The 243,793-nt window shown below is 40.8% G+C and overlaps 1 protein-coding gene across 3 annotated transcripts; it reads left to right on the top strand.

The window, feature by feature from the left end:
* Positions 1-322: 322 nt before the first annotated feature.
* Positions 323-144,044, top strand: RELCH (RAB11 binding and LisH domain, coiled-coil and HEAT repeat containing). Of its 3 annotated transcripts, none has more exons than XM_063451819.1 (29): positions 323-849; positions 28,199-28,288; positions 34,497-34,568; positions 34,681-34,736; positions 39,400-39,513; positions 41,800-41,991; positions 49,227-49,318; positions 57,950-58,252; positions 59,215-59,290; positions 67,982-68,077; positions 81,001-81,113; positions 81,962-82,052; positions 89,410-89,481; positions 90,116-90,256; positions 91,668-91,832; positions 92,155-92,302; positions 93,597-93,753; positions 94,308-94,431; positions 95,476-95,524; positions 99,531-99,610; positions 102,303-102,409; positions 103,829-103,928; positions 110,831-110,913; positions 111,591-111,654; positions 113,487-113,625; positions 114,022-114,138; positions 118,762-118,850; positions 126,974-127,044; positions 141,742-144,044. In XM_063451819.1, the coding sequence occupies exons 1-29, from the start codon at positions 336-338 to the stop codon at positions 141,860-141,862; spliced, it is 3,636 nt and encodes a 1,211-aa protein (XP_063307889.1). In that variant the 5' UTR covers positions 323-335; the 3' UTR covers positions 141,863-144,044. The 3 variants fall into 3 exon arrangements, with proteins under 3 accessions (XP_063307889.1, XP_063307888.1, XP_063307891.1); XM_063451818.1 differs by lacking the exon at positions 110,831-110,913 and adding an exon at positions 110,252-110,334; XM_063451821.1 differs by lacking the exons at positions 34,497-34,568; positions 110,831-110,913 and adding an exon at positions 110,252-110,334.
* Positions 144,045-243,793: the final 99,749 nt, after the last annotated feature.

Here is a 243,793-nt window from a genome sequence, read left to right as displayed (position 1 = left end):
GGTTATATTAATACTATATAGAATGTTATAATACAGCGAGCAGGTTATATTAATACTATATAGAATGTTATAATACAGCGAGCAGGTTATATTAATACTATATAGAATGTTATAATACAGCGAGCAGGTTATATTAATACTATATAGAATGTTATAATACAGCGAGCAGGTTATATTAATACTATATAGAATGTTATAATACAGCGAGCAGGTTATATTAATACTATATAGAATGTTATAATACAGCGAGCAGGTTATATTAATACTATATAGAATGTTATAATACAGCGAGCAGTGTCTCCTCCCTCTCCCTCCAGTCTCCTCCTCATTACAAGATGGCGGCCCCTGCAGCAGGTCCAGGCCCGGGCGGCTCCTCTCCCTCTAACACCGGGGGCTCCGCGGGTATTGTGGGTCCCAGCACCAGTAGCAGCAGCGTTAACCCCTTCCTGAGCGACTCTGAGGAGGAGGAAGAAGCCGAGGAGGAGGATGAAGATGAGGAGGACGATGATGATATCGAGGAGCCGGAGGATGTGTCCCCGCTGGATCCCCGCCCGGGCTCCATGCATACTGCCCGCTGTCTCCCGGACGAGGCCCAGCCGCCCCCCGGTCCCCGCTTGTCCCTGCTCCCGGGGGAGCCCGGCCGGGTGCCGCTGGACGCGGTGGCCGCTCAGTTGCTGCGGGACCAGCTGCTGCTCACGGCCCTGGAGATGCACACCGAGCTGATGGAGAGCGGCCGGGAGCTGCCCCGACTCCGGGACTACTTCTCCAATCCGGGCAACTTCGAGAGACCGGCGGCAGGAGCGGCACCCGGGGTCAGCATCCCCAACCCCGGCCCCGGGGGACAGCTCAGTGAGTGACAGGGTGACAGGGGGCGGGCTGGGCGGACACCCCGGGCACAGAGCATGCTAATCTGTATGGGGGGGTGGGACGGGCTGTGTGTATATAGCTGTCAATGTCAGGGCAAGGAGGGTGATCAGGGGCAGGCTGTTTTTTTTTTATATATACATATATATTTCTATCATATTATATCATATCATATCTGATCGGCACTTTGCACAAATCCCATCCATTCATTTCAATACAATCCATAGATCATCTATGTGTAATCAATACAATCCATAGATCATCTATGTGTAATCAATACAATCCATAGATCATCTATGGGTAATCAATACAATCCATAGATCATCTATGTGGAATCAATACAATCCATAGATCATCTCCTATGTGGAATCAATACAATCCATAGATCATCTCCTATGTGGAATCAATACAATCCATAGATCATCTCCTATGTGGAATCAATACAATCCATAGATCATCTCCTATGTGGAATCAATACAATCCATAGATCATCTCCTATGTGGAATCAATACAATCGATAGATCATCTCCTATGTGTAATTAGTACAATCTATAGATCATCTCCTATGTGGAATCAAGACAATCCATAGATCATCTCCTATGTGGAATCAATACTCTGCCTGCATGTAGTGTGACAGCTCAGGCTGTGTATAGCTGGATCAGCTGCTGTGATGTATATGACAGGGAGGGATGTGCTGTTCACTAGATAATGTATGCAGTGTATAGCATTATTTACTATGCAGGAAAATGTAGCTTGGTGTGTTTGGAAATAGTATATCCTCCTGTCTTTTGCAAAGATAGGCAGTTATTATATCACTGGGTCCATCCGCTATGGTCTCCTCTCCAACCCCCCACCCGTTCTATTTTAAAGGCCTTCTTAAGACACCAAAATAGCAGCAAAGTAGCTGCTATTGATAGATCTATATTCACTGTTAAACAAGCAGCCATTAGCTAAAGGCGCATGATTTCTAATAAAGAAATGGGTACCACCAATTCTCTTATAGGAAGTATATAGTAAAGCATTGTAGTTAAAGTCATTGTGGGTCATCTCAACAGCATAAAATCAGTATAGCTCTTAGCAGCTTCCAGTTAACTTGGTAAAATTAATAGGAACGACTTGTATGAACAGTACACCATCATTAATTCCAGTTTACAGTGAGAAGGCAAACCTTACAAACTATTTAAAACCCTAAAATAAATAGTTCAGTTACCATAACATAATGCAGGTGCCTCTTTCTCCACCTTGTGTCCTTTAAATCAGAAGCCTTGGATAGAGCAATCATGATAGAAGCACAATGCCTGCTGATGCTTTAAACCTGTCAGGGCCTCCCATTGAGAAAAATGCAGTAGAAAGATGCATATTGAATTGCACATTGCAGGTTAAAATAAGTGTTCACTATTGCTGAGTTTCAAGAATTTACAAAATAAGTGATGATTAACATTTTGCAGCCTAAACATCCTATATTTAAAAAGTGTGCCACAATAAAGCTGATAGTCTTAATCTTGTAAATGACAGCCTATTCCTATTTTATGAGTTGGGTAGCATAGTTACGGATCCTATAGTTGAAGTGTTGTAAACTGTGCCATTTTTTGAAAACGGTAAGTTTATTTTACATTTTGAAGTTTCCAAGACACTGGGCCTCTGCACAAGAAAACTATTGAATCATTTGATGTCCAGTGTCAACATGTATAGTATGTTGGCTGCAGCCCACTATGTGTCCAGTGCTTCTCTATGACAGACATAGGATTAAGTGGCGCAAAGGACTGGCTGCACGCAGTGATTGTCATGCATTCACCGTTTGTCAGCAGTACCTATTAGGAATAATATAGAAAAATGACTACAGAGTGAGATGAATCTGACCCTGGAGTCAAAGAGAGGACTAGATGGGCAACAAATTCGGGCATAACCCAGAGCAATAATTAGTAGAGAAAAAGATCTTTTTCTCTACTAAGTACTTATTAGGAAACATCTGATTGGACACGTGTTATCTCAAATCGATTATTTACAGAAGAGGCCCAGGCTGCAGTGAGGAGTTTAAACAAAAGTATGTATTTAATAGTGTTTTGTTTTTTTTTGTTTTTTTGTTAAAGTGGGATGTCATCCCCTCCCGTATCCCCCTAGCTTTGCCTCTGTTCCTCCGCCTGACTTTCCTAGACTCTGGGCATAGCTACAGTGTCCGTCCCAAGAGTCTTTAAAAGTGACGGCTGAAAAGAAATTGTCTCTGTCTATTCAGGGTCTTGTGTGATCCTCCATAGACCTCACTGCTGTACTTTGTGCAAGAGTACAGTAATGTCGTAGTCTCCTGTCACTCAAGATGACCTGCTGGACTAGATTCGCACTGACGAAGGACAGGTTCATGTAGATAAATCTCACCTTTACTTGCCCTTCCCCTAGCAACAATGTCTCTGTTTGGGGTCTTTGCAAATTTGGCAGATGTTGACAGAGCTGCTTTAAAGGAGCACTATAGGGTTAGGAACACAAACATGTGTTCCTGACCCTATAAGGTTAAAACCACCATCTAGCCCCCCTGGTCCCTCATGCCTCCCTAAATTTTGTAAAATCTTACCTGTATTCAAGTCTGGAGCTGCTAACTTGGTCCCTGTTTCCTTTAGACCTGCCTGCTGACATCATCAGAAGTGGTAGCCTGATCCAATCCCAATGCTTCCCCATAGGATTGACTGAGACTGACAAAGAGGCAGATCAGGGGCAGAATCAGCACAATTCAAACACAGCCCTGGCCAATCAGCATCTCCTCATAGAGATGAATTGAATCAATGAATCTCTATGAGGAAAGTTCAGTGTCTGCATGCAGAGGGAGGAGACACTGAATGTTTGGATGCATTTTAGACAGCCATGACCCAGGAAGCATCTCTAACAGCTATCTGAGGAGTGGCCAGTGAAGTTATCACTAGGCTGTAATGTAAACACTGCATTTTCTCTGAAAAGACAGTGTTTACAACAAAAAGCCAGAAGGTAATTATTCTACTCACCAGAACGAATACAATCAGCTGTAGTTGTTCTGGTGCCTATAGTGTCCCTTTAAGAACAATCATGTTCTCAATTTTATACCAACTTAATATTTAACAAAAAGTTAGATTTAGGTAGTGCTAAAATCATTTTAAAATTCTTCAAATACTTTAAAATGCTCACTTGGTGATATCCATTGGTCTCATTTAAAAAGGTTTGATTAATCTAAGGATCTTTCCTCCCCATCAAGTCCTTTGTTGATAATGAAGACTTAACCTTTCCACATAATCAAAGACAGTCTTGCCCAATCTGGCTAGCATAAACTCAGCACTCTTAGCCAACCAGTGCAGTCCAAGGTTGGATTAAATTGACATAAATAATGTGTTGGTGTTCTGCGTTATCAATGTTTCCAAGACCGGGACAGTATCTGGGTGTCACACAGTTTACAAACTGACAGTAAATTGAGGGGAGGCCAGGCAAGATGTATTGCATATGTCTTGGCAATAACTGTTTAGCGAAAAATCGTACTTCTCTGTACTTCTCTGTGCCTATTTGCTTCATACTTGTACTTTTAAAAATATAGGTTTAGGACTTTGCTTACAGTCTTAAATATGAAACAAAGTAGAATATACCTAGACATATAAAGATAAAAGAAAGAAAGAAAGAATACGCTCATAGGGGATTAACGTAAAAACACAGATGCCCCTTATGTTTGTGTCACACTCACAAGATATATGTGGTTTTCAGGCACATCAATTAGATGACATTTCTTGAATCCCTCAGGGTCAGAATAGTAGTTTGGACATGTAAAAAATATAAATTGACATAGTATAGCGTTGTTATGAAATAAAATAACAGCTTTAATGGTTGCACTTACAGTGTAACAATTATAAAAAGGCCCATCAGCACAAATCTGTTTTTTTCCATCAAAATGGAGCCAAACGTCCTTGGTGAGATTTCAGGCAGGCATAACACATGCACAATGGTAAAATAATAAAAAAATAGCAAATAGCAATCACTGTCTCTATGCGTTTCGTCCGGATCACCAGACTTCCTCAGGAGTAGTGGAGTGCTTCAAACCTTCTGGGGCTTCCAATTCCCTTTTAAATCTTCCCGCCGGCATTTTAATCCAATTTCTCAATTGCAAACAGCTGATTCTTAGTCCGTTCATACACTCCATATATGGAGTTCCGGCTCACGTTCGTGGAACGCACGTGCGTTCCACCGACCCGGAAATACCCGCGTCGCCTTGGGCTGAGCGGATGTGTGTCACTGGAACGCACATGCGTTCCACTTCGTCCGGTCTTCGGTATCATTGGAAAGACCCCATACGGAAGAGCAGAATAACATAAAATAGAATAGAAATGAGATCGTATTAAATATCTAATATACAACAAGATAACAAATTTTAAAATAAAATACAGATAGAGTTAGGAATATTAATAAAACTTATAAGTCTAACAGAACCTTCCTTTCTGGTAAGATAAAGTGGTCTGGGTGCTTATAGTGTCCCTTTAAGCTAAAGTTTTTTTCAAAGGGACACTATAGTCAACTAAACAATTTTAGCTTAATGAAGCAGTTTTGCTGTTTAGATCATGCCCCATGTAGTTTCACTGCTGAAATCTTTGCCATTTGGGAGTTAAAGCACTTTGTTTATGTAGCCCTAGTCACACCTACCCTCAAGTAACATGCACAGCTTTTCTAAAACCATCCTAATTCACTACTGTGAAAGTGTCATGCTCTGTAATGTGTGATCACCACGGGATCCATACCGTAGGCTTTGTAAAGCTTCTTCCAGTCACATGACATGTCCTGCTTTCTGAAGAACTGACTCCTGACACACCCTGTAATTGCCATGTATTTATTCTCAACCCCTGTTTTAAAAGCCTAATAAAAGCAGGCTTGGTACTACCACTTAATAGGGACTGGCAAGTCCCAGGATCCAGGTAAAAAATATTGATCCGCGCTTTGTTTTTTGGAGTATGTACCAAGCTCTTTCTAAGAGCATTTATTTCTCGTACATGCAGTAAGACTGGCTCCTAAAATGTTTTGTCCGGCTCATAAATTATACCTTGATTTAAGCGGTCATTATGTTGCAGTGTAATTTTAAATATAATTTACTATTGCTGCTTTTAGCATTCTGCCATAGCTAATAACTAAGAGGGGTGGCAAGACTGTAGATTCACTGATTGGCTGAAAGCGTTAGCTGACTTTTTTCAGCCAATCAGCGGCACCGTTGCCCGATTTCTGCAAGAGCGTTCCAGTTTAAATATTTTCAGAAAACGGTGATTCGGAGCTGGGACCTCCTGGCATTTTGATGAAGTTGTTATAGTGACCAGTGTGTTCCTTTTTAAAGCAGGTTCTGTCCATTCACCTATATGCATATATACAGAGTCAATAAAACATTGGGAGCTATTTGCACATTTCCAAAGTTACATAGGTCACATATGTAGACTGGAAGAAAGGAGATTTAGTCTAAGGCAAAGACGTGTGTGTTTTTTGTTTTGTTTTTACAGTTAAAGGGACCACTATCGTCACCAGAACAACTACAGCTTAATGTAGTTGTTCTGGTGAGTATTATCATTATATGCAAGCATTTTTATTCAAACTCTGTGTTTACATTGCCCCTAGGGACACCTCCAAGTGGCCACTCCTCAGATGGCCACTGGAGATGCTTCCTGGCTCAGTGCTGCACAGTATTCAATGCATCTCTATGAGGAGGTATTGATTGGCCAAAACTGTGGGAAAGCATTGGATTGGCTAAAGATCAGCAATTTTGATGATGTCACTAAAAGGGCAGAGCCGGCACTGGAAATAAGGTAAATTTAATAACTTTTAAGGGGGTGGGGGTAGGGGAAGCCACCTAAAAGGTGGGTTTTGCACTATAGGGTCAGGAATACATGGTTGTGTTCCTGACCCTATAGTGTTCCTTTAAGAACAATAAAGATGTGGACTTCTTTACCTGAAGTGGTTTTGTCAGCCTGTAGAGATTTGGTTGCTACATCTAAGTGCTGCTTCTAAGTGTGTGATTGGAGATATTCTGGAGAGAAACTGGAGGTAATCTGAGATATACAGGAGAACAAAAAGAAAATAAAAAATTAATGTTTGATTTAAATTATTCACCTCATTAAAATGGCAGACCTTATTCAGTGTAATAGTTGTTATGCATTTGTTTCACGTTCCACTTTTTGGAGATCTGTATTGCGGCTGGAGATTGTATTTTTGAAGTCTGAGATTTGTACGTTATCTGGTAAACAAACTCAGGCTGGAACTGCTCCAAAGCCACTGCCGCAGAGACATAATCGGAATGGCAGATGGATTACTGTAGGATCTGGTAGACTTAGAGTTGTGGATAAAAGGCATATTGCACAGTCTGTTGCTCTGCATAATTCGTTTTCTGCACTTTCAGAGTGTAATGGTGTTATGGAGACCGGCTCAGGCACCAGGTTTAGTGGTGTTATGGAGACAAGCTCAGGCACCAGGTGTTGTGGAGACCAACTTGGGCACTGAGGGTAGTGGTGTTGTGTTGTGGAGACCAACTCAGGCACTGAGGGTAGTGGTGTTGTGGAGACCAGCTCAGGCACTGAGGGTAGTGCTGTTGTGGAGATGGGTTTGGAGACTATGGTGAGGCCTAATAGAAAGCAGTTGTTGTTGGGGGATTCTATCATAAGAGTGGAGCTGGACAATGGTGGTCTTGTGAGATGTCTTCCTGGAGCTACTGCTCACCGAGACAGGAGACATATTTGTAATATTGTTAAGCGAACAAAGCAGGAAGGGGAATTGGATATACTTGTCCATCTAGGGACAAATGACTTGGCTTGCAATGAGGTTTCAGAGGTAAAGGAAGTTTTTAGTGTTTTTGCCAATGATAAACAAGAGGTTGCTTCCACACTGGGAAAAAAAAAAGGGGGGGACAAACAAAATCCCAAGGTTCAAAGATAGGACTATGTGGGTATAGACGAGCATGTTATATAGAAGAAAAAAGCTAAGCTTTCTTGACTATATGCTATCAAACGCAACACATTGGAAACAATATATATGTGTACAATATCTTTATGTCCTATCCTCATTCGACTATACTTGTAATCATATATCCTTTCCATTTTTGCCTGTGGTTCCTAAGTGGATGTTATGTGAATATTATTTCACTTATACAATTTATTTCATACAATTTACTTTAGAACTATTCACGTACTCCCAAGTATTTATATAGGCTACAAGATTCTGTCCTTTTTAAATCACTTGCACGTTTTTCTTTTTTGGTTTGTGTAAACGAGTCCATAGACCACAAATATCATTGAATAAAGATCGTTTTTTACTCATATCATACTACAATTCCTGTGCCTCACGAGTTTATATTACCATTGTGGGTATATCTCTGGGGAGATTTGGAGAGGAACGGCTTTATGCCTTCCATCTTCTCTAATGCTCCGAGGTAATTTTTTGCTTCCACACTGTCATTCTCTGAAGTTCTGCCTGTGCACTCAGAGCGACAGGCGGATGCGTATTAGGGACTTTAACTTGTGGCTTGGTGAATGGTGTCGAGAGCAAGGATTTGGCTTTATTTCTCATGGTAGCTCTGTTTGGAATGGAAATAAACTGTACAAAAAATGGTTTGCATCTTTTTCAAAAGGGAACAAATGTTCTCAGTGAGCAGTTCAGAGGTTTTGCTAGGATGTATTTAAACTAGGAGGGGGTGACAAAAGGTTGATAAAACATCAATCCAATTGCCCCCCAAAACAAGGACAGAATGTGCCTGTAGCAAGTGTGTTTAAAAAATAAGCTTAGAATCATGTCTACAAATGCTCGCAGTTTAGGGAATAAGATCCATGAACTTGTGACAATAATGGCAACTGATTATGTAGATTTAGTCGCCGTTACTTAGACATTGTATAATGAGAAAAATGACTGGGACATAGCAATACCAGGCTACTCTTTATATAGAAAAGACCGGAAGGGCAAGAAAGTAAGAGGGGTGGCCCTGTATGTGAAGGACAGCATAAAATCTAGCCTAATAAAAGTTAGTAAGGTGAATATAGAGTCCGATTGGGTTACGTTAGAATTTGGTAATCACACAGTAACTCGTGTAGGTGTGATATATAGGCCCCCAGGACAAATAGAAGAGTTAGATCATCTACTTGTTGAGGAAACAAAGGGGGGAAGTAATCATCATGGGTGACTTTAATCTTCCTGATGTGAATTGGAAAACCAATATAGCTGCTTGTGCCAGGAGCACACATATTCTATACTCCCTACTGGGATTGTCTCTAAAACAAGTCGTTGAGGAGCCAACTCGTAAAGATGAGAAATTCGATTTAGTGTTAACAAATGGAGATTTGGTATCAGGTATTACTGTAGGTGAAAGTTTAGGATGATAATCATCCCAGTGATCATCAGTCAGTGTGGTTTAATATAAAAACAGTGACTGAGTGACACCACACAAAAAAAAAAAAATAATTTTTTTAGACTTTAGAAAAACAGACTTTTCATTGCATTAAAGGACCACTATAGGCACCCAGACCACTTCAGCTTAATGAAGTGGTCTGGGTGCCAGGTCCACCTAGGATTAACCCTTTCTGCTGTAAACATAGCAGGTCCAGAGAAACTGCTATGTTTACTTTAGGGTTAATCCAGCCTCTAGTGGCTGTCTCATTGACAGCCGCTAGAGGTGCTTCCGCGCTTCTCACTGTGATTTTCTGTGAATGCTTTCCTATAAGACTGGTTGAATGCGCGCAAGGCTCTTGCTGCGCATTCAGCCGATGACGGGAAAAGGAGCAGGAGAGTCTCCAGCACCGAGGGAGCCCGGTGCTGGAGAAAGGTAAGTGTTTAACCCCTTCCTCTCCATCCAGCCCGACGGGGGTGGGGGCACCCTCAGGGCACGACAGTGCCAGGAAAACGAGTATGTTTTCCTGGCACTATAGTGGTCCTTTAATGCATCTCTATGGGGAACATTTTAGTGACTATAGTGGCTATCTGAGTGACTGTCACTAGAAGTGTTACTATGCAGCAATGTAAACATTGAAAATGCCTGCAGGGCAGGCTATACTCACCAGAACCACTACATTAAGCTGTAGTGGTTCTGGTGACTATAGTGTCCCTCTAGGAATTGTATTTTTTTCAGTGAAAATAAAGCTTTGTTAGTTCATAAAAAAAAAAAAAATGGCTTTTTTACTTTTTGAGTTGGCTCCAAGATTCCAATCAAATTTGTCAAGCCCTGTGCTAATGCAAGCAAAGTACAGACCATACGGTGGAAACAGTAGATTACAGAATAGTTGGTAGAGTGGTCATCTTTTTACTCCTCCCCCCCCCCCCCCCCCCCCCCCCAATAGGAGTCACTTTGGTTGCATTTAAATTGGAATATTGCACCATTCCACTTATGAACTTTGTCTATTTCAGGAGAAGCGTCCATATTTTACTCTTGTAACAAACTATTGTGTTTAAATGGGCACTTTAGGCACCAGAAACACTAAAGCTTAAAGTAACACTATAGTCACCTAAATTACTTTAGCTAAATAAAGCAGTTTTAGTGTATAGATCATTCCCCTGCAATTTCACTGTTCAATTCACTGTCATTTAGGAGTTAAATCACTTTGTTTCTGTTTATGCAGCCCTAGCCACGCCTCCCCTGGCTATGATTGACAGAGCCTGCATGAAAAAAAAACTGGTTTCACTTTCAAACATGTAATTTACCTTAAATAATTGTATCTCAATCTCTAAATTGAACTTTATCCACATACAGGAGGCTCTTGCAGGGTCTAGCAAGCTATTAACATAGCAGGGGATAAGAAAATCTTAATTAAACAGAACTTGCAATAAAGAAAGCCTAAATAGGGCTCTCTTTACAGGAAGTGTTTATGGAAGGCTGTGCAAGTCACATGCAGGGAGGTGTGACTAGGGTTCATAAACAAAGGGATTTAACTCCTAAATGGCAGAGGATTGAGCAGTGAGGCTGCAGGGGCATGTTCTATACACCAAAACTGCTTCATTAAGCTAAAGTTGTTCAGGTGATTCTAGGGCAAAGAACCCGTTCTTACAGAATGAGCAGTGTCTACTTGATTCAATGCATCTCTATGAGGAGGAGCTGATTGGCCAAAACGGTGTTTAGCGCCCCCTTTTTCCCGCCTCCTTGACGATTTTAGCAAATCCAATGCTTTCCCCGTGTTCCTGACCCTCTAGTGTTCCTTTAAATGTTTAAAATCTTCTATTATTTTCCATCTTGAAATGTCAATGTGATACAGTTCTTAGAACAATGTTGTGTAGCTATCCTTTTAGAGAATACATGGACTAAGCATTCTGAATTTCAATGAGAATTCCTCTCAGGTGGTTTACTAGTCTGGATTTGCTTATGGTTCTTTTAAATGTGAAGCAATCCCCCTGTTATTCACTGGGCTAATTATCAGTGGATACACTTGTTGTCTAGGATCAGAATTTTGAGCTGTTGTCAGTCTGTTTCCTTACAGCACTGTTAAAATATGTAATGCTTGTCTTATGCAAATGTGTTAGGCTTTGCTTTCTTTTCATCTGTTTGTATGTGATTTTGTCTGAGAATTGCCACAGTTTTCTTAAAATCCACTCACTTTTTAGTGGAAGATAGGCAACCCAATGATAAGTAAAGTATTAAAATAAGCAAAAATTATAAATCGTATCCTAGGTAGACATGACTCGTAAACGCTTACCAATTCTCCATACATTTGTGAGTGAATAATACTGCCACACAATGGGAGCCACATTGAGTAATTTAGTGGGTATTTCATGTCTCTGAAATTGTACATATGTTTGTTCTCAAGTCCTCACAACAAGCAGTCAATCCTGAGCTTACCTATAATGAGAATTAATGTATTAAACCATGCTTTTCAATCCTCTAAACTCCCATTAAAGTAACTGACATATCAACTGTAGTATCGTATGCCTAAACTGCACGCACTATGCACTCATTAAAAAATAAAATACAACTGCAGCATACATAGCAGTTAAACAACAAAACCTAACAAGGAATCCCCTTAATAATGTAGATACTTTGAGTAGTTATGTACATACATTGAAACACAGCTTAATGCATTTGACAGGTTTTCGACTCATATTCATGTTCTCCAAATTGAAATCTCTCTAGTATTGCAAAAAAAAAATGTTTTTTGCAGTGTAAACCTGTCCTCTTAGCCACACCTCAGTTTCACAAACACATTTCCTTATTCCGAGTACTGAGTATGTGCTCAGCCTGTCAGTATGAGCTGTTATGACTGCGTCCCATGGCTAATCAGTGTCAATTTATTATATACCCTCTTTTTCCCTTAGCATGCCTTTGAAATTCTATACAAAGAATAAGAACAGTGTTTGCAGTGGGGAGAAGTCAGTCCTGTTTGTAAGTTATAGTGTTGCTTGGTTACATTGCGTACCTTCCAATCAGGTTATATTTTGTGAAAAGGGGAGTTGTAGCGATTGGGCAGGGTTATACTGCAGCAAGTGGCAAAATATTCAAAGAACAATTAGCATTACAGTTTCACTTTTCCTTTTTTAAATTATATATATATATATATATATATATATATTATTATTAATACGGTAAATATAATCCTTTATTCACTAGATACTACACGTGTCCATTTTTCTAAAGCAAAAATATAGCAATTCCATGATCAGATTATTGGATATTGTATGTGAAATAACAGAATAGCCTTGTATCAATCTCCAGTAGCCTTTTTTTTTTTTTTTTTTTTTTACAAATGACCGGGAAGAGTAAAAAGAAATACACACCCTCATGGGGCAAAGGCAACAGAAGAGAAACTATGTTTGCATCTAAAGGGTTAAAACCTGAGGGCCTCCCCCCCCCCCCCAACCATGACACACCAGACACCACCCACACTGGGCTCTTGCTGCCCATAAAACGGCAGCCTCTAACATAGACTCTACTGACCTATCAAGCAGCCACACGACAGCGCCCCCACACCACACCGACGAGGTAAACACACATATTCACACGGCGCACCTCTACATAGAACACCCTAATCGGGAACCCCGTTCAAGTCAAGACTTAACCCCTTGCACGCAGCACACTCGACATCGCACGACCACCGCCATTCGCACCAACATGCACCACTCGGCCGGACCCACAAGCAGCCACAAAAGATGCGACATACCAGAGCCACACCACATTAACAAACGACAACAAGGCACTCATCTCTACCCACACCAATGTCTGACCCCAAATCCCCAAGACACAACACAGAGCAGAGACTAACTGAGACTAACGACCCACGAGGGGCATATTTACCTTCTAGTGACGAATGTTAAAACACCAGTATGACCAGTCTCTTTTAAAAAATAAGTGCTATGTTAACATCTCATATTATACATATGTAAGTGACTAACATTTCGAACAGCAGATGCAATAACTGCATGCATAAATGTACAATCTTGCACTTGTAAAAATAAAGAATTAAAAAAAAAAAAAAAAAAAAACCTGAGGGACCTGGCACCCAGACCACTTCATTGAGCTGAAGTGGTCTTGGTGACTAAAGTGTCCCTTTAACTCCAGGGTGTCAGTCAGTTTTCTCCTTGGATAAACAAGCTATTACTCCACTTATGATATACTTGAATATTCTGTTATAACAAAAAAAACAGATGTGTAAAAATGTGTATCGAAACTGATAAAAATAAACTCTTTAGACAGAAAATGTATTGTTCTTAGAGTACAGAACCATTTCCTATGCTGTAGATGAAATCTTCTGTCATCAAGTCTAAACAGGTGACCTAATGTCCTTTGTACAGTGGGCTATTAATTTAGTCCTTTGGACAAGTAGATCATTATTTATTTATTTTTTTTGTTACATTTCCACACCCCTGTCCAAATATAACATATATCTCTCAAAAGTGTTTGTTATAATGAATTTAGAGATTTAAAAAAATCAAATAATGGGTATATTATTCAGTAATGTTCCATTTTAAATAGAATTTAGTTTGTGCATTTTGTAGATAATGTTTACCATATTACTACTGTGCATAAACTAATTGCAGTGAGGGTAGCATAAATAGGGGCTGTTTAATATCACTTGATATTAGCATACCAGTCTGTCTTTATAATTGGATATACTGGAAATATTACTCTGCTGCCTTATGTTAAAAGCATTTGTGAAAAATGCTTAATTTAGTATACTTGGGTAACCGTAAGCAGAGAGGTGAAGCATGGACCACTGACCCAGATTGTTTTTTGTTTTTTTAGAGGTCTATATTTAATAAATATTAGACTTGTATTGCATTGGTGGTTGATTTTACATGCCTGAAATATTTTTTTTATTATTTTTTTTTTCCCCAATATTTCATTTTAGATTTGGAATAATTAATAATAAAACAAAACATTATTTTATAAGAATAATAATACTTGTGTATCATGAAGGAACACATAAGTGAAATTAGAAATTTGTTTGAGTGTTTTACACTCTCATTGGATCATTGGATAAGAAGTGCTAAAATTGGATTAATGTATCAATAAACACCTACTCAATCACTCAATGCCTGATTATCAGTCTGCAAAATTACATACAAGATGAGGGGTATAGGCAAATAATGAGAGAGTCTAGCTGTGTTGCGGACCCAGAATGATTCGAAAGATTGTTTATCTGCTCGATAATTCAGAGAAGTGGTTCTTTCCACCATTCCCACCTTTATTTTCTCACCTTTTGTCCACCTTTTCGTACATACAGTCGGCTGGAGATTCTCTTCCATAGGGCTGAGATCAGACTTGGTAACTTTCAATAAATGTTTAGTGAAGGACTAACACTTTTCATACAATCCAATAGCTTCTCATGTTGAAAGGCTTGTGGAGTGACTTAAAGGGTTACTCCAAACTCCATGGCGACTTTAGTAACTTGAAGTGATCATGGTGCCCTGAGTTTGCATGTGCTGTTCCATCATTGAGACTGGCTTGCAAATATTCTGTTCAACTTTCATTGTCATTGGCTGACCTTTACACAACTGATTAAAACTCCTTTAGGATAAATAACTGGACATGCATGCAAATCCAGGCATCTGTCATTTAGAGGTTAAAGGGATACTATAGGCATCAAATCAACTTTAGCATAGCTTAGTTTTAGTGTGATGCCACTGCAGTTTCACTGCTCAATTCTGTGCCATTTAGCAGTTAAATCACTTTTGTTTCTGTCTATGCAGCCCTTGCCACATCTTCCCTGACAGTGACTGAGACAGCCTTCATGTAAAAAGGCTTACATAGAACTATAGAATGTTACGGCAGATAAGAGCCATTTGGCCCATCTAGACTCCCCAATTTTCTCAATACTTTCATTAGTTGCTTAATTTTCGATCACACCTTACTTTAGAAGTTTTCATCTGCTGTTTTGTAACCTGGACTTTAACCCCTTAAGGACACATGACGTGTGTGACACGTCATGATTCCCTTTTATTCCAGAAGTTTGGTCCTTAAGGGGTTAATCAATCAAAAGGAGGCTCCTGCAGGCTTTAGATGGCTATTGGCAGGGCATGAGTTAAGAAATTGTAGATCAAAAAGACTCCTAAATGGCAGAGAATTGAGCATTGAGACTCCAGTGCTTTTATCTACACACCAAAGTTGCTCCATTAAAGGGACACTATAGGCACACATACTACTTTCTCATTGAAGTCAACTGGGTGCAGTGTCCCTGTCCTCGTCTTGTCCTGCAATGTAAAACATTGCAGTTTTGGAGAAACTGCAACGCTCACATTGCAGTACGGAAACTGCCGAAGCACTTCCTGGTGTTGCAGGGTGTTTTACTCTGTGAAACGATGCTGGACGTCCTCACGCTCTGCATGAGGACATCCAGTGTCTGAAAACCCCTATTAAGTCAATGCTTTTCTATGGTGAAGGCCTAATGTGTTTGATATGTATGTGCATTAGGTCCCTCAATGACTGAAATTTTGTAAGTGAATAAAGTGTTATTTAAATGGGGTGGGAGGGAATGCCTCAGTCTTAAAGAAAAGCTACAGGCACCCGGACCACTTCAGCTTATTGAAGTGGTTTGGGTGCACTTTCCCTATTGAACATAGTGCTGCAATGTAAAACATTGCAGTTCTAGAGAAACCAAGGGTAACAATTGGGAAACAACAAGGGAAACCATTGCAGCACTAAGTCTACCTCCAGTAGCTGTCTACCAGACAGCCACTGGGGGAGCTTCCTGGATCGAAACGAGCCTTTGGTCCAGTATCCGACGCTGGATGTCCTCACGTTACGCATGGGGACATCCAGCGTCAGATTTTTCTCAGCAGGAGATTCAGTGCTTGCCTATGGGGAGGTCTAATGCGCCTGTGGCATTTGCCCCACATGCGCATTAGTGCGTTCTCGTCACGGGGACGTCGGAGGGGGTGGAGCATCGACCCAGCGACCAGACACATCGGTGCTGGAATCAGGTAAGTAAATCGTGTTTTTTAACCCTTTATTTACTGCAGGGTGGGGAGCAGGGTTTTGTATTCCTGGCACTATTGTATCCCTTTATCCCTGCAATATAAACATACATTTTTCTCTGAATCTGCAATGCTTTTATATTGCAGGGTAGAGGAACAGTGTACCCAGATCACTTCAATGAGGTGAAGTGGTCTGAGTGCACATAGTGTCCCTTTAAAACTTACTTGTCACCTTTAGCTTAACAGAACATCTCTCTGGTTACTGCATAGTTCCCTTAATTCGAACAAAAGTGAGTTGTGTAAACTAAAAACTGAGTCATTAGATGTTCTTCCTTCTTGTATGATGCTAGTTGTGTGCACACAAGCATTTATTCACACATTTATTTCACACGTATTATTACTACTTTAGCGCTTTGTATGGCCCTGCCTCCCATGTGCTTGTTTTCAAAACACTTCTTTGTCTACAATTAAGTTAGCCTTTCAAATAGCATAAACAGTTTCGATTCTTATAGATGCAAAATAGTTTTCTTACCATTAACTGTTGTGAAATTTCAGTTCTTGAAAATCAGGCTCTCTCTCCCTGCCTTACCCTGAAGGCTTCTGATTTAATTTGCTACATTTTGCATTGTCACATGCATGCTCATTTGTGGGAGCCTCCATTAGGTGTTTAGAAATTGCCAAAGCTAACTTTTAGATGAATATATTATTTTAAAGTAAAGTGTATTCCTTAATAGGTTTAGATTACTGCCACCTTTTGTTACTACTACTACTACTACTACTACTACTACTACTAATAATAATAAAATAATAATTACCTACAGGAAAAATTACTTCTTACAGATAAGCATGGAGAACACATGGCACATGTATATCAATTGCCATAACCCTGTAATCAAATGCTTCTCACCGTTTTTTTTTTTTTTTTTTTTAAATCCTTATTTTCCACCCATAGCCTCCCAGTACCATAAGTAATCCGTAGTGGTTGTGGTGCATGATGTGTGCCAATAAAATATCATACAGTATTCAGAAAGAACACTGTACCTGTTTGAAGGTTCAGTATATTTAGTAAAGAAGGGAAGCTAGAACATAATTCTTTAAGCGTTATTGTTGGTGCACAAGTTACAACAGACACCATCAAGAAATGACTATTTTCCTCTTCCCGATCAGGATCCAAACATGTTTAAATTGGATATGCCAAAATTTGAAAAAAATCTATTTATTAGATCCAGGTCGGAAACAAAGCATCTCCTTGTGTTACAATATTTTTGCAGGTGACTTGTGATGAAACGAATTACATGTTGAGGTGGAAGAGTGAGCTGGGTGGGATATACACAGTAGAGGAGAGGAATGAGTTTTTGTTATCGTTAAAAGGTATCGCTCAAACCATTTGGAATCCCATTACAAATTAATTTATAGATGGTGCCTAACACCTTCCAAACGTTTTAACATGCACCCTAGCGAAAATAATAAATGTTGGAGAGACTGCGGTCAAATTGGTACATTACTCCACATCTTTTATTTGTGTCCCAAAATTAAAACTTATTGGCTGAAAATTATCAAATTAATGAATCACGTATTATGTAGAATTCGATGTAATATTATCCCCGTGTCTTTGTCTCTTTAAGAAAATTCCATCTAACCTGCCTAGATACAAACAAATTATATCTTCTCATATCAGCTAATTCCATCATCTCTCATCATTGGAAGTCAACCACTGTACCAACTGTGGGTGAAGTCTTATCTCTCGTTTTTGAAAATTTTTCGTAATCCATCTACTTTCACATCTATATTTCAGCATAATTGGTCAATGTGGGAAGATGATGTGAAATCTAAATTTGGACTTTAACCATGTTCACACCTGACTGAATACATATTCTACTTCCTGGTTTTTTTTTGTTTTTGTTTTTTTACTACCATGTTATTAATTACTTGACACTTCATTTTATTTCTGTACATAGTTTATTTCATATACAAATATTTACAATATTTGTGTATTTTATTCAATTGCTTGTTTAGTTTTGACAATGGTTTACAAGTCATATATTTCAATGTTGTGTGATATATTATATTATTTTAAAACCTTAATAAAAAATATTTGACAAAAACAAAAAAAGTGTGTGTGTGTGTGTGTATTTTTCAGTGTATAAGATGACGCCTATTTTTTTGGAGCCTAAAGTTAAGAAATCAGTATTTCCTCCCCATGCCCTCCCCTGTGCTACAGTACTCTGTTAAGTTAGACTACTGCTCTCACAATACAGCAGGTGATGTGAGGGCATGCCGGGACATAACAGCAGTATTCTCTCTGATCTCCATTTCCTCCCCCATAAATGTAAATCAGATAGCAAGACCTACCTGAGGTGGATCATTCCTTAATATGGCTGCTCATTTTATTGTGTGGCATGTATCTGGTGGTTGGTGGTAAGTGCTAGTGTCTGCTGCAGCTCCCTCCATATAGGGACCTCTTCCTCCTTTTAGCAGCATTCAGAAGTGGATTGGCAGTAGGGAGGTCAGGTATGTGTGTGGGCTGTGGCACACTGAAATGCGGCAGGTGCCATCTTGGCTTAGGCCCCGTGCACAAGTGTTTTTGTTATAGCGTTTTAAAACCCCTGCAGTGACATTTCATGTATAAGACAACCCCCAATTTTAGACTAAACAAATTTAATAAAGTCTTATACATAGGAAAATATGGTATATTATGTTTTCGGTTACTTGGTATGTCCTTTTGAACAAATGCAATCATCCAGTCCATGTTTAAAATAAATAAATACATGAAGAGAGAGAGAGAAAAAGATTGCAGTTAAAAGGATTTTTTTCCAGGTTGCTTTGGTGCATAATGTTAAACGCTCATGAATTCCACAGCAATGCTTTTTTAGAGAATAACTTTGTAAACGTTTTAATTGTTATATAAAGTGGTGTGGTTACAAAAGTCATTCTGAGTATCTTGGCCTTTGATATATATATCATATTGTGTTTCCTTGTTTAAAATCTATTTCTGGCAATGGCAGCTATGACTAACTCCTCTCAATGAATAGGCAAAGAAAGGAGTGTCCAGGGAGCAAAGTCCTTCATGCCTTTACTCAACATGATTAGTAGCAGTTGAAAAACAAATGCTTGTTTTCAGATGTTGTACAAGTTAGGTGAATTTTGCATTTATAGATTATGACTTTTCTATTTATATTTCTGGGGGCTTTTTTCTTTCTTTTTTTTTTTTTTTTTGATTGACAAACTCTTATAGTGACAACCCATTAGTAAAAGGATTTTATGTTTTCTGTTGCAAGTTCACCAAAGCTCCTATAAGCCGTGGAAGACACAGAACATAGTGTCTTACACGGGGCTTATTGCTCTCCCCCCACCCTGTTCACAATAAGGGGGAATATTTACAGGTTTTTACGGATGTGCTTTTACATGAATTCGAGAGAATTGAACATAAAATAATGTGAGTAGTAATTTGAATAAGCATGAAGGGAGGGCATTTAAATGATCAAGGTGGGACTATTTTTAAGGAGGCAGTAAAAGGGGGGCAGCAGTTTTCCTAAATTGAGATGAATAAATTCAAGAAGCTTTGAGTCTTCTACCTGATGATGGCACGTATTGTAAAGTACACAAAGATCCCTCAATGAATGTAAAATGACGTTATTGGACCTACTGAAGATAGGGTTTTATCATCCTGTTGGTTTATATCTTTATTCTAGTGTGTGTGTATCTCAGCTCACCTAAAAATATGGGGCTCCCTCACAAAAAAACCTTCAGGTACTAGAAGGTAAAAAAAACAGAATGTAACCTAAAAATGTGTAAAACTATTAACCACTTACAATAAAATATTTCTAAATTAAACAAAAAAAAAATACTTAATATAAGGTGAGGTGATTAAATGTAAACACGGGCATAAATATGAGATTATATATAAAAAAAAGTTTTTTGTTTAATTTAAATAATTTTTATTGTAAGTGAAATGAATTATTGGAGTGACACTTATGAATAGAGCTGAAACATAATAAAATTGGATAAAGTCCCAATTAGAATAACTGTGCAAAGAATAAAGTGTATTAAAGGAGGGGAGAGTTTATAATGACAAACAAGGGAGAATATTAAAGAGGGATCACTCAAATCCTCTGACACTTGTGGAGGCTTAAAGTATAGCTCTTCCTATAGTGTCTTAATTATCTCCATAAGGGGTGACTGTATGAATCTGTTCTTCCAGTTGCCCAAATGGGCTTAAACTTACTAAGTAAACAGAATACATCAGAATAGAAAAGCAAAAAAGGAAAATGGCAGAATCAGACCGGAGACCCAACTAGAACAACACAGCTTGCTATCTATAATCACCCTGTAAAACCACCCCGCTCAAAATAATTACGTACACTAAATTCCCATCCCCAAAGTAAGCCCAAATGAACCAAAATTATAAAAGAAAATAAGTGTTAAAAATGCCCGACGTGCATTTCAGCACTTTGGTATTGCGCCTTCGTCTGGGGCTAGTGGAATCGTCTTCCTGGTTTCCGTTTTTAAAGGTTCGCACCAGAACCTTAGACATGCCCCCTGTAGGTAGAATACTGAATCTCTATGAACGGGGCGTATCAGAGGTGATTACCTCTTTCAACAGCAAACATTAATTGTATAGATTTATAAATTACATCATATATCTATATTATTCTCAATGTAACCAATTGGAAATCTCAGTTATAAAATGTCCTAAAGATCTTGCATAGGGAGATTTATTCTCCAAAATACCTGCATTAAGCTATATGGGGATATTTAAAAGGACGTGGAATGTGCTGATATAGGATCTTTAACCCAGCATTGAACATTATTGACAATATGATAACTTTTAATGCTGTAATAGAGCCATACTGATATCTCTATTCAAGATAGTTTATTCAATAATGGTTATTTAATTTGTTTAGATCCAACTACCCAGCATAGAGCTTATTACCAGTATGATGATTTTAATTCATACTGTAGTATATCATAGTTATACTGATGTCTCAGTTCTAGGGAAGTTGCTTAAATCCAAATGCTGCTGCTATTGAAATCTAAGGTCTAGACATAAAAACCCTCAAACAGAGAAAGGGAAGGGGGGACGACTTGTTTAATAACAAAATAAAGGTTATTAGAAAAGTGGAACTTGACAAAATAAAATAAAAAAAAATAATATTTTACTATATATATTCATATTATAAAGATGATGGTATAATAGACTAATTGGATACAAATTATATATTTGATAGAATACATAGGTTACAAGTTACAAGTATCAATGGTTAATGCAGGAAAGGAGTGTATATATAAAACCTTTATTTAAACCCAAGAATTTTATTATAAGTGGTTAATATTTAAACACATTTTTGGCTCTACATTTTGTTCTTTGTTTTTTTTTTTTTTTACCTTCTAGTACCTGTAGGTTGTTTTTTTTTTCAGGGAGCTCCATATTTTTAGATGAGCTGCCTTTTTTATTTTTAGATTTTGTTTATTTACAAAGCGCTGATCGACTACTTATTTTATTTTATTTTTTTTGTGTGTGTGTTTCTCCATTTTATAGCCTACCCAAATCTGTCCGTGATTTCGAGAGCAATATCACATGGGACACTTTTGTGATTATATGAGATGCAAAAGTTGCTATCATCAGAAAAGTGGACTTTGGACCACTGAGCAACAGACTAGGTCTGTTTTTCTTTAGCCCAGGTAAGATGCTTCTGACGTTGTTTGTTGTTCAGGAGCGGCTTGACAAGAGGAATACGACATCTGAAGCCCATGTCTGTGTGTGGTGGCTCTTAATGCACTGACTCCAACCTCAGTCCACTCCTTGTGAAAGTCCCCAACACTTTTGAATGGCCTATTCCTGACAATCCTCTCCAGTCTGCAGTCATCCCTGCTGCTTGTGCACCTTTTTCTTCCACACTTTCCCCTTCCACATAACGTTCTATTGATGTGCTTTGATACAGCACTTTGGGAACATCCAACTTCCAGATTTACTAGAATAATGTAGTCAATGGTGGTTACTGTTATTAAAGGGTTATTCCAAAAGGGGGGCTATCTAAAATGCCCTATTGACAACTATTGGGCACCACCCCAACATTTTTAGTAAACCTGCATAAGATTATTATTTTTTTGACCGGGATTGCAGTGCCAGGCAAAGATTCAGGCGCGGTCAGCCAGGGCCTTGTGTGGTCTAGTCACAGACTTCTCAAAGAAGCCTGTGATTGGACTGTTTTGCTGGTTCAGAGTGGGGGTGATGGGGAATTAAAAAAAAAAACAAAAAAAAAAACAGAAAATATAAGGGGATCGGAAGACGAGGAGAAAAACCTCTTCCCCTTGCAAGGGAAAAGTTAAATACTTCCATTGCCAGCGTGCAGTGCGTGCTGATAACAGACGTATTTTATGGCATTCTGCAGTCCGGAACAGAGTTTGTGGCTGCAAAGCTGCATGTGCCGGCTGTGTAACTAGCCCCCTGAACAATTATGTAATTTTCTTTGTATGTTTAATGTTTAGGGCAGAAACACTGCACATACAGACTCACACCACCATGACTACTTCAAATCACTGAAGTGGTCCTGGTGGTTGGAGGAGTAACCCTTAAATTATTCAGAGCCTGATTTTACTCTATTTGTTGACCTAAAACTGTTCTTGTATATTAACCTGATTCATATCGTGTGGTATTTTTAAAATGGTTGAGGATTAATAAATTGCAGTTGAAATAGTAATTAGAAATGTTGTAGTAAAGGGGTCATGTTTGGACTTTTTTTTTTTTTTAAATTCTTTATTTTTGATGTGCAAATACATAGTACAAGCAGGTGAGAGGTGCCCCAATAGCAGGCTTTTTCACGTGGAACATGTGGGGTACATGAATATCAAGCACATTTTTTAATATTGTTATCAGGCGTAAACAATTGGATTTAAACATAGATTGAAGGTATATGAACGTTAGATCGTTGCAAAAGCCATGCTAGAAGCCACCTAATTAGTGCAGTGATGTGTCATTAGTTTTACAAAAAGCCTCTCATTTTAGTATTACTACATATTGGCCTAATCACAATACTGTATCATACATAGTCAGTGGCGTTGGATATTACTGCACATTCCAAACCATATATGCAAAAGGTGACACTGGTAGGCATCAACACAAACATAAATTTTATATTCAGTTTATCAGACGGTGTGCAATTCGTTAGTTAATAGTCGAGGGTCATTAGAATAGACACTTAGGCAATGCGTGTAGACAGAGAGGTACATGTTTAGTCTAGCATATATTTAGAAAATTAGAGTATATAACGAACATTAACAACTTTTGATGTTTAGGCATATACATAACATAGCGTGACTTCTCTTCACTTAAACATAAAATTAAGATGCTGTGACAGGAGCTATTTAAACTTTGAGTAAAGAACCACTGGTGCTTGCTGTGTGCAAGAGTAACTTTACGTGAACATGTCAATGTATGGCAGGGGGTCATTATTCTTCATGGGGTTGCGAAAGGGATGGCTCTATGCCGGGGCAAAGAAAAAAAAAAAGAAAAATTCAGCTTTAACCCCTTCAGACCTGTGCTAGCACCCGGAGTTGCTGGGCTTGGCTCTTGTGGGGTTGTGCAGCAAATGATTCAGCCAATGCCTACTGTTGGGAAGTCCCGGTCAGTGACAACATGAGTCCATGCTTTGGGGCTTACTGGTATGATGTCGCCATGCCGGTAGCCAGCTCTGGTGGCGCCTTGAAGGGAGTGCTGTCGTTCCGACATTTGTGTTGTAGCGTTGCCCGCAGGGATCCGGATCATGCTGCGCTGTGTATTCTTGGTCCGGTCTGGAGGGTCCCCTGCGTGTGCCGTTTGTGGCATGGTCACGGGTTTTTGTGATGGCGAGCAGTGGCGTGTTCTTACGGGGCCCAGCGCCCCTTCCCGCCTTGGAGACTGCAGGTACCTGCGTTGCCGGATGGCCGCTTTGGAGGCTCTGGGTAAACGCCTGTACTGCCTGCGTCGCGCTGCTGGTCTGATCCAAGCGGCCACCATTAACTCTGCTTGGCGGTAGGTAGCACCTTGATTGTGCAGTGCCTCCCAGAATAAGTTGCATAGGCAGTCAAATGTCCTTTTAGGTGGTGCGGGCGGTTTATTAGGTGCCCGTCTGTCGTGGTATCTGCGCTGGGCAGCCATCTTGGAAGTGCCTTGGAGGCCTGTTGCCCCTGCGTACCGTGGTGTGAACTCTTCTGTTCTTTGTTGAGGTCGGTGCTTCCAGTGGGGACCGGGATAACCCCCACCGGTCCATAGGGGGGAGGGGGAGTAATCTGCATTAGCGTCGCTTGAAAGCTCCGGCGCCGAGGGGAGCGGCCGCCTCCCCCCGGCTCTAGCCCCAGTAGGCCTCATGCCGAAGTCCGCTTTCCCGGCTCCGACAGGTCCCGGGGTCGCAACCGTCGTTTCAGCGGTGCACCCCCGACGTGGGTGGTGCACCTTCAAAGGGCTTTGGGCCATGTAGCCTCCGCTTTTCACCGATTGTGGCTCCGGCCACCCGGAGCTCGTGGCAGGCACGTCTGCACGGCTCAGTGTCCAGGCTCCGCCCCCCATGTTTGGACTTTTACGTTTAAAGTTCTAATTAGATCCAAGGATTGCCTAAAAAAAAAATTGATCCTCTGAGCTTACTGTCACAGATTTCATACCCTTACTATGTCCTTAGTGTTTTCTCTTCAAATCTTTAAAGGAACAATCCTAAAAACATAACTATTACGGTGCATTGTAGTGGTTATGGTGTTTGGAGTGTTCCTTTAAAATTGAATGTTCTAATAATTCAAAATGTGATCAAACAATTGTTAAAAACAAGACAATCATCCTGTAAAATATGCGAAAAGTAAAATGCCACAAAAAGCTTACTTGCCTCCCAATTGTACCTATTTAGGAGGGACTGTCTGGTTTTTGGGGCCATAATCCTCTGTCCTGCTTTTGTATCCTAGTGTCCCATTTTTCTAAAAGCTGCATATTGTTGTTGTGTCTGAGTGTATAACTGAGCTGCACAGCAATCATACTCGCAGTTATGTGTCTTTAAAGATATGCTAGTGTCACCAGAACCATTGTAGCTTAATGTAGTAGTTATGGTGTCTGTAGCCTGTTCCTGGATCCTGAGCACTGCAAACCGCGCCCTTTCAGAGAAAAGGCAGCGTTTACATTGGTGCCTTGTAACACCTTCACTTAGACGGCCACTAGAGGGACTTCCTGGGTCAGAGCTGCACTGTACTGCACTTGCTTGCCGTTATTTTAAAGGGATTCTATATTGCCAGGAAAACAAAGCAATTTTCCTAACACTATAGGTCCCTACAGTGCCCCCTTCCATCGCGCCCCCCTCACGCAGGGCTGAAGGGGTAAAGCCCCTTTAGTCACTTACATGAATTCAGCGCCGATGTCCCTCAGTCGGCGGGGGAGACCTAATGTGCATTAATGAATGCTTTCCTATGGGGAAAATCTGATGCTCGAGGTCCTTATGCGGAGAATATCCATTCAGATACTGGACCAGAGGTCTGTTTCAAACCAGGAAGCCCTTGAGTGGCTGGTAGACGGCCACTAGAGGTGGAGTTAACCCTGAGAGGTAATTATTGCAGTTTCTTTGAAACTGCAATAATTACCACTGCAGGGTTAAGAGACATGGGACATTCGCACCCAGACCACTTCACGCTTAAAGGACCACTCTAGGCACCCAGACCACTTCAGCTTAATGAAGTGGTCTGGGTGCCAGGTCCTTCTAGGGTTAACCCATTTTTTCAGAAACATAGCAGTTTCAGAGAAACTGCTATGTTTATGAATGGGTTAAGCCTTCCCCCTATGTCCTCTAGTGGCTGTCTCATTGACAGCCGCTAGAGGCGCTTGCGTGCTTCTCACTGTGATTTTCACAGTGAGAGCACGCCAGCGTCCATAGGAAAGCATTGTGAATGCTTTCCTATGTGACCGGCTGAATGCGCGCGCAGCTCTTGCCGCGCGTGCGCATTCAGCCGACGGGGAGGAGAAGAGGTGGATCGGAGGAGGAGATCTCTCCGCCCAGCGCTGGAAAAAGGTAAGTTTTTACCCCTTTCCCCTTTCCAGAGCCGGGCGGGAGGGGGTCCCTGAGGGTGGGGGCACCCTCAGGGCACTCTAGTGCCAGGAAAACGAGTATGCTTTCCTGGCACTAGAGTGGTCCTTTAAGTGGTCTTGGTGTCTACAGTGTCCCTTTAGTTGAAACCCATTAGAGTATTTTTCATATGTGGAAACATGGTCATTCTGCTAAGTAGGTTGCCTTTGCTAAATTTTGTGTTGCGTTTAGTTATTTTGTGTGATAGAATATAACACACAGTCTTGTCAATTGCACATTTACTTTCTGCCTGCCAGTAAATTGATACAATTGATTCATTCCCAATTGAAGATTTAACACCAAACTTGCCCCTGATTGTGAATAAAATCTCAGAAACTAGTACTATTGACCATCTTTATCCTTGCTACCATATGCATCTCAAGTTCTCTAAATATAGACCTAGTGGTTGGTGATTCCACAGCATGCTGCTAAATCTTCTGGGACTCTGATTGCATCTACTCATTCTTACATTACAATTTGTTTGTGTGGTCATTTATTTTGTATCTTCTCTTTATCTAATTTAAAAAAACAAACAAATAAACAAAAAAACACTCTATATAAGCACATTGTTCGCTTGTTGTTGTTTTTTTTCTTTACCTTTAATCATTGCTTTATTCATTCCATTTAGTGTTTTGTCTACATTAAACAAAAATTTGGAAATAATAAATATTGCCCAGAATGTTTTGGTCTATTTCCACTTTTTAGTGGGTACTACTTTTTTTTATTTTATGATACTTCTTAGAAACGTGAAGTAAGGTCTTTGTCCATTTTTTGGGACATATCTTGCGCCTCGTGTACCTTTTTTATGCTGTATAAGGGTTCACTTGAGTTTGTTCTGTACACATCATTCATTGGGAATGCCTTGGGAGCTCTATCATACATTTTCCCAGTTTACACATGGTTACATTTCGCTTCTTGATTCCACTTGTTGGCTAGGAGATGCCTTCGTTGTGAATAGATAAAAAGCAAGTTGATGGTTGTTCCATCAATGCTGTTTGAGTTCCTAGTGCATTTCTTTCGCTATTGAGCTACTAAAATTCTAAGAGTAATTCATTCTATAGTACACACCTTTCAAGTGAAACGCTCAATGGGATACTATAGTCTGTGGCCATTACCGTGCAGTGTACTAGAAACCTTTAGTAGAAACGGCATAGTGCAATCCACCCCAAGTTGCTGTCATTATGACAACCACTAGTGGCACTGCCGCAGTACTGGCAATGTAAACCTCAGTCACATGTTGCGGACGCCCATATTAACGCACTGGATACAATTTTTTCCTATGGGGGAAGTGTGAAAGTATGTACATCATTCGCTATGTATGTGCATCAGGTCCACAGTGCTCCGAGGAACATTGAATTTGGAGCATCACAGTGGAGGGGTAAGCAGAGGCGAGGGAGTCTTGGTGCTGGAAAAAGTTAAATAACTAATTGTTATCGCAAAAGAGGGGGAGTTGTGTTGTACTCAGAACAGGGGCACTAGAGTGTTAGGAATACAGTATATAGCAGGGTATGCTACCGTTGGCCCTCCAGATTTTGGGGACTGCATCTTCCCTGATGTTTGCTGGCATTCTGGCTGTAAGAGCATTATGTGATATGTAAAGAGTCCCAAAAGGGTGTATTTCTAATGCTAGGTACTATGTCTGCAGGCTCTGAAGGTTTCTTCATTCTTTGTGTGAGGTACTTATCTCACACAGGAGGCTGCTGGCAGGGTTAGTTGTATGCATATGAAGCTGTTTTGGTGCTCAGACAAGCCATTTTTGATAATGTGTGCTGTTTATTTGAAAGTTTCACATGTCCACACTTAATTAAACAAGACCAAGATCCTAGTAGAAATTGTAATGGCATCCAATACAGTATATTGTAGCAAGGCACTGGATATTGATTACACTACTGGCTTTTCCATTTCAGATCGTGCTGGCAGCATAAGCACCCTTGATTCTCTGGACTTTGCAAGGTACTCTGACGATGGCAACCGCGACACAGATGAACGGGTGACAGGTGAGTAGGTTATGTCTTGAACTCTTTTCTAATCTACTGCAGTGATGTCAGCTAACTGCCAGACCGATAGTTTGCAATCTTAGATCACTGTTGGAGAAACTGGGCTGCAGATATCTGCAAGAGTGGGTACTAGGTAGCAAAGCAGTTCAGCACTGTTTTGTTTTTTTTACAGATACTTATAGGGACACTCTGGGCAACAATACAACTTAAATAAATCAAATATGTTTTGCATGCTCAAATACAATCTTTCAAATGTATTAAAGATGTATTGGTGCCTGGAGTGTCCCTTTATAAGTCTTAATTTTATAATAATATTTCCACCATTAAACAATTATACTGTATTCATCATTATTATTTTAATATGTCAATATAAGATATATAAAAAATAATATATATATATATTCTTGTAAATATTACCAAACAAAACAATAAGCATTTTTTTTGTATACATATAATTCCCCTCTATAAATTAAGTGGTATAATGGAAATGCTGTTGCCTTTCAATGTTGTTGTTCATTGTGCTCTAGCAATTGCTACTGGGCCGTGCTCAGCTAGCACCACTAGTCTTAGTTTATGGATCAAATAGTATATAATGGGTCCACTGCTTTTCCAAATAAGCTAACAACAAAATTTGATCGATGCCAAATGGTGCTTGTGGCAACTAATTCGGAAAGAAATCCACATCTATCCCTACAAGTCTTCAGTTGAGCCCTCAGAATTAGCATCCAGTTGGTCCACATGAAGTAGTAATGTGTAAGGTATGTTTATGTAGACACAAAGTCACCACTAGAGATGGCATGATATCTAGTGCTACACAGGGGAAGTGAAAACCTTTTGTAATGTTTTAAGGACATGTGCCTATCCCTAAGAATAGATGGAACACAAGAAAATTAAATGGTCTGTTATAAAAAAAAAGTGCTGCTTCATTAACAATAGAAGTAAAACATGTTTATGCACCTGTTGAGCAGAATCTTCTATTTATGATATCCGGTGTTGGTGCTGGAGTATACATAATGTACAACTGATGAACGGAATGTTTTTTTTATATACATTTGTTAGGTCAGTTTTAAGAGAGAATTTTAGCTCAATATCCACATATTTGTGCCTGATAGTGCAATATAAAAGAATAGAATCTCTAATAGTCAGTGGCAGCCATGATGTTCTGGTGTAATATTCCTAATCCTTGTTTGAATGTTGCTATTCTGTTTTGTACAGGAACAGCAGAGCTTTCTTTCACTAGCCTTCAGTTTTACTATTCGTATCTTAATGTAGGAGTTTTAAGGGACACTTTAGGCACTGTTATTAGTTACAGTGCCCAGAGCACCCATAGCGCACTCCCTAAAAGCACTATTTTAAAGAAGTTTAACACAAAGTGATAGCCCCACCACCATCATACACCGTTTAGGTATGGTTAAGGCAGAGATGTATTCATTTCCTTGTAGCCATTCTTATTCGTACCAACAATTGCACTGTCATAGGCTGAATTCGGTCAGCTGACAATCTAACCCAATCACAGCCACTCACTGCTTCTCTGGCTAATACTTGCTCATTAGTCTAAGCAACAATTTGTTGCAGAATGGAATGACGGTGTCCGTGGGGTCCAGATACGATAACCACTTCAACGATATGAATTAGTTACGTTACCTACCGTTTTTCCTTAATGTGCATACTGAAAGCTCTTTAGAAAACATGTTATAGAAAGCCATTAAAAACATTTAAGTCTGCTTTTTTTCTATAGAAGTCAATCACTGATAATTAAAACAAGCACCTTAGTTAAATTTTCAAACATTTTTTTTCCCTTTCTTTCTTTTAACCAGACTTTATTTGAGACTGCTTTTATGACAGCACAGTTTTTTTAATTTTAATTTTATATACATAGTCCTGTCACTACAAGAACAGTGCAGGTTTTTTTGATTGTTTCCATTTTTTTTAAATGGATGTTAAGCACCTAAACCACTTAATCTCAATAGAGGGGTTTTGGTGCATATGTTCCTTTGACAAGGTAGAACATGTCTGTTCATGGGAAATATCAATGTTTACATTTGTCCAAGAACATGACGAAGGTGCTAATGCTCATCTGCATTTCACACAGCATGATAACATTGAACACATCCAATGTTTTTGTAAAAAAAAAAATGTATTGGTTCAATGTCTCCCTATGGGTGCGCCCTGTATCATAGAGAGGTATTGGATTGGGAAAAAAGTCATCACAGCTGATGACTTCATAGAAGACTGGGTGACCTGCGCTGGATTACAGGTAACTAATTGTTTTGGTGGTGTTTTTTTATTCTTTTATTTTCTCATTTTGTGTGCTAACAAAAAAGGGAGCAGAAACTAATTTAAAAGAGGAACCTTCCAAAATCAAAAATAATTAATTTATTTTTATCATTAGAATGTTCCTTTAAATGTGCGAAAAGGCAAGATGAGTGCCTCTGCAATATTATTTTATGTGATGATCTGTTATAAGTATTTCACTGATGAAGAGGAATGATAACTGAAACAGTCTCCTTAACGCATTGTTTAGGCTATCTGAAATTTCTTTTTAGATTACCTCAATTGGAGATGTTTTAAATGTGTAATTCAGTAAATTGATTTTACATGTGGAGTCCTTAGATGGGCATTTAGACATTTAGCCTTTAGCACTGGCATATAGCTTTCGCGGTTAGATTGAGCATTTCTCTGTTCCTGTGCTTCACAAAGTTACTTCACTCTAAAACATTTTCTGCATGTCCTTTGACTTTACTGTGAACTTTGTTAAAACAAATAAATGGAACCCCCACCTTGATAGATGCTGTAAAAAAATAAGTGAATGTTATATCAATGTATACTGCCAAACGAAACATGCAGCAGAGTGTTTGTCGGTTTTTCCTCTTTCCCTGTAAATATGAACTGGTCTGTCTGATCATTGCCGTTGCGCATTTGTTCTTCTTGCCGTCTGACATGGGTTTTCATCTTTGGTTTTGCTTGAAAGTCATTTTGCAACATTTGTCTATTTTGTTTTGCTTTTTTAGATTATTTCTATGTTTACTTTTGTTCTTGATTCATTTTTTTGTTACATTTGTAATCTGTATCCATGTTGATTGGCTTTGTAAGCAGGATATTCTTGCTTACCCTTTGCTTACTTGGTTGATACCAAGGTGAAGAATAAGGTATGCGTTTAATCTGATAAAAGCAAATGTCAAGGTGTTTTACAAAGTACAGGAGGCTCAAGTTTTCATTAGAAATGTCAAATCTGGTGATTTGTCATGGGGATTTCTTAAGGGGTCGTGGTAGGTCCTTTTTTTTTTTTTTTTTTTGGTCTTTTTCGGACTGGTTTGAGGATTTATGCAATAGCCATCAAGCAATGGTTCTCAAACTGAATATTTATGTAGGGAAGGTGGCAGCTAAGTTTTTAATAGACATTGACTTTCTAAGGTAGCTTGTCATGTGTTGGTTGGGGAGTACAAAATAATTTCCTGGATGACTGTTTATGGCAAGTAACATGTATAATATTTAGGTTAGTCTGGTATGCCTAGTGCAACACACAGGGATGAGGGAGTCTGACTTGTAATGAAATGCTCAAGACTGGATATAGGCAGAAATTTCACCAAAAATCTGTCTAAAAATGTAAAGTAATAGAATTAACACCGTGAGTTCAGTGTGGTGGATCCAGGAGCTGGTTCACTAAAAAAGGCTTTGGTTAAAATTTCAGTTAGTGAAATTTTAACCAAAGCCTTTTTTAGTGAACCAGCTCCTGGATCCACCACACTGAACTCACGGTGTTAATTCTATTAATGTATAATATTTAGATTGTAGTGTAGTTTTTTTATGCTGGTTGTTTTTTTTTTTTGTTTGTTTTTATTTTTATTACGTTGGCATAGTTAAGCCTAGAAACGTTTTTTTTTTTTTTTTTTTTTTTGATGAATAGGTAGGAATATTGAATTATATAGAAATATTGTCAGTATTGGTGAGATTCAAATTATCTCTGACATAGAACCTTCAATTAGACTATTTATACCGTTTTCAACGGTGTACAAGGCGTGTTGACTGTTTCCAGGCAACATCAGAAACATGACCAAGTATGTATATTCGATAGTCTTCCTTAAAGAGTTTGCTAATGAACAAGTTATGCACGCATCTTTGGCTTTTTAAAACTAGGAATGTCCAACTCCAAGCAGGTAAAATAGCAGAGGACAAGTGGCTATTTTATTGGACATAAGACCAGAACAACATTCTTCTAGTCTAGTCTAGTAGCACAGATTTTATTGAAAATTATTTTTTAGAGGAACCTTTAAATTACTTTAGTGCAAATTTAATTGGCATAAAAAGACATTTATAGTCACAACAAACTTACCCTAAACATTAGTCAGATTATGCAAAACCTTTGTTTGGGGTTTGAGCTGAGAGATCAAACATGGAATTCCAAGGTTATATTCTGGACAAGGGGTAGGCAACCTTTTTGTATTGCAATGCCAAATAAAAAAAGTAAAAGTCCCTTAGTGTTATAGCCATTTAAAAAAAATAAAAATAATTGTGTGTGTAGTGTTTGGGCTGTATGTTTTCTGTGTGTTTGTATTGCTGTGTGTTTGTATTGCTGTGTGTTTGTATTGCTGTGTGTTTGCATTGCTGTGTGTTTGCATTGCTGTGTGTTTGCATTGATGTGTGTTTGCATTGCTGTGTGTTTGCATTGCTGTGTGTTTGCATTGCTGTGTGTTTGCATTGCTGTGTGTTTGTGGGTATACATTGTTTGAGGCATTGTATATGTGGAGGAATTTGCTTGTAGTGTTTTTGTGTGTGATTGTGTTGTCTGTGGTGTTTGAGTGCCAGTGCAGATGTTGCGAGAGCTGTTTGTTGTATTGTGTGTGGGCTGCCTGTTGTGCTATGTATGTGTGTTTCCTGTATCTCGTATTTATCTGTATGGCACTTCTTGTGGTATTTTGCATGTGTATGTGGACCTTTTGTGTTTTTTTTTTTGTTTTTTTTGGGGGGGGGGGGTTGTGTCATGTTGTATGAAGTTTGTGTGTTTGTCTTTTTTTTTTTTATTTATGATTGTGATCTGTCTGTGGTTTTGCATGCACCTGTGTGTTTGTGAGTTGCTTGCAGTATATGCATGTTGTCTGGACTGTCTGTAATGTGTGTGTGTGTGGGTGGCTTGACTGTATGTATATTTTATGTCTATGTATGTGGGTTGCATATAGCATTTCTGTGTAGTGCAGTACTATTTGTGGTATTCTGTAAGGTATTGGTGGTGCTGTTTGTGATCTGCCTGTGTTCCACATCCTAAGTGTGTGCGTGTGGGTTGCTTGTAGTTTTTGGGTGTGTAATAGGTTTTGTGTGTGGGTGGAAGCTATACATTGTGTTGTGTAAGTATATGTGTGGGGGAGGTTTGAGGGAATGTGGTGGTGGGGGGATCTTTGGCGAAATAAAATTACTATAATTTTATTTATTTGCCCTCTCCACTTTTGCTCACCTTTTGGTTAGGAAACCTTCTGGCTCTCATTCCTATCTGGCGCTTACCAGTGAGTCATGCCATTGCCTTGGTAATCCACAGCAATGTTCTAAATCCCTTAGAAGTGCTGGATTGCAGGGGGAGGGAGGGGCAGGGGTGCAGAATATGCGCCTCCTTGCGCTCTGGTTTGTAGGACACACTGGGCTGGCTTAGGAGATCTGTCTTCTGTATTCAGCAGTATCTTATCAGTGTGTGATTTATGTTGAGTAATGGAGTTTATACAACATAGATCCAGCTATGCTTTATCCAGCTATGCTTTATCAAAGCAAACACTTTACATCCACACACACACACACACACACACACACACTAGATGTTTATAAAGAACTACCATTTAGCATAATATTGTTGGCCAGTGCGCTGTGTTTGTTTGCTTTAAAATCTAGAACGCATAGTGAGACACTGTTCCAGTGCATTCTTAGAAACACAAGAATACATTTTTGATTTCTTGTCACTTTGCATAAACTCCTTGTCAGACAGCTTGAATTGATCTTGGTTTAATTAGTCTTATTTGTGCCGCTAATTAAAATGTCCATCCGTTTGCTTTGAAGCCAACTCTGCTGCATGCTTTCATGAGTCCCATTCAGATTGCATGCTTTCTGTTTCAATACAAACTGTGTATATATTTTTTTCCACACCCATCCTTGCTTTTTATTTTTATTTTTGTTTCCCTTTTCTTGGTTGGATGCCTGTGTGTGTTTAATCCAAATCCCTGTCCAGTCCTGGAGTTTGAACTACGGAAAGCCAACGAGACCATTCAGGCTCTCAGGGTCAACCTCACTCTGGCTGCAGGTGGTGTACATACAACTTTTTTGTTTTGTTTTATTTCTTAGTTCTATATGTTAACAGTCAGTATGGTTGTACTTTTCAGAATATATCATTTGACTTTATTTCTGTATTGCAGAAAATGAAATTCCTTTGCAGGAAAGAAAGAATTATACATCCAGTCCAGAAATACAGGTATGTGTTCATGACATTGATGTGTTCTGGAGACTGAATCTTTAAAGTATTGTATCTGCAAAGTCAACCCAGCAGCATCTCTACCAGTTTGTCTAATAGCTCATTAAGGCAACACTTTGCACTCATGTTCATTATGTAATACTACTACTGGAGGTGTAACTCCAACGTTCTGCATCTCTGTATGTTTGGTGTTTCATAGATAAACAGTGAATGTACAATGACAACTACAAAAAGAGTGCTGATGGCACTTGGGTTACCATTTAAATCCTCTACAGATCTTCTCATGCATTAAATGCTATTTTATTGGAAATGGCAAAACACGGCAGCCAATAATTATTCTTTTTCTGGCTTTTAATAAAGAGATGAATAAACCCTTAGTGGGCCTTGGCAGATGCATTAAATCCTAAATACTTCTCTTACTGATGTAGTCCTTGAACATTATTATTAAAAGCACATTCTATGCACCATAGTCACTACATGCCATTGTAGTGTAAATGCTGCTAGTAGGTCCCCGGTTTCTTTGTCAGACCATTTTTGCACATGTAAACTGAGTGTTCACCTGGAGGCACCTGTGGCTCAGCCTGGCTCATGAATGCTTTATTACTGATATGAAAATTCCTTAGTGACATGCTCAGAGTATCAGTGATATTCAAATATGGATGAAAGTGAAGCATCCACTTCAGTTATTCAGCGAGCAAGGGCTGGGCCTCAGTTGCCCCAGGGATACTCTGTTCTAGGCAAACTACTTGAAAATAATTTGAGACAGAATTAGGAGACTACAGCTGAGGTTATGATGCCTAGACTTCCCTACTATTATACTATTTTTGTAATTTTTTATTTATATTTTAAGGGAACCTCTAAGCACCTAAAAAAAAAAGCGTAATGTGTTTTTAGAGTGCAGATCATGCTCTTGCAGTGTCACTGCTTAATCTCTTCCAATTAGACATTAAATCACTTTATTTATGGAATCCTACCCACACCTCACTTGGCTGAGACTCATGTAGCCTCTCCACACACTTCCTCAAAAAGAGTCTACATAATTTAGCTTTTCTTATTGCATAGGGTGTTTAGTCTTTTTTTTTTACCTCCTGCTCTGTTAATAGCCTGCTAGAACCTGCATCAACATCGTGTGTGATTAAAGTTCAATCAACAGACCATGAGAAAAAAGTAAAATAAACACACTGTGTAGTAAGATCGAAAAATGATTGAAAGCCAAACCATCTTTTTTCCAAATATGCTGTGAGTTACAGCCAGGTGGAGTATGTTTAGGGCTGGATAAACCAAATACACTGTAGAATATTGGTGGTGGATTACGGTTCTGCACCACCAATATGCTACAGTGTATTTTTATGTTTCTGCACCATAACCACTACATCGTTGTAGTGGTTATAGTGCCAGAGGTTCTCAGGGATGTGTTTTTTTCCAGTCTGAGGTGGTCTGCTATTGTGGACATATGAATGTTTTCATACTAGGTTTAATTCGTATTCATTGGCAGAGAGTCATCTGCTGACATTTTTTGCTAATTGATATTGTTTAAAATTGGTGTTGGTATGATGCAGAATTATGAATATCTGCTTTATCAGACCATTCTGCAAGATAAGTGTCAAAACATTCTTGAAATGGCACGTGGACTATTTGCACCTTAACCACTACTACGTCCTTTAGATGTCATGGTGCCTAGAGTATTACTATTAAATATTAAATACATTATAGATTAATCATGTTATGTCAAAGGCAAGGACTGTTAATACTGGAATAGAAAATATTTGATCCATTCTGTTTGCTTAACTTGTTGGTAATCTCTTCTAGTTTCTAAATGATACAACACTGACCAGCCACGGCATTAAAGGGATACTATAGTCACCAAAACAGCTTTAGTTTAATGAAGCGGTTTTGGTGTTTAGCTCATGCCACTGCAGTATCACTGCTCAATTCTCTGCTATTTAGGAGGTAAATCACTCTGTTTATGCAACCCTAGTCACACCTCCCTGCATGGAGAGTGCACAGCCTGTCTAAACACTTCCTGTAAAGTGAGATCTGATGTTTATACTTCCTTTATTGCACAGTCTGTTTAATTTAGAATTTCATATCTCCTACTCTGTTAATAGCTTGCTAGACCTGTGTGTAGCATTAAATTTACAGACCTGTGTGTAGCATTACATTTACAGAACTGATTTAACTTCTAAATGGCTGAGCATTGAGCCTGCAAGGGCATTATCTATATACAAAAACTGCTTCATTAAACTAAAGTTGTTTTAGTGAATCTAGTGTCCCTTTAAAGCCCACCTGCCTAATAGCATTAAGGTCCTTCTCGCGCTGCTAACACAGCTCTAATGCATTGAGGCATGGACTCCAAAAGACCTCTTAATGTGTCTTGTGTTATCTGACAAGAAGACATTAGCAGCTAGATTCTTTAAGTCCTGAAAGTTGCCAGATAGGGCCTCCATGGATCCTATTTGTTGTTCCAGAACATCCCACAGATGCTCAGTCCGATTAAAATCTGGGTAATCTGAGGCCAATGCAACACCTAGAACTCTTTGTCATGTTCCTTAAACCACTCCTGAACAATTTGGCATGGTGCATTATCCTGCTGAAGGAGGCCACTGTCATGAGTTAGTGCACTTTGGCCATGAAGGGTTGTATGTATTCAGTAGCAATTTCTAGCTAGGTGGTACGTGTCAAAGTAAAATCCACATGAATGTCAGGTTTTAAGTTTTCCTAGCAGAACATTTCACAGAGCATAACACTGCCTCCGCCGGCCTGCCTTTTTTTCATACTGCATCCTGCTGTAATCTATTCCCCAGGTAAACCATGCACACACACCTGGCCATCCACCTGATCTAAAAGAAAACGTGATTTTGTAAAAAAAATTTTTTTTTTTAGAGCATGCATCATTCTTCCATTGCTCCATGTTCCAGTTGAAAACACAAGCACTGACCGGTGGTCTTGTGTGTGTATAACAGTAGGGTTTGAAATTGAGGACGGCTTTGGGTGATTCTGAAAAGTAGCACGCTGTAAGCCATATTGTGAGCAGAGCACAAAATGAATCTATGATCTTTAATGGTGATTTGACCACTTTACAAGTAAACACCGATGTTCCCTGTAGTTTGCAGTAGTAAACGTTGTACTTTTATCCGCATATTTGTGAGTTAATTTTTTTCTCATGCTTTTGCCACTTGGATCCGAAATTGATTAGCTACCGAATTAAAGTCTCTAAAGTAAACAATGCCATTGTCAAATAGTTTGTTTATGTAAAATGTGGTCTCCATTCATAGTTTGCATCTTTTTAAGCTACGGAAGTCCTTCATATCCCTTTTTGGAGTATTATTTCCTTTTGATGGCACTGTGTAGTGGACAATACACCCTCCTCCTTTCAGATAAGACTAAAAAAGCAGTGTCCAGGAAACAATATTTGCTGGGAGCTGATATTGAAAGTGTCTGTTGAAAGATAAACATGTTGTGTATCTTTTGTGCCTTTCTCCTAGAAATCAATAGAAATTATAGACAGTCTAAATATCATAGCTAATTTAAACATGCAGTTTACAAGACATTAAATTAAAGGAACTGTATGGGCACTACAACAGCTTCAGCAAAATAATGTTGTTATGGTGCCTAGAGAACACTGGTGAACAGTTTAACCCTGAAGGTCGCTGGATCTTCTAGTCCCCAACGGTATAACATTTCTTCAGTGCTGTTTTAGAAAGACCAGAGTGCTTCCAGGCAGGGGCACCCATTGATTTGCTTAACGCTGTCTTGTTTCTTATTTAAAAAATTTAGAAAAAAAATTAAAGAGAACGGTTTAGCCCCTTCAAGTAAGAAAGCACCAGGGCACTTCTCGGCACTATAACAACTTTGTTTTGTATGTTGCCCATACAGTTTCTTTAAAGGAACACTTCAGTGTTAGGAATACAAAGATGTATTCCTAACACAAACATGCTCCTCAGCCCTTGGGTCTCCCTCCCCGTTTTTTAAAGGGTTAATTTTTTTTCTCTCCTCTTATCCGTTTTCAGCACCAAGGTCCCTTAATGCTGGCTCGTGGTCAGCTTCATCCGAACCCATCCAATTCGCTTGCTTGCCCGGCACATTAGGCCCTCCCCCTAAAGGCAAGCATTGCCTCAGTTCTTTCCTATGGGGTTTTCTCTAATGCTGGATGTCCTCATGCAAAGTGTGAGGACAACCAACGCCGTTTTTCAGTCAGACTCTGTGAAACTCCAGGAAGTGCAATACTGCCACTAGAGGCAGTCTTAGTATTGCAATTTAAACCTTGTAGTTTCTCAAGAACTTTTTTTTACATTGCAGGACTAAGGAGGACTGGGACACTGCATCCAGACCACTTCAATCAGATTGTCTGGGTGCCTCTAGTTTCCAATTAAGTTGCTGGACTTTTTGAATAGTTTCCAATTCTTGGCTCTGGATGCATTATAATTTGTATTATAATTACCCCAGTGGAAAATAAAATCTCAAGTTTTTGTTTTGATATATGCTGTTTAGTGAGTTTCCAGTGCCCCCCTTGTTATGCCTTAAACCCCATAACGAAGTATTACTTCTGTCCTTTGTGCTAGCATCTTAGGAGTACTGCATAGCATTAATAAAGCAAAACAAAAAATAAAACACATTTGTGATGATAAGCTGAGTGCTTAATTATTGCCGTGTTTTCTTTTAGGAGCCTATTAAACCTGTTGAAAAGAGAGCTCTCAATTTTCTTGTGAATGAGTATTTATTGAAAAATAACAACAAGCTGACTGCAATCACCTTTTCGGATGAAAACGATGATCAGGTATTTTATATTTTTAATTTCTTCCTCTCACCCAACCCCATTTTCTGTTAAATGAATCAGATTTTGTGAATGACAATTCTGCTTTGCAAGTCATTTGTCTGTGTCATAATGTAACTTTATTTATCGATGGATGTGTCTTCTATAAATACTTTTAGTCTATTTATATTTTATATAAATCTTAATGCATGATGACCGAAAAGAAATACTGAACAAATTTAAAATGGTAGTGGTCCTTTTTGTTATAGTGCCATCTAGTGGCCAGTTCTTATAGCATTACGAAGAGTAAAATATACACATGACACTCCTAATAAATAAGTATATGACATACTCCTCTAAATTAAAAAGACTCCTAAATGTAGTCCTGTGACACAACACCAGGCAACGCAGGCTTGTCTATAAAGAGATTTATTTCATTGCTGAGAGGGTGACACTCCAGCTAACAATAGGCCTCTCCTAAGCCTAATTTACAAACTTTTATTATGTAAAAATACACATAAAAGCATACTTGATAGGAAATCAAATTGACATACATGGTTATACTGAATGTAACATTTCATGCAAACGTTGCTGATCTGGAAAAATCTGTAAGTCTGCAATAATTACAACAATTGCCTTTGTTTACCATTTGGATTTTTTACAAAAATTATGAGTTTTATGAATTACTCCGTGTCTTTCCCTTTGTCCTAGTGTGTGTTAGTTGTGTGTCGTTTGTGGTGACTGCTAACTGTACTTGGAGTGTTCTGGCTGTATGCATATCTTCCAACAATGGGAGGGATGAAATTAGAATAGGTGGGCAGACTGCACATTACTGGCAATGCCCATAATGGCTGTGCCAGCACAGAAATCGTTTCAGTCCTTTGTGGCATGCCTTGTGATCAAATCCTTCCTCTATATAGTTAGAATTATAAACTACTAGCATTCATAATAGGATTTTGAACACGTCTAATTGTAATCTAATTTGCAGATACATTAAATTTAGAATCTATAGCAAATAATCTTAATAACTTATTATGAATGTGTATACATTTTTTTTTTTTTTGTATGGCTATGTTTGTTGTTCCTTAAAATATTTAATGTCACTTGTTAAACTCAAGGGCTACACCATTCCAGAGCTTACTTTAAAAGCATTCACCTCTTCAAGAAAGCAGTATTAAATGGTTATCCCTCCCTCTTTCTCCTCACCTGCACCGACTCGTTTCTTTAACTGTCCTCCGAATGAATCCTCTAAAAGTTATGTTCTCATTTTAATGTAAAATGAGCGACTGACAATTTTTATGTATAAAATCTGTTTTACCCTTTTCTTTGCAGACTTATATTCCACTTCCCTTAGAATATAAGCTTGTTTGTTAGTTCACCTACTGTACTGCGGAACATACTGATGCTTTGTAAATAATGAAAACCTTGTATTAGGACTAAATGTCAAGGTATTTGCCTTACTTCCTATGAAAAGATTATAGACTACTTTGACTTCCCAGGTGTTATTTAGGTGTTTTCATGTAATATTATTTATACAGGGCTTTGGATTTCACAACTTTAACCATAAGTGTAAACAGTATTGCATGACTTCTAATGCAAGTAAGATTAGGCAACAAACTTCTGGTCAGAAGCATAATAATAGGGGGTGTTTTGCCCCAGTGACAGCCAGCAGGTGGATGCACACAGCACTTTTGCCCCATGCTATGATGAGTGGTACCAAGACAGAAAGTATTCAATCTTCTATACCCAGTATATCAACTCTGCATGTTCAGGCTGCACTGTGAGTAGAAGGCAGAGGAAATTAGTGTGTTGACTTGACCTGTTGAGTAGAGAGTGGTCACCAAACTGTCCAGTATCAAACTACGGTACTGTTCTTAACTCTAACCAGCACTAACTAACCCTACCAGTTAACTGTTTAGTAGATTGACTCACTGGTTGAATGATGTGAGAGCATCAATGCTGAGGGTTCTAGTAATGCACAGTACATACCTCAATCTTGGCGATCAATTATTTTAGGTCCTCGCATTGGCAGTCAGTAATAGGTTTGCAATCACTGGGCTAGCTGTCCGAGTGCTTGCATGCCTATAGGGCTTCCATACAGCTATTTCTGACTTGTCTTTATTGTGTGACATAAATAACCCAGTTTCCATGATCACAGTGAGACTGGCTTTTAAAATGCACTTTTAGCCAAGGACTTGTTTTGTAAATTAACTGCTTTGCTTAGATGCTCTGTAAAATTCTTTCTTAAAAAAAAAAATGGGGTGTGTGGGAGAAGAGAAAAAAAACTGATTTCCATTCTTCCCTTCCCAGGACTTCGAGCTATGGGATGATGTAGGACTGAACATTCCAAAACCCCCAGACTTGTTACAAATATATCGTGACTATGGCAATCACCAAGCAGTAGCCAAGCTATCTGAAGATGTTGCTGTTGGTGTGAGCGAAGATGACTTGGAGCCCATGGAAATGGGTATTGAAAAGCCTGCAAATTTACAAGAAATAGAGGTAAGGAGGTCTAGAAAAAGGGTACATGGTGCTGATGGAGTAGAATGGTTTATCAACTAAAAAAATTTAACCAGGGAGAAAGTGTCGGGTTACTCTGAAGTAAAACCCTATATCAGATAACCAAAATGGAGACCAAGCATTGTGAAATAATTGAATTGTATGATCTGTTTCTACCTGGAGAAGGGTCTTGCATTGTTTTACTTGTATTGTTTTATTTAGTTATATACAGTGTGTGTTAGAACGCGTGTGTGTGTGTGTGTGTGTGTATATATATATATATATATATATATATACACACATACATACAGTTGCAAGAAAAAGTATGTGAACCCTTTGGAATGATATGGATTTCTGCACAAATTGGTCATAAAATGTGATCTGATCATCATCTAAGTCACAACAATAGACAATCACAGTCTGCTTAAACTAATAACACACAAAGAATGAAATGTTGCCATGTTTTTATTGAACACACCATGTAAACATTCACAGTGCAGGTGGAAAAAGTATGTGAACCCCTAGACTAATGACATCTCCAAGAGCTAATTGGAGTGAGATGTCAGCCAACTGGAATCCAGTCAATGAGATGAGATTGGAGGTGTTGGTTACAGCTGCCCTGCCCTATAAAAAACACACACCAGTTCTGGGTTTGCTTTTCACAAGAAGCATTGCCTGATGTGAATGATGCCTTGCACAAAAGAGCTCTCAGAAGACCTACGATTAAGAATTGTTGACTTGCATAAAGCTGGAAAGGGTTATAAAAGTATCTCCAAAAGCCTTGCTGTTCATCAGTCCACGGTAGTACAAATTGTCTATAAATGGAGAAAGTTCAGCACTGCTGCTACTCTCCCTAGGAGTGGCTGTCCTGTAAAGATGACTGCAAGAGCACAGCGCAGACTGCTCAATGAGGTGAAGAAGAATCGTAGAGTGTCAGCTAAAGACTTACAAAAGTCACTGGCAAATGCTAACATCCCTGTTAGCAAATCTACAATACGTAAAACACTAAACAAGGATGGATTTCCTGGGAGGATACCACAGAGGAAGCCACTGCTGTCCAAACAAAACATTGCTGCACGTTTACAGTTTGCACAAGAGCACCTGGATGTTCCACAGCAGTACTGGCAAAATATTCTGTGGACAGATGAAACCGAAGTTGAGTTGTTTGGAAGAAACACACAACACTATGTGTGGCGAAAAAGAGGCACAGCACACCAACATCAAAACCTCATCCCAACTGTGAAATATGGTGGTGGGGGCATCATGGTTTGGGGCTGCTTTGCTGCGTCAGGGTCTGGACGGATTGCTATCATCGAAGGAAAAATGAATTCCCAAGTTTATCAAGACATTTTGCAGGAGAACTTAAGGCCATTTGTCTACCAGCTGAAGCTCAACAGAAAATAGGTGTTGCAACAGGAGAATGACCCAAAGCATAGAAGTAAATCAACAACAGATTGGCTTAAACAGAAGAAAATACACCTTCTGAAGTGGCCCAGTCAGAGTCCTGACCTCAACACGTTTGAGATGCTGTGGCATGACCACAAGAAAGCGATTCACACCAGACATCCCAAGAATATTGCTGAACTGAAACCGTTCTGTAAAGAGGAATGGTCAAGAATTACTCCTGACCGTTGTGCACGTCTGAACTGCAACTACAGGAAACGTTTGGTTGAAGTTATTGCTGCCAAATGAGGTTCAACCAGTTATTAAATCCAAGGGTTCACATACTTTTTCCACCTGCACTGTGAATGTTTACATGGTGTGTTCAATAAAAGCATGGCAACATTTCATTCTTTGTGTGTTATTAGTTTAAGCAGACTGTGATTGTCTATTGTTGTGCCTTAGATGATGATCAGATCACATTTTATGACCAATTTGTGCAGAAATCCATATCATTCCAAAGGGTTCACATACTTTTTCTTGCAACTGTATAAGCACACATTGATTTTTAACGTTCTAACTTAATGTGTATAGTTCTCCTGTAATCGGTTGCTACTACCATATTGAGCTGTGCCATAGGTTTTACGCTAATATAGGCAAAATCCTAGATTGCATGTTTATCAGTCTGGAGGTGGACCTTGTACTACCCGTAGAACATTTACATGGACACTATAGTAACCAAAACAATGTTGGCTTAATGAAACCATTTTGCTGTATAGATCATGCCCCTGTAGCCTCACTTTTCTTACAATTCTCTGCCATTTAGGAGTTAAATCACATGCCCCTATCTGCATGTAACTTGCACAGCACTCCTAAACACTTCATGTAAAGTCATCTAAAGTAGATACATCCCTTGTTGCAAATTCAGTTTAATTTAGAATTTCTTATCTCCTGCTCTGTTAATAGCTTACAAGACTTTGCAGAAGCCTTCTCTATGTATTAAAAGTTCAATTTACACTGCAAGAGATACAAACTTTTAAAATAAGTTACAGCTGATTGAAAATGGAACAATTTTTTTTGTCATGCAGGCTGTGTCAGCCACAGCCAGGGGCCACAGCCAGGGGAGGTGTAGCTAGGGTTGCAAAAACCAAAAACAAAATGATTTACCTCTTAGATGGGGTAGACTTGAGCAGATAAACTGCAGGGGCCTGATCTATACACAAAAACTACTTAATTAAGGTAAAGCTGTTTTGGTGACTATAGTGTCCTATTAACCCCTTAAGACCGCAGGACGTTCTATGCCGTCCTTATTTTGGTGGCTCTAAACGCCGCAGGACGGCATAGAACGTCCTGCGATCTTTTGTACTTACCTGGTCGCCGGCGATCCCACGCTGGCGATCGCGGTATGGGGGACTTCCCTAGGAGCCCAGGGAGTCCCCCTCTGTCCTCTTCGGCCCCCCATGGCCATGTGATCGCGAAGTCCTTGCGAGGACCCCGCGATCACATGGACGGCATAGCCGTCCATGTCAATGCCAGCAGGGGGAGTGCCTGTAATGACAGGTACTCCCCCTGCTGTCTGAAAAATAAAAATAAAATGTTAAAACCGTGTAAAAATAAGATTATATTTACTTAGATCATTTATATATTTATTATATATTTGATCTAAGTATATATATATATATATATATATATATACACATAAATATACATACACTGTCTACGTGTATTTTAATATTAATATATGCATAATTATATATATATATTATCAAAATACACGTACAATGATATTGATTAAATATATATATAATTTTCATTATATATATATATTTATATATAATAAAAAATAAACATATAAATACGTTAAAAAATAAAATTAAAAAAATTATAATAAATAGATAAATATATAAACATGCGTAATTTCGTTCTAACTGTATTTTAAAATTAATATATATTGATATCAAAATACATGTAGAACGAAATAATATATATCTCTATATACATAAGTATACGTATATATCACTATATATATATATATATATATATATACCTATATATAAATAAAAAAAATAAAAAAAAATGATATACATATATATATATATATATATATATATATATATATATATTCACATATATATATATATATATAACTATAACAATTCTACGTACCGTATATACTCGAGTATAAGCCGACCCGAATATAAGCCGAGGCCCCTAATTTTATCCCAAAAAACTGGGAAAACTTATTGACTCGAGTATAAGACTAGGGTGGGAAATGCAGCAGCTACTGGTAAATTTCTAAATAAAATTAGATCCTAAAAAAAATATATTAATTGAATATTTATTTACAGTGTGTGTATAATGAATGCAGTGTGTGCGTATGTGTGTGTGTATGAGTGCAGCGTGTGTGTATGAGTGCAGCGTGTGTGTATGAGTGCAGTGTGTGTGTGTATGAATGCAGTGTGTGTGTGCATGAATGCAGTGTGTGAATGCAGTGTGTGCAGGGCCGGTGCAAGGATATTTGCCGCCGTAGGCAAAACATTTTTTGCCGCCCCCTCCCCCCCCATATGTCCTGACTTCCCCTCCTCCTCCCTCAGTGGTCCTTACCTCCCCACCCCCGTGTTCCTTCACCCCCCCCCCAGTGGTCCTGACTCACCCCTCCCCTAGTGGTCCTTACCCTCCCCTCCCCTAGTGGTCCTTACTTCCCCCTCCCCTCCCATAGTGGTCCTTATCCCACCCCCTCCCTCTCATAGTGGTCCTTATCCCCCCCTCCCTCCCATAGTGGTCCTTATCCCCCCCTCCCTCCCATAGTGGTCCTTATCCCCCCCCTCCCTCCCATAGTGGTCCTTATCCCCCCCCTCCCTCCCATAGTGGTCCTTATACCCCCCCTCCCTCCCATAGTGGTCCTTATCCCACCCCCTCCCTCCCATAGTGGTCCTTATCCCCCCCTCCCTCCCATAGTGGTCCTTATCCCCCCCTCCCTCCCATAGTGGTCCTTATCCCCCCCTCCCTCCCATAGTGGTCCTTATCCCCCCCTCCCTCCCATAGTGGTCCTTACCCCCCCCTCCCTCCCATAGCGGTCCTTATACCCCCCCTCCCTCCCATAGTGGTCCTTATCCCCCCCCCCTCCCTCCCATAGTGGTCCTTATACCCCCCTCCCTCCCATAGTGGTCCTTATACCCCCCTCCCTCCCATAGTGGTCCTTAACCCACCCCCACCCTCCCATAGTGGTCCTTAACCCACCCCCACCCTCCCATAGTGGTCCTTATACCCCCCCCCCAATCCCATAGTGGTCCTTATACCCCCTTTTTTTTGTTATTATTATTATTTTTTTTATTCTTATTATTTTTTTATTATTTCTTCTTATTTTATTTTTTTTCGGCCCCCCTCCCTGCTTGATATATGGCAGGGAGGGGGGCTCTCCTTCCCTGGTGGTCCAGTGGCAGTTCAGTGGGGGGGAGAGGGGGGCTGGCAGAGCTGTACTTACCTGTTCTGCAGCTCCTGTCAGCTCTCTCCTCCTCTGCGCCGTCCGTTCTGCTCTTCTGTCAGCTCCCAGTGTAAATCTCGCGAGAGCCGCGGCTCTCGCGAGACTTACACTGGGAGCTGACCGAGGTGCTGAACGGACCGGCAGAGGAGGAGAGAGCTGACAGGAGCTGCAGAACAGGTAAGTACAGCTCTGCCAGCCCCCCTCTCCCCCCAGTCTGTATTATGGCAATGCAAATTGCCATAATACAGACCTTGACTCGAGTATAAGCCGAGTTGGGGTTTTTCAGCCCAAAAAATGGGCTGAAAAACTCGGCTTATACTCGAGTATATACGGTATATATTTATGTAATCATTTTACATAATTAGGTCATTTTATTAATTACAATTTGCAGGACCTGCCTGACAACCCAGGCTGAAAGTTCAGGGAATTTAATTTTCTAGCACTATATTTAACCCTGTAACTTTCCAAGACACCATAAAACCTGTACATGGGGGGTACTGTTTTACTCGTAAGACTTCGCTGAACACAAATATTAGTGTTTCAAAACAGTAAAATATATTACAACGACGATATCGTCAGTGACAGTGACATTTTTTGCATTTTTCACACACAAACGGCACTTACACTGACGATATAATTGTTGTGATACGTTTTACTGTTTTGAAACACTAATATTTGTGTTCAGCGAAGTCTCCCGAGTACAACAGTACCCCTCATGTACAGGTTTTATGATGTTTTCAAAAGTTACAGAGTCAAATATAAGGTTTGCATTTCAGTTTTTTCACATTAAAATTCGCCAGGTTGCCTTTGAGACCGTATGGTAGCCCAGGAATGAAAATTATCCCCATGAGGGCATACCATTTGCAATAGTAGACAACCCAGGGTATTGCAAATATTGTATGTTCAGTTTTTTTTAGTAGCCACTTAGTCACAAACACTGGCCAAAATTTGCGTTCAAATGAATTTTTTGCATTTTCAAATATTAACACTAACTTTGGCCAGTGTTTGTGACCAAGTGGCTACTATAAAAGACTGGACATACTCGATTTGCAATACCTTGGGTTGTCTACTTTTGCAAATGGTATGCCATCATGGGGGTAATTCTTATTCCTGGGCTACCATATGGTCTCAAAGGCAACGTAACCAATCTGGCGAATTTCAATGTGAAAAATCTGAAATATGTAACACGCTATATTTGACCCTGTAACTTCCCAATACACCATAAAACCTGTACGTAGGGGGTACTGTTTTACACGTGAGACATCGCTGAATACAAATATGTGTATTGTATTGCAGTAAAAGCAAACAGTATTTTGACATTCACAGTTAAAATGTTACGTAGAACTAAAACAATTAAAAAAATTCTTATTTTCTCCCATTTTTTTATATTTTTTTCATATTAAATTATGTTCCATACCTAAATATTTGATAAATGAAAGCCCTGTTTCCCCTGAATAAAATGATATATAATAAGGGGGGGTGCATTTAATATGAAAGAGGTGAATTACGGTTGGACAGACATATAGCGCAAATGCCAGGTTTTGTTTACGTTTTTTTTTGGATCACAACTTGTACATTTGGCTGCGGTCTTAAGGGGTTAATGTCTGCTATAGATCTCTGTTCAATTCTATTAAAAAAGAAAAATAGTACACTTGTCAACTGTCATAACCATGTGCCTTTTTTTTCTATATTAAAGCCTGACATGTCCCATATTTAGTAGAATTATGTGTGTATAGATTTTTCCCTTACATTTAGTTCACAGATCAAGTGAAAAAGAATAACCAATAGAGCGAAAAACTATTTTTTTTCATATATTTATATAATTAGTTTATAATAAAAAAAAATCTACAGCTTCTTTTTTTTTTTTTTTTAACCTCTATAGCTCACTTTTTACTTGATTGCCCCTTTTGTTGTCCCTGCCCCTTTTTACTTTCTTTCTTTCTTACTTTCTTTTTAAAACATACGTGTTTGACCAGGGCATATTTTATTTGGTTCATTTGGAATTTAGAAATTCTACTGATGTCTGAATTGCAGTGCAGTACAGACCAAAATAAAGCTAGTAGAAGTCTAGTATACACTCAAGTTATTGAATGTAACTTGCTTAACATATATTGTGCACTTTTCCCATCACAATCACAACTATGGTTCATGGATAAGGTTTTTTACTTGGCCTTAGTAAAGGTATGGGGTTTGGGAACCAGTGGATTTTTTTAAAATTATTTTTTTTGTGCTTTTTATTTATTTACTATGTGTATGTATTTATTTTTTTAAAACTATTTTAATGCCCTTACAAAGCAGGCAATGGATTTTTTTATTTTTTTTATTTAACCAGTATGTTAACAAGCACTTGTCATATTAATTTTGTTATTTTCAGCAATCAGCCATAGTGCAGGAACTAGAGAACACGATTGGGAAATGTAAACATGAAAAAGCTACTTTGTTGGATCAAATTCAGAAGCTCGAGAGGTATGTAATGATGACATTAGGATCAATTTCCTCAAGGGACACATTTACTGATGCTGTACTGGCACTATATATCTAGGTTCACAATAACTGGCATGACAGAGCTGTATGTTTATATAAGCATTAAATAAATGTTTACCTGCCTAGTGCCCATACCAAAAAAAAGTTAGAAGGGAAATTGAGAATGGGCTGGTGCTTGTCTTCTTTAGGCATATATTAACAGCTGCTAGAAATAAACATGGTAGAATGTATTTGGAAATAGTCTGTAGTGGTGAACTAGTGTCATTCTTTTAAAGATTCCACAACTGCTTGATTAAAAGAAACACATATAGAAATGATGTTGTACCTTTAATTAGAATACCTACAGGTGTGTGATGCTTTTAAAAGGAATCTCCATGGAGAAAGGGGGTCATTTCCTGCTAAAGATTTGCAATTTATCCAGGGACCAGGAAGTTAGCGTTTACGTCAAGTCATGGCACTCACATAGTGCTGGACATATTTTATAGTTCAACAATACACAGGAGATGTATTCACGAAAATCCAATTCTGAATAAGCTGTGCAGGTTTTTTTTTTTTTTTAGAGAAATCTTCAAACTATTTATTTTATCTTACTAAATGACTTCATTAGTTTTTCTTTGTTTTGCTTGTGATGACCATGCATCATCTTAATGCCTTCAGCATGCAAACAATCACAACATCACCTCTATATTAAATTATGAGGGGTATTTGAGCATCTGTAAAACTAATGGGGACTTGTGAAGGCCTTCACTTTTTGAGGTATTCATTGGTCATTCTCTGTGGTATCATTGAGCTGTGCGGTATGCTCACTGATGCAGAGAGTTGTGCAAATAGCTGTAGTTCTAAGTAAACAAATGTATGTTGGGACAGGGGCTCTCCTTACACCATTACATGTGCATGGATCAAATCTGATTAGGGTTTGAAGGTTAGTGCCCATTTTGAGAGAGGGTTATAAATGATTTGTCTTTTATTTAAAATAAATGATTACTCACGTAGCAGATTAAATCTTATTGTGCTGTTTCCATCATTGCATCGTTTTTAATAACACAAGACAGAGCTAAGTCCCCTCCTATCTGATATTCAGAAACCTGGAATAAAATTTAGTGGATAAAGAACCACGAATATTCGAAACATTCATCAGCTTTTTTTTTGCCTAAAAAAGGAACAAAAAGGTAATCAAGGTCAAAAAGGATGTTACATGATCAAGGTCAAAAAGGATGTTACATGGTGGACTCCTGAAGGGAGAGTTAAATTGTTACATAGCTGTGCAGGAAGAAGAGCCAAGAGAGAGTGAGACCTTGTGTCCCTTTGTTAAGTTACTATATAGATGTGTCCATACTGACGTCAGAGTATAACTCTAGCCATTTAAGGACAATATCCCCAATCCACATTCCAGAGTTCTCATACAAGAAAACCTTGTGACTTATTGATACCATCTGTTACTTATGTCAATCCAGACATCCATAAATAATCAATAGAAACATAGAATATGCAATATTCTACAAAGTGTAAATAGTAAAAAATAGTAACAAATCTTAAAATAGTTTAAATGAACGTCCAGACTTTGAGGTACAACTGATAAAGCGGCAATATAATCTATAAGCAATTATCTAGAATTTGAGGAATCAGACTTTGGTCCCGTATCCACATAAAAAGATCAGAGAAGAAAAAACTCCAACAGTGTAGTATGTTACAGCAAAATGATGGGTGATATGCAGATTTTTATGGTCTTATATTTAGTAGAGCCAGTGAAAGCTCTGGTTTGATTAACATTCAGTGATGTTGATCCCCCTCAGATGGAATATTGATGAATATGTTCAGCTGATATCGCAGCAGTAGAGTTCTCTGTATAAAACCAATACAGAATCTATGAAGTCTTATACTTACTTGTTTACTTGTATAGCTTGTATAATCGCCACCTAGGATTCTTTAGTGAGGTCCTCTTTGAAACTGTAGACAGGAAGCCAGGTTGATGAAGTAAAATGATAATAAAAAAAGGTATATGGTACAATTTGGCATAAATGTAGCCAATATACCTTTAATAAGACAATAAAATATTTAAAATAAACCACAATGCGTTTTGCCAACACATAAAGTGATAACAGCCGTTGCGTGCCTGTTCCCCAGTTAGTTTAATAAAGAACTGAACTCTTTGTACTGGTGGATGTGACTTATGTTTGAAAAGCACTGTTTTATGCATCTTTTCTTATTACTTCCTTAATACAGATGTCAAATCCATATCAGTTATTTACTTTTGTGAATGTATTCTAGATGTATCCAGAGATTCTGTCACATTGTCTCATGCTAGTAAGTTGGAAAGACTGAAACGAAAATTCCTACAACCTTAATTGATTGGTCAGACAAGATAAGACATTCCACCTTTTTTTTTTTTTTTCTTTTATAGAATATTCTTCATCTGGTTTAAACCTTTCATCCCACTGATGTCTACGGATAGACCCTGTTTTTATTCACCTCTTTAACTGTTGTTGTGCCTTTTTGCAAGGCAAGCAGATTCAGAGATAGTGTGGGTAAAAATAGATTTCTCTATTGATTCTCTTGCATCTTCAGTGATGATTGATTTTATCCAAGAGAGATAATACAAAATAAATACTGCTTCATGAAGGAGTAACAACATGGCAAATGTTTGTGAACCGGTAAATGGCACAGATGTTTGACAAAATAACGTGAATATACATTTTAAAGAAATGTTTTTATAGTGTTAATAAAATAGATGCCAGTGTTTTAAACCAAAGAAAGAGTAACGTGCAGATGGGTGGGGTGGAGGCTGCTCTCTGTTTAGTAGACATGCACCTACTCACGATAAATCAAGTAAGGGTAGGAGGCTTATTTATTAATACTGAGTAATTTTTACTTGATATTGGTAAAGTTGGCTGAAAGACCAAATTCGGTCTTTCAGCTTTTTAGTAAATAGCTCATACCCTGATACCATGGAAATTAGGGAGCTATCTGCTAAGCGGCTGCAAGATGCAGCTGTGGCATGGACTGGATCAAGATTTCATTCATTCATGTTCAAATTTTGAACTGAACAAAATGCACAAATTTTGTCCCAACACAAATGGACACATTTTCAACATTCTGTTAGGATGAAATTCTGTGAATTCGTTGACGCCTTATCTATATGACAGGATGTTCAAATGGCAGATGAAGCAACGCGAGAACAAGAATAGGGTGGGTATTGTGGGAAAATGACTGACCACAGGAAATGAAGCAGACTTAAGTTCCTCTTTTGATCAAGCATAGGAAAATTACATAAGACAAACTAGTTCCTACTTTGTCTTATGTTTTAAAGAAAACTAGATCAGATGGGAAGAAAAGAACAGATTCTGAGAGAGGAAGAGAAGAGGAAGCAATAGGAGAAAGGTATGTTCGACATGACCGTGCCGCTTTAAGTGTGAGCATAATCCCTGTAAAGCAGAGGTGCCCAAAAGGCAGATCCCACAATGTTTTTAAACTACAGTTCCATGATGCTTTGTCATTCTAAATCAGGCTTCCCCAAACTCCGGCCCTCTAGATGTTGCTGAACTACAACTCCCATGATTCTTCATTCATAGAATCATGGGAGTTGTAGTTCAGCAATATCTGGAGAGCCGGAGTTTGGGTAAGCCTGTTCTAAATCATTCTAACGGCACGCAAAGCATCATGGTTGTAGCTCTACAACCTCTGAGGATCTACCTTTTGGTCACCCCTGCTATAAAGTGTGTCGGTATGTATGTCTGAGTCCATTCTTTGTTTCTACTAGTGATATTAAAATCTACCCTATCAATGAATACTTAAACTGCAATATATACTTGATCACATACATGGGTTGCAAAGTGCAATATATTGGTAAAACATTGCGGTGCTTGAAAAAAACAAGAGAGGGAATATCTAAAGAACATTGAAACTATGATGGTGGCTAGACATTTTATTGAGCTTCATAATGGCAATACATTTTTTTCATCTACACGCAGCTGTGTGGATTGTGGTAGTTATATCAGAGTAGGGCCGCATACCTTATGCATGGAGACTCGAGTAAGTGCTACCTGCACGAAATGTGTAGACTTGTGTATTAATTGTCAGTTACACAATGAAAGTGTTTGGCATACTGCTGTGTGTGGACATTTTGAATTGTTTTAATTTTTCATGATTAAAGAATGGAGATTTTAACCACTGTACATTAAGGAGCATTTGCCTACAGTGGCTTTATCTTCAGTAGTACAAGTATTATTAAAAAATAAATAAACAGTTTGTAGGGTATTCATTATTGCTTCTCCTGGAGATTAAGGACCTCTGTTATTTCCTGTTTCTCCTCACGCAGTGTTTAATTTCCTGCTTCTAAACAAGTTAAAACTGTGGGGTGTCAGTGTCTTCAAAAGAGCCTATGAGGATTTGATTCTTGCAGCCTCAAGGCTTCCTGCTCAGACAATCATAAACCATATTACAGGATCTGTGATTTAACGAGGTAGCATTTTGTCCAAAATGAAAGTACTATCAGTCATTTTGAATTTCTAAGCATGACAGTGCAATAGACATTTACTAAAGCTGCCTTCTTTGTCAATATATACCTTCAGGGGAGGGCTGGCAGCCTTAGGCCTGGGGGGCAAAACCAGTCAAGTGGCCCATTGCGCCACCAAATCAGTTCACCATCCATGCCCACCTTTTTCTGGTTTTATAACGGATATTGATGTAATGCTAATCAGTAGCTCTTTGCCATACCCGCTCCTTCACGGCTCTGACTTTCAATGTTGTCAGAGCACAGGCTGAGAATCTCTGAGCCTGTGCTCTGACTCAGTAACTGAGCGCCGGAACCACGAGGGAGAGGATATGATCTGACTGCACCTACTGCTGGTGCGCACCAGTGGACCACCAGCGAATCGTTTAAATTAAATATGCTGGTGTACCCAACTTGTGAGCTGTGTTGGCCGCCGGGCGCCTCTGTGGTCATGGCACCCTGCGTGACCGCACAGCTTGCCCACCCCAACAGCTGGCCCTGCTGACACACACTGATGTTACTACTTAGACATCCCTCAATATTAATACAGAGATGAGAGTAAACACAAATAAACTGTGGAAACTAGAGCTGATCCCCCCCAAATTTATAAAGGTTTGCTTAGAGGATTTATTCAAGATTAAATCATGCCTCCTCCTCTCTCCCCCATGCGCTGCTCTGTAGGCTGGGAGGAAATGAAGAGTAATCACAGTCTCCCAGCACAACGCCACCTGTGGCTGCATGGGGAACAGCTGTTTAATGTAATGCTTGCAGGACGGCCAGCTGCCGCAGAACCTCTTTGTTTCCGTCTCTGCAAAGGGCTCCAGGCACTGCTTGTTGTGAGTGTGAGCCACTGTAAATTAGGGGCAGAGGGCACTTGCACTGCGGTCAAGACGGGTCTGGGCAGGAGAAGAGTGCAGTGCAATCAGTGCACTCCCCTCCTGTGGGTCACCAGTAGACTGGTGCACCTGCCCAGGATCAGAGCCGGTGCAAGGATTTTTGCCGCCCTAGACAAAATATAAATTTGCCGCCCCCCCCCCCCATGTGACATCACAATGCCCCACCCGTATGATCTGCCATATGAACTAACGCCAGTGCTGCACACAGTGTGTGTTTACATTAAAAAGCCTGCAGGGACCAGCTATAGACACCAGAACCACTTCATTAAGCTATAGTGTCCCTTTAATGTGAGGTAAATTATAGATTAGTGTCACTAATAATATACTAGATTGCCTACTTACAATTAGATGAGGATGATGATGGGCTGCAGTTTGGCTCCACTGGTCTGGTGTAGAACAGGACCTCTGGAGGCTGTTTGCAACTGTGGTCACAAAATTCAACGTTCTGGGAGAATTGGAAGCAGCTCCATTTTTTGGGGGCCTCTTACACATCTCAAGGTCTGGGCTCCAGTGCCTGACGGTGAGTATGCCCATAAGGCCCACTCATAAGTCCACTTGTATGTTCCACCCACCCATGAGCTCGCTCACAGGGAGTGGAGTGTGTAGGGGATGTATGTGTTATCTAATATGTGTGCTTATGGTATGTAGTGTATAGGGATACCAGTTTGTGCAGGTGATGCAGTGTGTTTGTGTGTAGTGGAAGCAGTGTGTATTTGTGTATAAGGGATGTATTATGTGTTTCTGGTTGTGTGTGAGGGATGCATTGTGTGAATCTGTGTTTGTATGCATAAGGGATGCAAGGTGTGTGTCTGTATGTGTGTGCATTGAGTGTAAGAGATGCATTGTGTTTCTGTGTGTATGTAAGAAAAACAGTGTGTGTGTTTGCATGTGTGTGTAAGGGTTTGCATTGTATGTTTCTGTGTATGTGTGCAAATGATGCATTGTCTTTGTGTGTAAGGGTTGCATTGTGTGTGTGTGTAATGGATGCATTGTGTGTTTCTCTGTGTGTAAGGGAAGCATGTTCTGTTTCTGTGTATGTATAGGGATGCATTGTGTGTTTCTGTGTATGTATAGGGATGCATTGTGTTTCTGTGTATGTATAGGGATGCATTGTGTGTGTGTGTGTGTGTGTGTGTGTGTGTGCGCGTAGTGTTAAAGAGCTCCCTGTCTTGCCCCCTGTCCTATAGAGCTGTCCCTTCTGTCCCTTAGAGCTCTCCTCTGCCCCTTAGTGGTCTCTCCTCTCCCCCACCCTCCCCTAGCGGTCTCTTCTCACACTCACCCACCCTCCCTGTGCTCTTCTCATCCCCCCTCCACCCTCCCTGTGTTCTTCTCACTCCTCCCTCTGTGTGTTCTCACCCCCCGTGTTCTTCTTACCCCCCTCCTCCCTGTGTTCTTCTTACTCCCCCCCTTGTTCTTCTTACCCCTTCTTCTTATTACTCCCCCTTCTTCTTACCCTCCTCCTTCTTCTTACCCCCCCTTCTTCTTCTTACCCCCTTCTTCTTCTTACCCCCCTTCTTCTTCTTACCCCTTCTTCTTTTTACTCCCCCCTCTTCTTCTTACTCCCCCCTCTTCTTCTTACTCCCCCCCTTGTTCTTCTTACCCCTTCTTCTTATTACTCCCCCTTCTTCTTACCCTCCTTCTTCTTCTTACCCCTTCCTTCTTCTTCTTCTTACCCATTCCTTCTTCTTCTTACCCCTTCCTTCTTCTTCTTACCCCCCCTTCTTCTTCTTACCCCCCTTCTTCTTCTTACCCCCTTCTTCTTCTTACTCCCCCCCCTTCTTCTTCTTACTCCCCCTTCTTCTTCTTACCTCCCTCTTCTTCTTACTCCCCTTCTTCTTCTTACCCCCCTCTTCTTCTTACCCCCTTCTTCTAATTACTCCCCACTCTTGTTCTTACTCCCCCCTTCTTCTTCTTACCCCCCTCTTTTTCTTATCTCCCCTTCTTCTTACTCCCCCCTCTTATTATCCCCCTCCCCTCTTCTTACTCCCTCTCTTCCCTCTTCTTACTCCCCCCGCCCCTCTTACCCCCCCTCTTCTTACTCCCCCTCCCCTCTTCTTACTCCCCCCTCCCCTCTTCTTACCCCCCCCTCCCCTCTTCTTACCCCCCCCCTCTTCTTACCCCCCTTCTTCTTACTCTCCCCCTCCCCTTTTCTTACTCTCCCCCCCTCCCCTCTTTATACTCTCCCCCCTCCCCTCTTTTTACTCTCCCCTCCTCCCCTCTTTTTACTCTCCCCCCCCTCTTTTTACTCTTCCCCCCTCCCCTCTTCTTACTCTCCCCCTTCCCTCTTTTTACTCTCCCCCCTCCCCTCTTTATACTCTCCCCCCTCCCCTCTTTATACTCTCCCCCTCCCCTCTTTTTATTCTCCCCCCTCCCCTCTTCTTACTCTCCCCCCTCCCCTCTTCTTACTCTCCCCCTCCCCTTTTCTTACTCTCCCCCCTCCCCTCTTCTTACTCTCCCCCCCTCCCCTCTTCTTACTCTTCCCCCCCCCCCCTTCTTCTTACCCCCTCCCCTGTAGGTGGCCGAGCTGCACTCCGGTCCGCGGTCCCGGCCGGAGTGACAGGAAGGTGCTCAGTGTGCACCTTCCTGTCAGTCCGGCCGGGTACAGGAAACAGAAACTCCTGTTCCGCGCGGAACAGGGGTTTCTGTTTCCTGTACCCGGCCGGACTGACAGGAAGTGCACACTCAGTGCACTTAACTATCACTCCGGCCGGGACCGCGGACCGGAGACCAGCTCGGCCACCTACAAGGGAGGGGAGGGAGGGGAGAATCTGTTCTGCAGCCGCCTGAGCGCTCTTTACAGAGCGCTCGGCGGCTGCAGCATTTAAAGGGCCGGCCCGCCGCGGCCGGTCCTAAAAGAATGTCGGGCGGCCTGGGGGGCAATTGCTTCCCTGCCCCCCGGCCCAGCCCGCCCCTGTATACCTTCTCATTTGTTTTCCCCCTCAAGGATCCTTGCAGTCAGTCTTTTAAACCTTGAAGCTTGTTGTGATTTTTAACCCTGACTTCTCAGAGTTCTACGATTCTTTGTATCTTGTCCCATTATCTGAGCGGTTACTGTGTGAAGAGAGAGGATGTAGAGCTCTGAGAAGACTCCAGTATTGCCATTTATTGTCAATTTTATTACTAGGCAACCTTTGTTTATTTCTTTAAAGTTTTGAGTGCTGTGATCCAGAATATACATTACTGTAGGTAAGAATGTCTTTTTTTTATCTGCACCTGCTCAATTTTCAGGGAAATTGAAAGTCTTAAAGCAAGCATGGTTTCTGAGGCTATTCCTGCACACAAGCCAGTGCCGAATAGGCTGCAAAGCCAGACATCAGAGGAGAGTGACCACTACATAGACATCCGAACCTCAGAAAGGGATAGCAAACCTGAGATGGCAGGAGGTGACCAACCTTACTACAAAGAAACCGAGGTTGATTCTCACCTCTCACTGGAGATTCCTCCCAGCCCTGACTTGGTGAAGATCAACAAGAAGACACTCCTGTTTGCTGCACCCAGTAAAGATGGAGTCAAATTTGATAAGCCGAACAGGTGACTTATTGAATTATGGGATCGTACCTTTATATATACACAGTACTTGGCATAGCATGCAGTTTTTTCAGTTTTTGCACAAATGCATACTTCCCAGCAGGCAATAAGTGAGTTAACGTGTGACATGGTGAACTGCAGGCCTTCCCAAAGCAGGAGGTGACAAGATGTAACACAACATATAGTAAACTAGTGGCAATAACTGTGGCACCCCAATACTCATTAAACAAATATTTTTTGGGGGGGAAATGCCTTATTCATGGTACAATGTAAATACAGCAGATCACAATGTCAGTTTAAAACGTGTTCACAATAAATGAAGTAAGGGTTTGTGTTTAGGGAGTGCTACAAAAAAAACATTAAAATTAATACACTTTTGTATGCATTGGAGCAAGGCAACATATATTTTTATTGCAAAATGTATGTTGGCTTGTTTTGTATGGTCTGGGTTTGACTTTTTAAAAGGCAATCTGGACATTAATAAAATCATATTCATTTACATATAGAAAAACAAACTGTAAAATTATAAATGCAAGTATAGTTACTTTTTTTTTTTTAAATGTATTCTTTATCTTCAGACAGAAGAGAGTACATTGTAATTCATAACCGTTTGTAACAGACAATTTGTACATATTTGTACATCTCTATTTGACAATTTCCAATTTTATAAGTATCAGGTCAGAAGGCCCAAGAAAGGTTGAGAGAGTATTACTTTTAGTATGCTCTTGTATTTTTAATATCAGTATTGCATAATTTTATGCATCTACTACTACTTGTGTTTGCTGATGCTCAAGTTTTAATATGGTGATTAACGGACTAATAGAGCTATTGTTTATCTATACTACATGCAGGTTGATCTTATTTTTATGTATGTATCTGGGAGACCTTACTTACCCAGAATCCTATAATTTGCCAAATTAAAAATAAAAAAAAATATCTAAAATTAAATTGTTTTCATTTTAAAGGAACCTGTCACCTGCTTTTCTTCAAGCACTACTTTCTTTTTGCCGGATGTCAGCAGACAGTCGCTTGGGGTCAGAGGTAATTTGGAATTTCAATTCACATGTCATTTTATATGTATTTGAAAAAGTATGCATCCCTGGGAGGTTGAAGTCAAAATTGGCACAGACAAGCATTCAGACTTTATCCTGAATTTTTGTAGGTACCCTTAACAATATATGCTGTTTTAAACAAAGCTTTTGTTTTTTGTCATTGCATGGGTTGAGGAAATGAAAAATATATCATTATCACTTCTCTGTCTATACAAAAAAACAAGGTATCTACAGTAGAAAAAAGGAACAAAATACGTACTCAGAGTAGTATTGTACAAACACCATAAAGTGAAAACACTGTATGTTGCACTCACAAACACAAATTGATTGTAGACATGTCAAATGGTGTGGAAATCTTCAGCACAGATGGACAGACATATGGGAACAAAAATGAAGAAATAATAGTGCAAAACGTATGATTCCAGAAGAGCTACGCTTTAATATAAATAACACTTACAGGATCACTGCGGATAACAGGCATATCAAATCAAATAGATGTTCTCTCCACTGGATTGTGGTCTTGGTCTCTTTCCTGTAAATCACCACTCTTCATTTGGTTTTAAGCACATAAAACTTTTATTTACTCACATAAAAACACTAACCCCTTAAGGACGGAGGACGGTTCAGGACCGTCATCGGCATTTTTGCGTTGCCGACCGGTGACGGTCCTGAACCGTCCTAACCGTCCAATGTACTTACCCGATCGCCGTCGTTCCCCCGGCGGTGCTCCCGGTGTGGGGAGACTGCCTGCAGCCCAGACAGTCTCCCCATGGCGGTTTAGGACCCCTGTGGCCATGTGATCGCCCAACAGGGCGACCACATGGTCACAATAGGTGTCCTAGTCTCTGCCTGCAGGGGGACTGTCTGTGCTGACAGGCAGTCTCCCTGCAACTGTAAAATCAAAAAAAATTTAAAGTGAAAGTTAATAAAAAAAAATAAAATAATTATATATGTGTATCATATATATAATGTCATGCTAAGTGTATTTTTATATTAATATGTACATATATTAATATAAAAATACACTTATAATTAATTCACACACGTATATATATATAATATATATAATAACTATATATATTGTATATATATATTATTATAAAATACGAATAATAAATAATTTAAATTAAACTAAAAAAATTACAAATAATAATAAAAATTAAAAAAAATTATATATCTATACGAAATTTTATTCTAACTGTATTTTGATAGTAATATATATATATTTATATCAAAATACACTTAGAATTAAATTGTATATATATCTATGTATATATAAATAAAAAGAATGCGAACTATTCATATGTCCATATACAAAATTACATAAATAATTATATAAATATACATGTAGACTTCAAATATATAAATATGCATATATATTTAAATTCTACGTGCGTATTTATGTAATATTTTTACGTAATTAAGTTATTTTATTGATTGCAATTTAAGGGACCTGCCTGCCAACCCAGGCCGAAAGTCCAGAGAATTTAATTTGCTATCACTGTATTTTACCCTGTAACGTTCTACGACACCCTAAAACCTGTACATGGGGGGGGGGTACTGTTTTACTCGGGAGACTTCGCTGAACACAAATATTAGTGATTCAAAACAGTAAAACATATCACAGCGATGATATTGTCAGTGAAAGTGACTTTTTTTTGCATTTTTCACACACAAACAGCACTTTTACTGATGATATAATTGTTGTGATACATTTTCCAGTTTTGAAACACTAATATTTGTGTTCAGCAAAGTCTCCTGAGTAGAACAGGACCCCCCATGTACAGGTTTTATAGCGTTTTTGAAAGTTACAGGGTCAAATATATGGGTCAAATATTTTTACATTGAAAATGGCCAGGTTGGTTACGTTGCCTTTGAGAGCGTATGGTAGCCCAGGAATGAGAATTACCCCCATGATGGCATACCATTTGCAAAAGAAGACAACCCAAGGTATTGCAAATGGGGTATGTCCAGTCTTTTTTAGTAACCACTTAGTCACAAACACTGGCCAAAATTAGCGTTCAATTTAGTTTTTTACTTTTTTCACACACAAACAAATATGAACGCTAACTTTGGCCAGTGTTTGTGACTAAGTGGCTACTAAAAAAGTCTGGAAATACCCCATATTGAATACCCTGGGTTGTCTACTTTTAAAAAAATATGTACATGTGGGGTGTTATTTAGCAATTTATGACAGATAATAGTGTTACAATGTCACTATTGATACATTTTAAAAATGTATGTTTTGAAACCGCAATATCCTACTTGTACTTATAGCCCTATAGCATGCAAAAAAAAAGCATGTAAACACTGGGTATTTTTGAACTCAGGACAACATTTTGAATCTATTTAGCAGTTTTTTTCATTCGCTTTTGTAGATGAGTAAAAGATTTTTCACGTAAAATTCAAAAAACGTGTATTTTTTTCAATTTTTCATCATATTTTTTAATTATTTTTTAAATTAAATTACATGAGATTATATAAATAATGGTATGTAAAGAAAGCCCCTTTTGTCCTGAAAAAACAATATATAATTTGTATGGGAACAGTAAATGAGAGGGCGGAAAATTACAGCTAAACACAAACACCACAAAAGTGTAAAAAAGATGCCTGGTCGCAAATGTACAACATCGCAAAAAAAGTCCGGTCCTTAAGGGGTTAAATTAAAAGTTAAAGAAAAAAAGAAAGTTCCCTTTAAGTGTCAAAACCCTACGCGTTTCATCTGGTATGAGTCCAGACTTCCTCAGGTGTAAATAGTTAATCAAGCTCCTGTCATGGGAGCCATCCACTCTTCTTGTGGCACTAAACCAGGCTTTTAAACCCTATCATCCACTCCCGCAGTCGTCTTGAGCCAATCCGCTGGGAGCCGTCGCAGCTGTCCTCAATTTCCTTATAACCTGCATTCCAAGCCTCTGTCTCGTATGCGCAACGTCCATTGCGTCTTACGTCATCCATTCCATCACTCCCGGCTTGTGTTCCATTAAGCGATGCGTTCCATTGACGGAGATGTATTCCAGCATCTCTCCTGCATCCTGCAGTCCATTTTCGTTGAAAGTGCCAATTTCAGAGGATTTTAGCAGTTCTTTTTAATAGTCCAACTGTGCTTGAATATAACATAACATTTTCATTAGAATAAGTCACCCAAATACATTTAATGTAGAAAATAATCCAGGCACTCCAACGAATTCCAAAATGTAGGCAATTTTATTTAGAACCAGGAGCTACACAGCAACGTTTCGAACCCTTAGGACCTTTTGTCAAGCTACTGAAGCACATACAAAATACACAATATATAGGTGCATATAACCACTTAACATGTGATATAATTAATTCCATCATCAATTAATAATGATAAACCTGTGAACAAAACATAATTATTAGTCATAAAGTTCAATTACTTAATAATGAACAAGTTGTATCTAATAACTTCTAAATGAGTATGATAATTTAACTTCTATTGGAAGCACCAGAGAACGCCAAGTACATTTCCGGGTCCAGTCACATGAGTTAAATCATGTGACCATCTACAGCCAACGAGACACAGCTATTTATGCCGATCACATGCTCTTTTAAATCCGAATCACGGTCGAGCATGAATGCGCATACGTAAAGAAGTGTACACGTACCGCACATGCGCAATACCGCACATTACATAGAAATTATCGAAGAACGTCAAACACAGTACTACGTGCAATGCGCATGCGCCATATCGCGCGCACGTAATACGGCGCATATATATATCACAGAAAATCAGTTAAAGTGAGATGTAAATACACACTCAATGTCTCATACAGAGACACAACTTATAGATTCATATTAAATATATAATATTGACAGCAGACTATGTATTAAGTCAGTTTTAGTCATAGATAACTATATATTATTAATTGTCATATAATAGACACTACTATACTGATCTAATATATTTCAAAATGGCTAATTTAACTTCTGCTTTTAAATGACACCCCCAATAGTGAATAATATGTGGAATATGAAGTTCATAAAATATTATAGATCATACACTCGTTATTAATACATGATAGCACATTAATGTCAATTAATAGATTAATATATGATAACACATTAATGTCAATCAATTATATCATAGTTTCCATAATAATTGTCCTAACATAATTATATAAAAGTAAGAAAGTAAATACAACAATGAAGTAAAAAAATGAAACAAATGATAAATAATAAATATATACATAATATAGTAATATAATTATCCTAACATAATTATATAAAGGTGATATAGTAAATACGACAATACAGTGAAAAAATGAAACCAATAATAAAAAATATATACTAAAGATATATACAAAAATTATATTTAATAATGTTAGATTTAATGTAACACTATTAGTGATAGAAGGTCCCCTAGTGTGTGTCACACACCAAAGAACCATAATCATGTATCGTGTAAATATAAGAAGGTCACTATCTATGTGACTAAATGTGTACATAAAATATATAGTGATTCATATTTAATAATTTGATAAAGTGAGAACAATAATGGAATAACTGACACATAATCGTTTAATGAACAATATTTTTCATACAATAGATTTAGATGTCACTTGAACCATGCGTTTTCAAAAAGAAAATTAAAACAATGTATTCAACTTCATTGTTTAATCATAATATTTTTTTTTTACTTTGCCCAGTCCCTTTGTGTGTCTCTTACTTTGCCCAGTCCCTTTGTGTGTCTCTTACTTTGCCCAGTCCCTTTGTGTGTCTCTTACTTTGCCCAGTCCCTTTGTGTGTCTCTTACTTTGCCCAGTCCCTTTGTGTGTCTCTTACTTTGCCCAGTCCCTTTGTGTGTCTCTTACTTTGCCCAGTCCCTTTGTGTGTCTCTTACTTTGCCCAGTCCCTTTGTGTGTCTCTTACTTTGCCCAGTCCCTTTGTGTGTCTCTTACTTTGCCCAGTCCCTTTGTGTGTCTCTTACTTTGCCCAGTCCCTTTGTGTGTCTCTTACTTTGCCCAGTCCCTTTGTGTGTCTCTTATTTTGCCCAGTCCCTTTGTGTGTCTCTTACTTTGCCCAGTCCCTTTGTGTGTCTCTTACTTTGCCCAGTCCCTTTGTGTGTCTCTTACTTTGCCCAGTCCCTTTGTGTGTCTCTTAATTTGCCCAGTCCCTTTGTGTGTCTCTTAATTTGCCCAGTCCCTTTGTGTGTCTCTTAATTTGCCCAGTCCCTTTGTGTGTCTCTTAATTTGCCCAGTCCCTTTGTGTGTCTCTTAATTTGCCCAGTCCCTTTGTGTGTCTCTTAATTTGCCCAGTCCCTTTGTGTGTCTCTTAATTTGCCCAGTCCCTTTGTGTGTCTCTTAATTTGCCCAGTCCCTTTGTGTGTCTCTTACTTCGCCCAGTCCCTTTGTGTGTCTCTTACTTCGCCCAGTCGCTTTGTGTGTCTCTTACTTCGCCCAGTCCCTTTGTGTGTCTCTTACTTCGCCCAGTCCCTTTGTGTGTCTCTTACTTCGCCCAGTCCCTTTGTGTGTCTCTTACTTCGCCCAGTCCCTTTGTGTGTCTCTTACTTCGCCCAGTCCCTTTGTGTGTCTCTTACTTCGCCCAGTTTCTTTGTGTGTCTCTTACTTCGCCCAGTCCCTTTGTGTGTCTCTTACTTCGCCCAGTCCCTTTGTGTGTCTCTTACTTCGCCCAGTCCCTTTGTGTGTCTCTTACTTCGCCCAGTCCCTTTGTGTGTCTCTTACTTCGCCCAGTCCCTTTGTGTGTCTCTTACTTTGCCCAGTCCCTTTGTGTGTCTCTTACTTTGCCCAGTCCCTTTGTGTGTCTCTTACTTTGCCCAGTCCCTTTGTGTGTCTCTTACTTTGCCCAGTCCCTTTGTGTGTCTCTTACTTCGCCCAGTCCCTTTGTGTGTCTCTTACTTCGCCCAGTCCCTTTTGTGTGTCTCTTACTTCGCCCAGTCCCTTTTGTGTGTCCTTTTCTGTGGCTCTCTCCATTCAGCCTGTTTTGTCTGTGTGTCCACCAGTGACCTTTGTGTGTTTTTTTCCTCCCAAACCATATAGACATAGATGTATAGCAACACACACAACCATACAGGCACACAGATAATTATGCAGGCACACAGTCACAGAGATATGCAGCCACATAATCAAACAAACACAGACATACAATCTACCCATACAGGTACACTGTCATACAAACAGACAGTCATACAGGCACACACAGAGACATGGCAAACAGGGCGATAAAACGTGCCTCGAGAAAAATAAAATTTAAATACAGAAATTGGTAATATATATCAGGAGATATATTTACATCAGTATATATTCAGTCTATATATGCAGGAATGGAATGGTTTCTATAACCTTTAAAAGAAGCAGAAATGGACAAAAGCAATCCTCACTTTGGTTAAACACAAACAAACAGTTAATATTGTTTATTAAAGAATTATAATGACTTACTTTTGAACCATGTATCACTAATTGATATGCATGTTTATAATATATTTTTTTAAGTAGAATATAGTAGATTCTTCCAGTACCAACACTCTAACGCGTTTCTCACGGGTGGGATTCCATAGACTGGGATTGTACGGTGCAGGGGCATAACAGCAGAGCTCTTAGTAGCTTAACCAATTGTGAGTTAGCACTCTATATACCTACCTCAAATAGTCCAAATTACTTCTACATATTGCACTATTTTTTTGTCCATTTCTGCCTCTTTTGAAGGTTATAGAAACCATCCCATACCTGCTTATATGGACTTAATAAATAGTAATGTAAATATATATCCTATTATATATTACCAATTTCTGTATTTTATTAACTTTTTCTTGGGGCATGGTTCATCACCCTGTTTACCATTATCTTTATTGTTGGTGAGTTTTTGGGAATTCTCACAGATTTACTGCTACCCACTCATCTCTTCTCTTTGTAGCGAGCGCTCATTTCTATTCTATTTACACAGAGATATACAGACACTGTCATACAGAGACATAAAGACATAGGCATACGGACAAAATCATACAGAGATACAGAGACGCAGTAAAACAAACGACATATAAAACAGGACAGCGACGACAAACCACAAGAAAAGCATACAAATACAAGACGACGGACGCAGTCACACCCACGAGACACACGAAAGCCTGAATTTCAACGGGCAAGAAGAAACACCCAACCGATGCTCCAGATTACAATGTAATCAATTCTATACTTTTCCTTTTATACACACCACTAATTCACGGAATCACACATTAAGTTCCTGTTTATGCAAATCAAGGGATTAGAATTCTCTCTTCACTGTTGTTACCATGAAAAAATACTGTGAACAATTCTGACTTGCAATATTAATGTTTTGAATCCCTCACCGACCCCACTTCTTTTATGTACCCCTAACCCCCTCCCCCCCCCCCCTCCCAAAAAAAGGAAATAAAGAATAAAAAATTTTTAAAAACTGAGGTTATTTATGTAATGGGGGCATCTATTGCAATGTACTGGAACTGAATGGGTTATCATTTTTTTGTGTATATTATTCTGGTGATCCAAACCTCTTATTTTTGCTTTCCTTCCTGTCCTCCCCACATATTGTGCACCACAGCCACATGTGATAAGGTACACAACATGTGTGGAGGAACAGGAGACATAACTTTAATCTTAATCATTTCTGAAGTTTGAGTGCAGTTAAATTCTTTAAAAACGTTATACGAATATTCACAACTCTTACAATTTCCGCATGTATAGACACCTGTCTCCCTTCTCTCATTAATCACTTTTGTACGGAAGGTACTCGGGGCTAAAATATTCTTAAAATTATTCCCACTTCTCTGTCTGGCATGTTCAGACAAGCTCAGTCTCACTGCATCACACATTACATCCAATACAGGTTCAGGAATTGGAGAGTTGAAGATGAGGAAGCAAGCTTTAACTCTGTTATGGTAAACCAGTTTTTTCATTGCACTGGCGTGCCCTGCTTATGCACTATGGAAACCTTTAGAGATAAAAACCTTTAAATATAAATATATAGCCATGTTTTTGTTTTGTTTGTCATTTTAAAGTTATTGTTATAGAAAAAGGGAAAAAAAACTACTTTTTCTTTTTTTCTTCTTATGACTCATTCTGAATGTTCAGTAATATATAATCAAACTGTTAAGTTTCTTTGAATAATTAGGTTATGAAATTGGAAGGTGTTCATGAAATTTGCTATAACACCAGCAATATGCAGTTTTAGTGTATGGCAAAGAAAAAAAAAGTTACATTTATTTGGGATAGTGTTGGTAAAAAAACAAAACTCCTTTTTAAGCAATGGAGAGTGAAAGCAGGACTCTGCCCGATCCTATGTTTTGTGTATAGTTGTGTTGCATCAATGTAGATAAAGCGTTGCCGGATTCTGTTAGAAGTCCTTTGAAAATGCTCTACAAGGTTATTTCCTAAAGTAAAAATTTAAATTTAAGTTCAAAATACCTGAATTATATACATTCCCCAAGTTCAGCTACTCTGGCTTTAAATTTGAAATTCACTTTAAATTCTTACTTGGTAAATAACCTTGATCGTGCGTGCCAATAAATTACCCCAGTTGCATCACTTTCAATATGTGTCTTCATATTTATATGCACTTTCCAAAGTTGTTTTTGGAACGCTATAATGCACTTTTTTAGATGATGGAGCGTACTCTATCCCTACTGGTTTTATATTCTAGCCTCTCAGAAGCTATCTTTGAATCACAGGTATCTCGGATTGCAGACAGTGACAATGGAGTTCTGCTGATGCTTGGCCGCTGCTTGCCTCATATTGTCCCAAATGTGCTCTTAGCAAAACGAGAGGTATGGCACCCCATATGTGATGTGTTTGTGATTTGTCTTAACCCATTGTAAACCTTATTAAGAATAACCAGTGACAGTGGTTGACCGTGTTGTTTCTGTGCATGCCTCTACTTTTAGAGATTGGTTGTGCATCTGTGTCAGGTGAGTTAAAGATCACTGCATGGTATCCCCACATGTCCCAACCCTGCAAGTATTAAGTGTATTTGCCAGATGTGCCAAGTTTGCATATTGAGAAAACTGTCTGTATTGTTATTTGTTACTTGATGTCAATGCATAATGTTAACACACAGTGACGAAAGAAAGCTAGACGCAGGAAAACCTTGTTTTTTCTTTTTACTTACTACATAATCAAACATTCATAAGCATATTTTTGTGAATTTGCACCCAGTTTCAGATGAACATACTGATGTAGGCTGAACAAACGGCCCTTTTTTCCACAGTGTAGTCTTATTGTATGGCTTATTTAAAGCAAATATCTGTGATGTGAACTTAGATTCATTTACTTACTACAACAATGTTGGACCCAATTCGGGGCTTGTACCTGTCCTTATATATACATTTTTGTATTCTACATTCTTTGGGTTATATCACCATTGTTTCAATATTCATGTATTGTGTCTGTCAAGATGTTTATTACCACATCGCATGTGTTAGCTTTTAGGGTATTAAAGCATTCTAATCCCTTTCGTCATACCATCGTATAATTGAGTTAATTTTTAATCAGGAGGCAATAGTTTATTATAGCACTAACTTAACAATCTGGGATTTTTTTTTTTAACTATGCAGTGTTGCAAGCTTTCTATTCTAATTTATTGTGATTCCTGTTTCACAGTTTGAGAGATTATTTGATGATCTTTACTCAATCTGTTGTAGCATATCTTTTCTTATATGTCCATCCTGTCTATGATTCTATTATTATGCTATGCATTGACATTACTTCTATGAAGGCTTTTCTGGTTATGAGCTTTGCGTTAAAGAAACTTGCACTGATCCTCTGATAAATAATACATTCATAACATATTGGGTTTCATTCTAATAGCTTGGCATTATCCATCAGGCATAGTAACCATTGTTGGCCACTCATCCAAAAGTAAAATACGCCATCAATTCATTCCATTTCATTTTACCTGTATTTCTGTTCATTCTGGAATATCTTGTACAGTTTCGGCAGAATGGTTTTCAAAATTGAAATCTAGTCTATTTAGAATGTCATAATTTTACAGGATGATTTGACTAACACAATGGAGAAAGTGGCTGCATGTCATAGTTTAGATCTGTAGCTTGAGCTTGCTGTCATAGCCGTATTTTTGGTGTGGCAGTTAGTGGTTGGATCAGTGCTAGATTTCTGAGTCTTTGTTGCTTGGCTGGATGAGTCTCAGCTTATTCCCTCTCCTTGTAATGTGAGCATTTCCACTCAAACCTTGCAGTTCATGAATCTCCATAACAGTACTGTGTTTTATCCTGCAGACCCCCTGCACTTTTTTCTTAGCACTATCTCTAATCCTATTTAGTTAAACCATTAGCTTGTTTTAGTTCATTGTGTAGACTGTCATGTGTGGAGACAGTCATGAAACTGGTTTTGTCTTTAGCTAGAATGCAGCAACCTTCAGAGTTCAATCGTGAAATGCTCTGTAAAACTAGAATTATTTTAAAAATATATATATTTTTGTAGTTCAGAAGATAGTACAAGCAGGCGAGAGGTGCCCCAAAAGCAGTCCTCAAGCAATTTCCACGCTTAACACGCGGGGCATAAGATTAACAGGCCCATTTTTATGTTCTGGTCAAGCTTAAGCAATCGATTGTAAAAGTAAACGTAGAACTAGAATTATTTTAATCTGTCTATATAAGCTTTGTTCCAGTCTGCACCTTGTTTGGTTAAAGCTAAATGCAACACGTAACATTATTCTGTACAAAGGACTGTATTTCTGTATTTCAGAGGAGACATTCTCAACACACTGGAGAGAACCAAAGTGCAGTTATACATACAAACTACATTTTTTTTCTTCTTCTCCAATAACTATGGCTGTATGGTGGTAAATGTCATTCACATCTCGGTGCATGGAATTTCAACATAGCTGCTGTAATCATTGCAAAATAGTTTCCATGTATTTGTTTTTGAAAATTTCTTAGATCCTGTTACATTGCCACCCATCGTAATATCTGTGAAATAGTCATCCTTACGCCAAAAGTTCATACGCTAAAAAGATATGCACCATACAGTATGGAGCTTACATGTGGTAGTTATGTAATTATTACAATAAAGTACCCAGATATGACACAACTGGATTGCATGTTCACATTAAAAAAATTTCTATGGTATGCTAAACACCCACAATGCTAATTAAGTGATTGTGTTCTAGTCCGTCAATGTAGTGTGTGGAAAAAGGAAGGAATGGAACAGAAGAGATAATGAAACAAGCAAATGAATATGCGTATAGGGGTGGGGACAGATTAGTCTGTTGTGACTAAATTGATTATCCGTTATCACACTGGTAATTCTTAAAAATGTGACTGTTGATAAGCAGGTGTCAGGGGTTTCTGTGGTGTGGAGTACCACCTCCTTTTAAAAGGTAAAGGTGCTTGCCAAACTCTTCCAGGAGATGTTTGATGGGACTTGGCCTGTACAAGTGTGCCATATCCCCTCTGTGGAGTTTAAAAACTGGAATAGATATCCATAGATATGTGCAAAAAGAAATTCAGACATAGTATTAAATTACCGCATGGGGAGGTTTTGCTAACCCCCTGGATTTGGTCTACCCATCTCTCAAGGGGAAAGTCAGGCTATGTAGGGCAAGGAAACCACTTAGCAAATCATTTCTTGAAATCACCTAGTTTCAGGCCAACTAGCTGAGACGAGAGTCTCATGATGGATAGTCATCCCATATCCTTGTTAGTGTACCTCGACAAATGGGGAAATAATACTAGCATACAAACTGCAAATCGAAATTTGAAATAATTTTTGGATCAAGAGAGTGAACTTATCCCTATACAAGAGCACATTAGTTTAGGAAAGCGTTTTTCTCTGAGTTAAGGCCACCAATTACCTTTCAGATCGGAGGGCAGCATTAAGTTTGAGAACATTTATTTGTTTTTATTTCAACCAAGTGGCATTTTAGTAAGTAAAAAAAAAAAAGAAATTTGCTGCTGGGTTCCTGTCTAGGATCTCGTCCATGTGAGTGATTTTTACGAAGTCTATATACTTATTTACATTTAAATACAATCTTCACTATATCTTCACTAACCTGTAATGACACCATCTGCATTACCTAGAGCCAGGGATACATAGGCTGTATTCCATGTGAGTTGCTCATTGGAAGTGAAAGCACCAGTTAGTAGAATTTCACAGATTTGCACTATTTATTTATTTTTAAATGCAATTTTTTTGTTTGTATTTTTGGTATTTTTTGTTCCATGTTCCTTATGTGAGTGTCTCCTATTTCCAGTCACATTATTTCGTTTAGGTTATTTATTAATTAGATTTTGTACGCTCCACTATTTCTTGGTGTGATGATCAAATTGTAGCCCAACCAGTCCAGACCACCAGTAAACTGTCAGGTTAACATAACACAAAGTACCATGCCTCTCCTCTTTGGGACTGCACCCAAAGATGTTCTTACTGTAGAACCATTTTGCCACCTCATGGTTCTACTGTTTCCTTCATGCTTCTACTGTTTGTGTTTACGGAGGAGGGTGTATGCTGGACATGGGGTCAAAATTGTGGCCAAAATTCCACAGTGTTGTTTTTTTTTTTTTTTGTTTTTTTTTTAAATTCTCAGAAATTCTCACTTTAGAGTTTAACCCTGTATTTGTGTGGTTTACTGGCTTTTTAGACCTTTATTTAAGACCACCAGGTGGCAGCACATCCCAAGGATAAATACTTGATGACCTTATTGCATTTTGGTGAGAAAGACATTGCCACAAACTCTAGTGTTAAAATGTTTGAATCTGCCGAGTAGTTAACTCTTTGAGGGCCAGAATGGATAAACAATCCTGTTTTCTTTCATACACTGAAACGTTCATAATGGTGTATATGTTGAAGATTGTGTGTGTAAACATGTACACTCAGTGTTATGCCATAGACATTCCATAAGAAGGTGCCTATTCCAATAAGCATGGGGTCCTCATACTTTTAAAACAGGGGGCCAGTTCACTATCCCTCAGACACTGTTGGGGGCCGGACTATAATTTGAAAAACATTTGAACAAATTCCTATTAGTGATGTCCCGAACTGTTCGCCGGCGAACATAGCTTGTTCGTGGCGAACGCGGCGGGCGAACATATGCGATGGTCGGTCCGCCCCCTATTCGTCATGGAGGAAGGAGGGTCTGCTGCTGATTGGCTGGAATGTGTCTGCTGACTGTGAGGTACAGGGTCAAAGTTTACTCAATGAAGACGAATAGGGGCGGACCGACCATCGCATATGTTCGTTCGCCGCGAACAAGCTATGTTCGCCGGCGAACGGTTCCTGGCGAACAGTTCGGGACATCACTAATTCCTATACATACTGAAACAGACACATAGACATACAGACACATACTAACACATACAGACACAAACACGCATAAGGACATACTGACATACATAGACAGACAGACATATACATACACACATACATACACATAGACAGACATACACATACTGAAATACATAAACATATATACATACATACAAATACATACATACTGAAATACAGACACGCACATACTGAAATACATACACACACATACTGAAATACACACACCGACAGACACATACATACACATACTGAAATACATAAACATATATACGTACATACATACATACTGAAATACATACACACATACAAATACATACTGAAATACATACATATACATACTGAAATACATAAACACACACACATACTGGAATACATAAACATACATACTGGAATACATACATACACACACACAGATATACTGAAATACATGCTGAAATACATACACACATACTGAAATACATACACACACACACATACTGAAATCCATACACGCACGCACTGACATAATACATACACGCACGCACTGACATAATACATACATACACGCACGCACTGACATAATACATACATACACGCACGCACTGACATAATACATACACGCACGCACTGACATAATACATACATACACGCACGCACTGACATAATACATACATACACGCACGCACTGACATAATACATACATACACGCACGCACTGACATAATACATACATACACGCACGCACTGACATAATACATACACGCACGCACTGACATAATACATACACGCACGCACTGACATAATACATGCACGCACGCACTGACATAATACATACACGCACGCACTGACATAATACATACACGCACGCACTGACATAATACATACACGCACGCACTGACATAATACATACACGCACGCACTGACATAATACATGCACGCACGCACTGACATAATACATGCACGCACGCACTGACATAATACATGCACGCACTGACATAATACATACACGCACGCACTGACATAATACATACACGCACGCACTGACATAATACATACACGCACGCACTGACATAATACATACACGCACGCACTGACATAATACATACACGCACGCACTGACATAATACATACACGCACGCACTGACATAATACATACACGCACGCACTGACATAATACATACACGCACGCACTGACATAATACATACACGCACGCACTGACATACACACATATACGCACGCACTGACATAATACATACACGCACACACTGACATACACACACACATATACGCACACACTGACCTATACGCACACACTGACCTATACGCGCACACTGACCTATACGCGCACACTGACCTATACGCGCACACTGACCTATACGCGCACACATACTGAAGTACATAGACCCATACTGACTGACATACAAACACTGTCATATACACACACAGCTAATTTTTCTTACTTTTTTTTTTTTGCAGAAGGGTGGCTGTGGCTGATGGGAGTTGGCGTGGTTCTTCCTTCCCGCGCGGAGGGAGCTGGGAGGAAGGGACTGGCCGTCACTTCCTGCCAGCACTACTTTGTTGCTGCAATTTTTTAAAGTGGCCCGGTCGCGCTATTGCCGCAGCGCTGACCGGGCCCCTAAATATATAGGGCCCATCGGGTGGCCCTAAATGCTTGGGCTGGGTTCAGGACCCTGGCAGGCCTGCGGGCAATAGTTTGAGGACCCCTGCAATAAGCTGTTGTGAGGGAAATGAGATGAGGTACTGGGAGCTTCTTGAAGCGCTGCCCTTTGCTATGTTTTGCTAAATAAATGCAATAAGAGGAGACCCAGTAGTCCAAACTTTGTTCCATGATGTATATCTTAAATTCAATTTCAACTCTATCTACATTCCTTTTTCCATAAAGTTAAGTAACAATTTAAGGTTGGCAAGGCATCATGGGAGTTGCAGTTCTGTCGCAAAGGATCCCTCACCCCTCCTCCCCCCTCTGAGGTTTGGGATTCAGTCGGATGTTACATCCACTATTTCTGTTTTGTTTTTCTTTCTTTTGAGATATGATGATTGCTCCTGTATTTCATTCTTAAATGATTGCCAACAAAGCCTTCACTGTAACCATCTTTGTACATGTTTGGTTGTGTGTCTGGCAGTGGCACAAAGGCACATGACAAGAGGATCAGTGCAATCATGTATATTCTTTCTTCTGGTTTTTCTTTTCTAGAGCGGTTTAGTAGGCACATCAGTGTTATTTTCTTAAAGGATGTGTTTTTAATTTAGACGTATAATTCAGCTACTACGCTTTAAAATTATTATAGCTTTGTATAATATGCCGCAGCTATGTTTTGTTTTTATTTATTTAACTGCCTACTGTTAAAGCAGCATCAAGAAAAAAATACAAAACAAAAACAAATATTTGGAGTTTACAGTCCTTACATGTATTAGAAATCATTAACCAAATTTGTATTTTACTTTAGTGGAAAATGGTAAAGCCATGCTTATTTCTCTTTATTAATATTTTTAGAATGTAAAATCTTTATAAAGTATCTATTTTACCTTATACACCTTCTTTTCTATGGATCTGGACGTTTCAGACAGAAAGTTAATCCACTTCCATTGCTTTTTTTTTTTTTTTTTTTTTTTTTTTTTTTTTTTTTACTTTTTCTCAAAAACTACAATGTTTTACATTGCAGGACTAAGTGGAACAGGGGACACTGCATCCAGACCACTTTAATTGGATGAAGGGGTCTGGGTGCCTAAAGTGTCCCTTTAAGTGTAATGGACATATTACAAATAAATATTAAACATTATACTATCTCTGGGAAACAAGAGAATATGTATAGTGTAATACAGTTGATAGAATTTATATATTAAATATGTGTAAGGAATGCCACTCACAAGTGGAGAGCAGATAAACATTCAGCACATCAATATCCTCATCAAGGATCAGAGTAGCTGCAAGACAGATGGCAGCAGATCTGATGAAGCCTATTGGCGAAACGCATTGTCAGGTAAACATGCACGCACACGTCCTCACGTGTCAGACCAAGCTTCGCCTCCAGGTAGTGCTTGGGTATGAGTGTTGAACAGCCCAGGGAATCGCATTAAGCTGGTGGCGAACCGATAGGACTGGGGACACTACACAAGAAGTGAACTAATGGAGGTGCTTGTGTTTATTTTAAAAGCTGTGAAATAAATAATTTTGTTTTAATCTGCTGCTGTTGCCATCTGTCTTGCTGCTCTACACTTGTGTTCCTTACACACATTTATTATATAAATTGTATCAACTGTATCACACTATATAATTTCTTATTTATATATTTTATTATTTTTATAGCGCCCTTTTTACTTTTTTTTTTTTTTACCATGTTTTGTGATTATGCTCTCTGTGGCTTATAGTTCATGAACATTTCCTGAAAGAGTCATGCCTACTTCTGACCGCTTATTTTTTTATGTTTATGCAACTGTGTTTCACTTCCTTCTATAGAGCCTTATACACAGTTTTGTGAATGATAATCTAACAATAGGTTGATGGGGCCCAGTCCGTGGCTGCTTCATTTAGCCTCGGACCAAGTGGAAGAGCCAACAGACACTATCTTCTTAACTCTAGGGTTAAAGGGACAGTTATTAGAATCATAACTCCCCATTCACAAAACTGGCTTGGGAAAAAGTAAGTTTCTTTCCTAGACAGTTTTGTGAGTGGGGAGTCACTGATTGGCTGAGAGGGTTAGTTGACTTCTCTCAGCCAATCAGTGGCGGCCCCCCTTGCTTACTGTAAGTGAAAGGAGGCACTTTGGGGTTAAACCATTTAAAACATTTTTTTTTTTTTAAAGTCTTTATTTTGATCGTGCATAGAAGATCATGCAGTATAGCACAGCCACAACAGCTTGTACTGTAGAACAATATAACATACATTTGATAGCTTTTGTGTGGCCTGTCAAGTCTTGCACTTTTTATGTTTTAGTCGCGTCCTAGTGAGTGGAAACTTATAGCTAGAGGTATGTGCCTGGTTAGTGGTGAGGGCTTGTCGTCCTTGTTAGGTATTTTCGCCAGGTATAGCCTTTATGTGATCTGTGGGTTGCTGTGGTGGTAGGTCCCTGACCGGCTCGTTGTGTGTGGAACTATCCGGGCCATACCTTGTTATGAGCGGTGTTCGGGAGGCAGGTTCCCTATACGGCAAGGTCCGGCCATGCTATGTCTCGCCGTGTGTGTTACGCCTGGCTGTGTCAGGTGTTGTCGTGTGCTCGTTGCTGTGATCCTGTCAGGCGGGGGGGGGGGGGGGGAGGAGGGGGGGAGTCATGGCCTATAGGCCATTCAGTCGGTGGAGGTATGAATGTAATGTCGCGTCCAGTCGGCAACTATACATAGGTGAACTAACGGTGAGAAACAAGTAAAGTAAAAAGAAAACATATGGGTTAACAAAGTGTCCTTATTGGGACGTGACTGCTTCAGGTTGCTGTAGCTTCAGCTTGGTCCCAGTTCGCTCTGCGTGGGACAAAGGGTTGCACCCGGTCAGGATTCCACTGGTGAGTCGAAGCAGACCCGACTTGGTTCGCCGTGGGTTGGAGAGAATCTTTAGCCAGGCCCAGGGTGTGTAGCAAGGCTGCTGCATCTTCGAGGGAGCTCACTGTGTACCTGGTCTCATTCTGCTGGAGCCATATAGCTCGTGTCTTCAGCCATTTGTAGGGTATTTTTTGCTGTTGCAACAGCATGGTAAACGGCCTGAGCGACCGACTCTAGGCGAGTGTGCTTCCAGTCAGGTCAGCATAAAACGAGAGTCATCTTCTCAAACTTATAAGGGGAGCACTCCCTGGTCGCTGCCACGACCGCCATCTTATCTTTAAGGTGCTGGAATCTTATAAAGAGGTCTCAGGAAGCCACGGCAGGTGCCTTCGCTGGTTAAGGGGCTCGGAAGAAGCCGTCCAACTGCGCTGTCTTGGCGTGTCGCGGCGGTAGCAGAGCCGTTAATAGACGCCTCAGCATGTGTGGGAGCTCTGCAGCCAGGATATCTTCCGGGATGCCTCGAATTTTTTAATTCTTGGCCTGCCTTGCGTCCTCTATTGCTGTGAACTGGCGCTCATGCCTGTCATTTTGGCTTTTGAGGCCTTGTACTTCTCGCTGTAATGCAGCTATCTGGGATGTGTGGCCTGTGGTCGATGTCTCCAGGGTTCCGATTCTCCCTGCTAAGCCGTGGATGTTGGCCCGGAGGGACGCAACGTCCGTTTGGAGAGTCCGTTGGAGGTCGGCTAGCAGGGACTTTAGAACCGCCATTGTCACCAGTGAGGTGTCCGCTTCCCGGGCACTCGGCATTGGCGTTGCCATCTGAGGTAAGACTGGTGTTTCCTCCCCGGAGGAGAAATCATCTGACAGTTCATAAAAGGTCTCAGGGTAGGCGGCCATTTTGGGCCCGGGTGCCCCTGCGTGTTTCGGGAACAGTTCCGCGATGTCGAGGCCCTGTCTCGGTTTATCCGGTCTGGGCTTCTTCATTTTACGCCCCATCTTGACGGCCAGGTGCCTGGCGATCTTGTGGGCTGTAAGGTTGCCGGTTTGGAGGTGGCAAACGGGTGAATTTGCTTCGTTTTTGGCTGGTACAGCAGGAGCCCATGTGCCATGCGACTTTCCAGCTCGGCAGTTAACTCCGCACCCCTTCCCCCCCCCCCCATCCCATTTAAAACACTTTAACCCCTAAAGATAAGAGTGTCTGAGGTCTCCTGGCACCATCACAACTTATTTTAGATGAAGTTGTTTTGGTGACTGGAGTGTTCCTTTAAATGGTTCGTAAGTAAAATGAGGCCCAGTACTTGCTAGCACCATAACAATGTTATTGAGTGTCTAGAGTTTTGCTTTTCATTCTCTGTATTACATACAGATCATTTTATTTTAGGTCACCAAAAATAGTATCTTTCAGTTCATTTCATGTAATATATTTTTCAGATGTCTCGCACAGGTAAAACCTTTGCAGACATCTACCACGTTATGTGGTTTTAACCTGTTTAAAAAATAAGTAAATAAATAAGCATGTACTTTTTAGAAACATACAGAACAATTCCTTTACTAACTTAATGCCTATTAGACTATAATCAGATTACACTTACGTACATTAGTCTGGGCATCTTCCTATAATTTACATTGGGGAATAGATATATATATTGCCTGTTGTCCTTACTGAGATATACCTAGTATATTTGACTGTTTTGAAATTGTACAGGAGAAACTGTGGCTACGCAATGCGGTTTGTGCTCCTCTCGTACATGCGGTGCATCCCATTTAATGATAGAGGCTTGCCTCTACTTTTGCCGATGCCAGACTAGTTTTTAGTTTTGTTTACACTGGAGGCAGAGCCAAGCTTAGCATTTTGGCTTTTAGTAATTTGTCATTTTCCTATAGACTGTATACATGATAGAAACGTAACCACAAGCATGCATATGTTTATTGGAGTGTACAAAAGTCATAATATTGCTTACCTGAAATAAAAACATGCAGATGAAATCATATATTTGGCCATGTCGTGCATAGTCTACCACTCTACCACAGTACTACAATTTTTGTGGTCTTTAATCTAATTTTAAAATCTAAAATGTAGTGTAGCGCTTCAAGTTTAACTTTTGACCTTAAATTTAAAGTGCTTAAATGAAATATCACTGCAAAATAAATATTGAAGCGCACAACAAAGCAAAAAATAGATGTTAGTTATTTGTGTATAGGTGCAGCTTTTAAAATCACTCGCCTATAAAATGCCAATGCCAAAACACCATTAATATAGTGTAAATCAGTACAAATCTCTGTCAAATATTATTTAGTTGTAAGTGCCAATAGATTTTAAATATCACCTTCATAGTGCTGATGCATATACCAGATTTAAAAAAAAAAGGCGTTGTCGAGGGTTATCCAATACTTAGCAACAATTTTAACATTTAATTTTTTTTTTTATCACATTTGATTTGTTGGTCTGATATCCCTTTGACTTACTAATATTGCATCAGTGACATTCTTGCCTCCAGTTGCAACTTCAGACATACCGTAATTAAAGCCACATGTAAGCCATAGTGGTTAAACATGTGTTGTTAGATGCATGTTGGGGTTGAACAGCTCAAGTGAATCTATCCGCTTTGAGATTGTCCCCTATAGGTTGTGTTCTGTGTAATAATGTTTATTTCTGAGTCAGGCTTCAGAACTCTGCCTTGAGTTTTTTATGATTTAATATGCCTAATTATTCACTCACTGCCCTGAACACGCCTATTCAGTTATGTTTTTTCTTTATTTTCTGAGACATAACCACTTTCATCAGTGGAGTGGGGGAAATGGAATAGAAACAAAAAATTCAAACTAGGTCAGTATATGTGCATCTGAAAAACTCACATAGACTGTGCTTTACGTTAATGAGTGTCTAGCAGTCTGCAGTCACATCTGTCATTTACACTACTAGATCATTCATTTGTTCAGGAACATTTATAAAGTTTAAAATAGACCTTACATAATTAACAAGCCGATACAAAATTATTGTGCCATGTTTATTAGTCCACTATATATGGTCTTCAGTGCACAACCTACGAGTCCACGTTCCATGCCTGATAACATCTTGTGCTCTTTTGTGGAAATTCTTAATTTGCAGAGCAGCAGCATCAGGCTTATTCACTAAAGTGAGAATTAAAGGTAAACTATAGGCTAGGAATACAAAATCCTATGCTTTCCTATGGGGTTTTGAGTGACGCTGGATCCCCTCATGCAGAGTGTGAGGACGTCCAGCGTCAGTTAGGCGACCAAAAGTTGCTCAATAAATGCTATAATTACTATTGCAGGGTTAAACTGACAGGGGCCGTCACCCAGACCACTTCAATTAGCTGAACTGGTCTGGGTGCCTATAGTGTCCCTTTAAAGGTGAATCATTTCAAATGTAAGGTCAAAGTTATCTTGTCAGCTAAGCTTTCCATTCAGCTAGACTGGAATTAACGTAAAATGCATTTTGAATTCTCACTTTAGTGAATAATGGCATATGACTGTCCCCAATTGACTCGATTGAGGACCTCAAAGATTGCATTTGGAAGTCTTTTATCTTTCTTTAAACTAAACCCTAAGAAGGGATTACACACTATACATCTTTAAATATCCAGCATTGGCACAATAGTTGGGTTTCACTCATGCTCCTATTATTCCCAGCATTACTATGCTTTTGGTTTTATTCCTCCATACTGGCCCTGGACATGTATGATATACAAAATTACTGACATCAAAAACAATTAAAGGTTCCAGATGTTGATTTGATTTATAAAATTATATCTGGCTGAGTATAAATGGTAAATCTGGTATATGTACAGGTTGCAATATTTGTCTTGTCCTTGGCAGATGGAAGCCCATAGTCTCAACCCTTGAGGTCATAGCATCCTAATAACTTACTATGTCATTCTATCCTCCTTCTCTTTTTCTTCATGATGTGTAGGAATTGATACCCCTCATACTGTGCACAGCCTGCCTCCATCCTGAGCCTAAAGAGAGGGACCAGTTGCTGCATATACTGTTTAATTTAATTAAGCGTCCTGATGATGAGCAGAGGTATGTCTTCATTTTTTGTTATAATAATAAAATGTAGATCAGTTACCAAAAGACCAGTATCTGTTCTTGACCACATTAAAACATCTTAATAGAGCAAACTGGCACTTTTATAAAGTGGCAGTGTTGCACCCTCCTAGCTGTCAGGGGTGTTGAGTTTTTCTTTTAATTTTTAATTACTGCATCTGAAATTAATAAGTGTACAATTACGACACTTGCATGAACATCTATATTTTGACTGTTTTCATTGTAACTTTCTGAAACGTTCATTTTGAGTTTGGGTGCAGCTGATGGCTCGTGGCCTCCTTGTAAATGGAGAAAATTTAATTAAAGCAGATATAATTAGAGAATAAAAAAAAAAAAATATATATATATATATATATATATATATATATAAACACATATATAATACCTTGCACTCAAGCTGTCCTTCAGTTCTTGCAGTGAACCGGGTGCATTACCAGGGCTCCAAATATCCAAATACAAAATAGAATGGCTGCACTCACGGAATTTCTTCAGTTTAAAATATAACTTTTAATGAAATCGCATAAAAATCGACGTTTCAGTCCAGGCTGGACTGAAACGTCGATTTTTATGCGATTTCATTAAAAGTTATATTTTAAACTGAAGAAATTCCGTGAGTGCAGCCATTCTATTTTGTATTTATATATATATATATATATATATTTATATTTTTAGGACCGCTCTATGGTTACCTGGTGGTTCTTACCTACATGTTCATGAAAGTTACTAAATACACTAAACACTGTTTTTTTTTTTTTTGTCACACTATGTTGAGTTTGTCTAAATTGATTTATTATTTTGTTGCTAAAGCTTCTTTTTCATTTTAGGCAGATGATTTTGACTGGATGTGTGGCATTTGCCCGACATGTGGGGCCGACACGCGTGGAAGCAGAACTTTTACCACAGTGTTGGGAGCAAGTAAGTAAAGGATCTCTTAAACCATTTTAAATATTGAGTCGCATTAAATTATTTAAAAAAAAAAAAGGGGGGGGGGTGGGGTGGAGGTTGGCAATTTCATAATTTATTAAATGTATACCATTGAATGTGTAAGTGAGACTCACAAATACTTTGTCGTAAATATAAATGTTGCCAGTGCAGTGTGATATAGCAATGCTGTCCAGCTTTAAGTCTCCTTATTTTTCTTATGTGCAATTGGTGACGCACATGGTTCTTCACTAGTGTCAAAATATGTAATTAAAGCAATGTTTTTATTGTAATCTATGCAAATTGTGAATATTTCCTCAGTAAGACACATATTCAGTATAATGCTTTGTGAGAATAATGAAAATCTTGGGCAGATTTTGTAATTCTGTGACACCTGCCATCTCACAAGACCTTCTAGGGTCAAATCTTGTATTTGGTATCTATGTATTATAATATATCAGTGACCTAATTCCTGGCAAGTTAGGCTATTTCAGGGGAGAAAAAGCGAATAACTGTTTAGTCTATATTAACAAATTGAAACATTTAAATTTGACAGGTTAGAATAATATTGATAAAAAAACAGAACGGTACAGGTTAACATAATATTGAGTAAAAGAAAAAACAAAACCATAAATCCCTATGAATAAAAATAAGATGGTGCTAACTGGATGCTGCACCTGCTAGGAGCAATTTTTCATTATAATTATATTATTCTTTCTAAGAATAGTAAAGTTGAAAAAGAAAAGGCCTGTTTAAAAAAATCCCCTTAACACGTGTCAGTGGTAATAGAAATACAAGGCAATGTGCTCAAGGTAGGGGATGCCCCTTATTTCTTTGCCAGAAGTTTAATGGTCCATGGCTTCTAAATAACAGAGCGAAACAATATTAAAACAGAAAGTTGCCCAATTGATAAGACCACATATTGGTTTTCATACTGAAATAAAGTAGTTCATATATAACTTGGATCTTCTCCCATCCTATTAGTGAGACATAATTTGTAATTTTCTTGTAACACGATTGCTGCATGTTTGAATGTTCGTATTGATTTTTAAATATCCTGGTTGAAAATTAGCTATTTTATTTTTTAGACTATTTTTGAATGTATTTTCCTTTTATATAATTTCATATTTAGTGTTTTACTTTGTTTTGTGGTTAATTACCTCTACCAGAGCTATGTTTTTTACAGCCACGGGTTCACTTTTTGCACAATATTTTTGTCTTGACTTATCAGCAAAGACATATAATGTTAAAGTGTGAATTAGTTATTTATTCCATCAGTATTTTTCTCAGCAGCCTTTAACCCCTTAAGGACACATGACATGTGTGACATGTCATGATTCCCTTTTATTCCAGAAGTTTGGTCCTTAAGGGGTTAAAGGAGCACTCCTACTACCCATAGCAAACTTATTTAAGTTGTTACAGGGACAGTAGTGTCTGGGTGCCTTCTTATCTTTAGTGGTGCTCCTCCCTCACAACATCTGTTCCTCTATACTGTGGGTATGATGAAGAACTAGTTGGATGGCTGCTGATAGACTGAGAGTGTCAGCTGACACTTTCATTCTATCAGTGGGGCCCATTTAGAAAAGTGGCATGTACTATTTTCATATATTAAACAGGACTTATTTTGCTTCTGACCAATTTTTCTTCAAATGCTTAGTTTTTCTATACTTTGGCCAAAATAAGAATACATAATTTTTCCAAATGCTTGCTATTTTAGAAATCAGAACTTAAAAACAATTCAGGGTAAGGTTAGACACAGTTAATTTTCCAGATACCATTAAAAAAAAATATTATATGTAATAAACATTCTCATACTTGCATATGGATACATGCATTTGGTATCTCCAGTAAATACGTATTTGCCTTGTCTGCTTGTAAGTGGTATCATCACTCTTTGTGAGAGAATCTTCATGGTTATTCCTTCCCATTCATCCACTGTATATGCAAGCTTTGGAAGAGTCGTAAGGAGAAGGGAAGTGAATTCAAAACTGGGAAGTAAACAATCATGTTTTGTTTTTTTCTGACATACCACTGAACTGAGGTGAAATAGTTCCTGATTATGAAACCGAATACCTATTTGCAAGTTACACTGAAATGTGCAATCAAATGGTAGTTTAAAGCTTAAATTGACACTATAGGCACCCAGACCACTTCAGCACGTTGAAGTGGGCTGGGTGCACTATCCCATTTCCATTAACACTGCAAAGGTAATTATTGTGGGGCGGGGCCGGGCCGCCGAGCGGTCGCAACTCACGCCGGCTCCGGCAGAGAAAAAAACCTAAAACAGCATGGAACACATAAAATACCCACGATACCTGCCGAAAACAGTAACCAGAGGGGAGATCAGGCGTAGAGGAACCGGGGAGTGCAAAGATCGAGCACATATTGAACACTCGGCGCACACAGCGACCACTGAGGCCTGAACCACACTACATGAGCGGAACCCACGGCACGCAAGGCGCGGGGGATCTGGCCCAGCCCCGCTACCCCCCCCCCCCCCACCCGGCCGGTGGGGTGATCCTGGCCCAAAAGTCGGAACTTCAGAGGCTGGAGGAGGAGGCACACCCGGTAAGCGACGCTCCGATACCCGGAGCTAAAAAGGCCGATGGATACACAGTACCCACATAGCGCCACGAGGCGACCCACACACACGCAACTGAAACCCGCGCTGGGATACCTGGACCCCAGGGGCGGTGGAATTTACGACTGGACTCCCCCGGGCGGCGGAAGGGTCGATGGAGAGCCGGACCTGAACCCCGGATTTGGTGGTGGTCCGGGAGACAACAGCCCCCAACTCTGTGAGGCTGTGAAGCGTGGGCCCGCCGGCGGACCGGTGGCCGGAGGCACGTGCCGGCAACATGTAAGTGGCCGGAGGAGGGTGAGGCAAGACAGGGCTGGAGCCCTAGGAAGGCCCTGCTGAAGCTGGTGAGGTGCAGGAGGCGAGTACCCGGCGGGCTCTAAGGTGGGGAGACCGCCGGACAACCCCAGTCTCCGAGTGCCCACAGCGGGGTGGAGCCCCCTAAAGACACAGAAACCTGCCTACGGGGGAAAAGGGAGAGGACTGTCATACCCGGGGGAACCGGAGAGACTCAGAGGGGTACAACGGACCCACCAAGTGCAGCATCATTTAGAGGTAGCCATGGGAAGATCACACCAGAGGGAAGTCCGAAGAAAAGCCACGAAGAAGGCTACCAATTCCACATCAGACGGCTTCATTACGCCGGGCGCCATTACGCCCCCTCCAGCGAAGTGACTTAAATGTTAAAATTTCGACCTTAATAAACCCTTTTTGGTTATAAATATGTAAGGCAGATTGATGAGCATTAGACCAGACAGCAAAGGCTTAACGCTATGTTTTTTTATTCATTACCGAATGCTTTACCAGCTGAAATAGTGCAGGGTAGCACAGTTCAATAGGCATCTGTCCTAGCAGCAAAGACAAGGTGCTATGTTATTAGCTGATACCAAAAGCTTTACATGTTTTAATAATTCCTGCTTAACTGCCTAATTACTGCACTGTATGAGATTGTGCCTAAGCAATCACAAGGCACCTCCACAAACCAGCTAGCGTAAAGCACCTCCACAAACCAGCTAACTCAAAGCAACCACACGGACTAGCTAACTCGTAACACCTGCATAAACCAGCAAACACAAGGTAACTATCCAAACAGCTAACACAAAGCGACTGCACAAACCAACTGACACAAAACACTTATACAACCCAACAAACTCAATGCAACTGCACAGAACAACTGCACATACCGACTAACACAAAGCAACCGCATAAACCAGCCAACACAAGATAAATACACAAACATAATCTCGAACCACGCCAGATAGCATAAACACAAAGACAAGCCACTAACATAGCAAGAGTCACAAAACGCACATGACTGAATATGAATCTACTTGCTGTAAAACCAATGACTCAATTAATATGCCTCTGCGTAGGCAACTGCTCGCGTACCCACACATGTATTGCTAATTACGCCTCTGCGCAGGCACCTCCATGCTTGAATACAAATAAGTTTGCATTGAGATTTATGGTGTACAACCAATAAACACATTTAAAACAAAGGTAATTATTGCAGTTTTTAAGAGGACATCTGGGCTGTCAGGCGACTTTTGGTCGACTAAAGCTGGACGTCCTCACTCTATGCATGGGGACATCAAACGTCACCCAATAACCCATAGGAAAGCAATATATAATTATTTCCTATAGGGAAATCCTAATAGAAGGGAGGGGGAAGCTATAGTGCCAGGAAAAAAAGTTTGTTTTCCTGGCACTATAGTTTACCTTTAACCCCTTAAGGACACATGACATATCATGATTCCCTTTTATTCCAGAAGTTTGGCCCTTAAGGGGTTAAAGAGAGAGTCTGTGTCCAAATATGCATATGTAATTTTTTTTAATGGATATAATCGATGCAAAAGAAATGCCTTCATTAAAATTTGTACATATGTTTCCTAATCAATAAAATCTTTTCAGAATTGGTGTTTGCAGTCAATGAAGATCTATCCCCTTTTTGCCCAGCAGTTATTTTTGTTAGTGCTCAGCAATGTCCAATCAAATGATCTCATTGAGGGCAATTCTCCATTTTAAAACATCTCTTAGAGATAGGTGATTTTACTGATATTGAGAATTTAAGTATTCATTTTTAAATACCCATGACAGTGGTGATTAGCTATTTAAAAGTATTGTGGATTAACGTTCGTACCATAGTCCACTACTAGATTAGGATGGTTGAAGTTGTATTTCACATAACTTGTATAGCAAGTTGTTGCCTTATCTGCATAAGATGTATGGTTTTTAATGGAATACTCCCGCCACCTAAAAAACTCAACGCAATTAAGTTCTTATGGGATGCAGGTGTGTCTTGGCACTACCTTACCTACAATGGTTAAAATATTTTTGCGAAGTAGGTCCCCGGTAGCCATTACCTTTGCTTCCTCTTTTTCCTTCCACCCAGCCACTGCAGTGCAAGGAAAGGTTTCAGACTGTTGATAAGACTTCATGTGACCGCTTTCTCTCTCAACCCATCCTGGCAGCCCATTGACGAGAATAATAGTACCTAACGCTTTAGAGATCACCTTGATGCTATTGTTATTTCTGAGTTATAGATAGAGCCCTACTGTTCTCTATCTATACTGCCTCCCTTGGCAAACTCATTAGATCCTTTGGTTTCCAATATCATTTCTATGCAGTTGATGCGCAAATCTACCTGTCCTCTCCTGATCTCTCCCCGTCCCTCTTGACTAGTGTCTCTGACTGCCTCTCTGCTATTTCTAACTGGATGGCTGCCCACTTCCTTAAATTCAAAACTGAAATTCTGGTCTTTCCTCCCTCAAGTGTTGCTACTGCTGTGTCTGTCTCCCTCCAAGTCAACGGTGCTACCATCAGCTCCACCACGCAGGCTCGCTGCCTAGGTGTTTTCTTTGACTCCGACCTCTCCTTCACGCCTCATGTTCAGTCTATCACCAAATCCTGTCGTTTCCATCTCAAAAACATTGCGCGCGTCCGACCCTACTTAACGCCAGATGCGACTAAGGTGCTGGTCCATACCACTGTCCTTTCTCGCCTTGACTACTGTAATCCGCTTCTCAGTGGTCTTACGTGCTCCCAATTTGCACCATTACAGTCCATAATGAATGCGGCGGCGAGGCTCATTTTTCTGTCCGCCCGCACTTCCCACACCTCACCCTTCTGCTAGTCCCTACATTGGCTTCCTGTAAGATATAGGGCTCAATTTAAAATTCTGGTTCTTGCTTTCAAATCTCTACATAATGCTGCTCCCACCTATATATCCTCCCTAATACACAAGTATGTCCTGTCTTGGCCCTTAAGCTCTGCTGAAGACTTATGTCTATCTTCTGTCCGTACTCCCATCTCTGATGCTTGCCTTCAAGACTTCTCCAGGGCTGCACCGTTCCTGTGAAACTCACTTCCCTCCTCCATGAGACGCTCACCCAGTCTCCATTCCTTCAAAAAAATCATTAAAAACCCACTTCATAAAATCGTATCAATTAAACTGTAAATAGCTCCTGACTGATTCCTCTCTTGCAACTGTCACTAGTCTTATACTATCCTTACCTTTTATGTCACTTAACCCACTCCCTCTAGCACGTAAGCTCATTGAGCAGGGCCCTCAACCCCTCTGTTCCTGTGTGTCCAACTTGTCTGGTTACAGCTACATGTCTGTTCGCCCACCCATTGTAAAGCACAACAGAATTTGATGACGCTATATAAATAATAACATAATAATAATGAGCAGCTAGCTTCGGTTGTGCTAATGTAAGAATTTTCTCAGGCTCTAAGGTTTTTACATTTTATGCATCTCACATAGAACCTACTGCTCCAATCCATTTATTTTCCTCAATGATGGTACGCAGTCTTGCTCCTAACAGTCTGAAGCATCTCTAGACCTTCATGAGTAACAAGACAGCATTGAGTTTGACTGTTAGAATGCAATTTTCTGAGGTTCTCCTGAATCTCTTTATCAGGGCATGATTCAGCTGACAGACATACTTTGGGGAGAGTGGAGTACTGTTGTACTCAATATCTTACCGAACGGTCATCTCAATGATTGGAACATCTAACTCAATATCAACTTAAAGGGAAACTCCAGTGCCAGGAAAACGATCCGTTTTCCTGGCACTGGAGGGTCCCTCTCCCTCCCACCCCACAATCCCTGGTTACTGAAGGGGTGAAAACCCCTTCAGTGACTTACCTGAGGCTGTATCCGCCTCCGCGACGCTCCTCCTCTTCATTGCGTCGGCTGGTGGGCGAGACTGATCTCGCCCACCGGCCGAGGGGACCTAATGCGCATGCGCGGCAATGCTAGAACCCAGGAAGTTCCCTCTAGTGGCTGTCTAACAGACAGCCACTAGAGGTGGAGTTAACCCTGCAATGTAATTATTGCAGTTTATAAAAAACTGCAATAATTACACTTGCAGGGTTAAGAGTAGTGGGAGTTGGCACCCAGACCACTCCAATGGGCAGAAGTGGTCTGGGTGCCTAGAGTGTCCCTTTAAAGAGAAACTTTCACATTTAATTTTAACCCTAACCCCAATATACATTAATAATGTGTTTTAATCTAGGGGAAAATCTTATCAAAAGTACCGTAACCTATTGGTTTTGTGATTTTTTTTTTTTTTATTATGTTAGTACCTTGTTCTACTTCTCTTCTATCACTTTTTTATTTATTGTCATTTGGTAGAACACAGATATGTTATTTATTGCATGTTGTGTTGTGATGCAACGGTCTCTAAGAAAGGAGTTGATTTAATTGCTAGTTTTTTGTTTGTTTTTTTAATCGCCATTTAATTCTCAAATTCGTATCCTGCCTCCTAGATAAGTCATAAATATCCAGAAAGAAGATTGCTCGTGGCAGAGTCCTGTGGAGATCTAGCACCTTACCTACCTGTAAGTTCTTACTGGTATTTGATTACTGCTGTGATTCACGCAGAAGCAGATTCACTGTTTATGTTCTCTCTAAATCCATAGATAGATGCAGATTTTCCCATGTATTTCCATAAACCTAGAACAATTCTAATAATACAGCCCATTTAAATATTATAAATATAAAGTAGTGTTAAGTTTTGAGAAAGCTTGACTTTGTCTAAAGAAAACGTACTTAAACACTGAAGGAGCAGGTTTTTTATTTTTTATTTTAATCCTAACAAAGCTATTATTTCTGCTCATCCTAACATGCAAAATAATGCTATAATAGTCACATGCATGTTAAGCTATTTACGGCTATGTATGAAAATATTTAAATGTCCTTGGCTGTAGGAAACTCCGTAGAAATCTATGCGGCGGCTAATTTTTCTGACTTGGTTTTGCCAGTGTTGTTTTGATGGCTGCTATAGGATGCAGAGTCAGAAACAGAGTAATTAGGAAGTACGTCATGTTGATATTTCTAACAAGTTATTAGAAGTTAGCCTGGCCAATGAAATTGTATTACCAATATTATAAAATACATATGATGAACAAATAGTTTGTAAGAATTGTTGCGTATGAGATTATAAACAAATGCCACCTAATCTTGTTTATGCAGAAGGAGATTAGAAGCTCACTTGTTCTGTCAATGCTGCAACAAATGCTAATGGAGGATAAGGCGGATTTGGTACGAGAAGCTGTCATTAAAAGCCTAGGCATAATCATGGGGTACATTGATGATCCTGACAAATACCAGCAGGTATGTGTCAACCTATAATATTAAAGTGAATTTACAACTCATGATCAGGATGTATCAGAGTAGGCGTTATAGTTGAAGGAGCAATGTATATTAGAGTAAATATATGTGTTTGTAACCTATTGAAATGAGCAAAGTCTGAAGACATGAAGTACCCATAAAATCTGGAAATTCGTAATTATTTCAAGAACTATTTTGTTTTTGTCATATCTCAAAAGAGCTTTGGTCCTTAAAGGATTGAATGTGTATAGTTGTTTGCACACAGGCATATTAAAGGGACACTCTATTAGACAAAAACAATATAAATCACTGTTTAGTTGATATGCCTGAAATGAAAACGGGCATGCATTTAATTATGCATTTTTTTTTCATTTGGGGCATACCTAAAAAAAAAACAAAAAAAAAAAACCTGCATTTCTATTGTCTGAAACCTTTGCAGGTCCTCGCCTTCTAACCCCAGACTGTCTGTGGCCGTCCAATCACATACTTCCCAGAAGTCTTTGCAAGACAAATGCTCTGAGCAATTACTGCCTCTTGAGTTTAGCTCCACTGAGATAAACAAACCAGGAAGTAACAAGACATGTCGTCTGCTAGGAAGCCAGGGGGTATAACCAGGTTAATTTATAAAAGTTAAATTGTGTAGAATTCTGCACTTTTTGTAAAATGATAGAAATAGTACACACACTCTTAACAACTAAAAGCTTTTAGGTTAGCTAAACAGTGCCTTAGGGGCATGGAGTGTCCCTTTAAAGGGACACTCCGGGCACCCAGACCACTTCTGCTCATTGGAGTGGTCTGGGTGCCAACTCCCACTACTCCTAACCCTGCAAGTGTAATTATTGCAGTTTTTTATAACTCCACCTCTAGTGGCTGTCTACTAGAAAGCCACTAGAAGTCACTTCCTGATTTATAGCAAGGATTTTCCTTGCTAGACCGTCGCTGGACGTCCTCACGCTGTGTGAGGACCTCCAGCGTCGCTCATTTCCCCATAGGAAAGCATTGAAAATCTTTTTCAATGCTTTCCTATGGGGAGCGCTAATGCGCATGCGCGGCATTGCCGCGCATGCGCATTAGGTCTCCTCGGCCGGTGGGCGGGATCAGTCTCACCCACCGGCCGACGGAATCACAGGGAGGAGGAGGCAGCGACGAGGGACATCGCCGCTGCCTCAAGTAAGTGACGGAAGGGGTTTTCACCCCTTCAGTAACTGGGGATTGGGGGGTGGGAGGGAGAGTGCCAGGAAAACGGATTGAAATGCATAGTATGTCATATTTAAAATATTCAAAATGTGTGTTATCAGCAAGCTAAAGTGCTTTAGGGATCTGGAGTGTCCCTTTAAGGAAGAACTTCACATGTCTTATTTAAAGCATTTTAAATGTGTGTTAAATATTTATTTTGCTTTTCCTTGTCCTTCAGGGTTTTGAACTCCTCCTTACTGCTCTTGGCGACCCTTCAGAAAGAGTTGTGAGTGCCACCCATCAGGTGTTCTTGCCAGCCTATGCTGCATGGACAATGGAACTGGGCAATCTCCAGTGTCACCTCATTCCTACACTCCTTAGTAAAATAGAAAAACTCCTCAGGGTAGGTGATGCATCATTTCACTCATGGCCATATTGGTTTTTAGTGTGCACTTAAATACATTTACACATAGATTGATGGGACAATGTCAAAGACAAACAATGCTCCAACAAATATAAAGTCAGTTTCCCTGTTATGTTTACATTCGCAATCCTTCGTAAACTATTTGTACTAAGTTATCAAAATTATTATTTTTTTTCTAAATTATTTTCTTTCCTTCTCACACTTCTAATTAATTATGGAGATCAATTCTATTTATTAAAGGCAGATGGCTGAAATTGCACACACGTTTGTAATTAAGATTTGCTGTACTATTGCCTTATAGGAAGGAGAACACGGGCTGGATGAACACAAGCTACACATGTATCTGTCTGGCTTGCAGTCCCTTATCCCTTCACTATTTGCAACTGTGTTGCAGAATGCCCCGTTTACAAGTAAAGCCAAGCTCCAGGGTGAAATTCATCAGATAGAAGGTAAGTACAAGAAATCCTTTGTGTCTCCTAAGCCACATGGGTAACCTCTGTGATTACTTTGGCAGGAAATATTGTTTAAATTCTCCACATTTCATCTTTCCCAACCAAGTCTCTCACAGTGCGCTGCACATTTTTTTTGTAACCTGTAGCTGTGATTCTTGGATTGCCCTTTGCAAACCTTTTCATATGTGCCAGTGGTCGTCTGTTGGTCTCTCTTTTTGGTTTACAAAGAAATAGTGGTTTATTCGAAAAATAAATTGCATTATTTGATCCATATTTTCCAACTTCCACTTTGGTTCGGTCTACTGCCTCTTAAAATAGATCTGCTAGCTATGTGATTTTCCTGCCTGTGACTCAATTATCTTCTCATGTGAGTCTGTGTAACATCCTCTGCTGCGTACTTGCCCGTTCATGTGGTTTTCCTGGCCATCATCTAAATGTGGTAGTTTTTGCCATGAAATTTCAAAACGTTCAAGAACAAAGTGAAAATTGCCATCAAATATATCAGGAAACAAGAGGTGAAGAAAGATTGCAGATAGTATTGTTATGGGATATGTACTATACAGTGCTATGATATCCCCACAATAAGAGAAAAGTGCTATGCAAAGTGCAAGCTTTAATATTATTTAGTTTTCATTCATAATATAATGTGCTGGGAATTTTTACAGCATACTGTCGAACCCCAGAAAAGTATAATTAGGCAGATTATACATCAATGGGGTCAATTACATCACCAGTTTACAACAAAGGTAACTGGTGTTAAATATGTATAGAACAAAATTAATTGCTACTTGAAACATGTTTTCATCTTCTTCCATAATGGTTGCCACTGTGAATACAAACCGTATATGTGTGCTTTTCTAAAAGCTCTATCTATGTAAAATGTAATATTACATAGTTACATGGTTACATAGCTGAAAAGAGACTTGCGTCCATCAAGTTCAGCCTTCCTCACATATGATTTTTGCTGTTGATCCAAAAGGCAAAAAAAAACAGTTTGAAGCACTTCCAATTTTGCAACAAGCTAGGAAAAAAATTCCTTCTTGACCCCAGAATGTCAGTCAGATTTATCCTTGGATCAAGCAGTTATTACCCTTCATTGAAAGATTATATCCTTGAATATTCTGTTTTTGCAAGTATGCATCTAGTAGCTGTTTGAACATCTGTATGGACTCTGATAAATATTAATGCATTTTATATGTATGCTGAATAAAATGCAAATCTTCACAAGCAAGGTTTTACAGACATCTTGAGAAAATTGCCAAAAATGACTCTGTGCTGCTATTCTTTACAGTAACAAGGTTTCCTCGACCCATGTCACCTCTTCAGGATGTTGCAACCATTATAGGAAGCCGGGAGCAACTGGCTGCTCTCTTACAGCTATATGATCACCAACTGGAACATGAAGGGACAACCGGCTGGGAAAGCTTGTTATGGGTTGTTAATCAGCTGTGAGTGTCTTTTGTTTAATTGCTTTGCTCCGATTTGATTAAATATAGGTCAGAGTTATTATGTATGTATTTATAATCATTTATTTTCTTGTTGTATGAGATAAGTACTCACTAGAACTAGTTTTGCTCCTTTTCATGAAAACGGAAACAGTCTGACAATAATATTATTCACGAAGTTCCATTTGTTGCAAATCGCTGTTCATCAGCCAAACGCCAATTTGAACCTAACCTCAGCTTCCCAGTCAATTGCCAGTTTTTCATTGTGAACTTGCAATTGGACAAACTGTACATTGCGTGGGGATTTGCACTTACAGCTTAATAATTACTGTAACAGCTGAACATTTGCATTGATGTGGATATGCCAAGCAAACTTTTTATTATTTTATAGTTTGTTAATCTGTCTAGTCTAGCATTCCCATTAAGACGTTTGTAAGGTTTTTGGCCTACTTTTTGTTCGTCTTTCTCTCCTTGAAAACTTTCCCAGTTTATTCAAATGCACACCGTTAATAAATACTAACCTAGTAACATTGCCACCATTTTCTGGAACTCCATAGATTGCCACAGCTAATAGAAATAGTTGGTCGCATCAACGTTACATCCACGGCCTGTGTCCATGAGTTTTCACGATTCTTCTGGAGGTTGTGTAGAACATTTGGAAAAATCTTCACAAATACCAAGGTAAGCAGAGGCATAATGCCAATTACTGACATACCATTAATTTATGTTGTAGTTATAAATTATAGTTATAGGTAAAGAGCTCCAGATCAGGACATGTTCGGTTCAAATTATAACATTGCTATATGGTTTTAGGGCTAGGCTCAGGTTGTCAGATTGTAGGAAAACTGCAGCAGTTTTCTCAGATTTATTGTTTTATAAACCACTTCATAGCAGCCCTTCCTGCCAGTTTGGCTTTGAATACAGTGTTTCAGCTATTTCAAGGCCTGGTCTGCCAAGCAGAAGTAGTGCTCAGGCAATTGCCAGACAAGCACAAGCATACAAATGCATCTGGGACTGTAGCCCCCCCATCTTTACCACTCAGAAAGTGAGCTTAACACTGAATTCTGTCCCATAATAGCTACCATGATACCTGAAATGCTCACTAAGGAATCCAGGCTGCTCCAGTTCACAAACAACCACAGGGTCAGGTTGGAAGTCACCATAAACTGCCTTGGACTACTCCCCTCTCCAGTTAATTTCCAAGCTCATAGAATTGTAGAGTGGCAGGTATCTTGATTCATACTAGGGAAATGCAGGAGTATGTTGTCCCATGAGGCAGTGGGTAATATTGTGGAACTTTAGGTAAGGAAAAGTTCTATTGTTTTTATGGTCTTCAATGCAGTTTCTTCTCTAATGCCTCTATGATCACCCGTAATAAGCTTTGATTTTATATTCATTTTTGTGGTCTCAAAACAATTTCATGTTCTTACTGATGTTCTGTTTACTTTTTCTCCTTTACTGTCTTTGCTAAAAATCTCTTTGGAGCCAGTCACATAACAAAGCTTATTTATTACTTAAATGTTTTTAATATATATATATATATATATATATATATATATATATATATATAATTTATATTTAATCGGTATATCGTTTTTGTTGCATCTGTCTTTACATTACTGATACCTCACAAAAATGTAGATTGTCAAAAGAAAAAAAAAAAAGGAATACTGGTATATGTTATGCAAGTGCAACTGTTGAAAAAGCTGTCCTATTCCTCTTTAGGTTAAGCCACAGTTCCAGGAAATCTTGAGATTGTCTGAGGAAAATATTGGTAAGTGCTATATCTAAACTTTTACAGTGAAATAAGTGTTTGTTTTTCTTCCTTTTTTTTTCTTCTTCTGGAACTAATATGAAAAACTTTCAACTAGAACAGATCTAGGGACAATGTCTTCCTGTTGGGTATCATTTGCATGCCACATTTTACAATCTTACTAAAGATGTAGACATCTGAAACCAGTGACGATTATCAGGGCCGCCATCAGGGGGTGACATCAGGGGGCCCCATGTGGAGCGGCGAAACCGCCGCAGGTGCATCTGCATCTGGGCCCATCGGGTGGCCCAAGCATTTAGGGCCACCCAATGAACCCTATATCTTCAGGGGCCTGGTCAGCGCTGCAAAAGCGCGACCGGGCCCCTTTAAAAAAGTTAAAAATCCGTCTGCATCGCAAATGCTGCTGGGAGGAAGTGACGGCCAGTTACTTCCTCCCAGCTTAATCCGCGCGGGAAGGGGAGAGACAGCAGAGGAGAGCAGAGCAGAGGAATCCGGTCTCATCATCCCCAGCCACCCTCCTGCAACTTAAAGGTAAGGAATAGGAGGGTGGCTGAAAAATGAGGTGTATGTATATCAGAATGTATGTATGTATGTGTGTATGTCTGTTTGTCAGTATGTATGTGTGTATATATCTATGTATGTATGTCTGTGTATGTCTGTCTGTCAGTATGTATGTCTGTGTGTGTATGTATGTATCTATCTATCTGTATGTGTGTGTATATCAGTATGTATGTGTATGTATGCCATTATGTATGTCTGTATGTCAATTTGTATGTATGTCTGTTACTCAGTATGTATATGTGTGTGTCAGTATGCGAGTATGTATGTACGTCAGTGTGTATGTGTGTGTATCTGTATCTCCTTATGCATGTGTGTCTGTTTCAATATGTGTGTGTCAGTATGCCTATATGTGTATATGTCTGTTTCAGTATTTGTGTATATTTTTGTGTGTGTGTGTCTGAGTCCTTTTGTGTCTGTGTGTGTGTATATTCCTGTGGGTGGGATTTGGAGGCGGGCACCCGGGGGCCCAGACTTTGAGCTGTTAGGGGCCCCAAAATTTCTGATGGCGGCCCTGACGATTATATCTGAATGCAACTATAGCAGTGGAATAAAGCATGTGAAGAGTCTTTTGGTTATCTTATAAAACTTACATCTACCAGCATTTGTTTGAATAATGTGCATTACCAGTAGGACTTTTAAAAAGCCCAAAAGCGGTTTAGAAATAACCAGTTGTTGTAAAAAAAGTTTTAAAAATAAATATTTGCAGTTTATTTCATTGTTATGCATTCAAAATAAAATGTGAAAAATCTAGTTGGTAATATTCAGTTCAGTTCAGTTTTACAATTATAGAAAGAGGATATTTAGAGGTGAAGAAGACCCTGCTCAAATGAGCGTACAAAACTGAAGATTTGAAGTCGGCAGATTTAGATTGGTGGATGTCTTGCTCAAGGACACTTACTGATGCGGTGGTCTGACCATGATTCAATCCTGAGTGATGTTACCAGTGCTCTAACCAGCCGAAAAAGAATCTCTTATTGGAGATGCACATTTTTCCACAAGCCGGCAGGGTTTGAGGGTGATGTATTTTGAGGCTTCACTCTGGAAGCCTGAAAATACAGGGAGTGCAGAATTATTAGGCAAGTTGTATTTTTGAGGATTAATTTTATTATTGAACAACAACCATGTTCTCAATGAACCCAAAAAACTCATTAATATCAAAGCTGAATATTTTTGGAAGTAGTTTTTATTTTGTTTTTAGTTATAGCTATTTTAGGGGGATATCTGTGTGTGCAGGTGACTATTACTGTGCATAATTATTAGGCAACTTAACAAAAAACAAATATATACCCATTTCAATTATTTATTTTTACCAGTGAAACCAATATAACATCTCAACATTCACAAATATACATTTCTGACATTCAAAAACAAAACAAAAACAAATCAGTGACCAATATAGCCACCTTTCTTTGCAAGGACACTCAAAAGCCTGCCATCCATGGATTCTGTCAGTGTTTTGATCTGTTCACCATCAACATTGCGTGCAGCAGCAACCACAGCCTCCCAGACACTGTTCAGAGAGGTGTACTGTTTTCCCTCCTTGTAAATCTCACATTTGATGATGGACCACAGGTTCTCAATGGGGTTCAGATCAGGTGAACAAGGAGGCCATGTCATTAGATTTTCTTCTTTTATACCCTTTCTTGCCAGCCACGCTGTGGAGTACTTGGACGCGTGTGATGGAGCATTGTCCTGCATGAAAATCATGTTTTTCTTGAAGGATGCAGACTTCTTCCTGTACCACTGCTTGAAGAAGGTCTCTTCCAGAAACTAGCAGTAGGACTGGGAGTTGAGCTTGACTCCATCCTCAACCCGAAAAGGCCCCACAAGCTCATCTTTGATGATACCAGCCCAAACCAGTACTCCACCTCCACCTTGCTGGCGTCTGAGTCGGACTGGATACCCTTTCTTGCCAGCCACGCTGTGGAGTACTTGGACGCGTGTGATGGAGCATTGTCCTGCATGAAAATCATGTTTTTCTTGAAGGATGCAGACTTCTTCCTGTACCACTGCTTGAAGAAGGTCTCTTCCAGAAACTAGCAGTAGGACTGGGAGTTGAGCTTGACTCCATCCTCAACCCGAAAAGGCCCCACAAGCTCATCTTTGATGATACCAGCCCAAACCAGTACTCCACCTCCACCTTGCTGGCGTCTGAGTCGGACTGGAGCTCTCTGCCCTTTACCAATCCAGCCACGGGCCCATCCATCTGGCCCATCAAGACTCTCATTTCATCAGTCCATAAAACCGTGAGATATTTCTTGGCCCAGTCTTGACGTTTCAGCTTGTGTGTCTTGTTCAGTGGTGGTCGTCTTTCAGCCTTTCTTACCTTGGCCATGTCTCTGAGTATTGCACACCTTGTGCTTTTGGGAACTCCAGTGATGTTGCAGAAATATGGCCAAACTGGTGGCAAGTGGCATCTTGGCAGCTGCACGCTTGACTTTTCTCAGTTCATGGGCAGTTATTTTGCGCCTTGGTTTCTCCACACGCTTCTTGCGACCCTGTTGACTATTTTGAATGAAACGCTTGATTGTTCGATGATCACGCTTTAGAAGCTTTGCAATTTGCTGCATCCCTCTGCAAGATATCTCACTATTTTTGACTTTTCTGAGCCTGTCAAGTCCTTCTTTTGACCCATTTTGCCAAAGGAAAGGAAGTTGCCTAATAATTATGCACACCTGATATAGGGTGTTGATGTCATTAGACCACACCCCTTCTCATTACAGAGATGCACATCACCTAATATGCTTAATTGGTAGTAGGCTTTCGAGCCTATACAGCTTGGAGTAAGACAACATGCATAAAGAGGATGATGTGGTCAAAATACTCATTTGCCTAATAATTCTGCACTCCCTGTACACGAGATGTTAACTTTAGAGTGTAAAAACCAGATCACTTCTTTTGTTGAAATAGATCAGTTTATGAATTGCAGATTAATAACCACCATAGTAATTTTAGACCAGCTTAATTTTTATAAAGACCATTTGGGCATGTTGCAGGCATACCCTAAATATGTATTTATTTATAAAATATTTTACCAGGAAGGAGACAATGAGATTTCTCTCGTTTTTGACTATGTCTGTGCCTCTGGGTTTTCTTTGTCAACAATGTATTTTTATTTTTTTTGTTAAGCAAACAATGGAAAGTACAAGCTATAACGTTTAAAATGGTCTTTTATTATTTCTTGTAACCTACTTGGCTCAACTCCACTTGGCATTTTTATTTTATCTTATTATGGAAGAGAGGGCTTTTACCACTTTAAGCCTTATGTGCATGACACAACAGCTTGCAGTCTCGTATACATCACACATTCCACTTTAGCCAAAGCTACTTACTGTATGTGGACTTTACACTTTTATTCAGACATTTCTGTGGTTCACTGCAGTCTTGTTTTGTCTTAACTTTACTTCCCATGCACTTACAAATACATTATTTTTTTTACCTTCAGATTCTGCAGCAGGAAATGGAGTTCTTACAAAAGCCACAGTTCCAATATATGCAACTGGAGTCCTCACATGTTATAATCAGGTGAGCCATTTAACCATTGTCTTATTAGCACTTGATTGTTTCCTTTAAGCTACTGTACCTGTTCATCAATGACACCTTAAATTATATTTATCACGTGCACCATTACTAATTAGAATAATAACAAGTTTATATATACTATGTTGACTGATTTATTTAATATGGAAAAGCAAGGCTTTGTTCACAAGTTACAAGGTGGAAATACCCTACTACCCTACCTACAGGCAAATCTTATAGGCATTGTGCAGCACTGCCTCAGGAAGCACCTCTAGTAGCCATATGAAGAGTGGTCAGTTAAGGTATCCCCAGGCTTTATTGTAAACACTGCCTATTCTCTGAAAACCTATGTTAAGCTTGAAGGGAATGATTATATTTGCCATAATAAATTCATTAAAGGGACACTATAGTCACCTGAACAACTTTAGCTTAATTAAGCAGTTTTGGTGTATAGAACATGCCCCTGCAGCCTCACTGCTCAATCCTCTGTCATTTAGGAGTTAAATCCCTTTGTTTATGAACCCTAGTCACACCTCCCTGCATGTGCCTTCCATAAACACTTCCTGTAAAGAGAGCCCTTTTTAGGCTTTCTTTATTGCAAGATTTTCTTATCCCCCTGCTATGTTAATAGCTTGCTAGACCCTGCAAGAGCCTCCTGTATGTGATTCAAGTTCAATTTAGAGATTGAGATACAATTATTTAAGGTAAATTACATCTGTTTGAAAGTGAAACCAGTTTGTTTTTCATGCAGGCTCTGTCAATCATAGCCAGGGGAGGTGTGGCCAGGGCTGCATAAACAGAAACAAAGGGATTTAACTCTTAAATGACAGTGAATTGAGCAGTGAAATTGCAGGGGAATGATCTATACACTAAAACTGCTTTATTTAGCTAAAGTAATTTATAGTGTTCCTTTAAGCTGTACTTGCTATAGTGACTATATTGTCCTTTTAACACTTACACATTTTTTTTTTTGCCAGTCACTTTACTTAGGCTGATAAGATCTGTTCTTCAGTTTATGTCCATTAAAAACAGCCTGACATTCGATATGTCATGGGGGATTTCAGAGAAACTTTGCTCTAAAACCAAGTATAGGTATTTTGTTGCTGATCAGGTTTCTGCTACCCTAGACATACATTTCTAACAAAAAGATTTACATTTATAATATTTAAGAAAGTCTCTATGTGTTGGGTTATTAAAGCAGGACAGCAGCTCTAGAGATTTTTCCACTTGTAAAAGCCCACATGTCTTCAGCATGCTGCTGCATTTTGGTTCATAGTTAAAGCCATGTACAAAAAAATATATATACAGTGTGTATGTATATGTATGTATGTATGTATATATGTATTTGAGGGGGAGAGGGTGAATAAAAAAGTAGCCTTTGAGGAAGTGGTGGTGAGTTGCACCGCGAGCAATAATGGAGTCTATTCCTTAACCAGCCAGCTGTGGTTGGTGAAGTGGGAACCAATTGCAAAATTTAAGCCACAGTTGCAGAGTTGTAAAAATGAGCTTCACATGAAAACTAGTTTGTAGCTGTAACTCACTATTAAGAGGGGGGGAAAAAACAACAACTTTATATGGGTTTTGCACGAAGGATTGGGAAATGTGCGCTATTTAAATTGCTGATAAAATGCAAATCACATGTTGAAGGTTTTTTTTTTTTTGTTTTTTTAAATCTTTTTATGTTTATTTTAAAGAATTTGTCAAGAAACGCAAAGTGAGACTCACAGATCCCCAATAAATAGAATCAAGGAGACACACAGGTCTTGATTGAGGTGTTTAATACACAATTGTTTTACTTTTTTTTTTTTTTTTTTTACTTTAAAGGGACACTATAGTCAACAGAATTACTACAGCTTAATGTAGTTGTTCTGGTGAGTATAATCATTGCAGGCATTTTAATGCAAACACTGCCTTTTTTTATAGAATTGCCCCTAGGGACACCTCCTAGTGGCCACTCCTCAGATGGACAGATGCACAGTAGGCAGCACTGCCGTTCAGCGTCTCCACGTTCTGCATGGGGGCGCTGACTTTTCCTCATAGAGATGCATTGATTCAATGCATCTCTATGAGGAGGTGCTGATTGGCCAAAACTGTTTGGCCCCGCCCCCTTGCCGATTTTATCCATTCTAATGCTTTTGGATTGGCTGAAAATCAGCCATTCTGATGATGTCACCAAGGGGGGTAGAATTATCGCCGGCGCACCCGCGTGGCACTGGAAATATGGAGAGTTTTATTTCCTTTTAAGGAGGGGGGGGGGGGGGGGAGGACAAACCAACTAAGTGGTGGGTTTTGCACTATAGAGTCAGGAATACATGGTTGTGTTCCTTATGTCTGTTGCTTAGTAATATGAATATACATTGAGATAACGGTGGTAAAAATTTAGTAAAATGTGGAAAGTTTTACAGTTAAATCCTCCTTGGTTTACTAATTGATGCTAGGAAGCTTATTTGCTAGACGCTGTATTAATCCACGTGCATTTTCGTAGACGAACAATGTCTCCATTAAAACCCTGGAAATTAGGTTTTGAACACTGAAATATAATTGGATGCATGCATTCAATCCTAGGCACTCAAATGTTTTTATAATTCATGTTCTATTACTATGCATATGTTTTTTTTCCCCATTTGTTTTTTACCACAACTTTTTTTTAACTGTATATGTTCCTTTGAGTATATTAACCCCTTTCCTGTATTATCAGGAGGAAGACCGTAAGCTATTAGTTGGTTTCCTTGAAGATGTAATGACCATGCTTTCATTATCACATGCTCCACTGGATAGTTTAAAGGCATCATTTGTGGAATTGGGGTAAGCAGAATTAGAAGATCCTGCAATGTTTCTGTTTTCAGGTGCCATATTAAAGGGACACTATAGTTAGCAGAACAACTATAGCTTATTGAATTTGTTCTGGTGAATAGAATCACTACCTTCAGGCTTTTTGCTGCAAACACTGTATTTTTAGAGAAAATGCAGTGTTTACATTACAGCTTAGTGTTAACATCACTTGCCACTCCTTAGATGGCTGTTAGAGATCCTTCTTGGGTCATGGCTGCCTAAAATGCATCCAAACATTCAGTGTCTCCTCGCTCTGCATGCAGACGCTGAACTTTCCTCATAGAGATTCATTGATTCAATTAATCTCTATGAGGAGATGCTGATTGGCCAGGGCTGTGTTTGAATTGTGCTGGCTCTGCCCCAGATCTGCCTCTTTGTCAGTCTCAGCCAATCCTATGGGAAAGCATTGTGATTGGATTAGGCTACTACTTCTGATGATGTCAGAGGAAGTTCACAGGCAGAGGCAGCAGCTTCAGACTTGAATAAAAGTAAGATTGTACTATATTTTGGGAGGCAAAGGGGGCTAGATAGTGGTTTTAACACTATAGGGTCAGGAATACATGTTTGTGTTCCTGACCCTATAGTGCTCCTTTAAGTTATTTTGCCTTAATGTTTTATCCAAATAAGCGTGTCTGTTCCTACTTAATAAATAAGTAAATGTTAGGTGGTATTCTACAAAGTAGACACAGTTGTGTTTGTCTAGTTTAACTAGTTACGGTTATGTATGCACTTGTATTTCATTGCACAGTATAGATTAATTTAAACAACCGTTGTTTGTCTGCTTTCCTGTGTCTTCAGCCCATCTCAAGTGTCACCCACCCATTACTTCATTCCACCACTACGTCTCCTAGGCTAACATACCAATGTATAAAGATATTCAACAAAATAAAATAAAAAATCTTCAACACTTTTAATGTGCAGAAAAATAACATTCTCATAGTGTAATACATTGAAACTAGAATACACTTTAAACATGCAAAATTGCACACTTACAAACATATAAGAGCATATAATTATATTGAGCAAAAACAATTTTGCCCACAGAGTGATCTAGTCAACCTTTATGAAGTATCTAGATTTTTATAAACCTTGAGGCAGTTTTATGGGAGGGGGAGAAGTAGTTTAGGGTTTAAGTTCTTTAAAAGGTCTGCTTCTGAGTTCTACTAAACCAGGAATTATAAGGTATTGCAAATTTAGGTTAAAATAATCACTTCCTTGACTATTTCTTATCTAATGTATTTTGTCTTAAATGTTGACAACAATTACCAGTTTAATGAATAACCCTGTACATTTTCCTCACACTACACTTATATAATCAGGCTATGATCATGTGTATAGCTCATTGAATTTGCACATCTCTGTGTATCTAATTTGTCTTACTTTTTCTCACAGCACCAATCCAGCATACCACGAGTTGCTATTAACTGTACTGTGGTATGGGGTTGTCCACACGTCTGCACTTGTTCGATGTACTGCAGCAAGAATGTTTGAGGTTGGTCAGATTTTTCTTAATACCAGGAATAAACGAAACTGAATTATATATTACTATGTCTTTGAAAAATGTGTGCTGTGAGATGGAGCAGAAAACCAGTTTGTTTTATGAGCAGATGGTAGTAAGTGAATTTGTCTCTGTATTCCTAACATACTTCATAAACAATAGCAGTAGCTGCATACAGATCCCAAGCCAGAAAACATTGTTCAAATTCGCAAAGCAAATCTATTTTGTTAGAGCCTTGGCCACAGGTAAACCTGCTGACTGATCTATTGAGTTGCAGTCTGAGTCATTAGCAGTCTCTATATGAGAATAACAGGGAAAATAGCAGTTTGAGGGTTGTCTCTTAAATCAAACTGCACATGCATTGTTAATACTAATCTGTTTAGCATAGATATAAACTACATTTATTTTGTTATCTTCAACTTTTACGTAAGCCTTTGAACTTTGCCTTCTGCAGACGATTCATGAAAGCCAATTCCTGGTTCACTCATGAAACGGGACTTTCCAGAAGTACTTGTTCTGCCGGATAAATTGTTAATGTAACACAGGAACTGCACTCAATCTTCCAGCCTTAGAACCAGGGTGCAAACCAGATCCGGGTTCAGCACCAAATCTCAAATGTAATACTTCAAAAGAAAGGATAAGGGCACCCCAAAGGTTCAATTTCAGGCAATTTATTGTCACCAGAATGGCCGAAACATTGTTTTGCACAGTGTGGTCTTTATCAAGCTTGATAAAGACCACACTGGTCGAAACGTTGTTTTGCACATTCTGGTGACAATACATTGCCTGAAATTGAACCTTTGGGGTGCCCTTATCCTTTCTTTTGAAGTATTACATTTGAGATTTGGTGCTGAACCCGGGGTGCCCTTATCCTTTCTTTTGAAGGATAAATTGGTTAGACACTTGTTTGCTCGAGTATGTTGTTTAAGAGAAAAGATACAGGCAGTACTGTTACACATTGTGTAACATATGCTTTCAACGCATGGATTCTCCTTCTATTATATTTGCAGGACAGTTGGCCTATTATGTGCATGGTTAATTTGTCACGTCAAAGTGGAATTTTTCAGATTCCATGTAGGGTTCAGCAATCTGTGGTCAGTTAATACATTTTAATATATGATGTATACTTTGCAGGGTCTTTGTTTTTCACAGCTAATCTGATTTGGCACAATGGTTTTGTTTTGGGAAAAACTATATAAATTGTTAACTCTGTGTAGTTATTATAGTATTCTAGTTCTACAAGGGAAACTATGGTTGTGCAAATTAAATATTTTGTATAATGTCCATTATTTTAATTCTTTCCCGGATGGCCCTTGCTTGTTGTATATATTACAAATGTCCCCATCAAAAAGTTTTAATTTTCAATGTCTCCAGACAATGGACATATGATGTTGCATTGCTAGTTATGCAGAATGAATAACGGTTCAGGCACTCCGGGATAAATAGCAGTTTTGTTGGGGCAAAAACAACAACGGTTTGACCCTACCGGGTTTTTATCAAGCTTGATAAAGACCCGGTAGAGTCGAAACATTGCTATTTTTGCCCCAATATGCGCTATAAAATAGCAGCTTTATTGGGGTGATAACAGCAATGTTTCAACCCTACCTGGTCTTTATCAAGCTTGATAAAGACCCGGTAGGGTCGAAATGTTGCTGTTTTCGCCCCAATAAAGCTGCTATTTTTTGTTATCCCGGAGTGCCTGAACCATTCTTTATTCTGCATATATTGGAAGGAAGGCCTCGTCTACCCTGGGTTACTTGGTGAGTGTAGTATCTAGTACGTCTATATTATTGTTGCATTGCTAGTGTCAGCACTAGAGTATGGTCAAGGTGGATTTTAAATGAGATTTGTAGAATTTTGGTTTGTGATTAAGAAGGTACCTGCCCTGAAGGTGCTCAGGTCTGCTACTGCCATATTTTCATCCAAACAAAGCCTAGTCCACAGGGTAGAGCAGCGTACTCCTCTCATTCTAAATGGTGCTTTAAAGCCGATGTGTTGATAGAGCTGTGCTATATTAGTGAGCTCCACCTTTAAAAAGGCAACATTTAAAGAGTTACTCTGAACATCATAACAAATTGGCATTATTGCAAAGGTTACGGTACAGACAGCACCCTGTTCTAGCTCTCTGTATTCACAGTGGCTTTAATACTGTTGTGATTTGCAAAAATCACTGCAGCTTTCAGGCTGTCACATGGCACAAAGATGTCAAAAGGGCAAGTTTCATCTTTGTTAGCAGTTTCATATCTACCAATCTTTTGCATGTGGCATGCAGACCTGTCTCTCCTTCTATTGGCTTATCCATATGATAGGTGAAACTGCTGCTGATGAGTAAACTGCGTATTCTATAATACTCTGCAGGATGCTTGCTCTAGGAATTAGCAGTACCTTCACTACTATTTTTATTTTTTGTAACAGTTATTTAGTTACCCCTTTGTTATAAAATTCGTATTTGCAGTCAGCTCCATCTTAATTTCTCCTGCGACTACATGGGCTGCCTAGCTTTATCTGTCCTGCCGGCAGGTTGCCATCTGCTTGAGCATTGCTTAGTGGCACTGTGCAAAACAGGATATGGGGACTTGACAAAGCAAGTGGTGTTTGACTGAAGCTCCACTCAGAGTCAATTTTTGCTGACTTTGTGGTATAAAAAAATAATTACATGCAGGAATGCCTGTGATTTAATCCCTGCCCCCTCCAATCCTCTTCTTCTCCATTTTTTCTTTAATCTCCTCTCCCCTGTCTTGTTTATTTCCTTCTTTCATTTCCTGCCAAACAGTTTTTCTTGCCATACTCAATATGGAGTAGTTTCCATCTCCTCCTCCTCCTCTCCCGTTCCATGTTGGCACCCCATATACAGCGTTGGGGGCTAAGGGGAGTTAAGGGTATTTTATCCATATTATTTATACCATCTGGAATTATGATAGTGTGAATATCGTCCTCATTAGATACCCATACGTATGATTGATCTCGCCACACGGATTTAAAATCATATACATTGCACATCGCCATATCTTCTACACTGGCGATGCAGAATCCGGCCCCACGAGGGTATTAACGAATGAGGGCGAGGGGCAGGCTAATTTATGCACGCCTCCCACTGATGTAGGTATATGTCACCCCCCACGTGGGCACAAACCAGTCTACGGGGAAGGAGCACTCAGCCTGCGTGTAACGCATATAGTGACTTTCCCCTTTGGAAGTCCATCTAATTGGATCCAAGGGTACACTATCCACGCCCCCCGGCCAGCACACTGTGAGAACCAATCGATTTAGGTCCTAATCCTACACACCTCCCTCCAGTACATCAGCTGTTGCGCACATGCGAATTAAGAGATATATAAAACGAACAGGCTAGCCGACTTAGACATTGCTCCTGACAACGGCATGTTGACACAGCCGAAACGCGCTGAGCTATTTGTTGTTTTACAATTTTCTTTACTTGGTAGCACCATTATGCACTAGGTAGTTTAGATTTAGTTTTATTTTAGTTTAGGCAGGGAGACTGTTTTAGGTGGGCACTAATGAGTTATCCACGGTGCCAAGGAATTAATAGGGACAGACTTTTGGTGCCACAATGGTTTTGGTTCTTTTTTGGGTATCCCCTCTATCTTTTACCCGATATCATTACCTCCGGTTATATCTGTTTTGTGTGCATATGCTGGGGTTAGCATCTAGCCTAGGTCTGGACTAACTATCCAATTTTCTGCTTTGGGGTTTTGTTTATACACCCAGCTAACACTAGCTTCATATGTGTTTTTGGCTCCCCACTGCCTGTTGTTTTTTCCTTATGTTACTTTTTTCCCTAGAATCATTAAAGGTAGGGCTACCTTTCCTTTTTACTGTCACTCTCCCATTTAGGTCTCTCCAGTCTACATCTGTTCTTTCTAATATTGAGGGTTATTCCCCAGCTGGGAGAATGACATTGGGCATTTAGGTGCTAATCCGTCAGCCCGCTGCAGCATTTTGGGGTTCTCAGATTAGCTCCCATTTTTGTATTATTTCTTAAAGCTCTAGATAGTATATGTAAGATACTTGTTACAGCAGCCCCTATACAGGTATTTGCAGTGGGAGAAATGTGAGGTGTGATTAGCATAACGTGAGAAAAGTGTCTGTGATTGTTAAAACATGCCATATGCCCAAAGCATGTCATTTACTGGAGTCTACTGAACACACAGGTAATACAGCATATCTGTGAAAAATTAGACTTTGTTTGCTAGAAATAAATCTGCATTTTAGAATGTGACTCACATTCAAGCTGTTTATTCACTAAAGCGGGAATAATGAAGAAATAGCCAGGGATTTCCAAATTGTATGATAAAATAGACAAATTGTAAAAACTGATGATTTAGAGAACATTTAGTTGCTATGTTGGCATCCAATTTTTAATTTTCTGCAGTTTCCCATCTATAATAGGAGCCTCATTAAAAATAAAGAAATGTTTTAAATTAAAATTTTAAATATTCAACTATGGTGTTATATTTTAAAGCAATATACAGCATCAGTAGAGGAGGAGGATACTCCTTACCGAAGTTGTAGTGGGTTGTAAGGTTTTGTGGACATAACCCAATGAAAGGGATAGTAAGAAGGGCTGTAAAGGACTTACACAGAGGAGGCAAGCCTGATAACAGACCTAATACCCTGATGTGTTTTTTTTTTTTTTTTTGTGTAAAGCAGAGAATTGCCTGATTATTGAAAAAACAAAAGAAAATAAATTTTATATTACAACTTTATTAAGTCCCTAATTGGGTATACATATACAAAACAAAGAGAAAAAAAAGTGTGTGATTTGCAAGGTGCAAGTCTTACTATGGTATGTGTTAACCTCAAGCAAAAAAACAAACACACACACACAATCCAAAATAAAAATCCCAAATAAATAATCGTTAACTTTTAATAATTTCAAACACCAGAAAACTGAAGACAAAGTATGGACAGCTTATGGTAAGTATATCTCCCTGTCTGCTTCTCTGTTGGTCACCTCCACACTTTATCAGGTAATCTGCCCCCATCCCAGTGTGCAGGAGAAAGGGGAGTTTGTACCTTTCTTTTGTGGGGACATAGAAGGAGAACCAGTATGTACAATAAACTTCTTTATACAATTCACAATATAGTATAAATATCCCGAATTTGCGATCCTTGAATTGTGTCCTTCCCTCATTCTCCATCCACTGGCATACAGATAGAATGTCAGATTAGTTTATATTTCAATATTCATTAAATGGAAACCTGTTACATTATATTTTTTTCCTTGTTCTGTATGTTACAAAATACTTATCTTTGCACATACTCAGGTTATATCAATGCAGGTTCTACATTTTCTGCTCTTTACTTCTAGCAAAAATTTGCAAGACTGTCTTTTTTGTTGCATTAACAGTACCACCTGTCACGAATGTTTTTGCTTTGTTTTATCTATTTAATTTTAGCCTACATTTTCTAGTCGGGTGGGGAATCTACCCAACTAGAAAAGGCAATTACTGTAAACCATTTTTTATGGATATCAGACATACCAATGAAGAGAAGTATAAAATCAATTTTAAAACCTTTCCGTTTTGCTAAGGCACACACATTGTCTGGCTTACATAATGTAAACATTAATGCAACTTTGAAGCCCTGTATTAAAGTGATCATTAAGTTACTGCTGACTTTGGGATCTGAATGCAGGAAATTGCTATTCTTCAAATATAATCTCACATTAGGGTGCATTTTCACTGACCTGCTTGCTAACTACCGAGGAAATGTTATTTTGTTTACTTTATTAAAGGTGGGGGGAGTAAAAAAGTTGTTTAACGATCTTGGCATAAATCTGCCATTTTTACAATCTGAATTTGGTTAAAGTTCAGATGAAAATGCTTCTCTTATTTTCAAAGCTGTATGTTTCATTTACTATTTAAGCAATTATACCCTCTCTTTGGAATGTCCCAGCTAGATCTGGTGTTATAAAATATCCAAACAGACCCAAGCACAGCACTGAACTTGTTCAAATGTAGGTAGACTTTTAAGTGTACAGTTTCCAGTCCAGGCTGTGCCAAGGACAGGTTTATTAAACATACAGTTTTTGCAAAATATTTAAAGAGCTATCGGCTTGCTTTTCCCTCCTCTTTATCAAGTCTTTTTTTTTCCATCATAGGTGCATTCCTATGCTCTTCCTACCCTTTTCTGCATTTGTAAAGCTTTGTTTAGTGTGATAATAGTTGCCAAGCTTTCTGATCTTTTATTTGCATTTTGTTTTTCTCCTTCCCCACCCTCCTCTTTTTCTGTCACTACGCTCCGTATGACTGCCCCCTGTGGTCCATATGCCACCACATGCGCCGGCAAATCAGCTTTTGGTGAAGGGGGTGAATGAGACTTTGGTAGCTCAGAGGGTTGTGCCCGCTCTTATTACTCTCTCCAGTGATCCGGAAATGTAAGTTTCCTTGCTGCTTCACATTTTTAGCATCTTCGTTGTAAGGGTTACCCATCAGTTTGGGCAAGAAACAGATCAGTGAATACTTGTCTATAGAGTGCTTCTGTTTTTTTACCCTGTCATCATTTGACAAAAACAAATTATATTTGATTTTCAAAGACCAAAAAATATATTAAGAAGTATTTGCATCATTTGAATATGTAAACTCCAACATGCCAATGTAACATTCCTCTCACGAATTCCTACATGTTGATTGGCATTAATTACACCCATTTTTCTCTAAACGAACTGATGGATCATGTCTTACAAGGTATACGATGCTTGTTATTGTGGTTTACATGGTTGAAAAAAAAAAATACATTAAAACAATGCTTCTTCAATTGTGAATAACATACAGAACTCAGCTAGCATATCTGCCCATCCACAGCCACAGTTTACTACATTATCTTTTACCAGTTTACCAAACCATTTTTAATTGCATGTTGACCGGTTACAGCTGATTCTCCGAGGCATGCGTGAACCCTTAGTTGACAAGCGAGTTGCTCCGGCTCTCGTCACCTTATCCAGTGACCCAGAATTGTGAGTTTCCCTGGCTCTGAGCTTTTAGTTATAACCTTTTCTTCTCTGTTGGAGAATTTTCTCAACCCTTTAGTTTAAAATAACAAATCAGTTCCATATCACAAGAAGTTTAAACCTACTATAGTTAAAGTGGCTTCTTCACCTGAAATCTTCTTTAACTTTTTGGATATACTGACTTAGACTGATTTATGTCCTATTATTTATGATTAGCTGTAATTACAGCGTGGGGATTATGGGATGACCGCAACCTTGGAATGTAATTTAAGTTTTTGATGCACAACAGATAAAAATAAAAAAAACAATGGCTTTATGCATTTGATGGCACAGCCTGTTAGAAATAAAGCTGCGCCAACTAACTTTAACATTTTACTGTGGGGGGGGGGGGGGCAGAAATGTGTTGTAAATGTCTGGTGATATTGAGTGTCCTATTTGAGTGGAATGAGTGCAACAGTTGGATATTTTAATGTTATATTCTCTATGTATGTATGTTATTTTTACAGCAAAAACATGCTGTTTTGAAAAGGATGATCTCAAGGTATTGGCATTTGTTAAAGTGCTGTATGATATAAAGAATATTTCTGATGAAAGAGCCACTTTAATCTTTTCTAATGTATATTTGCTATATTTGAAAGTATATTTTTGATTCCTAATTTTTGTTTTTGGTCACCTTCTACCAGCTCTGTAAGAATTGCCACCATCCCAGCTTTTGGTACAATCATGGAAACCGTTACCCAGCGAGAGGTAGATTTTTTTTTTTTAATTTATTTACATTTTTTTTTTTTTTTTTACATTTTATTATAATTTTAGAAACCGTAACTTTAAAAGTTGGCTACTTTGGCCTAAAATGTACAGTTTGTCAGTTCTCTGAAATTCCTGATTTGGTGAATAACCCATGTGTGTAATTATTATGCTAAATAAAGCATCAGATTTTTCCACCTATCTACTTGTCCAGATGGTTTGCTAGATTGTATACAAGGGAATTAAGCTAAATATCACATAACAAAGCAAATGCAGCGAGACACAATTTATATGTAGACGTTTTATATAGGTTAGAAAACATAGAAATTAAGCAGACAAACTTAAATGTATGTTTTAAAAAACTGCCAGTTATCTAGTAGTGCTGTTAAAAACCTATTTATAAATAAATCATGCAAGATATGTTTTTTTATATCACAACCATCACATTGAAAAGTGACCCTGATCAGTGATAATATGCTAAGGAACAAAGAATTGCAAACTCACATGACTATATTTGCACATGAAAAAATTAAATCAGACTGCACCACTTCACGTTCTATATAACCCTAAATGTGATTATGCAACATATTGGTGTTCAGTTCCTTAATTCTAGAAAACCACTGCCCCAGAATAAATATACGGGCGGAAAGTATGTCTGTCGGACTCGCCCACTTCACTTAGTCTAAGGGGCAGAAAGACTAGTGATCCGGTTAGACCGATGTCTTAAAAGAACCACAAAGGGGCCTATTTAAAAACTGGGCAAGATGTTATGAAGGACAGTGATTGTATTAGTGAAGTGAGCTAATAGAGCATTTCCCTACAGTATGTATGCATTAAAGCAGATTTTCCATAATTCATACTGCTATTTAAAATAAACAATTGCATTATATAGCATTTTTGAATGTTTTGTATTGCATACGTGAAAGTGAATACTTTTTTCAGCGACCATCTTTAAGACTTCTTCAGTTAGAAATCCCACTTATCTGACCTTGCAGACCATGCAGAATTAGAAAAGCTGAGAATTTGTCAGATTGCATTTTTTTTTTTAGATGCCCAGTCCTTCCACATAACATCAGGATTTGTTAGTTAGAACTAGTTGGACTACATGCATGGTGTTAAGTCTGATTAGGTTTAACCAGAAATAACTGAAGAGTGAGCATGCACACGGTGCAATAGCAAGTCAACACAAATACTCTGAAAATAAGTATTTGTTTATATGCATGATTTACAAAAAGATACACAGGTTATTTTGTGTAAATGGTGGGGGGATGGGGGGGAGAATATATATATATAATTTTTTTTTTTATTTTTTTTTTTAAAGGGACACTGTAATATTGCATCTAATAGAGGATAAATTCCATATTGCGGTTCACCTAAAAATGAATAGATAGGCATTCCTGACCAAGTTAGAACAATTTTACAAATGTAGGTACAAACCAGAGACATTGTTTAGTTTTTCTTTTTCTTTTTCTTTTTTTTTTAATTAACTTTATGTGACTGTTATTTAAATTAAGGATTAAAAAAATGTTTACTTTGAAGAATGTTAACATTAAAAATAAACTTTAATTATAGGAATGTATTTTGTAGCAAGCATTTGAAGTGGCAGTAAAGTTTTACGCTTGTAGACACGGGCATGTGAACGTGGCTGCCCTGTGTATGCTTATACTAAAAAGCACAAGTTGTTGCTAGCTTTTCACCTAAATGAACCGTCCAAGCTTCTGAAGTATGATGCAATGCATCTGCCATTGCCCAGTCATCATACCCACTTGATATAAAAGGACTGTATGTAGCTAAAGTCACAAATCATGTTTTAGTTTTTAATTCTTCAATTACAGTTACTGGAAAGGGTGAAAATGCAGTTAGCTTCATTTCTGGAAGATCCTCAGTACCAAGATCAACACTCCTTGCAGACAGAGATCATAAGGACGTTTGGTCGAGTTGGACCCAACGCAGAGCCTAGGTTCAGAGATGAATGTGAGTAAATAATTGCAGTGAGGTTAACAACAGTTTACAACAAAACCGTAAAATTGGCTTCTTACCAGAACACACCCACCTTCAACCCTGCGTTTGCCTGCAATACCAAAAGTCTGCACGTTTATGGGCTGACTGGATGGAGTGCCGAGATCTTATGCCACACCAAAATAAGAAGCTTTTTGGTAGTATCTAGTGGTAACTAGCTATTAGTTATAGTCATTGATGGTATAGTCTCCTGGTCACCATAAGTTTGGTAACTGGAGTAGAGTGGACATTAAAGATGTCAGCATGTGTTAACAGAGAGGAAGAAGCACTCGTGGCTTTGTTTTTTGTCAATAGTAGAACACACACATATATCTTATATAATAGAGACTAACTTTATCTCTTCTGTTGTAGTTGTCCTTCCCCACTTGCATAAACTAGCTTTGGTCAATAATCAGCAGGCTGTGGATTCGAAAAGGCTGGATATTGCCACATACCTGTTTGAAGCATATAGTGCACTCTCCTGCTGCTGTATCCTTTTTCCAGCTTGCTGTTTGAAAATGATTTCTTTTGAACGTACATAAATATCATATATAATAGAGCTGACATTCTCTTTATGAAATACTGGAGGGGGAGAAGCAGATGTTCTTCAGTATGTATATAACCTTTAATAGATGCATGTGTGTTACAACAGACATATACAATTAGTACATAATGTTACTATTAGGTAGTGATCATATGCTGCTTGCAATCTGCCATTCCTTTTAGATACAGGAGGAAATTCACCAGGCCGTACTTTTCAAGTACATCAATCTTTTGTCATTTTCAGTTTCTTAGCAAGGTGTCGGATACAACTTTGATGCTGTAAGGGTTAAATGCCACACATTCATAGGGTCAAACATTTACTGAGCGGGTTATCTAGCATCTAGAGTATCCAAAAACTGTTCTTTTAATGTTTATCACCTAATTGTGAATTTAATTTGTAGTTAAATAGACAACTGTCACAATCATTAGGCAGATGACATGTATAGAGAGTATACTATTCTACTATTGTATTACGGGACATTATGATTTTATTATTTGTGCTTGGACACTCATGAGTTTTAGAGTACAATAAATGAGTTGGGCAGTTTAAAGGTTCATATATTTTTACCAGAACCTGCTATGTGATCTAATATACTTGGCAATACATACAGTAGGTGAATCACACTCGTTGGAACATCTACAAAGGAATACAAAGCAATATAGTGTAATATAGTTGGTAGATATGTTGAATAAAATAAAGATGAGAATCAGGTACTCACAAACCAGGAGCCAAATATGTACATATGGCTCTCATGGGAACAGCACTGGGACCATTGTATAGGATGTCCCTCTCCTTCTTAGGAATCTTCTTGGAATAGATATGGTGCAGTGTGATAGAAGATAACTAGCCACACTTACTTCATAAAATGAAATCTTTATTGCTCCAAAAGAAAAGTAGTATAAAAACGTAGAAGCAAGCTGCAACAAACCACTCAGTTTACAGTCTTACTTTGGTCCAGTATTTGGAAATGTCCGAAACGCGTTTCGCCCCGTACCAGGGGCTTCCTCAGTCGGCCGTAATCTGTTTAGAAGGGTGTTTCCGGGTTCCGTTCGCCTGTGGAACGCATCTGTAATCTAGTTCCGGGCGATTGAGAGCCATATGTACATATTTGGCTCCTGGTTTGTGAGTACCTGATTCTCATCTTTATTTTATTCAACATATCTACCAACTATATTACACTTTATTGCTTTGTATTCCTTTGTAGATGTTCCAATGAGTGTGATTCACCTACTGTATGTATTGTAATTTTGTATTATTTTGAGTGGTAAGAAGGGGTTTTCCACTTCACTTTTCCTTCACTGTATATATTATATCTATTGTTTTTTAATATACTTGGCAGGCAACACATTTCGGAGGAAAATAGTGTTTGTGTTTGTTGATTCTTATCAAAACTAGAATTAAAGAAACCAAAAAACAAATCACAATTGCAAATACATACTCATTGGCACATGCTCAAAGATTGTGACCAATAAAAATGGTGTATATCCTAAAATGTAAGGTATTAATCTGAGATGCATTTTCAGATGAATTTATATTGCACATGCACAGCTATAGTGAGAATAACTCATGATTGAGTGCCACCAAGATAGGAGATGTGTAATGTAAAGATTGCTTCCAAATTGTAACTGTGGTTATGAGTAAAGCGCTTTCATTTCAACCAGATAAATGTAAGACATTTTAGTAAATAGACCCCAAAATAGATATTTAATTTCCCACACCAATTGTATTTTCCAGTTAATACAAACTGGGGAATGTGCACTTATAACCTGTAACCCCACCCCCTTATAGCAATAATCCTTTTCCTTCTGTTTGAATCTGACAGCAGTGAAGAAAATGATTTTGGCTCTATTCTGTTAGCATTCTGTCAATAATGAATATAGTAAACTTAAAGAATTATATCAACCTGATAAAAATACGCAATTTTAGTGGAGTAACAAAATGAATAGATCTCAATATAGACACATTTGTAAAGCCTGTCAAACGTGAAGTTTTAATGTGGTTAGTATGCTATCCAACAGTCAGAGCTAGACTTTCCAGACCAGTCTGCAATTTATTTGATAGGTATGCCTTTCCATTCTACCAAGTGGAACAGGTATGTTAGCTTCTAATTGAAGAAACAACGTGCTCCAGATAAAGGCATCTTTAGGGTTTAAAATATGTTTCTGTGTGTGTTTTTTTTTTTTTTTTTTTTTTTTTTTTTTTAAAGTGATTTATATCTTATTACAAGTTTAGTATTTCACCTGAAACTGAACTTGGGGTTAGAAGCAGCCTAGAGAGAGAGAGTTTACATTAAGTTCTCGATTTAGATATATGCAGTTTAAGCTTAGAAAGGGACTATGGGTGACTTGTCAAGGGGCTGTGGTACAGATTCTAATTTATTAATTTGTTCATTTTCCATACAAAATAAAGATAAATACAGAAGAACGCATCTCAAATGGACACTTTGGCAGTTTTTAATTTGTGTCACTGATAATTCCTGTGTGGTTTATTGCTCATATCAATTTGCACGTAGCTGTCCATCTCCCTTTATTGAATCAAATATTTAAGCTTCCTCCTGACTGTTTTGCAAAAAAAATGTTCTCATATTTTCTCAGTGATTTTTTTTCCTGGCATGTCTGTGTAAAATGTTTTGCACATTATATAAAACGGGAGAAAATCTTTAATAGTTCTGTTAATGAAAAAAATTACTTAAAACTAGAATGTGCCCAACTAATGTAGCCATTAATGAAAAATCTGCATGCTAACATTTACTGTGCAATTCCACACAACAAATCATTCGTTTTCGTAAATGTGCTCATGCATCTGGCACTGAATATTCTTTTGCAATATCTAGACCAGCAGGGTAATTATTTTCCCAGTTATAATAAACTTCTGCAGAAATGAACGTAACGTAAGCACTGTCCTTAACTTCAAAACAACGAGTTACTAGTCAATTCATTAAACAATTTAAAGAATGCTATTTTATGCCTATTGTGCATAAAATTATTTTTAGATTAATTTCAAAATGATATCCAGCTGAAGCCTAAAGGGGAAATTATTCAGTAGACAACACATGCAAATGGAAACGGATGAAAATATCTTTAGAATGAGCACTTTATGATTTCTGATAAATAAATCAAAGCTAAATTATCAATGCAAACAAATGAAAACAAACCTATTGCGGGAAAACTTGGAGAAAGTTTGTTACCTAATAGACTGCTATATTGAAAAATTTCACTGTGAAATATCTCTCAATGTTTTGTCAGTTCTTTAAGGTGGAATCTTTGTGTCCATAAAGATATACTACATGGACCATATTGTATAGTGGCTGGCATCCTGCAACTCCAAGCATAATCTTGTATCCATCATACTCTACATCATACTCTACATGAGTGCAGTAAAGATGTTTTAAGGATATATTCCAAGCTCCTTAAGGGCTACAGCTCACTTGCTTCCACCCTTTGTACGTAATCAAGCTCATGCAGAATGGTTTGATTTCCTACCTGGGGTCTGCCAGGAGCAGCTTCCCAACTACTTCCAGCAGCCAGAAGCACCTAGTTAGATGCACTGTAGTAGTTATGGTGTTTGGAGTGTTCGTTTAAAAGATGTCTAGTATAAAACAAGGCCGACTAATAACCCTAGTTATACTTTATTGTGATTGTCTTTAATTTTAGGGACAAATCTAAACTGTTAAATGTCTGAAACATTGACTGAGGACAATGCAGAATTACCTAGGTTTCTTAATCTATAATATGCTGTGTTGTCTACAGATACCTTGTTAGTGGCAAGTTTAACATTTTTATTTGTGATATTAGACGGGAATTTGCAAAAACCTCCCTTTTGCTGTGTGGTGGAATAATTAAATGTTGTGCATGTTAAAAAAAAATAATCTCATCTACATTTATGTGCTACATGAGAAGTGATGTTGCCATATCGTTTCCTGGATAGTCAAATGATAAAATTAGCTTACATTGTTTCGTAAGCCGCATGCTGTTCTCAACATAAATGGTAAGCTTGTATTAATAAATGAGACGTTCCCGTCATCTGTCAATCAAATACTGCTTCCTTCCCAATACAACATCTTTAATGCAGATATCTTGTTATATTCTACATCTGTACTAAGAAAATCCTCTAGATGTGAGTGAGAATACAATATGAATAATTGTAACTAGTGACCTGTGTCTGCAAACTGGTGGGGGTTAATGCCTCCTTCCTGATCACTAGCCATCCCTCTGTGTTTCTTTAATACTTTGCATGCTTTAAAAAAAATAGTCATATTGTTCATAAAGCATTTCAGTTTGCCTGAGCCCCTTCACAACCAAGTTATATTGTAATAACAAATATCATAGGCAGGTAGCCCTGAGCTCTCAGCATATCATTACCACCCACTATTGATCATTTGGAGCAGCTGAAGACGGGAACATGCTTTAACTGGCTGAGAGAAGCACCAGGTTATCATACAGCTTTATTATTTTTTTTTATTAGAATATTAAACTTCTCTTATATCACCCACCTAAAATCATAATAAAAAAATTTTACTTTAAAAAAAATGAAAAAAAAAATAAAAAACCTTAACTTTTAGCCTTTAGTTATTTCAGAAGATATATTGGTGAATCACTTTTTGCCTGGACTCAGGTGTTTACGAGTTGACATGGAGCAGCTGTCCCCAGAACATGAGGCAAGTGGTTTTCTTATCTTTTCAGTATGCATTCTTATGATATGTTGGTTAGTGGCAGACATTGATACTGGGATTCCAGGTGGGAAGTGGCCACTAGTGATTGGCAAAGTGGCACAAACAAACCAAGAGTGGATTTGTATATGTTAAACTTAAAAGTACACTAGAAGCAATCATATAGACTGCTTTAGCTTAATTAAGTAGTTTTAGTGTATATACCATGCCCCTCCAGTCTGACTGCTGAATTTTCTAAAAATCACACGTTCCTATGCATGTGACTTACATATTCTCCCTACACACTTCCTGTGAAGAGAGATCTAATGTTCAAGCTTCCTTTATTGCAAATTATGTTTAATAAAGAATTGCTTATCTCCTACTCTGTTAGTAGCCTGCTAGATCCCACGGAAGCCTTCTGTGTAGGATTAACAGTGCTGGAGATGTGGGTGGGGCCCAACTGTAATGGTGACTGAACATGTTTTCAGAGAGCTCCTGATGAATCTTATGTTTTAATTGAGTTACCTGCATCTTTTGACTCTTCTTCTGGAGCTGTGTGAGCAGCTTGCATACTTTGCATCGACTGACAGGTTTGAGGGAGCTTCAAGTGGTCATTCATCCAGACGAGCTTCTTCTTCACCAAGAGTGAGGCCTGTTGGGCATTGTGGTAGGGAGAGGCAGCTGATCTCCCAGCCTGGCACAGAATGGTCCTCTACATAATCAAGCTACCCTCCCCTTTAGACTGGTGGGGGTGATCCGGGTCCACACTCTGGTGGCTGGTAGGGACATGCGGTACAATTAGCAACATCACCACCAGCGACACGCTAAAAATGGCGGATGCCGCGTGCCCCCCTCATCACCAGTGAGCGATGTCTTGAGCGATGTCCAAGCTAGACACAATCTTTGAAGATTTTTGGAGGAAGCTGCCACTTACACTACACATGCCTGCTCCACAAGCACTACAAGTTCACTCACCTAAGAGTACACCCAAAGGCCCGAGAACAGGCCTGTGGTTACGGGCTCACAACGTGCACATCTTCGGCAGCAGAGACAATACCGGCAAACTTTGCAGAGAGCAGTGTATAGGCCTGCAATGAAGCGGGACACTCACCAAGCAAGTGTGGGAATCACATGTTGGGCTGAAGCAAGTAGGCGACAAGGGGACTGCCCTATCGTCCGCTTTTCATACGAACACATATGTTACTAAGCTTGCTAAACTGCTCCATTTTAAGAGACTATGTCCTACCCTTGGCTGGAATAGGTTGAACAGTGAGCAGAAAAGTTCAATCTCCCTTCATGACTAACCTGGCTAATTTATGGTGGAGCTATGGCTCGATTGTTTTGTTTTCAAGTTTTGTTCTTGCATGTTTCTTTCTATTTTCTACGGAATACTCTTTTTAGGATATGTCCTCTCATGATCTGGACATTGCCATTTTACTCTGGGAGCTAACCAGGGTGGTTTATTTTACTAGACAGCTGTTACTAAGCATGTTAACCTCACTACAAAAATTGGTGCAAACTAATGGAAATGTTTTACCACAATTTATGTCAAGCTTCTTGCATGTTGTTGTTTTGTCATGCAATGGCACACCCCAAATAAAAAAAAAATTGTGCTGGAGATAATTTCTAAAGTAAACACACTGTGCTGTCACATCTGATTGAAAATGAAAGCAATTGTTGGCAGCCAGGGGAGGTGTGACTAGGGCAGTATAAACAGAAACAAAAGTGATTTAGCTCCTAAATGACAGAGATGTGAGCAGTGAGTCTGCAGGGGCATGATTTATACACCAGAACTGCTTCATTAAGTTGTTAGTGTGCTTCGAGTATCCCTTTAAAGTATTATGTTTGTAAAATAAATTCCATTTAAGAAGCAGATTAGTTGGTGTGAATGGTCACATTAGAATACCAGATAATCAACCAGTTTTACAGTCAATGGACCAGTTTTACAGTCACTATTCTGATGAATTGCATAGAGGAAAAGCATAACTTTTTTCACACTTTTTCCTGGTTTCTTTGGTGTCCCTGTTTTAAGTCCTTTTCTTTTTCTGTTTCTCAAGAAATGACATTCTAATACACATGCATGAGATATTTTAATGTTCTGAGTGTGCGTCTTATAGTTTTCTTTATGCACGACAGTAGATTCCAGTGGTGATCCCTGCAGCTTTAATCTTTTCCTTTTTTTAAACTTTTTTTTTTTTGCTATGGGGGCAATGTTTCTAATGTGTTTTCTTTTTTTTAGTGTTAGAATAGAACTAGACGTTCCAGTTGAAAAGTCGCAATGTCTTTAAATAAAAGATGGCACAAAGTCAGTTGAATTTCTCAAATTACAAAGTGCTTAGTAATACACGAAGACATGGCCTTCTGCAATCGGACTTCCCACCATAATATAAACTTTGTTCTATAAACGTGTAAATATATTCTCTTCTGCACTATATTATCTTCAGCTATGCAGATACGACTTTCTGGGTTGTGGTGGAGGTACAATATTGTTCCTAATCACTGACCTACTATCTCGTATTGCTACTGTAATTCTGTAATTGGGATGCTGTGCCATATAGTATTAAGAAAATTTGAGCCATTTATGTGGTATGCCTTTATAACCTCACAGCACTGGGGTAGAAGTTAAAGGGAAAACTAATAAAGTTGATTTCCTGACACTTTACCTTCCTATAGCATTGCATTAGTATAATGCTTTCCTATGGGGTTTTACATGGCGCTGGGTGTCCTCATGCATAGTGTCAGGACATCCAGCGTCAGTTGGGCGACCAGAAGTCGCCTAACGACTCTGAAGTACCTCTAGTGGCTGACTGGTAGACAGCCACTAGAGGTGGGGTTAACCCTCAAAGGTAGTTATTGCGTTTTATTAAAAACTGCAATAATTACCTATGCAAGGTAACAGATCTGAGACTATGCATGCAGACCACTGTCGCTTTGACGTTCTCTACCCTACAAAGCCATTTCCTTGATTAAATTTCCAAGTGCAGTTTGAAATGGAATGCATTTTAAAGGGACAATATAGGTACTCTGACCACTTCAGCTCATTGAAGTGGTCTGGGTGCAGAGTCCCAGCACCCTTAACCCTGCAAAGCTAATTATTGCAGTATTTTTTTTGTTTTTGTTTTATAAACTGCAATAATTAGCTTTGTGGACTAACTTTACCTCAAGTGGCAGTCTACTAGAGGGACTTCTGGTCGCCTAACTGACGCTGGAAGTCTTCCCGCCATGCATGAGGACATCGAACGTCACCGAAATCCCCATAGGAAAGCATTGTATAATGATTTCCTCTGGTAAAATCCTAATGTGTGCGTGGCCATTGCCACACATGTGCATTAGGTCTACCACGCCGGCAGGAGAGGAAGCAGACCTGAGCCACCGCCAGGGGAGGGCTGGCAGCGTTAGGCCTGGGGGGCAAAACCAGTCAAGTGGCCCATTGCGCCACCAAATCAGTTCACCATCCATGCCCACCTTTTCCTGGTTTTATAACGGATATTGATGTTATGCTAATCAACTTTCAATGTTGTCAGAGCACAGGCTGAGAATCTCTGAGCCTGTGCTCTGACTCACTAACTGAGCGCCGGAAACACGAGGGAGAGGATATGATCTGACTGCACCTACTGCTGGTGCGCACCAGTGGACCACCAGCGAATTGTTTAAATTAAATATGCTGGTGTACCCAACTTGTGAGCTGTGTTGGCCGCCGGGCGCCTCTGTTGTCATGGCACCCTGCGTGACCGCACAGCTTGCCCACCCCAACGGCTGGCCCTGCTGACACACACTGATGTTACTACTTAGACATCCCTCAATATTAATACAGAGATAAGAGTAAACACCAATAAACAGTGGAAACAGAGCTGATCCACCCCAAATTTATAAAGGTTTGCTTAGAGGATTTATTCAAGATTAAATCATGCCTCCTCCTCTCTCCCCCATGCGCTGCTCTGTAGGCTGGGAGGAAGTGAAGAGTAATCACAGTCTCCCAGCACAACGCCACCTGTGGCTGCATGGGGAACAGCTGTTTAATGTAATGCTTGCAGGACGGCCAGCTGCCGCAGAACCTCTTTGTTTCCGTCTCTGCAAAGGGCTCCAGGCACTGGTGAGTGTGAGCCACTGTAAATTAGGGGCAGAGGGCACTTGCACTGCGGTCAAGACGGGTCTGGGCAGGAGGAGAGTGCAGTGCAATCAGTGCACTCCCCTCCTGTGGGTCACCAGTAGACTGGTGCCCCTGCCCAGGATCAGAGCCGGTGCAAGGATTTTTGCCGCCCTAGACAAAATATAAATTTGCCGCCCCCCCATGTGACATCACAATGCCCCACCCATATGATCTGCCATATGAACTAACGCCAGTGCTGCACACAGTGTGTGTTTACATTAAAAAGCCTGCAGGGACCAGCTATAGACACCAGAACCACTTCATTAAGCTATAGTGTCCCTTTAATGTGAGGTAAATTATAGATTAGTGTCACTAATAATATACTAGATTGCCTACTTACAATTAGATGAGGATGATGATGGGCTGCAGTTTGGCTCCACTGGTCTGGTGTAGAACAGGACCTCTGGAGGCTGTTTGCAACTGCGGTCACAAAATTCAACGTTCTGGGAGAATTGGAAGAAGCTCCATTTTTTGGGGGCCTCTTACACAGCTCAAGGTCTGGGCCCCAGTGCCTGACGGTGAGTATGCCCATAAGGCCCACTCATAAGTCCACTTATATGTTCCACCCACCCATGAGCTCGCTCACAGGGAGTGGAGTGTGTAGGGGATGTGTTATGTGCTATCTAATATGTGTGCTTATGGTATGTAGTGTATAGGGATACCAGTTTGTGCAGGTGATGCAGTGTGTTTGTGTGTAGTGGAAGCAGTGTGTATTTGTGTATAAGGGATGTATTATGTGTTTCTGGTTGTGTGTGAGGGATGCATTGTGTGAATCTGTGTTTGTATGCATAAGGGATGCAAGGTGTGTGTCTGTATGTGTGTGCATTGAGTGTAAGAGATGCATTGTGTTTCTGTGTGTGTGTTTGCATGTGTGTGTAACGGTTTGCATTGTATGTTTCTGTGTATGTGTGCAAATGATGCATTGTCTTTGTGTGTAAGGGTTGCATTGTGTGTGTAATGGATGCATTGTGTGTTTCTCTGTGTGTAAGGGAAGCATGTTCTGTTTCTGTGTATGTATAGGGGTGCATTGTGTGTTTCTGTGTATGTATAGGGGTGCATTGTGTGTGTGTGTGTGTGTGCGCGCGTAGTGTTAAAGAGCTCCCTGTCTTGCCCCCTGTCCTATAGAGCTGTCCCTTCTGTCCCTTAGAGCTCTCCCCTGCCCCTTAGTGGTCTCTCCTCTCCCCCACCCTCCCCTAGCGGTCTCTTCTCACACTCACCCACCCTCCCTGTGCTCTTCTCATCCACCCTCCCTGTGTTCTTCTCACTCCTCCCTCTGTGTGTTCTCACCCCCCCTGTGTTCTTCTTACCCCCCTCCTCCCTGTGTTCTTCTTACCCCCCTCCTCCCTGTGTTCTTCTTACCCCCCTTGTTCTTACCCCCTTCTTCTTCTTACCCCCCTTCTTCTTCTTACCCCCTCTTCTTCTTCTTACCCCTCCTTTTCTTCTTACCCCCTCCTTCTTCTTCTTACCCCCTCCTTCTTCTTCTTACCCCTTCCTTCTTCTTCTTACCCCCTTCTTCTTCTTACCCCCTTCTTCTTCTTACCCCCTTCTTCTTCTTACCCCCCTTCTTCTTCTTACTCCCCCTTCTTCTTCTTACTCCCCCTTCTTCTTCTTACTCCCCCTTCTTCTTCTTACCCCCCTCTTCTAATTACTCCCCACTCTTGTTCTTACTCCCCCCTTTTTTTCTTATCTCCCCTCCTTCTTACTTCCCCCTTCTTCTTACTCCCCCCTCTTATTATCCCCCCTCCCCTCTTCTTACTCCCTCTCTTCCCTCTTCTTACTCCCCCCTCCCCTCTTACTCCCCCCTCCCCTCTTCTTCCCCCCTCCCCTCTTACTCCCCCCTCCCCTCTTCTTACTCCCCCCTTCTTCTTACTGTCCCCCCTCCCCTCTTCTTACTCTCTCCCCCTCCCCTCTTCTTACTGTCCCCCCTCCCCTCTTCTTACTCTCTCCCCCCTCCCCTCTTCTTACTCTCCCCCCTCCCCTCTTCTTACTCTCCCCCTCCCCTCTTCTTACTCTCCCCCTCCCCTCTTCTTACTCTCCCCCCTCCCTTCTTCTTACTCTCCCCCCTCCCCTCTTCTTACTCTCCCCCCTCCCCTCTTCTTACTCTCCTCCCCCCTCCCCTTACTCTCCCCCCCTCCCCTCTTCTTACTCTCCCCCCTCCCCTCTTCTTACTCTCCTCCCCCTCCCCTCTTCTTACTCTCCTCCCCCTCCCCTCTTCTTACTCTCCCCCCTCCCCTCTTCTTACTCTCCCCCCTCCCCTCTTCTTACTCTCCCCCCTCCCCTCTTCTTACTCTCCCCCCTCCCCTCTTCTTACTCTCCCCCCTCCCCTCTTCTTACTCTCCCCCCTCCCCTCTTCTTACTCTCCCCCCTCCCCTCTTCTTACTCTCCCCCCTCCCCTCTTCTTACTCTCCCCCCTCCCCTCTTTTTACTCTCCCCCCTCCCCTCTTTTTACTCTCCCCCCTCCCCTCTTTTTACTCTCCCCCTCCCCTCTTTTTACTCTCCCCCCTCCCCTCTTCTTACTCTCCCCCCCTCCCCTCTTCTCTTCTTACTCTCCCCCCCTCCCCTCCCCTCTTTTTACTCTCCCCCCCTCCCCTCCCCTCTTTTTACTCTCCCCTCCCCTCTTTTTACTCTCCCCCTCCCCTCTTTTTACTCTCCCCCTCCCCTCTTTTTACTCTCCCCCTCCCCTCTTTTTACTCTCCCCCTCCCCTCTTTTTACTCTCCCCCTCCCCTCTTTTTACTCTCCCCCCTCCCCTCTTTTTACTCTCCCCCCTCCCCTCTTTTTACTCTCCCCCTCCCCTCTTTTTACTCTCCCCCCTCCCCTCTTTTTACTCTCCCCCCTTCCCTCTTTTTACTCTCCCCCCTTCCCTCTTTTTACTCTCCCCCCTTCCCTCTTTTTACTCTCCCCCCTTCCCTCTTTTTACTCCCCCCCCCCACTCCCCTTCTTCTTACCCCCTCCCCTCCTTCTTCTTACCCCCTCCCCTCCCCCCTTCTTCTTACCCCCTCCCCTCCTTCTTCTTACCCCCTCCCCTCCCCCCTTCTTCTTACCCCCTCCCCTGTAGATGGCCGAGCTGCACTGCGGTCCGCGGTCCCGGCCGGAGTGATAGGAAGGTGCTCAGTGTGCACCTTCCTGTCAGTCCGGCCGGTTACAGGAAACAGAAACTCCTGTAACTCCTATCCTTCACATACAGTGCAACCCCTCCCCCTTTCTTGCCTTCCCTGTCTTTTCTATATAAAGAGTACCCTGGTATTGCTATGTCCCAGTCATTTTTCTCATTATACCATGTCTCAGTAACAGCGACTAAATCTACATTATCTGTTGCTATTATTGCCACAAGTTCATGGATCTTATTCCCTAAACTGCGAGTATTTGTAGACATGACTCTAAGCTTATCAGTTTTTAACACACTTGCTTCAGGCACCTTCTGCCATTGTTTTGGGGGGCAGTTGGATTGATGTTTTATCACCCTTTTGCCTCCCGTCCCCCCCCCCCCCTTTCCTAGTTTAAATACATCCTAGCAAAACTTCTGAACTGCTCATTGAGAATATTTGTTCCGTTTTGAGCAAGATGCAAACCATTGTTTTTGTACAGTTTATTTCCATTTGAAATAGAGCTACCATGATAAATGAAGCCAAATCCTTGCTACCGACACCATTCACCAAGCCACAAGTTAAAGTCCCTAATACGCTTTGCCTTGTATTTATTGGATTATGATGTCAGTTGCCAATTCTTTAAAAGAAAGCAGAGTATCTTATGAAAAAAGGGGTTAACACCAGTTATATTTATAGTTTAACTGTTTATCCAATGGTGTAAATTCCAGAAAACTCAGTTCCTCTGTAACTATTTGCACATGTCAATTGTCAAGAAGTTCTCTCTGCTTTGCACCATTTATCTTCTGTAAAAAATTCTCAGCAAAACAGAACAGTTGCGGATTTTAAAACTGTATGACCAATGTAATTACTATAGTTTTGGTTTCTCCACATTTAGGTTATTTTAAGTTCCATGATAAAAGAATGTGAACAGAAGGTGGAAAACAAGACTGTACAAGAGCCCCAGGGGTAAGTGCACATCTTACAAATTTTTGGCTTAATTTTCACTCACCAATCACCTGCCAATTCCTAGTCACAAATGGAAATTTTGAGCCCTAATATGAAGGGTGTTTCAGAGAATATATTTCATATATCCGTTCACATTTTTCAGAGACAAAGTTTGGAAATGTACACTTATTAACTTTTACAATCATGTCAGATTAAATAATAAAGTATTCTCCATCACTCTTTGTATTTTTTTATGTAATGTTTCTGTTGTGTTAAGAAGTAAGGATTCTAATACTATGTTTTCACTAAACTGTTCAGAATGTTTGTCTAACGTGTATACATACACACATCAACAATTTAAAAACTTTAAGGGAAAATTGGAGCTAGTAAATAAAACCCAGTGCAGCTAAAAATCACAACATGTTTTGTCACCTTTACACTTATAACATAAACACAATAAAAACCATAAAAGGTGATTGCACACACAGTGGTATTTTTACCTCACAATGATGAAAGGATTCTCTCAGTTTACAATGATGAAAGTATCCTATGTAATAGAAAGATAAAAAAAAACATCATTGTGTAGTATATAAAGTGCAATTTTGAGGTAGTAAACGTAATCTGAAAACTCACAATATTCAGAGCCTCTTAGAAGTCGCTTCTGAACTATGTAGGCTCGGCATCAGCTTTCCAGTATTTCAGGATAACTTTTTTTTTTTTTTTTTTTTTTTATTCTTTATTTTTGATGTGCGCAAAATGAAGTAACACAATTACTTGCACTGCCACGACAGCTAGTACAAGGACAGCGTAGTGTAGTAGAGGAAAACAAGCATGGCATCAGTGTCAGCTGCACATATTTTTAAATTTATATAAAACAATAAAAGCGTGATACGTTCAAGCTAGGTAACTTTCTAGGTGGGGTTAAGTCTAGGCATGAGTCGGTAAGATATTCAATCTGGCTTTAACTGCAATGTGATCTTGCTAAAACCTGCATATCACCGGTAGAAACAGAAGGTAACAGTCTGTGCCAATATTTGTTGATTGTAAAACAAAAGTGTGACATCGTTATTGTTTAACTGCCCTGGCAGGATTGTATTAAAGCATTTACTGACAGTTGGCAGCTTGTGAAACTTAGTTCTGTTCTATTACATTGTTGGTTGTAAATTAATAGAAGTTTCTATTATTTGCGTATATCTCTTAGCTAACTGAAACAAAATCAACTATGGCAAGCTAAGACCGAGCAATAAACATATAACAACTAAATCATGCAAATCTGAGCTCTCCCTGCTTTCAGATGATCACAGGCTGAAAACAACAATTTGCTTTAATATCTAGTAACTGTGATGTTATCATGTTAAGTCCAGAGTTCCGTGTGGAAAGAGTCCTGTGCAAGGAGGTACCTGTGGGCTGTGGGAGATCAAAGTAGCCCATCTGGTGAGAGCTCCGGTCAATCAGCCGATTCCCCGCAGGTTTTGCTGTTCGCTTGTGGATAAAGTTCGTTTCTCGGGTTTGCCTTAATGTGGTAGGATGTGGGACACCAGGCTTGCGTGTGGGCTTGCTGCTTTAGGTGGCTGTCCCGGGAGTCCCTCATGACCCTGACCTTGATTCTCGTTTGGAGCTGCATCTTGGAGGCATGTTTGCGCGTTGGCAGCCTGTTCCTCCATGTGAGGGCTGCTCGCCGCGGTCGTAGTCGCTCAGGCCCACGTGTTGGCTGGGGGTGTCGCTGTCGGCGACCCCATTTTCCCGTTCACTTTCCCCTGTGAGCAGCACCTCGTGGTTGAAGTGTGTTCTTGGTGGGTGCTCTCTCAGGGCTTGTGCCTCCGCTTGCCTTTCCGCCAGTTTCCTCCAGAAGGGCGCAAACACTGCATCCAGCCGCGTGAGAGCGTCAGGTCGCTTGTGTGCTGCTCGGTGTCCCCGCCATATTGTGCGTTGGTTAGGTGCTGGTCGGCCATCTTGGGGCACGCCGTCCGGACCGCAATGCTCGGCTGGACCGGAGTAGAGGTGTTGCGGCATGCAGTGGTGGTAGCCTGTGGGGACCGGGATGACCCCCCGGTCCGGGGGGGGGTGGCAGAGCGCCGGTCAGAGAACCGGGTGAGCGGCCGTCCCACCCAGGCTCAAGCTTGTAGGCCTCAGGCCTCTACCGGGTTACTTTGGTGCCGCTGGGGGTCTTGTCGGGTATCACCGGAATCACCATCGCCTGAACAGTGCTGTAATCATAATTTCAGGTCGGTGTCTGCTTGTGGCCCGCAGTTAGCTCCGATATTTCAGCTCAGAAGCAGGCACTCAGACGAAACACGTCTGATCCGACCGGCGGTCAGGCCCCGCCCCTGTTTCAGGATAACTTGATTCAGCCATAGGAAACAGAAGTCCAGTAAAGAACAAATGTTTTCACTATGTTAAATAAAGATAGCCAGGAACAGAAACAATAGAGTTAAACAAGCTGTATTGTAACAGAAATTAAACCAAAATGTAGGCAGCAAGCACAACGCATTTCAACAATCCAATGATCTTCCTCAGGTGTATATAACAGAGCTCCTATCCTGCATATCCAATGGGCTTCCTCCGTTGCATTGAATAGTGCTGGCAATGGAAAGTTCTGTTTCTTCAAAAGCATCCAGCAAAATATCAAGAGCCAAAAGTCAAATTCCCTGGGAGAAAGGCCCAAACCAGCAAATCTATACCTTTTTTTTCTTTGTTAAAATGTCAGGCTCAGAGGCGCGGACACCGCAAAGGGGGAAGACTTTGTGAAGATGATGCTTCCCTCCTCACGGTTTCCTAGCCTGGAATTTTAACAAACCAATAAATGTATACATTTTTATATTTCTATTTGCTGGCTCGAGCATTTTCTGCTTTGTGGACGTTCATCACTTGATACTTTGCCACACAAGCTGAATGTTGCAAGTCAGTGGCTTCTTGAACCTGGTTATCAAGAATACAGTGCCCATGTATCTGAGCCATTCTGAATGTTTACTCTTGTGTGGTTTTGCAGAGTACAAGTAAGATTAAATTGCATGTTTGGTTTGCAGTAATCTGATAACTGACTTTCGAATGTCTGTTTTTACTGATTCATACTGTTATTTTTAGAAGCTAATTTGACATTTTATCTTGTATTTGCATTAAATAAATCTGGTAAAATAAATGGTAGGTTCGTGACCAGGTAGGCAAATAACTACCAAATATGTAGAGCATTTTAAAAGATGGAAACCATCAAGAGAATGTAGTTCAACATCTGGGAAGCTACATTTCAGTATCTGATTAAGTTCCCCGAGGCATTAAAAACACATTCATGCTGATTTCTTGCTGCTTCAGATCCTGTTCTTTACTTACGGTCAGTTTACAGAACAGCTGAACTCTTACAGTGTGATAAGAGTTGTAGTTGTAGTCAATATATTCACTGATATAAGTAGGTATTTTATTTTTTTATTTTTTTTTTAAATGGACAAATTCCCAGATTGTTCGTAAATAGTGCAAATGCTGACCATTGTTTTTATGTTTCCTGTATCACCTACGAATTGGAAATGCTCACAGTTCTCCGTCCCCGTTAAACTTGCACAAATTTCCTACAATGTGTGGGTTTCCAAGTAATTCAGGCTCTGTACTTGGTTTGAATGAGAAAATATGCAATTATGTTTAGTGAATTAAAGAAATCTGTAAGGTGAACACTGTTTCTCTCATTTGATTTATGTGTAATTTTCACTATATTTATATTTAAATTAAAATATAGTTTGAGATATTTGCTTATGGAAGCTATTGTACCTCTTCAGAACTCTCCTGTGTGCTCTATTTAGCTTTCTTAAAAAAAAAAAAAAAAAAGCTCTTCTCTTTTAACACAACTACTCCACCAAAGGACTATAATAGATTTATTGTAATCACACAGGATACGTCAAACAGATGTTCTTTTTCAGGTGAAAAGTGATGAAATATGCATTCTTTTTATTCAGGCTGGTTGATGACCAAGTGTAGCACTGGTGCATTGAATATGTATGCCCTAAAGAAATCCACAAGGTTGATGATGGTACTGATAAGACCACTTTCAAAGTGCCTGCTCCTAAGCCTAACTGACTTATGTCCATGCTCCTAAAAAAAAGGTTTTCAGTTGTGCAATGCTGATGTTTTTATGCTGATCAGTTGTGCAATGCTGATCATTTTATCGTCCTTATTTTACATCCTGAGTTTGTATTAAGTAAATTGTAAGCTGACAACTTAAAATAGATGTTTGAATTTCCTTCCCTTTATACAATGAAATGGCACTCAGTTTGACTTCCTGTATGGAAGTTAGCATACTTCATAACTGGAGATCTGCAGGGCACGTGATCTTATACATTTTTGAATTACACTTGTAAACCGAATATACGCAGTCGTTCTATTTGTATCGATGGGGAAGAAAATATCAGACAAAAAAAATGAATAAAAGATAATTAATTGGGCAAGCCACAGTTATAAATCCAAAACATCAGTGTCCTGAAAGATGTCTCACTAACGCGAATCACGTAACTGGCACTGCCCAAAAGTGGGCCTGCCAGAAAAATTTAAAATTTCAGCCTGGTAAGAATGCATGTCAGGCTGCCCGCCAATCATGCAGGCTAGCCAACTAAAGGTGTCCTATACAGGCAGCACCCTGAGTTCTTGGCACTCACTTGTCCACTCCGCTCCTTACCTGCTTACTAGCAGACAGAAGCTCCTTGTATGTAGTCTGGTACAGAGAAAATGTAGGCGTAGTGAGTGTTCAAGAAAGTGACATGCCACAGTTTTAGAGAGACCAAATCAGCAAGAGCAATTGCAGTGTGCACAAAGTCATCTTTGTCTTGACTAATTTCATTGTCCCCTAGTCTCTGAAGTTTCCATACTTCATTCCCTCTGCACAAAGCAAGATGACGTGTAGAGTAGTAAAATAAACTAGTATTTATTTATTTTTATAAATTCCATGTGTATGGGCCTGGAGCTTCAGCTCCCTTAGCCCCTGTGCTAATCCAGCCCTGTACCCTATGCTCTCATTAAAAAACAATGGAATGGATCAGACATTGGAAGTAGGATCAGCATAACGTTTTTATTTATTTTTATTTTTTATTTAGAACAATTTTTCCCATGAAGCAGAATATGTGGTCCAATACAAAGGGTGATTACTATTATGCAGTTTAGGTAAAAACATACAAAAGGGGACATCCTGTTTTAGACTGGTGTTTGTTTGTTTGTTTTTTGTTGTATCTGTAGCGTGTATTACCTTTTGAAGTGCGGTTTTTGGTTTTTCTTTAAATAAAAGCCTGGGGCAAAGATGGTGGATGTTTTTAAGCGTTCTCTTTTAGTTTTCAACCATTCTGCAGAAATCAAGTAATTAAACTGCCAATTAAGGCTTTCTCTTCCCTGCCTCCTAAGTACATTACTCCCTTCCTTTCTGCTTCATGTTGGCTAATATCAGTGTATGTGACATGCTCGGTACTTGCATTGTGTCAGTGCGGCAGGCATATTTCTTTTTGCAGAAGCAGTGAGACCTGGTTAATTCCCAGTTTAGTGGATAAACCTGTTGGTTTCTTACTTTCTCTATCTGTAAAAAGTGCAATATATGTCTCCTGTAGATAATTGATAAATTGGTTGTTGAGATGCATTTAGATGTTTGAATACCATTTAAAATGGGCAAAGAGAGAAAATGTTGTTGTGGGGCGGTGGCCAGTGGCAGGGTTGTTCTGAGAAATTTTTATTTACCTAATGAAAATGTAATTCAGAACAAGAACAGTGTATTAACAAGGTCTTATTTACAGACTGATTTCTAAATACATGTATTGTAGTTTCAAGGCACATTACTGTGAGTATTATTGCTGTAAAGCTCTGTTATTCATTCAGATACACCAACAATATGGAGTTCCTTGAGGGACAGAGTGATTTGGGCCCAGTAAATAGGGTCACTTGGGAAAAATCTGCTTGTTTTCTCCAATGTCAATAGCCTCTCCAGTCCTTTTCCAGACAGTCGTGTGTAATTATATTTTTTTTAAAAATGCATAGATGTAAGATAATTAATTGATAACTTGGATCTGATTTACAGAGTTTAAAGTTGTGATTTGCAGAACTATTCTACGTAACTGGTTTAAATCAGGTTTGCTTACTGGGGAGTGCATATGAATTAAAGATTTGTGTTCTAAAAAAAGGGAAGTTCCCTAGCTGCAGCTCCACGCGTACTGCTTCCCTATACAGTGCCTTCCTCTTTTCTTTCTCTTTCTTTCTCTTTCTTTCTTTCTTGTTTCTTTCTTTCTTTCTTTTTTTTTTTTTTTGGCGGGGGGCGGGGAGGGGGGCATCCTTCTTGCTCTCAGGTTTAATTTCAAATAGTTTCACACTATTAATGCTGTACTCTGCTCTGTAAATTTTGACTAGTGAGTTAACCATTTTTTTTCTTCTGTTTATACTTATATAGATTTGATGAATGTGCACACCCAACAAAATATACACTGGTAGTTCTTACTGGAAGAATATATTCTTTAACCCCTTAAGGACCAAACTTCTGGAATAAAAGGGAATCATGACATGTCACACGTCATGTGTCCTTAAGGGTTTAAATACATATATGCTTTAAAGAAGATAAAGTGCTTTACTTCTCTTGCTTTTTTAAAATGATATGATAGAAACATTTAAATACATAAAGGGAATCGTTACAGTAAAGGAGACTATATTTAAAAGAAGAAAAACCACCACAACAAGAGGACCTAGTCTTAAATTAGAGGGGCAAAGGTTTAAAAATAATATCAGGAAGTATTACTTTACTGGGAGGGTAGTGGACACATGGAATAGCCTTCCAGCTGAAGTGCTACAGAATAACTCAGTGAGGTCGTTTAAGGCCAGGGACTAATGAAAGGATTTAGAAAATTGGGCGGACTAGATGGGCCGAATTGAACATTTCCTTTTTGCACTTGATTAACATTGGTTGGTGTAATAGTTCAATTTTAATTGGAATTCATATTTTGTCTTCTGTAAGTTAAAGTGCATCACATTTCTGTGCAGATTTCCATTTTGAAATATCCTAACCTTGCTTTTTCCATGAAGTTGCTTTTGAACTGAATGGAAAAAAAACAAACACATGACACAGTAATAGAAAATGAAATCCTGATCACAAGCATTCAGGGAGCTCTAAAATCTAGTTGTCCCATTTCCTTTTCCATACACTTTATATAATCCTGCATTGCTTTGATATTGCCCACATTTCTTTCAGAAAAGCACTAAAGATTCTATGCTAGAATGATTGGAAAACACTCCTAGTGCCAAACTGCATCTGCTGCCCACGTAACCCGTATGTAAAGTCACTGTTACATTACCCATTCAATATTGATGAACATCCATGGAAAAAGAATGATTTCCAAGATTTTGTTTTTGTAAATTTTGTAAAAGTAGTGGAACATGCCATCTATTTACTCTACTTCCACTCTCTGACATGACTTTCATCAGTGTTTGTTCAGCTGTTGGTTTACTGCTGTGTATCCCCCAAAGAAATGAATGCTCACACATGAAGTCATGTTGTGCCATCTTGCTTTCAGTGGGAGACGATTGATTTGGTAAATATCAAAGGAATTTAATGTTTTAATATATATCCCTGGAGCAGATCCAGAGCCTGCAGACTGCAGACTGCAGGAGAACTGTGTAAGTTGTGGGTTAACGAAGTACTCATCAGATAAGTGAAATGGCAAACCTCCATGTTATTTTATTCACATTATGAACATGTCTTGAGTGGTTCCATTGTGAAACTAAAACATAGACACTTTAAACTTTTTTTTTATTATTTAAGATTATATTTCACCTAAGGAGGAACTATTGCTTTTCTAAAAAGTGACAGTTCCTCTTCCCTTTTCCCAATACATTCTTTTAAAAAGTATGCTGTGTTGAGTATAGCAGAGAAGTATATGTCATACATACCTTTTCTGCACTTACAAGTACTACCACAATTTTATTTTGAAGCTCCAGACTTCATTGTGGGGTTTACAAAAATTGTTGATTTGTTAAATTTCTGTTCAGGGTCAAGTAGTAGTCTTCGCGTAGGAAAATTAATTGTGAGTAACCACGTATATATTCTTCAAATGAACTTCACATTCATTTCATTTTAGTACACAGAGGGTATTAGACGCTGAATTGTTTGTTTTATTTATCTTGTTTGTTGCTCCTGAAGAAAGCCCAGGACGTGGGCTGAAACGTCGAGATTTTATGGAATAACCGAATAAAGATGATTTTTTTTTTTTTTTTTTAAACTACAAGACCGTGAGTTCCAGCCTATATTTTACATATTTTTGTATATTTTGGCTGTGGCTTAGCACCCGGCATTCAATACTATGCTTTATATAGCAGGGTTAATCTGCGTGCAAGGACTGGACTATTTTTCTATATAAAATTCTTTATTAAGAATTTTTTTTTCCAAATAAGAGCAACATTGCTATAAACGTTGACTAGTATCAATCAGAGGAATATTGTTCCAAAATGTAACGCGTATCATACTACATACAGAACTCACACAAAAAAAAAAGAGTATAATACTATGATGGGAGATTTGGCGGTGGCCCAGTAGCAGGGCCTAAATAATTAGATAATTATCACTTTAATTAGATTGGTGAATTATAACACCGAGCGCGAATGGGCAACAGGAATAATTGTTCAAATTGAAACAAAAGCAGGAGTATCAGTATGCACAGGGCATTAATTGGTAGGGAGAGTGAACCAAGGGGTCCATATCTTAAAGGATCACTATAGGGTCAGGAACACAAACATGTATTCCTGACCCTATAGTGTTAAAACCACCATCTAGCCCCCCTGGGCCCCTCATGCCTCCATAAATATAGCAAAATCTTACTGTATTCAAGCCAGAAGCTGTAGATCTGAATGCTGTTTGCCTAAAAAAAAAAACTGCTGACCTAATCAGAAGTGGTAGCCTGATACAATCACAATGCTTCCCCATAGGATTGCCGAGACTGACAGAGAGATCATGATTCAAACACCGCCATGGCCAATCAGCATCTCCAGCCAGCATGATTCAAACACAGCTATGGCCAATCAGCATCTCCTCATAGAGATGAATTGAATCAATGAATCTCTATGAGGAAAGTTCAGTGTCTGCATGCAGAGGGAGGAGATACTAAATGTTTGGATGCATTTTAGGCAGCCATGACCCAGGAAGGATCTCTAACAGCCACCTGAGGAGTGGCCAGTGAAGTTATCACTAGGCTGTAATGTAAGCACTGCATTTTCTCTGACTGTTCTGGTGACTATAGTGTCCCTTTAATATATGTCTCTATCATTTGTGGAGTATTATTGTAGAAATATCTTTTTCTGAAGCAGCCTAATAAGAGATTTGGGACAGAAACTTCCTGTTTTCCCCAATACCTGGGCAAACAAATTTTGACTGCCAAATAGATATTAATATATAAGTAGTGGGTTAGGTTATCTTGACAGGGAAAATCTATATGAAAAAGAAATGTTTGAGGTAATAATTCATAAGCATCATCTAACAAAATTCTCAAGATTTCCATTAATTTTATTTTAATGTGATTCAATGATTCACACTCCCGCCAAATATGGTAATGAGTACCTATTCATTCCCTTATTACAAAGCCAGCATAGATTGGTTTATGCATTGTCAAATTTAACTGGTTTGGGACTAGGTACCAACCATGAGTTCGTTTTATTATATTGCTCCTGAAGACCAATGTAGTGGGTGGCTTTCCTAGTGGTTTGCCAAGCTTTAAACCAGGTTTGTATAGGTTTAAAAATTATACCTTCTTGTTCCCAATTATGTATGTATTTAGATTTTACTATAGTTGTCTCCAGTGGAAAAATATTAGATCTTTTAGAAATTAAATTAACAAGAGAATAAGTATACATTTATCCCATAAGTCAATTGTTACGGGGGTTGGGGGATGTAATAAGAAATCATTTAACTCTTGGATAGTTGAATAATGCTGCTTTAGGAAAATTACATTTTACTTGAAGGTCGGTAAAAGTATATAATTTTCCTCCAATGTAACGATCGGATATTAAATTAATTCCATATGTTATCCAGGAAGATAGAGATTCTCCAAATACAATGAAACAACTTCGATTGGGGATGCATACAAAATAGTTTCCTCTTCTTTTTCTTTTATTTATTTTGTAAAGAGTATTTAAAATATCTTTAATCATTTTAGCTTTGGTGTTAAGATTGGTTATTTGTTTAGGAGAGGAACAATTAAAAAGAAATTGATTTGTTCCTTTACATCTATATCTTTCAATGCTATACCAGTGAGTATTTTTTTGAGTTTTATATCCCAAGCAAGATGATGTGACAACATACATGACTCGTGTAATGACTTTAGATCTGGAAAACCCAAGCCATCAGCTTTCAGAGTTCTTTTTAAAATTGATCCAGGTATCCTAGGTTTTTTGTTGTTCCATGCAAACGTAGAGAATTATGCTTCAATTGCTTAATTGTGTTCTTTGGTACTGATGAAGGGATAACTCTAAATATATGATTTTAGGAACTATGTAAGCTTTCAGAAGATTTATACGACCCATCCATGCTATTTCAATATTTTTCCATCGGTTCAATACCTCTTTTAAATGATCTAATAGTTGGTTGTAGTTTAAGGAAATAATTTTCTCAAAATTGGGACAGATTTTAATCCCCAAAGAGTCTAGTCTTCTATTATTAGTTCAATCAACTTGGATTAGTCTTTCAAGAGATTGAGATTGTATGTCAGTTAAATAAAAAGTAATAATTTGAGTTATTAGTCAATTTAATTTATGATTAGAATATAAACCATATGTGTCTATAATGTTTAAAACATTAGGCACAGAAATTAGTGGGGAAGCACAGGTTAGGAGTACGTAATCGGCATAGAGGGTGATCAGATGTTCACTTTGGTCAATCTCTATGCCAAGGACTTCCTTTGAATTTCTGATAAATGTTGCTAGTGGTTCTATGGACAAGGCATAAAGAAGGGGAGCTAAAGGACAGCCTTGTCTAGTACCATTTTTAATATTAAAATATTCTGAGTTCAAAGATAAGCCTTTTATTTTAGCCGATGGAGTGGAATAGAGGGCTATAGTATGATTTAAAAAGAGTATCAGAGATACCAATCCCAAAGGCCAGGAGAGTCTCCTCCAGGAAGTTCCAGTTGAGTCTATCAAATGCCTTTTTGGCATCTAAGGCCATAATGAATGATGGAACCCCCTGGAGGTGAATCTCGTCCAAGATTCCAAGAACTCTGCGAGCGTGGTCTTCACCCGATCTAGCATTAAGCTGGATTGGTCAGGATGAATTAAGTCTGGGATTGTTCAATATCTGAGCTAGTATTTTGGAATACATTTTAATATCCAGATTGATCAAGGATATAGGTCTATAACCAAGTACACTTGCAGGATCCTATGAGTCAGCAAGGGGGTTCCAGAACTTGGTAAAATATTGATGAGAATCCATCTGGACCAGGGGCTTTGCCAGTTTTCATATGAGATATTACATTGAAGATCTTGGATATTGAGAAACGTTGATTTAATATTTCTAATTTTGATTGATTAAGTTGAAGTAATTTTAGATCATTTAATTAATTTAGATCATTCTCATCTCTACCTTAGATTTCTTAATTTCTGGTAGATTTTATAAAGATTCATAGAATTCTTAAAATGCATTTCCTGTTTCAGAAGGGGATAAGAATAGTTTGTCCTTATATTTAATTTGATGTATCCTATTAGATTATGCATTTTCAGTTTCTTTGTCATTGCTTTATTGCTTTATTGTTCATGTAAAGCCATTGGTGTTTTAATTTTGCAAACATTTTATCGGTTTTCTCTTTCAATTTAGTTTCTAAATTTTTTTTATTAATTTCTTAGATTCTTTCGTGTAATGGGTTTATTTTATTCGTATTTTGCAAGAATAATATAGAGCTCAGAAAGATCTTTCCCTCTCTCTCGCTTGAGCAATGAACCTTTCTTAATAAAATAACCTCTTAAAAAGCTTTTCATTGTGCACCAAAATATTGTATCAGGGACTCCTCCATTATCATTTAGTCCTATGAAATTCTCAGCAATTGCTATTAAATGGGTTTTGTTCTCATCTGAAGAAATAATGGATTCATTGAGTCACCAATTATTTCTTAATTTATATTGGGGATTGTCTTTCAATTCTATTATTACATGGGGCATGGTCGGACCAAGTATTATTACCAATTCTGGAATCCTTGCATCTATCCAAAGCATTACCCATACATTAAAAAAATTATCGATTCTAGAGTAAGAGTTATAAGCGTTGGAGTAAAAGTATAATCTTTGTCTTGGGGATGTTGAGTCCTCTAGATGTCAAAAAGGTTATATTTAGCCAACATACTAACGCAATAGATCTGCCCTCATTATCAGATTCATGGTGAATATATTCAAATTTAGGTCTAGCTGAAAGTATCAAGGCAACCCCTCTTTTATTTCTCTATTTAAAGATGTGTATATATATGGGGGGATATTGTGCAAACTTTCAACAATTGGGTTGATTCTGAATTCCAGTTGGTTTCCTGAAAAGGTGCTACATCGATTTATTTATTTTTATTATTATTATTTTTTTGTTCCAACAATAAATCCTAAAGATAGGATCTTATATGGAGAATTCAAGCCCAATGAATTAATTGATAGAAATTTAATGGGCATCAATGAAAAATCGGTCAACCCGACTCGTGCTCGGAAAGATAGACTCCGGTTATTTCCCTGCTCTGCAAATCCCTGACATAAAAAAAATAACCTACAAAACAACCGTAAATACGCAAATTACACATTACACTGAATTGGCCACGAATTGATAGCAGATGTTGTCAATGTATGAATAGTTTTGGAATCACTTCATTGGTATATGAAGGCTGTATGTCTTGTTCTACTGACTATAAATACAGTAAAGGTTTCATAGATGAGCCTAGCTTCTTTTTTTTTTTTTTTTTTGGATAGGGAAGCAATGTGTTTTTGGGGAAATATATAGACTGATAGAGGTTGATAGACCTGAATCTTTGTTATACTCTTTGGAATATATTATCATACTTTGCATTAGAATGCTTAGCTTGCTATAAATTCTATTTTTGTAGCATGGTTCCTTGTGTGTTACATTTGCTTTCTATTTCACATTTTTTGTCAGGTTGATGATAGCCTAAGTCAGGTAGGTAACCTTCAACACTCCAGATGTTGTGGACTGAATCTCCAATGATGCTATGCCAGTATTTGGTTCTAAGATCATGCTACCCACACCATCTGAGCCTGTCCTTGGTCATAATCTCTTAGGATGAATTCTTTGAGGCCTTCAGATCCAAATCCATTATATTGTTTATAGGTTTGCTTTACATTTGTAGCCATAAAAATATTTTTGGGCATCGTTTTAAAAATGTCTTAAGATTTTTTATTTTTTTATTTATTTGTTTGTTTATTTTTTTATGTTCAGTCCTATTTTGACCTGCCAAAAACCAAATGTTCCAGGTCGGTGCTAGGCCACTTGATGTCTATGAGAATAAAGCTGGCTGAGAACATTCTGTCAGTTCCTTTTGCTGCTCACTCCCTAACGTGTCCTCCGTTTGCCTTATTGCCATCTCTGGAATGCACTTTGCTTCTTCTCTCTACTCTCAGCTTTTCTTGCTCTCATTCCAGAATGCTCTCAGCTTGTCTTTTTCCGGCAAATCTGTTTTCCATGTCGTCATGTGCTCGTGCTCCAACCTGGAACGTTTGGTCTCTGTCCAAGTCAGGCGCTGAAAAGAAGGGGTAGAAGTGAGTTTTTCTATTGCTTTTAGTAAAATTACTTGTCTTAATATATTTTTCATATTTTTTTTTCTTCTACCCTAAACAATCCCTTCAACTGATAACATTTCAATACTTGCAAACACTATCCATAAGGTGACCGAGAATTCTCCCTTCCTTCACTTTATGAGGGCAAGATGTAGACAGTTGTCTACAAAGTGGTAGGATTGCCTGTGAAGCCTGTGAAGGTCTTATAGTTAGCAAAGTAATGACATTTTGGTTATGGAGCAGGCTAGTAATTGCGAGAGCTATCACACTTCTCACAGGAATATGAATGGAAATACCCAGAGACCCAGTAATTGGTGATCAAGAATACCGCCTCTGGCGTATGTTTTCATGTGTGCAGATATAAAGAATTATAACAAAAAGTTCGCATTATGTTTACATCTTTTATGACTTTTGTTTTACATAAACAAATATTTGGTCTTTTTTAAATATCTGAGTATATCTTATTTGAAACATTGTTCATCTGTGGATAAATGTTGAAATGTATCATATTTGCCATTTTTTTCACACAATGGTTTCTTAATGGGACACTAAGCACTATAACCACTTCATCTCATTGAACCTGAAGATCCACAGCCACTTGCAACCTGGCACTCCATCTTAGTTATACGAATTCATGTCACTAATGAGCAACTGTGAAAGGCTGAGAATGGTCAGGAGACACTGTCGGCCAATCACTGCTTCCCATCACAAAATCATTTTCTCTAGCAGCACCGAGGTGCGAGGCTGCAGGGACCCTCATTATCTGGGACAGTGCAGATAATCATGTACTCTATCTACATGACCAAAAAGGCTGATTGCAAATTGTGTGTCACACAAGAACATTGCATAAATTGGCACATTTGTCCTATTTTAATGATATCTGTCATTTGTACTAATAAACCAGGAAAGACCGTTTGTTTAAAAAAAGTGTTGGATAAGTAAATTCTATATTTAAATCTGTCTGTTTTACAGTTCCATGTCCATTGCTGCAAGTCTCGTGAGCGAAGATACAAAGACCAAGTTCTTGAACAAAATGGGTCAGCTGACAACTTCTGGCGCAATGTTAGCAAACGTTTTTCAGAGGAAGAAATAGATTGATTTTCTTGAAGGCCAATAAACACTAAAGATGGACCACGTACTCCTTGGCTCGTTGTACTTGAAGTACTTGCCTTTTTTTTTTTTTTCTTTTTTCTCTCATCCTGTCTTACTTTTCTATATTTTATTGGAAACTCCAAAGATAATTTGCACTTCATTAAAATATCAGCATGTCTGTTGGTTTTGGAGTTGACACTGTAGTTGAAATTTAAGCAGGATCGATAGCCTTTACCATGTCTTTATTTTGTGTTCCTGTCTGTTTTTTTTATATATATACATATAAATATATATATATAGTGAAAAGTATTTTTTTCTGCTACAAAATATTGGCAATTCTGTTATATACTGCACAATTGCAATAGTACTTAAAAGTAATGTACATTTAAATTAATTGTCATGAAGTAATAAAAGTGAAAGATTGCTATGTATTTAAATTATGGAAAGAAAATCAATTTGTTTTTATTATTTTTAAATGAATAAGAAAAGTTGTTCCAGCCAGCGTTATCCTGTGCCTTCTTTGGATTCACATTGAAACCGTACCATAGGTAATATGACAAAGACCGAATCCATAATTACACAATCTATTTACAATCTTGGGAAAATTAAAAACAAAATTCTGATTTACTGTTTCTAATGTCACTAGATCATATATATAGCATTCAAAAATGGGGGGGGGGGGGGAATTATATTCCTCGAGTATGCAGTAACAGTACTGGTACACTGTTTAAATCTGGGATAGATTTTTACATTTTAGTTTTAGTCATGAATCATTTATGAATTTATTAAAAGGACATGGTTTAATTTCAATAACCTTATTTGAATGATCCCATCATTAACAGTGTTATAGAAGAACTTAAAATCCTTTACTATATAAATGTGTAGTGGTATTTTTTATACAATGTTAATATAGAAGGTAATGTACACACTTTTACAAACTCATTTAGTCCAATAAATTGTAATTGTGGTCAAGTCAAATATTTTTTTTTAATATATATATTTATAGACATAATGGCATAACCATTTTGGGTCTTTTCAAGATAGCCACTGTGTATATTTGCATACCATAATGGACCAGTTAGTTACTGAATTTCCTTACATGTTTAAATACGTTAATACTTTTTGTTTAATTTTTTACATTGTCCAACACAAATCAGTATGGACCTAAGGCATGCAAAGGAACAAACTTGTTTTAATTTATGCAGAATAATTTCTGGGCGGCACTGTCACTTTTAAGCACTGTTTAAAGGGGCCCTCAAAGCACTATAATCACAACAGGTCAACTATGGATGGCAAATATACTATGAGAGTGTTGGGCTCACCCAGACCCTGATATTCTCTGTTATTGCTGGACGGCTAATACCGAAGTTTATTTCCACATGTCTGAACTTCTCTGTTTTTGGCACCATGGGAGAGCCTTGTTCTTTGTCAGAACTTGATACAAGTTTGATACAAACCAGAGGGAAGGCACCCACAGACTCTGCACCATACATAAACACTATGATGAGCTGTTGTGGTTATAGTGCTCAGAGTGCCCTTTGAATGTGGGTTGGTTGGGAGCACTATCTCATTCACTCCTATGCTGCAGACGCCCATGCTCCAAATCTAGTTCCAAAGGGATCAGTCAACAAGATGATACAATATTTTATTAAATTATGTTCCAGGATGTAATAGATCTTTAAAATGAAATATAAAAACTGTATCCAGTTGCTTGTGTGGGAAAAAAATGAATTTAATTGCAAATGAAAAAAATGCACTGATTATTATTTTTCTCAAGTTTTTTTCTTTGGGTTAAAGTGAAACATTTCTCAGTGTTGACTAAACCCATTTCATTCATCTTATTTGTTTTTGTGTAAACTTTCCCAAGATACATCTTGTCCTTATGTTGTTGTTTTTTTTGTTTTGTTTTTTTGTGCCATGTGAGTAATGGCCCAAGTGATGGAAAGAGATTCCATTGCCACTGGAAGAATCATCAGTATTCTCCAGTTGCAGACTGTTTTATTAGGAAACAAGTGGTTTTCACTGAAGCACCCTAAACTATTTTCTCTTAAACTTTTGTTTTCCTTAATATATGCTCACCTGAGAGCATGTGGTGTACAATACAGAAGATTGTTTTCATAAGAGTTGTATGGGTAATCTAGTGGAAAGATTTTCTGTTCAAATAAAGATATTTAAAAAATGGTCTTCTGTGTATTAAATGTTGTCTTTCAAATCTAGCTGTATAGATGTCAATGGTTCCTTTTTTATTTATCATTACAAACATACTTTGGGGGGAGAGGAAAAAAATGTGTAGAGTGAGAACTCCTTTACTATCCCTGCATTGACTTTGATCAGGGTCAAAGAGTGAGGGTTAGACATTTGGGTCAGATAATATACAAAACAACAAGTCTTGTAGGTTGTTCCTGGTATGCAGGGGTTAGCACCTACCAAAAGTGGTGCAAGGAAGTACAACCATTGTCTGGGTCATGTGCCCAAGGCATGTTGCACGTGGGCGTGAAGTCTATCAGTCAGGTCAGATCATACAAAAGAGCTACTGTAGCTCAAATTGCTGAAAAAGTGGCCATGGTGGAAAGGCATCACATAATGACCCAAGTCCACTGCTGAAAACATCTTCAACTAGGACATTGTTGTCTGAACTGCACCATGGAGCAATGTAAAAAGGTGGTCTGGTCTGATGAATACCATTTTTCTTTAGAACAGATGACTATGCAATGTTAAGCTCTGAGCATGTTCTGCTGGGAAACTTAGAGTTCTGGCATTCATATGGATGTTACTTTAACACGTACCACCTACCTAGAGATTGTTGCAGACCATCTCTTTGTGGCAATGGTGTTCCCTGATGGCAGTGGCCTCTTTCAGCATCTTACAACACTGCACAAAGTGTTTCAGATTGGTTTGAGGGACATAACAAAGAGTGCAAGGTCTTCAAATTCCCCAGATGTCTATCTGATTGAGCTTCTGTGGGATATCCTAAGACAACAAATCCAATCCAGGAAGGCCCCACATCACAACTTGCAGGACTTCAGGAATCTGCTGCTTATTTATTGGTGCCAGATACCACAAAACATGTTCAGAGGTCTTTTGAAGTCCATTCCTTGACACAGAGCAGTCTTGGCTAAACAAGTGGGATCTACGAGATATTAGGCAGGTCGTTGTTTTTTGTTTGTTTTTTTTAATAAGTATTTTTATGTTTTATAACATTAATTGCAATACGACATTATTACAGAGAGAATCTAAAAACAAAAACAAACATCAATTTACATAGATAACATGTTCATGAATATATACAGCATTAAAATTCTAATTGCAACAATATAATATTACTTGTTAATATGTAATAATGAACCTTTTATGGGGGATAAAGAATTTTTTTATCAACATTAGTACAAGGGGAAGAAGATTAGGGTAGGGGAATTTGGCATCCTTTTTGTATTATTTTATGATATACTAGTTTAATTTTTTTATCAAGTTGTGTTGATATTTCTATAGTAATATCGTATGGTATCACATAGGTAGGTTTAACGTGTTGGTGATAGCTGTAAAGGGTTTATATAATTTAAATGTGATCAAATCAAATTATTTACAATAAAAGAAATGATATCGAATAAGAAAATAACGTATTCAGTAAAATAACTTCTGAAATTCGTGACTTAGGATTAGGAGTAGGATTTGGGTTAGGAGTAAGGTTAGGGTTAGGGTTAGGGTGTGAAAACCAAAGGTATTTGTGCAATTGTAGTGAATAGTATGGTACACATTACCAGGAATTGCCTCCAGGTAGCTGGTTGCATAAACAACTATTACCAGAATATGCTGGTTACCTGTTACAGTTTGCTCTTGAGGACCAACTTTCAAACGGCATTTCTAAAAAATATTATGGGTAAGAGATGCCATTTGACTTGCCCCTTTGGAGCCACTAACATTCTGATCATGATTTGTAGTAATTTTCTATATAAGATACAGAATGCATACTACACCCTGTTCCAAATTATTATGCAAATTATATTTTTCTCATTTACCTAAATAATTGATGTAAATAACAGTCAGCATAATTCTCATGTTATCAACTATTAAGAGTACAATTCAAATTGTATTGAACAAACCTAATTATAACTATTTTTTTAAACCTAAAAAACTTACAATGCACTGTTCCAAATTATTACGCACAGTAAGTTTCAAAACACTTTATAGTTGTAAAGAACTGAAAATTGTGTTTGAAGCATATTTACTGAAATCAAAAGCTATTTCAATCAAACTTATAACATTTTAACAGGTCACGTTACATTTTAACATAGGACCCCTTATTTGATGGTAGCTTCACAAGTCTTGCATCCATTGAACTTGTGAGTTTTTTGACAGTTTCTGCTTGAATTTGTTTGCAAGATGTCAGAATAGCCTCCCAGAGCTGCTGTTTGGATGTAAACTGCCTCCGACCCTCATAGATCTTTTGCTTGAGGATGCTCCAAAGGTTCTAAATAGGATTGAGGTCAGGGGAGGATGGAGGCCACACCATGACTTTCTCTCCTTTTATCCCCATAGCAGCCATTGGTGGAGATACCGTGTTTCTCCGAAAATAAGACCGGGTCTTATATTAATTTTAGTCACAAAAAACACACTAGGGCTTATTTTCAGGGTAGGGCTTATTTATTTACGGTACCGGTATGTACATTGAACCCCCCCTTTAATAAATCCACCCCCCTTTAATAAATCCACCCCCTCTAATTAATCCACCCCCTTTAATAAATCCACCCCTCTAATTAATCCACCCCCCTTTAATAAATCCACCCCCTCTAATTAATCCACCCCCTTTAATAAATCCACCCCTCTAATTAATCCACCCCCCTCTAATTAATCCACCACCCCTTTAATTAATCCACCCCCTCTTTAATTAATCCACCCCCTCTAATTAATCCACCCCTCCTTTAATAAATCCACCCCCTCTAATTAATCCACCCCCTTTAATAAATCCACCCCCTCTAATTAATCCACCCCCCTTTAATTAATTCACCCCCTCTAATTAATCCACCACCCCTTTAATGAATCCACCCCGTCTTTAATCCACCCCCCTCTAATTAATACACCCCTCCTTTAATTAATACACCCCCTCTAATTAATCCACCCCTCCTTTAATAAATCCACACCCTCTAATTAATCCACCCCCTTTAATAAATCCACCCCCTCTAATTAATCCACCCCCCTTTAATTAATTCACCCCCTCTAATTAATCCACCACCCCTTTAATTAATCCACCCCTCTTTAATTAATCCACCCCCCCTCTAATTAATACACCCCTCCTTTAATAAATCCACCCCTCTAATTAATCCACCCCCTTTAATAAATCCACCCCCTCTAATTAATCCACCCCTCCTTTAATAAATCCACCCCTCTAATTAATCCACCCCCTTTAATAAATCCACCCCCTCTAATTAATCCACCCCCCTTTAATAAATCCACCCCCTCTAATTAATTCACCCCCCTTTAATTAATTCACCCCCCTTTAATTAATTAAGTCCCAGACATAAAAAAACGGTATCTACTCACAGTTCAAAGAGTCCGACCACTGGGTGCCTCACCGCCCGGAATGGATCCTTCCGCTGAAGATCCGTGAAGGCAGACTGACGGCGCCGCGCACCTCATCATCACGCTGCGCACGTCGTCATCACGCTGCGCGATGCCGCGGCCCGCAACGCTCCTCCCCCTCCTCCTCATAGAAGAAGGAAGTCCCGCCGGGCCGCAAAGGTAAAATGCCTAGGTCTTATTTTCGGGGTAGGGCTTATATTGCAGCCCACCCCGAAAATTCAGCTAGGGCTTATTTTCAGGGTAGGTCTTATTTTCGGGGAAACACGGTATATTCTTTGCAGTATGAGATGGTGCATTGTCATGCATTAAGATGATTTTATTACGGAAAGCATAGTTCTTCCTTCTGTACCATGGCAGAAAGTGGTCAGTCAGAAACTCCACATACTTTGCAGAGGCCATCTTTACATCTTTGGGAACCCTAAAGGGGCCCACCAGCTCTCTTCCCATGATACCGGCCTAAAACATGACTCCACCACCGCCTTGCTGACGTTGCAGCCTTGTTGGAACAGGGTTGCCGTCCACCAACCATCCACTACTCCATCCATCTGGACCATCCAGGGTTGCACGGCACTCATCAGTGAACAGGACTGTTTGAAAATTTGTCTTCATGTATTTTTCTGCCCAATGCAGCCGTTTCTGCTTGTGAGCATTGGTTAGTGGTGGCCGAATAGAAGGTTTATGCACAGTTTCAAGACTCTGGAGGACTCTAGACCTTGATGTCCGTGAGACTCCAGAGGCACCAGCAGCTTCAAATATCTGTTTGCTGCTATGTAATGGTATTTTAGCAGCTGCTCTCTTGATCCGATGCATGGATCTGGCAGAAATCTTCCTTTATGTGCCTTTATCTGCACGAACCTGTCTGTGCTCTGAATCAGCCACAAATCTCTTAATAGTGCGATGATCACGCTTAAGTTTTCGTGAAATATCTAATGTTTTCACACCTCATCCAAGGCATTGAACGATTTCACTCTTTTCGGCAGCAGAGAGATCCTTTTTCTTCCCCATATTGCATGAAAATGGTGCTCTGCTTAATAATGTGGAACACCATCCTTTAGTAGTTTTTCCTTAAATTGGGCTCACCTGGCAATCTAATTAGTCCGAGATTGTTTTCAGTGATCAAAAGAGCAGAGAGAGTGACACAATGCCATCCATGAGTTAAACTGAAAAACAAAATATTGAATCTTTGTGACACTTAAATAGAATTTGCATAATAATTTGGAACAGGGTGTATAACAATCACAATTGCCAATATAAATCTTTAATACGTATACATATAACAAGCAATACAAAAAGAAACAAAGTAACAGAATAAGGCAAACAGTAATCCAATACTAGTTTACCTAAATCTCTCATGCCTCAAGGCAGAAACACAAGCCAACAATCACCCCCTCAACATATACAAGGAAAAACAGTGTATAAACCAAAACCACATGGAGAGACAAAACGTAGTAATCAAAAGCTAGGTGCAAACTATATAAGCACTCCCTCAAGTGCTCAAATAAGACAAATCTATATAAGGTACAAAATGCACACTATAACAATTACAATTGCCAATATAAATCATATTTTTTTTTTTTTTTTTTACATTCTTTATTTTTGTTGCAACATGTTAACATTGGTATTTGACACATTGTAACAAGTGTTAATAAACTCAATTAACCCTTATGTCGTTCAGGATTTTTTCAAAAATTTGTATTTGTCAATAGCATAGGGTCAGACTTTGTAGAGAGGTTTCGTCTGGGTCCCCGGGCAAGTCAAGTGTCATCAAGTGTTTGGTGGTCATTCGCCTTTGGGTTAATCCTTTTGGCTATTGTGCCTACCGGTCTTGGTGCCCTGGTTGCAGGGTCGGAGTCCCGTCTAACTGTGTTACCCTCCATCCTCCCCCCTGTCGCCCTTGCCCATCTTTGGTGGCGAGTCCCTCTGGGGAAGGTCTCCGAATCCCCGTCCGGCCACCTGAGTGCGGTTTCGTCCGCATATGGCCTTTTCTCCTCTCCATTCTTGTTCACGTATGTCTCAGTCTCTATTTGAGCGTGTGTCCCCAGATTTAGACCGGGGAGGGGTCGTCGTCTGGTGCTACTGGTCTGGTCTGCCCTGTTGGGGGTTGTCAATAGGGGTAGGGGTGCAGTATTCCAACCCCATGAGTACTGTATTTTCGGGGGTACTCCAACAATAAATCTTTAATAAGTATACATATAACAATCAATACAAATCACCTGGGGTTGCTTGGTGGCTTGAGTTTCTGCCTTAAAGAGATTTTGGTAAATTATCATTGGATTAGTGTTTGCCTTATTCTGTTACTTTGTTTCTTTTTGTACTGATTGTTATATGTTTACCTATTAAAGATTTCTTTAAAGGACCACTATAGGCACCCAGACCACTTCAGCTTAACGAAGCGGTCTAGGTGCCAGGTCCATCTAGGGTTAACCCTGCCTGCTGTAAACATAGCAGTTTCGCACTACACTAACATATTACTCTGCTTATCTCTGTTACCCTTTGACTCGGCTTGTTCCTCGCTTACCTGTCTTCTCGTTCCCTCGACCTCGGCTTGCCTTTGACCATTCTCTCTTTCTCCGTACGTTAGTCCGGCCATTCTAAGGTCCGGTATACGTACCTTTCTACTGTCTGTACTCTGCGTGTTGGATCCCTGTCCCGATCCTGACATTACGACAGGGCCAATGGATCCTGCAGGTACAAACAGTCAGCTTGGTCCTTCCGATCCTAGGTTTGAAGCCATGGAACACAGAATGGATCAGATGGCCCTAGCACTACATGCGTTATTATCTCGTGCTAATAACCAACCAGAGGAGACACGTACTACTTCTATTTCCCCTGTGAGTTCAGGCCTAGAGGTAGCCACTGTAGGTGCCTCTTCCCGTATTACCCCACCAGTACGTTATGGTGGTTCACCTGAGAAGTGTCGTGGTTTTTTAAACCAGATCAGTATCCACTTTGAATTACAACCTCGCTCCTATCCTACAGATAGGGTGAAGGTTGGATTTATTATCACCTTACTCATTGAGAGAGCTCTGAGATGGGCCAACCCATTATGGGAGAATGATAACCCGTTAGTATATAATTATAATGCCTTTGTAGCTGCCTTTAGAAGAACTTTTGACCCTCCTGGTAGAAAGGTCAATGCAGCTAGATTACTTGCGCCTGAGACAAGATAACCGAACACTTGTGGATTATGCACTAGAGTTCAGGTCTTTGGCGGCAGAAGTTAAGTGGAATGAGCAGGCTTATATAGATGTATTTTTGAACGGGCTATCCGATGTAATCCTTGACGAGGTTGCTACTAGAGAGCTTCCTGAAAATTTGGAGGATTTAATTTAGTTTATTTCTCGTATTGATGAGCGTTTAAGAGAGAGACAGAACACTCGAGAGAGGAACTTTAGACCTTCCTTTAACCCCTTAAGGACACATGACATGTCTGACATGTCATGATTCCCTTTTATTCCAGAAGTTTGGTCCTTAAGGGGTTAAATTCGCTCCCGCATTTCAAAGTCCTGATTCCACTACCTCACTGTTTCCTGAACCTATGCAGATAGGCAATACTCGCCTCTCAGAAGAGGAGAGACAGTACAGGAGAAGGGAGGGATTGTGTATGTATTGTGGAGTCAGAGGTCACTTACGCCTGAATTGTCCTAATCGCTCGGGAAACGCCCGCACCTAAGTTTCTCTAGAGGACAGGCCTTGGGTGTTTCTATTTTGTCCTCTACTCATAACTATAAAGATCACAGGCTTCTGCTACCAGTTTCTTTAACTTGGGAGAAGGGAGTACTAAAGACCATGGCTTTGATAGATTCCGGAGCTGCTGAGAATTTTATCGACCAGGCCTTTGCTACTAAACACACTATCCCATCCCAGTTAAGGGATACACCCTTGGCCGTTGAGGCCATAGATGGTAGACCTTTACTTGAGCCTGTTATCTTTCGTGAAACCATACCCGTTAACTTAACTGTTGGTATCTTACACGAGGAAAACTTATCGCTTATGCTTATTTCGTCCCCTTCAGTTCCCATAGTCCTGGGTTACCCATGGCTAAAGAGACATAACCCTATTATTGATTGGGAGTTAGGGGAGATACTCTCATGGGGCCAGGGTTGCCAGGAGAGGTGTTTACGGAGGGTTTCCCCATTGGGTGTAATCAACACACCAGGTAGTTCTACCCAGTCTACAGATTTACAGATACCGCCTCGGTACCTGGATTTAAAAGCAGTATTCGACAAGAGGAATGCTGATACTCTACCTCCACACAGGACTTTTGATTGTGAAATTAATCTACTACCTGGTACCATGCCTCCGAGGGGCAATGTATATCCTCTATCCACCAAAGAGAATTCAGTTCTAGAGGAATATATTCGGGAGAATCTAGACAAAGGATTCATTAGGAGATCTTCTTCTCCTGCCGGGGCTGGTTTTTTTTTTGTTAAAAAGAAGGATGGTTCCTTAAGACCTTGCATTGATTACCGAGGGTTGAATAAAATAACCATCAGAAATGCCTATCCGATCCCCTTGATTACCGAGCTGTTTGATCGCCTAAAGGGCTCTAAAATTTTCACCAAGTTAGATCTCAGAGGGGCATATAACTTGGTGAGAATCCAGCAAGGACACGAGTGGATGACAGCGTTCAATACCCGTTATGGGCATTATGAATACACGGTCATGCCTTTTGGTCTTTGTAACGCACCGGCAGTATTTCAGGATTTGATTAATGAAGTTCTCAGGGAATTTCAACATGATTGTGTTATTGTGTACCTGGACGACATACTTATACACTCTAGGGAGATTGAGACCCACCACAGACAAGTCAGAAAGGTATTACACAAACTTCTTCAACATGGGTTATACTGCAAATTGGAGAAATGTAGTTTTGACCAGTCTCAGATAGACTTTCTTGGTTACGTGATTTCTGGGGAAGGCTTTAAGATGGATCCCGACAAACTCCAGTCTATTTTAGATTGGCCATTGCCTAAGGGACTCAAGGCTATTCAGAGGTTTATTGGTTTCTCCAATTATTATAGGCGCTTCATTAAGGGATACTCTTCTATTATTGCGCCTATTACCAATATGACCAGACAGGGGGCTGACACTAAGACTTGGTCTACTGAAGCTCTCGTTGCTTTCAAGACTCTCAAGGAACTTTTTGCCTCTGCTCCAATTTTAGTCCACCCTGATACGACTCTGCCGTTCCTACTCGAGGTCGATGCCTCTGAGACAGGCGTAGGTGCTATTCTGTCACAAAGGTTAGGGGTGGACAAACCACTACACCCTTGTGTTTTTTTTTCCAAGAAACTGTCTGGCCCTGAGAGCAGATATGACATCGGTGACAGGGAATTATTAGCGGTCATTATGGCTTTAAAGGAGTGGAGACATTTATTGGAGGGGACCTTACATCCTGTTACCATTTTAACGGATCACAAGCATTTGTCCTATATTGGGGAGGCTAAGCGACTGTCCGCCAGACAAGCTCGTTGGTCCTTATTCCTGACCCACTTCAATTATGTGCTTACTTATAGACCTGGTTCTAAGAACTCTAAAGCCGATGCTTTGTCTCGCCAATATGAACCTTCTACTATATCTGAACCTGTTCTTTCCTCTATAGTTCCGAAATGTAATATTATCGCTAACACGAATCTCAGGATTCACTCTCCGTTACTTGCCGAGATCTTAAAGCTGCAACATCTAGCCCCTAAACAGACTCCCGGGGGTCGACATTTCGTTCCTCCTGCTCTTCAACTGGAACTGCTACAATGTTTCCACAACAGCAAGGTGGCTGGACATCCTGGCATTCGCAAGACGTGCGCTTTGATCTCTAAAGACTTCTGGTGGCCTGCTTTACGTAGGGATATCAAAGATTTCATCGGTGCGTGTGAGGTTTGTACCAAGACCAAGCAACCTCATACGCTTCCATGTGGATTTCTGCATCCCTTAGAGGTTCCAGAAAAGCCGTGGTCCTGTTTGGCTATGGACTTTATTGTCGATTTACCTATATCTAAAAAACAGACTGTTATCCTCACCGTGGTTGACAGATTCACCAAGATGGCTCACTTCGTTCCTCTGCCTAAACTTCCGTCTTCTCCCGAGTTGGCAGAGATATTCGCAAGGGAGATTTTTCGTTTACATGGGATACCCTCCCAAATTGTATCTGACAGAGGTTCCCAATTTGTTTCTCGTTTTTGGAGATCCTTCTGCTCTCAACTGGGTATCAAATTGAATTTCTCTTCCACCTATCATCCTCAGTCTAACGGAGCTGCTGAACGCACCAACCAAAAGATTGGACAATATTTACGTTGTTTTGTTTCCGAACACCAGGACGATTGGGTCGGTTTGATTCCTTGGGCGGAGTTCGCGCACAACAATCTCGTTTGTGATTCTACTCATTCAAGCCCCTTCTTCATGAATTATGGCTTTCATCCATCCATTCTTCCCTCGGTTTCTCCTTCCCAAGGGGTACCGTCGGTTGATGTTCATGTTGCCAATTTGAGGAAGTTGTGGGATCAGACTCGACAAATTCTTCTGCACAATTCTATGCTGGTTAAGAAACACGCTGATAAACGTAGAAGGTCGGCTCCGGTTTTTGTTCCAGGCGATAGAGTTTGGTTGAGTACTAGAAACATTCGTTTAAAAGTGCCTTCCATGAAGTTCGCTCCTCGTTATATTGGACCTTACAGGGTTCTGACTCGAATTAACCCAGTTGCGTATCGTCTAGCTCTCCCATCTGCCTTACGCATCCCTAACTCCTTTCATGTTTCATTGCTGAAACCGCTAGTCTGCAACAGATTTTCCTCCACGGTATCCTCTCCTCGCTCTGTTCAGGTGGAGGGTCAGGAGGAGTATGAGGTCAACTCTATCATCGATTCTCGAATCTCCCGGGGGAGAGTACAATATCTGGTCGACTGGAAAGGATATGGTCCTGAGGAGAGGAGTTGGGTACCTCAAGAGGATGTTCATGCTCCTCGCCTCCGAAGGGCGTTTCACTCCCGCTTCCCATCTCGTCCCGGTTCCTTCCGCCCGGTGGGCGTATCTGAGAGGGGGGGTACTGTCAGGGTACCTGAAGTCTCTACCTCTGAGAGAGGTAGAGACTTAGAAGTTTATCCGTCCAAAAGGGCTGTTTCCTCCGTCCCTCGCGGTCCTTCCGGTCATTTACACGCCGGCCGCGAGGGATCCACTTCCTTTTGTAACACGACGCCCAGCAGTCGACGTCATGACGCCAACCCGGACCGACCTGTCACTCAATTGTCTGGAAACTAATCAGGACTTCTTCCATTTGCTCATTGCCCTGTCGTGGTTCTAGCCTGTCTAGTCACCCAGCGCTCTTGTATTCCAGTTATCCTTTTGGTTCCGACCCGGCTTGTTTATATTACTCTGCTTATCTCTGTTACCCTTTGACTCGGCTTGTTCCTCGCTTACCTGTCTTCTCGTTCCCTCGACCTCGGCTTGCCTTTGACCATTCTCTCTTTCTCCGTACGTTAGTCCAGCCATTCTAAGGTCCGGTATACGTACCTTTCTACTGTCTGTACTCTGCGTGTTGGATCCCTGTCCCGATCCTGACACACTAACACACACACTGCATTTATTACACTAACACACACACTGCATTTATTACACTAACACACACTGCATTAATTACACTAACACACACACTGCATTCATTACACTAACACACACACTGCATTCATTACACTAACACACACACTGCATTCATTACACTAACACACACACTGCATTCATTACACTAACACACACACACTGCATTTATTACACTAACACACACACTGCATTTATTACACTAACACACACTGCATTTATTACACTAACACACACACTGCATTCATTACACTAACACACACTCTGCATCCACTACACTAACATACACTCTGCATCCACTACACTGACACACACACTGCATTTATTACACTAACACACACACTGCATTTATTACACTAACACACACACTGCATTCATTACACTAACACATACACTGCATTTATTACACTAACACACACTGCATTCATTACACTAACACACACACTGCATTCATTACACTAACACACACACTGCATTCATTACACTAACACACACACTGCATTTATTATACTAAGACACACACTGCATTCATTACACTAACACACACACTGCATTCATTACACTAACACACACACTGCATTCATTACACTAACACACACACTGCATTTATTACACTAACACACACACTGCATTTATTACACTAACACACACTGCATTTATTACACTAACACACACTGCATTTATTACACTAACACACACACTACATTCATTACACTAACACACACACTGCATTCATTACACTAACACACACACTGCATTCATTACACTAACACACACTGCATTCATTACACTAACACACACACTGCATTCATTACACTAACACACACACACTGCATTCATTACACTAACACACACACTGCATTTATTACACTAACACACACACTGCATTTATTACACTAACACACACTGCATTTATTACACTAACACACACACTGCATTTATTACACTAACACACACACTACATTCATTACACTAACACACACTCTGCATCCACTACACTAACATACACTCTGCATCCACTACACTGACACACACACTGCATTTATTACACTAACACACACACTGCATTCATTACACTAACACACACACTGCATTTATTACACTAACACACACTGCATTCATTACACTAACACACACACTGCATTCATTACACTAACACACACACTGCATTCATTACACTAACACACACACTGCATTCATTACACTAACACACACACTGCATTCATTACACTAACACACACACTGCATTCATTACACTAACACACACACTGCATTCATTACACTAACACACACACTGCATTCATTACACTAACACACACACTGCATTTATTACACTAACACACACTGCATTTATTACACTAACACACGCTGCATTCATTACACTAACACACACACTACATTCATTACACTAACACACACTCTGCATCCACTACACTAACATACACTCTGCATCCACTACACTGACACACACACTGCATTTATTACACTAACACATACACTGCATTTATTACACTAACACACACACTGCATTCATTACACTAACACACACACTGCATTTATTACACTAACACACACTGCATTCATTACACTAACACACACTGCATTCATTACACTAACACACACTGCATTCATTGCACTAACACACACACTGCATTCATTACACTAACACACACATCATTTATTACACTAACACACACACTACATTCATTACACTAACACACACACTGCATTCATTACACTAACACACACACTGCATTCATTACACTAACACACACACTGCATTCATTACACTAACACACACACTGCATTCATTACACTAACACACACACTGCATTCATTACACTAACACACACACTGCATTCATTACACTAACACACACTGCATTTATTACACTAACACACACACTGCATTCATTACACTCACACACACTACATTCATTACACTAACACACACTCTGCATCCACTACACTGACATACACTCTGCATCCACTACACTGACACACACACTGCATTCATTACACTGACACACACTGCATTCATTACACTCACACACACTACATTCATTACACTAACACACACTCTGCATCCACTACACTGACATACACTCTGCATCCACTACACTGACACACACACTGCATTTATTACACTAACACACACTGCATTCATTACACTAACACACACTGCATTCATTACACTAACACACACTGCATTCATTGCACTAACACACACACTGCATTCATTACACTAACACACACAGCATTTATTACACTAACACACACACTACATTCATTACACTAACACACACACTGCATTCATTACACTAACACACACACTGCATTCATTACACTAACACACACACTGCATTCATTACACTAACACACACACTGCATTCATTACACTAACACACACACTGCATTCATTACACTAACACACACACTGCATTTATTACACTAACACACACTGCATTCATTACACTAACACACACACTGCATTCATTACACTAACACACACACTGCATTCATTACACTAACACACACACTGCATTCATTACACTAACACACACACTGCATTCATTACACTAACACACACACTGCATTCATTACACTAACACACACACTGCATTCATTACACTAACACACACACTGCATTCATTACACTAACACACACACTGCATTTATTACACTAACACACACTGCATTTATTACACTAACACACGCTGCATTCATTACACTAACACACACACTACATTCATTACACTAACACACACTCTGCATCCACTACACTAACATACACTCTGCATCCACTACACTGACACACACACTGCATTTATTACACTAACACATACACTGCATTTATTACACTAACACACACACTGCATTCATTACACTAACACACACACTGCATTTATTACACTAACACACACTGCATTCATTACACTAACACACACTGCATTCATTACACTAACACACACTGCATTCATTGCACTAACACACACACTGCATTCATTACACTAACACACACATCATTTATTACACTAACACACACACTACATTCATTACACTAACACACACACTGCATTCATTACACTAACACACACACTGCATTCATTACACTAACACACACACTGCATTCATTACACTAACACACACACTGCATTCATTACACTAACACACACACTGCATTCATTACACTAACACACACTGCATTTATTACACTAACACACACACTGCATTCATTACACTCACACACACTACATTCATTACACTAACACACACTCTGCATCCACTACACTGACATACACTCTGCATCCACTACACTGACACACACACTGCATTCATTACACTGACACACACTGCATTCATTACACTCACACACACTACATTCATTACACTAACACACACTCTGCATCCACTACACTAACATACACTCTGCATCCACTACACTGACACACACACTGCATTTATTACACTAACACATACACTGCATTTATTACACTAACACACACACTGCATTCATTACACTAACACACACACTGCATTTATTACACTAACACACACTGCATTCATTACACTAACACACACTGCATTCATTACACTAACACACACTGCATTCATTGCACTAACACACACACTGCATTCATTACACTAACACACACATCATTTATTACACTAACACACACACTACATTCATTACACTAACACACACACTGCATTCATTACACTAACACACACACTGCATTCATTACACTAACACACACACTGCATTCATTACACTAACACACACACTGCATTCATTACACTAACACACACACTGCATTCATTACACTAACACACACACTGCATTCATTACACTAACACACACTGCATTTATTACACTAACACACACACTGCATTCATTACACTCACACACACTACATTCATTACACTAACACACACTCTGCATCCACTACACTGACATACACTCTGCATCCACTACACTGACACACACACTGCATTCATTACACTGACACACACTGCATTCATTACACTCACACACACTACATTCATTACACTAACACACACTCTGCATCCACTACACTGACATACACTCTGCATCCACTACACTGACACACACACTGCATTTATTACACTAACACACACTGCATTCATTACACTAACACACACTGCATTCATTACACTAACACACACTGCATTCATTGCACTAACACACACACTGCATTCATTACACTAACACACACAGCATTTATTACACTAACACACACACTACATTCATTACACTAACACACACACTGCATTCATTACACTAACACACACACTGCATTCATTACACTAACACACACACTGAATTCATTACACTAACACACACACTGCATTCATTACACTAACACACACACTGCATTCATTACACTAACACACACACTGCATTTATTACACTAACACACACTGCATTCATTACACTAACACACACACTGCATTCATTACACTAACACACACACTGCATTCATTACACTAACACACACACTGCATTCATTACACTAACACACACACTGCATTCATTACACTAACACACACACTGCATTCATTACACTAACACACACACTGCATTCATTACACTAACACACACACTGCATTCATTACACTAACACACACACTGCATTTATTACACTAACACACACTGCATTTATTACACTAACACACGCTGCATTCATTACACTAACACACACACTACATTCATTACACTAACACACACTCTGCATCCACTACACTAACATACACTCTGCATCCACTACACTGACACACACACTGCATTTATTACACTAACACATACACTGCATTTATTACACTAACACACACACTGCATTCATTACACTAACACACACACTGCATTTATTACACTAACACACACTGCATTCATTACACTAACACACACTGCATTCATTACACTAACACACACTGCATTCATTGCACTAACACACACACTGCATTCATTACACTAACACACACATCATTTATTACACTAACACACACACTACATTCATTACACTAACACACACACTGCATTCATTACACTAACACACACACTGCATTCATTACACTAACACACACACTGCATTCATTACACTAACACACACACTGCATTCATTACACTAACACACACACTGCATTCATTACACTAACACACACTGCATTTATTACACTAACACACACACTGCATTCATTACACTCACACACACTACATTCATTACACTAACACACACTCTGCATCCACTACACTGACATACACTCTGCATCCACTACACTGACACACACACTGCATTCATTACACTGACACACACTGCATTCATTACACTCACACACACTACATTCATTACACTAACACACACTCTGCATCCACTACACTGACATACACTCTGCATCCACTACACTGACACACACACTGCATTTATTACACTAACACACACTGCATTCATTACACTAACACACACTGCATTCATTACACTAACACACACTGCATTCATTGCACTAACACACACACTGCATTCATTACACTAACACACACAGCATTTATTACACTAACACACACACTACATTCATTACACTAACACACACACTGCATTCATTACACTAACACACACACTGCATTCATTACACTAACACACACACTGCATTCATTACACTAACACACACACTGCATTCATTACACTAACACACACACTGCATTCATTACACTAACACACACTGCATTTATTACACTAACACACACACTGCATTCATTACACTCACACACACTACATTCATTACACTAACACACACTCTGCATCCACTACACTGACATACACTCTGCATCCACTACACTGACACACACACTGCATTCATTACACTGACACACACACTGCATTCATTACACTAACACACACACACTGTATTCACCACACTAACACACACACTGCATCCACTACATTAACACACACACTACATTCACTTCACTAACACACACTGCATCCACTACACTAACACACTGTATTCACTACACTAACACACACACTGCATCCACTACACTAACACACACACACTGCATTCACTTCACTAACACACACTCTGCATCCACTACACTAACACACACATACTGTATTCACTACACTGACACACACTCTGCATTCACTACACCGACACACACACTGCATTCATTACACTAACACACACACTGCATTCATTACACTAACACACACACTGCATTCATTACACTAACACACACACTGCATTCATTACACTAACACACACACTGCATTCATTACACTAACACACACACTGCATTCATTACACTAACACACACACTGCATTCATTACACTAACACACACACTGCATTCATTACACTAACACACACACTGCATTCATTACACTAACACACACACTGCATTCATTACACTAACACACACACTGCGTTTATTACACTAACACACACTGCATTTATTACACTAACACACACTGCATTCATTACACTAACACACACACTACATTCATTACACTAACACACTCTGCATCCACTACACTAACATACACTCTGCATCCACTACACTGACACACACACTGCATTTATTACACTAACACACACACTGCATTTATTACACTAACACACACACTGCATTCATTACACTAACACACACACTGCATTTATTACACTAACACACACTGCATTCATTACACTAACACACACTGCATTCATTACACTAACACACACTGCATTCATTACACTAACACACACTGCATTCATTACACTAACACACACACTGCATTCATTACACTAACACACACAGCATTTATTACACTAACACACACACTACATTCATTACACTAACACACACACTGCATTCATTACACTAACACACACACTGCATTCATTACACTAACACACACACTGCATTCATTACACTAACACACACACTGCATTCATTACACTAACACACACTGCATTTATTACACTAACACACACTGCATTCATTACACTCACACACACTGCATTCATTACACTGACACACACACTGCATTCACTACACTAACACACACACTGCATTCATTACACTAACACACACACACACTGTATTCACCACACTAACACACACACTGCATCCACTACATTAACACACACACTACATTCACTTCACTAACACACACTGCATCCACTACACTAACACACTGTATTCACTACACTAACACACACACTGCATCCACTACACTAACACACACACACTGCATTCACTTCACTAACACACACTCTGCATCCACTACACTAACACACACATACTGTATTCACTACACTGACACACACTCTGCATTCACTACACTGACACACACTCTGCATTCACTACACCGACACACACTCTGCATCCACTACACTAACACACACACACTGCATCCACTACACTAACACACACACTCTGCACCCACTACACTAACACACACACTCTGCATCCACTACACTAACACACACACTCTGCATCCACTACACTAACACACACACTCTGCATTCACTACACTGACACACACACTCTGCATTTATTACACTGACACACACTCTGCATTCACTACACTGACACACACTCTGCATTAACTATACACACAGCATCCACTACACATCCTGTATTCACAGTACACACACTACATCCACCACACATTTAAACATTCTGCATTCACTATTCAGAGACACTGCGTCTAAAACACACACTACATCCACTAAACACATTGCATCTAGTACACACAAAAACTACATCCACTACACAAACACACTACATCCACTACACACACTGCATCCGCTACACAAACGCATACTCTGCATTCACTGCACAAACAGTATCTAATACACACAAACACTACATCCATTACACACATTCTAATTCCACTATACACACCACATTCAGTCCTGCATCATTGTTTGCGGACTAGGTAAGAGGGCGGACTCGTGGGTGGGCCGTGGGGGATGGGGCGGGCCGGGGGGGATGGGGCGGGGGGGCCCAGACCTTGTGCTTTGTCAGGGGCCCCAAAATTTCTGGTGGCGGCCCTGGCTGTGTTGAGTTATTTTGAGGGGACAGCAAATTTGCACTGTTATACAGACTGTACACTTACTACTTTACATTGTAGCAGAGTGTCCTTTCTTTAGTGGTGTCACATGAAAAGATATAATAAAATATTTACAAAAATGTGAGGGGTGTACTCACTTTTGTGAGATACTGTAATTCTTAAATGGTAGAGAAGTGAACAGTGAGACTTCAGGAGCATAATCTATACACCAAAATCACTTTAAGCTAAAGTTGTTTAGGTGCCTATTGTGCCCCAAAGTCCCGTACCAGATGTATTCACCCACAAGTACAAAGCTAATTGTGGAAATAAGCAAACCTCTTTTCTTTTAGGAGAATTGAAGAAATGCTGCTTTCTGTGTCCTTTATTAAAAAAAGGATTCAAAATCTATGTCTGGAAATTATAGACCTGTGAGCATAACTTCCGTGGCTGGAAAAGTATTTGAACGCTTATTGAGGGATAACATTCAGGAATTCATTGAGAACAATATCATTAGCAGAATTAAGCATGGTTTTATGAAACCTAGATCATGACAAAGAAATTGATCTAGATGAAAATGTGTGTTTTGGGGTAGAACATTGGCTTAAATATAGAGTACAGAGAGTTTTCATTAATGGTAAATTTCCAAGCTAGTCAAAAGTGGTAAGTGGTGGCCCTTGGGGTTCTGTTCTGGGAGCACGTTTATTCAACCTATGTCAGGATCGGGACAGGGATCCAACACGCAGAGTACAAACAGTAGCCAGATACGTATACCGGACCTTAGAATGGCCGGACTAACGTAAGTAGTACAGTATAGAATGGTCAAAGACAAGCCGAGGTCGAGGGTAACAGAAGACAGGTAAGCGAGAGACAAGCCGAATCAAGGGTAACAGAGATAAGCAGAGTAAGGTAAACAAGCCGGGTCAAAACCAAAAGGGATAATAGAATACACAAGCACTGAGTGACTAGAACAAGCTAGAACCACGACAGGGCAATGAGCTAATGAAAGAAGCTCTGTTAAATACCCTGTTCAGAGCAGTAACCACGCCCCCAAGGCGTCCTGATTGGTCCTGCAGCCATTGACTGACAGGTTGTTCCGGGGGAGTGTCCTGATGACTACTTCCTGCCTAGATGCTGTAAAAGGCAGTCACTCCCTCGCGGTCGGCCTAGCATGACCGGATAGACCGCGGGGAAGGGAGCCATCAGACCGTCTGGATGGAGGAACAGCTAAGTCTCTACCTCTTTCGGAGGTAGAGACCACAGGTACCCTGACAGTACCCCCCCTCTCAGATACGCCCACCGGGCGGAATGAACCGGGACGAGATGGGAAGCGAGAGTGATACGCCCTGCGGAGACGGGGAACATGAACATCCTCCTGAGGTACCCAACTCCTCTCCTCAGGACCATATCCCTTCCAATCAACCAGATATTGTACTCTCCCCCGGGAGATTCGAGAATCAATAATAGAGTTAACCTCATACTCCTCCTGACCCTCCACCTGAACGGGGCGAGGAGGGGCTATTGTGGAGGAAAATCTGTTACATATGAGTGGTTTCAGCAATGAAACGTGAAACGAGTTCGGGATGCGTAAGGTATTAGGAAGAGCTAAACGATACGCAACTGGATTGATACGGGTCAGCACCCTGTAGGGTCCAATATAACGAGGAGCGAACTTCATGGAGGGCACTTTTAAACGGATGTTCCTCGTGCTCAGCCATACCCTATCACCTGGAACAAAGACCGGAGCCGCCCTTCTACGTTTATCAGCGTGTTTCTTGACCAACATAGAGTTGTGCACAAGGATTTGTCGAGTTTGATCCCACAACTTCCTCAAATTGGCAACATGAACATCAACCGACGGCACCCCCTGGGAAGGGGAATCCGAAGGAAGAATAGACGGATGAAAACCATAATTCATGAAGAAGGGGCTTGAATGAGTAGAATCGCAAACGAGATTGTTGTGTGCAAACTCCGCCCAAGGAATCAAACCGACCCAATCATCCTGGTGTTCAGAAACAAAGCATCGTAAATATTGTTCAATTTTCTGGTTGGTACGTTCAGCAGCTCCGTTAGACTGAGGATGATAGGCAGAAGAAAAGTTTAATTTAATACCAAGTTGAGAGCAGAAGGACCTCCAAAAGCGGGAAACAAATTGGGAGCCTCTGTCCGATACAATTTGAGAGGGTATCCCATGTAGGCGAAAAATCTCCTTAGCGAATATCTCTGCCAATTCGGGAGAAGACGGGAGTTTAGGCAGGGGAATGAAGTGTGCCATCTTAGTAAACCTGTCAACCACGGTGAGGATAACAGTCTGTCTTTTAGAGATAGGTAGATCGACAATAAAGTCCATGGCCAAACAGGACCATGGTTTTTCTGGAACCTCCAAGGGTTGCAGGAATCCACATGGAAGCGTATGGGGTTGTTTGGTTTTAGTACAAACTTCACATGCAGCGATGAACTCCTCAATGTCCCTCCGTAAAGCAGGCCACCAGAAGTCCTTAGAGATCAACGCGTAAGTTTTGCGGATACCAGGATGTCCCGCCATCTTGCTATTATGTAAACACTGTAAAAGTTCCAGTTGAAGAGCAGGAGGAACGAAATGACGGCCCGCAGGAGTCTGTTTAGGTGCTAGATGTTGCAACTTAATGATCTCGGCCAGTAATGGAGAATGAATCCTGAGATTCGTGTTAGCAATGATATTGCATTTCGGAACTATAGAAGAAAGAACTGGTTCAGGTACAGTAGAAGGTTCATATTGGCGAGATAATGCATCGGCTTTAGAGTTTTTAGAACCAGGTCTGTAAGTCAGTACATAATTGAAGTGAGTCAGGAATAAGGACCAACGAGCTTGTCTAGAGGATAAGCGCTTAGCCTCCCCAATATAGGACAAGTTTTTGTGGTCCGTCAAAATCGTAATAGGGTGTAGGGTCCCCTCCAACAAATGTCTCCACTCCTTTAAGGCTTTAATGACTGCTAACAGTTCCCTTTCCCCGATGTCATATCTGCTCTCAGGCCCAGAAAATTTCTTAGAGAAGAAACCACAAGGGTGTAACGGTTTATCCACCCCTAACCTTTGAGACAGAACAGCCCCAACTGCCGTCTCAGAGGCATCGACCTCGAGCAAGAAAGGCAGAGTCGTATCAGGATGGACTAGAATGGGAGCCGAGGCAAAAAGTTCCTTGAGAGTCTTGAAAGCACCCAGAGCTTCCTTAGACCAGAACTTAGTATCAGCCCCTTGTTTGGTCATATTGGTAATAGGCGCAATGATAGAGGAGTATCCTTTAATGAAGCGCCTATAGTAGTTGGAAAAACCAATAAACCTTTGGATAGCCTTGAGTCCTTTGGGCAAGGGCCAGTCTAAAATAGATTGAAGTTTTACAGGATCCATTTTAAAACCCTCCCCAGAAATCACGTATCCAAGAAAGTCTACCTGAGACTGATCAAAACTGCACTTCTCCAATTTGCAATATAGACCATGTTGCAGCAGCTTGTGTAATACCTTTCTGACCTGTCTATGGTGAGTCTCAATCTCCTTAGAGTGTATTAGTATGTCGTCCAGGTAAACAATAACACAATCATGCTGAAACTCCCTAAGTACCTCATTAATCAAATCTTGAAATACTGCAGGAGCATTGCATAGTCCAAATGGCATAACAGTGTATTCGTAATGGCCATACCGGGTATTGAATGCCGTCATCCACTCGTGACCTTGCTGGATTCTCACCAAATTGTAAGCCCCTCTGAGATCTAACTTGGTGAAGATTTTGGAGCCCTTAAGACGATCAAATAACTCGGTAATCAGTGGGATAGGATAGGCATTTCTGACAGTTATTTTATTCAAGCCTCGGTAATCGATACAAGGTCTCAGCGTGCCATCCTTCTTCTTAATGAAAAAGAACCCAGCCCCGGCCGGAGAAGAAGACCTCCTGATGAATCCCTTTTCTAAATTCTCCCGAATATACTCCTCTAGAACCGAGTTTTCCTGAACAGACAAAGGATATACATGGCCCCTCGTGGCATAGTGCCGGGTAGAAGCTTAATCTTACAGTCAAATGACCTGTGTGGAGGCAAAGAATCGGCATTCTTCTTGTCAAACACTGCCCTTAAGTCTAGGTAAAGGTCTGGTATTTGTCTTTCTGTGGACTGAGTAGGATTCTCCGGTATGTTAATATTAGCTAATGGAGAAACCTTGCACAAACACCGATCCTGGCAGCCCTGGCCCCACGAGAGTATCTCTCCTAACTCCCAATCGATAATAGGGTTATGTTTTTTCAACCATGGGTACCCCAGAACTATGGGAACGGAAGGAGACGAAATGAGCAGAAGAGATAAATTCTCCACGTGTAGGATACCCACATTTAAATTAATGGGTATGGTCTCACGAAAGATAACAGGGTCTAGTAGTGGTCTACCATCTATGGCCTCAACGGCCAAAGGTGTCTCCCTTAGCTGGGATGGGAAATTGTTCTTACTAGCAAAGGCTTGGTCGATAAAATTCTCAGCAGCACCGGAATCTATCAATGCCATAGCCCTTACTACTTCCTTCCCCCAAGTTAAGGAAACTGGTAGCAGAAGCCTGTGATCTTTATAATCAGGAGTAGAGGACAAAATAGAAACACCCAAGGCCTGTCCTCTAGAGAGACTTAGGTGCGAGCGTTTCCCGGGCGGTTAGAACAGTTCGAGAGTAAATGACCCTTGGCTCCACAATACATACACAAACCCTCTCTTCTCCTGTGCTGTCTTTCCTCCTCAGAGAGGCGGGTATACCCTTTCTGCATAGGTTCAGTAAGCAAAGATATCGTGGAGTCAGGACTTGGAACAGCGGGAGCTAACCTAAAAGAAGGTCTCTGGTTCCCCTCTCGAGTGTTCTGTCTCTCTCTTAGACGTTCATCTATACGAGAGATGAACGAAATTAAATCCTCTAAATTCTCAGGGAGTTCTCTGGTAGCAACCTCATCAAGGATTACATCAGATAGGCCATTCAAAAATACATCCATATACGCCTGCTCATTCCACTTGATTTCTGCCGCCAGAGACCTGAACTCTAGTGCATAATCCACCAGTGTTCGGTTCTCCTGTCTCAGGCGCAACAGTAATCTGGCTGCATTAACCTTTCTACCTGGAGGGTCAAATGTTCTTCTAAAAGCAGCTACAAATGCGTTATAGTTATAAACTAATGGATTATCGTTCTCCCATAGTGGGTTGGCCCATCTCAGAGCTTTCTCAATGAGTAGGGTGATAATAAATCCTACTTTTGCCCTATCTGTAGGATAAGAGCGAGGTTGCAATTCAAAGTGGATACTAATTTGGTTTAAAAAACCACGACACTTCTCAGGAGCCCCACCATAGCGTACTGGGGGGGTAATGTGAGAAGAAGCACCCACTGTGGCTACCTCTAGACCTGAACCGACAGGAGAAACAGGGGTATTACGTATCTCCTCTGGTGGTTTATTGGCACAAGCTAATAGAGCCTGTAGCGCAAGCGCCATCTGATCCATTCTGTGATCCATGGCTTCAAACCTAGGATCAGGAGCAGCCAGCTGACTGTTTGTACTTGCAGGATCCATTGGCCCTGTCGTAATGTCAGGATCGGGACAGGGATCCAACACGCAGAGTACAAACAGTAGCCAGATACGTATACCGGACCTTAGAATGGCCGGACTAACGTAAGTAGTACAGTATAGAATGGTCAAAGACAAGCCGAGGTCGAGGGTAACAGAAGACAGGTAAGCGAGAGACAAGCCGAATCAAGGGTAACAGAGATAAGCAGAGTAAGGTAAACAAGCCGGGTCAAAACCAAAAGGGATAATAGAATACACAAGCACTGAGTGACTAGAACAAGCTAGAACCACGACAGGGCAATGAGCTAATGAAAGAAGCTCTGTTAAATACCCTGTTCAGAGCAGTAACCACGCCCCCAAGGCGTCCTGATTGGTCCTGCAGCCATTGACTGACAGGTTGTTCCGGGGGAGTGTCCTGATGACTACTTCCTGCCTAGATGCTGTAAAAGGCAGTCACTCCCTCGCGGCCGGCCTAGCATGACCGGATAGACCGCGGGGAAGGGAGCCATCAGACCGTCTGGATGGAGGAACAGCTAAGTCTCTACCTCTTTCGGAGGTAGAGACCACAGGTACCCTGACAACCTATTTATAAATGATCTTGAAACAGGCATTGAAAGTCTTGTGTCTGCAGATGACACAAGGTAGAGTAATATAGCATGAACATGATATTAGTTTGCTGCAGAGTGTTTAGGTTATGGGACGGCGCACACATATGGCAGATTAACCCCTTAAGGACACATGACATGTGTGACATGTCATGATTCCCTTTTGTTCCAGAAGTTTGGTCCTTAAGGGGTTAAATGTAATGTAGATAAATGCAAAACTATGTAATTCAGGGTGAAGCAAGCAATTTACATCTGAGTTAGAAAAAACAACACATGATAAGGGTTTGGGAATTGTTATAGACAACAAACTAGGTAACAATGTCCAATACCAATCAGCACTTCCTTAAGACAGTATTTATTTTTTAGGTATTATCATGCATATAAAAGGGCATTATTGTGCTGGATGACAAAATAAGTTTGCCTCTTTATAAATCACTAGGGTTGAACATAAGGCCGGAATGATTATTTTCTCATTAATGTGAAAAGATTATGTGACTTTAAGTCTGAATTCTGGGACAGTCATCAGGATGACTGTTATGATGGAAGATTGTAAAGGGAACTAAACTTGAGAGGGAGTTTGAAGTTCTGACACTCTGATGCTTGAGGCCAGTGCTACCAAGAGGACCATCTTTATAGTAAGTAGATGAGGAGAAATAGATTCCAAGGGTTCATACAGGCTTCGTCAGAGGGTGTATTTTTAGAACTGCAGTTAGGAATCTTGCAATATCTGCATCAAATGCCCATTTAACAATGGTTAGTGCAGACAGGAGTGAATTGTGTACCTTTAAGGTAGTATAGCTCAGTCCCTTGTCAAGGTCAGCTTGAAAAGAAGTCCAAAATGTATTTGGTGCATGGGTTGAGCCCAGGTAAAAAGGCATCCCATACCCAATATTTGTTAGATGAAGTAGAGCGTTTTCTGGATTGCATCATTGTGTTCACATTGTTGGTTAAACTCTCCCTTTCAACCTCCATTCCCTTGAATATATGGATAATGGGTTCAGATGAAACACAGGCCCTTGATGTAGAAGGGAAGGAATCTGTTGGAGTTCCCATGGAGTTTCCAGACACAGACTATGTAGCAGGGGAAACCAAAATCTGCGAGGCCAGAAGTGTTACTAGGAGAAAGGCATAACACAGAGTGACGTCCCATTTGCTGGATGGAGCATCTGTTCTGCTGGCTTAAGGGTCGAAGCTCCTGGAGAAAAATCTTAGGAATTTATTGTTCCTGGGGTTGACCATAAGGTCTGTTTGAGGTAGGCCCTATTTTTTTTTTTTACCATGTCCTGAAAGACCTTGCTTATTCGAGCCCATTCTCCCTGGTCTATCTTTTACCTTCTCAGGTAATCTGCCACCATGTTGTCTTGATGCGGTAGATTAACAGCCACTAGTCCTTGAAGATTCTTATGGACCCGAGACATCATGGGTTTTAGGATGCTTATCAGACCATGGCTCCTGGTCCCTCCTTGATGATTAAGTAGGCTACTACTGTCACATTCTAGACTAATACTTTCACCCACTTCTGAAATAGGGAACGTTTGAATGTCTTTAAGGCTTTGAAGACTGCAAGAAGTTCTAGGACATTCAGTGGGAAGTCTGAGACTAAAGCTCTCCATTCTCCTTGGGCCATCTTATCTTGAAGACAGGCTCCCCATCCCCAGTAGCTGGTGTTTGTAGTCAAGATGATCCATGGAGCATATCCTAGTAGGAACCCCTTGTTTTTTTTTTTGTCTCTTGGTCACTATAGCAGGAAATAATGTACCCTGAAAGAAATTCAGATGGGCTGGAGAAGGTTGCCTGTGTTGAACTGTCTCAGAAAAAGTTCTTGCAATGGTCTAATCTACCACTGGTCCCATATTGTCAGTCCGATTGTTGAGGATATGGATTCCAACAAGCTCATAATGTTTTGTGCTGGAGTTACACTGACAGGCAATATATCTTTGTTCTTTGATTGAAGGTGCCTTTCCCTGTCCTGTGAAAGTTGTACTTTCCCTTGGAGGGAGTTGAAGAAGGGCTCAAATAGATCATTCTCTGTGCAGGAACAAGTTGACTTTTTGCTGTGTTTATCTTCCAGCCGTGTTTTAACAATGCAATCATATAAGGATGACTATTACATAGAAAAGTTTCTCTTTTAACTGTGAGTATAAGAATGTTGACTATATAGTGATAAATTGCAATGCTCTTTTTCATATCTCTGCAATAAGACTTACAATGACTTTGGTGAAAGTTTGAGGGGCAGTGCTCAATCCTAATGGAAGGGCTCGAAACTGAAAGTGTTCTTCAATTACTGCAAATCTTGGAAACTTTTGATGTTGCACTGCAATAGGGACATGAACATATGCGTCTTGTAAGTTGATGGACATCATCCATTTGCCTGGAAAGATAACATTTAAGACTGATTGGAGAGATTCCATCTTGAACGTTCTGATTTTTAAATATTTGTTGAGAATGTGCAGATGTAGAATTGGTCTCCACCCTCCTGGTGCCTTTCTGGTTAGACATAAGTGAGAATGGAAACCATAAGTTTTTTCTTAATGGCCTTTATTATAACTTTTTCTGCTTGAAGACTTGTACTGGAGTTTTTCAGAGCCTCTCTTCTTTCTTTGTTTCCCAGCCACCTTGTGATATGGAAACTGCATCCTGCAAGAGAGTTGTCGAACTCCAGAAAAAATTATTTTGCCAAGATGTTTAAAACCCATTTGTCTTGGATAGAATGCTTCCAGACTGGGGATAATAGAAGCAGACAAGCCCCAACTCCTCCTTACTGGGGGTGCAAGCCATCATAATGATCTGGAGTTCTTAGTTAATGCTGACCCTTCTGTACATCTTCTGTCTTTGAAGTTCTTCTAGATCTGAGATCCTGAGGTAAGAAGGCCTTCCTTCTTTCTGCTGCTCTCTTAATGCAATCATCAAGTTATTTGCCATAATGCATTTCCCCTTGAAAAGGCATAAAGCAGTGTCTGTTTTCGGAAAATGCATCAGTCGTCCAGTTTCTGAACCAGATTGCTCGTCTGCTGAAGACTGAGAGGACTGATATTTATGGCTAACGCTTTGACCATAACAGAGGATTCAGAGGTAATGTCTGCAGCTAGTTTGATGTCTTATATATTGTCAATGATGGATGCTCTGCTTCTGCCGTCTTTAAGATCCTCTTGTATATCCTCAATCCATAATTTGAGAACCTGAGACAATAATAAAGGGCTATGGCAGGGTGAAGCCTGGTACCAGCTGCAACATGGGCCCTGGTCAGGTTTAAGTCCATTCTGGGGTCCAATGGATCTCTCAAGGAACCAGCATTAATGCTTGGTAAAGAAGTAAGCTCTGCCAGTCTAACTACAACTGTATCTACTTTAATTGCAGAATCCTAGTTAGTGGCATCTGAGGTATGAAAAGGGTATAAGCGGGATAAGCTGCATTAAGGGGAAGCTTCTTATCAGTCTCTTCATCCAGAATAAGATATTTAGAAGTTTCATGAACTGGAAAGGTAGGTTTTTTCCTTCTGAGGTCTGAGAAGAAGTTGCTAGATAAAAGATCCTCTGTGACTGGTTCCTTTAAATTCAAAGATCTTCAAACCTTGGAGATGAGATGAACCACACTGGCTGAGTCTAGTGTATCGGGAGAGTGCTGTAATTGTTCCTCAGAAGAGAAGGCCTCATGCAAGGTTTCTATTTCCATATCAGACATAGAGGATCATCTTTTGACCAAGCTGGTTCTTGATATCTAGGCCTTTTACGTGACTGACTGGCCTCTTTAATACCCTGGAATACCTTTTGCTTGATGAAGTCCATGATGTCAGGAAAAGGATAGGAAGGGCCTAATGATGCCTTCAGGCAGGCTGCGCAAAGGCACTTCCCCTCTAAAGCTTTAGAGTTGCAATAATTCCTTTTTGAAGCTCTCGACTTCTTCCCCGTTGAACTGTAACGAAAGGGAATATAAGTAAACCGCTTTCTTTTGTTTATAGACAAGCCTACTGGACAAGACATTTGTTAAAAAGACACTATAGTCACCAGAACAACTACAGCTTATTGTATTTGTTCTGGTGAGTATAATCATTCCCTTCAGGCTTTTTGAAGTTTTACATTACAGCCTAGGGAAACCTCCACTGGCCACTCCTCATATGGTTTCTAGTGATGCTTCTTGGGGCAGCGGCAATGAAAGTAGGCAAATTGAGAGAAATGTCAATACATAATATTATACAAAGTTAGTCAACCTAAAAGACATTCAGTTGAGTACAGGACATATGATATTAATTATAAAAATGAACATCCAAACTAAAAGCCAAACCTTCTATAGGTCTTTTGTTAACTTAAATACAATAAATTGTACCAACCAATCACAGAAGGGCAACTCTACCCTTTTCTCCTTCTGGGGAGAGGATGGGGTGGCCTAAAGTATGAAAAAGATGGCGTTAGAGAACTCAGGAGGGTCTGTTTAAAGACCTATTACTTTGAGTTTGATAGCAGCTCAGCTTTGTTACACTTGTATGCAGTTAATGTACACACGTATGCATACAGGTTCATGCATCTGCGTCAGTAGCAGCCTTTTCTGGATCTCAGTGCTCCTTTCTATAGTAGTCATGCTATTTCATTTCACATTTTTACATGGAATCATTTGCTGAAATAATATTGCAAAGACTACTTTAGTCAACAATTAGGACATCTGTAAGAAAGGAAAGATCCTGAGCACGTACCCTTTGCACTGTGGTCCTGAGAAGGTGTGTGAAGAGAGCAGGGGTAGGATAATCCTGGGGTGAACACCAGGTTCTAATCATCTATGAGGAACAGTTTATTGTCTGTAGCTATTCCAATAGAGTCATATTCTAGTTCCCAGGATTGCGAAAGCAGGCTAGCCAAAACCAATAGTTTCATATCTGCAATAATAAACCAGAGGTGAGTCCACATGCTTTTGTTTTTTTCAAAAAGGGGAAATACAGTAGTTACACAACTTATGTAAGCATTATGAAGAAAACTATCTTCTGAGATTTATTTTGACTGCACCTGAATTACATATTTAAATGCACAATGATATTTAATACTTAAAGGGGAAGTCCCATTTCTGTCTTAAATGGAGAATAGTGCTAAAGAAGAGAAAGAATACTGTGTATGTTCATTTATTTCTGGTTTCTGTTACTTTTCAAGTGTAGTATCACTCTATTGGCACTTTCATACTTAGACACTTAGGGGCGGAGGAGGACGGACAAAAGTGCACAACGTTACAAGTAGGTAAATGCAGTGCATTCAGAAAGTATTAACATTTTTGATGTTGCAGTCTTATACTGCAAGTGTTTAAATTAAAGAAACACTATTGGATCAGGAAAACAAACATGTATTCCTGACCCTATAATATTAAAACCACTATCTAGTCCATTTGCCCCCCTAAATATAGTAAAATCTTACTTGTATTCAAGTCTGCAACTACTGCCTCTGACTTAATCATAAGTGATTTTCTGAGCCAATCAAAATGCCCCAGGAAGCACGTCTAGCAGCCATCTGAGGAGTGGTCAGTGGAGTTATCACTAAGCTGTAATGTAAACATTGCATTTTTTCTGAAAAGACAGTGTCTACTGCAAAACGCCTGAAGGGAATGATTCTACTTACCAGAACATATGTAATAAGCTTTAGTTGTTCTGCTGACTATAGTGCCCCTTTATTTTTATTTCACCTCAATCTAGACTCAATATCCTTATATGACAAAGAAAAAACAAAATTCTGAAAACTTTGCATTTTTGCATGTGCCTGTCTTGATTTGGTGTCACAGCTGTATATACATATCAGAGCAAAAAACAAGCCATGAGGTCTAAGGAACTTCCTGCAGAGGTTAGAGGCAGGATTGTGTTGAAGCACAACTTCAACTAAATTAATAAACCTAGTGATTATGGACAGCCATTGCTGCCCATTTACTACAAAAGTCCCCATTCCATTGTGATGGGGACTGTAAGATGACAGGGGGGCGGGGGGGATGCAGTCCCACTTGTTGGCATTGGGTGGGGGCTACTTAAAATATTTTTATATTGTCCCTTCACCTGGTCCCCACCTATGGGCAAAGTGTAGAGGCCCTAATTAGTAAACACCAGTAAATGGTAGAATAACCTTCTTACGTTAAAATATGAGACCAGATGCAACTACCATAACCACTGTATCACTGTCTGAAATAACCACCACCTAGCGTTAAAATGTAAAGATTCTGGGTGACTCAGTGGAAATGGAAATACAGGTTGTAAAGGATAATATAAATGTATTCAAAAAGTCCTTAATATAAATGTATCAGTTAGTCATTTACCTCATTGGTTGGACAATATTTGACACGGACAACAGTAGTGTAACTGTTTGTAGAAAGAATATTCATTTTTAAGATATGTTCAGTCCAGTGTGCTGCTCAGCAGTGGTATTACAGGCAGGGTACGACATCCTTAAAAAAATGAGTTTTAAAATCCTTTTTTTCTTTAACTGTGTGCTGTGCCAGTGTATGAGTACAGTTCAGTGTACTGTGGCTGTGAGTAGTGTAGTATTTAATCTGAAAGCCCAAAACAAGTAGTAAAACCACCAAGCAGCAACCAATTTTTAACACAAACATAAGGATGGGCAAAACTACTACAATGAGAAGCATTGAAAAAAAAAAATACCTAGAGCAAAAAAATCATAATCAGTATCTACTCCATTACTATAACCCTTAGCAGGCGGGTGTTGAGGATGGGGCAGAAGTCAACAGAGGCAGGTTGGGCAGGGACAGTTGCATAGGCGTGCGCAGCCTATTGCATTAGGGTGTGCACCCTAAAGCACAAACACACGGCGCATGTGTATATATGTAATATATATATTTATATATATATATATATATATATATATATAGAAAAAATGATAATTAAGGCACTCACCCCTGCAGGTTATTTCAGTATATCTTGCCTTCGGTGCATCCAGCGTCCGAGTATATAACAAGCGAAAAAGAGGAGCACTCCAGAAGGACTTTTCAATCGTGTATTTATTAATACAAAAAACGCTTACGTTAAATCATCTGTTTCGACGTTTCGACCCCTCAGGGTCTTTATCAAGAACAATTTGTAAGTGACAAAAACAACATTTATATACAAGTGAAGATAATTGACTCACCAATCTCTAGTGTGTGTGTGGCCGCCCGTCCGAACCCGGAAGTGTCACGGAGACCCACGTGGTTTCCCTAGCGTGCGTCAGTGCGTGCAACGTGGTTGCTATGCGATAGACTATGCTCAATGCGGTCATGTGATCTTTGTGACCAAGAAGTTCAGAATAACGATCTGAAACGTGTATAAAGTGTGTGGTCTCTAGCAAGGAGATCCACATGGTAAAAGGAGCTGAAGTATGTATAAAGATCTGGTGGTACCCAAAGTATGCCAGAGGGAAGACCTCAGGGTAAATGAAGTAAATAGATCATAATGAGAAATAAGACCCGTGGGGTCAAAGTGTAGCTGGTGCTGAATAAAACTGAAAACCGTGTAGTGCAAAAATACCAACAACCCAAGTGAATGCATACAGTAACGTATATCTCATAAGTTATATTTAAAAACAAAGTAGAAGGAGTAATTCTTAGATAGAGTAATAAAGGATAACTTGTATTTCAAAAATCTATTGTTATAACTTATAAATTATGAATACAAATTCAATGACTATTTTTTATCGTTCATATACTAAATAGTGGGGCATTACTTTGAAGAATCAGAACGAACTTTTGTATTGATAATCTAGTTTGGGGCACATACGACTTCTATAGCTATATTCAACAGAACATGGAAAATGTAATGTACTCGTTCAGTCCCTTGGGGGTGACTGTATCCAGCCGGTGTATCCAGTAGGTTTCGCGTTGAAGAAGTGTTTTGGATCTATCTCCTCCTCTCGGACTTGGTGGGACGTGATCTATAGCTATAAATCGTAGAGTAGGAAGTCTATGGTTGGCTTGAAGGAAATGCTTGGCGACCGGTTTGTCTGATTTTTGATCTCTAAAGGCTGTGTTGATGGTGGATCTGTGACCTCTAATCCGATCTCGGAGGGTTAGGTCCGTTTTCCCCACGTATGAGAGACCACAGGGACATGTGATTAAGTAGATCACATGATCCGTCGTGCAAGTGATGTATTGGGTAATGGGGATCCGGATTCCGCTATGTGGGTGAGAAAATGAGGTACTGGTGTTCATGTGGCTGCATGTCACGCAGCCACTGCATCGGTAGCAGCCTTTCTTTATAGGTCCTTTTGTCTTCTGATAACATGAACTTGGATCGCTTTTAACTAAAAGGTCTCTAAGATTTTTATTTCTTTTTAAACTGATAATCGGTTGCTGTTGGAAAATGGATGGCAGATTCTTGTCGGACCGTAGTATGCCCCAGTATTTATTCATGGCTTTTTTAATTTGTGAGGTGCCTGTATGGAAAGTAAGGGGTAAATACATCCTATTAGCTTGTGCGGTGTTTTTGGTGGTCGCCCTCGGATCCCTTGTGTGTCTCATGGCTTTATCTTTAGCTTGTGATAGTACGTCCGGGTTGTATCCTCTGTGCAAAAATCTCTCAGTCATTTCTTGAAGTTGTTGCTCTCTTTTCACTGGATCACTATTGTATCTCAATACCCTCATGTATTGGGATACCGGGAGAGATTCTTTGAGTCTCTGAGGATGATAGCTCGTAGCCTGAAGTAACGTGTTTCTTGACGTTTCTTTACGATATAGGGTGTACCCTAATTTCCCATTTGCTTTGTAGATGGACACATCTAGGAATTGGATCTCATGAAGATTAGATGATAGTGTCAATTTGACAGGGCATTCAGCTGTATTCAAGTCTGCGACCATTTGTTCCAAGTCACTGCTGGTTCCCGTCCAAATGAGAAAAATATCATCCACGAAACGATGGTATATAAGTATGTGTTCATGATATTTTTCCAAGATGTACTGGGTTTCGAACGCAAACATGTAGGCATTGGCATATGAGGGTGCCATTGCTGCCCCCATGGAAGTACCCGTCCGTTGTAGGTAGAAGTGCTCTTCAAACTTAAAGTAGTTGCATGTTAGCGCTATCTGTAGTAGCTCCATTAGGAATTCAATAGGTGGTCCACAGTATTTAGAAGAGCTGCTAAGAATCTGTCGGAGTGATTGTATACCTTCCATATGCGGTATTATGGTATATAGATTCTTAACATCCAGTGTTACCAGAATGTATCCTTCTTCTACTGTTGTTAGATTCTTTATATTCTCCAAAAAGTCGTTTGTATCTCGCAAACAAGTGGGAAGCTCCATCACGGTGGTCTTGATGTAGTAATCGATAAACTTCGCAATGGGTTCGAGGAGACTGTCCCTGGCGGAGACAATTGGTCTTCCTGGTGGGTGTTGCATGTCTTTGTGGATCTTCGGCAGTGTGTATAACACTGGGTGCTTCGGGTAATCCACATATAGGTATTTAGCCATGTTGGTATCGAGACACCCCATCTGTATGCCAATGGTAATAATATTTTTAATCTGAACTTGAAATTTTTTAACCGGGTCATAGGTTAATCTCTGATATGTGCTTGTATCGGACAATTGGTTATCTATTTCCTCTTTGTACTTCGCATAGGTCATTACTACAATCGCCCCTCCCTTGTCCGCGGGTCGAATAATGATACTGGGATCTGTCATAAGGTCTCTTAAGGCTGTCTTCTCGGCTGGGGATAAGTTTTGTCGATTATCTTCAGGGTTTTTTAGTTTCTGGTATGTTTCATTTCTCACTGACTGCATAAAGGTTTTTATGGACATATTGGAGGTTTTTTGTTCTCCTGTATTCCTAATTCTTAGTGGATTTTTCGGTTTGTTCCCAGTGTCCGGCGTAGAAGGTTTGTCTGTCCATCGTTCGTATTTGGTCAAAATCTGTTGTATTTTATGAAATTCAATATCGGTTTGAAGAGGTGCTGGTTTGGATACTGGGACGAATGTGAGCCCTTTGGATAGCACGGATATATGATGTTCAGTTAGGTTTTTGTGAGATAAGTTGAATACTAACATCTCTTCCCCCTTGGGGGTTTTCCTTTTGTTCCAGTGCTTCTGGTGTCTCTTCTTTCCTCTCCTGGTGATTGGGTTCTTTTTCTTCCTCCTGTTGATGTATATGAGGTCCCTGGGGATTCGTGAGGGCGAATATTGGCCTCTAAAAAAGGGCGTTTATCATGTATATCTCTCTCCTCCTTGTTGTCTACATCAGAGGCTGACTCGCCCGAACTGGTGTCAATGGTTTGGAAAATAGGCTTTTTTATTCGATATTTGTATTTGGGGAACGATTCCCTGTTGCTTGTTGGTGTGCCACTTAACCATCTATACACCTGATGGCATTTGTAGTCATTGACACTATCATCTAATCTTCATGAGATCCAATTCCTAGATGTGTCCATCTACAAAGCAAATGGGAAATTAGGGTACACCCTATATCGTAAAGAAACGGCAAGAAACACGTTACTTCAGGCTACGAGCTATCATCCTCAGAGACTCAAAGAATCTCTCCCGGTATCCCAATACATGAGGGTATTGAGATACAATAGTGATCCAGTGAAAAGAGAGCAACAACTTCAAGAAATGACTGAGAGATTTTTGCACAGAGGATACAACCCGGACGTACTATCACAAGCTAAAGATAAAGCCATGAGACACACAAGGGATCTGAGGGCGACCACCAAAAACACCGCACAAGCTAATAGGATGTATTTACCCCTTACTTTCCATACAGGCACCTCACAAATTAAAAAAGCCATGAATAAATACTGGGGCATACTACGGTCCGACAAGAATCTGCCATCCATTTTCCAACAGCAACCGATTATCAGTTTAAAAAGAAATAAAAATCTTAGAGACCTTTTAGTTAAAAGCGATCCAAGTTCATGTTATCAGAAGACAAAAGGACCTATAAAGAAAGGCTGCTACCGATGCAGTGGCTGCGTGACATGCAGCCACATGAACACCAGTACCTCATTTTCTCACCCACATAGCGGAATCCGGATCCCCATTACCCAATACATCACTTGCACGACGGATCATGTGATCTACTTAATCACATGTCCCTGTGGTCTCTCATACGTGGGGAAAACGGACCTAACCCTCCGAGATCGGATTAGAGGTCACAGATCCACCATCAACACAGCCTTTAGAGATCAAAAATCAGACAAACCGGTCGCCAAGCATTTCCTTCAAGCCAACCATAGACTTCCTACTCTACGATTTATAGCTATAGATCACGTCCCACCAAGTCCGAGAGGAGGAGATAGATCCAAAACACTTCTTCAACGCGAAACCTACTGGATACACCGGCTGGATACAGTCACCCCCAAGGGACTGAACGAGTACATTACATTTTCCATGTTCTGTTGAATATAGCTATAGAAGTCGTATGTGCCCCAAACTAGATTATCAATACAAAAGTTCGTTCTGATTCTTCAAAGTAATGCCCCACTATTTAGTATATGAACGATAAAAAATAGTCATTGAATTTGTATTCATAATTTATAAGTTATAACAATAGATTTTTGAAATACAAGTTATCCTTTATTACTCTATCTAAGAATTACTCCTTCTACTTTGTTTTTAAATATAACTTATGAGATATACGTTACTGTATGCATTCACTTGGGTTGTTGGTATTTTTGCACTACACGGTTTTCAGTTTTATTCAGCACCAGCTACACTTTGACCCCACGGGTCTTATTTCTCATTATGATCTATTTACTTCATTTACCCTGAGGTCTTCCCTCTGGCATACTTTGGGTACCACCAGATCTTTATACATACTTCAGCTCCTTTTACCATGTGGATCTCCTTGCTAGAGACCACACACTTTATACACGTTTCAGATCGTTATTCTGAACTTCTTGGTCACAAAGATCACATGACCGCATTGAGCATAGTCTATCGCATAGCAACCACGTTGCACGCACTGACGCACGCTAGGGAAACCACGTGGGTCTCCGTGACACTTCCGGGTTCGGACGGGCGGCCACACACACACTAGAGATTGGTGAGTCAATTATCTTCACTTGTATATAAATGTTGTTTTTGTCACTTACAAATTGTTCTTGATAAAGACCCTGAGGGGTCGAAACGTCGAAATAGATGATTTAACGTAAGCGTTTTTCGTATTAATAAATACACGATTGAAAAGTCCTTCTGGAGTGCTCCTCTTTATCGCTTGTTATATATATATATATATATATATACACATACATACATACATACACACATATACACACACACATACACTGCTGTGTATGTGTGTGCTGCTCGTGTGCTGTGTGAGGGTGCTGGTAGTGTGCTATGTGGGTGAGGGTGTTTGTGTGTGTGTTTGTTAGGGTCCTGTTACTGTGCTGTGTGAGGGTGCTGTGTGTGTGGGGGTGCTGTGTGTGTGAGGGTGCTGTTTGTGTGATGTGTGCATGTGATGGTGCCGTTTGTGTGATGTGTGTGGGTGTCGTGTATTTGTGAGGGTGCTGTTTGTGTGTGTTTGTGAGGGTGCTGTTAGTGTGCTGTGTGTGAGGGTGTTGTGTGTTTGTGAGGATGCGGTTAGTGTACTGTGTGTGTGAGCGTGCGGGCTGTATGTTTGGAGGGATTGTGGAGGTGGGGGCAGATTAGTAAATATCCCCCCTCCCTACCTTATATAGGGAGGGGGGGATCCTTGCTGCCATGTGCCATCCCTGGTGGTCCAGTGGAGAGTGAACTCTAGCCTGCGGGGCTAGAGTTAACTCTCGCGAGATCTGAGTGTTGCCGTGGCAATGCTCAGATCTCGTGAGAGGAACCTGGCGGAGCTGCTGTCTAGAGCTCCCCGGGTCCTCTACTGCCTCCCTCCATGTTGCTGTGGGCTGGTGAGGTAGATCTTTGATCTCCCCGCCAGCCCATGGAGGCTTAGAGCAGAGCCGGCACTCAGATAGCGCCGACTCTGCGTGAGCCGACAGGGGAGATCCGGAGATCTCCGGTGAAGTCCTGGGGAATAAAGTGTGGGAACTCTTTTCCCACCTCCCAAAAAAAATAATATACACGTGTGTGTGTGTGTGTGTGTGTGTATATATATATATATATATATATATATATATGCGTGCACACACAGACTGACACATACACAGACACACATATATACGCGTGCACAGACACCCACACACCTACAGACACACACCCATACACACACACACTCACAGACACATTCAGACACACACACTCAGACACACACCTACATTCACAGACACACTTACAGACACACATACATACATTCACAGACACACTCACTCACAGACACACACACACAGACACACACACATACATACATTCAAAGACACTCACTCACAGACACACAGACACATACACACATACACACAGACACACACACACACATTCACAGACACACTCACTCACAAACATATACACACATTCACAGACACAATCACTCAGCCACACTCACTCACAGACACATACACACAGACACACACACACATACACACATTCACAGACACAATCACTCAGACACACTCACTCACAGACACATACACACAGACACACATTCACAGACACAATCACTCAGACACACTCACTCACAGACACATACACACAGACACACACACACATACATTCACAGACACAATCACTCACAGACACATACATACAAATTATTATTTTTTTAATAAAAAAATGTCCACCCAGCCTCCCTACCTGGAGTGCTGGCGTGGACTTGTCCCTGGGGTCCAGTGGGTCGGTCAAGCGCCGGTCTCCACTCAGCCGCGGCGAGGGAGCTGTGTGCTCTCTGCTTCCTCTCGCCGCGTGGGCTGTCTGCTGTAGCTGGGAGCCGGAATATGACGTCATATTCCGGCTCCCGGCATAAGCAAACAGCGCGCGGCGAGAGGAAGCAGAGAGCACACAGCTCCCTCGCCGCGGCTGAGTGGAGACCGGCGCTTGACCGGGGGGTGGGGGTCCTTCACCACCTGCCCCCCCCCCATGACAGGGGGAACATAGGGGGAGGAAGGGGGAGCTGAGTGCCTGCAGGAACAGCGTTCCTGCTCAAATAAAAGTGTAGGAACGCTGTTCCTGCAGGACTCAATACATAGGCGTGCCACGGGGATTAGGGTGTGCCCAGGCACACCCGGCACACCCCGTGCGCACGCCTATGGACAGTTGGCAATCCGAATGTGTCCACCAGCACACTCATGAAATTTTGTTTGGATTTCTTTCCAGGGCCATGCCAATCAGCAGGCTAATAAAATCAACCGTCTGATTGCGTAGATTTATGAAGTGCTCCTACAGGCGAGCATTGCATTCTCTTTTGACCATGCACTGGTGGCAGGACAAGATGCCTGGGGATGTTGGTGGTAGTAGAGAAGGTCCAACCTGGCTGACAACTGCATATGATCAGGAGGATTGCCGAACATTTCCACTATAGTTTGAAGGCTAGCCAACTCTTGAGGCAGGAGCAAGAGAAAACAGAGTTTCACAAACATGGTCTTCAACAAAATGTCAGCATGGAACTCCACTTTAGACATGTTGAAAGAATTTTGCCGATGGCAATCCATTTTGGACAGGTTATTCCCCTGTTTACCCATCTTATAAAAAAAAAAAATACTTTTGTTGCTGCTTCCCCTTTTCTTTTTATAGTTCTTAATTTTTGATGTGCATTGTAATATCAAAAGATAACACAATTTACACTGAAAAGACTTCAATATAGCGACATTTCTTTTCAGATTAAGTGCATAGAGGAAATAGCACTTGAAAAAAAAGAGAAAAAATGTAAGCTTAACACAGTGCAAGGTAGTGCAGCCTAAGACAGAATTCAACAATAAACTTACGATTTTTGGCACAAAACCAACCGGCAACGGTGGCCGTCACCGGGCGGAGAGCCCTAGATCCAGGGTGAGGCTGGCCCGACAGGCTTCAGTCCCCTGGAGGAGGAATCCTACCTGACTCTATTGAGGCCTACTCCGGAGGCGAGCGGGGCGGATGGCCGCTGCCCTCCGCACACCGTCCAGTGCTCAGAGTCAGACCCGCGGGGAAACCGGCCCCGTACCCCCCCTCTGGACCGGGGGGGGTGATCCCGGTCTCCACCCTCGGGACCCGACCACCGACAAGTACAACTGGTGAAGCAGCAGGGCCGCCAAAACCCGCTCTCCAGGCAATGACACCAAGATGGCGGAGGCCACGTGGGATGCCATTGTGACCAGAACCTTCCCAAGCTGCTTATCCACAGCGGCAGTACACCACAGGCACAGATCCTTGCCGCAACCACACATCTGCAAGTACTCCTGCACCTTAGCATGCCACCCACCTTCACTGAGACAGTACCCTCAGAGACCGCCCGCGGAGTGCACCCTCACTCCTCCAAGCAGGGCAACAAACCGCCCCATAGGGACACTAGCGACCCGTAACTACTGCTGCACTGGGGGGCCCGCCGGCACATGATGAGGCAAAAATCGACCGTCCACACCGCTGCTGTCGGAGAGATCCTCTCATGCAGATGGGGCGCAGCGGAGGTCCTGCTCAGCACTACAGACTGTGCGCCCTGATACCACACACCAGCAGCTGCGGGGGGGGACATCTCTCGTTCATCTGAAGAGGGACTTGTTATAACTGAAAATAACTTACCTTTTGCCACCTTTCCCTCAGGAACTCTGTACCACCAAAGCTTGATATCTGATGCCTGGTGCTATACTCCATCAATATGCCTGCCTATGGACCACACTGTAAATATGAGCACACAGCTTGTTGATCTAATCAGCCTGTCTCTAACTGACTGTCACTTATTGAAATCACAAATGCATGTTTAATTGCTGTTTAACCTGATAGATGACAAATGCAGGATTTGAATAGGCACACTTAATTTATCTTGTTAACGCGACTTCACTAAAGACGGACACAATAATCGACACATGACCCACCTGTCTATTTACTATAAGACTTGACTGGTTGGACCACCTGTTACTGCTTGCTATTACTGCTTGCTATTACTTGGAATATGCACACCACACCAAAGCACAGTTAAGCGAGTAAAGCGAGACTGCACCTAGGGCCCGAGGTTAAAGCGACGACATCCAACACACTCACTAACCCTACGCTACTGTTACCAAACAACTGAAGTATTCATTATTGCTGACCAGCATGCACCCAGCTTGATTTTGTTATTATCACTTTATGTTATGTTTGCCTCTCGTACAATAGTCTACCTAGAAAGGCATTACTAACAGAATAGCTTGTTCATAACATACGGTAACTAAAAAATGTGCGGACACTCTCATGCCATAAATGTAAAACTACTGTGTTTATGCCTTTAACCCCTTAAGGACACATGACATGTGTGACATGTCATAATTCCCTTTTATTCCAGAAGTTTGGTCCTTAGGGGGTTAAATATGCTGTTGTGGCATTGATAAATGCTTTGTTATTCCTTGCACGAAGAAAATAAAGAATTAAAAAAAAAAGTATTAAGGAAGCTGGCAACATTCACTGAGAGTGAGCTCAAAAGGATAAACAGTAAATAACTGTCACAGATAGTAATCACGTTACTAGAAAGGGAAAACCCCTCAGAGGCCCACCATACGGGCTAGAAATGAAAGCTTTACATGGAGATAGAAAAACAAACAGACTTACTCCTGAATAGTTGAAATCAAGAGATGCACTGCAGTGACACCATGCCAGAAGTAGGTAAATATGCCCTGGCTAAGCCCTGAAATCAGCCGATTCCCTGCAGGGGTCGAATACATTCCCGCCATGGGTGTACCAGTGCTATGACCAATAGCTCAGTCGAATAGTGGCGTATGGCAGCTGTGAGGCAGTCAGACCAGCCTTGTATGATCAGCAGAGGTTCCACTGGTGGTCGCAAGTCCTAGTGTGATTTGGGGTGCTTTCCTTCTGTATATGCCATCAGCTTCTGTATGGGTCTCTTGATCTGTCGACGTGCCACTCAGATCTTAATAAGATTGGAGTCACCCTCCTCCTGTACTGTTTCACGCTGTGCTTTCTTTATGCAGATCGGATCACGTGGCACAGCGGGACCTTCATCTGTGCAAAGAAGGACTCGAAATATGCATTCAAGTGTTACAGGATGTCGGAAGTACCTCTGCTTGGGTTGTGGGAGGTGTCTGGATGCCTATCACTTGTTCAGTAGTTATGCCACATGCTCTCAGCAGCAGTTGTGTATCCTGGTTTTGTGCTGCCCTAGGCAGGTCAAAACTCCCGTTTCCCCCACCTCCACCCCCCCCCCGCGCCACCCCCACCCAACCTTTCCCCCCCGCCCCGCATTCTAAATACACACACACATTCACTGACAGATACGCATACACTAGCTAACAGAAACACACACTCGCTAACAGAAACACACACACACTAACAGACACACTCACACTCAGTAACAGACAAACACACTCACTAACAGACACACACTAACAGACACACACTCACTCACTAGCAGACACACACACTCACAGGCAAACACACACACTGACAGACACACACACTAACAGACACACACAGTCAGACACACACACTCATAGGCAAACACACTAACAGAAACACACTAACAGAAACACACTAACAGACACACACTAACAGAAACACACTAACAGACACACACTAACAGAAACACACACACACACACTCACCCACATTAACACGTTTTTTAACATTTATTTAGCCCCCCCAGCCTCCTTACCTTTGTGAATGCTGGGGGGGGGCTTCCTTGGTGGTGGTCCAGTGGCTGCTGGGCGAGCGTCACTGGCGGGCGGCTGGCGAGGGAGCACTTCCTCTGAGCTGTCATATTCCGGCTCCCAGCCTCACTCTGCGGCGCGCGAGGGAGCTGAGCAGACAGCTCAGAGGAAGTGCTCCCTTGCCAGCCGCCGCTCGACCGCCCAGCAGCCCGCCGGCAGCCCAGCATGTCTTGTTAGCCGCTAGGCTAACAAGACATTTGCCTTGGGCATTTGGGGTGGCTTTTTTTGCCGCCCCCTGGAAAATGCCGCCCACGACAAATGCCTTGTTTGCCTCGCGGCTAATACGCCCCTGCTCAGCAGTGGAAGTGAGCTTCCGGAGAGTAGACCGTGATCACCCCCACCTAGGGCTGCCATCAGAAATTGAGGGGCCCCTGACACAGCTCAAGGTCTGGGCCCCCAAGTCTACAGGGCCACCCCCCAATTCCACCCACAGAGATGCAATGTGTGTATAGTGGATGTAGAATGTGTGTAGTGGATGCAGAGTGCGTTTGTAAAGTGGATGCAGTGTGTGTGTGTATAGTGGATGCAGATTGAACATTTGTGTACTGTATGAGGTGTATATTAGTGTGTGTTTCTGCAGGGGATGTAGCGTGTGTATATAGTGAATGCAGAGTGTGTGTGTGTTTGTGTAGTGGATGTAGTGTTTGTGTGTATAGTGCATGCGGAGTGTGTGTTTGTGCAGTGGATGTGTAGTGTGTGTGTATTAGATGCAGTGTTTATAGTGAATGCAGACTGTGTGTTTGTGAAGTGGATGTAGTGTTTGTGTGTATTAGATCCGATGTGTATAGTGAATGCATAGTGTGTGTTTGTGTAGTGGATGTAGTGTTTGCGTGTATTAGATGCGGTGTATATAGTGAATGCAGAGTGTGTTCTTGTGTAGTGGATGTAGTGTGTGTGTGTAGTGGATGTAGTGTGTGTTTGTGTAGTTAATGCAGAGTGTGTTTGTGTAGTGAAGGCATCGTGTGTATAGTGAAGGAAGTGTGTTTGTGTAGTGGCTGAAGTGTGTGTATAGTGAATGCAGAGTGTGGCTGTTTGTGTGTATTAGATGCAGTGTGCATAGTGTATTTGGAGTGTGTGTTTGTGTAGTGTGTATAGTGAATGCAGAGTGTGTCTATGTGTAGTGTGTGTATAGTGAATGCAGTATGTGTGTTTGTGTAATGTGTGTATAGTGAATGCAGTTTGTGTAGTGAACAGTGAATGCAGTGTGTGTTTGTGTAGTGTGTGTATAGTGAAAGCAGTGTGTTTGTGTAGTGTGTGTACAGTGAATGCAGTGTGTGATTGTGTAGTGTGTGTACAGTGAATGCAGTGTGTTTGTGTAGTATGGCTAAAGTGAATACAGTGTGTGGGTAGTGAGTACAGTGAATGCAGTGTGTGTTTGTGTAGTATGTGTATAGTGAATGCAGTGTGTTTGTTCCCTGTTGGTCCAGTGGCATGGACTCTGCAGAGGGGGGCGGCCCATAGCACACATTTAGTATATTTGTCTAAATATACATAGGGATTAAGGAAAAAGCGCAAGTAACATTTTCTTTTCTTTGGTTTTTACTATATATTGGGGCTGATGTGTGTTGTAGTCCTTGCTGCGTAACCCCTTAACGACGAGTGACGGACGAGGTCCGTCACTCAGGGGAATGCGTTAATGACGAGTGACGGACCTTGTCCGTCACGCGTTAAAATTAACGCCGCGATCGCGCAGTGCCGGCGATCGCGGGGTTAATGCTGTTGCTGGGTCCCTCCGAGTCAGGGGCAGACCGGCAGCAGCAAATCCGGATATCCCAGCCCATGTGATCGCTGTGATAGCCAGTCACAGCGGTCACAATGCTGCTGGGATATCTGATCCGCCTCCCTCCACCTCGTGTGGGTTTGTGAAGTGGAGAGAGACGGATCGGTGCTACATTGTGTCCCTGATTTATTGCAGAGTTATACTTAAGTATAAAATTCACTTTTGTGGAGTTAAAAAAAAAATTAACCCTTTCCCTGCTGCTTGATCACTGCTAGCAGTGATCAATATACAGGTCACAGTACTCTACTGTGATCTATTTTTTTTTTTTTACTTTCAAGGGTTAATTTTTAGGTTTTTTGTAACCCTAAGGGGTTAAATTTTATTATTTGATTTTATTAATTTGTGATTTAGTTATTTTGGTGGGTGGAATTTAGTGGGAATTAGGGTATAAAAAAAAAAAAAAAATTTTTTTTTTTTGTTAGAGTTTTGTTAGCTGTGTTAGCTGTATTAACAATGTTTAGAAAGTATAGCGCGGAGGAGGCTTATGCCCTGTTAGCGGCAGACTCAGAGGCGACTGACACTGCCTCAGAGAGTGAAGCAGGGAGTGACGCAGGGGATGCAGGGGACATGGACTATGTGCCAGATACTGCAGGACCATCAGGAGAAATCGACGATTCCCCTAATGCTGACCATGGCGCAGATGACTGGGTACCCCCTAATAATTTTTCCCCAGACATCCCAGTGTTTACAGGCAATCCTGGCATACAGGCTGACCTGTCTGCCTATAGTGCGCTGGATGTTATGCAGCTGTTCTTGGGGGATGAGATTTTTGGGGAGATAGTCACCCAGATTAATCTCTATGCGGAGCAATATCTGGCACGCAATCCAGACTCTCTTATCTCTAGGAAAGAGAGATGGTACCCAACCAGTGTGCCAGAATTTAAACAATTCTGGGCACTGACCATGTTAATGGAGCTAATTAAAAAGCCCACAATTAGGATGTATTGGGCTAAACATCCTATTTGCAATACTCCTATTTTTGCCGAGACAATGACAAGGGAAAGATATGAAGACATACTAAGATTTATGCACTTTAGTGATAACAACAAGTGCCCCCCAAAAGGTGATCCGCAGTATGATCTTCTTTACAAACTACGCCCTTTAATTGCCCACTTTAACAGTAAATTTGCCGCTATATATACCCCCAATAAAAACATTTCCATTGACGAGTCCCTAATGAAGTTTAAGGGAAGACTGGGGTTTAGACAATATATCCCATCCAAAAGATCCCGATATGGGATCAAATTTTATAAACTATGTGAAAGTGGCAGTGGCTACGTATACACCTTCCGTGTATACGAAGGAAGGGATAGCCACCTTGATCCCCCAGGTTGCCCAGATATAGTAGGGACAAGTGGAAAAATTGTCTGGGACTTAATAATGCCACTACTTAATAAAGGTTATCATCTATACATCGATAACTTTTATAATAGCATCCCACTGTTACAAATGTTGTATTGCTTCGAGACCGTGGCCTGTGGCACTATTCGGAAGAGTCGCACAGGTTTCCCAAAGGCTCTAGCGAACAAAAAAATGAAAAGGGGGGAAACAGCAGCTCTCTGCCAGAATGAACTGCTGGCACTCAAGTACAGGGATAAAAAGGATGTTTTCATCTTAACCACCATCCATGGTGAAAACACTCGGAGAGTCGCAGTTCGTGGCAGAGACGAATATAAACGGGTGCCAGTCTGCATACGGCAATATAATCGGCATATGGGGGGCGTTGACCTGTCCGATCAACTGATGCAGCCATATTTGATCATGAGAAAGACCAGGGCATGGTATAAAAAAGTGGGCATATACCTTTTGCAGATGGCAATCCACAATGCCTTTGTTATTTTTAAAGAGGCAAATGCTGGGCTGAAAAGCACTTTTCTTTCTTTCCAGTTTGAGCTAATTTCTAAGCTGCTAGAATGCCACACAAGGAGACCATCAGTGGAGCCTAGCAGAAGAATGGAGGCAGGTCACTTCTGCTTTAAGATTCCACCAACCCCTAAAAAACAAAACCCCCAGAAAAGGTGCAGGGTGTGTTACAAGAGGGGCGTAAGAGTTGAGACCAGCTATTACTGCCCTGATTGCCCCTCTCAGCCCGGCCTATGTATTGGCCATTGTTTTAAAATTTTTCACACCCAGGCCGAATAAGTAGACCAGTTTTGGGGTGTGATTTTTGGTTACCGAATCTTGGCTTTGTCTACCGTTTATCCTGTCTTCTCTGATCCTTGACCTCGGCTTGTCCTATCGTTGTTCCGTTTCTCTTTACTCCTTTGACCTCGGCTTGTACCTTGACAATTCTCTGCTTGTATAGCCCGGCCATTCTAAGGACCGGTATTACAAGTTTCTCTCTCTGTGTTCTCTCTCTTTGTGGTCTGTCTGTGTTTTGGTTTCGGAATCCATGACAGCTTTGCCCGGGACGCAGATGACTGTGTACTACCCCCGGATAAGTTTACCCCAACTATTCTGTATATGGGGGTATCATTGCACTAAGATGACATAGCTGAGCAACATATTAGGTGTTATACTGCCGTAGCACACATAAGGATAGCAAAATATACAGTAACATCTCCAAGTGTGTGTCAAAAAGGCAGAAAAAATGCTAATTGCAACTAGACTTGGTACAAACTAACAAAAAAATGATCCTACACTAAGGTTTAGAATATACCTTTTGAAATACCCTGGGGTGTCTACTTTAAGAAATGGTAGGCCTTTGTGGGGTAGTTTGAATTTAATACCTGCTAAGATGCTTGGAAATTGCACATAGGCCCAGCGTCAAAATTCAAAGTTCGGTAAAAACTGATATGGCTTGGTCTCCTATATGGCACTGTAGCTTCACAAAATAGTCCCAAAGACATACAATAGGGGTGTCATTTTACTCAGAAGACTTAGCTGAACATAATTTGGGGGGTATGAACTTAGTGGCACATGTGAAATATACAAAATGCCCAGCACAAATGCAATCCATATGTAAAAAACGCACAAAATAATTTTATACCACATGCTTTGGCATCTATTGGTGAAAAAATGGGGGCATGTTAAGGCACAATATGCACCTTATGAGATACCCTGGAGTGTCTACTTTAAGAAATGGTAGGCCTTTGTGGGGTAGTTTGAATTTAAAACATGCTAAGATGCTTGGAAATTGCACATAGGCCCAGCGTCAAAATTCAAAGTTCGGTAAAAACTGATATGGCTTGGTCTCCTATATGGCACTGTAGCTTCACAAAATAGTCCCAAAGACATACCATAGGGGTGTCATTTTACTCAGAAGACTTAGCTGAACATAATTTGGGGGGTATGAACTTAGTGGCACATGTGAAATATACAAAATGCCCAGCACAAATGCAATCCATATGTAAAAAACGCACAAAATAATTTTATACCACATACTTTGGCATCTATTGGTGAAAAAATGGGGGCATGTTAAGGCACAATATGCACCTTATGAGATACCCTGGAGTGTCTACTTTAAGAAATGGTAGGCCTTTGTGGGGTAGTTTGAATTTAAAACATGCTAAGATGCTTGGAAATTGCACATAGGCCCAGCGTCAAAATTCAAAGTTCGGTAAAAACTGATATGGCTTGGTCTCCTATATGGCACTGTAGCTTCACAAAATAGTCCCAAAGACATACAATAGGGGTGTCATTTTACTCAGAAGACTTAGCTGAACATAATTTGGGGGGTATGAACTTAGTGGCACATGTGAAATATACAAAATGCCCAGCACAAATGCAATCCATATGTAAAAAACGCACAAAATAATTTTATACCACATACTTTGGCATCTATTGGTGAAAAAATGGGGGCATGTTAAGGCACAATATGCACCTTATGAGATACCCTGGAGTGTCTACTTTTACAAATGGTAGGCCTTTGTGGTTTTTTTTTGAACAGTCAAACTGTTATAATACCCCAAATGGAAGCATAGGCTCATTAAATCCGTCTCTCAAAATTCTACTGTGAGTACTGAAAAGGACAGGTCTCCTATATGGCACTGTAGCTTCACGAACTAGTGCCAAAGACATACAATGGGGGTGTCATTTTACTCAGAAGACTTAGCTGAACATAATTTGGGGGGTTTGAACTTAGTGGCACATGTGAAATATACAAAATGCCCAGCACAAATGCAATCCATATGTAAAAAACGCACAAAATTATTTTTTACCACATACTTTGGCATCTATTGGTGAAAAAATGGGGGCATGTTAAGGCACAATATGCACCTTATGAGATACCCTGGAGTGTCTACTTTTACAAATGGTAGGCCTTTGTGGGTTTTTTTTGAACAGTCAAACTGTTATAATACCCCAAATGGAAGCATAGGCTCATTAAATCCGTCTCTCAAAATTCTACTGTGAGTACAGAAAAGGACAGGTCTCCTATATGGCACTGTAGCTTCACGAACTAGTGCCAAAGACATACAATGGGGGTGTCATTTTACTCAGAAGACTTAGCTGAACATAATTTGGGGGGTTTGAACTTAGTGGCACATGTGAAATATACAAAATGCCCAGCACAAATGCAATCCATATGTAAAAAACGCACAAAATTATTTTTTACCACATACTTTGGCATCTATTGGTGAAAAAATGGGGGCATGTTAAGGCACAATATGCACCTTATGAGATACCCCGGAGTGTCTACTTTTACAAATGGTAGGCCTTTGTGGGTTTTTTTTGAATAGTCAAACTGTTATAATACCCCAAATGGAAGCATAGGCTCATTAAATCCGTCTCTCAAAATTCTACTGTGAGTACAGAAAAGGACAGGTCTCCTTTATGGCACTGTAGCTTCACGAACTAGTGCCAAAGACATACAATGGGGGTGTCATTTTACTCAGAAGACTTAGCTGAACATAATTTGGGGGGTTTGAACTTAGTGGCACATGTGAAATATACAAAATGCCCAGCACAAATGCAATCCATATGTAAAAAGTGCACAAAATTATTTTATACCACATACTTTGGCAACTATTGGTGAAAAAATGGGGGCATGTTAAGGCACAATATGCACCTTATGAGATACCCTGGAGTGTCTACTTTTACAAATTGTAGGCCTTTGTGGTTTTTTTTTGAACAGTCAAACTGTTATAATACCCCAAATGGAAGCATAGGCTCATTAAATCCGTCTCTCAAAATTCTACTGTGAGTACTGAAAAGGACAGGTCTCCTATATGGCACTGTAGCTTCACGAACTAGTGCCAAAGACATACAATGGGGGTGTCATTTTACTCAGAAGACTTAGCTGAACATAATTTGGGGGGTTTGAACTTAGTGGCACATGTGAAATATACAAAATGCCCAGCACAAATGCAATCCATATGTAAAAAATGCACAAAATTATTTTTTACCACATACTTTGGCATGTATTGGTAAAAAAATGGGGGCATGTTAAGGCACAATATGCACCTTATGAGATACCCTGGAGTGTCTACTTTTACAAATGGTAGGCCTTTGGGGTTTTTTTTCGAACAGACAGACTGTTATAATACCCCAAATGGAAGCATAGGCTCATTAAATCCGTCTCTCAAAATTCTACTGTGAATACTGAAAAGGACAGGTCTCCTATATGGCACTGTAGCTTCACGAAATAGTGCCAAAGACATACAATGGGGGTACCGTTGTACTCAGCAGAAGTAACTGAACACATAATAAAACTTTGTACAGGAATAACACACACCAACTTTACAAAATACACATGAGAAGTTCTTTGTTATAAGTTTGTGTGCGAAAACCCCCAAAAAACACAATTTTACTCCAATATTTAGCAGAGGTTGGCGGTAAAATGGCTACGTAGAAAGTGTCAAAACAACCTTAGGTAAATAGCCTGTGGTGTCTACTTTATATAAATATATACTTTTGTGTGGCAATTTTGTTTTCTTTTATGGCTATTAGGCTTACAAGACAAACATACCAAATTCTAAAATCGCTCCACATAAAAAATGTATTTTACTCCTTGTGCTTTGTGACCTGTAACTACCAAAAAAAACTGAAAATCCCAGACACATTATATATTCTGTAATTCAGAACAACTAAATGAATTTATTTTTAATTACTTTCCTTAACCTGCACTAATTATGTACACATTATTATTGCAAAAACTGTAAAAAAAACACACAAAAATTCATTTTTTTGCATATTTCTGTATTTTTTTAATAATAAATAAGCATTTATATATATATGTGTTACATCAAATTAAAGCCCTTTCTGTCCTTTAAAAAACGGTATATAATATGTGTCGGTGCAATGAATAAGTAAAAAGCAAATTGCAGTTGAACGCAAATAGCAAAAAATGCAAAAAATGCCGTTGTCATTAAGTGAAAGACAAGCTTCTGAAGCTCTGTCCTTAAGGGGTTAAGCGCAGGACTTCTCTTTTTGTATTTGTATTTACTTTGTATCACACAGCCTGGTTACAATGCTGCTACCCATCCCATGTGTTCCCTATTAAGGGTTAATAAGTAAAGGGGTGTAAATAAAAAATACCCCTTTCTGTCTCATTAGAGATATCTTTGCCAGAAGCTCAAGGAAGCAGGCTGAAGGGTCAGTGTTAGGACCCGCTTAGGGGGGGGTCTGCCTTGACGTTGGCAGGCGGGCATCCCTCCAATGGCCATTGGAGCAACTAAATGACCTCCATTTGTCTAAATATACATAGGGATTAAGGAAAAAGCGCAAGTAACATTTTCTTTTCTTTGGTTTTTACTATATATTGGGGCTGATGTGTGTTGTAGTCCTTGCTGCTTAAGCGCAGGACTTCTCTTTTTGTATTTGTATTTACTTTGTATCACACAGCCTGGTTACAATGCTGCTACCCATCCCATGTGTTCCCTATTAAGGGTTAATAAGTAAAGGGGTGTATATAAAAAATACCCCTTTCTGTCTCATTAGAGATATCTTTGCCAGAAGCTCAAGGAAGCAGGCTGAAGGGTCAGTGTTAGGACCCGCTTAGGGGGGGGTCTGCCTTGACGTTGGCAGGCGGGCATCCCTCCAATGGCCATTGGAGCAACTAAATGACCTCCATTTGTCTAAATATACATAGGGATTAAGGAAAAAGCGCAAGTAACATTTTCTTTTCTTTGGTTTTTACTATATATTGGGGCTGATGTGTGTTGTAGTCCTTGCTGCTTAAGCGCAGGACTTCTCTTTTTGTATTTGTATTTACTTTGTATCACACAGCCTGGTTACAATGCTGCTACCCATCCCATGTGTTCCCTATTAAGGGTTAATAAGTAAAGGGGTGTATATAAAAAATACCCCTTTCTGTCTCATTAGAGATATCTTTGCCAGAAGCTCAAGGAAGCAGGCTGAAGGGTCAGTGTTAGGACCCGCTTAGGGGGGGGTCTGCCTTGACGTTGGCAGGCGGGCATCCCTCCAATGGCCATTGGAGCAACTAAATGACCTCCATTTGTCTAAATATACATAGGGATTAAGGAAAAAGCGCAAGTAACATTTTCTTTTCTTTGGTTTTTACTATATATTGGGGCTGATGTGTGTTGTAGTCCTTGCTGCTTAAGCGCAGGACTTCTCTTTTTGTATTTGTATTTACTTTGTATCACACAGCCTGGTTACAATGCTGCTACCCATCCCATGTGTTCCCTATTAAGGGTTAATAAGTAAAGGGGTGTATATAAAAAATACCCCTTTCTGTCTCATTAGAGATATCTTTGCCAGAAGCTCAAGGAAGCAGGCTGAAGGGTCAGTGTTAGGACCCGCTTAGGGGGGGGGTCTGCCTTGACGTTGGCAGGCGGGCATCCCTCCAATGGCCATTGGAGCAACTAAATGACCTCCATTTGTCTAAATATACATAGGGATTAAGGAAAAAGCGCAAGTAACATTTTCTTTTCTTTGGTTTTTACTATATATTGGGGCTGATGTGTGTTGTAGTCCTTGCTGCTTAAGCGCAGGACTTCTCTTTTTGTATCCATAGCACACTCTCACTACCCTTCCCCTGTCTAACTCTCGCGGCCTGCGTGCAGCGTTGCCATGGTAGCTGGGGGCCAGCAAGTACACATACATATATATAGCATGAATCACTATATATATATATATATATATATATATATATATATATATATATATATATGTGTGTATATATATATATATATGTGTGTACATAGGCAATATGGGGCCCGGAATTCCCAGAGCAGTCCGCGCCCCCCCAGGTCCGCCAGGCCCATGACAACCGTCATGGTTGTCATGCCTGTCATGCCCTGATGGTGGTCTTGCCCTCACAGATCCAAGGGGGGTAAAACTGGACACCAAATGGCAGCTCTGTTCAGGAGCAGAGAATAGCCACTTTTCCGAGCCAGCTCACAGCACTCCGTCAGCGTAGGCACCCCAGGACATCAGAACACGCACAAGATCCATAAGCGTTAAGATCCATAAGCACCTTAGAGGCAACTAGAGTTGTTGATGGGGGTGCAATCTATAAGAATATTGATTTATAATTGGTAGAGTGCCAGAGCTCACAAAAGAATTTTTTTAAATACCTTTCTTTTTAGTGGTTTTGCCCAGTCTGGCCTATCTCTGCAGACCTAGTTGGTATAAGCTATTGATGGTCATGAATGCTACAGACTGGTTGTGTAAAAAGTGGGAAGCTTTGTTTTTACAAGATTGGAATGGGGTTAGTGGGTCACCAGTTGCCCGCTAACATTCACCTTGCATTGTTAAAATCCCCCATTTTTAAAAATAATTGACTTCTGCTGCTGCCTGAGTCTTGCATGGTGATTACATCTTACTTCCACTGCAAACGTAAATTGACTTCTAATTGAAATCTTTTTTTCCCCTCAGAATTTCTAACAGTATATTAAAATGTGATTGCATTTGTAATGTTTTCAAATATCTTTCACTGAAGTGGTTTTGCCTAACCTAGTGAGTCTTGTGATGTGGCTACGCCTTCTACCTACGCAAATGCAGTTGGTACCTGTAAAGAGTTCCCATGGTGTCTTGCTGGTTCGCTGATCGCGTTGTGTTCCAATCCGGCGACCCGCCATTTTCTTGATCGCTGCTTGCTCCTGTGGCATTGCTTACTCAAGCCGCTGTGCACACTCCTTTTTCTATAACGTAGCACATGCCAAAATAATGACATCACAGACTGCAAATCATGGCATAATCACAGTTCCCCCAAATTTTGTGGGTATGGTTATTACAATTACTTTTAAAACATCACATTTCTAAGTGCAAACTGTCCTGTTTCTCCTTGAACCAATGGCGCCTTTATACTATTTTGAATTACTGATACCTACCCGGCTATCCTCTTGTTAATTCTGTATTCTGGTATCCCTGACCTAGCTTTATCTTTTCGTCAATATAATTTCTGTTTTCCATTGATTCTGGCTAGTCCTAACTGTTCTGTCTTTTTGTTTTACGTGAAGTCTGGCCACCTTTAAGGAACGGCATTACGCTTTATTGCTGAAATTATACGCTGCGTATTTGGGTTATTATACTTTTCCATGAAAGTACCAAGGGATTTCACAGACGTTGGGAGGATCTATATGTGTGGTCTGGTCATGACTGGAGGGAGAACCTGGTGCTCTGGCGGCGGTACATAGATGACATTATTATTATTTCAAGAATTTGTTAATTTTCTCAATTCCAATTCTTATAACTTGGTACTCTCCCCTGTCTGGTACAAGGATGAAATCAGTTTTTTGGATCTTACCTTGGTCCTTGACAGAGGAGAGATCAGAACCAAGTGTTTTTTCAAACCTACCGATGGGAATGGGTTTGTTCACCAACGTAGCTGCCATTACAAGCCCTGGCTGAGGGGCATTGCGAGAAGTCAATTTACACGCTTAAGGCGTAATTGCTCCGACAGCCAGGATTTTAATATTCAATCCACACACGTGAAGAATAAATTAATAGAGAAAGGCTACAAAAAGAACACTTTAGAAAGAGAGATTCGGCTAGCCCAATAGGTTAACAGAAACCAGTTATTGAGGGACAAACCTCAGACTGAAACTTCTAATAAAAACTATTTTACATCAGCTTTCATAACACAATTCAATACTGATCATAATAGAATAAAAAAATGTTTACAACAACACTGGCCAATTCTACTACAGGACCCGGTTTTGGGGATATCATTATCACAACAACCTAAAGTCATCTACAAAAAGAACAAAAACTTCAAGAATATGCTAGCCCCTAGCTATGCTTTAAAGTCCACCAATCATAATGTTTCTAATACATCAGGATCCTTTAGAGGATGCAATACATGCAAAGGCTGTACTACCAGTCTTGTATTTAGAACGAATTCTTTCTTTAGTTACAGTACAGGAGAAAAGTTTAACATCAAGATGGACCTTGGTTGCCACACGGACTTTGTCGTCTATTTACTGCAGTGTCCGTGTGGCAAGCAATATGTGGGTCGCACTAAAAGGGTTCTAAAGATAAGGTTTATGGAACATCTTAACAATATTAAAAATAAACTCGAGACCCATTCTGTGCCCACCCACTGTAATGCTTGTCCCCCTGTTCTCTGTTTCCAACTTCAAGTGTGTGGGAATTGAAAGAGTATTACCCTATTGGAGGGGAGGCGATAGACTCAAGAAACTAGCACAACGTGAAACATTCTGGATACATAAACTCCAGACTCTCCACCCGAAGGGACTTAACCATGATATAGATCTCATGTGTTTCCTTGATTAGTTTTCTTTTTTGTCCCACAGCAGTGCCTTTGTGGGAAGGTTTTTCCTCTTTTTTTATATTTTTTTTATATATTTTTTCAATTTTTTACAAATTTCTATACATTTGTATATGATATTTGCCATCAATTACTGTTATCATTATTATTATTTTTTATTTTATTTTTTGGGAGATTTTTGCAATGTAAAAATTATCTTGTTTGTTACTTTCCAAGCACGGGAAAATTTATATACTGTTAGATGAATTTACATGATTATAAATTTTCAGGAACAGGTTTATTAGGGATATATAAAAGATGGATATCACTAGATTATCAGGATACATCATTTACAGTATTTCACATTATAAATAATATGATTAATTCACTTATAATATATATAGGATGTGAACACACAATATTTGAATAGAAAAGAAATGAATTCACATATAAATTAATTTGGAACTATTATTCATGTTAAGGTGTAAATATGAATAATTTTTTCAAACAAATCTTCAAATAGATAAACATGAAATACGAATAGCACTCCGCATGATTGACGGTTAGCCTATTAATCTAGCATCACTGATTACCATTATTGTTTTGAAGTACACGTTTATTGTGATCATTTGAGCGGTAAAACAACCCATCTATTGGGTTTATTTAGTTTAATATTAAATGGCACATTAAAAAGCCCTTAACATTGATATTACATATGTACCACATTTATTTCTACATTAAAATATTATAGATATAAAGAGTCAATGGAGATTTCCATGTATTTAATTATAGTAATGAGGTACTAGGGAAGCACCAATTGAGCTCATGTATTCTGTGTTTCACAAGTCTAACCACTTAGATTTTTTTGTTAGGATAACGTTTGATTATAATATGCTCCAGCTTTATTTCCGATTAACATTAGGATCGCCATATTCTGGGCGACCTCTAGGTGGCAATATGTTTAATTATCTTCCATTTCTGAGCTGGAACGCATAGGGCAGTGGAACGCGGAAGTGCAAACGGATTTCTATTCCCGGTTTCCGGTTCCACCGTTTCGCGCCAAGAATGACAGTCGGAACACCTACTCCACACCTGAACATGATCACTGGACACTCCACAACTGAAAGCGATCATAGAATCAAGGGTAACTCCCACCGGATCCACCTATCAACAAAGGGCTCAGCCCTATTTATAGAGACTCATTGGGGTGGATAATATTGTATGCATCTCTGTATTGATTGGTTTTACTTATCATATTATTTGTATTTTGGTCCCTGAGGAAGTTCCTTTGCATAGGAACGAAACGCGTAGGACCTCTCTTTTGTTTTAATTTTATGTAATGAGGCTATTATATATAGCCTTTTTTTACAATAAATTTGCATATTTATTTTAGCCTACCTTATTGGAGTCTCATTCCATTTTTGGTCCGCTTGGAGTTCCAGTGGAGAGTGGAGGCATTCAGCCGCCCAAATTTATCGGGGCAGGCACCTTTTCTGGCGCATTATTCACTTTGATCCTGTGAGTGCATTATTATTTCAGCGCATTATCATTTATTTTGCTGTATTACACTGTGTATCTTTTTTTGTTCCTGTTTAAGATTATGTACAGCCGTATCTCATTTTCCTCTGTGTCTATGTATATGGAATGTATATTGGCAGAGGACTGTAGAATTGATGCAACAGTAAGGATTTGGGCTTTGCTTGTTCAGCACTGTGTGGGTTTAGAGGATCACTATAGAGTCAGGAACACAAACCTGTATTTCTGACCCTATAGTGCTAAGCCCACAAAAAGTGGCTTGCCCCCCCTTAGCCACCCTATAAAAGTATAAAACTCACCTTATTTCCAGCAGTGCGTGGGTCCGCCGGCGCTGGCTCAGCCCCCTTTGTGACAGAATTGAAATGGCCGATTTTTAGCCAATCCAATGCGTTTCCATAGGGAAAGCATTGGATTGGCTAAAATTGGCACGAGGATGGGGCCAAACACCGTTTTTGCCCATCAGGACCTCCTCATAGAGATGCATTGAATCAATGCATCTCTATGAGGAAAATTCAGCGTCTCCATGCAGAGCGTGGGGACGCTGAACAGCAGTGCTGCCTACTGTGCAGCCCTGACCCAGGAAGCCCCTCCAGTGGCCATCTGAGGAGTGGCCACTTGGAGGTGTCACTAGGGGCAATGTAAGCACTACCTTTTCACTGAAAAGTCAGTATTTGCATGAAAATGCCTGAAGGTAACTATTATACTCACCAGAACAACTACATTAAGCTGTAGTTGCTCTGGTGACTATAGTGTCCCTTTAACAAGGCTGCATTTCTACCATAACCAACTGCAAGTGCAAAATATTCTGTTGCCTTTATTATTTCACAATCTATCCCTCTAGTTTTCACAGTGCAATATTAAACTTTAAATGGTCACTCCAACAACCATAACCATTTCAGTTTTTTTGAAGTGGTAGGAGTCTGGATGTGCAGGGTGCAGTGTATCAGCTTGAAACACTGCACATCCAGAGTAATTAGCATTTGTGTGCTGGGACTACCTGCAACCCCAGAACACATGGCATTAACAGCTCAGAACTCTGTTCTGGGGAGCCATCGTCAATTTTGTGTGTATTTTATATTTAAAGGCTCTTGTGTCCCTCCCCCCCTAGCACCCTTCCTCTCCCACTCCTCTTGCTGGCTCAGATTTAGGAAGACTTAGGAAATATTTGTGCAAATTCTTGTAACTCATGAGGGGCAAAGTTTGATAGTATTAAATATATGTCTTAAAATGCATTTTGGACATAGTATATGTTCTCTTTGGAGTTTTAAGAAAGCACTGGGAAACATCCTCAAATGCCCGACTACGAGGGCGGGGCCTGGCTGCAGAACCAACTGGTCGACAACCTCATGGGCTCCTTCACAGAGCTGCTAATTAACCTGCTTTTCCTGACCCAAACGGAGACTAATCAGGCCGCCAGAGCCAGCAATCGACTGGGCACACTGGGCAGAACAAAATGATACCCCTCACGTTGAGGAAAAAGCAATTTGTGCCAAGTGAGTGTCGGAGGCCTACTCGACAGGTGGGAGCAGGAGAGACGGCCGCTCTCCCCCCACTATGCCTGTGGGACTCGCTGCGGACAGATCCCAGTCCCCCCCCTGGACCGGTGGGGGTCATCCCGGTCCACCAGCGAAGGACAAGCATTCACATAGGGGACGCAGTCCCGAACCATGCCGCCCGGGCGGTACCACGAGGCCTACCTAAGATGGCCGACAGCAGGGCCGCAAATCCTCGACAGCAAAATACCGAGGACTGGGCAAGGGCTTTCAAGGCGAAATTTGACGCGGTTTGCCAACGCTTTTGGGACCGCATTGAAACTGGATGCTCGCACCCCGTACCGGTACGGGTAACACCGGCAACGAGCCACTGCACACTCCTCAACACAAAGCTGGGTCATCCAAGCTCAGCGCTGCCACCGCGAGAACGGGCACAAGCCAAGAAAGAGACCCGGCGGCAGAAGCGAAGCCGGGGCACTACTAGCTTGAAACAGCCTCACAGACGCCGAGCAAAGGCGCCGGAAGGAGGCTCCAGCAAACCGCCCACCACCTCGCGTGGTCCCAATGGCCCACAAAAACTAACTAAGCACCACCGCCAGACAAGGCACCCGCCGACACCACCCGCCCGCCGCACAGCCAGCTCCGCTGAAAGAAATCCAAAGGGGAGAGGCGCTCAGCCGCCAGACAAGCACCCAGCCAGCAACAACCTCTTACCACTGCCAGGACCGGAGGAGCCACAGCGGTCCAGCACCTCGCTAGTCTCTTGCTCCAGATCAGCAACCACGGCCTCCAGAATGGGTATCGGCTAGGCACATAGGGACTACCTCATCTTCTGGCATCCAGCCGTTGCCCATACTCACACCATGTGGACTGTGCTTCTGCCCGGACGCTATCCTGTATGGAAGCTGAACTTTGGAAGTACCCTTCAAATTTGGACTCCTATTTTATCACACATTTAAGCGTGACTAAAACTGACGTTTTCACTACTAGCCTAGCATGCTTAATGTCATGTCGTTAATAGCCTGATTTCATAGCCTGATTTAATAGCCTGAGTTAATAGCCTGAGTTAATAGCCTGAGTTAATAGCCTGATTTAATAGCCTGATTTAATAGCCTGATTTAATAGCTGTAGCGGATTGGTACCGGGCTGTCCCACGACAAGTATGAGAATAAGTGTATTTGGTCATATGGCTGGTTTAATGTGTATGTACATGTATAGAAAGCATGGTATCCGGGTATAATGACAGTTAAATGTATGTAAAGAATTGTATTCCTCTAGTTGTTCGGTAGAATCATTCAAATAAAACAAGGGAATGAAACTACCGAACAACCAGACCACCCAGGAATGAGTGTGCCTCCAATTACCGTTTGCAACAATGTTGCAAACAGGTAATTGGCAATCAGTGCAGTGTGGTCTTTGTCCTCTGGGTGGCCGCCATTCGGGAAACAAACACGTGGCGGCGGCCATCTTAAACTACCGAACAGCGGTGTTTTGCCGTCGAGTGTCTGGAACTAAAATCGGACACTTGACTAGGCAAACACCGCTGAGACCTCCATACTTCCAGAAATTCGTATGGAAACTACCGAATGACCCGCCGTTCGGTAGAAAGAGCCCCATAAACAAGGGAATTCATTCAAACCCTCTCCAGGCTCTATAACACAGGCAATTCGCCTGTTTTCATTCCCTTGTTTGTGACCGACCGCAGGGCCAAAATGCATGGAACTGTTTTCGGATACTTTACCCATGCGGTCGGTCAAATCTTTGGAACCCCATATCTCACGAACCATTCATCCGAATGGGCTAATTTTTAAGTATGTTGGTCCCCCAGAATAGAGCTATCTGGGGATGTTGGATTTGTGGATGTACCCCAAGTATTTAGGGTACATCCAAAACTCGGGGAAAACTGTGTACACAATAAGGGGATTATGATGCTAGAGGAGGGGAGGAGATCTGTGGGAGGTTACTACTTAGAGATTGGATAATGTCTTAAGTGTTAGAACCTCCTCCCTTGCATGGGAGAGGGCTTTATAAGGAACTGTGGAATAAAGCTTGTCAGTCTACTCCTGAAACTGTGTGTCGTCCAGTTATTGGGATTGCGATGGGGATACTGCTGTATTACTTTACCTGCTGGAAACCTTGCCTATGGACTTAACATCACCTTGTTCCTGAGCCTCACTAGAATCTCTAGTGGAGAATAGCTGTGCAAGATCGGCTCTCCGCTACAATAGCCTGATTTAATAGCCTGATTTCATAGCCTGATTTCATAGCTTGATTTCATAGCTTGATCTGATAGCCTGATTTAATAACTTGATTTAAAAGCCTGATTTAAACGCCTGTATTAGAATCCTGTTTTCTATGACTGATTTATGAACCTGTTTTCTCAACCTGATTTATTAAAAAACGAAGCATCGCTATCCCAGAAATGTAATAGTTTAAAGCTGACAATGTTTAAACCCTCTACTGTAATCAAACTATGCGTTTCCCTCCTTCTCTTCTGTACCCTATCAAAAATGCTTCAATAAAAGAAAGATTGACAAAAAAAAATAAAAAATGCCCGACTACAGCCAACCTTGAGACTCAGGATTTCATAAAGTAATCTCAAGGTCAGGACAGATTTTCCAGACAGATAATTGATGGTGTAGTACTTCTACTGATAAATACGATACATATTTACCTGTGTATTTCCAATAATAATGTCATAGATTAGGAATGTGAAAAAGAATATTCAAACTAAAGAAAGCTCTAAAAGGCTGCAGTGTATGTACAAAGTTAACAAGAATAAGAGCACTGTCTATACGGGATATTTTTATTGCACCTATTTATTGTTTTACAGATTGCTGATCGTAGATTAACTGGAATTACATGCATTATTGATACAGTCTTGGTGACACATAGCATTGCTTTGCATAAGTTGTACATTAACTGATCAAAGATTGTTTATTTAAATTTAAATACTTTAAATAACAGTAGATGTATAATTGTGTTTTACCTCTTCATATACATTCTTTTGGAGCTGAGGAAAGAATACGGCAGCACCTATAAGGGACAGCTTCAGAAAAATATAACTCACTTCAGTTTCATCCTCCGATTGCTGCACACTCAACGTAGATGGGGGTATTTACAAAATATGCAAAGACCCTGGAACATGACAACACCATTTAAAAAAAATGAAATTATATTTTCCGCATTAATGAATTTGTACTTTTATTATTTGTCAGTTATTAATCACAAATCATTCTCATGCAATGATTTTCATAAAATACCCATACAATGGTATATTTGTTTTCCTGCAATAATTCTTTTATTTGTCCTTCATGGCTTATTTATATTTCATAAATCGTGCAATGCTTAAAAATAACTTTGACATTCTAACACACCTACCTAGTAAGTCACATATTAAGGAGAACTAAAGTCATGCTTACCTGGTAATTTTTCTTTTTTGTGAATAAAGTTTTTATTGATTACTGGGTGGTAATTATACCAAATTGCATATGTTTTCACGGTAACAACAATTTTCCCTTTTTTTAAAAAAAAAAAAGCACAGTTAGTCGCGCAGGACTATTTAAACATTTGCATGAAAATAAACAATGGCACATAGATCAATCAGTTAGTAACTATGCACTACTATGCAAATAAAACACATCATATCAACATAACCATTGTACCATGTTCCATTGTACCAGTTCCAATATCATGTTCTGAAACACACTTGGCCATGTGACCAACCTCCAGTAGGCTGGGCTTACCTGGTCATTTTCTTTTCCTGGCTTTTTATTGTGGCAGCATCACTCATGGGTTAGCCCTACCTCATCCGGATCAAGTTGCTGCCTTACAAATGGAATCCTGAAGAATCTCTGCCCAATTTGCCAGAGTGATAGCCATAGATCTGGTTGAATGAGCCTTAATCTTTTCTGGAGGAGGTAGTTTGTTCTTTAGATATGCATCTGAGATGACCACCGCAATCCAGTGTCTTAATGTAGAAGTTGAGGCAGCTTATCCTTTACAGAGACCTGAGGACAAGACGAGTATCCTGTTGCATTTCCTGAGTTCTGAAGTGGTAGAAAGATATCAAATGATCCACTCCCTAACATCCAGCTCATGCGGTTTGATTTCTTCTGGTGTAGAAGGAGATTGACAGAATGTCAGGATCGGGACAGGGATCCAACACGCAGAGTACAAACAGGTACAGGATGCGTATACCGGACCTTAGAATGGCCGGACTAACGTACGGAGAGTATAGAGAATGGTCAGAGACAAGCCGAGGTCGAGGAAACGAGAGGACAGGTAAGCAAGGAACAAGCCGGGTCAAGGATAACAGAGGTAAACAGAGTAAGTCAAACAAGCCGGGTCGGAACCAAAGGGATAACAGAAAATACCAGAGCACTGTGTGACTAGACAGGCTAGAACCACGACAGGGCAATGAGCAAATGGGAGAAGCAAGTTTAAATACCCTGGCTCGGAGGGAGAGACACGCCTCCGACGAGATCTGATTAGTCTCTAAAGGATTGAGTGACAGGTCGTTCCGGGCTGGCGTCATGCCGTCGGTTTCCGGACGTCCTGCTACAAAAGGAAGTGACTCCCTCGCGGGCAGCGTTTACGTGACCGGGTGGACCGCGAGGAACAGAGGAAACAGCCCGTCCGGACGGATAGACGTCTAAGTCTCTACCTCTCGGAGGTAGAGACTTCAGGTACCCTGACAGTACCCCCCCTCTCAGATACGCCCACCGGGTGGAAGGAACCGGGACGAGATGGGAAGCGGGAGTGAAACGCCCTGCGGAGACGAGGAGCATGAACATCTTCTTGAGGTACCCAACTCCTCTCCTCAGGACCATATCCCTTCCAATCGACCAGATATTGTACTCTCCCCCGGGAGATTCGAGAATCGATAATAGAGTTAACCTCATACTCCTCCTGACCCTCCACCTGAACAGAGCGAGGAGAGGACGTTGTGGAGGAAAATCTGTTGCAGACTAGTGGTTTCAGCAATGAAACATGAAATGAGTTAGGGATGCGTAAGGCAGTTGGAAGAGCTAGACGATACGCAACCGGGTTAATCCGAGTCAGCACCCTGTAAGGTCCAATATAACGAGGAGCGAACTTCATGGAAGGTACTTTTAAACGGATGTTTCTTGTACTCAACCATACTCTATCACCTGGAACAAACACCGGAGCCGCCCTTCTACGTTTATCGGCGTGTTTCTTAACCAGCATAGAATTGTGCAGAAGAATTTGTCGAGTCTGATCCCACAACTTCCTCAAATTGGCAACATGAACATCAACCGACGGTATCCCTTGGGAAGGGGAGGCCGAGGGAAGAATAGATGGATGAAAGCCATAATTCATGAAGAAGGGGCTTGAATGAGTAGAATCACAAATGAGATTGTTGTGTGCAAACTCCGCCCAAGGAATCAAACCAACCCAATCGTCCTGGTGTTCAGAAACAAAACAACGTAAATATTGTTCAATTTTTTGGTTGGTGCGTTCAGCAGCTCCGTTAGACTGAGGATGATAGGCAGAAGAGAAATTCAATTTGATACCCAGTTTAGAGCAGAAGGACCTCCAAAAACGGGAAACAAATTGGGAACCTCTGTCAGATACAATTTGGGAGGGTATCCCATGTAAACGAAAAATCTCCCTAGCGAATATCTCTGCCAATTCGGGTGAAGACGGGAGTTTAGGCAGAGGAACGAAGTGAGCCATCTTGGTGAATCTGTCAACCACGGTGAGGATGACAGTCTGTTTTTTAGAGATAGGCAAATCGACAATGAAGTCCATCGCTAAACAGGACCATGGTTTCTCTGGAACCTCTAAGGGATGCAGAAATCCACATGGAAGCGTATGAGGTTGCTTAGTCTTAGTACAGACCTCACAAGTATCGATGAAATCTTTAATATCCTTACGCAAAGCAGGCCACCAGAAATCTTTGGAGATTAAAGCATACGTCTTGCGAATGCCAGGATGCCCAGCTACCTTGCTGTTGTGGAAACACCGCAACACTTCCAGTTGGAGAGCAGGAGGAACGAAGTGTCTATCCCCAGGAGTCTGTTTAGGAGCTAGATGTTGTAACTTTATGATCTCGGTAAGCAACGGAGAATGAATCCTGAGATTCGTGTTAGCGATGATATTACATTTAGGGACTATCGAGGAAAGAACTGGCTCAACTATAGTGGACGGTTCATATTGGCGAGATAAAGCATCGGCTTTGGAGTTCTTAGAACCAGGTCTATAAGTAAGCACATAATTGAAGTGAGTCAGGAATAGGGACCAACGAGCTTGCCTGGCGGATAGGCGTTTAGCCTCCCCAATATAGGACAAGTTCTTGTGGTCCGTTAAAATAGTAACAGGATGTAAGGTCCCCTCTAATAAATGCCTCCACTCCTTAAGAGCCATAATGACCGCTAACAGTTCCCTGTCACCGATGTCATATCTGCTTTCAGGACCAGATAGTTTCTTAGAGAAAAACCCACAAGGGTGTAACGGTTTGTCCACCCCTAACCTTTGTGACAGAACAGCCCCTACTCCCGTCTCAGAGGCATCGACCTCGAGTAGGAACGGCAGAGTCGTATCAGGATGAACCAAAATTGGGGCAGAAGCAAAAAGTTCCTTGAGCGTCTTGAAAGCAACAAGAGCCTCAGTAGACCAGGTCTTAGTATTAGCCCCTTGTTTGGTCATATTGGTAATAGGCGCAATAATAGAAGAGTATCCCTTAATAAAGCGCCTATAATAATTAGAGAAACCAATAAACCTCTGAATAGCCTTGAGTCCCTTAGGCAATGGCCAATCTAAAATAGATTGGAGTTTGTCAGGATCCATCTTAAAGCCTTCCCCAGAAATCACGTACCCAAGAAAGTCTATCTGAGACTGGTCAAAACTGCATTTCTCCAATTTACAGTATAGGCCATGTTGCAGAAGTTTGAGCAATACCTTTCTGACTTGTCTGTGGTGGGTCTCAATCTCCCTAGAGTGTATAAGTATGTCATCCAGGTATACAATGACACAATCATGTTGAAACTCCCTAAGAACTTCATTAATCAAATCCTGAAAGACTGCCGGAGCATTACAAAGACCAAATGGCATAACCGTGTATTCATAGTGACCATAACGGGTATTGAACGCTGTCATCCACTCGTGTCCATCCTGGATTCTCACCAAGTTATACGCCCCTCTGAGATCTAACTTGGTGAAAATTTTAGAGCCCTTTAAACGATCAAACAGCTCGGTAATCAAAGGAATGGGATAGGCATTTCTGATGGTTATCTTATTCAAACCTCGGTAATCAATACAAGGTCTCAAAGTACCATCCTTCTTTTTAACGAAAAAAAAACCAGCCCTGGCGGGGGAAGAGGATCTCCTAATGAATCCTTTTTCTAGATTCTCACGAATATATTCCTCTAGAACTGAGTTCTCTTGAGTGGATAGAGGATATACATTGCCCCTCGGAGGCATAGTACCAGGTAAAAGCTTAATTTTACAATCAAATGACCTGTGTGGAGGTAAGGTATCGGCATTCTTCTTGTCGAATACTGCTTTTAAGTCCTGGTAGATGAACGGTATCTGTCCCTCTGTAGACTGAGTGGAACTACCCGGTGTGTTTATTACAGCCAATGGGGAAACCCTGCGTAAACACTTCTCCTGGCAGCCCTGGCCCCATGAGAGTATCTCCCCTAACTCCCAATCGATAATAGGGTTATGTCTTTTTAACCATGGGTACCCCAGGACTATGGGGACCGAAGGGGACGAAATGAGCATAAGTGATAAGTTCTCCTCGTGTAAGATACCAACAGTTAAGTTAACGGGTATAGTCTCACGGGAGATAACAGGCTCAAGTAAAGGTCTACCATCTATGGCCTCAACGGCCAAGGGTGTATCCCTTAACTGGGATGGGACAGTGTGTTTAGTAGCAAAGGCTTGGTCGATAAAATTCTCAGCAGCTCCAGAATCTATCAAAGCCATAGTCTTTAGTACTCCCTTCTCCCAAGTTAAAGAAACTGGTAGCAGAAGCCTGTGATCTTTATAATTATGAGTAGAGGACAAAATAGAAACACCCAAGGCCTGTCCTCTAGAGAAACTTAGGTGCGAGTGTTTCCCGAACGATTAGGACAATTCAGGCGTAAGTGACCTCTGACTCCACAATACATGCATAATCCCTCTCTTCTCCTGTACTGTCTCTCTTCTTCTGAGAGGCGAGTATTGCCTATCTGCATAGGTTCAGGAAACAGTGAGGTAGTGGAATCAGGACTTTGAAATGCGGGAGCGAATTTAAAGGAAGGTCTAAGGTTCCTCTCTCGAGTGTTTTGTCTCTCTCTTAAACGCTCATCAATACGAGAAATGAACGAAATTAAATCCTCCAAATTTTCAGGGAGTTCTCTAGTAGCAACCTCATCAAGGATTACGTCTGATAACCCGTTCAAAAATACATCTATATAAGCCTGCTCATTCCACTTAACTTCTGACGCCAGAGACCTGAACTCTAGTGCATAATCCACGAGAGTTCGGTTCTCCTGTCTCAGGCGCAACAGTAATCTGGCTGCATTGACCTTTCTACCAGGGGGGTCAAAAGTTCTTCTAAAGGCAGCTACAAAGGCATTATAGTTATATACTAACGGGTTATCGTTCTCCCATAGTGGGTTGGCCCATCTCAGAGCTTTCTCAATGAGTAAGGTGATAATAAATCCAACCTTTGCCCTATCTGTAGGATAGGAGCGAGGTTGTAATTCAAAGTGGATACTGATCTGGTTAAGGAAACCACGACACTTCTCAGGTGAGCCACCATAACGTACTGGTGGTGTAATACGGGAAGAGGCACCTACAGTGGCTACCTCTAGGCCTGAGCTCACAGGAGAAATAGAAGTAGTACGCGTCTCCTCTGGCGGGTTATTAGCACGAGACAATAACGCCTGTAGTGCTAGCGCCATCTGATCCATTCTGTGCTCCATGGCTTCGAACCTAGGATCAGAAGGACCAAGCTGACTGTTTGTACTTGCAGGATCCATTGGCCCTGTCGTAATGTCAGGATCGGGACAGGGATCCAACACGCAGAGTACAAACAGGTACAGGATGCGTATACCGGACCTTAGAATGGCCGGACTAACGTACGGAGAGTATAGAGAATGGTCAGAGACAAGCCGAGGTCGAGGGAACGAGAGGACAGGTAAGCGAGGAACAAGCCGGGTCAAGGATAACAGAGGTAAACAGAGTAAGTCAAACAAGCCGGGTCGGAACCAAAGGGATAACAGAAAATACCAGAGCACTGTGTGACTAGACAGGCTAGAACCACGACAGGGCAATGAGCAAATGGGAGAAGCAAGTTTAAATACCCTGGCTCGGAGGGAGAGACACGCCTCCGACGAGATCTGATTAGTCTCTAAAGGATTGAGTGACAGGTCGTTCCGGGCTGGCGTCATGCCGTCGGTTTCCGGACGTCCTGCTACAAAAGGAAGTGGCTCCCTCGCGGCCGGCGTTTACGTGACCGGGTGGACCGCGAGGAACAGAGGAAACAGCCCGTCCGGACGGATAGACGTCTAAGTCTCTACCTCTCTCGGAGGTAGAGACTTCAGGTACCCTGACACAGAATGACCAGACTACCACTTGTTGGTGAAGGTCAAAGTTAGAAGCAACTTTTGGGAGGAGATCTTCTCTTGGCTTTGGGACTATTCTGTCATAAAAGATGAGAGTATGAGGTTTTTTTTGCTGGAAAAAGCTTGTAGTTCCAAAATACATTTCGCTATAAAGATGTCTCCCAAGAAAACCGCCTTATATTTGATAGACATGTGAAATTAGTTTTGTTCCGAATGTACATTTGGCCAGATTTGGTGCAATTTGGACATTCCGATGTTTACGAATGTCCAAAGTTCGAATTGTCGAATTTACGAAATGCTTAAGTTCCGAATTGCTGAAGTTCCTAAGTGGGTTAGGGGTAGAGTTAGGGTTAGGGTTCGAAATACCGAGGTTCCAAATTGGTTCCGAACCATACCGAATGCCATTGGTCCAATTTGCCGAAGCAGACAAATTCTTTTACTTACTCGAATTTCCAAACCAAACCAAATTTTTTGCCCATGCACATCCCTAATATTTGAGATGTTGAATAGTAATATCTGAAAGTGGAGTGAACGGAAGTTCAGTTAAGGCATCCAACATGGTGGAGCAGTGTTTCTTGTTGGCGGATGTATGCACATCGTAGCCTTGAAAAATCTGGAAATTAGGAGATTGGTAGCCAATGAAGTGTTACAAAGGGCTGACAGAGCTGAGGACTGGACTTTTAATGTACTTAGGCTAAGGCCTTTGTCCAGGCCGGCATGCAGTAATTTCAAAATCTGGAGGTGTGTAGAATGCTAGAAGTGAATGGAATTCTCTCTCTCACAGTTTTTAAACAAATTTCAAACACGGTAATAGAAGGATCTGGTGTTTTTAAGAAAAGAAAAATAATGGTATTTTAATCCATCAAAGGGTTTACAGTTTACTGATCAACGTTTCGACCCATTCGGGTCTTCCTCAGGATCAACATGTAAACATAATATCAAAGTATATATTGGAAAAATTAAGTGTACTCACCAATTGTGATGAACTCCCGGTTCCGGTTTCACTCCGAACCCGGAAGTGCAAATCTACCGTCACGTGACGTGCGTAATACGTGGTGCTGTGACCGCAGTGAACGCAGTGGTGTATCCTGGTTTTGTGCTGCCCTAGGCAGGACAAAACTCAGGCGCCCCCCCCGCGCCATCCCCACCCAACCCTTCCCCCCGCCCCGCCTTCTAAATACACACACACACACACACACACACACACATTCACTGACAGATACGCATACACTAGCTAACAGAAACACACACTCACTAACAGACACACAAACTCACAGGCAAACAAACTCACACTAACAGACACACACACAGTCAGACACACACACACACACACACACTAACAGACACACACACTCACTAGCAGACACACACACTCACTAGCAGACACACACACACACACTCACTAACAGACACACACACTCACACTAACAGGCAAACACACACACAGTCAGAGATACACAGAGTCAGACACACACTAACAGACACACACACACACACACACACTAACAGACACACACACACTAACAGACAAACACTCACTGACTAGCAGACACACACACACACTCACTAACAGACACACACACTCACACTAACAGGCAAACACACACACAGTCAGAGACACACACAGTCAGACACACACTAACAGACACACACACACTAACAGACACACACACACTAACAGACACACACTCACTCACTAGAAGACACACACACTCACACTAACAGGCAAACACACACAGTCAGAGACACACACAGTCAGACACACACACACACACACACACACACACACACTAACAGACACACACATTAACAGACACACTCACACACACACACTCACAGACACACACACACTAACAGACACAAACATACACTCACTCACATTAACACTTTTTTTTTATTTACCCCCCAGCCTCCTTACCTTTGGGAATGCGGGGGTGGTTCTCTTTCTCCCTGGTGGTCCAGTGGCTGCTGGGCGGGCGGCACTGGCAGGCGGGCGGCTGGCAAGGGAGCACTTCCTCTGAACTGTCTGCTATGCTCCCTCGCACGCCGCAGAGTGAGGCTGGGTGCCGGAATATGATGTCATATTCCGGCTCCCAGCCTCACTCTGTGGGCTGTGCACGAGGGAGCTAAGCAGACAGCTCAGAGGAAGTGCTCCCTCGCCATCCGCCCGCCCGGCATGTCAGTTAGCCGCAAGGCTAACAAGGCATTTGCCCTGGGCATTTGGGACGGCTTTTTTTGCCGCCCCCTGGAAAATGCCACGCAAGGCAAATGCCTTATTTGCCTCGCGGCTAAAACGTCCATGCATATACACTCACTGATAAATACACAGTCATTGGCACACACATACAGTCATTGGCACACACTTTCACTGACAGACACACACTGACACACCCACTCACTGACAGGCACATACTCTCAGATACACAAAAAAAGACACACACTGACACACACTCACAGACACACCCATTCTCACTCACAGACACACACTGACATCTACACTCACTCACAGTAAGATGGACAGCCCCAGAACACGAGGCAAACAAGGCATTTGTCTGGGAGATTGGGGTGTATCAGTGAAATGTGAACTATGTTTGGCTGTATATTGATTGAAGTATTGCAAGTTTAAAAAACATATTCCTGGGGTGGTCTGATTGTTCGGTAGTTTCATTCGCATAATAACTGGAGTGATTTTACTGAACAATCAGACGAATGCTGCAAAGAACATACATACATACGGCAAAAATTAACCGAAAGCATATGAACACACATAATTTTGAGGACAGCCCAATGCCATCCGCTTCAAAGGTCTTGAAGGTCAACAGTCCAATTTTAAAATAAGTTCGCAATTTAATTGGAAGCCAATGCAGGGAGTGGAGAACAGGTGTTATGTTGCAGGTGCGCGTTCGATTGGTCAGTAGTCTGGGTGCTGCGTTTTGTACGGTCTGAAGGTGATGGAGTTCTTTTTCTGGGAGGCCCAAGTAAAGTACATTTCCAGTAATCTACCAGAGAGGATAGAAATGCATGGATTAATGTTGGCATATCATGCAGTGGAATTAAGTGTTGTATCCTTGTTATGTTTTTCAGATGAAAGTAGGCAGAATTTATTGCAGAGTAAATCTGCTGTTTAAATTATAGTCAAGAGTCAATCAGCACTCCAAGGTTTTATCCTGAACTAATGAGTTCAGAGCCCCCAAGCTGCAGGCCATTTGGGTGATCATGGGATATTTTTGTTACTCTCACCAAGAGTAACTGAGTTTTGTCCGGGTTCACTTTTAGCCAACTAGCATTCATCCATTCTATGAGGTCTGCGAAGCAACTGTTGATGCAGCATGTTGGGTCTGTAGTATCTAGAGCAAAGGAGAAGTAGAGTTGTGTGTCATCCGCGTAATGTCAGTCCCAACAACAATGATACCTTAGGCCATAACGCCTGATTATGTCCCCCAGTGGTAGCAAGTCTATTGCAAATAGCATGGGAGACAAGATGGATCCTTGTGGAACTCCACAAGCCAATTCTGTTGGTGCTGATGAGCTTGATCCTGATGTTACTCTCTGTGATCTACCAGTGAGGAAAGATTTAAACCAGTTAAGGACTGTGCCTCCTAGACCAAAGATGTGCTGCAAGCGCTCTATTAAAATCCTATGGTCAATGGTGTCAAATGCAGCAGAGAGATCCAAGAGGATTAGGATGGAGTAATCACTTTTGTCTCTCACCATAAGGAGATCATTTAGCACTCAGACTAGCGCTGTTTCAGTGCTGTGCGGGCATTTAAAACCTGACTGGAAAGGATCAAAGATGTTCAAGCTTAATAGATGGGCCTCCAGTTGAGTTGCAGAGATTTTTTACGGACACAGTCACTGAATTAAAAGGTTTTATTTTGAAGATAAATAAATATAATGCCGATGGCTCATAAGCCACGAATGTATCACCGTTCTCACCTCCGACCTCCTATTGAGTTCAACACACTGTTAATGCATATGTTATACAATGTATCTTGAAGCTTGATACCTTCCCCTTTTCTTAGGTTGGAAGTGGTGATGATTTGTGTGAAGCCAAGTGCACTCATCAAGCTGAGAAGATCCTGCCCACGCAGGGTTAGGGTGTCATCAATCCAGGTGTTGAGGTCTCCCAATATAAGCCAAATGGGGTGTTCAAGGATTAAACCAGTCAAAAATCTGAGAGTTCCTGAAGAAATCTCTTCCCATCTCCTTGGGGTCTGTATATTAACAGTATCTTGAATCCACTATGAGACGCTGGCAGCTACGCATTCAAAAGGTTGGGGTTTGTGAACTGATATTGGTCTGGGATTTAAGGATGATTTGACATAGATCATAACTCCACCTCCCTTGCCTGGGATAGCTGCCTCTAGAATAGGTCCCGCATTTTCATCTAGCCATGATTTTGTAATGCATGCTAATTTGCATGTTTTCAAAAAGGTCGACGATTATAGCTGTTTTGTTCCTTATTGATCTGGCATTGCACAGGATTGATCTGATAGGACAGTCTTGGGATTCTGAGTTTTTGCACTGTACTTTGGTAACAGTGTGTCTTCTAATGGGGACCTTACAAAAAGGTTTCCATGATTTGATGTGGGTTTTTTGTGGCTTCTAGGTTGTATCACTTCAATTGGGCACAGTGTGGAGGAGCAGCTGTGAGAATGTCAGGTGATTGAACTTTAAGTTTGGATTTTCCTCCACAGCAGCCCCATCAGTACCTTTGAAGATGCCAAGTGATTTTAGGGTAGCCACTAGCGAGGGACTGAGTGCAGCAACCACTTTTTGGGGTTGTAGGGGATCATTCCATCAGCAGTGAAGGAGTTAATGTGACTTGGGGAATCTACCTGACAACACCCTGCAGGCAGTCATGTTCACAGCCCTGTGATTGTGATGGGATGGATTGGCTGCACGGGGACTGCTTGTTTGTCGGGCAGTCCCCCCGATCTGGATTACCATAGTAGCTATGTATATCGGCCAATGTAGATCGGCCAGTGGATGTCCTGATCCCTGTGGCGTACTATGCCATCCTGCGGTGTTAAAGCATACATTTTGCATGGCAGCCATAGGCATGCGCAGCCTATTGCATTAGGGTGTGCACCCTAAAGCACAAGCACACGCCGCGTATATATATGTATGTATGTATGTATATATATATATATATACACATATATATATACACACACACATACACTGCTGTGTGTGTGCTCTGTGTGAGGGTGCTGTTAGTGTGATGTGTGTGTGAGGGTGCTGGTAGTGTGCTATGTGGGTGAGTGTGCTATGTGGGTGAGGGTGCTGTTTGTGTGCTGTGTGTAAGGGTGCTGTGTGTGTTTGTGAGGGTGCTGTTTGTGAGGGTGATGTGTGTGTGGGTGCTGTATGTGTGTTGGTGCTGTGTATGTGTGTAGGTGCTGTGTAGGTGCTGTGTATGTGTGTGGGTGCTGTATGTGTGTGGGTGATTGTGGGGGGGTGGAGGTGGGGGTACATTACTTAATATCCCCCCTCCCTTCTTACTTTATGTAGGGAGGGGGGATTCTTGTTCCTTGCTGCCTTCCCTGGTGGTCCAGTGGAGGTGGGGGGTAGATTGCTTAATATACCCCCTTCCTTCTTACCTTATGTAGGGAGGGGGGATCCTTTCTGCCATCCCTGGTGGTCCAGTGGTGAGTGAACCCTAGCCTGCGGGGCTAGAGTTCACTCTCGCGAGATCTGAGCATTGCCGTGGCAACGCTCAGATTTTGCGAGAGGAACCCGGCGGAGCTGCTGGCAATAGGGAAGGAGGGAGGCTGAGAGCAGAGCCGGCGCACGGATAGCGCCGCTCTGCATGAACCGACAGGGGAGATCCTGAGATCTCCCCTGCTGGTCTCACTCCATAGGCGTGCCACGGGGATTAGGGTGTGCCCAGGCAAACCCGGCACACCCAGTGCGCACGCCTATGATGGCAGCATAGTACTCCCTGCATCATTAAGGGATCAACAGAGGTACAATGTAGTTATATAATATGGTAATAACAGGTTATGATACATACATATACATAACTGGTTGTGAATAGATCTGGTTTCACTAAGTAAGGCCACTTACATACTCTAAACAGTTCTGACTATCAAAAATTGCTCCAGGGGATTAACCTAATAAAATCTGAAAGAGACCTGGACACATTTAAACAGTACCTTGGAAGAGGACAAAATAGGTTTTGGCTTTCTGTCTCTGTACAGAGTGTGGGGAAAAGTTGTCAATTTAACCTGATACCACAAGACATGTAAAACTGGGATACAGGTGTGACTCTTTGTAAGTGCTACTCTAGAGATAGTAGGGAGCAAACCCAAACCATCTCTAAGATCTTGAGATATATCTGGCAATGCGAGAGGGGGCAGCAGTAAAACCAGCCAAGCAATGTTAATTTTGTCAACTAACAATTTTAGTCAGATTTTTGTTGACTAAAACATTTGAGATTTAGTCAATTAAAACTAGATTAAACTAAAACAATTCAGATAACTAAAATATGACTAAAACTAAAATGACTTTTTAGTCAAAAGACTATGACTAAACTTAAATCGAAATTTGCCGCTAATACTAAAGGGATTCTCCAGTGCCAGGAAAACATATTAGTTTTCCTGGCACTGTAGGACCCTGTAGTGCCCCTCTCCATCCCACCCCCCATCACAAGTTGCTGAAGGGGTTGAAACCCCTTCAGTGACTTACCGGACTCCAGCGCCGATGTCCCTCGGCGCTGGGTCAGGCTCCGCCTTCTCTCCTCCCCCTGCCGATGTCAGCCGGCGAGGGAGACCTAATGCGCATGCGTGGCAATGGCAGCGCACGCGCATTGGACCTCCCCATAGGAAAGCATTATTCAATGCTTTCCTATGGGGATTTCAGCGACGCTGGAGGTCCTCACATAGCGTGAGGACGTCCAGCGTCGTATAACACACTTTTCATGTTCTAAGAACACGGAAGTCCCTCTAGTGGCTGTCTGATAGACAGACACTAAAGGAGGACTTAACCCTGCAATGTAATTATTGCAGTTTATGAAAACTGCAATAATTACACTTGCAGGGTCAAGGGCAGGGCCGGACTGGGAAAAAAATTAGGCCCGGGCATTTTTCAATCAGAGCGGCCCCCTAAGAAGGGGGCGGGGCCAGAGAGGGTGTGTTTTGTCATCACTAATGACAAGCACGCCCCCCTCAAAGTGAGCATGTTGGTTCAATGCGCAGAGCCCCGCTGAAGAGCTCTGGCATTAGAAAAAGGCCCTGAATTTGTTCTGCGCAGCGCAAGCAAATTTAATAACATGCTTGCGCTGTGTTTGCTTTTAAATTGTCTCTGGTGTCTCCACAAGTGGGATACCAGAGGACAAAAGGGCCAGGAAAGTGCATGGTGCATATGTTTGGAGCCTGCTTGTGGGATTGCGTGTGTGTAGAGTGTGGTGGTATTGTGTAAATAGGTCAATTTCATTTGTGTTTGTGGTGTAATATGTGTGGCTAGGGGCTGTAGAGAGTGTGTGTATAGGGGGCATAGTGTTGTAGGGGATGTAACGAGTGTGTGCATACGGGCTGTAGTGTGTGTGTGTACAGGTGACGTAGTGTGTGCAGGGGTTGTAGAGAGGGTGTGTTTAGAGAATGTTGTATGTGTTTGCTGACAAGGAATGTAGTGTGTGTAGGTGGTGCAGTGTGTGTGTGTAGGAGATCTACTGTGTATAGGACCCAGAGTGTGTATAGGAGATTGTGTGTGTGTGTGTGTGTAGGATTACAAGTGCATATAGGGTAAGGGATCTAGCGTGTATCTGGAGCGTAATGTGTGTAGTGGTGCAGTGTGAGGGGTGCTGTAGTGTGTGTGTGTATATATATAATATATATATATATATATTTGGACGTATTGTATGTGTGAGGGGCGCAGTGTGTGTGTGTGTATGTGCTGTGTGTGAGGGTGTTTTCATGTGCCGTCACATTCTAGGTTTCTAATTTTCTTTGCCTGTTAACTCACTGAGGGTTATTTTATATTATATTTTTGAGGGTGCTGTGTGTGTTTGGGTGCTGTGTGTGTTTGGGTGCTGTGTGTGTCTGAGGGTGCTGTGTGTGTCTGAGGGTGCTGTGTGTGTCTGATGGTGCTGTGTGTGTCTGAGGGTGCTGTGTGTGTCTGAGGGTGCTGTGTGTGTCTGTCTGGGTGCTATGTGTGTCTGGGTGCTGTGTGTGTCTGGGTGCTGTGTGTGTCTGAGGGTGCTGTGTGTGTCTGAGGGTGCTGTGTGTGTCTGAGGGTGCTGTGTGTGTCTGAGGGTGCTGTGTGTGTCTGGGTGCTATGTGTGTCTGGGTGCTGTGTGTGTCTGGGTGCTGTGTGTGTCTGGGTGCTGTGTGTGTTTGGGTGCTGTGTGTGTTTGGGTGCTGTGTGTGTCTGAGGGTGCTGTGTGTGTCTGGGTGCTGTGTGTGTTTGGGGGTGCTGTGTGTGTCTGGGTGCTGTGTGTGTCTGAGGGTGCTGTGTGTGTCTGGGTGCTGTGTGTGTCTGGGTGCTGTGTGTGTCTGAGGGTGCTGTGTGTGTGTGTCTGAGGGTGCTGTGTGTGTCTGAGGGTGCTGTGTGTGTGTCTGAGGGTGCTGTGTGTGTTTGGGGGTGCTGTGTGTGTTTGGGGGTGCTGTGTGTGTCTGGGTGCTGTGTGTGTTTGGGTGCTGTGTGTGTTTGGGTGCTGTGTGTGTCTGAGGGTGCTGTGTGTGTCTGAGGGTGCTGTGTGTGTCTGGGTGCTGTGTGTGTCTGAGGGTGCTGTGTGTGTCTGAGGGTGCTGTGTGTGTCTGAGGGTGCTGAGTGTGTCTGGGTGCTGTGTGTGTCTGGGTGCTGTGTGTGTCTGAGGGTGCTGTGTGTGTGTCTGTATGTATGAATGAATGTATATTTTATTTAAATTGAAATTTATTTTTTTATTCATTTAAAAAAAAAGTGATATCCCCCCTCCTCCCTTCTTACCTTTAGCCTGGGAGGAGGGGGGGGTCCGTTCTGCCTGGGGGGTGGGAGGGATCCGTTCTGCCTGGGGGGTGGGGGTGCTCAGACCTCGCGAGAGGACCCGGCGGAGCTGCTGGATAGAGCTCCGCCGGTCCTCTCTCCTGCCTCCCTCCCTCACTCCCCAGCCGGCGGCCGCCTGTAACTGCCTCTGGGCCGGTGAGGGAGATCTTTGATCTCCCCACCGGCCCATGGAGGCACAGAGCAGGGCCGGCGTTTGGATAGCGCTGGCCCTGCAGGGGCCGGCCGGGGAGATCCTATGATCTCCCCTGCCGGCCTCGGCCCCACAGCCATCGCGGCCCACCGGGCATTTGCCCGGTATGCCCGATGGCCAGTCCGGGCCTGGTCAAGGGTAATGGAAGTTGGCACCCAGACCACTCCAATAGGCAGAAATGGTCTGGGTGCCTTTAACACTAGTGGGAAGTAGCAGAACTATTGTACAGAGGGCCCTGGTTCAAGAAATGTTTTTGGCCCCCCATTAGCAAATGGGTGGGCAAAAAGTAGATTCCCATCTGTTGTACAACTCCCACAATCAGGGCCGCCATCAGGGGGTGACAACCATGATGGTGGTCACGGGCCCGGCGGTCCTGGGGGGCCCGGACTGCTCTGTCAGTCCCGGGCCCCACTTTCCCTTTCTGCACACATAGATAGCGAATATTGCTATCTATGTGTGCAGTCGCGGGCCCCCCGCTCCCTGTTACCGCAAAGGGGGCCAGCACACTGCCTCTACTCTTCTCTTCTAATAACTCTTGCGATACCCGCGGCCTTCTGAGCGTTGCCATGCCAACACTCCGCGCGGCACGCAGGCCGCGGGTCTCGCAAGAGTTGCCCCCAAAATGCCCCTTCCCCCTCCCTCCAGTGGCGGATCCAGAGCCTGATCTCGGGAGGGGCACTTGTAGATTATTTAAAAAAAATAATCCTGGCACAATAACCACTACAGCTCAGTGTAGTAGTTATGGTGCCAGTAGTGCCAGGATCCCACCCCAGAGTAAGTAGTCATACCGTTTAAGAACAGTTTGACAACTTACCTGGGGTCTGCTGGGATATAGGGCATAGGAGAAGTGGTGTGTGTTAGGGGTGAAGTGTGTGTGAAAGGTGCAGTGTGTGTGTGTGAGCGGTGAAGTGAGTGTGAGTGCGTAAGGGTGACAGTGTGTGTATGGGGGCGCTGTATGTATGTGTGGGGCAGTGTGTGTATGGGGGGCACTGTGTGTATGGGGGGGTCGTGTGTGTGTGTATGGGGGCAGCAGTTTGTGTAGGGCACTGTGTGTGTATGGGTGTGCAGTGTGCAGGGCAGTATGTGTATGGGGCAGTGTTTGTGGGGCCGTGTGTGCATGGGGACAGTGTTTGTGGGACAGTGTTGTATGGGGACAGTGTTTGTGGGACAGTGTTGTATGGGGACAGTGTTGTATGGGGACAGTGGTTGTGGGGCAGTGTGTGTATGGGGGCAGTGTATGTGGGGGCAGTGTGTGTATGGGGGCAGTGTTTGTATGTGGACAGTGTGTGTATGGGGTCAGTGTGTGTAGTGTTTGTATGTGGGGCAGTGTTTGTGGGGCAGTGTGTGTATGGGGTCAGTGTGTATGGGGTCAGTGTGTAAGGGGGAAGTGTGTGTAGTGTGTATGGGGCAGTGTGTGTATGGGGGCAGTGTGTGTATGGGGACAGTGTGTATATGGGGACAGTGTGTGTATGGGGTCAGTGTGTGTATGGGGTCAGTGTGTGTAGTGTCTGTATGGGGTCAGTGTGTGTATGTGGGGCAGTGTGTGTAGTGTGTGTAGTGTGTGTATGGGGTCAGTGTGTGTATGGGGTCAGTGTGTGTATGGGGTCAGTGTGTGTATGGGGTCAGTGTGTGTATGTGGGGCAGTGTGTGTAGTGTTTGTAGTGTGTGTATGGGGGCCGTGTGTGTATGGGGGCCAGTGTGTGTATGGGGTCAGTGTGTGTATGGGGGCAGTGTGTGTAGTGTGTGTATAGTGTGTGTATGGGGTCAGTGTGTGTATGGGGTCAGTGTGTGTATGGGGGCAGTGTGTGTATGGGGTCAGTGTGTATGGGGGCAGTGTGTGTATGGGGGCAGTGTGTGTATGGGGGCAGTGTGTTTATGGGGGCAGTGTGTGTAGTGTGTGTATAGTGTGTGTATGGGGCAGTGTATGTGGGGCAGTGTGTATGGGGGGGAGGGGAGGAGGGAAGGGGGGCTTTTTTAATTAAAAAAAAAAATGTATTTAATAAAATATATTTATGCCGGGGGGAAGGGGAGGAGGGAAGGGAGGCTTTTTAATGAAAAAAAAAATGTATTTAATGAAATATATTTATGCCCCCCCTCCCTTCCTACCTTTATTGAGGAGGAGGGGGGACATTTCTGGATCCCTGGTGGTCCCAGTGGGGAATCCCTGGTGGTCCAGTGGTTCCAGTGAACTCTAGCCCGCGCTCCAGGGCTAGAGTTCACTCTCGCGAGATTTGGAGCGTTGCCGTGGTAACCGCGGCAACGCTCCAAATCTCGCGAGAGGAGGACCCGGAAGAGCTGCTGGTAACAGCTCCCGGGTCCTCTCTCCCTCCCCTGCCGGCTGTCAGCATAGTGCCTGCGGACCGGGGAGGGAGATCACTGATCACTCTCCCCGATCCGCAGGCACCGTGGTAACCGCGGCAACGCTCCAAATCTCGCGAGAGGAGGACCCGGAAGAGCTGCTGGTAACAGCTCCCGGGTCCTCTCTCCCTCCCCTGCCGGCTGTCAGCATAGTGCCTGCGGACCGGGGAGGGAGATCACTGATCACTCTCCCCGATCCGCAGGCACATTGCAGGGCTGGCGCTTGGGAATGCCAGCCCTGCACTAGCCGGCAGGGGGGAATCTCGGGGGGGGCAATTGCCCCGTTGCCCCCCCCCTGGATCCGCCAATGCCTCCCTCCACCGCCATATTGCACATTTACACACAACCAACTCCGCATACGCTAACACAACACACACACTGCATACACTAACACACACACACTGCATACACCAACACAACACACACACACTGCACACACTAACACAACACACACACTGCATACACCAACACAACACACACACTGCATACACTAACACGACACACACACTTCATACACTAACACAATGCCAACACACTGAATACACTAACAAAACACACACTGCATACACTAACACAACACACTGCATACACTAACACAACACACACACTGCATACACCAATACAACACACACACTGCATACACTAACACAACACACACTGCATACACTAACACAACACACACACACACTGCATACACTAACACAACACACACACTGCATACACCAATATAAAACACACACTGCATACACGAACACAACACACATACTGCATACACCAATACAATACACACACTGCATACACTAACACAACACACACACTGCATACACCAATACAATACACACACTGCATACACTAATACAACACATACACTAACACAACACACACACACTGCATACACTAACACAACACACACTGCATACACTAACAACACACACACTGCATACACCAATACAACACACACACTGCATACACTAATACAACACACACACTGCATACACCAATACAACACACACACTGTATACACTAATACAACACACTCTGCATACACTACCCTGACACACACTCTGCATACACTAGTACAACACACACTCTGCATTCACTACACACTAACACTAACACACTCTCTGCATTCACTACACTGACACACACTCTGCATTAACTGTACACACAGCATCCACTACACAAACATCCTGTATTCACAGTACACACACTACATCCACCACAAATTGAAACACTCTGCATTCACTATACACAGACACTGCGTCTAATACACACACTACATCCACTACAGACACTGCATCCACTAAACACATTTCATCTAGTACACACAAACACTACATCCACTACACAAACACACACTACATCACTGTACACACACTACATCCACTACTCAAACACACTCTCCGTTCACTATACACACTGCATCCGCTACACAAACACACACTCTGCATTCACTGCACAAACAGCATCTAATACACACAAACACTACATCCATTACACACATTCTAATTCACTTCCATTATACACACCACATTCAGTCCTGCATCATTGTCAGCGGACTAGGTAGGGCGTGGGCGGGCCCGGGGGGAAGGGAAGGGAAGGGGACCTTGTGCTTTGTCATGGGCCCCAACATTTCTGATGGCGGCTTTGCCCACAATGCTATGCCAGCTGAAGATCTACCATTTGTCCATCCTTGCAGGGTTTTATTCAGCAATATTTGTGGGTTTGAATGTAAGCATGTTCTTGTATAGAGTATATCTGTGCATGTATAGATGTAGTTGTATACTCGTGCCATTGGAATGTGGTGATGTTGTGTAGTGTTTCCGTTTGAATGCAGAGATGTGTTTGTATGTAGTGTTGGCTTTTAAATGCAGGTGTACATTTGTGTGTAGTGTTGGTATGTGAATGAAGGAGTGGTTGTATAGAATTTAAGAGTTTTAATACAGGGGTGTGTTTGTAATGTCTGAGTTTGCAGGGGTGTGTTTGCATGTTGTGTTGGTGTTTGATTGCTGGGATATATGCATATACACACATACACTACAACATACATACATATGTACACAGATAAACATACACATTTACATACACACAAATACACACACTGACAGATACACACATTCAGATACACACCAACACACATAGATACACACACCCTGACACACAGATACACACACCCTGACACACAAATACACACACCCTGACACAAACAAACACACTGACACACATATACACACCCTGACACACAGATACACACACTGACACATACAAACACACTGACACACAGACTGGCACACACATACACTCACTGACACATAAATACATACACACATATATGTCAGAATGTTTAGGCTTACCCGAGTCCTGCTGCTGGCTCAGTCTCATGGGAGTGTAGGTCAGGAGCTGGGCCTCTCCCCCTCCTCTTGTGCTGCCTCTTCCCACTTCTGCTCTGGCATCTCTCCCCCCATAAAGCGCCGGGAGGAAGTGATCTGATCTCACTTCCTTCCAGCATACCTATGTGAAAGGGGCCAGGTCACACTCTTAAAGGGCTGGAATGCCAGACCGGGCCCCTTTTCAGAAATAGCCATTGGGTGGCCCGAAGTGACTAGGCCACACAATGGGCCCCCCCAGTGTGCAGAACCCTGTGCAACCACAATGGCTGCACTGGCGGTAGTTCCGCCACTGCTGGCAGGTAAGAGACATGAGGGAGGTAGGAGTGGAAATGAGACACATGGGAGGCTGAAGGAATGAGACACATGGGGAGCAAAGTTTTAGCTTTAAAACCACAATTCACTTCTTCAATATTTAATTACTATTTAATGTTGAGTTTTATATACATAGAGAGTGTCAGAAGAAAGCCCTGTTTCTACCTTTAAAATTATGGTTGTTAACCTAGGCTATTTTGAGATACAATGGGTTTGTGACCAAGGCCTTTTTGGCACTTTTGCCATATGTTAATGCTATTACAATTTCTCCCTTTCTGTTTCATTATACATTTACTTGTCTGTGTATCTTATTTGTCTGAATTACCCAAATGAGGGGAACATCCTTTCTTTCAAATATTTAAGAAATGTTTAACAATTTAGTTGGGTTGTCTGGATGGCACCCCTGAGCTTAGCATGGCCTGATACAGGGCTGTGGGTGTGTCTGTGTTTATATATACAAAACAAACTGTGAAATAAAAGCTTTGGTTCAGTAAATTTAGTGTAAAGAGAATGGTACATATCATGTCAATAAGTATCTTATTTCACGACAGTACAGTAAATAATTTGTTACAATAAACTCACTGTGGACCTTGTGTAAACTTACTTCCAGTGAAGCAAGGCAGATCAAAAACTCATTTATTAAATGTGACATGGGAAGCATCAGGTGGACCCTTACTTGCACATTGTAATGTAGAATTTAAGTTCCTAATTTGATCACGTGAATGATCATTTAGCAGTGTTAGAAAATATACCCAGATAATCAAATGGACTGATGAAAAGTATGTTTGAATAACTGTAAAAAAAACAATCAACTGTTAAATGTTTTTTCTTCTACATATTTCTTCATATTTATAGTGTAACCCATGCTATCAATGTACACTTATTTCCATGTCTTTAGTTTAAAACCTTATCTGAATGATCACATTTTGCTCACTCCTCCATACAGATATAATCCACTAGTGCACAAGGGTGAAATCTGATTTGTAGTTATCTGTAAATGTTGTCAGCATTAGTAGCCTTGCTGTAAAACAAGAGGTGTAGCATCTTTAAGTAGTATTTCGTTTTTTTTAAAGATGCGTGTGCTAATAATCATTTTAAATAAAATTGATCATAGGGGGAGTTTTATTAAGAGTATTTAGAGATGCTAGATCTTTTATTATATTCGATATAGTGCTCTAACTTTTGCCTTTAACCCCTTAAGGACCAAACTTCTGAAATAAAAGGGAATCAAGACGTGTCACACACGTCATGTGTCCTTAAGGGGTTAAAGGGAAACTGTCATCGAACACACACCTTTAGCTCTTTTAAAATAGCTTTAAATGCTATCCAGCAATAGTTTTGTAAGTAAAAATATAGATTGGAAGAAAAAACTATTTTTTGCCCATCTCCCTCTCAATTCCTCGGCAGACACTGAATGTCAGTGTCCGTGAGGTAAGCACTTTAAATAATTGATGGAGAAATGTGAGCAGATCAATCAGAGAGATAAAAACATCACCCACATAAGCAGAGATTTTGTATTTATTGTCAACAACAAGGATCCCCAGAATTGAGCGTGCTTCTTAATCTTGTTTAGAAGCAGCTCAAGTGAAATGGCAAAACTGTCTCTGGTACGGAGACACTGACTTCGGCAAAACATTTATTTAGGAGAACCTGTGTGTATGAGATTATTTAAAGAGTGGTCAGGGGAGTGGTTATATAGAGTTTGATAAAAAAAATCATAAAGGCTTCAATGTTCAGCAATCTAGCCTGTAACATCTCTCACAGAAGTTAGAGAAGTAAACTTTTGTGTTGGCTATAGCTAAGTATCTAGCTAAGAAGGTATCCATTTAGTTTGCCTTCTCAAAGTAGAAGCAATTAAAGCGGCACTGTCATGCCGAACTTACCTTTCCCCAATCGATTCCTATTCTCTCCCTCTGTCAGGATCTGTTCTTCATTTCTTCCTGTCTGCTCTAGTTTTCTTTAAAACATAAGACAAAGTAGGGACTAATTTGTCTCATGGAGGTTACCTACGCCTGACCATCTCTGACTAGCGGAGGAGCAAAGTGTGCTTTATTTCCTGTGGTCAGAGAAATTTTCCCACAATTCTTACCTTTCCTCCGTGATCTCGCGATGCTTCCTGTCAGTATTCCCGAACGTCCTGTCAGACAGAACGCTGGCGAAACTACTGAATTTTGTCCTAACAGAATGATAACAGTTTCTCCATTCGTGTCAAGACACAATTCAGGGCTTTGTTCGGACCGGAGTTTCATTCTAATGAATGAAATTCCGATCCGATTCGTGCCGCAGCTGCATCTTGCAGCCGCTTAGTAGATAACTCCATAATTCCCACGGTATCAGGGATCTATCTACAAAAAGGCTGAAAGACCTAAATTGGTCATTCAGCCAACTTCACTAATATTAAGTAAAGAGGACTTAGTATTAATAAAATCTGCCCCTTCTCGCTAGGGGCATGTCTAATAAACAGTTAGCAGCCTGAGGCTGCTGACTGTTGTACAAAAAAAAGTGTCCCCCCCTCCCGAGCCCCCACTTGTGCCACGTGAGTGGGGGATATTAAACTGAAGGAGGTACCTAGCACCCCCCCCAGCCCCCACCCATGAGCGGTGGATGGAGGCCCCCCCAGCCCCCACCCATGAGCGGTGGATGGAGGACCTATTGCCCTCCACCCCCGTCCCCCACCCATGAGCGGCGGGTTGGGGCCCTAAATGAAAATGGGGGGTGGAACTATTGTCCTCCCCCCGGCCCCCACCCATGGACAACAGACAGGGACTTTAAATGACAATGGGGGGTACCTATTGTCCTCCCTCCCCCCGGCCCCCACACAAAAAAAAGTTAATACATTTCTACCTACCCTCCTCACCCTTAAAATAGTGAGGGGGGGGGGACAATAAAACTAAATACCTGTAAATAAATTTACCTGTCACAGCACTCTGCTTGAAATCCAACCAGAGTGTTCTGTGTCATTTTCACAGCGTTGGAAAGTTCTATGGAATTTTCCCATGCTGTGTAATTTGACTCATAACACTGTGATTGGTTGCTTTCAATCTGAAAACCACCATAGAGTGAGGGAGGACATGGGGGGCTTAGGATGTGGTGGGGAGCATAGAGTGAGGGAGGACATGGGGGGCTTAGGAAGTTGCGGGGAGCACTGCTCCCTGCTGCTTCTATTTTTACATATTACAAGGAGTGAGCTGCGCGCCAGTAGCTCCCTCCTTGTAATAAACCAAACGAACGAACAAAGAGGTATTCGTTCATTTGTTTGAAATTTTTATTCATTTAGTCGTCTTTCTGAAGAATGAATGAATAGATGAAATTCCTGTTCGCATGCCCAAGTGTTTAACTGGGCATGCGCAGGAATTTCACAGCGCTGTCTAGTGTGGGCAGATGACATGTCTGGACATCTACCCAAACAAAGATGGCACCGCCATGACAGTGCAGCTTTAAGGCAGATCATGATCCTAGTTACACCATCTAATAACAGTTTTAATTTACATCAACTCTGACATTTTATGCCATATATTCCTGAAAATCTAGGAGGGCATGCTTTTAAAAAAATAATAATTTCCAGTGTGAGGCTCCCTTCCACTAATACATTTTATTGGAAGTGATTTTAAGAGAACCCGGGAAAATGCCTCAATCAAGTGAGAAACTTTCAACAAGCATGCAATAAATCTCATAATCTATGAATATAAGGAAATCAGGACTTGTATGTAAACTGCAATATCTGCATGGTCAATCAATGGCATGAGTTTAGCTGAACATGCCCATTTTGGAATTAGTTCCAACAAAAATGAGTCATGAGTGGCATCAGTATGCTGGACTCAACATGTCTAACAGCCCTATTTCATGAATCTTGGCTGCCCATACCAAGAGATCTGTGTATTCCATGTTTTGTGCTTCTGTTGTCCATTGAACATGCTGCAGTATTCAAATCTTCTTCCAAAAGAAGCAGATAACAAAAAAAATGAGTTGAAATATGTCTTTTTATGCCTTCGCAAAATGTGGGATCAGTAGTTTTGGGTGTAAAAAAGTTAAGGAAGTGGACAGTTCGAGGATCTAAGGACCCAAATTTAAGAATAAATCACAGTTTCCTTTGGGTAATAATATTAGGAACTTGAAATTCACATTTCTTATGCAATTAAATAGCAACCCCCTTTGGTTTCTGTGTAAAGAAGATGTCAAATATTTATTTCAAATATGTAATCAGTGAGTTTATTGGGAGCTGGTTTAGGAAGATGGGTCTCTTGAATAAAAGTGATGTCCACTTTTAATCTTTAAGATGAACATCTGTTTATTAAAACATTTCAGTAGATGTTGGTAGGGGATAACATTAGGAACTTGTATGTTTCAACATTTTGTATGAATCAAGACATACAGGTCCCTTAGATTTTGACAGAGCTATAGAATGATAGTTCAATAGTATGTAAAATAGTGATAATATGCAGTGAAATACCACACAAAATAAATGTAAATAACATGGAGCAAATCAGTGTCTCAATAATAAGATCGAGAAAACATCAAGGTAAGCTAAATTCCAACTTGGATAAGATGATGCTACTAGTGGATCTGGGATTACAGTCACTTCTAATCTTTGAATTTCTCTTAGAAGGAATAACCTTTGTTTTTGGTTCTTAAGGCTTACATTTAATGCAGTGACTTTACCCAAAAAGGTTGAAAAAGGAGGGAACGAAAAAATATTCCAAAACACAACAAGCACTTTCAATTGGAGTGACCATTTTACTGTTCACAGACCATTGGGGATCATTAAGAGAGAAGTATACAAAGTGGAAAAATCTTTATGGACAACATGAAGAAGAAAAGAACCAAAAAAGAGAGCAACAAAAAACGGTCATCAGGTAATTCTTCATTTTAGCACTCTGATGACTTGGTAAGTAATTTCAAAATTGCTGCTTTATTGTGCTGTCATATAGATACACGTCAACGCTTCAGTCCATACCCAGACTTTTTCAATACAAGTTAACACCAAACACGTGTTTAAGTAGGAATGGTGAAGTGAAAAAGAAGGGGATGATGGTGATAGAGAGGCTGATGACATCATACATAACATAGTGTAAGGTATATCCCATATCCAGTAAGATAAACAAAGAAATAAAAGGCACATTATACTGATTTCAAACACAATGCATCAATGCTAAAGAGGATGGAGAGTGAAAGCTAGCCACAATATGTACAAAATTGTAAAAATACACTCGGGAAAATTGTATCGACTACAGAAAAATTGTGAATACCTCACTGGCAGCCTGCCAAGTATAAAGACAATAAAGACATTGTTGCAATATTACAAACATACTACAACAGGGGTAGGCAACCTACGGCACTAGTGCCATGCACGGCACTCGAGGTGTCTTTGCACGGCACTCAAGGCTGCTAGAGCCAAACAGGCTCTGGCCTATCAGGAGTCTCAGTAAAACTTCAAATATCTGCTAATATGAAAAGATGGTGAAGGACTGCAGCACATAGAGGAAAGCAATGCAGCACATAGAGGAAATGATCCCAGATCACTTCCTCCAAGCACTTGTGAATGGGAATCCACAACGTAGTAGAGCAGCCTGCAGCTGCTGTTGCAGCTCCTGTCTTTGACATGTACCAGGCCAGCCTGGTCCCCACTGGAACCCAGGGAAGCCAACCATACTGCTAGATATACACAGATATTGTGGATCAAACCAAGTGTTTATCGGAGTATCTGCTCCTTTCCAAATTGTTAAAATAAATGCGTGCACGCTCTGAAGTAAATTACACTGAGACACAGGTATCAGGTTAATGAAAAACTTCGGAATGTTTACTCAGGGGGTGGCAAGCCCCTTATAAAGGCATAAAAACATAATGTGCAAAAATGTAGATAACAGAGAGAATGCATATTTAATTGGTTAGGTGTTAAGTGTCTTATCTAATGCACATCCTATGAGGTGTGATGTCACCATCATCCCGGGATTTTCCTCCGGATGTAGGCGCCATCTTGTTACACGAGGTAGTTAGTCGGTGGGAGGGGGTGCTCTAGCAGCCATTTCGAATAGATATTGAATACAGGTATACACAGTAAATAGACATTTTACTATCACTAATTTACATTCATAACACAGAAATGAAGAATAACCCTCCCCTTATACAAATAATACAAACAGCCCACACACAAACATACACACAATCTGCACAAACGTAACCCGCTAACAATCCACATACATGCACACAACCCCACATGCAGCCTCTCACATGCAATACCCCAAACAGCCCACACACACTACCAAACACACAATGTGACATATCCATCCGGACACAATTCCACAAGCAGCCCTCATACACAGCCCACATTCATATGTATCATACACAATACCATAAACTACCGTATATACTCGAGTATAAGCCGAGTTTTTCATCACATTTTTTGTGCTGAAAAACCCCAACTCGACTTATACTCAAGTCAATGTCTGTATTATGGCAATTTACATTGCCATAATACAGACAATGGGGCTGTCGGGGCTGGCAGGAAGCTCTTACCTCTCCTGCAGCTCCTGTCAGCTCCCTCCTCCTCCGCGCTGGTCCGTTTAGCACCTCTGTCAGCTCCCAGTGTAAGTCTTGCGAGAGCCACGGGGTCATAGTGCAGCCGCGAGACTTACACTGGGACTTGCAGAGGGAGCTGACCGGACCGGCGCGGAGGAGAAGGGAGCTGACAGGAGCTGCAGGAGAGGTAAGCGCTCTCTGCCAACCCCCCTCCACTGAACTGCCAATGCCACTGGACCACCAGGGACTGAGAGCCCCCCTCCCTGCCATGTATCAAGCAGGAAGGGGGGACGAAAAAAATAAAAATATAAATAATAATAATTATAACAAAAAAATTAATAATAATTAAAATAATAATAATAAAAATGCCCACCCCCCACCAAGGCTCTGCAACACAAACACACACACACTGCAATCATACACAGACACTGCACTCATACACACTGCACTCATACACACTGCACTCATACACACACACACTGCATTTATACACACACACACTGCATTTATACACACACACACTGCATTTATACACACACTGCAAATAAATATTCAATTAATATAATTTTTTAGGATCTAATTTTATTTAGAAATTTACCAGTAGCTGCTGCATTTCCCACCCTAGTCTTATACTCGAGTCAATAAGTTTTCCCAGTTTTTTGGGGTAAAATTAGGGGCCTTGGCTTATATTCGGGTCAGTTATACTCGAGTATATACGGTACTAATGTAAATATACAATATAATAGCTTATATACGCACAAATACAACGATGCAAAGCAACTGCAGTAAAAATAACAAAAGCAGAATACGGCAGCATACTCACCTCAATTTAAAAAAATAGGACTGGCACGCTACGGGACATCACATTCTTATATCGGCACAGTGCTGCTAAAAGGTTGCCTACCCCTGTACTACAACATGATTCAAGTAGTACAACGTAATCCTTCTGGGTACAGTCACTACTTACTAAACAATTTTGTAGATATACCTGAAATATCACAATTTCATAAACACATAATACACAGAACAGAAAATTAGTGTTGGAACAGGAAACAATATAGGGTGTTTTTATTTTATTATTGAGTCCTAGCACCCCTATGGCAACCAGGGTGCAAATCCAGAAAGTTTATCTTTTTAGCAATTCCAGCTCCATATTGTCTCCTCTCGGTGAAGCAGGGAGATGGTCAATGTCCATGTAATGGAGAGAGGGCAAAGTGTGTCCAGCTTCTGCAAAGTGGTGTGCCATTGGAATATTCGAAGTCCCTGATTCCACTGCAGCCTGAATGGCGGATCTGTGACCTCTCACTCTAAGGTTACTCTAAGGTTAGCGGACCTATTCCCATTGTACACCAACCAATAGGGGCAGGTAATGAAGAAGCAACTTGCGTTTTTACAAGACCCAGGATGAAAAAAGATTTTAGAAAAAGAGAAAGCACCGAAGTGCTGAGTTCCCAACTAGTGGGAACAACAGTGTGTCTGCAGAACTGATAGCGGATAACCCTTGTGTTTGTACATAGACTAGAAAAAGGTAATAGCGTGATCCGTAAGCTTGGATGGCCTAGGGAGCGCTAAGGGGTAGTTCTGCAGATGTTGTTCTGCCTTAAGTAACAATCTTGAGAAATAACTTTATTGCGGGCATCATAAAATTAATGATCCCTGAAAATAATGAAAATAAAACTTAATGCACCATCACCACTAAGGATAAAATGATGGGGGTGGAGGGGACGATATAATCTGTGGAAATATCCCAGATCGAAAGGTAGAAATGCTAATGGAGTCTGAAGGGAAATAAGCCTGCCTAAAAAATAGCTGTATGAGTGTCTCAAAATGTGGAGGCTAAATATCACAGCAGCAGGGTAAACCCAAGGCTCCAAAAAGGAGAGAGAATCTTTGATAGCAACTAATTATGATTCAGTAATTGAATGAGAAAACAGTATTCATGGGATAACAACTGTATCCCTACCACTTCATATAGTAAGCTAGTGCACAATGTAATGGATCTATCTGTAGAGATCCTACTATGTATGCAGAGCTTAGTAAGAATAATGGCTTATATGGTAGCTGTGGAACAAAACAGATACTATTCTATAAGCACTCTGCTGGCTGGTTCTAACACTTGATAGAGTTGGCAAGTGTATCATACACTGGATACAGTTGTAGAGAACCTGCTGTGTATGCAGGGCTTTGTAGAGATATCCACTCACAATGTAGCTGTAAAGGAAAAAAGATTCTACTCTGGAAGCATTCTCCTGACTAGTTCTAACAGCAGTTAGATACCAAAAGTACCCATTCCCCCTAACCAAAGAATCACATCAAACGTGCATAAGCTAAAACAAGTAGCGGACCTAACGTACGTTTCGGCGCTGCCAAAGCGCCTTTGTCAAAGGTAAACCAGGTACTGAAACAGTTGGCGTTTAAGTACGCCCTGTGAACGATCCAGCGACCAATCATAATCAGAGGTGTGTCCCATCTATGCGCGCCAAGCAGCTACATTGTGAGTGGATATCTCTACAAAGCCCTGCATACACAGCAGGTTCTATACAACTGTATCCAGTGTATGATACACTTGCCAACTCTATCAAGTGTTAGAACCAGCCAGCAGAGTGCTTATAGAATAGTATCTGTTTTGTTCCACAGCTACCATATAAGCCATTATTCTTACTAAGCTCTGCATACATAGTAGGATCTCTACAGATAGATCTCTACAGAAGAACTAGAAAGGATGTGGAAAGTGAAGGCAGTAGTAGTCCCAGTTGTGATAGGAGCACTTAGGGCTGTGACTCCCAAGTTGGGAGAGTGGCTTCAACAGATCCCAGGTGGAACATCTTAGATCGCTGTCCAGAAGAGTGCAGTTCTAGGAATAGCTAAGATACTGCGCAGAACCCTCAAACTCCTAGGCCTCTGGTAGAGGACCCGAGAATGAGTAATCAACATACCACCTAGGAGTGGTGAGAGAATCTATTATATATATATATATATTTATATATATATAGCGTCAACATATTCCACAGTCAGTTATAAAATGGGTATATTTGACAAAACTTACATACAGAATATAACAAAGCTTACAATCAATGATGAAGAGGTAAAGTAACACAATAGAGATAACATATCAAGGGGGTAGGGATTGATTGGTAAGATACCCATGTTGAAATAAGCTGGTAAAAGTGGTGTATGGAAGAACTGAACAGTGGAGGTAGAGAGTGAACTGTGATATAGAGGCAAGGGAACTGAGGAGGGCAGTGAAATAAGAGAATGTCACTCAGGAAGATGGTAAGCTTTCCTAAAGAGATGTGTTTTCAGTGACTTCTTATTATATATTGGCTTTAAAATAGATTACAGAAAATTGCTGGGTAAAAGAGCTAATTGGTGTCCCTTGGGAGTCTGTTCTGCAACAACTTCTATTTAATCTATCAGTCTTTGCAGATGGCAAAACTAAGTAGCATAATACATGGTGTGAATGATATTACATTGCTGCAGAGAGATTTAGATAGATTATTGTAGTGGGCATTCAAATGGCAGATTACATTTAAAGTATATAAATGCTATCTACATATCTACAAGTTTAAAGTAGACAAATGCTATCTACTTTGGGGTGAAGAATGCACAAGCAAATCACATCCTAAATGGCAGTGAGTTTGGGAAAGCAACACATAAGAAGGATTGGGCATTGATAAACAATTAGGCAACAGTGTGCAGTGCTAAGGCCAGTAAGGTAATGTCATGTTTAAAAAGGACAAATTAATTTCCAGAAAAAAAATACAATTGTATATGTGCTTTGTATGTGAGGGAGGCCATCTGAACTGGAAGGGAGATTGATAGATCTCCCTACTCAGGCCTGTGCCCCATCACGTCATCATAGGGTGTTTTGTGGTTTGTATCTCTATCAGGTGACATCTTTAAAAGCACCCTCGAGGTCCTCCAGCACTTCTCAATGCTTCAAACCACCTCAGTCCTCAGCAAGTGATCCGAGTTACATAAGCAACAACCAGACCTCCTGGTAACTCTTAATGTCATCTGCACCTGATATAGGCGCAGACCACAAGGTTTCCTCAACCAAACTACCAGGGTATGACCTCCACAACTACCCTGGACTACCAGAAATAACACCCTCTGTTGCCAAAAATTGAGCAAGAGAGAGTAAATAGAAAATACCTCCCCCAAACTTTCCATAACACTCAGACATCCAACAACACAGCCTCCCTCGCACATACAACACTCAGCCACACTCAGATACCTCTCCATGTAAACACAATACTCAATCAACACACTCAGCTTCCCCCATACAACTCTCAGACTCAAGACAGGAACTTATGCAAGTATTCAGCTGATGCTGTCAGCCAATGAATGAATTCTTACATTGGTATCCTGCTTATTGAGAAGACTGGAAGCTAGCCCTGGGATGATCTGGGCAAGTGGCAATCCTTACTAAAATGGTTGAACAGATCATACTAGGAGGGCACTACAGCATTGTAGTGGTAAGGGCGCTTGGAGTGTTCCTTTAACAGTGTATAAAGTTGGAGTTTTTCCAACAACCATGGAAATGAGCCATATGCCATTTAATGCATATTTTTCCATTAGTCCATGAAATTTCATTTTTATATCAACCAGGTGATTAGTATCTAAGGAGAAATCTGGGGGCCTTAGTTGTCTGAGATACTTTATAATACATGGAAACTTAAGCTATTTGCTTAGGTTTATCTTCCAATCAGCCGTTCAACTGCCAAATTGAGTTAACAGACTGGAAATTCCCTGCTTGTCAAACTAAGTAAGGCTATGTTCATCGTTTACTTAAAGAAATCTATATCCTTCGGTTTGTTTTTAGAGTCATAATATATGTGACATGAACACAGAATATCACAATTACGAAACCTTGAGAGTGCTTATTGAGTTACAAATGTCCCCATTGATGGTTAGCAGAATAATTATTGCTACATCTGCTGTAATGGTTTAGTGAACTCCATCCATCTAATTTATATGGATGGTCTATGTCAGGGCTGTCCAACCTGCGGCCCCCCAGATGTTGCTGAACTACAACTCCCATGATTCTTGCAATGAAACAGATAGCCAGATGTCAATGAGTGAAATAACTATTTGACCCCCTCGACTTAGTACTTGGTGGCAAAACCCTTGTTGGCAATCACAGAAGTCAGACATTTATTGTAGTTGGCCACCAGGTTTGCACACCAGGTTGGCAATCACAGAAGTCAGACATTTCTTGTAGTTGGCCACCAGGTTTGCACACACCAGGTTTGCATTTTCAATGCCCTGGCTGAGGGAAGGAGGCTCTCACCCAAGATTTGGCCACATCCATCATCCCTTTGATGCGGTGCAGTTCTCCTGTCCCCTTAGCAGAAAAACACCCCCAAAGCTTAATATTTCCACCTCCATGTTTGACGGTGGGGATGGTGTTCTTGGGGTCATAGGCAGCATTCCTCCTCCTCCTCCTGTGCTTTCTTGAGCAGGGGGACCTTGCGAGCGTTGCAAGATTTCAGTCCTTCACAGCATAGTGTGTTACCATTTGTTTTCTTGGTGACTATGATCCCAGCTGCGTTGAGATCATTAACAAGATCAGGCCATGTAGTTCTTGGCTGGTTCCTCACTGTTCTCATGATCATTGAAACTCCACAAGGTGAGATCTTGCATGAAGCACCAGACTGAGGGAGACTGACAGTTATTTTGATTTTCTTCCATTTGAGAATAATCGCACCAACTGTTGTCACCTTTTCACCAAGCTGCTTGGCGATGATCTTGTATCCCATTCCAGACTTGTGTAAGTCTACAATCTTGTCCCTGACATCCTTGGACAGCTTTTTGGTCTTGACTATGGTAGAGAGTTTGGAATCTGATTGATTGATTGATTGATTGCTTCTGTTAACAGGTGTCTTTTATACAGGTAACAAGCTGAGATTAGTAGCACTCCCTTTAAGAGAGTGCTCCTAATCTCAGCTCATTACCTGTATAAAAGACACCTGGGAGCCAGAAATCTTGTTGATTGTAAGGGGATCAAATATTTATTTCACTCATTGACATGCAAATCAATTTATAACTTTTTTTTGCCATGCGTTTTTCTGATTTATTTTTTGCTATTCTGTCTCTCACTGTTACAATACACCTACCATTAACATTATAGACTCATAATTTCTTTGTCAGTGGACAAACGTTCAAAATCGGCAGGGAATCAAATACTTTTTTTCCTCACTGTACAATTTGTGCTATAATATAATACACATTTATTAATAATACATGCACGTGCATATATACTATGTGTATGCACATACACACATATATACATACCAATATATATACATTGTCAGACACACTGTTCACTGACAGACACACACTGACATACATTCACTGTTACACACTCTGATATACACATTCGTTCTCACTGACAGACACACACTGATATACACTCACTGACAGACACACATATTGAAAAGGGGGGAATTTGAGGCACACACAGATGATGCATTTCTCAGTAGTAGTGCTGCTGTAAATACCAATATATATATAAAATATAGATTAAGGAACAGTGTACACACATACAAAATACAGTTTTAAATTTTAAAAGACTACTTACACATTCTCACTGACAGACACACACTGACACATACATACTCGGTGACAGACACAAACTCGCTGACAGAAACACACACTCATTGACACAAACTGACAGACACATACTCACTGACATTCACAAAATCACTGACACAGACACACACTCATTGATCGACACACAAAACCTCACTTGCAAAATGTGAGTGATGCACACACATTCTATTATTAGAGGAATCCATATGATTTCTTATTAACAGGCAGTCTTCTATTTGGAGTTCAGAACAAAAGGCAATGCTTCAGCACTATCCTGTGCCTTTATCAAGGCAAACTCACTGACATACAAACAGTGACATTGCTTTGACACACATTCTCTCACACACACTCACAAAGTACTTTTAGTTATTTATTTATTTATATATTTTTGAAACCCACCCAGCCTCCCTATCTTTGAGGGAGCTGATGCGGATCCTCTCCCTGAGGTCCAGTGTGGCACTGCTCTGATCCTCGTGCTCTGCACCCTCGTGTTCTGCTGTGTGATGCTGTCACCAGAGTGACACCATATCCGACTCCCAGAATCACAGCAAAGCAGTAGTTGGAAGAGCACAGAGATCAGTGCTCTTTTGTTGACTGCCCCCGTTCTCCTCCTCTGGAAAACGTGCATTTGAGCAGAGTAAGCACCTGCATTCTGGGTAAGCATGTGCCTACTGTGCCTTAGCGCATGGCCTCCCACGTCATGAGGGCACTAAGGTGGCCAGCTGGGCCAGCTCATGGGCCCCCTGTAAAAAGCACAACACAGAGGGCCCTGTCACACTTGTTACCTTAGTGACCCTTGGTGTTCTGCCGCTGACCCTGGATAGTAGTCTTGTACCCTTCAACTCACAGCAACTCCAACACATAACTGATGGGGTCTTTCCCATTCTATACAACTTCACTAGAGCACTGTAGCATCTTATTATGGTTTTATACATCTGTAAAAATTATATAATTGTTTTCTATTTCACCTTGAATGCATGTGGACATATAGAGGTTACATAGAAAACCAAGGTATAGCTAGAATAAAGTATTTATTAACATGGCCTACACATTGCTTGCATAATAAGGTGTTTCAGATTCCATTTTGCAATTTGGAAATGATAGTGACAAACTTTAATGTTTATTGTATTTAATGTTTTGGAACTAATTGGTCTTTAAAGAGTTAAATGTTTTGTATTAGGGATGTCTGGTGGCACAATATTATCAAGGTAAGACAGAAGGCAGAATTTCAGCAAGGCCTTTCATAGCTCAGCAACTTAAAGTTTTCTGCATTGGTTGGTAGCCCACTGTGTCAATGTCTCCAGGTCTGTGCTGGCCCCATAGGCGTGCACACAGGATGTGCCGGGTGTGCCTGGGCACACCCTAATCCCCGCGGCACGCTCTATCTGCCTCCCTCCGTGGGCCAGTGGGGAGATTAACGTTTTACCTCACCGGCCCAAAGCAGCATTGGGCCGGGAGGCAGGAGAGGACCCGGAAGGCTCTAGCCAGCAGCTCCGCCGTGCGGCAACGGTCAGATCTTGCGAGAGTGAACTCTAGCTCTGTAGGCTAGAGTTCACTCTCCACTGGACCACCAGGGATGGCACATGGCAGCAAGGATCCCCCCTCCCTACATAAGGTAAGAAGGGGGGGGGGATATTAACTAAACGGTACCCTCACCCCCACCCCACACAATACACACAAACAGCACCCACACACCCACAGCACACACTAACAGCACCCTTACACACATAGCACCCTTACACACACAGCACCCTTACACACACAGCACACACTAACAGCACCCTTAAACTAATAGCAGCCTTACACACAGCACCCTCACACTAACACCACCCTTACACACACAGCACCCTTACACTAACACCACCCTTACACATACAGCACCCTCACACTAACAGGACCCTTACACTAACAGCACCCTTACACACACAGCACCCTTACACTAACAGCACCATTACACTAACAGCACCCTTACACATACACACACACTAACATCACCCACACACATACAGCACCCTTACACACACAGCGCCGTCACACACACACACACACAGTGCTTTCACACACACAGTGCCTGCACACACACAGTGCCTACACACACACACACAGCACCCTTACACACACAGCACCCTTACACACACACAGCGTGCCTCCACACACACACAGCGCCCACACACACACAACATGTGTGTTTGTGCTTTAGGGTGCACACCCTTATACAATAGGCTGTGCATGCCTATGGCTGGCCCCCTTGGATTAGTCCCAGGAGACTTATCATCAGATTATGATCAGGCTGCAAGACTATGAGGAAAATTTTAAAATGGTGTTGGGAGTAACGCCTCAGGTCAAAATGTTCACGATGTGTCAACATATGAAAAGAGAAATAAAGCCCCAATCAGGAAAGCTAATAAAGTAGCATGCTATAATATAAGAGCAAGGATAAAGTAATAATAATGTCCTTACACTTTTTAGAGCAATACGAAGCTCTCATTGATGTGTTTGAGTGGTATAATCTTAGCTTGTGGGAATAATTTAGATTTCTCTTGAGGCCCAGATCCTTAGCGATATATGTATTAAAAATTCTAAAAATCATAACATGGTTCACCTCACTGAACATAACACGTTCCGCAGAAAATGGGAGATGCTCCTTGCAAAACCACTCACACAACAACAGTGGGACAAAGCGTTGCTCTGGCACCATAAAAGCACCATTAGTTCACAATTTCAGGAAACGAATTACAAGCTGTTGGCAACATGGTATAGAACCCCTTCACTCCTCCATAGGATATACCCAGCCACATCACCAACGTGCTGGAGATGCCTGACCGAACGGGGCACCACGATCCACATATGGTGGGAATGTAGCATGATTGCTCCTTACTGGGAGATGATCAGAGCAGACATACGTGAGATCCTAGGAGAGGTGACTGAATGGACACCCGAACTAGCCCTACTTCATATATCGCCGATGCCAATATCCAGGGCCGGCCTTAGGCCTCTGGGCGCCCTGTGCGAAAAATCTTCACAGTGCCCCCCCCCTCCCCCACTCCTTCCCCCCTCCATCCCCCTTCCCACACACCCTGTCACACACACACACAGGCAGACAGCCATACACACGCACACACACAAACACACGCAGGCAGTCACACACAGACACACAGACATAGAATGTGACGGCAGATAAGAACCATTAGGCCCATCTAGTCTGCCCAGTCAGTCACACATAGGCAGTCACACACACACAGGCAGATAGCCACACACACACACACACACACACAGGCAGACAGCCAAACACACAGAGGCAGACAGACAGCCACACACAAACACACAGGCAGACAGTCACACACACATGGACAGTCAAACACACAGACAGTGACACACACACTGGCAGACAGCCACACACACACAGGCAGACAGCCACACACACAGCCACACACACAGCCACACACACACACAGGCAGACAGTCACACACACACACAGACACAGGCAGACAGTCACACACACACACAGGCAGACAGCCACACACACAGGCATACAGTCACACACACACACACAGGCAAACCGCTACACACACAGGCAGACAGTCACACACACACAAAAAAGGAAAAAGGAGGAGCCTGGAAGCTAGAAAAGGGCACTCATAGGCAAGGGGTTAACCCTCAGGGAACTACAAATGTAGTAAACAAAAAGGAGAATAACAAGTGCCCTGTGGTAACTTAATACATAACTTTTAATAAAGCCCTTAAAACGTGAAAGTTGCCACCCACCGTGTAACACAATATGAATAAAAGAATTAATACATAACTTTTAATTACTTCTTAAAAATCAAAGGTGGAATTCGCCACCTCAGATATAGTAAAAGAGGAGCCGTGCTATAGTTCTCAGTCTCCTCAGAGAAAAAAATCTCTATTAATGCACAAAACTGAGATTCGGTCCTAAAAGGTCCTGGGTGTAGCAACAGCAGATAATGATTTATACTGTATGGGTATAGTTTGTTGATTTGCATATACCATGAGTGATACGGAAAAACTTTCAGATACTCAGGACTAATATGTGGTCCTGGAAAGTCCATACACTTAATGATTCATGCTTAAATTGATGTGCACATCATACATTTAGTCATATGGGGGAGACACTTTGACAAGAGATACGATGTCACAAGTCAATTTCATAAGGGACTGCATATAAACAATATTGTCCTAAATTTATCAATCTATCAAATAGATTGATCCTGACCATTTGACTAACAGCAGACCCAATAGGTCATACCAATAGTTAACCCAGCTTAACGTTATAATAAACCGCACACCACCTTAGATCTATTGGTGATAATCCAAAATAGCAGTGTATCCGTCTGGATATTAGGATGCGTATAGGCAATATAGATGGTGCCTAGTGGAAGCCTTATACGTTCCGAGTATACCGGGCATCAGCAATTAAATAGCATCAGCAATTAAATAGTTGGTCAACACAGCTGTCTACCGTGGTAGCACAGATCATGCACCCTGA

The sequence above is a fragment of the Pelobates fuscus genome, chromosome 4 (genome assembly GCF_036172605.1).
Source record: "Pelobates fuscus isolate aPelFus1 chromosome 4, aPelFus1.pri, whole genome shotgun sequence".
Lineage (NCBI taxonomy): Eukaryota > Metazoa > Chordata > Amphibia > Anura > Pelobatidae > Pelobates > Pelobates fuscus.
Note: the sequence above shows the minus strand (reverse complement) of the source record. Positions and strands in the feature narration are given on the sequence as shown.

Bases quoted from the DNA above. Each gene is read 5' to 3' on its own strand.
- RELCH (XM_063451819.1), top strand. From the start codon at position 336: ATGGCGGCCCCTGCAGCAGGTCCAGGCCCGGGCGGCTCCTCTCCCTCT. The intron at 34,569-34,680 runs GTGGTGTACATA...TCTGTATTGCAG, and splicing joins CAACCTCACTCTGGCTGCAG to AAAATGAAATTCCTTTGCAG. The intron at 113,626-114,021 runs GTGAGTAAATAA...CTTCTGTTGTAG, and splicing joins GCCTAGGTTCAGAGATGAAT to TTGTCCTTCCCCACTTGCAT.